Source organism: Arvicanthis niloticus, chromosome 24 (assembly GCF_011762505.2).
Source record: "Arvicanthis niloticus isolate mArvNil1 chromosome 24, mArvNil1.pat.X, whole genome shotgun sequence".
In the NCBI taxonomy this organism is placed as follows: domain Eukaryota; kingdom Metazoa; phylum Chordata; class Mammalia; order Rodentia; family Muridae; genus Arvicanthis; species Arvicanthis niloticus.
The window spans coordinates 31,629,418-31,889,417 of NC_133432.1; the positions used below are offsets into that span (position 1 = coordinate 31,629,418).

The 260,000-nt window shown below is 47.4% G+C and overlaps 1 protein-coding gene across 2 annotated transcripts; it reads right to left on the reverse strand.

The window, feature by feature from the left end:
* Window positions 1–16,265: 16,265 nt before the first annotated feature.
* On the reverse strand, window positions 16,266–145,755 carry Card11 (caspase recruitment domain family member 11). 2 transcript variants are annotated; one of them, XM_076923542.1, is made up of 25 exons: window positions 145,493–145,755; window positions 71,550–71,686; window positions 57,663–57,875; window positions 52,201–52,338; window positions 50,456–50,781; window positions 46,908–47,087; window positions 45,218–45,370; window positions 44,062–44,187; window positions 42,474–42,671; window positions 40,131–40,307; window positions 38,558–38,609; window positions 36,438–36,520; window positions 35,414–35,514; window positions 34,554–34,606; window positions 32,504–32,636; window positions 31,250–31,451; window positions 30,914–31,040; window positions 28,953–29,193; window positions 27,862–27,958; window positions 27,412–27,507; window positions 25,675–25,813; window positions 22,983–23,162; window positions 21,540–21,664; window positions 17,629–17,744; window positions 16,266–16,803 (listed from the first exon to the last, which is right to left on the reverse strand). In XM_076923542.1, the coding sequence occupies exons 2-25, from the start codon at window positions 71,554–71,556 to the stop codon at window positions 16,599–16,601; spliced, it is 3,468 nt and encodes a 1,155-aa protein (XP_076779657.1). In that variant the 5' UTR covers window positions 71,557–71,686; window positions 145,493–145,755; the 3' UTR covers window positions 16,266–16,598. The 2 variants fall into 2 exon arrangements, with proteins under 2 accessions (XP_076779657.1, XP_076779658.1); XM_076923543.1 differs by lacking the exon at window positions 145,493–145,755 and adding an exon at window positions 92,146–92,256.
* Between the last annotated feature and the right edge of the window lie 114,245 nt (window positions 145,756–260,000).

Consider the following 260,000-nt stretch of genomic DNA (forward strand, 5'->3'; position numbering starts at 1 on the left):
GTTCCTGCTCTCCCTAAACATGCCCTTCTGTTCCCTTCCTCTTTTGCCTATCAAGCTTCTATTTACCCTTTGATACCCAGCCCAAGTGGCTCCTGTTCACCCTTTGATACTCAGCTCAAGTAGCTCCTGTTCACCCTTTGAAATTTAGGCCAAATGTCCCTTTCTTCCCATTTAAACTCACTGACTTCCTCATGCCATCTTCAAGTGTCTGGTACAAATACAAATGACCTTTGTTTTACAGCTGATTTTGTTTCTGAAAAGTTATGTAAGTTCACCTGTCCTTTTACCTGTGGGTAGTGAATAGGACTCAGAGTCTCTCTTTGAAAGACAGTGTAACTGACAACACAAAAGGTTATAGCTACTAGCAGTTGAGGACTTAACTTGTTAGTATTTGTCCCAGGAGGGGCTTTGATCCCTCCCACTGTGGTGTGGTGCTGTACTGGAGTCATCTTAGATTAGCTGGCAAGATCTTTGTATGGTGACTCTTCCCAGTTTTGAATTTAATGGCATCATGTTGTTGGTCAAAAATTTGCTATAGTGGGACTATTTACACCAGAGAGAAATTGGTGAATGTTATCAATTAGGTTTTTTGATCCCCTTGTGAGTATGTGCGAGTTTTCTGGCACTCACAAAATACCTGAGCCAATCAATCTAAAAAGGGAGAAAAGGTTTGGATCTCATATGCTTTGTGTTATGATCACTGAGGTTCTGTTATGATGGGTCTGTAATTGTATAGCACATTGTGGTAGAATAAGTTACTTACCTAGTATTCCCCCCCCCCCCCCATCATTTATCATCTCTAAAGGCTCCAACTTTCCTTGGTACCTGAGCTGCCTGGTGGATGGGTAAATGTGCTCCCAGCCATCAGACAATCCCCAGAAACACGTGATGATTACCTGCACATGAGTTTGGCTGAAGGGTACGGGCAGAATATCCACTACTCAGGGCCCAGGAGGTAGACATTTTCAAATCCCAGTTTCCCTGTTGACTAAATGGCTAGGATCTGTCCAAGGCTTGCCTGCATGAGTGAGCCACTGATGTTGGCTCAGCAAATAGAGTCCCAAGGCTGCTGACAGGTGTGGCCAAAGGTCGGAGGGTATTGTGATAAAGGAGAGCTTGCATGATTTACAGCCACAGCCTGGACAGCAGAGCTGTGGATAGCAGGAAGATGGAGGAGCACCAGCAAGACAATCATGGGTGAGGGATCTGCGTTTCATTGAGATGGTGTTGGAGTCCACACAGTGGAGATTAAATAGCCCGTTGCCTGAATGCAAAGAGGCTGAAATAAATCAGCCTTTACTGCAAGCAGGGTGGCAGGGAGTTAATTAGGAAAAGGAAAAAAAATACATCTCAACTTACAAAGAGGCTGGGTGAGCATGCAGAGGATGGATGGGGTCCCTTACTCTTCCCATCAGAAGGCATGCGTGGCCTGGAAGGACGACCCTCAGGCATGCACTGGCTGGAGAGGCAGAGGCTGCCAGCTTGCTGCCCTCAGAGCTGAGTCAGGTCTTGCTTGTGTCCCGCCAGTATGAATTTGCAGGCTGGGAACCTGGTGTCTGAGATTATCATGGCTCAGGGAAGGGACTGTGGGTCATGCTCAGTTATGGCTCTGTATTGCACCAAGGAGGGGATTGTTTTGAGTCTCCCAGGTTTTTCTCTTTCTAATTCCCAACCAGGCAGGGCTTTCTGCTGGCTCCTTGTCCTTCACCTCAGGGTCCTCTCTATCTCAGTGTTGTTGTTTACAGGAGGATCTGCCCTGAGCTGCATCTTCACTTCCCCCTCTTAGCCGACCTCTCTAACATTCTTACAAACCTAGCTTGGTTTTCAGCTTCCAGTCAATAATGTTAATTGAGCATGGTGGCACAGGTATGCCATCTCAGCTACTTTAAGGCTGAGGCAGGAGGATAGTCGTTCAGAGACAGCACAGACAACTTAGAGAATAGAAGTTTCCAAATAGAAGTTAAAAAGACAGTGGGGGATGCGGGGGGTGGGGGTGGGGGGGTTGGGGATAGAGGGAAGGGTAGGGGGTGGGGACTGACTTGATGGCTTAGTGAACAGGTAAAGAAGATACTTGTTGCCAAGCCTGATGATCCCAGAACTCACATGGTGGTGACCTCTACGATATGTCACCCACGCGCACGTGCACGCACAGGCACACTGATCTTCTTGTTACAGGGAAGTTAGCAGACTCCTCACAGACAAGAGACCTTTGCTGTGGCCCAGGGGAAGTGACAGTGGCCTGGACTGGAGAATAACTGCTATGATGAAGAGGTGACAGACTCTGTTGGACAGCAGCCCAGGTTGGCTCGTCTCACTTTGCTATGCTTGCATCTCTGTTGCTGAAATTCCTTTCCCAGGAGAGGCATAGACATCACTTCTTTTTCCTAAGGTCCCAGCTACACACCAAGGTACAATAGCCCCAAAGTTTACCCTGGAGTCAGTTAGACTTACAGAGCAGTATTGAGGAATCATGGCCAAGAACAGGGGTCACCTCAAAGCAGCCACATTGGTAATTAGGGCAGAATTGCATACAGCTGCTTGGGAAAGGTGGCTGGATACTTAGCGGAGGGTCCTATGACCCCCTCCCCCCTCTACAGTGAGGGAACATCAACATCCAACAAGCCCAGCTATGACAGCCGTACTTCTAAAGAACAGTCTCTATGACACTGCTTTCTTATTGAGCCTTAGGCCTCCCTGGGAGGCAGGGATGCCTTCGGAGCTGCAAGTAACTCTCAGGATCACAAATGAGGTGTAACTGCACAGTTTCCCCAAGGAGAATCCTGCAGAGTGATAAGGAAGCTGTCTTTCCAGGGTCCCAGCATAGGTGGGGGTGGGGGCAGATCCTCTGCTGGGATCCAAGGAACTCTCTCATGATGGCACATACTCTTGCTTCATGGATGCTATGGACTGATCTGGGGGTCCATACCAGACAGCCAGGCCTGAAACTGACTCAGGTGGCCCCTTCTGATCCTCCGCAAACCTCTGTAAGAGGCTTGGGATGGTGGTGGTGGCATGATGCTACCCGATGCCTGGCTTTACAACAGCCTTTCCATTTCTTATGTCTAGTTGCTATGTGCTGCTGATCCCCGAGGCCAGCCAAAGAGGTTTGAGGTCAAGGAGTCTGGCTGAGGGCCCAGTTCTAATGAAAGGCGCTCAGGGTCCCTGCAGGTCGTCCTCTGTAGAACCTGCAGGATCGCAGATCACCTGTTCTTTGGAACAGTAATCAACCTCTGATCCTCCTAGTGGGGAGGGAGAAACTTTTAGATGTAGCCAGATGCCCTTCAGGGAGAACATTGCATCTTAATTCGATTCTTTGGGCTAATGGTAAAATGTGGGGGTGTGGCTTAATGGTAGAGCCCCTGCCCAGAATCCCCCAGTGAGGGGCTGGGGTGTGACTCAGTGGTAGAGCCCCTGCCCAGAATCCCCCAGTGAGGTGCTGGGGTGTGACTCAGTGGTAGAGCCCCTGCTCAGAATCCCCCAGTGAGGGGCTTGGGTGTGGCTCAGTGGTAGAGCCCCTGCCTAGAATCCCCCAGTGAGGGGCTGGGGTGTGGCTCAGTGGTAGAGCCCCTGCCTAGAATCCCCCAGTGAGGGTCTGGGGTGTGGCTCAGTGGTAGAGCCCCTGCCTAGAATCCCCCAGTGAGGGTCTGGGGTGTGTCTCAGTGGTAGAGCCCCTGCCTAGAATCCCCCAGTGAGGGGCTGGGGTGTGGCTCAGTGGTAGAGCCCCTGCCTAGAATCCCCCAGTGAGGGGCTGGGGTGTGACTCAGTGGTAGAGCCCCTGCCCAGAATCCCCCAGTGAGGTGCTGGGGTGTGACTCAGTGGTAGAGCCCCTGCCCAGAATCCCCCAGTGAGGGGCTGGGGTGTGGCTCAGTGGTAGAGCCTTGCCTAGAATCTCCCAGTGAGGGGCTGGGGGTGTGGCTCAGTGGTAGAGCCCCTGCCTAGAATCCCCCAGTGAGGGTCTGGGGTGTGTCTCAGTGGTAGAGCCCCTGCCTAGAATCCCCCAGTGAGGGTCTGGGGTGTGTCTCAGTGGTAGAGCCCCTGCCTAGAATCCCCCAGTGAGGGGCTGGGGGTGTGTCTCAGTGGTAGAGCATTTTCTTAGCATGTGTGAGGCCTTGGGTTCAATCAGGATCTTTGCCATAAAAAATAATAAGGGGCTGGAGAGACGGCTCAGTAGTTAAGAGCACTGGCTGCTCTTCAGAGGACCAGTGTTCAGTTCTTAGCACCCACATGGTAGCTCACAACTCTCTATAACTCTAGCTCCAGGGGACCCTGCAGGCAAAACACCAGTGTATATAAAAATAAGTAAACGAATAAACAAAGTTAGAAAATAAATAGAAAAGCAAGCTTTTCTGGCTGCGATGGCTCCCCTCTATAACCTCAGCATTTGTAGGCCCGAGGAAGTCAGGGTCATAGGAATTCTAGGCTACTTTGAGCTACAGAGTGACTCTTTCTCAAGGGAATAAAGGCAGAGTGTGACCAGGCAATAGACCAATGTTTTCCTTTAGCTTGTATGTGCATCTGTGTACACATATGTGCATATAGCATACACACGTGCATGCGCACACGTACACACACACACACACACACACGCACACGCACACGCACACGCACACGCACACGCACATGCACACGCACACGCACACTCACACACAGAGGTGCCAGAAGACCAGAAATGCCTGTATTCCCTCGATCTGTGATGTATGGTTAGTTGTTTTGATTTTGGCTCTTGTTGGCAGTACTGTGATGGAATCCAAGGGCATGGTGGGTGAATTCTTGGTAAGTATTTCTGTGATGCCCAGGCTCAGCGTCCACTTGCTGGACCTTCAAGTGACCTCTCCATGCCTCAGTTTATGGCTCTGTGACATGGGATTCTATCCCTCTTCCCCCTTTCAGCACTCAATGTGGCCAACAGTGCTAGGCAGATGTTAGCACAGATATGGGCTGAGCTCTGGGATCGCAGCAGTCCTGTGTGAATGTGTATGGCATGGGGCCCAGGCACGGGACCTCTCAGCCTCCACCTGAGCCAGGCTGGCCAGAGGACAATGCTTAGCTTGGGACAACACCAGGCCTTTCCCTGGCTGTCAGGAGGAAGGATTAGATGCAGAATAATGCAGTCCCCGATCAAACCTGCAGCTGTAACTCAGGCCCCAGACGCTGCCAGGACCATAAATTTGGTTGGAAAGTGCAGCTCCAGCAGTTTGGGAACAAGAGCGGGGGAGGCCGAGTGAATTACAGCTTCGGAAGGCGGCGAGGCCCCCTGCCCCGCATTGTTAGCCTGGCCAGGGATTGATTGCTTACTGGCTCTAATGAAATTGAATTTTAATTTATATCCTAGCCCACAGTGGGGGGCCAGGGCCGGCCCTAGGAAAGGTGGGCTTCCTCCCTGGAGGGTTGCTCTTCTGACAAGAGAGCTTGTAGTCAAGTCCTAAAGGAGAGAGAAGTGGCCATCCTGGGGGTACCAGCATCCTAAAATTTCTTTGTGTTTATGTGCTGTATGTGTTTGCGTGTTCACGCATATGCACATGTATGTGGAAACCAGAGGTCAATGTTGCATGTCTTCCTTAATTGATCTTTATCTGATGGTTTTTAAATTTCTCTCTCTGTGTATGTATATATGTGTATATTGTGTGCGTGTGTGTGTGTTCATGTGTCCGTGTGCGTGTGTGTCTGTGTTTGTGTGTTATGCATATACCAAAGTGAGTGTATAGAGGTCAGGGGACATCCTGGAGTGTTGGTCCTTGCCTTCTTGAGAAGGGTCTTGCTACTGTGTATGCCAAGCTAGCTGGCCCCTAAGCTTCTGGGGATTCTTCTGTTTCACTTCCGGTCTCGTCACAGAAGCCCTGGGATTATAGATGGCTGCTATTAATGTGCACAGTTTTTATCTGAGTTCTTGGGATTCGAACTCAGGTTCTTATGCTTGTGTGGCAAGCACTTTATTCACCAAGCCATTTCTTCAGGCCATTTCCACATTATTTGTTTTGAACAGTCTGTCACTAGGGGCTCAGTTTTGGCTAGGTTGGCTGAGCATGGAGATCCCAGGGATCTCTGCCTTCTCATCCCCAGGACAACAGACATGTGCTGCCACACCCAGCTTCCCACGTAGCTGATGGGGATCCAAACTCAGGTTCGTTCTCATGCTTTTATTACAAGTATTCAACCAGCCGAGCCAACTCCCAATTGGTAGCTGAGCCAATTTAGTAGGTTTGAGATGGTCTAAGTACGTAGCCTTGGATGGTCTAGCATTTGCTATGTAGCACAGGCTGACCTCAACTTTGCAATTCTTATGCCCCAGCTGCCTAATGCTGGCATGGCAGGTGTACACTACCATGCCCAGCATCATCCCCAAATTTCAAGGTCCCAGCAGCCAAGGTCTCTGGGCAGGTGCATCTGTCATCAGCTCATTCCTGTCTCCCTCAGCCAGAGAACTCTACAAGTTCGGCTGAAGGGTCCCCATCCTTCTCTTTGTGGAAACTGTTTTCCAGGAGCAGGTGCAATAAGGAAATAGAATGGTTCTTGGGGCTCACTGGGGTCCCCTGACTCCTTCACCTCTTCCATGTGTCTCCAAAGATGGCACATCAAAGCCCCTATGCAGCCAGGTGTAGTAGCATACATCTGAAATCCCAGCACTCACTTGAGACAAGAGTTTCAGTTGGTTCAAGACTAGCCTGGGCTACATAGCCAGTTTTAGGCTAGCCTGGGGTATATAGTGGGACATGTTATAACCAAACCCGACCACATCACAGCACACCAAACCCTTGCTGAACCCTGGGCTACTTAGCATAGACTTTCCCAGGGCATGCTATGTGTTGGGCACCATTACCCGTGGGCGTCTGCGCAGTTCCACCTCCTCTTGGCAGGGGCTGTGGCATCCATGTGGTGTCATCCTCCCTGGGTCCCAGTGATTCATTCAGTTCTAAAGCCCAGCTGCAGTTTTTGGCTGGGGGAGTCACATGTGATCTCTTGGCCTCAGCTTCCTCTCTGACTTGTTAGAGAAGATGTATGCACATCTTAGGTCTTCTTAAGGACTGAATGGTCAAGTGGGTTTCTAAGCCCTGATTCCAAGGAGGCAAAACCAACAGAGCCCAGTTCTTTGTGGAGGCTTTCTGCTCCATGTAGGCCTCACTATGCGGTGTCCACAGAGCCCATTCCACTGGACATAGGACTTCTTTTCTTTTCTTCTGTTGGACAGGGTTTCATTATGTAGCCCCTGGTTGGCCTAGAATTCACTCTGTAGACCAGGCTGGCCTTAAACTCAGAGATATACCCTGTTCTACCTCCCTACCCCACAGGCATCATGAGAGCAGGGGTCCTGGTTGGGGGATGGAACAGGAAAAGGTCTGGCCTTCCCAGAGGGAGAGGCAGGGAGGAGAGTAAAAGATTCTAGTTCTACCCTGACCTGAATGGGGGCCGTGACTAGGACTTGTGTTTTGCTGTCCCTTGCTGGTGTCCCCTGCTCATCTAGTGCTCTACTTTCCACAAGCGGCTTCAACCTCTAAGAGAAAAGCTAGTCTTTGGTTTGAAGCCTGGGGCCTGAGTCCCTTCCCATGACCACCTGCTTCCTGTGGCATGAGCTAGCTCTAAGGACAGCTATGGCTCTGGGGCATCTGGGCTCATTCTACCCAGAGTGCTGTGTGTGGGCAGCACCTGCCTTCACCTGTCAGCGGATCTAACTAGGCCAGTGGTTCTCAAACTGTGGGCCGCAACTCCTTTGGGGGAGCCTTCCACAGGGGTGGCCTTAGACCATTGGAAAACACATATGTTTACATTATGATTCATAACAGTAGCGACATTACAGTTATGAAGTAGCAACAGAAATAATTTTATGATTGGGGGACACCACGGCATGAGGAACTGGATTAATGGGTCACAGCATTAGGAAGGCTGAGAACCACTGGGCTAGGCCATGGCTGACAAACAAGGAATAAATCCATAGGTTCCAGGTGGGGGCTGGTGATATCTGCTGTTGGGAATCTGTCCGATGTAACCATGGATTAGACATAGGACCTGCTCGTGGAGGAGAAAACTAGACAAACTGTCACAAACTGTGCTGAAAACATCTTCAGGAAATACTAGAATCCTGAGAGATTCTAGGCAGATGCTCTACCACTGAGCCACACCTCAGCCCTCACTGGGGGATTCTAGGCAGGGGCTCTACCACTGAGCCACACCCCAGCCCCTCACTGGGGGATTCTAGGCAGGGGCTCTACCACTGAGCCACACCCCAGCCCCTCACTGGGGGATTCTAGGCAGATGCTCTACCACTGAGCCACACCTCAGCCCTCACTGGGGGATTCTAGGCAGGGGCTCTACCACTGAGCCACACCCCAGCCCCTCACTGGGGGATTCTAGGCAGGGGCTCTACCACTGAGCCACACCCCAGCCCCTCACTGGGGGATTCTAGGCAGGGGCTCTACCACTGAGACACACCCCAGCCCCTCACTGGGGGATTCTAGGCAGATGCTCTACCACTGAGCCACACCTCAGCCCTCACTGGGGGATTCTAGGCAGGGGCTCTACCACTGAGCCACACCCCAGCCCCTCACTGGGGGATTCTGGAGGTCCTGCTATCCATCTCTCCCTATCTCCTAGTTCCATCTGCATGATATTTAGTGTACCTCTGGTCCCTTGGTGTATAGGAAAAAAAAAATTCCATGTTGCAGATGGCCCAGTTAGTACTGGAGTGTGTCTCAGGGGCAGCACGTGTATGTGTCAGGGTTAGACACCTGACTGGGGAAAACAGCTTCCTTCAGCACTGTATGCCATCCTCTATCACAACTCGTTTTTAAGTATAATCACTGTTTTTGGTAGGTAGCATGCGTGTACTTCTACAAGTTTGTGCGTATGTGTTTGTGGAGACCAGACCTCAGCTTTTAGTACTATTCCTCAAGAGCTGTTGTGTATGTGTGTATATGTCTTTAGATTTATTCATTTTGTGTGAGCCTGTACATGTATGTGCACATATGGCACAGCATGCATAAGGAGCTTGGAGGAGAACTTTGGGAAATCAGTTCACTCCATTCTCCTTTACATGGGATCTGGGGCTTGAACTCAGATTCCCCCAAGACTTGTGTGGCAAGTGCACCGTTATCTGCTGAGCCGTCTTCTCCCAAAAGATTTACTTGTTTTTATTTTTTATATGTAGTGATGTTTTGCCTGCAGCAATGTCTGGGTACAACTTGTGTGCAGTGCTCACAGACCCCCAGAAGAGGGCGTCAGAGCCTCCGGCATTGGAGTTACAGATGGCTGTGAGCCACTTCCTTGACTTTTTTCCATGGACTGTGGGGAGCTCAGGTCCGTGTTCGAGCATCAAGTACTTATGGAGGGAACTATCTGCCCATTGTCGGCTCACTTCATCGTTAATTCCGGTATTGGATCATGAGATGAAACATTGTAAGTCAATTGTGGTGGCTCACATCCGAATTCCTGGCACTCAGGAGGTGGAAGCAGCAAGATCCAGGATGCCTGGATCACATACAGAGAACCTGTTTTTTCAAAGAGAAAGGGGGCGGGGGATGGGGGAGAGAGAAGGGCATGCATCACCATAATTTATGAACTTATGGGAAACCTGCATTGCTTGCCAATGATAGATGATAACAGAAAATCAAGATCATCAATATATTTCACAGCCTCATCGTATATATCACGCACGTGTCATCTATAGGATATATACTGCCTTATCTCCTAATCTACCCCACACATTGTGTATTGGGAGCTCCCTGGACTCTGCCTGCGATGGCATTGAGGTTGCAGGCTGTGCTTACATCTCTGGTCTGAGCAGAGCCCCTCGAGTGAGTTAACCACTAAATATTGGGAAGGGGCAGAGGGTCCCTAGAGCTTGATGGAGATGGTGGGTCAGGATGGACAGGGCTGTCTCAGAGCAGGTGCAGGGACAGAAGAAATGAGCGTCCAACATCCACTGTCCTGGAAGCCTTGAAGGAGTCTGCGTCTCCTGTAGGTTATTGTCACATCTATCTGTCTGTCTGTCTATCTATCTATCTATCTATCTATCTATCTATCTATTTATCTATCTATCTATCATCTCTCTGTATGTATGTATCATCTATATATCTATTTATATAACTATCTCTATCTATCTATCATCTATCTATCTATCTATCTATCTATCTATCTATCTATCTATCTGTATGTATGTATCTATGTATCCATTTATCTATTATATCTGTGCCTGTCTGTCTGTATCTGTGTATCTATCTCTATAATCTATCTACCTATATATCTCATCTCTCTCTATCATCTATCAATCAATAATCTAACTATCATCTCTCTGTATGTATGTATCTATGTATCCATTCATCTATGTCTATCTATCTATCTATCTATCTATCTATCTATCTATCACATACCTATAAATTATCTATCATATATCTATAAATTATCTATCTATCTATCTATCTATCTATCTATCTATCTATCTATCTATTGTTTTAAAGCATGGTCTTGCCATATAAGCCCAGGAACACCTGGTTCTCTTGCCTCACCCACAAAGTTCTTGGATAATAGGTGTGCACCACCCTACTTGACTGTACTGTCTCTGCACGAATCAGTTCAAACACATGGGAACCTGCAGAGGTGTAGAATGAACCTGCGCTGTTTCTGGCTTCCAGCTCGACAGAATTCTAATCCTTTCTACGCAGGGTCTTCTTTGGTATGTATCTGCACATATATGAATGGTAAATATGTATGTGTTTGTAGTGTGTGTGTGTTTGCATGTGTGTGTACACAGGGACATATGTGTGTGCACGTAGAGGCCTAAGTTTGACACTGAGAGCATCTCTGTGACCACCCTTCAATTATTTATGGAGGCAGGGACTCTCAATCAAACCCAGAGCTTGCTGATTGAATAGCTGCTAGCTATCTTGCTCGGATGCTTTTCCTGTCTCCACCTCCCAAAAGCTGGGATTATATCATGCCTGCCCAGCTTTCATGTAGGTTCTGGGGATCAAGACTCTGGTCCTCATGCTTGTGTGGCAAGTGCCTTATCTATAGGGCCAGATCCCCAGCTCTTTCCCTTGAGTCTTGTAAAGAAATAGATTGTGACAAATGTTATGGGAGTGTACCTCCCCATGTGTCACACATCTGTGCTTTCCCCTTCCTTGCTGACTGAGAGAGTCACATTTGATTGGCTAATTTTTCATTTAATGAAGATACACACATGCTCTAATGTGTATACTACAGTAACCTGCGCGTGCTGTGATCCAGTTTCATAATGTTGAGCCCATTTTACAGCTGGGAACTCAGAGGCCCACTGGAACTATGTACATGGTGTAATCAGTCAGGAGCAGCCAGGGACTCTAGAATCCATCTTGTGAGACCACTTAGGACCTATCAGAAGTCTCCCTCCATACAGACCACCCTGAGTGGGAGTTGAGGATGGTAGTAGGTGTCTTACTTAGGGTTTCTATTGGTGTGAGGAGACACCGTGACCACAGCAATTCTTCTAAAAGAAAACATTTATTTGGGGCTGGCTAGTCCATTATTGTCGTGGCAGGAAGCACAGCAGCATGCAGGCAGACATGGTGCTGGAGAAGAGTCCGCTAGTTCCACATCTGAACCCAGAGGCCGCAGGAAGACAGAGACACACTGGGCTTGGCTTGAGCTTCTGAAGCCCCAAGGCCCTTCCCCAGTGACACACTTCCTCCAACAAAGTCACACACCCTAATCCTTTCAAATAATGTCACTGCCTATGAGCCTACGGGGGCCATTTCCATCCAAACCGCCATGGTAGGATTTTGAGGAATGGCTTTTGTGGTAGGGTGGGGTGGGGAGGGGTCAGGAGAGGGGCTGGCCTTCTGTTTATGTTGTTTGCTCTGTCCAAGCAAGCTATGGGGTGACCAGGTGACGTCATGTGTCTGTGGATTAGGGCATCTAGGATTGTAGAACTCTGGGTAAGGAAATCAAGGTCCCCTCGTGTCCCCATTTCCTGACTTCCACCTCTCTGGCTGAAATGGGTCTGAGGGGGACAGTGATTGGAAATTGGGTTCACTTAATTCAGGGGACAGCTGGCTACCACAGCATGGAGGTGTTGAGGTCTCTGGAGGATAGTTAGGACATCCAGGCATTCATGGTGGGACTGTGCTCACGTGTGTTCCCCCACCTGACCCCCAGCACTTTACATGAATGGAACATGGGTGTCCACAGCCACATACACACTAGAACATGCATATGCACGCACGCATGCACGCACGCACGCACGCACACACACACAAAACATGTCCATATGCTCAAATGTATGTGCTAGAACATGCATGTAAACACCTGCACCTTAACAACCTCACATTCACAGATACCTAAATAAGGATCATGTGTATACACACACAGTGATGCCATTCTAACCACTAGAGGGCGCTAGAAGCCTTCCTAGCTTGATCACTTGCTCTCTCTCTCTCTCTCTCTCTCTCTCTCTCTCTCTCTCTCTCTCCTCTCTCTGTATCAAAAAGAAAGCAAAAGAAAAGAGAGAACTTGAAAAATGCCACACAAATGGTAATTTCCGTCAAATATGAAGGACTGAGGCCAGATTGACAGACACAGGAACCAGGAACTGAGTGTTTCCTAGATCAGTCACCTGAGGGTTTTCCCAACACCTGGCCCCTGACTCAGCTCCCATCTCTAGGTCTGTGGGCACTGGGTATGCCTCCTCCCTACTTTAGGGTTCTGCTTCCTGCCTGCACCAGCAGGAGTTGCCCAGGGCGGATTTTACAAGCCACCTCCTTTGAGCGACGTAGCTCATTAACCACGGCTCCAAATGCAGCAGAAGGAAGCTATGAAAACTTCAGTGTTGGGAAGGCAAAGTGGCTCCAGTACCTTTCTCTCTTGGGCTGGGTACACTGTACGGACTGACTTTGGCCTCAGAAGAGCTGGTGTTCCCTTTGTGTGTCCTCCTCAATCTAGAGAGGGACAGCTGCAGCCAAGGGATCTGGCATCAGAGAACCAGGCCCAGGCCCTGCTGTCCGTACCGCGGTGTCCTTCATCTCCATCCATGGAAAATTCATGGCCTGTGCATTTGCTGGGGCCAGGTATCCGAGGTTCCAGGTGTGTGTGTGTCTGTGTGTGTGTCTGTGTGTGTCTGTGTGTGTCTGTGTGTCTGTGTGTGTCAGTGTCTGTGTGTGTTTGTGTGTTTGTGTGTGTCAGTGTATGTCTGTGTGTCAGTGTGTGTCTGTGTGTCTGTGTGTGTCTGTGTGTGTGTCTGTGTGTATATCTGTGTGTGTGTGTCAGTGTGTGTGTCTGTGTGTGTGTCTGTGTGTCTATGTGTGTGTCTGTGTGTGTGTATCTGTGTGTGTCTGTGCGTGTGTCTGTGCGTGTGTCTGTGTGGTGCTGGAGATCAGACTCAGGGGCTCATGTATGTAAAGGAAGCACTGTCTCCACTGAGCCACACCCCCAGTTCTTCAAGATCCATTTATAATTTTTACTTAACTTACTTACTAGATAGAGTTTCATAGAGCCCAGGATGTGCCCTTAAACACCTGATCATGCTCCATCCCCAAGCGCTGGGATTTCCTGCGAGCAACTCCACCAGCTGAGCCACATCGCCCGCTCCCTGGGCTCTGGCTTTGGTTGTCGGATCTGTAGTACTATTTAGGTTGCTAAACATGCCCATGTCCAGGGCCACTTTTGTAAGATAGCAGGAACGATCCTGGGCCCTGGACTCTTTAGCTTTTGCCAGCATCAAATCCGCAGGTTGCCAGCAACAGGTTCTAGAACGTTGCTTGGAATGTTCGAAAGCACCAGACTTTGGCCTTCTTCTCTGAGTGGGGGAGGCATGTCGGTCTGATCTTGTGTACACCCTGACCCTGGCCTTGTAGACTATGGCCACTTGACATTTCTTCCGACATGCTCTGGGCTCTGCTGTGTTTGCAGGAAGGAAGGATGGAGGAGAAGGGGTCTCCCCTGGAGTGCGGACAGTGGGGCCATCCTGATGGAGTGGACAAGCCATAGGCAGGGTCAGCAGTGATGCCCTGAGGATTAACTCTCAGTGAGATGGTCCAGGAGGCAAAGTCACTGGTTATCAAGCCTGGCGACATGAGTTTGGTCCCTGAGAACCACATGGTGGAAAGAGAGAAGAGAGACTTTTTGCAATCTGTCCTCTGGTCTCCAAATGTTCTCTCTCTCTCTCAGTTAAAATAAATACATACATTTTTTAAGGCGACATTTTGACAGGCTTTCATGGCTCCAATTCCCAGAGGCTCATTACAACAAGGTGAGGTGGCTCACTTGGTAAAGTACTTGCATGACAAGCCTGGGGACCTGAGTTCAATCCCCAGAAGCCACAAAAACAAACCAGAGATGGTAGCATGGGCTCACCATCCCAGGGATCCTTGGGGCTCACTGGCCAGCAAGTATTCTGCCACTCCATTTTGTCAGTTCTCCTTTCTCTTATCTTTCTTCCTCCCTCCCTCCTCTTTCAGATATAAACCTATTTGTGAGTGCAGTTTTTCCAGCCTGGTCCCCTACCTCCTCTTCCCATCACAGACCCCATCAGACAGGCAGGGGAGAAGCTCAGAATGGAACCTGAACTTGACACAGCGTTAGAAAAACTAATTCCCACATGGGGGGAGGGTAACTTCCAGCCACCCAGGCAGCGTGGAAACTTTCAGTATGATTTTGAACTAGGCACCCGGTGGCTTCAAAGCAGCCCTGGGGGTGGGGAGGGGCACCTGCACCTCCATCCTCACTAGTAACTTTCCTGTCCAAACAACACAATAAACACCTTTCTTCTCCCGCCTCCTCACACACCCTTTCCTGTGCAGCTTCGGGTTCTGCCCACATGTAAGTGTGCCTTCCAGAGAGGCCCTGGGTAACCTGTGGGAGCCCTGTGTCGGGGAGGGTTGACAAGCCTGTGGTGGCCCTGTGTGAAGAAAGATGAGGCCCAGGAGCCTGGGGACTTGAGGCTGTGTTGACTTGAGGTCAATGTAGAGAGGGTTGGGTGTTAGAGGGACCCTCCTTCTATCCCTCCGAGCTGTCCACCTTGTCGATCTGGGCCTGCCTCTCAATCTTGCAGGCTGGAGCTTGGCCATCCCCGGAGGCAGCATCTAGACACACGTTCCTTCCTTCCCAGATCTTCACTCTGCACCCCTCCCCACAAACTCTATACAAGTGCATTAGGTTTTTCAGGCCAGCCAGCCAGCCAGCCCGAGGCTTCGGAACTTAAATAAACAAATGGAAATAAAGCAGTAGATTTTTTTATCCGAGGTTCCTTTCCAGTCACGTCTGTCCCCACTGTGAGACTTCTAAGTGGAAGTGAGCCGGCCTCTGCTTGAAGGAAATTTACCATCACTTCAGGCTTTATGGAAGTGGGAGTGTCGGCCCTGCAGCCCCTCGGTGCCTCACCAGGCACTTTATCGAGACTTAAATGGCTGCAGCTGGACCTTGGCAGACCCAGAGCAGTTACCTGGTTTCTATGGGTTGTTCTGGAAAAAGAAGGTTCCGTGCTTGTTGGCTCTGCCAGGAGTGTTGATTTGAAAGGTGCCTGGTTCCTTGGCTGGCCAGGGATGGGTCATGAGGCAGAAAGGAGAGAAGCAGTGGTCTCCTGGTTCCCCAGCTATCCATTCCCAGCTTCCTATGTTGCACTTACGGTATTTTTTAAAAATGGCGGAAACTGCTATAGGCTGCACTGGTTTTTTGTTTTGTTTTGTTTTGTTTTTTTAAATGAGAACAAAGATGGGACAATTGGTGTCTTGATAATGTGACAGAGTCACGAAGACTCGTCCTGCAATATTTACTTACCATAACATACCCACAGAAGCGTGATGCTTTCAATCCCGGTCGGAGAGGCTCCCGAGAGCCTCGGGGCAGGGCTTACTGCAGAGGCTGGTAACTGGTCAGAATGCTCAGGATAAGTGGCTGAAAGGGTTCAGCTGTACAAGGAACATCTGTCCCAACCCTCCCACCCCAAGAGTGTGTGCAGACACATGGCAAAAGTCTGAGGGTAGTGGCGAGAGCCGTGAAGTGCTGTCCTCGGGCCCACAGCAGCTGTGGTTTTCTGTACAGGATCAAACCGGTAAACAAGCAGGGCTTGCAGAAGTAGGCGTTCCTCTCTCCCCCCCCCACCCCCCCCCCCCCCCCCCCCCCCCCCCCAGCCAAGAAACTATGCAGTTAGCATCTGGTCAGGGTAGAAAGGGTCTCATTTCACCTCTCTTCAGAACATATGTTCACGTGGGAAGCCTCAGCCCATTCCCACCTTGACTGAGTTGCTTGAAGGAACCCCAGCTAGTGAGACTGTGGGATAAGAATCTGCAAAGGACTAGATCAGCCACGGAGAACCGGATAACTTTTAATGCAAGGAAAAGAACGGCATAGAAGGAGTCCTGTCTCCCTAGACCCAGCCTGCCTGGGACGCATGCGTCGTGCTTCCTCTAGGGCTGACAGCCACTCTGGCTGCTGGAAGCCTGCAGGTAGTTAGTTACCTGTCCCATGCGTTTACATTCAACTGCTGCTCTGGCCTCGAAGAGGCTGCTGGCTTTGGGCCCTTGGCTCTGTTCACACCAGCAGAGCCTGACCTTCCACCAGGTGACTTCTGGTGACTTTGTTGCCGGGGGCTCGGGATCCCCGTGTGTTTGTGTCTCGCCGGTCAGGCTCAGAAATGCTCACAGCTGGTCCTCGTCCACCCAGATGGTCTTGCGCTGTTCCTCTACGATCTTGTCTTTGAGGACACGCAGCAGCTCCTCCACGCTGCTCCACATCTCGGCTTCCACGGTGGCGTAGAGGCAGGGCAGTGCCTCCAGCTCCTTCTCTTTGAGCCTGCACACTCGAAGGAACTCTTCTTCCGTCTCTGGCCGTGGCAGCAGCTTCCTGGGGATGGTGGGGTGGGCAGGGAGAGACATGAGGAGGCTGCAGGACTCGCTGCTCACACCGTGAGCTAAAAGCCTGGGTTGCACAGTTGCCTGTGGGGGTCAAGGACCACACGTGTCGGGGACCTGCTGCCTCCACCTCCTTAGTGCCGGGATTATAGCAGTGAGTGTATTTAATACTACTTAGAGTTTGATACCAGCTTGGGCTAATGTGTGAATTCAAGGCTAGCCTGGGCTACATGGTGAGAACCTTTCATTTCAGAATTAGGTCATTGTCCCAAATGGAAACTCTGTCCCCACTAAACACAAACTCTGCTCCCACCCCTTTTTAGCTTGCCCCCCCCCACCTTCCTGCTTCCTGTCTTTATCAGCCTGATACTTTAGGGATTTCCTGTAAGTGGAACCATATGGTGTCTGTCCTCCTGGATGATATCACAGCATCCTATCCTCGAGAGTCACCCATATTGTGGCAGGTGTTAGAATACTCTCCTTTTTCAAGGTTGAATACTATTCTACCAGTCTAACCTCAAACTGCGGTCACCCTGAGTGGCAGGGATATAGGCCTGTGCCACCACATCTGGCCACTTCCCTCTTTAAATTTGTTTTTCTTACATACTTGGGCTCGACCCAAGTATCTCAGCGACAGGAAGTTGATAGACCCTTTCCCAACCACCACATTCACCCTGCGTGTCTTACATATGTGTACCAGCATCTGCCCCGCTGCACTCACGGTCAGTGTCACAGGTGCCAGCATCCAGGAGTTTTTGGAAGGGCTGAGTAAGGGTGGTGTGTGTGGCAGCTGTGGGGACTGGGTGTCCGACATTACCTGAACCGTTTGATATTCTTCTCGCTCACTCGGATGAGCAGCACTATGGGGTACACCTTGCACTTGATCAGGTCGCGCACACAGCCGATCCCAGCCTCCAGCAGGCAGTGTTTATTCTGCAAGTATAGCAGCCAGCATCAACAGTGGTACCCATGTTACCCACCCTTGTGGGTGCCAGGCTGTTCGAGGGAACTTCAAAAGTTGGCCTCGGTGAGGTTGCAGCCCCACGTGAGTACTGCTCGATCGACCCTGCTGAGCACAGTGACACCGGCTATCTAGGTCGAGGCCAAGAGGGGCTTGCAGTGGACATTCACCACCCCCTCCAGCCTTCCAGGGTATTCCTGGTAATGGGCGAGAGAACAGAAAATGCCAGGAAGGGAGGCTGGCTGGGGCATCCTCGGGGATACTGGCTTAACCAGGAGCTTGTTAGTTGTGGAAAACGATATTCCCACTTGGCTGAAGGCATCACTTAAAAAAAAAAACCACATCAGATTTTACATTAAACAGAAAAGATGCACAATTGCCATCCCAGCCTTAGGGAGGCTGAGGCTGGAGGCTTGAGAATTTTGGGTCAGCCTAGGCTACATGGTGAGACCCTGTCTAAATGACCAAGCCAAACTAAACAAGAAAAAGAACATAGAAATCTGAGTGTGGGGGTGTGTGCCTGTAATTCCAGCACCTGGGAAGCGGAGGCAGGAGCATCATGAGTTTCAGGTCAGCCTGGGCTACCTAGTAATAGTCAAAAATTAAAAAGAAAGAAACAAAGAACCAAAGAAAGAAAAGAAAACAGTATGAAAAAGACAGGTGTGTGGTGTGCACCTGTGATTCTAGCACCTGGGAGACAGAGACAGGAAGATAGCAATTGGAGGGCAGCCTGGGCCACATACCCAGTTCCAAGCTAGCCTGGGCCACATAGCAAAGGCTGGAGAGATTGCTCAGTAGTTAAGGACACTTGCTGCTCTTGCTCAGATCCCAGCACCCATGTGGCAGCCACTTGAAACTCTCTAGCTCCAGGAGATGTGATGCCCTCTTCTGACCTCCGTGAGCATTACACACACACACACACACACACACACACACATACACACACACACACACAGAGAGACACACACACAAATCAAACAAAAATATCTTTAAAAAACAGCCAAACAAAAAACAGATGTGTGTGTATGTTCAAATACATGTGTATGTGTATATATGTATGTATACATATATGTGTATGCATATTCAAGTGTGGCAGCACATGACTGTAATTTTGTCACCTAAGAGGTGGGAGGTAGGAGACTGTAGTTAGTTTTCAAGCCAGTCTGATCTACACATGAGACTTTTTCAAAAAACTAGGGAAGGAGGAGGAGAGAGAGGAGGATGGAGAAGAGGAGGAGGGAGAGGAGGATGGGGAAGGGAGGGAAGGAGGAGGAAGGGGCAGAGAAGAATCGGGGGGGGGGGGTAAGAGAATATAGTATTACCACCACTCTATGAACTTTTCCTTTGCACACACTGTGGACCTGGCACCCAGGCCTCGTGGAGTCACAGCTTGGAAACCCCACCCCTCTGGACTTTCTCTTTCCCCACCTGTTTGCTCTCTGCCTCCCCTTAACCCTAGCTGGTGGGGCTCCACCTTTCCAGTGCAATTCATCTTCTCTGTGGCCCACTCACTTTCTCTTCTATGTGATCAGACCTCCCTCATAGGATCTGGCTTTCTTTTTTGAAATAGGATTGCAGGTAGCACAGGATGGCCTCCAATTTCCTGTGTATATGGCTCAGATGTGTGTGTGTGTGTGTGTGTGTGTGTGTGTGTGTGTGTGTGTGTGTGTGTGTGAATGTGGATGCTAGGCAAGAAAAGTCGACCATAGCGTCAATCACAGGGGCGGGTTTCTTTGTTTCTTTGGAGACAGGACCTGTTTCTTGGCCAGGGCCTCACTGATTTGTTTCAGCTGGTTGGTGTTGGTCAGCCTCAGGACCTTCCTGTTTTAGTCTGGGTTACTATTGCTTTGATGAAACATGACCAAAGCCACTCGGGGAGGGAGGGGTTTATTTGGCTTATTCGTCCACATCACTGTTCATCATCAAAGGAAGTCAGGACAGGAACTCAGCAGGGCAGGGACTTGATGCAGAGACCATGGAGGGGTGCTTCTTACTTGCTTGTTCCTCCTGGCTTGCTCAGCCTGCTTTCCTGTAGAACCCGGGACCATCAGCCCAGGGACAGTTAGCACCACCCACCATGGACTGAGCCCTCATGCTCTATCAACCACTAATACAGAAAGTGCCCTACAGTTCAATCTTATGGAAGCATTTTCTCAACTGAGGTCCCCTCCTCTCAGATAACTTTAGCTTGTATAAAGTTGACATAAAATTAGCTGACATATCTCCTCTCTCTCCTTCCCAGTGCTGGGATACAGTATTTGCCACCATGCTTGGATCTTCATGTGGGTTCTGAGGATTAAATCCAGCTCCTCACTCTTGCATGGTTGTAATCAGCCAACTCAGCCATCACCTCAGCGGCTGGGGGATGACACCCAAGGCTGTCCTCTGATCTCAGCACACACATGTACATATGTACATATGCACTTTCTTACACATAAATGCACGCACGCGCACGCACACACACACACACACACACTGGCTTCTGACTCAGACTTGAAAAGAAACAACTCAACAAATTTGTTCAGACTAGCCAAAAAGACTTACTGCCTTCATCTCTCTGTCTGTCTCTCTGTCTGTCTCTCTCTGTCTCTGTCTCTGTCTCTGTCTCTCTCTCTCTCTCTGTATGTGTGTGACACATGGGGATGGTGTATCTGTGACCACCCAGCTGTTTGGCAAGCCAGGTTACTGGCTCCTGCTACCTCCAAGGGTGCTGTCTCCCTCCTTGCTAAAGCTCTCAAGACTCAGAGCAAGGAAGAGCTCCCTGCTTTGCAGCTGGTCAGCATCACCTTGTCCCATTAGGGTCATTCAAGGTCACCTTGTCTAGCTCCAGCAGAATGTGACTTGCACACTGTGACATGCTTGGGTGGCTTCCTGGGACTCCATCTACTGTTTCCCTTTCCCGTGGTTGAGTGGATGTGTCACCTGACACCCATCCTGTGCTGTTTACGTCTTTACTTTTTGTCAACTTTACATGTTCTAACCTGGTAAGAGGGAGCCTGAGTTGAGGAATTGTCTTCATCATATTGCCTGCAGGCAGATCTATGAGCATTTTCTTGATCAGTGATTGGTGTGGAAGAGCCAGACCCACTGTGGGCGGTGGCACCCCCTAGGCTGGTGGTCCTGGGTTGTATAAGAAAGCAGGCTGAGCAAGCAAGAAGGTGTAAGCTGGTAAGCAGTATCCTTCCACGAATTTTGCTTCATTTCCTGCCTCTAGGTTCTTGCCTGGAGTTTCTGCCCCAATTCCCTCAGTGATGGACTGTGACCTTGAGAGCTGTAAGGTGAAATAAACCCCTTCCTCTCCAAGGTGCACTTCTTTCGTGGTCTTTATTTTCCAACAGAATACAAACCAGAATGATGTGCTCCCATCTAACCCTGGTTCGTTCTCTCTCTCTCTCTCTCTCTCTCTCTCTCTCTCTCTCTCTCTGTCTCTTTCTTCTTTCCTCCCTCTCTCTTACACACACACACACACACACACACACACACACACAGAGAGAGAGAGAGAGAGAGAGAGAGAGAGAGAGAGAGAGAGAGAGAAGAGAGAGACCCTTAGCTGACATGAACCAACATCAGTACAGTGGCAGAAACAAAAAACAGAAATATAAGCTCACATCAAAGATTTGAGGATAGAGTAGAGGCAGAGAGTGATCTAGGCCTGAGAAGAGAGAAAGGAGGGACATAGCTGTGGCCACCCACCCTTGTCATGACCCAGTGCCTCACAGAGATGGTTGGGTAGGGTCTTAGTCTGGTCAGTACTCAGTGTCCCTCACCTTGGCTGCCACAGCCTCAATGTTGGCAGGGACGATGCATTCAAAGGTGTTGGGGTTCTTTTCCCGGGAGTAGATGATGGTCTCTGTCTTCTGCTTCCGGAGGAACTCGTCTCTTGTGACAATATCTGCATAGAGGGTAGTTAATGCCCAGGGTGGCAAGTGCTATTTGTGTTGGGTTGTCTCTTCCAGGCCCTACCTGTCCCCTCCTGGGTGCCACATAATTTGATATTCATCTGGTCTTTTCCCACAATAAGTTAAATGGAACTTTATCTTCTCTACTAGATAGGGAAGATACCCGGGGGTGGGGTCAAGCTTATGGTTCATGATCATTATGCCAGACTATGCAGCAGGGGCTTAGAGGACACTCATGCTCTGGCTTTTCAGCTGTGAGTATCATTGAACAAAGTAGCTCAGTCATTGTGGGGCAATACTATGCATGATTCAATAATGAAACTCACACATGGAGCCAACCCTACATACCTATCCATGCATTTGTCTGTCCATCCATCCATCCATCCATCCATCCATCCATCCATCCATCCATCCATCTGTTTGTCTGTCCATCCATCTATCTATCCATCTGTCCATCCATCCATCCATCCATCCATCCATCCATCCATCCATCCTTCTACCCACCCATCTGTCCATTTATCCATCTATCCGTCTATTTATCAACACATCTACAATCTTTCCAACAACCCACCCATCCATTATCCAACTATTCACCACCCATTCATCTACTTACTCATCCAACCATTCATCATAACTTGTCCATTCATTCACTCATTCACCCATCTCCCAAGTGTCTACCATTCATCTACCTACTACCCATCCCTAGCTACTCATCAATCCACCATCCATCTACCTTTCCATCATCTACCACCCACCCATTTACCCATCTACCCATTTCCATCCATCCATCTGTCCATTCATCCATCTGTCCATCTATCCATTTATCCATTCGTCCATCTATCCATCCATCATCCATCTATCCATCTGTCTGTCTATCCATCTGTCCGTCCATCTGTCCATCCATCCATCCATCCATCCATCCATCTATCCATCCATCTATCTGTATCTGTGTACCTACCCACTCACTCACCTATCCATCTACCCACCCATTCATCTACATACCACCCACAGGATCTTACTTATGGTCAAGCATTAGGATTAAAAACAATTGCTGTACCCAAGGAGCCATGATCTATCTGAAGATGATGTAGGTCACAGATCATTACCAAGTAGCTGAGTGGGTAGAGTGAAGAGTGCCTTTTGTGAGAACACTGAGGAGGAGTGGGGGGGGGGAGGCTTCCTGACACAGATGGAGGAAGAAGAGGAGGAGCAATGGAAGAAAGAGGAGGGGAGAAGGCAGGGAGGCTGAGTCACTCTTGTGATGGGCTCCAGAAGCCTGTGTCTCTCTGTCTGTCATCTGGCCATGCTCACCTGACTTGCAGATGGTGAACTCCATGGCACCCCCTGAGTTGAGCAACTTCTGTACCAGCGTCTTGGCCAGCATGGTGGGCGTGAAGAGCACGGGCCTGCGCCGCTCGCAGTGGAAGGCCCGCACCAGGCTGTAGGGGATCAGGGTGAGGTTCCGGCTGAGCTCATTCTCAGGGTCCAGTTCTAATGGAGAACAGAAACAGCGGGCTGTCAGATCCTGCCCTGCCCCAGGGCACACTCAGGTCATGGAGGCCTTGGCCACCCTTGTGGCCGCATGAAGCCTGGAGGCCTCTGGTGGTAGGGAAAGGGACATGTGTGTCTTGGAGCCACTCTGGGCACCCAGAGGCATTGCCTCTGAGGGTGCTGTAAGGGACATACAGAGGAGCTTGATGGGTCCTGAAGTCTGGGCCACCTCAGTAGACCAAGGACAGCTTCTTAGAATAGGGATATGGTCTGAGGAGTACAGCCAGGTATGCAGTGATGTCCTTTTTGATTGAGATGTTCCCTCCTGGTGGGGGTCACAGCACTCAATAGAAACTAATGACTAAGGGAATTCAGAAACCTGCTGAACTGAGGGGGTGGGGCTGGCTCAGTGGGCGCAGTACTTGCTGAGAAAGTGTATGAAGACCCACACTAGTCTCCAGAACCCATGTAAACATCCTGCATGTTTTGTGCACTTACAATCCCAGTGCTGGCAGGCAGAGACAGGTGGACCGGATCCCTGAGGACGTGTTGGTCAGTCAGTCTAGCCTCACCAGGGTGGCGAGGCCAATGAGAGAGCCTCAGAAACAGGATGAGGGCTGAGGAGATGGTTGGCTCAGCAGTTAAGAGCACTTGCTGCTCTTGCAGAGGAGCAGAGTGAGTCAAAGCTACCTATAACTCCAGCTCCTGAGGGTTCATCGCCCTCTTCCGGTCTCTGGTCTCTGAGGGAACTGCACTCATGTGGCGAGAGAGTGTACACACATAAATGAAAAGTAAAACAAAGCAAAGCAAAGCAAAGCAAAACAAAACAAAACAAAACAAAATCTTAGCCAAAACTACAACAATAACAACAGCAAAACCATTAGGTAGATGGTGATCGAAGAATGAGACCGCTGACCTCTCTGACCTCATATGGCCACACAAGTGCATTGAAAGCCCATGAGGTTACAGGGGCAGTAAACCATTGTTAGGGATGAGACTCTTCAAGTTGTGCGGGGAGCTCCAGGGGCATCGCTTTTCTGAGTCATCGTCTGCCCTGTGGTGGGACCTTCCTGAAGATGCCATAGCCTAAGGTGTGCCCGCTCCTGACGCCAGCCCCAGAGAACTCTCTGGTTCTCTATGGTAAATTTGGCTGGACTTGTTCCTTTACTCGGTGTTACCCTCTCTGTCAGGTGTGAAGAGATAGGGACTCCCCCAGGAAAATCGTGCAGTGTGACGGTTTAGGCTGATGGATGGGCGAGTACAAGAGAGTGAAGGGCAGTGGAGAGGACCAGGCGGCAAGATGGCAAAGCTTTGTGGTCTGTCATGGAAGTCAGACTCCTCCATTCTCCTGAGTCCCATGGGTAGGGGTATCTAGAGATCCATTTCCCAAGATCAGGGGCCTATCCCTTTCCTTTGCTCCTGGCCTGCCCGGCCTGGGAGCAAAGAGAACTTCCCAACTACCCATACTCAAGGTCGGCCTCTCTGTTCCCGAGAAAGCCCAGCCTGGATGGGGGAAGCAGGGAGGGTTCACCATCATTGGGGGACAGGGTGTGGGGTGACTTTTAACCAGCCAGGTAAACAGTAAAAGGTACTCAGTGGGGAGATAAGTCAATAAATACATAAGTCTTGGCACATGGCTTCAGTCAATGTTGGTGTCTGGGCTTAAAGGGATGATGATAGCTGTCTCCCAGGCCAGAGCTGGGTGAGGATATCACCCTGGGGAGATGACAAGATTACAGGGTGGCAGGGCTGGTCTGGTCTTCTTATCCATCCTTTTGTTTTTTTCTTTTATTTATTTTGTTTGAGATAGGGTCTCAGTGTGTAGCCCAAACTGGCCTTCCACTCTTGGCAATTCTCGTACTTCAGCTGACTAAATCCTGGAATTGTAGATGTGTGTTACTGTGTCTGCCTTTCCCCCTCCAACTGTGTGTGTGCGTGTGTGTATGTGTGTGTGTGCATGCATGTCTCTGTGTGTGGGCATGTGTACACGAGCGTGTCCATCTGTGTCTGTGTGAGTGTATATGCATGTGTGAGTGTGTGTATGTGCATGTATGTTTGTGTGTGCACATGTGAGTGTGTGTGTGTGTGAGCATGCATGTGTGTGTACGTGGGTGTGCATGTGTGTGTCTGAGTGTGAGTGCACACACTAGCGCACACAAGCCAGAGGGCAGATATTGGGTGTCTCACTGGGTGTCTTTCTCAATCACTCTACACCTTATTTTTTCAGACAGGGCTTCTCATCGCAATCAAAAGCTTAACAATTGTCAGAATGGCTGAACAGCGAACTCCAGGCATCCTCCTGCCTCTGCCTCCCCTACCTGGGGAGTAAGTTCAAACTAGCACGATGCTGGGTTAACACATTACTGACCATCTCTTTAGCCCCTCCCTTGTCTGGTCATCCTGCTAAGCCTGTCCCGGGGACAGAGACAGACATAGCTCCTTGGGAGGGTGGGGTGTGTACCAGACAGGCCCCTGCTGGGCTGTGGAGAGGGGCCAGGAGGTCCTCACACACCTTCATGCTTCTCTGTTGTCAGGAGTTTGGTGGCATCCAGCGAGGACCTGGAGAGGCTCCCCAGGGGACTCCCAGAGATGATTCTCACCCGCTCATTGCTGTTCATTCTTTTGTACTTGTTTTCTGACCGGCTGACAAACTGTGGAGAGGAGGAGGGTGTGGTAGGAGGGCGGGACAGAGGGTGGGGAAAGAGGGCGGGAGGTGGGCGTGGCGGTGGGCGTGGCACAATCTCTTGGTTTGTGCCAAGACTGACCTGCACCAGGCAGATAAAATCTTTGTTTAAACCTTGACTCTACGCTGTGGGGTGCCCAGGGCAGACTGCCTCTGCTGTAAAGAGCCAGCCTCTGCAATGAGACTCTGGAACACTCTAGCTACCGGCCTATGAAGACACCATGTGCAGCTATTGTTCTAGTTGGTGAGGATCCAGGCTGGCATCCCCTGGAGTCGATACAGACTGGAAACCTCCAACTCCTTCACATTGTTCCCATGATCCTCTGGGTTCTGGGATCATGGCTTCCTACACAGTTCATAGATGCTGCGCTGGTCCAGCTTCTCACAGAGCTCTCTAGGCACCTGTGAGTCTCTCTCTGCTTCAGAAGAGCCTGCCCAGTCCTAGTGTGTGGCAGCCTCATGTTTTTATTCTTATATATTTTTAAGACAGGGTCTCATGTAGCCCAGGCTAGCCACAACCTCACTATGTAGCCCAGGAGGACCTTGAACTTTGCATCCCCCTGTCTTTACTTCCTGAGAGCTGGAATTACAAGCCTGCCCTACTGTGCCAGGTTTATGCGGTGCTGGGGAAGGTAAGGCAAACATTTAAACCACTGAGCCATGCCTCTCACTTTGCCTTGAGTCTTTGGCTGAAATCCTGATGGCTGAAGCTTGACACTTGGGCCTAACAGTGTCCTGATCGATGGATGGCCCTGCCTTCCGGATGCCTCATGTTCTGAGGTCTTCTCCCACCCGGCTGTCTCTATCACAGAATTGTATCTGTCTGGGATTCGGGGTCAAGGCATTAGTTATTTCTTGTTGCGTTGGGGTGTGATTAATGCAGCACCCATGCAGGAAATGTGCATTTGGTCTTACATTCTTTGCTTCTCTCAACTATCAATACAAGAAATGTCTGTAATCACTGTGTCTGTACCTATATGAAATCACACAACAAACTTGTCAATGGTCCTTGGATTATCCACCCCCCCAAAATAATTGCTTTTGCTTTAGAAGTCAAATAAAAGGAGAAAAAAAACTATTTCTTTCCAGTTCTGAAGAGCTGAGCTGTTTCCACAGACAGGTAAGAGCCAAGGAACCTGCTGGGCTTCCCTTATCTCCTTGTCTGCTGGGATCCTTGGGTAACTTTAATGCTCCCCCAGAGAGAAGAAACTGGCTTACATATCTGGAGGGTTTTTTTTTTTTTTTTTTTCTTCCCAACACAACACATCTGGTTTTTTAAAATCATATTTTAGCAGCAGAGCTGTTGAAGCTCTTTTGGCCTAAAGTTTCTTCAAATCTTTTACGAACGTGAGACTGGCTTCCAGCAGGCACGAAGTCTGTCGACAGACCTGTCACTGCGAGGATAAAATGGGACCGGAGAAGCCAGGCGCTGTGAGAAGTCACAAGGGGCGCCCTAAATACAATGCCCTGTTATGTCTTCCTGGCATCTCTTTCTTGGTAGGCAGAGGGAGGAGCCCCAGCAAACTGTGCTAGAAAAGTCAGCGGGCATCCGATCGCCAACCTTACCTGCAGGAGCTGGCCAAAGAAGAAACTTGCTCTGGAGAGGCGGGGGCTGACCCGGGGGTCGCTGGTCGAAAGAGTCTCTTCGGGCTGCAGGGTGTTCTGGAATGAGTTTGTCAATCAGCTCAGGCTGAGCAAAAGGCTCCTGAGTGTGAGACTGCGGTAGAGATGTGCACCCGGCCCCCAGTCCCCTCTGGCCCGAATGTCAGGGGCAACATCAAAGGCCTGCAGCCAGGCAGCAGCAGAGGCTGGGAGAGAGTAGGAAGGGCCGAGGTGGGGTTGTGAGTCTCCTAAGTCACAGCTGAGGAGGGCTCACAGGAGCTTGCCCTTCACAAGGACCAAGTTCCCTGCAATGCTTCTTCCCAATGAGATGGTGACAAGGCTTCTTATGTGTAGGGAAGGATAGATGTGTGTGTGTGTGTGTGTGTGTGCGCGCGCGCGCAAGTGTGTACCTACCCGGAGGCTACGCAGGGTGTGGTGAGCGCTGTCGGCTTCTTCCCGGTTGCCTCTGTGAACCAGTCGCTGGAGCTTCACGAGAAGAAGCTGTTGTGCCCTGTAGAGGGGATATGGAAGCAACCTCAGGGCTGTGACTAGGCAAGGTTTGTATGGCCTGCAAACTGGAGAACCCGGGCCTGAGGTTTCCCCGAGAAAAACAGGGCTCCCCCATTGGGGTTGGCATCCGGACTCTTGCAGACCAGCTGCAGGGTCATGCCCTTGCATCTGGGTTTCTTCACTGACCATCTGACTGGCTGAGACCCACTGCCTGTGACTGTCTAAGCAGCAGCAAGGACTCAGAAGAGCAGGTGTCACTGTGTGGAAGAACAGACACCCAATAGCCCTGACACCTGCTGGGTTCAGCCTAGCCTGATTAAAGAGAAATCACTAAAGGACTGGGGCATGGCTCAGAGACAGAGCATTTGTCCAATACGCCCCAGGGTTCTGGAGTCCATCCCCTCTCACCTCAACCCTGAACCTCAGATAAAAAGAAAAGAGATGAGGCCAGACCATCATCCCAGCTGCCTTGGGAGGAGAAAGGCTGAGGGCAGGACTGTAAGTTCAATTTCAGGCTGGGTAATTCTGTCAAACTCTATTGCAAATTAAAAAAAAAAGTAAAACAGGTTGGGGGTGTGGCTCAGTAGTAGAACCCCTGCCTAGATTGCCTCAGTGAGGGGCTGGGGTGTGGCTCAGAGGTAGAACCCCTGTGTAGGGTCCCCCAGTGAGGGGGTGCGGTGTGGCTCAGTGGTAGAACCCCTGTGTAGGGTCCCCCAGTGAGGGGCTGGGGTGTGGCTCAGTGGTAGAGACCCTGTGTAGAGTCCCACAGTGAGGGGTTGGATGTGGCTCAGTAATAGAGCCCCTGTATAGAGTCCCACAGTGACTTGGTGGTCATTGGATGGAATGAGGATGGTAGGACGCTTTGTGAGAACATTGTACTGTTCTTACAAGAGCAAGGGACCCTCTCAGAGAAGGAGATGCCCGTATCTTCCAGTTCCTCAGGCTGAGGGAGCTGCTGGCCCAGAGTGTGGTCTGGCAGCCTATCCCCTGCTCACCGGCTGTAGCTGGGGATGGTGCCCGTGTCCAGGTCTTGGTCAGTGAAGGGGTCGACTCGTGCACACAGCCATTCGTGCCTGTCCTGGTACATGGTGTCTAGGACATGCACCACATCGTCACACTTCAGGGACATGGAGCAGGCATCCAGCTGGCTGGAGATGTTCAGGTTCAGACGGATATAGAACGAGTCCCCTGATGTGATCAGACCATCCTCCATCTCCTTCAGCAGCTTCCGGTATCCTGAGGAGTACGTAATCCAAAAATGTCAGCACCCTGGAGATACCTCGTCTGAGTGCCCGTCTTCCTCCTCGTGAGTGGGCAGCCATGCCAGTGAGGGGTTTCCTCTTTCCCTTCAGCTTCCAGGAAAGCCTGGAGCTAAAATCTGTGCTGAGTCACAATGGCTAACTAGCATCTGTATTCTGGTCTCCATGTCTTTTCTGCATTTACTTAACTGTGGTACTTAACATGCAGTAGGCTATATGCATCCTTCAACTCAATGAAATTCTGCAAATGCATATATGCAGATAGCTCCTACTGGAAACCGGTAGGCTCTCTCAGGCTAACCTTATCCCGACTGCTGCAGTCCTAGCTCATGTTGCAAAAGTGGAAACAAGTATCATGAACTCCTTTGCTTCTGGCTGATACTGCTCAACGTTATAAGACACAATACTGTGACACACATCCCTTTTCATTGCTGTATAGTACTCCACACTGGTGTGCAATACTCAGATACGTTATTATTGGTGGACAGATGTGTTCGTTTCTCTTGGAAACAGATACAGAAGCCGAGTCACCAGGTCATTGTGAATCTGTGTAGAAGCTTTAGCAGTTACTGCCAAATGCTGCATGTGTTATTACGGCCAAATGTTGCTGGTCTTTTGAGTAAAAATTTGCAAGTAACTTTGGGAGCATTCAGGGCTTATAGTGTGAATCTAATAAATGCTGCAAGTTGTCAGTGAACATCTACGGTATACACCCATAATTTATATCCCCAAATAGCCCCAATGACAGAGGGTTGTTGGTCAAAGGGGGAGTTGTAACTGGCAGGGTGCTAGTAGGTCATTCATAGCCAAAGGGCATTCTGGGCAGCTGAGTTGGTATGAAGAAACAGAGATTCCATATGGGGTCCTTCAGGGGTGTCCTAGCTTTGTCCATCCCTGAATCAGACTCTCTAGTACCACCCAACATCCCTGAATCTGGGCTCTACTTTGGGGCTGGGGGCCTTTCCCACAAATTCAGTCTGGAGGGCTATGCTACCATTCACCTGTAGGGGGCGCAACTCACTTTGCAGCCCTGTAGCCCAAGGGTCAAGATGTTCCCCTAGAGATTTATTTATTTTGGTGCAGGCTGGAAAGCCCAGCCTAAGGAGTTGATAGGAGCAAATTCCATGAGTGGGGGGTGACTGGGCTCCATAGTGCCAGCCTTTGCACCAGGGTGCTGCTGGGAAGGGGCAGGAAAGCGGCTGGAGAAGCTGGCTGGCTATTTATGCTCTGCTCAAATATTCATGATTACTGTGGTTAAAAATAAGAACCAGCTGCAGAGGCAATCACGCAGGAAAACCCAGAGGTGAGAATGAGAATCCGAGTCATCACCCAGGCAGCAAGCAGTGCTGCTGGGGGGCTGGGCCAGGCGGGGCAGCAGGGCTGCCTGCCTATCAGCGGGTCCGGATGTGCTTGGCCCAGAGTCTCTGCCTGTAGAGGGCTGGGAAGCATGACGGAGGAGACAGATGTCACCCGTGCAGGGAGAGGAGCGAGCCAGGCTGCTGGAGCCATATCCTCTGTTTCCCTAGGAGGTCTGTGGATTTGGTTCCGCGTGACACAGAGCGTCTTCAACCCCACCTGTTATCCTCTTGGGTTGAGGTTCAGCTCAATTCTCATGGGGCAGAGATGGAGCAAGGGGGAGGCTGAGTATGCGTCCTGTACTCTACCCTTGAATGGACCAGGTCCGGCTCAGGCCTTACCTTCATGGTTGACCTTGTAGTGCAGGGTGACGGGGCCACTGCACCTCTGGATGGTCCAACGGGCCTCTTCCTTTGTGCACGCATCCAGTGGGACGCTCTGCCTTTCGCCTCGGATGCAGCCTTCCAACTATAGGGCAAGAACAAGCAGTTCATTTTCTTTGGCTCTGCCGATGGGCGGGGCTAAGGCTACTTCCCATCGGAGCATCCTTCTTCAGACACAAGGGCATCTTGTGCCACGGGGCTGCATGTGTCTCTAGGCGCACACAGTGTGCGCATGCGTCTGCATAGAAGAGAAAGGCCTGGGGACATCCCACAGCTTCTCCCTCTTTGTCTCACCAGCAGGAGTTGGTGGCCCTCACGTAGTCCGGCCCTCTCAGCCAGTGAGCCTGGCTTGACAGAGTGAATGAAGCTCCCGCGTGCATTGCCGCCCAGCAGGGTGAGCTGGGTGATGAGCCCATCGCCATTCAGAGTTGTGTGCTGGACCAAGGGGCCGGTGCCCCGTACGTGACCCCCAGATGTGACCGATGGCCGGAAGGGCCTGAGTTGGGACATAAAATAGGCAGTTGGACTCACACAGAAGAGCTGACCATGCTAGCAGGCTGGGGAAGAATGCTGGTGGCATGTCAGTGTATGTCCTTGAGGCTTGGGGGCCTCTGGGTTCTAAGGGACTCACAACTGCAGGAGGTCGGCAGGAAGTAGAAATAACTACCTGCCCCTTCTCTTCCTCCGTGTGTCTAGGTGTCCTTCCCTTTCTTCTCTCCCCCCTCTTATTTATTTATTTATTTATTTATTTATTTATTTATTTATTTAAAGACAGGGTTTCTCTGTGTAGCCTTGGCTATCTTGGAACTCACTTTGTAGACCAGGCTGGCCTCGAACTCAGAGATGTGCCTGCCTCTGCCTCCTGAGTACTAGGTTTAAAGGTGTGTTTCACCACTACCCAACAATGTCAAGTTTTTTTTTCTTTGCCCCACTTTTAGATAGGTCTCATGTAGCACAGGCTAGCTTCCAACTCTCTAGGTAGCCGAGCAAAACCTTGACCTTCTGATCCTCTTGCCTCTGCTTTCTGAATTCTGGGATTCCATTGCCTGCCCCATGTGGTGCTGGGGTGGAACCCAGGGATTCATGCATGCTGGTGAGCTCCCTCCCAACTGAGCCACATTCCTAGTCTGAAGAACTGATTTGTGACTGAGTCCCTGGGCTTAGTCTTAAGGCACATAGATGATCCCCTGTCTTAAGGAAGTGAGAAGATGAGGGTCTTGGGTCTTGGGTCCCATTCTTAAGCCCTCATTTGACCACTCCTATCCCTGGTACCTCTGTCCTATCCCTGGGCCCTTCCATCAAGTCCCCCGACCCGACCCCTGTTCTCTCTATCTCGGTGCCTGTGGAGGTCAGAGGTCAAGCTCAGGTGTTGTTCCGCCATCCCCATTATTTTCTGGTCGCCTCTCTGGATCTGGGGCTTGCTGATTTCCAGTGCATGCCACCACACTCAGATTTTTGTGTGGGCTCTGGGGATTTGAACTCAGGTCTTCATGCTCATGTGGCAAGTACTACATCCACAGATCCATCTCCCCAGCCCTGTCTCCATACCTTTCTAAAGAAAACTTCCGGAACATGAGGTTGACTTGCTCCAGGTCGTAGGCATCCAGTCCCTCTGACTGGTGTGAGGAGGAGGAGGAGTGGATGGAGGGGGGTCCGAAGGAGTAACGTTCGTGATTTTCATCTGCAGAGGAGTGAGGGTCTGTCAGGACCTGGGAGCACCAGGCAGAGCACCTAGGACCACCTTCCTCCCCCAGCACGGAGCTTAATAACAGCATAGCCCTGTAGACTGGAATTTGGGAAGAGTCTCCAAAGGCATAGCGCAGGGTTGCATCATGTAGCTCAGGCTGTCCTCAATCTTGCCATTCTCCTGCCTCCATCTGGGGTCAGAACCCTGCAGCTCTTACTACACTCTGCCTATCTCCTGCCATCAGGGCAGGTAAAGTTCAAACTAGACACCCCCCTGCTTCTCCTCTTAGGGAGCCTCACTAGATGTCTGTGTGTAGGGAGTTAGGAGCTACCAGAAGAGGGCATCTGGTATTTCTATCACTTCCTGTCTACCCCTTTGCAGCAGGGTCTCTCCCCAAACCTAGGGCTCATGCCTTCTCAGAGAGGCTGGAGGCTAGCCAGGCCCAGCAGCCATGTCTCTATGCCCCTCAGAATAGGGTGAGAGATGTTTGCAGGGACACCCAGCTTTCTGTGAGGATGCTGGGATCTGAGCTCCTGTCCTCAGGATTGTGGAGCAAGAACTCAGCAGTTGAGCTGTCTCTCAGCTCTCAACTCTGTCTTGGGAGTGGACTCCAGGGTTCTCACTTTAGCACCCCCACCTCCCAGTGGTCTCCCCGCCCTCCTCCACTGACTTTCTGGGTCTGAGAGCCCTGGGGTCTTTATCCTCTTCTCCCACCTTAACTGGACTGTAAGTTCCTGGGGGAGATAGATTGTCACTGGAATAGAGCCACCAGGGTGAGGGACAGACTGGTCCTGCTTGGGGCTGATAACAAAGGCCAATTCTGCCAGGAATTTTCCCTGACACTCGCAACATACTTTGGATACCTGCCCAGGATTCGCTTCCCAGTTTCTCCGTTCTAAAACTCTTGGTCCCTTTCATTACCCAGCCTCCATTAGGTGCTAACCTCTCTTTAACACTCGATAACTTGTGACGGTCCCCAATTATGGAGGAACGCTAATCTTTCCATTTTATCTGCTGGTGGCCTCTGCTAGTCAGGGGCACAGATGGGGCTGGGGAGGACTGGAATGTGTATGTGTGTGCTGGTAGGGTGCGTCTGAAGGGTGCTGAGCCTAGCCTTCCAGCAGGGGTCTGGCGACACCTGGGGCACGGGCCCATCTCTAAGCTCTCCTCCCTCTCGGTGATCCAGCTAGGCATATGCCTTGGGTTCGTGGCACTAACACCATGGTCTCTGTCAGCAGGGATGTTGGGACAGGGACTGAGTAGGGATCCCTGGCTGGAAGGGGCAGGTCATTGGGATCATACATATACTCTGTATCTCTGAAGTCCAGGCCCTCATTTCTGCTTTTCATATAGCCTGAGTATGACTGAGTCTCAGTGTCCCCAACATGAGGACTATGTCCTAAAATTCACTCCTGGCCTCTACCTCCAACTTCATGTAGCCCAAGCTGGCCTCCAATTCTCTAAGTAGTGGAGGATGATCCTGAACTTCACATACTCCTGCCCCCACCCCCCCAACCCACAAGTGCTAGGATCACAGGAGTGTGCCATCAAGCCCAGGTTATGTGGTGCTGGGGTGGAAGCCAGGGCTTCATGCATGCTAGGCAAACTCTAGACCAAGTAAGGCATGCCTCTAGCTCCTTGCTGGGGAATTCAGGCAGGAGCTCTGCCACTGAGCCACGCCCCAGTCCCTCACTGGGGGATTCTAGGCAGGAGCTCTACCACTGAGCCACACCCCAGCCCCTCACTGGGGGATTCTAGGCAGGGGCTCTACCACTGAGCCATACCCCAGCCCCTCACTGGGGGATTCTAGGCAGGGGCTCTACCACTGAGCCATACCCCAGCCCCTCACTGGGGGACTCTAGGCAGGGGCTCTACCACTGAGCCACACCCCAGCCCCTGACAGATACGTACCATCAAGGTCTAAGGCATCAAACCCGCAGCTATCGTTGTCTTCTTCCACCGTGCTGTAAGAAACAATCCGGGGCTGAGACGACACTGGTGTTCAGGTGAACCAGGTGGGGGAAACATCTAGAATGTTTTGGCTTTCCGTCGGGCCTTGGTTCTAAGAGGCCAGCATGGAAGGGGATGGGGGGCGAGTAGGGTGGGATGAAGCGGGATAGGCGAGGAAGAGGGGCTACACCGGCAGGAAGGCAGCCCTAGTGGTCTACAGAAACCGCTCTCAATAGCACAGGATGCAAAAAGAGCAGGGCAGTGTGTATGTGTGTGTGTGTGTGTGTGTGTGTGTGTGTGTGTGTGTGTGTCACGGGTGGAGCTAGACATGGTGGTGCTGGCCGGTCGCAGTACTCAGGAGGCAGAAGCAGGGAGATTGCCCGTGAGAGGCCAGCCTTGGGTACAAATTTCCCAAAGGGCCAAGTGGACTGTGCTATTCACACCACACATTTGCCCCCTACGCATGCTCAGATGGCTCCGAGGCATCAAAGCGCCCTCTAGGCAGGAGTAGGTGGGATGAACCCTTGGCTAGCCACTGTGGTGTGGGTGGGTCTGTGAGACTTCGGTAACGTCCCTGAACACAGCTGTTCAGAAGGGTGCGCCCTTTGGGGGACCGAGCAGGTATTCTCACAGGTCAGTGTGGACCACGCTTATGAAGAGGGTGGTTCCCCATCTCCTAGCCTCAACTATCCCATGTGGACAGTGGGTCCCTCTCGCCTTTGCTTCTAACGTTGTTGTTGAGAGGCTTAAGGAGTTCATACCAATATGGGGACCTGGAGACAGGGTCAGCCAGGTAGCCAAGGCCTCCACCTGCCACTCACCTCCGGTGTGGTGCATCTTCCTTGCAGCGTCTGACTATGGAGTCATTTCCCGGGGGCTCTGCGGTGATTGACATGATACTGCTGCGGCTCCGATGGGGTTGCTGTGAACGCGGCACAGCTGTGTTACGGGATATTTATCTGCGATGCCTCGGCGGGCATAAATATTATATACACGGGAACTAAATTTAACTTGGGATGTTCCCACCCCTACTCGGGAAGCTTGGGCTGTACAAGCTGGTCGCTGGTATGACCTTGGCTGGAGGAGGCTGGGCTCAGCCCTGGGGCAGTCAGCAGAGCTCGGAGCACAGCTGCTTCCACAGCTGCTCGCGGGGAGAAGCAGACGGGAACCGCTGAGCTGGGGAGGCAGAGCCGAGGCCTCATGACCCTGCACAGACTGGGTTCTGTACTCCCCAGCTGCGGGCTCTGCTTTGGATAGGGTGGGTGTGAAGAAGGGTGCTTTGAGGAGGGGGGGGGAAGGAAGGTGTGGGACGGTGGATGGGACAAGGACTTTGGATTTTGGCACGGGAGCTGATACCAGACCGTTATTGTACATTCATTACCAAATTTCTACCTCCCTCAGGGTCTGATTTGAGAAGCTGAGCTGACATTTTTCCCAGGGCACCCCTCAGGCTTAGAATATCTAATCTTGTGCCTTCTGCGGGTTACAAATAGATAGCTGGATGTAACGGAATGCCGGGACTCTGCCCAGCTCTGTACAGGAGTGGGGGTGTACCCTCTCCTGCTGCTCCAGCAGCCCCTACCCTGCCCAAAGCCTCCCAGAACAGTGGCCCGGGGTTGCATGAGGCTGTCAAGCTGCCGAATTGGTGCTGTTTGCCACCGCCCCTTAGGAGGCCCAACGCCTCCTCCCACCAGGTGTTAAATCGGGAATCTAGGTAGTAGGAAGGTGTGAATACATTGCTGGGCTGGGGAAAGGGAAACTTCTTTAAATAAACATCAGTGGGGCCTCAGGCTCAGCCCGGGGATTCTGAGGTGTGTAAGTGGAGTGGGAATTATGGCAGCTCACCATCTTGGAGAAAGAGCTGGTGACAGGCAGCGAGCGGGAGGAACTGGGGCTGCCGTCTGTGAAATCCTCTTCGTGCCCCTTGACTGTCCTCATCAGAGCCCCGGGTGAGAGGGAGAAGCAGGCCCAGAAAACAGAGGGGAGAGAAAAGGGCAGGGAAGCGGAGTTAAAGCCTCTGCCTGGGATTCTCCTGACATGGGTGGGCAGGAGACTGAGCAAATCAGAAGCTCGTCTGTCCCCTGTGGAGACCCAGGAAGCAACATCAGTAAAACCTCCGCTTCTCATTCTCTTGCAGGTGGCGCTATTTTTTCTTTTCTTCAGGATAGCACATCCTGCCCCAAGTCAGGCTGGCCAAGGTTGGCTCCAGTCAAGACTAAACCATGTCACCTGTCTTTGAGGACTCACAGAGGGGTCCCCCTGACATTCCTACCTCTACCCAATGCTTCCTCACATCCATGTTCCCATCACCAAACCTTTCCCTGCTCAACAAGGTGAGCTGATGGCAGAGCATAGCAAAAAAAAAGTGACAAGCTTGTCACTTCCTTAGCAAAGCCCTCCATGCTGTCTTTTGCTCTTCAGGGGCTCCTTGGTGTTTGTATGACCATCTTTCTCAACTTTTGTGTGACTGAACTGCCACCTACAAGGCATCTGTATCCCAAGGTGCCTAGACCTGTACGTGTGTGCACCGCCATGTGGGTGCCCGTTATGTATGCACTTGTATGCACTGTGAGAGAAGCCTTGCATTAAAGTTTCATGTGCTCCTAGATCCTCACAGTGGGCTGCCTACCAGGCTTGGTTAATAGTGATGAAAATCACAGACTCTGGTCCTTTCATTTCCTTTTGGGAGCTGTTTTGTCTGTGTGCCACAGGTCCCAGGACCTTTGCACATCACATTTGGATCAAGAATGTCACTGAGACACCTGATGTAGCTAAGCTTCAAGGGAGCTCAACCAGATGTCAGAGTTTAGGTCTGTACTATTCTTTTCTACCATCCCTAAAGTCACTACAGTAGAACAGAGCTAAGGCCGTCAGGATGGACCTCTGGGTTTTATGGCTGCTGTCTGTCTGGGGTCTCACTCTTAACACTCTTTTTTTGTACCCCCAAACGCCCCAGGTCTTCCTTGCTCTTTCTGCCCCTCTTTGCACAGACTATATCTGTGGACTTAAATTCTTCCATTTTCAGAGTCAATTTAAATGAATGTTCCAATTTTCTTTCAACTGCTTCCTGGGGGTGGCCCTGGGCACTTTCCATCTTCTTCCTGTGACCATGATCTGAGTTTACGGACTGTGGGGGCACATTCTGGAACCTTCCAGCACCTGCCATATAGCAGGAGCTTCGTTTGTCTTGCAAATCTTCCCTAGACAGCTACTCCTAGAGTTGAGGTGAGAAGAACCTTGAAGACAGCATGCTTCAGAGAGCCAGGAATTTGTGACTCAACTTGTAGCCTTACACATCTGGGCACTGCCAGCCAAAATCCTGGATGAGGAAGTTCAAAAGTCCCTTTGCTGATGAGCTCAGTCCAGGAGTTTGGGAGATGGCCTAGTAGGTAGAGTAGCTAATACTTGTTGTATAAGTGTGAGGACCTGAGTTTGGATCCCCAGCATCTATGTAAATACTTGGGAGGCATGGCTTGTAATTCTGGTATTCAGAAAGTGGAGACAACTTGGAGCAACCCAGCTAGCTATACTTAGCTATCTTATTTAAAAGCTCTGGTTCAACTGAGAGACCCAAACTCAGTGAATAAAGTTGAGGAACAATTGAGGAAGATTCCCCAGGCAGCCTGGGGTCTCTGTACAGACAAGCCATGCACACACACACACACACACACACACACACACACACACCCCACACACAAATGCTCATGTAAAAATAAATACTAAGATGCTTCATTTGGTCAGGAGAGCCACAGAGGTGATGCTCTGGTGGACGGAGTCCCGCATGCTGAGTGATGGTGAGCAGCACTTACTCACTGGCTGAAACGCTGCACCCTGATACCCTGGAGGCCTCACCCAGGATGAACTCGTGGGGTCGGTCATGTCATTGCGGCAGGAGGAACAGATGGAATGAGAGGGGGAGGGTGACAGATGAGCAAGGGCAAAAAGGATCTGGACAGCCTACTAACCTTGAAACTCAGATGCTTGCTTCATGCTGATGGGGGATTTGGCTCTCTGCAGCTGAAAGAGAGGGGAGGGGAAGATGCAAGACAGACGACACAAATCAAACAGGGCCCCAGACACATGTCACTGCAGCTAAGAGGAAAATAAAACAAACCGCCTGATCTGTGGCTGCCTGGCTTGGGCCATACATTTGATGCCAGGCTCCTGCAGTTGGGACGAGATGTGGCCTCTCTTCCCCCAGGCCTGGATCAGACAAATGCTACCCCAGATGAGCCCCCCTCCAAGGGAGGCCCTGAACAGGGCTCTAAAATCCTGAAGCACAGAAGCCAAGCTGACTTGTGTGCAAGGACCTCCATGAGAGGCTGGGCTTCAGAGAAGCTGACTGTCACCTTTGATCCATGTGTTACCCTCTCCCATTAGCACAGAGAGGGAGCAGTAACTAGACTCTGATGAGGTGTTCTATCCATGTAACTATCCATCTACCCATTCATCTACTCTACACTCACCTATCAATGAGTCATCCATCCATGCATGGACATACGCACTCATCGACATATCTATTCATTAAACATCCATCCATCCATCCATCCATCCATCCATCCATCCACTTATCATCCAACCATTAATCAATTAATCTGTTTCAAATCATGTAACCATTCATTCATTCATTCATTCATGTAGCCACTTATCATCCATCCCTTTATCCATTAATCTATCTAGTTACCCATCAGTCTATCATCTATTCACCCATCATCCTTCCACACATCCATTTCCATCCATCCATCCATTCATCCATCCATCCATCCATCCATTGCCCATTCATGTAATTATCCATCCATTCATGCATCCATAATTATCTATCCATTCATGCATCCATCCATTATCCACTCAACAGTCCATCCACCTGACCACAAATCTACCATTGTTCTGTGTAACTATCCAACCAACCACCATCTTCCCATCTATCCATACAGCCACCATCCCATGTCTCATGTAATAATTCATTTCTTAACCCATCAATCCATTCACTCACTCATCCATCAACCATTCATTCTTGTAACCATCCATCCATCTACCCAGTCTTCCATCATCCACCATCCCATCCAGGCATTATTAATCCATTCATTCATCAATCCATCTTTCCATCCATCAATCAATCCATCCATGTAACTAGCCATTCATCCATCATCCACTCATCTTCCCAAACATCCATCCTTTCATCTTCCTACTTACCCAAACTTTCACGCATGCATGCATTTACCCATTGGTGTAACCACCCATCCATCCTCCCATTTACCCAACCATTGGCTCATGAACTCCCTCAGAGCCAGCCACATGTCCTGGATCTCCCTGGGTATCAACCAAAGTGACAGTGCTGTGCTGTGAGCTCCCAACATAGGGCCTGGGAAGGGAATCTGAAGACAATTCTCTTATGCATGGTCTTGCTTTCTAAACAAATGAACACCTGCAAGCAAACATGACTTCTGTCCAGGACTGTAACAGGTCAAGTCACACCCAAGCAGAGCCTGTATGGGGTGCCCATGCCATCATCTGCTTCCCACCCATGCCCCTGGGTACCTGGATGCCCTTTAGGTTCATCCGGCGCCGGGGCGGGTGGTAAGGCAGAAAGTACTTGCTGTCTTCGGGAGACTCTTCTGAGGTTGAAGAATCATCAGCTTCTTGGCCATTGGTCCTGGGGCTGGTGTCTCCAAGGTTCTGTGAGATGATGGTGGCTGGAAGGTGTCTAGGCAGACTCTAGACAAGAGGGATGAACATGAGGGAAGGTTGGTACTGCGCACAAGGCAAACTGACTGATGGTACAGTTCTCCACCCCCCCCCCCCCCCGGACCCAAGTGTGACACTCAGCCTGGGCCGTTCTTTTCTGACTCCCTGAATATTCACCTGAATGTCATGGCTCATCAGCACATCTTGACATGGGTCTGTTCCTTCTTCCTATCTCTCATGCTTTCCAGTCCAACAGATATTTGAGACCATCACTTGCTGGCCACCTGCTGGCCGCGTCTGCCTCCTGGTCTTGGCTCATGCCATCTCCAGGGTTAGGCTACCATCTGTGCTGCTCCTGGCCCAATATGGGTGAGGAGACTCTAGCTTCATGAAGACATCTAGAGGTTACTCACGGAGGAGCTTTGTGTCTGGTGCTGGGCTTACTGTAGAGGGGCCTGTGTGAGGCTCGCACAAATTATAGCTGTCACATTCTGAGGATGAAATCATAGCCCCGGAACTCCTGAGTTCCTCTACAGGGGTCAGGGAAGGTCTTCCTGAGAAAGAGGCACATTGGCAAGACTGGAAGCTGAGTGGTCTATGTGGCCAGGAGAAGTCTGACTAGGGGCCTTCCAGGTGGGGCCCATGGCCTCCAGAACTCTTCAAGCAATGAGTCTTTCTGGAACCCCAAAGAGAAGGCTTCCTTCATGGGTTCATGATGCCCTTGAACTTGAAATATACAACACAGTTCAGATACCACAGCGTTGCCTGTGCCCAACTCCCAATTCTATATTCTCTTTCTTTGAAAATTTAATTGCATGGCATTTTCCATCATGGTTGTTCTATTCTCTCTCTCTCTCTCTCTCTCTCTCTCTCTCTCTCTCTCTCTCTCTCTCTCTCTCCTGTCTCTATCCTTCTTATCAAACCTGGAACTCACCCAATAGTACAGACTGGCTGAGCAGCGAGCCCCAGGGAATCTGTATGTCTCCGCCTCCCCAGTGCTGAGACTACAAGCACCCACCACCATGCTTGCCCCTCCCCAACTTTTAAACTCATCTTCTGGGGATTGAACTCAGTTCCTCAGGACTGCCTGGTAAACACTTGACCCATCTTAGGCTGTTGTATTCTTATTCAGTCTCTGCTCAGGACAGAGTCTGGGAGACCCTCAGCTATAGCAATCACGTGTCACCTGTAGAGATGGCAGTAGTGTTCCTTTATGTCTAGGTGTCAAGGGGGCTCCTGGGAGATGTTAGTCTTACTTGCCTCTCTGTCTACTAATGAGTGTTCACCCATGGGCACCAGTGACTTTAACAAGCACCGGGTATCTTAATCCTGGTGACCTTCCACATTGCCAGAGAGTGCCAAGGGAAGGCTTGCTGCTGGCTGTGATCCACTGAGAGGCACAGAAAGTTAGAAAAGTGATCTGAGTTACTCAGCCAGGCGGCGGCCAGCCTGGAATGTCACTGAAACTCCTAACTTGGAGTCCTTCTTGGGATTGTGTGTGTCCCAGGAGTGGAACTGAGGTCATCAGGCTTGGGGGCAAGCACCTTTATCCACCCAGCCATCTCAGAGGCCTGGGCACACACACACACACACACACACACACACACACACACACAGAGACACAGACACACACATATAGACACACACACTCAGAGAGACACACACACAGACACACACACAGACACACACATACAGACAGAGAGACACACACAGACACACAGTGATACACACAGACACACACACAGAGACATGCACACAGACAGGCACACAGACACACACACATACACAGCCAGACACACAGAGGCACAGAGAGAGACACACACACACACAGAGACACACATAGAGACACACACAGAGACTTGCACACAGACAGACACACAGACACAGAAACACACACAAACATACACACACAGACACCCACCGACACACAGACAGACACACACACAGAAAGACACACACAGACACATACACAAACATATACACACAGACACACATGCAGACAGACACACACACACAAACACAAACAGACATACTCACAGACATACATACACAGACACACAGACACAGACAGATACACACATGTTAGTGGGGGCAGGGGACACAATGATGATAGTGTGAGCTAGGATTCCCTGGGATTCAGCAGGGATTGGGAGGACACCTGGCTGTGGGTATGGGGACATGGCCAGCTGGGCCTACCTGGTCGAGGCTGCCGCTGTCCTTGGACAAGCGCCGGAGCTTGCTCTCCAGGTTGACAATGCAGGCCTCTCTCCGCACCATCTCAATACGCATTTCATCGTTCTTCTCCTCCAGCTCACGGATCTGCTTCCGGTACTTGTCCTTCTCGATTAAGCACTGTGAGTACTGTGTCTGCGCCTCATCTCGGGAGTGGAAGGCCTGCCAGGGAAGAGCTATGTGTTCACTCAAAGCAAACTAAAGCAGAGAAAAGCATCACCTCTGGAACAGGCATCAGCCAAGAGACCCACTGTACATTTCTCTTCCTTCCCCCGAGAAGTTGTAGATCGAACCCAGGGCCTTGTGAATACTAGATGTGTGCTCTGCCACTGAGCCACACCCCAGCCCCTCACTGGGGGATTCTAGGCAGGGGCTCTACCACTGAGCCACACCCTCAGCCCCTCACTGGGGGATTCTAGGCAGGGGCTCTACCACTGAGCCACACCCCAGCCCCTCACTGGGGGATTCTAGGCAGGGGCTCTACCACTGAGCCACACCCTCAGCCCCTCACTGGGGGATTCTAGGCAGGGGCTCTACCACTGAGCCACACCCCAGCTCCTCACTGGGGGATTCTAGGCAGGGCTTCTGCCACAGAGCCACACCCCAGCCCCTCACTGGGGGATTCTAGGCAGGGGCTCTACCACTGAGCCACACCCCAGCCCCTCACTGGGGGATTCTAGACAGGGGCTCTACCACTGAGCCACATCCCAGCCCCTCACTGGGGGATTCTAGGCAGGGGCTCTACCACTGAGCCACACCCCAGCCCCTCACTGGGGGATTCTAGGCAGATGCTCTACCACTGAGCCACACCCCAGCTCCTCACTGGGGGATTCTAGGCAGGGGCTCTACCACTAAGCCACACCCCATCCACATTCCACTGTTAAAGCCCCATCCCCAGCTATCTTCTTGCTTTTTATTTGGAGACAGGGTCTCCCTAAGTTGCCCAACTGACGCTAAACTCACTGTTGTAGCCTCAGCAGGCCTTGAACTTATGACCCTCCTGTTTCTGTCTCCTAAATGCTGAGGTGGGAAGCCTTCACTAGCACACCCTGCTTCTCCCTGAAGTTTGGGGCATCCCAATCTCTAACTTCTGCATCCTCTAACCCTAACCTGTTCTTGCCATGTGTCAGGGACATTGTGAAGGACTGTGTAACCTCCCTCCCTCAGGGTCTATACCATGCTAGTGTAGAAACAAGACCCATTGTACATATGAGAACGCTGAGCCTTCCTGGGGATACCTTGCTTTGAGCTGCAAGATTGGATTTCAACTTTCTCATTTTACTATGAGACCAGCTAAGCACCATGCTTTGTTATGGGAGCCACTGGAGTGCAGCTCAGGCGTCCCCGATCCCTTACGGTCCGTGCATTCTGACCCACTTATCCCGATCTGGAATTTGTCTTTGAGCTGGGGACAGAGACGATGGGTTCATTAGGAAGCTCTGTACGGTCAGGGAGATCGACCACATGACATAGACCACAAGCAAATAGACTTCGTGTGCCACAGCACTGCGGGGCAGCCTCACCATCTGCCACGTGCAGGGTGGCGCCGTACCTGGTCACGCTCCCGTTCCACCTCCTCCAGCTGCAGCATGACTGTGTTCATGCGGTGCTTGTACATTTCACAGTCCTTCCCCAGGGTTGAGCACTTGAGTTCCAGGTCTTCCTTCTCCTCCAGGTACTGCGAGCAACGTGAGAGAGCAATGCAATCCTGGTTCTTTAAGAGGTTAGGGATAGTGGCTGTGTGTGTGCGCGTGTGTGAGTGTGTGTGTGTGTATGTGGCTATGTGTGTGTCTGTGTGTGTAGTATATGTGGCTACACATATGTGGTGTACATGTGTGTGTATGTGGCTCTGCGTGTGTGCGCGAGTGTGTGTGTGTGGTATGCATATATATGTGGCTATATGTGTGTGGTGTGTGGCTACATGTATGTGGTGTGCATGTGTGTGTATGTGGCTGTGTGTGTAGTGTGTGTATGTAGCTATGTGTGTGTGGTATATAGCTACTTGTGTGCATGTGTGTGGCTATGTGTGTGTGTGTGGTGTGCATCTGTGTGTCTGTGGCTATGTGTGTGTGGTGTGTGTATGTGATGTGTACACATATGCAAATGAGAATGCATGTGGCCAGAGGTCAGCATCACATATCTTTATCACTCTCCTTATTTTTCTTGAGACAGGGTCTCTCATTGATCACTCACTGACTGGCTGGTCAGGCAGCCCCAGGCATCCTCTAGTCCCTGCCTCCCAAGTACTAAGATAAGGTTTGTGTGTCACCATGCCTGGCTTTTAAAATGGTTCATAGAAATCTAAATCTTTATGCTTGCACTTTACAGTCTGAGCCTAGTCCAATGGCTGTTTGCTTAGTGGCTACAGTTAGCTTATCCCCTCTCAAATTTGGTGTGTTAATTTGGTTTTGTTTGCCAGTTATCTGATCAAAAGGGACTATGGGAGGAGGCTGGCCAATCACCAGTGGATTGTTGAGGGATGGATTGTGGAGACACATCCTTGGTGGCTTGGACCAGTAAGGGGATGGCAGGGACAGCACTAACCCCCCACATTTACAAACCACAATGGCGCTGGATGCTGGGACTTGCAGTACAGGCAGTTCAGACTAGGGTATGACATCAGAAATTCCTGTTAGCATGCATCTGTGCGTTCTGCTGAGAAAGGCACTGGCTGGCTGTTGATCCCCTGACTCCCGTAGTACTCCCACCTTGTCCCGCAGCTCCTCCGCCTGGCGGACTTCCTCTTGTAGGTTGTAAATTTTGTTGACCAGTTCCTGCCGGTCCTCTAGCGCCTCCTTCCGGTCATGTTCCAGGATGTCCAAGATGGCCTTGTCTGAGTCAGGGAGGCTGCGCTTGCCAGCCTGGGTGGGGTTGGGGACAGAGAGATAAGTACACAAGGAAGAAGTACTACAAGGAAGAAGTACTACAAGAAAGAAGAAGTACACAAGGAAGAGCTACCTCCGGGCAGCCCCAAGATGGCGGAAGATTTTGTGGCATAACAGCGGATGCACGAGGGGCTTTGTCTTGGGTCTTTCAGTGATTTATTATCATTTGAGATTATTACCTGTAAAGGAGCCGGAAACCCAGAGCCCACCGCTCTGTCCCAGCTCTTACTGGAGCCCAGAGAAGCATCTGTGACTTGTCAAGACACTTCAGAGGGGACAAGAAGGGAAACACCTCTGCATTTCACTTATCCCTCTGAAATGCCTAGATTAGCAGATCTCGCTAATCTAGGACTATTCTCTGCTTCAATGGCACTAAGCCCCAGGGCAGCCGTGGGGGTCATTCTATAAGGACGAGATGTGTTTTCGTCCCTTGTAGATGTATTTTGGAACATTAGCCCTCAGTGAGCATTAAATTTCTTTCTGTAGCCACACATTTCTGCGGTGACAAATATGGGAGGCACTTGAGTTTGGCGCATATGGAATAGCATTCAGTGTAATGTCTGGGGATCTTTACGTTTTCCTGAGTATTCTCTTCCCTCAGAGCTAGGGCATTGGCTTCCATGTGGATAGTGACTCTCATTTGCATTTTTCCTTTATAAGTATTCTCATATATAATAAGTGCTCAAGGCACTGCCATCAGATTGAATCCAGGGCATCACACATATAAGTCAGGTGCTCTACCACTGAGCCACACCCCAGCCTCTCACTTGGGGATTCTAGGAAGGGGCTCTACCACTGAGCCACACCCCAGCCCTTCACTGGGGGATTCTAGGCAGGGGCTCTACCACTGAGCCACACCCCAGCCTCTCACTTGGGGATTCTAGGCAGGGGCTCTACCACTGAGCCACACCCAGCCCCTCACTGGGGGATTCTAGGCAGGGGCTCTACCACTGAGCCACACCCCAGCCCCTCACTGGGGGATTCTAGGCAGGGGCTTTACCACTGAGCCACACCCCAGCCCCTCACTGGGGGATTCTAGGCAGGGGCTCTACCACTGAGCCACACCCCAGCCCCTCACTGGGGGATTCTAGGCAGGGGCTCTACCACTGATCTTCAAACTTACAAAATTTTAGACACTCTCTCACCAAGTTGTCCTGGTTGCTCCTGAACACATTTTGCTATCCTAGGGAGCCCTGAATCTTGCAATCATCTAACCTCAGCCTCTCAAGCAGCTAGGATGACAGACCTGAACCACTAGGTCTGGCAAAAAATCAATCAAACAACAACACAACAACAACAACAAACCCAAAACATGTCATATAATGTCAACCTCTGCCAACAGCATGGTTTGTAGTCACTCTTACTTTATGTTGGGAGGAGGTCTGGTGCTAAGGCTGATGTACACTGTCTGTGACCCTGTAGCTAGTAAGCTGGGACTTGGTATTTGTCCTCCAGCAGGTACACCCAGCTTGCCCCACCTAGCCCTCACCTACATAAAGATGATGTGTCTCACCTGGATGATGGACTGCAGCTCCTGGATTTTGGTCTTCAGCATCTCATTTTCCCGCTCTAGCTCCAGAACCTGCTCCTTCTTGGGCCGGTTCTCTATGTCATTCTTGAGCTTGAGGGACTGATTCCTCTCCAGCTTGCATTCCTCCTCCATCTTGTTCAGTCGGTGTTTGAGTTGGTCGATCTGAAAATACGCGCATTAGCAGAGGGGTGAGGATGGCTGTCAGGGAATGCTGGGAAGACAGCTGAGGAGATAGATGGCTCGGTTGGCAAAGTGCTTACCCTCTGAGCATCAGGACCTCAGTTTGGATCCCCAGTGACCACATCAAAAACTAAGCACGGTGGTGTGTGCCTATAACCCAAGTGCTGGGAAGGCTCACTGGTCAGCCAGTCCATCTTACTATGTTAGTTGAAGGCCAGTGAGAGCCTGGTCTGAAAATTCAAGGTGAGTGGTGCCTGAGAGATGTATGGCAGAAGTTTCCTCTGAGTTTTATACTCAGACATACACTTGCATATACATTTTGTGACACAGGCAATGCTCCTAATCTCTCTCTCTCTCTCTCTCTCTCTCTCTCTCTCTCCATCCATCTATCTATTGGAACATAATTCAGAATAAAGTTCTAAGAAGGAAACTTCTAAGTGTCTGCAACAGGCTGGTGCTTCTGACTCCTAAGTAAGCACCCAGAGGCTTCTTCTCTTTGATCACTGTAAAGCAACTGCTGTTTAACATCTTTGATGTTCAGCCCAAGAATGTGGTCTCAGGTTGTGTCCAGACTTCCAGTCCCACACATGTGTGAAACTTACTCTGCTAAAGATTTATGGTGTTTTCTCTGCAGTCCTAGGACATAGATACCATTTGCCTTATCTCTTGCACAAGTGAGAAAAAAAAAAACAATCAACAAACCAACAAATCAAGGAACAACACATGAACCCCAAGGCCCTAGCCAATAAGGTCATAAAGTTGGAAGTGAAAATCTGAACTCTGAAAGAACCTCCTTCTCAAATAAAAGATTTATTTATTTTATGGATATGAGTGTTTTGTCTGCATGTGTGTCTGCACCACATATGTGCCTGGTGAAGGCCAGAAGAGGGTGTGAGATATTCTGGAACTGCTGCTAGAGACAGTGTGAGCTGCCGTGTGGGTGCTGGGAACTGAACCTGGGCCCTCTGAAAGAGCATCAAGTGCTCTTGACCACTGAGCCCTCGCTCCAGCCCTCCCGTAATTTCTGAGGCAAGGCCCCGTTGTGTCACCCAGGCTGGCCTTAGACTTGTTACATAGCCAGTGCTGGCCTTGAACTTGTGATCCTCCCACCTCATTCTCCCTCATGTTGGGAGAATGCACCCTCCATGCCCGGCTTCGTGCTGATGAAGACTCAGTCCCCTGAATTCACACAGCCTGTTTACTGACCAGTCCACTTCATTAAATTGGACGTGACCGGAGCAGAGCTCAGGTTATTTATCCCCGTGTCCCCCTGCAGTGCTTAGCATAGTGTCTTACTCATGGCAGGTTCTTAATAAATATCCTGAAAGTCTGCTTTCCACCCTGCAGCCAGAGCAAGCCTTCTGAGAGATAAATCAGCTGTCATTCCCCAGTTTGCAATCCGTCAGTGGCTTCCCATCACTGGGAAAATAAATCCCAGAGTCCTCACTGTGCCGGTGATCTGGACCTGCACCATCTCTCCCTCCTTCTTTTGCACCATTTATTTATTTAGTTCCAGGCTCACTGTTTCTCCAACCATTTAAAAAGATGGAGGGAGCCAAGAGGTCCCTGACTGGTTTGTGTGTGTGTGTGTGTGTGTGTGTGTTGTTGTTGTTGTTTTACATGTCTGCCCCTGACTTGCTTCCTCAGTCTATTTTATTTATTATTAAACAATATTATTATATTAAATTATATTAAGATAATAAAATTTTATTTATTATTAAGATATTGACTAGCATGTAATAATTATACGTAATGGGTTTCATCATGACATTTTTACCCATGCACACCTTTTATTAATTTTTAAAGTCATATTCACCCTATTAAACTCTCTTGTCCCCTCCTACTCTGCTGATCTCCTTTCTCTTCCCAACTAGTTTTCCCCCTTTTGGGGAACCCAGAGAGTTTCATTAGGGTTGCTTTATAGGGGCAAAGATGAAGCTTTACTGACAGGAATACGACACTTTACCAATGGCTACATCACTGAAGAAGAAGTCTCTCCTTCCTTCAGGAACCACGAGCTGTTTGTAGATCCTTAGGGAGGGCTGGGGACTTCCCCCTTCCATGGCAAGACGTCAGTGAGCCCAGCCTTGTGTGTCTAATCATAGCTCCTGGGAGCTCAGGAGTGCAATGACCCAGTCTGGAAGACAGCACTCCAGTACCTGCCACCCCTTCCTCTGCTCTCCCTCCTTTCTGTCCCATTTCCCATGGCGTTTCCTGTGCCTTTGGGGGAGCCATAAACAGCACCCCTTACTCTCTCCTCATTCCTTATCCTCCTTCTTACTGTCAGACAGAGTCTTGCTCTCCTGTTAGGTAGCATGAGCTGACCTGGCATGGAGACTTGTGATCCTCCTGCCTCAGCTTCCTGAGCTCTAGGGTACAGGTGTCAACAGTCATCTGTGGCACTATCTTCTATTCTTAATATACTACATCGCAAACAATCGGGTGGATTATCCCAGAGTTCCATGGGGCACCTTAGGGATAAGGCTTGTACACCTGGAACAGAGCTAGGAATATGGCGGTCCTCAATAAACCAAAGGAAAGATGAGAGCACAGTGATACAGGCCCATAATCCCAGAATTTATGAGTCTGAGCCATGAGGGCTGTAGGTTCAAGGCCAGCCTGGGCTACATAGTGAAACCCTGACTCAGAAGAATAAAAACAAACAGATAAACAAAAAATCAAAATGGAGTGAACCTTCCACTTTTCTACTTAGGAGTTATTCATTTAATATGACAATCATTTGGCTGGTGGCTGCTTTCTGCTAAACATAATTGATTGTCTTGTGTGCCAGCAACCATGCTGAGCTCTGCAAATACAGGCTCTTGGGAATTGACACCTACCCAACACGTGCTGCCCATTTTTCCACTAAGTTTCGTGAGCATCATAATATGGGGCCGTGGGTCTCCCACGTCTCTTCACACACCTTTAGCCCTAAATCTCCAATGTCTTCTCTCCTCTTTCCTGGAACAGAGTGTCTGTGTGCCTGAGTCTGTACGTATGCAGAGTGGATCTAGGGTCCCTAACTTCCCATGAGCCTTTAGTGCGCGAGCCTGCACATGCGCAGGGCGGATCTAGGCTATCACCCTCTGACCACCATACATGTGTCTACACAAGTGCAGAGTGGGTCTAGGTGGATGAATCCAGCTGCTTGAGACACTCTGGTGCCTGGTGGCTCTAGCACCCTCTGCAGAGGCTGTATCCTCCACCCTCTGTCTTTCACTTGTCTGGGGCACAAAGCTGGGGGGTGGAGGGATGTGTGGCGTATCTGCATGTGCCCTTCTAGGGGCTGTGAGTCCCCAGGATGTTTCTTTTCCCTTCCCTCAGTTTAGCCAGAGCCCAGGCATTCCCACCTCGAGTTGGAGGTCGCGGCTCCGCATCACCGCCATGTTTTTCTCCTCGCTGAGCTGTGCGTAGCGCATGGCTAGGTTGTAGTTGTCGTCCTTGACCTTGACCAGCTCGTCGTTGTAGCTGTCCCGCTCCTCCTTCATCTTGTAGTACCGCTCCTGAAAGGTCAGCAGCTCCACTCGTATCAGGCTCAGCTGTTTCTTCTCATCTTCCAGTTGCCGGGACTTGGCCAGCAGCTCACAACGCTGAAGGTCCTTGGCTTTCACCTGCTGCTGAAGTTTGATGACCTCGTTCATCAGGAAGTGCGTGAGGCCCTCATGGCCTTCCTCCACTGTGGAGAGGGGTACCCAGTGAGACCTGAGGTGCAGGGCAGTGGCGGTGGCATCTACTCACTCAAACACTCACTGAGATGCTCTATATTGTCAGGATCTAGGATTGCCCAGGAGGCAAACCTCTGGGCATGCTTGCAAGGAATTATCAGATGAGGGTAACTAACACACTCTAGCTGCACCATTCCAAGGTTCAGGGTCCTGGGCTGAATAAAAAGAACGTGAGTTGAGCCCCAGCATCCATCTTTCTCTGCTTCCTGACTGTGGATGCATGTGATTGGCTGCCTCACGCTCTTGCGGCCAGGCCCTCCCCACCATGATGGACTTGTACCCTCCTAAAACCCTCTTCCTTCCTTAAACTGCTTTTGTATTTTGTCACAGGAACAAGAGCATCAGCAAATACACCCACCAACTTTTTCTTTGTTTATTTATTGCAATGCTGTGGTTTGAGATATACCCCTTAGCTGTAACTCCAGTGTTCTGTGACACTTTGGAGAGAAAGTCTCACTGAGTTGTCCAGGATGTTCTTTCCCTTGAATTTGCCTACTCAGCCTCCCAAGTATCTGGGATTATAAGCATGTGCTACCAGGCTGGGGGAGCAGCATTTACCAGGCTCTTAGCTCCCACTTGGCACTGGAATTTTAGGGTGAGCCAAACAGGCCCTCATTGCGTTGGATCTTACTGTGTGGCAAGATAAACAGATATTTATAAAAATCAAATAATAATAGCAATATAACTAGACTGTGACAATTCCACACAGTCTAGGCATGGGGTCATGAGCATGTGTCACTGGGTCAGGGCAGAGGCTGAGGTTTGGAGGGACAGGGGGACAATATTGGAAGGAGAGGGAGGGAAGGAATGAGGAAGGAGAAAAGGAGGGCCAGAGAGGAACTGGAACATGTTGTATGTAGTGACCTTGTGGTCAAGTTGAGGACTTGTGTCTTGGTTCTAAACTGGCAAGGCGACTCCTGGAGAACCGAGAGGCCACCACAGCAGGTCTTGATTGGATAAAGGGATCCTGGGGTCTGGGCATGGGGTAGAGAATCCAGGAAGGAGGATTCTGAAGATAGAATAAACTTTTGCCCTGGTTCCAGCCCTGTTTTGAGGGGTGATTAATGACCACCAGTGCTCTCAGTCTGTGCTTCAATTTGTCCCCATCAGTTATAGTAAGTGTACAGCATGTCACTATCCCACAGAGGTATGCACACGTACACACACACACATGCACACACATTCACATGTACGCACACTCACATGTGCATAACACATTTGCATGACACACCTGCGCACACGTGCACACGAATGCACACACACATTCACACATGGGTATGCATGCACAACACACACACACACACACACACACACACACACACACACCCTCCTACTAGATTTTCCTTGCCCCTGGTAGCAGAGCCACTTACCCACAATGGTGGAGAATCTCCGGGTGGGCTCCTTTCCAGTCACCAGCTTGTAAAGTTCTGGGTAGTAAAACTCCAGGCTCTCCAGGAAGACCACATAGCCCCTTTGTCCCTTGGTGTGAAGAATGTCCAACAATCGGCCTGGGGAGAAGTTTAATCCAAGAGAATGTGTCAGACTGGAAGACAGTCTCTGGGTCCTCCTAAACCTATAACCCGTAACAGCTCCAAGAAGATATAAAGATATAGCCTTACCATATTTCTCTCTCTCTCTCTCTCTCTCTCTCTCTCTCTCTCTCTCTCTCTCTCTCTCTTCATCTGGGAACTTATGTGTCATGGTGTATGTGTGTAGGTCAGAAGAGAACCTCAATAATTAGTCCCTGACTTTCCCCTTACTTGAGACAGATGCTCTTGTTTGCTGGCCTGTTAGCTTCCAGGGATTAACCTGTATCCATCTCCCAACTCCTTGAAGAAAACTGACCCCCCATCCCCAGAAAATACCAACTGCCAGTAGCCAGCTAGGGGGGAGATTTCACGAGGAATTCTTGAGACCCTCTCTTACCCAGGCTGCATTTGGCTGGCTTTTGCTTGAGCAGGTCTTGTGCATGCCAAGTGTGAATTCTTGTGTGCAATAGCCCGGTCATGTCTGACAAATATGTCTGTCTTTCCTAGACACCCACTACCCTGACTCTTACCTTCTTTCTGCTCTTTCTTTATGATCCCTGAACCTTGTGTGTGTGAAATGCATGCATATGGGTGTGTGTGTGTGTTATAAATGTCTCATTTGGAGGAGTTTAAATGGTGTTGCCCTGTAATGGGGACAATGACTCTCTCAGACACCTTCTTCTTTGATTCAGGGCCTTTTGCTAATGTACACTGTGGCCAGTGAACCTTAGCCAATCTCTCCCCAGCACTAGGATTAAAGTGTGAGCCACCACACCCAGAGTCTCACCCTATTCTCATTCCTGAGTTATAGCATGGAGTCTGGACAATGTGGATAAGAGAGCCAGGTCCTTGTCAGAGTCTCATGAGTGTTTAATGTGTTAATAAATGGATAAAGCCTGGATAGATGGCATTATTGCCAGAGGCAGCCATAAACCAGCACTTTCAAAGATTTTCCTAATCTACCAGTGCTAAAACAAACCATGAGGGGGCAACTGAGGGATTTTGCCTTGCATGTGCAAGGTCCTGGGTTTGACTCCCAAGTAACACAAAAAGACAAAAACCAAACCCCATGAAGCCAGAAAACAACAATACAACAACAACAACAACAACAACCACCACCACCACCAAAACTGACCACAAAGGCACCAGCTCTTCTGTGTTAGAGAAGAGTGGGAGTCTATGCTATGGGATAATAACCGCCTAGCTCTCTGGGATTCAGTCTAGGAAGACACATATTTGCATGCTATTTGAATGTGAAATGCCTTCCAAAGGCTCGCAGGTTTGAATACTCAGCTGGTGGCACTGTTTGGGAAGGTTGTGTAGCCTTCAGGAGGTGGAATCCGCTGGAGGGAGTCTGTCACCCGAGGAAGGCCTTGAGGTTTCATAGCCCAGCCCCATTTCCTGCTTATGTTTAGCTTCCTGTGTGTACGTACAATATGACGAGCCACGATGGATTGAGTCACCACAGACTGGGAGTCAAAACAAACCTTTCCCTCCCTTAAGTTGCCTCTTGCTGGGCATTTTGTCATATCAAAAAGAAAGGTAAGTAAGACATGTGGAAAGCTGGGGGAGTCATAGGGAAGGGGCACAGATGTATGCTCTGGGAGTCTTACACATCCTGAAAACGTAGAATTCTTCCTGAAGTTTTGAAGGAGTCAGCTCAGGAACAGAGAGGCTAATTAACATTCCTGGTCAGCTCAGGAAAGGCCCGGTAAGAGAGACACTAATCAACATTCCTCAGACAACTGGGGAGAAGACTGACCTGTGGGTGGGGGAGGCCCAGAGCACACGACACATCCCACAGGACAGACCGCTGGCCACCTGCAGACAAAGGAAGTCCCTGCCACCTCATTCCCTAAAGACCAATCAGTTTAAAAGTCACACTGTTCTGCCAAACATATTGTACCTAGCTGCTGTTTCTCTGTGCTACCCCTGGAGACTGTATAAATGTCCACTGAACGAACTGTGAGGGGTCGCCTCTCCTTTTGTATGCAGGATGACCCCAGCATGCTGCAACAATAAAAATTCCTCTTGCTTTTGCAATGATCCCGGCTCTAAATTGTTCACTCAGGGCGTCCCTGGTAAACTAAGGCTTGTCAGAATCTTACAGTTTTAGCATCTATCCTCCTTTCTGTAGTTTGATTTCTTTTTTGTCCTCCTAAAGGTTTGTGTGTTGGGAGCTTGGTCCTTAATTCTAGAGAATATACTTGGCGGTGGGGCTTTAAAGGGATGGGGACCAGTGGAGGATCCTAGATTCATTCAGGATCCAGGCTTTGCTCCTGAAAAGTTTCTCTGATGTCCTGGTGATGTCATCATTTCCTCACCCAATGTCCCATCTATCACATGACACAAATAAGAAGTCTTTCACCAGAGCTGAGTCTAATCTAAGTTAAACACATTTTTTTCTTCTTTATAAACTGTCCTGCCTCAGGTCTTTGTTATATCAACAAATACAAGGGCTAAGACACTACTGATTTCTCCTACTGTTTATACTTCATGATCTTTCTTTAAATATTTTCAGATATCATTTCCCCTGAGGTTCCTAACACTCCACTGTTTCCCTAGGACAGAAAGGGTCCATTTCATCGTGTGTCAGTCTTGGCTGTTTCGTTTAAGCTGCCTGGAGCACTACATTGAAAAGGATTCCAAAGCGGCATCCAAGCTCAGTGGGAAAGCATGCTGCGATTAATTAAGGCTGGCCTCCATGGATGCAGGAGACAATGGAAGCTTGCCGACTGCTTGTCATCTGTGCTGTGGGGTGGGGATTTTCAAACCCTTCCAACTGTGATCCGCAGAAAGGAAAACACTGTGCAGTGTGACCCAGTGGCCTACACAGAGATGAGCACACAAACATGGGTGCATCAGAGAGCACAGGAAAGTGGAGCATGTCCTGTGAACCATTAGAAGCCTGTGGATTTCTTCTTAGAACAGTATAGTAAATGGAGTATTGTGGTGATGGGGATGGAAACCAGGGACTTGTGCATACTAGGCAAACACTCTACACTAAGCCACACCCCCAGCCCCTCACTGGGGGATTCTAGGCAGGGCTCTACCACTGAGCCACACCCCAGCCCCTCACTGGGGGATTCTAGGCAAACACTCTACACTAAGCCACACCCCCAGCCCCTCACTGGGGGATTCTAGGCAGGGCTCTACCACTGAGTCACACCCCCAGCCCCTCACTGGGGGATTCTAGGCAGGGGCTCTACCACTGAACCACACCCCAGCCCCTCACTGGGGGATTCTAGGCAGGGGCTCTACCACTGAGCCACACCCCCAGCCCCTCACTGGGGGATTCTAGGCAGGGGCTCTACCACTGAGCCACACCCCCAGCCCCTCACTGGGGGATTCTAGGCAGGGGCTCTACGACTGAGTCACACCCCCAGCCCCTCACTGGGGGATTCTAGGCAGGGGCTCTACCACTGAACCACACCCCAGCCCCTCACTGGGGGATTCTAGGCAGGGGCTCTACCACTGAGCCACACCCCCAGCCCCTCACTGGGGGATTCTAGGCAGGGGCTCTACCACTGAGCCACACCCCCAGCCCCTCACTGGGGGATTCTAGGCAGGGGCTCTACGACTGAGTCACACCCCCAGCCCCTCACTGGGGGATTCTAGGCAGGGGCTCTACCACTGAACCACATCCCAGCCCCTCACTGGGGGATTCTAGGCAGGGGCTCTACCACTGAGCCACACCCCCAGCCCCTCACTGGGGGATTCTAGGCAGGGGCTCTACCACTGAGCCACACCCCCAGCCCCTCACTGGGGGATTCTAGGCAGGGGCTCTACCACTGAGCCACACCCCAGCCCCTCACTGGGGGATTCTAGGCAGGTGATCTACCACTGAGCCATACCCCCAGCCCCTCACAGGGGGATTCTGGGCAGGGGCTCTACCACTGAGCCACACCCCCAGCCCCTCACTGGGGGATTCTAGGCAGGGGCTCTACCACTGAGCCACACCCCAGCCCCTCACTGGGGGATTCTAGGCAGGTGATCTACCACTGAGCCACACCCCCAGCCCCTCACAGGGGGATTCTGGGCAGGGGCTCTACCACTGAGCCACATCCCCAGCCCCTCACTGGGGGATTCTAGGCAGGGGCTCTACCACTGAGCTACACCCCAGTCCATTGGGGGATTCTAGGCAGGGGCTCTACCACTGAGTCACACCCCCAGCCCCTCACTGGGGGATTCTAGGCAGGGGCTCTACCACTGAGCCACACCCCAGACCCTTACTGGAGGATTCTTGCAGGTGCTCTATGACATAGGTACATCTCCCAGCAAAATAGTATTTTAAAATATTATATACATCAGACCAAGATTGAAGACTTACATACTTATATATCTATATCTATAGATATCTATGTATCTACATATCTATCTATCTATCTATCTATCTATCTATCTATCTGCCTATCTATCTATCTATCTATCTATCTATCTATCTATCTATCTATCTCTGCAGCACTGAGATGTGATACAGATCTCGCTGTTGTTTTTACTGTGTACAAGGTCAGAGGTGTCACTAATTAGTACTGTGATCTGCCGCCTGCTGACATTCGATACCATGAGGTGAAGCTAAACGTCATTGTAGGTTTGCAAACGCAGAACATGAACCCTCCCCTTCAAGTTCAATGGTTCTGAGTTCTGCACACACAAAGCTTAGACAAGGCAGGGAGTGGCCTACTGTGATGTCCTTTCCTCCCGGTACCGTAACGTTTCAACCCAGATATGAAAGGATCAGAGATGCTCAGATGAAGACATGCCAAGGCTTGGGCATCATGAAGCTCAGGAGGTTCACAAGGCCCCACCCAGAGGTTTCAGAGGCAGTGACAACTGCTGCGGAGAGGACGCTTCAGTGTAGCTGCCTGCAAGTGAGGGACCCATTACCCAGGCTCCTGCAAGGAGACCTTCACACACACTGTGCGGACCCCTTTACCCACAAACGCAACCTCTCTCCCACACTCGTGGGAGGGAGTTCCCCACGCAGGCTCCTTTAAGGAACTCTTCAACTCCGTTCCCGTAAGTAACACCATACGTTCTTATGTAACTCCTCATCCACCCTGATAAGTTGCTCATTGGTTCCTTGGGATAGACTTGGGTGGAGCTGTGTCCTTGGTCTGGCATTGGTGCCTAGCGCTGGGGTTGGGGGTGGTGAGTAGATGTTCGTCCAAGCCTCATTTGCGAAAGGCAAGCAACATATCTCCGAACCCCAGAATTCAAAGCCCTCTTAGGAGATCCAGCTAATCGAAGGCATGCCCTTGACTGGGCATGCGTGGTTCACACATTTCCCTTCCCTCCGTTACCTGCACGGTTGATCTTCGACGGCAGCATGGGTGCATTGAGCACCTCGTCTTCATCTTGCTCGTCGATGACCTTGCACTGGCGCAGGTAGGGGGTGAGCTTGGCGGGGTTGATGTAGCGGCTTAGCATGTGCCGGTTGCATTCCACGTTATCCCACAGGGCTTCCTCTTCGTCCTTCAGCGTCTCCATGTAGTCATCCATAGCTGGCCCTCCTCCTGTGAGGCATAAACCCCAACAAGGTTAATAAAAAAGCCTCTATGAAACAATGCTATAAAACGCTCAGGAGTGACGGCTGGCAAATATCGCTAAAAATAAATGTATAGCAGAGAAAAGTGCATAGGACAGATTGCCTCTTATCCGAGGGAGAAGGGGATGGAAACATAAATACAAGTGTAAATTTTCTTACACACTAAACACAAAACACTAGAAAGATGAGCAGTAACATTTTTAAAGGACAGTTTATGGGGAGAGATGGAAAGTCCTGTCACAGGAGTGTACGCTCTTTCCATGGAGGTGTTATTCTACTAAGAATATAGCTTCCTCCAAATAATATTTATATAACACCATTTGTTTCCAGATTCCACACAAATGATCCTATACTGTGTGTATCCCCTTTGATATTGTCCTTTTCCCCTCTGCATTTTTTTGAGGTTTATTTAGGTGGGTGCATATAGACCTCATTTTTTTTTAAATGTAGTTTTATTACGATACAACTCAAACACTATAAACTTGTTCATTTTAATTCAATGACTTAAAGAATTATTTACTATTTATGAGGGTCTGCACGCATGCGTTTATGCGCACCTCATGTGCTCATGAAAGCCAGAAGAGGGTGTCAGATCTCCGGGCACTGTAATTACTTGTGGTTGTGAGCTGCCGATTTTGGTGCTCAGACTGAACCTGGGTCCTCTGCAAGAGCTGAGCTGCTGAGCCGCGTCTCCAGCATAAACAATACTATGTTGTTCATTTATCAGTATTAGTTATAGTGGCCCAATATTTTAAGGTACTTCTGTCTTTCCTAAAAGAAACCTCATACTCTCATACTTATTAGTGGTTACTCTTTTGAAGAACGTATTTGGTCGGCTGGTTATTCAGTTCTCTCTCTCTCTCTCTCTCTCTCTCTCTCTCTCTCTCTCTCTCTCTGTGTGTGTGTGTGTGTGAGCACATGCAGGTATATGAGCATGTACACCTGTGTGCACAAACAGAAGGCAGAGAGCATCAGGCACTCTGATCATCTGTTTTACTCCTTCTAGACAGCATCTCTCATTGAACCTGGAATTAGATGGACAACCATCATCAAACCTAGGGATCCTCTTGTCTCCGCCCCTCTGCACTGGGGTTATAGGTGTAATCATAGTGCCTGGCTGTTTACATGAGAGGTAGAATTCGAGCTCAGGTTCTTACGCTGTACAGCAAGTGCTCTCCACTGAGCTGTCTCCTCTGCCCCATTAGCGGTCACTCGATCTCCAGTGTCCCATCTGCACCCACACATCTGCTTTCTGTCCGTGGTTCTCCCTATGCACAGATTCAAAACATGTAACCTTTTGTGGACAGCTTTTTCTCCATACCCTTCTCAAAGCTTGATCATTCTGAAACGAGTATCAATCTGCCTTCCCTCCCTCTCTTTCTTTCTCCCTGGCTTTCCACCACCCTGCCCCTTCCTCATCCCTTCCTTTCAAAACAGTTTTCTTTATTGGGCTAGAATTCATGTGCCATATGATTCATCTTTTTAATGTGTACAGTTCAATGGTTCACAAACTGTGTGACTGTCACCACAATCAATTGAAAACGTGTTCGTTATTACAAAAAGAAACCCAGCCATCTATTTCCTCCAACACCTACGGGCTCCTGGCAACAACTCATGTACTTCCTGTTTCCCTGGCCCCCCCACTTTTGTTTCTGCGGCTGTGATAAAATGCCCGACAGGACAGCAGCTTAAGGGATAAAGGGTTTATGCTAACTCACGATTCCAGCTCACTGTCAATCATGGCAGGGAAGACAAAGCAGGGTGTTGGAAGCAGCCGATCATTTCACACCCACAGTCGACTGAGGGGAGAAATGCAGGCTTGCCTTAGAGAGTTCAGCTCACTTTTTCTACCCTAAGGCAGATCAAAGCCAAAGTGCAGGGAATGGCTCTTTCTGAAACAGTACCTGAAACACCTTGTCTTTAGACATGCCCACAGGTCAAGCTGAGCTAGACAATCTTCAGCAAGACTCTTCCCATGTCATTCTACACTGTGTTCAGTGATGATCCAAACCATTATCACACACAAACTTGCCTTTTCTGTACAACAGGATCACAACTTCCTGCCTTCTGTGGCATGGTTATTCCACATGCTTACACTTCCTCCAAAAACTTGTCCATCAAGACTGGCCAGTCAAGGAGGCTTTGAGTTCGACCTTCAGAACCCACATAAAAACCTGAAAGTGTGAACAGTGGTTCACACTTGCAATCCCAGCTCTTAGGAGGCAAAGACAGTGGATGCCTGAGGCTCACTGGACAGCCAGCCTTGACTACTTGGTGTGTTTCAGACCAGTAAGATACCTTGTCTCAAAAGACCCAAGGTGGGCAGTATATGAAAAAATGACAGCAGTTTTGCCCTATACAAACAGGTACACCCACACAGGTGGACACACTCAGACTTGTCCTATACACACAGGTGCACCTCCACACAGGTGGACACACACCCAGACTTGTCCTGTACACACAGGTGCACCTCCACACAGGTGGTCACATGCTCAGACTTGTCCTATACACACAGGTGCACCTCCACACAGGTGGTCACACACTCAGACTTGTACTGTACACACAGGTGCATCCCCACACAGGTGAACAGATGTTCAGACTTGTCCTGTACACACAGGTGCACGCTCACACAGGTGGACACACATTGTCAAACGATTGCCTCTTGTGTTGGTTTCACTGTCTGGCTCTTCATGCACTGATGGATGGCTGGGCTCATTCTGCCTCCTTGAATCATTTGACGGACAGTGCTGCTCAGGACACGCATGACTGGGACTTTGTGGGGACATGTGTGCTTTTTAATCCCTTGAATACAGAGAACTGGAAACTCTAAGCTGGATGGAAATTCCGTGTTTAAAAAAATTCTGTGTGTGTGCGTGTATGACGTATGTGTGCATGTTTGTGAGACATACCCATGCACATGTGTGGAGCCCAGAGGAGGATGTTGGGGTCCCATTCTATCACTCCTTCCTCTGTTGCTTTGGAACAGGTCTCTTACTGACCCTGGACATAGGCTGGTGATTAGCCAGCCCCAGTGACCTTGTTGTCCCTTACTCCACGGCACAGCCATACTTGGCTTTCTATATGCATGGCCTGCTGAAAATGTGAACTCGGGAATGTGAAAACGTATGTTCTCAGAGCAAGTGCTCTTACCCACTGAGACATCTCCTCAGACCCAGGAGTGTGTAAGCTACATTTTGAGGACTTCCCACAGTATATTGCAAAGCAAGGGGCACCATTTCCCATGGTGCAAGTGATGCTGGAGGACCCTGACCCCTCCATGACTCCTCCCTGACCCCTCCCTGACCCCTCCCTGACCCCTCCCTGATCCCTCCCTGGCCCCTCCCTGGCCCCTCCCTGACTCCTCCCTGACCCCTCCCTGACCCCTCCCTGACTACTCCCTAACCCCTCCCTGGCCCCTCCCTAACTCCTCCCTGACCCCTCCCTGGCCCCTCCCTGACCCCCCGACCCCTCCCTGGCCCCTCCCTGGCCCCTCCCTGACCCCTCCCTGACCCCTCCCTGGCTCCTTCCTGACCCCTCCATGACCCCTTCCTGGCCCCTCCCTGACTCCTTCCTGACCCCTCCATGTCCCCTTCCTGGCCCCTCTCTGACCCCTCCATGACCCCTTCCTGGCCCCTCTCTGACCCCTCCCTGACCCCTCCCTGACCCCTGCACATTCTCTGGCCAATGCCAGCTCTCTTCCATCTCCTGTGATAGCTGATCCACTGCTTGTGAAATAGCATCTCATTGTGGTTTTGATTTGCATTTTCCTAATGACTAATGGTGCAGAGTGCCTGTTCATGTGCACATTGGCCACTTGTGTAGAGGAATATCTGTTCAGAGCCTTCACGCATGTGCACGCTTCCTCCTGAATCCTGTATGCAAGGCTGTCATCAGACTTGCAACTGTCTATAAGACAAGGTTTGTCGCTCACACTTTCTTTTGTAAAGTTCCATTTGTGTGCATATGTGCATGTGTGTATGTGTGTGTGCATATGTGCACCTGTGTATGTGTGTGCATATGTGCACCTGTGTATGTGTGTGCATATGTGCACCTGTGTATGTGTATGCATATGTGCGTGTGCATACATGTGTGTGCATATGTGTATATGTGCGCATATGTGCATGTGCGTATGTGTGTGCACATATGTGCACATGTATACATGTGAGTACATATGTGCACGTGCATACATGTATGTGGATATGTGCACCTGTGTATGTGTGTGCATATGTGCACGTGCGTATGTGTGTGTATGCATATGTGCATGTGTGTACATGGATGAGCGTGTGCCAGAGCACACATGTGGATGTTAGAGGGCAACTTGGGAGAGCTGGTTCTCTTTCCACCATGTGGGTTCCTGAGATTCAATTCAGGTTGACATTATGGTGGCACCTGCCTTTACCTGCAGAGCCATCTCTCTGGCCTGTAACTTTTAAATTCAGATGTCGTCTAGTTTGTTGACTGTTTTTCACCTCAGCATTCATAAAACACTCATTGTCTAACACAGTGGGCCTCACCCTTCCTAACGCTGTGACCTTCTAATACAGTTCCTCACGTTGTGGTGACCCTAACCATAAAATTATTTCATTGTTACTCTGTAAGTGTAATTTTGCTACTTTTATGGATTATGATGTAAATTCCCGACATGCAGGATGTCTGATATGTGACCTTAACCCCACAGGGGTCATGGCCCACAGGTTGAGAAACACTGGTCTAATAGTAAAACAATGACCATTTGTAAAGAAATACATTTTTTTTTTTGTTACAGTTTTATGTGTAAGCTTTTAAATCAAGGCTTATGATTCATTTCATTAAATCGTGTTTGTGGTGTGACGTAGGCATCTGATTCCACTGCCATGTTAAAATATCTGGACAAAAGCAACTTCAGGGAGATGGGCTCACAGTTGGAGGGGATCATTGCCTCATGGTCGAGAAGCCATGGTGGCAGGAACGGGGACCAGCTGATCACATCCCATCCACAGTCAGGAAGCAAAGAATGAACAGGAAGTGAGGCCAGACTATAAAGCCTCAAAATCCAACTCCAGTTACCCACCTCTTCCGTCAAGGCTGCACTTCCTAAATGTTCTATAGCCCCTTCCCAAAGGGCACCACCAATTGCACCCAAGGGTTTAAACCCATGAGCCAATGGGGACATGGGACATGTCATAGTCAAGCCACATAAAGGTCCAAGTCTTTCTTTCTTTCTTTCTTTCTTTCTTTCTTTCTTTCTTTCTTTCTTTCTTGTTCTTGATTATGTTTTCTTCTTCTTCTTCTTCTTCTTCTTCTTCTTCTTCTTCTTCTTCTTCTTCTTCTTCTTCTTCTTCTTCTTCTTCTTCTTTCTTCTCCTCCTCCTCCTCTTCCTCCTCTACCTCCTTTTCCCTCCTCCTCTACCTCCTTCTCCTCTTCTTCCTCCTCCTCCTTTTCCCTCCTCCTTATCCTCCACAACACCTCTTCCTCCTCCCCTTCTCCTCTTCCTCTGCTCCCAGTCCTTCATCTTCAATTGAAAACTCTAATATTGCCTGTGTGTGTGACTGTGTGTGAGTTTGCACATGAGTGCAGGTGCCCATGGAGGTCAGAAGAACTAGAGTTTCCTGGAACTAGAGTTATAAGTGATTGTGAGCCAATGGGAATCAAACCTGGGTCCTCTGCAAGAGAAGTGAGCTCCTTAACTGCATTTAAAAATGTGTAGATATCTAGTTGTTCAAGTATGATTTGGTGAAAAAAAATTAATCTTCCCCAACTGGATGATCTTGGTGCTCTGCACATCAGCTGGTTAATGCTAGTGTTTGCTCCTCAGCTCTCAATACTATCGCATTGATCTATATTTTTCATGCCAGAACTTCACTGTCCAGGCTCATATGTAGGTTTTGACATTGAGAAATAGGAGTTCTCCAACCTATTTATTTATTTATTTATTTTTGATAGTAGCTTTGGCATCTAATGAGATACCCCCTTACAATTTTAGGATTCATTACTTAGTTTCATTGGATGTGTATGTTGTGTGCATGCATATATATACATATAGATATATATATAGCCAAAAGCTGATGTTTGGTGTCTTTCTCTCCACTGTTTTTTTTTTTTTTTTAGTAGAGTCGCTCAGTGAACCAAGAGCTCATCAATTTGGCTAGACTGTTTGGCCTGTGAGTTCCAGGGATCCTCCTCCTGCCTCTGCCTCCCAAGTGCTGTTGTTATGAATGTACACTGCTGTGCGCCTGGCTTTTTACTTGTGTGATAGGAACTGACATCTCTCCAGACCCTCTCCTGCCATTTCTGCAGAGAAAAAACCAGCTGGTATTCTGACAGTCAACCCACTCAAAGTGAAGAGCGACTTGTGAATGGTGGTTATCCGGCAAGATGGGGGTCTCCCGATCTCCAAGCGTGGATGTCTTTTTTTGTATCTACATTTTTTAAAAATTCTTTCAGCAATGGTTTATAGCTGATAGTGTGTGCCACAGGTTAAGTATCAAATGTCACCCAAAGGTCTGTCACTAGGGACATAGGATATAAAGGGAATATGAAAAATCTCTCTCTCCTTCCCTGCCTTCTCCTCTTCCCCTTTCTCTCTCTGTTTTTCCTGTCTTGACATTCTCTGTCACCATGATGTGCTGTTCTCACCAGAGGCCAAAACCCGAGTGTCACCTGATCTTGGACTCTAGAGAGTGTGACCTGTTTTTAACCTCCTAAGCATCATGTATCAGAGAATTTCATTACAACGTCAGAAAGCTCACTAATACAAAAAAGGAAATCTTGCATTTCTTTTGATAAATTTATTCCTACATGGTTTTTATTATTTCAATGATTATAAATGGGCTTCACTTCTTTAAATTCATTTGAGGAATGTTCATTGATGGTGTATGAATACACTATTGATTTTCATGTGTTGATATTAAATCTTTAATTTTATTCAGTAATGTTTCACAGTTTGCAGGGAATGTTCCAGCGTGGGTGTTGACTGCCACTCAAAAGTCTGTGTGTGAAGACATGGTCCTTAGGGGGTACATCAGGGTGGGAGGCTCTGGCCTTTGGGAAGCCTGTGTCATATGAAATTATTTACTAGTTTCAATAGTTCCTTAGTAGGGGGTCTTATGACTATCTATGTGTAAGATTATGTCATATCAGAGACTTTTAATTCTTCTGTCTTTTCAATCTGGATACAATTGTGTGTGTGTGTGTGTGTGTGTGTGTGTGTGTGCATGCACACTAATGGATATGATTTTATGCTGCTAATAGAACCCAGGACTTTGAGCTTTCTATGTAAGCACTCTACCACTGAACTACGCCCCAGCCCCTCACTGGGGGATTCTAGGCAGGGGCTCTACCACTGAGCCACACCCCAGCCCCTCACTGGGGGAGTCTAGGCAGGGGCTCTACCACTGAGCCACACCCCAGCCCCTCACTGGGGGATTCTAGGCAGGGGCTCTACCACTGAGCCACACCCCAGCCCCTCACTGGGGGAGTCTAGGCAGGGGCTCTACCACTGAGCCACACCCCAGCCCCTCACTGAGGGATTCTAGGCAGGTGCTCTACCACTGAGCCACACCCCAGCCCCTCATTGGGGGATTCTAGGCAGGGGCTCTACCACTGAGTCACACCCCAGCCCCTCACTGGGGGATTCTAGGCAGGGGCTCTACCACTGAGCCACACCCCAGCCCCTCACTGGGGGATTCTAGGCAGGGGCTCTACCACTGAGCCACACCCCAGCCCCTCACTGAGGGATTCTAGGCAGGTGCTCTACCACTGAGCCACACCCCAGCCCCTCATTGGGGGATTCTAGGCAGGGGCTCTACTACTGAGCCACACCCCAGCCCCTCACTTGGGGGATTCTAGGCAGGGGCTCTACCACTGAGCCACACCCCAGCCCCTCACTGGGGGATTCTAGGCAGGTGCTCTACCACTGAGCCACACCCCAGCCCCTCACTGAGGGATTCTAGGCAGGTGCTCTACCACTGAGCCACACCCCAGCCCCTCACTGAGGGATTCTAGGCAGGTGCTCTACTGTTGAGCTACACCCCAGCCTCTCATTGAGGGAGTTTTAGCCAGATTCTTAGCTGCTGTGGAGTCCAAATCCATACTGGGAGGTTCTAGACCAGCCCTCTACCCTTGGGCTTCCCCCCACCAGCTCTTTTGTCTTCTCTTTCTCCTTTATACCTAATTGCTCTGCATAGCACCTCAGTACACAGAAAATAGAGAGTGTGAACACTCTTTTTTTTTTTTTATTCCTGGATCTTAGGGTATAAACCCCCAGTCTTTACCACTGAACATGATATTCTCTCTCTCTCTCTCTCTCTCTCTCTCTCTCTCTCTCTCTCTCTCTCTCTCTCTCTGTTACTCTGTCTCTATACTCTATATCATTCCCTCTCCCTCTCCCTCTCCCTCTAATAGGTGTCACTTATTAGACTCAGGAAGTTCACTCACATTTCTGGCTTGTTGACCATTGCTATCATGAATGGCTCATCAATTCTGATTTTGTTAAATCAGACTTTCCTGCATCTATTGAGACGATTGTGTGGCTTTTAAGATTCTATCAACGTGGTGTGTTCCATAAACTGATTTTTAGATGCCAATTAAACCTTCCACCCCAAGGATAAATCCAATTTACACACACACACACACACACACACACACACACACACACACACACCTTGACTCAGTTTTCTAGGTGTAAGATAAAAAGTATTTTGCATTGGTATTCATAAGAATTATCCATCTGTGGTTTTCTTTAATTGTAATGTCTGGTTCTGAGTTCAGGTTCATTTCAGAATGACCTGGGAAATAATCTTTCCCATTCAACATTTTGGAAGAGGTTTTGGAGAGTTAATGTTAAAATCTCTCTTGCTTAGTCAAGCTTACAACTAGAGGCATTTGAACCTATGGTTTTCTCTGAGTGTTGAGGTCGTATGTGTGTGTTTGTGCATGTGTGTTTGTGTATGTAGAAGCCATAGGTCAGCCTTAGGTGTTGTTCCTCAGGTATCATCCACCTTATTTTGAGACGGGGTCTCTCACTGGCCCAGAACCTTCTGATTGAGCTAAGATGGCTGGTTAGCAAGCACCAGAAGCCACCCTGTCTACTTCCCAGTTCTGTGGTTACAGGAGTATGTCACTGCATCAGGTTTTTAAAAAACATGGCTTCTGGATATGAAACTCTATCCTCCTCATACAAGTATGGCAAGCATTTTGCAGACAGAGTCATCTCCCCAGACCCATTGGTGTTTGATGAGATCACTGTTTTTACATTCTCTTTCTTTCTTTCTTTCTTTCTTTCTTTCTTTCTTTCTGTATTTATTATACATAATATGCCATACACTATATATTATGTATTATATAATATACAATATAGTAATTACATATATAATACATAATATATCACATATCATATTACACATGTTATATACTATATATATTCATATTCTGAACCCAAAGCTTGCCCAGCTTGCTCCTGGGATTCCTTGTCTCTGTTTTCTAAGTGCTGGGATTACAAATGGGCCACCATAGCCATCTAACATTTATATTCAGGTCGTCATGGTTATGCACAAAGTGCTTTAGCTGCGGAGACATCTCCCAAGACACTCTTTTGACCTCCGGAGGCTCACAGAACAGTTCTCTACAGTCATTCAACTGTGCGGTCGAACACTGGAACATTTTGCTTCCATCTAACAGAAACCTGGTACCAATGGCCAACTACTCTACCCTTCCCTGCTCTTGGTTTTTCAGTTTTAGCTGTCAATACAACTTTAGAGTCACCTGGGAAGAGAGTATTTGTTCAAAAAACTTTCTAAAATTATATATTTATTTTATTTATGTGACTACACTGTAGCTGTCTTCAGACACACCAGAAGAGGGCATCGGACCCCATTTTAGATAGTTGTAAACCACCATGTGGCTGCTGGGAATTGCACTCAGGTCCTCTGGGATAGCAATCAGTGCTCTTAACCACTGAGCCATCTCTCCAGCCCAGGAAAAGAGTCTTAAGGAAAGATTGTCTAGGTCAGGTTGGCCTGTAAACACACCATGAGGGAACGTTTTCTTGACTGGAATGATTTAAGTGGACGGCCTGGGCAGCTGTGGGCTGTACCATTCCCTTGGACTGTCCATGAATAGAGAGAAATGAACTGAACAGTCAGCATACAGCATTCACTGTTCTGTGTCTTGACTGTAGATGTGATGTAATTAGCTACCTCACGTTCCTGCCCTGACTTCCCCACAATGGTAGACTGAAACTAGCTACAACAACCCTTTTTCTACTGTAGGTTGCTTTTTGTCAGGGTACTTAACTACAAAAAACCGAGGAAACCAGGACACTCACTTCATTTCCTTGAAGTTGTATCCCCTCCCCCACTCCGCTCAGGGCCCATTTATCTATAAGATGGTGGGTTTCTTGTTGTCCTGAGTCTTTGTGATGTATATCACAAATCCCTGAACTGCAAATGTGTGACTCTGTGCAAAGACCCTCTCAGCAAAGAGCAGCAAACCAGGGGTTGAGAGCGTGCATCTTGGGGGCTGAGTAGATAAGAGTCTAGGACGCATGGCTTCCTGCCCTTCAGGGACACAGCATGGGGAGCTTAGTGCCGTAGAGATGTGTCCCGTGTGTGTGCATGGCGGGTAGTAAGCAACGCTAGAAATGACTGTGGTAAAACCTTCGTCCTTAAGTGGACATGATGGGGACCTACCTCCAGCCTCAGAGACAAGTTGTCACAGACCTGTGGAGTCATAGGAACTGAAGCATCATGAGCAACCTATGTAACATGATCCAGTGGATCCAGTGCATTCTGTGGCTCCTCCCACTGGAGGGACTCAGAGTTCCACAGTGAGAGTCAGTTGCTGACACAAGAAGCCACAGGACCATGTCACAGCAGTATAGTGAGGCCCACAGGAGAGGAATCACAAAACCTACGGAAGCGGCTCAGTATGGCAGGCATCATGTCTGAACTTTCATAGAAATCACTTCATTTAAACTGAGCCTGGAGTTTCATGTCTGAGATCCCAGATATTCAGAAATCTGGGGCAGAAAAATCACAGGTTAAAGGGCTGCCTGGGCATGAGTTCATGAGTTCAGTGTGAGCCTAGATAACTTAAAGAAATCATGCCTCAAAATAAAAAGTTTAAAAGGGCTTGAGAGTGTGGCTCAGTGGTAGAGCCCCTGCCTAGAATTCCCCAGTGAGGGGCTGGGGTGTGGCTCAGTGGTAGAGCATCTGCCTAGAATCCCCCAGTGAGGAGCTGGGGGTGTGGCTCAGTGGTAGAGCCCCTGCCTAGAATCCCCCAGTGAGGAGCTGGGGGTGTGGCTCAGTGGTAGAGCCCCTGCCTAGAATCCCCCAGTGAGGGGCTGGGATGTGGCTCAGTGGTAGAGCACCTGCCTAGAATCCCCCAGTGAGAGGCTGAGGTGTGGCTCAGTGGTGGAGCACCTACAGTACTGTAACATGTGTGAGATCATGTGTTCCATCTTCAATACCCACCTTCTTCCAAATAGAAAAAAAAAATCAGAACGTTGGCTCCTCCTGAGAAGGAGAGGAGCCAGACATATGTGAGCCTGGAAGAGTATCCAGGAGCCATCACTCACTGATGCAGCTCCAGATCACAGTTGGTGACACAAAAAAGTGTGTAATTGCTTTTTTGTCAACTATGCACATAATGTGCACAAAATAGTTCCCAGACAAGGGCTATGGGTACCATAGTCAGTCCTAAAGAACCAAACATCACAGACTCAGTTTCATGCTTAGTTTCCTTTCTAAGCACTGCAACTTAGCCTGACCCATCCTCTTTACTTGGGACCACCCGGTGGTGTATGTCAAGTTTCTCTGAAAACAACCTGCCTTTATATCTCTCTGTTACACACAGAGACTCTTGATTTTCACAGCCTATGGGGATGGAGGGCTTGTGTCTAACCTGTCTGAGTTTTGGCTCCACAGTGCTCTCTATGTAAAGAGACAGAAGCAAGGTTCAAGCCTCCCCACTGAGCCTCCATGGGATGAATACTGCTTAACTTTTACCAAGGAGGTAAATCCTAGGAAGAGTATTACCCTCACAGAAACCTCATCACAGATGCCAGCTCCCACCAGACTGACTCTCTCTCTCTCTCTCTCTCTCTCTCTCTCTCTCTCTCTCTCTCTCTCTCTCTCTCTCTCTGAGACAGGGTTTCTCTGTGTAGTCCTGGATGTCCTGGAATTCACTCTGTAGACCAGGCTGGCCTTGAACTCAGAGGTCTGCCTACTTCTGCCTCCTGAGTGCTCGATTAAAGGTGTGTGTCACCATTGCCTGTCACCAGCTTCTTACGTTCACATGGAACACATTATGTAACAGAAGGACACACTATCATGTCAGCTTTCTCACTGGTATAATAAACATCCAAGTACTGATCTTAGCCAGGCCTGGTGGCACTCGTGTTATCTTAGCACTTGGGAGGCTGAGACTGAAGAATCAAAAGTATGAGGCTAGCCTGGGCTATGCAGCATACCATGCAATCCTGGAGGCAGGAGGCAGGAGGCAGGAGGCAGGAGGCAGGAGGCAGGAGGCAGGAGGCAGGAGGCAGGAGGCAGGAGGCAGGAGGCAGGAGGCAGGAGGCAGGAGGCAGGAGGCAGGAGGCAGGAGGCAGGAGGCAGGAGGCAGGAGGCAGGAGGCAGGAGGCAGGAGGCAGGAGGCAGGAGGCAGGAGGCAGGAGGCAGGAGGCAGGAGGCAGGAGGCAGGAGGCAGGAGGCAGAGGCAGAGGCAGAGGCAGGAGGATGGATCCCTGCAAGCTTAAGCCTAACCTAAGAGGGGAAGTTCCAGGCCACTGAGAATGGCAGTGAGAAGAAGAGGGAAGTGACCGAGGGCCAATCTGGGAGGTTGTCCTCTGACCTTTACATGCATGTGTACACATGGACACACACACACACACACACACACACACACATCCCCATATCAAAACATGCATATAGCCAGGCAATGGTGGTATACTCCTTTAATTCCAGCATTGGGGAAACAGAGGCAGATGGATCTCCGAGTTTGAGGCCAGCCTTATCTACAGAGTGAGTTCCAGGATAGCCAGGGATACATAGATAAACCCTATCTCAAAAAACCAAACCAAATCAAGCCAAACAACAGCAACAATGAACAGTAACCAAAAACACATATAAGTACATACAGGCATAAATTAAAAAAAAAATCCTTGATTTTTGACCTGTAAAGGCTTCCGTAGATCAGTTCCTGTCAGCCCCACAGTCAGGTCACAACCTTATGCCAGGCAAGCTGCATGTATCTTTAATTGTCCCCACACTCCAGCTTCCATTCTCTCCTATAGGACGTCTTAGAACACCTCCCTGGGGCGGTTAATGGTGACTGTCAATTTGACAAAATCTAGAATCACCCAGGAGACACACCTCTGGGAAAACCCGTGAGAGGTTCTCTAGATGGGCCTCATTAAGGAGGGAAGACTCACCCTAACTGTGGGTGTTACCCTGGGCTGAAGGAAAGGACAGGAAACTGATCTGAGGACCAGCCAGCATTCATCTCTTCTTCCTGACTGAAGCTGTGATGGACTATGCTCTCCAACCATGAGCCAAAATAAGCCCTCCATTCCTCAAAATGACTTCACCAGGTATTTTATCTCAGCAACAGGAAAGTGACTAATTACCCCACATCTTAGCTTTTCGGTATAGAGATAGAACAGTACCTGGCATACGGTCAGTGCTCTATAAACAACAGCCTTGGAACTGTTATCCGGATGTGACAGTCACACTTTCTGGCTGCCCGCTGCTGTCCTCCTTTGGGCCAGTCTGATGTTGGATCTGGAGTGGATCTGGGCAGAATCTGAAAACGGAAAGATTTGTCACGTTGGAGCAAAGGGTAGAGACAGGAGGGAAAGGGAAACATTCAAAGAATCAAAAATGTTCTTCACTGGGAAATGAACCACGAGGTGTATCTCTCCCGGGGACTGTTCGGTGCAGCACACTGTGAATGGTAGGATGTTAGCTTTAGGAAGCCATTGACCATACAAACTGAGACCTGTGGGGAGGGAGAGATGGGCAGATGGTAGGCCTGGCATCCCTTGCGGCCTGTGTGGTAGATATTCAAGCACCCTTCAGAATGGAGAAGTTATACTCAGCTACCAACTCGTCAGGTCCTGAGCAGTGAGCCCCCTGACCCAAAAGACTTCCTATCACTATGAATTACGTCTTTGGCCTCCAGCCGACTGAGGGCTTGGTAAGGAACCTGCCACGCTACACACACTCTTTAATTTCCCAAGGGTGGTGTTCCTCATGGTGACTGACATGGGCATTGCTAACCCCGGACTCGGTCATGGTGAGAGCCCAATGGTGGCTGTGGGGTTTTGGGGTTGGGTGCAAGCTCAGCTTTCCTTCTGGGAAAACAGATCCAGGAGAGGGAAGGGCAGGACTCAAAGTCAGTGAAGGTAGAGATGGATGAACCTGCTCTGATAGGTTCCTAGAACCCCTGGGGCCTTGGGCCACTGCCCTATGTCCTTTCTTCTTTCAAATGACAAGGACCATGGGGCATTTTGGTGTAATCAGGAACTTGCTTAGTTTGAGCCTTGAGCATTAATGACTGGTGACATTGGTTCCTCCTGACTGTCTCAAGCTGTTCCTGCCAGTGTCTGGCAGCTTGGGATGAGCTGTCATTGGCTTTGGGATGTGGCAGGGTCATGAGTCTCTTGACAATATCTTCTTAGTCCCTCTGTGGTCTCCCTGCTGTGTAACCAGGACAGGAACAGATACGTGGCTGCCCTGGGCTGTGGCGAGGGAGGAGGGAGGAGGTGACCTGGGGTCAGATCATGTCTCCTGGGAGATGAGGAAGGCACAGGCCAGTGAGCAAAGGAATTGGCACTCTTCCACACATATTTTTGTTTGTATGCGTACATTCGTGTGTGCTTGCATGTATGTACGTGTCTGCATGTGTAGAGGCAGAGGTCGCTCTTAAGTACTGCTTCTTACGAACTGTCTGTCTTATTGTTTGAGACAGAGGATCTCAGTGGCCTGGCTCTCACTGTTTAGGCAAGGTTGCCTTGTGAAATTCCAGGGACTGAAGTACGCACCACGGCACATAGCTGCTTGCATGGATGCCGGTGCTCAAACACAGACCCCCATTCTCAGATCTTACACACACCTGTTCTTTAGAGAACACGTATTTCTTTTAGGATCAGGAGAAAAAGTTTTTAAATGATTTATTGTTAGTTGTAAAAAAAAAAAAAAAAAGAAAAGAAAACAGGTTTGTGGGTTTGTCCGAGTGCCCTTCCTTGCTTTTCTACCTCTCTACCATATCAATGTCAATTGGGTAAACTGAGGCACAGGGGCTGCCAAAAGAGAGGCTGGGATTTTTGGTTTTGTTCTTAGAAGTTTGAGCACAGCTCTTGAGAGTCTGGTCCCAAGGCAGGGGAAATTTGAAGACTTTGTTTTGATAAATTGATTTCTTGATTGCTTTTGCTAGTGCCGTCTAGGCATTCTCAGTGATGGAAATTTCCATCCCTGATACTGATAGACTGTTCTTTACATGTCGGTTTCTGAAATGGGTAATTTCAACTGACAACGGACTGGGTTGGGAAAGACACAGAGCCTTAGTGAGGTACATCTCTGGGCATGTGAGTGAGGGCAGTCTAGGGACGATTAGCTGAGGGGAAGACACTGTCTCATGGTCTGGGCTCATGGGCTAAACAAAGGGAGGAATAGGAGAACTCTTTGTGCATTCTTCTCTCCCTTGTCCTGAGCTGCAGAGATTTGAGCAAGCAGCCTCCTGTCATTGTGTTCAAGAACTTTCCACTGTCATGGCTCCCTCGCTGTGATGGACTGTGTCACCCGAACTGTGAGCCAAAGGAAACCATTCCTTCCTTGAGTCACCTCTGGTCAGGGGTTTGGTCTACAGCAATGAGAAAAGCAACTGGACTACTTGAAGAGTGGTGGTACACTGTCACCTTGACCATCTTAGGGACACGAAAATAAAAGCTTGTCACATCCATATGAGGAAAGAGTGTGGATCCGGACCTCTTTGATTTCACTCAGCTAATATATGGTCTCTGGAACTGGTTGCAAAGGGTTAACTTTTTAAGAGGGTTAGGACTAGGAAGTATGTGCACACAATTCCTTGCAAAGAGCATGTTCTTATATACGCTCAGGGCAGACTTAAATCAAGCTTCCAGATAGTCAGTTTGGGTTGGTCCACAGGGAAGACCATAGACCATGGGCCAAATTGAGATACATTGTATTTTGTTGTCCCCCACTTAAGCATAAGTAGAGAGAACGCCAGGATGGTTTGCATAAAAATCTCTACATTAGACAGAGCCCAAGAGGCAAACTGGTAAAAGACACCTGTAAAAATGGAACAACGGTAAGAGAAAAACTTAAGAACAAACAAACAAACAAACAAATAAACAAACAAATGGCTATTCAACCAGGTAGTTAAATAGCCTTAGTGCAGGTTTGTAAGCCCAGACCCAGACAGGCTGAGACAGGAGGACTATGAATTTAGGAGGACTAAAGACCAGCCTGGTCTACCTAGTGAGGCTCTGTTTCAGAAAACTGAAACTTCCTGTTGAAGCAGGAAGACAAGAAAAACAAAGTCAGGGCTGGAGAGACGGCTCAGTGATTAAGAGCACTGACTGTTCTTCCAGAGGTCCTGAGTTCAGTTCCCAGCAACCACATGGTGGCTCACAGCCATCTGTAGTGGGATCTGGTGCCCTCGTCTGGCATGCAGGCGTACATGCAGACAGAGCACTCATACATAAAATACATAAATAAATAAAACTTAAAAACAAAAGAAAAGCGAGGCCAGTGCCAGAGGTCTACTGATGCCCATAAATCCCAGAGAGAGAACAGAGATGGCTCTCCATTTTAGTATGGAAATTTTCATCCTCTCTTTGAGGAAGGAAAAGGAATGAAGGGATGAGTTTACCAAGGGATAATGCTAGGGATTTCTCAGAATTTCAGAGCTTCAACCTCCAGAATTAAAGGGCTCCTAGAGTGCTCAGTGCATCAACCAGTGGGGCCATACTGCCATTTTGAAATTCCACATCACCAACAATTAAGTGAAGAACCTCGAATCTCCCAGAAGTAAAAGTTCAGGGTGCATGCTGAGGGGAATAAAGTGTGGTGTCAGACCTCTGGACATTAGTTCTGGAAGCTGAGACATGGTGTGGCAAGGGCTTCACCATTTGTTAGAGAAATTATCTTTAAATTTTGAGCTCTATATGTCCCCAAACTATTTGTCGCATATGAAAACAAGATGGATGTTCTGCTTTCCTGTTTGTTGCAGAGACGAACAACCATGACCAAGCAAAGCAACTTGGGAAGGAAAGGGTTTATTTGGCTTCTTCTTCCAGATCACAGCCCATCCCTGAGAGGAGTCAGGGCAGGAACTTGAAGCAGAAAGCATGGAGGAATGTTGCTTGCTGGCTTGCTCCTGACTACATTTCTTGTACAGCTCAGGATTACCAGGGAATGGTGCCGCCCACTGTGGGCAGCATCCTCCTGCCATCCATTAAGGCATCAAGACAATCCTCTCAGACAGGCCCACAAAGAAACCTGGTAGAGACAATTACTCAGTTGGTTCCCCCCTCTCTTTCTCCCTCTTTCTCTGTCTCTCTTCTCCATTCCTTCCCCTTTCCCTCCCTCCTTTTCTCTCTGTTTTTTTGAGACAGGGTTTCTCTGTGTATCCTGACTGTTCTGGAACTCACTCTGTATACCAGGCTGGCCTTGAACTCATAAAGATCCCTTTGCCTCTGGCTCCCAAGTGCTAGGATTAATGGCATGTGCCACCACTACCTTGCTGTTACTCTCTTTTAAAAGGCCATTTTAGGTTGGATGAAGTTGATAGTTAATGCTAACTAGGACAAACTGACATATTTTCATAAAGTTAAAACTCTATTTTCTATGTGCCTTTTTTCAGGCAGCGCCTAGAGGACCTGCTCCAGCAAAACAAACAAATAAAGCAACAAGGAGAATATGGGGGCTCGGGAGGCAAGGGGTCTCCCTGGGAAAGCAGCATCAGGAGTGCTGCGCAGATGTAAGCTGCCATGGGGAACATACGGAACAGTTATTTGATTTATTTCATACCTGTGAAGTGAAACTATCAGGCAATTGGCAAACCCAAGAGACAAACAAAGTCCAGACAATCACAGCACACAACTTGGCTTACGAGGGACAGTGTGTACCCAATCACCACAGACGTTCTAACACTAACATGCATGACACAATAAGACGGCGGAGGGAAGGCTGAGTGTCGGGGGTGGCGTGTTTGTGAATGAAGCTGAGTGTAGGGGTGAACTGTTTGTGAATGGAGCTTATTGGTGCATTCATGTTAAGGCATTATTAATCCTTGTAGTTAGACAACAAGGGCTTAGCTCACAGAGGCACACTGATGGTAGTTTTGGCCAGCTGCTCCTGGCTGCCTTGCTTTTTTTGGATTGGGACTTTCTCAGATGCTTTCTCCAGTCATACATACCACTTGCCTCTTGAGAGTCCATCTCCTCTTATTGCTCTATTCATTTGTAATTCTAGAGCATATTGTATAGGAGAGGCCTGTATTCCTGGTAGAACGTAGCACAGGGCTCTCCTCCTAATACTTCATTAATATATAGTTGAAAGCCGAGTAACTTTAAAGAAATATCTCTTCTTGAATAAAATAAAACAGTAAGATTGTTATTACCTCAAGTCTAGAATACTCCAGGCCTTTCAGAAACAGGTTGGGCTTTTTTTTTTTTTAGATTTATTTTTGTTAATCAATCAATCAATCAATCAATCACTCATCATCTGTGTGTGTGCACATGTGTGCATGTGTGCATGCATGTGTGTGTGTGTGTGTGTGTGTGTGTGTGTATGCACAGGTGCTGTGGTGGTCAGAAGAGGGCCGTTTAGCTCTCAGAGATGGAATTACATGTAGTTGTGAGCTGATGTGGGTGGTGGGAACTGAACCAGGGTCCTCTGTGAGACGAAGCAGCACACGCTCTGAATGGCTAAAGCTATCTCGAGGAGCTGTTTTTGGTGTGGACAAAACCCACTATTTCTTCTTTCCAAGAGCCACCCCAGCACAAAAACACAGGAATCAGATGCGGGTCAGCAGTCAGTGAGATAAATGCATCTCTCTTAATCGATTTTTGTGGGTGACTGGAGTAAGAAGCTTGATACACAGGGTTTAATTATTCCAGTGAAACCCTTCAGTTAATTGAAAGGGCTTCTGGCAAAAAAAAAATGAATTTTAAAAGGATGGTCCATTGCTGAAGAAAAGGACCAAAGAGACACTGGTCTGCACCAGGTTCCCAGTGCACACAGCACTAAAACCCCAAGGTGGAAGCATATGCAAGTGGTTCAGAGCCACCCTTCATGGTCCCTTCTGTTCCAAGTAATCTCCCTTCTTGAAAACGGCACTCACAGAGGCAGCTGGAAATCTCCCCCTTGCTTCCCAGTTAACTCGTTAACTTCTGTCTCTCTTATCTAAGTTCACTCAACCGAAATATCGACGGGATAATGTTTCCCGTCAATTAACATGTGCGAAGCACAGCACAGCACAGCACCGCGGATACATATTTTGAAGGCAGCAATTACCATTTTAAATTCACAGTGGAGTGGCAGGCGCCGCCAGCTGCCAAACATAGCCATTCTCTCTCTTACTTGTTAACGGGTCTTGAAGTCCGTCGGTGGCATTAACGGAACTTATCTTGAAAACTGCGTTCCCAGCTTCCCTTGCAGCTAGCTGTGGCTGTGACACAGTTACGGTGGAGAGGAACTTTCTGTGCTCTGTGTGTAGAATCTGCGACTGCTATTATTTTCTCGTCACTTCCTTATTTTCTTCCCTCCTCCTTTCCCATCCCTCCCACCTATTTATTTATTTATTTATTTATTGGGATGGGGTCTGCTAAGTAGCCTAGGCTATCATCAGATTGAGCTTCTAAAATGTTGGTTTTTACAGATATGTGCCAACACGCCCAGCTAGGAAAACTCCGTAAAAGGGTAGAAACAGATGGGAAGAGACTTTAACTTGTCTTGCTATCTGGAATGAGGATGTGATGTTTGGAAACCAGAAGCCACTTTGTGATTGAAAACCAGGTCACACTCTAAGGAAACGAATAAGAGCCTTGAGACACTGATGGCATCCTGAACTGCTTACCTTTGTGTTTTTTACTTATGACCAAAACAAAGACCTTGGAAGATATAAAATTAGATAATACTTCCCTTACTTGCACGTAAATAAATCCTTAACAGGTATACATGATTAGTAAGAGCCACGCCTTTTGCCTGCATTCCTTCTCCCCACACACTCCCGGTCCCTAAGACCAAGCAACTGCCCACTTGTGTTTATCGATGACAGCCGAGCAGGCATTGCCGAGACCAGATACCTAATAAAACACAACTTAAAAGAGGAAAGGTTGACCGTGGCTCATGCTTTGAGGGTACAGTCCGTCATGGTGGCGAAGGCATGGCAGTAGGAGCGTGAGGCTGCTCACTTATCTCACCATGGACTAGAAAGTGGAAAGAAGGCGGAAGTGGGTTGGGACTAAAAGACCTTAAAGCCTGTAGCCACCCGCTGAGATCCGGTTCTCCAGTAAGACCTGCCCCACAACTCCTCAAACAGCGCCATCTGCTGGGAACCAAGTGTTCTGACACGCGCGGGACAAAGGGAGTCATTTCACCACCAAGGTACTACAGCATCTATCTAGCCATTAGGAAAGACAAAATGCTACCCATATTTAAAGTGCTGTAGGGAAGAAATTAAAGAGGTAATTCTGAGAGGTTAGCAGGAACAGACGTAAGTGTCACCTAGGAAACGGGAATTGACAGCCTCCACCACCGTCAAGTGCTTGGCCATCTGCGGCTCAGGTCTTGGATCTCCAGCTATGGGCATCGGCCCAACCATTCATCACACCCACCTGCTCGGGTCCTGTCCCAGGTCCTCTACATGTCCTTGACTGCCCAGAAACAAAAAATACAGCCCCCTCTCTATCCCCCATCAGACCTGCTGGACTCTATCCCTTCCCTTGTCAGCTTTTTTAAAGTTATCGGGTACCCATCACCTCATCTGCATCACAGTCTGAGGTTTTAACATTATCCAGCCAAGAGCAGCCCACCAGCTCAGGCAGCTCCCTGAACATCAGCATCCACAATCCTTAGGGAACTATACCTGTCTGCTGTTTGGGGTACATTGGCAGAGGATCAAGGCTGTGTGGATTAAATCTCTACTTGGTATCACCTAAGATGGAAGAGCATACGTCCATAGGAAGCCCGGGAAGGTGTGCTAGCCATTCGGCTTGTTGTTGTGATCAAACACTGGATAAACACCTACAGGGAGGAAGGGCTTGTTTTGGTTCATGGTCAGAGGTACCACTGCTCATCAGAGCAGCATGTGTGTGAGACAGTTGGTCACATGACATCCTCAGTCAGGACACAGAAAGCAACAAATGATAGCGCTCAGTTCACTTTCTCCCTTCTTATTCAGCCCCAGATCCCAGCTAAGGCACGATGTCACCCACACTTAGAGCAGGACTTCCTTCCTTCCTTAATCTAGGAAGTCCCTCACAGATACACCCCCTGAGGTTTGTGTCCATGGTGACTGTACATCTAGTCAAACAGGGCTGAAAAATAGCTTGAAGATAAAGGCACTTTTTGTCACCAAACTTGAAGGCTTGAATCTGATCCCTGGTACCTACACGATTGAAGGATAGAGCTGGCTCCCAAAAGTTGTTTCTCTGAGTTCCACATGTGTCCATGCCTTGCATGCCCACCATATGTGTGTGCATGTGTACACCTGCATGCACACCTGCATACATGTGCCGGTGCATGTATGCGCGCGCGCGCGCGCACACACACACACACACACACACACACACACACACACACACAGAGAGAAATAACTCTAGTTAAGGTGATGATACAGATGAACAATCACAGTGGTATGTTATCAAGCTCAGAGCCCAAGGGCGATACCCAAATGTCGTCTCTTCCCAAACCCCATCTCGCAGACATTTTTTCTAATGGTTTCAGACTTGTACCATGACAATGAACCTTGGAAGGGCACACACTTCTCATCTTTCCAAGGATAGTGCTCCCCCATGCCCCACCACACTCATTTTTCTAGTAGTTCTGCCGAAAAGCTTTTGAAGGAAAGCCGGATTAGGACTGACAGATTTAAAAGGTTCTGGAGCACACACCACTTCTTCATGCTGGCTCCTTATGGATGTTTGTCCTGTACTGATCTCAGGGCTGTGTGCACAGCACAGCATGGAGGGCCACCAGACGCAGGGCTGGACAAATCCCAGAGTGAGGTCACCTATTTTAGAGCTCCCAGGAAACCCAGGCTTGTAGGAGTGGCTGGCAGGGGAAGGGGAGACTTGGCTTTGATGGTAATGAAATACTGTCTCCTCCTGCTGTGGCCTGTGGGGACAGAAGACACATGCTGATTCCAATCACAGCCCCCCTCTAACCCCCCCCGAGTGCTTTACCAGGTGGACTCCTTGCACCAGCTGCAGGCATAATGAAATTTGTTCCTCCGGTGTACACAGAGACATCTTGCCTGTCATTTTACGGTTAGGGTTGAGAGGAAGCTGGGAACCCACTGTCTCTGTGTTGATGTCTGGTAATGTTATGGGGCTTCAGTACATGTCTGTAGAGGGCTGGGGGTATATTTCAGTTAGGAGAGTGCTTGATGCTTCAAGCGTGCATGAAGCCCTGGGTCCCATCCTTAGCACTGCATAAACTGGGCATGCCTGTAATTCTAGCATGCAGGAAATGGAGGCAGGGAGATCAGGAGTTTAAGGTCATCTTTGACCACATAGAGAGTGTGAGGCCAGCCTGGTATACATGAGACCTAGTTTCAAATAAAAAAATTAAAACATAGTTGTGGAATCAAATGCTGTAATGACAGGAGACTTGATGATGTACCAATGTCACAGAGCTACGCTCAACATCTGCCAACACACAAAACAAAACAAAAATAAAAAACAAATGTGATGATGGCAAATGCTATGACCCCACAGGGTAGGCAGTTATCTTTTGATCTGGAGAGTTTGGGGAACATAGAGCAGACATGGGGAAGTCTGCGCCTCCTGCTAGCATTGACCAGGAGAATCCTGCTCTAGGGAGACAGGCTACCACATAAATGGTTGGGACGGGCCAGTAACCTGCTAAGAGAAAGGTTGGATGGTCTCTAATTGCATAGAAAAGTCACCAGGATCATCAAATAGGAGACTCAGCCCAGACACCATCCAAGGAGGGCAGCAGAATTCTTAAATTTTCTCTTCTATCTTCTCTCATACCTCATGCCTCAGGCAGGTATGACCAGGTCAGGATGGAAGACGAGGCCAGGCCTCTGGACATCATCCAGGGAGTCTGGTGAAGAGCACATTCCAGAGTGACCGGGCTGTGCTCACTCACTCACTCACCCCAGCACTCATTCATTCACCCATTAATTCTCTCATTCGCCCACTCACCCATCCAACCATCGTTCACACATTCACTCATTCACTCATTGTAATCATTTATCATTCAGTCAAGGCCATTCATCATTAATTCATTTAGTTACTCATTCAGCCACTTTTCTAGTCATTTGTTCACTCATTCACTCATACCCACTCATTCACTTTTCCCTTGACTCATTCACTCATTCACTTATTCACTTATTCATCTGTCATTCACTTACTCATTCATCCACTCATTCATCCACTCATTCATCCACTCATTCACTCATTCATCCACTCATTCATTCATTCACCCATTCACTCATTCATCCACTCATTCATTCACCCATTCACTCATTCATCCACTCATTCATTCACCCACTCATTTATTCACCCACTCACTCATTCATTCACTCATTCATTCACCCACTCACTCATTCATTCATTAACTGACTCATTCACTTATTTACTCAAATGACTTAAAATAATACTACAAAGGCAAGGGGGAAATTTGACTCTAGTGAGGTTCAGCCACTGTACAAGAAGAAGACATAGCTGAGCAACACAGACGTCTAGAGCTGAGGAAGGAGACAGGAAAGAGCCACACGGGAAGGACAGAATCATGCAGAAGCTCAAAGATCCACTTGGGAAGAAGCTTCTGGAAAGGCTGGGTGCCAAGGAGGGGAAAGAGAGAAGTGGAGGCCCAGGCAGCTTGGATTGTAGTCTTGGCTACCAGTACGTGAAGGATGAATATGAATCTCAGCAGATCACAGGGACACTGCCTGCAGTGACAGTGACATTATCTCCCAGGCCAGAGCTGGCTCTGTAGTTTTGCGGGGGGTGGGGGGGTTGCCCCTGAGGCCCTTTGGGCTGCAGCTCAAAGACTGAGCTGGACTTGCTTTTGCATTTATAAGATGCACTGAACTTCTGCGGAGAATCGACGTGGCGATTGATTTTCCATGCATTTCCGGCCGCCGGGCCACATGTGTTATGAAGTGTCATAGGGGCAGGTGACTACAGCTTGCTCTTCCAAACCCATTTTTATGTATTTGAAGAGAACTCAACCAACTTTTCCCAACAAATGGGTTGATAACAAAAAGTGTAGGCCTCAACTTCTTTATAATAGCACGTAGTGCTGGATTGGGGCTCTCTCTCTCTCTCTCTCTCTCTCTCTCTCTCTCTCTCTGTATTTTTATTTTGAGACAAAGTCTTGCTGTACAGCTTAATATTTATGACCTGTGTAGCTAGCATGCTCTCAGACCCAACAACAGTCTTCCTGCCTCAGCCTTTCCAGTGCCTGGATTACTGGTATGTTTTTATGTTCTGCCAAACTTGATTTAGGTGTCCAGTTTTCTAATTCTCCTGTTATGCCAGGATCCTCCTAAATCAGAGACCCCAGCTCCCCCACACGCCCAGCCACAACAGGAGAGTGTCTAAGAAGGACTCAGGAGGAGCTTCTGCTATTATTGCCTGGGACTTCAAGGTTGGTCTGTCTGTCTTTTCTTCTCTCTGTCTGTCTCTTTTTGTCTCTCATCATCTCTGTCTGTCTGTCTGTCTGTCTGTCTGTCTGTCTGTCTGTCTCCCTCTCATTATATACCTAAGGATGAGCTTGGTTCTCCTGCCTCTACCTCCACAGGGCAGGGATAACAGGAGTGTAGCCCCATACCTATTTTATGCAGCCCAGGGGTGGAAGACAGGACTTCATGCATGCCAGGTGAGCACTGAACCTCACCCGCAGTTCTAGGCTCCAAGGCCTTTCTCAAGAGGTCTTTAGGTCTTGCTAACCCTGGGTTTGGCTAACACTGGGTGCAGGGAACAGAGGTCTTGGGCTTTGCTTAGTACTCAGTCTTCCTAATTTTCCTGGGAGTATTTCAGAGAGGTCAAAGCTGCAGCGCCTCAGCTGTGGGTTCAGCAGATCCCACATGCAGCAGAACAAGCAGGAGGTGGGTTTGTCCTATGGACTGTTGTGGCTGCTGGTTCTTTCTGTTGTTGAGTTAGTTGGGTGTCTGGGTCTCATGGGGAGAGCAGCCACAAAGAAGGGAGAGAGACCTTCTATCTTGTGAGAGCTTCAGGCCAATTTAGTTTGTTGGTTACAGATGAGATCTGAAGAGGGGTGGAGTGTTGGGGAAAGAGCATACAATCTTACCTTAAGCAAACAGAAAGGGGTCAAACACAAAGAACTGGATGTCTTCCCTTCCTCCCCTACATTTCCCCTCGTCCTTGGTAGAATTCAGGAGGAAATCTGGGGCACCCTTGTGGTCATTCCGTGAGGGTCTTTGACTTGAAATCCCCTCCCTTGGGGACGTCCTTATTGTTTTATATCTACTGCGGAGTTGTCTCCAGGTGAGGACCCCTCTCATCTTTCCTGTACACCTTATATACACCTTAGCAAGCAACTTACATAAGTGGACATTTAATATTTATGAGTTGATTGATTCCCATTGGATAAGTGCTCCCTCTTGTTCACTTGTCAGAGCAGCTTCCTTTCAGCTGATAAGACCTTCTTCCCCAAGCCTCATGTGTGGGGAGGGTTGCCGCCTCTGCCACCTCCCGCCGCAGCAGCCTGCCTGTGGGCTTGCTGCCCTTCGTTTGTCACCCCCCATCCCGTGTTTTGCTGTGCTTGCAGTTGCTGCTAAGTGCCAATCCATCTCTCCCTCTCCATCAGTCATGAGCTTGAAGTCTACAAGAGGCGTCCCTTCAGTGCTGACCTGTGAGGACACAGCCTTCTTGTCACAAACCATCCATACTAGGAGAGTAGTGAGGAGGCAGCAACTGTCCCACAGGCTGAACACTGTATGGGTTCCTTCCTGCAACACTGTGCTTTACCACATTCCCAGGAAGGAATGGGTGTCTGCAGGGTGCTCCTGGCCTGGGGTGGCATCAGAATGGAGGAGCGCTTTCTACAGCCCTGCAAAATGGGCCATGCTCAATGGAGGATTATGGAGTTTGGTTCTGTTCGTGTGCTTCTAGTAATTTACCCTTTTTTCCTAACGTCCTTTCTTCCTCTTCTTTCTCTTTCTTTCTTTCTTTCTTTCTTTCTTTCTTTCTTTCTTTCTTTCTTTACTTCCTTCTTCTCATTCTCCCTCTCACCTTCTCTTCCTCCATCCCTCTCTCCCTTTTTCCTTTCCTCCTTCTGTTCCTTCTTCCCTCCCTGCCTCCCTTCTGCCCTCCCTCCCTCCCTCCCTCCCTCCTTCCCTTCCTTCCTCCCATGCTGGGATAGCATCTAAAGCAACCTTGCACTTCTAGCAGCACTGTACCCCTGAGTCACACCTCCAGTCCCTCACTGGGGGACTCTACTCAGACATCTACTGCTGTGATATATCCCAAGCCTGGTGTAGGATTCTAGTTCTTAGAGAACTGACAACCAGACACCAGCCAGCATTTACCAGATTACAAGGAACTGGCTACTGCCTAACACTGTGGTATTGTTACTGGGTGAGTTTCAGGAAAGATATTCCTGGAGACCTGGGTGGAGATGCCTTTGAGCTGTGCCATCTGAGCACAGCTGGCCCTCAGTTCATTTCAGAGATGGAGAATAGAATGAGTCACTAATAAACCAGCAACAGACATGAGGGAGGAGCAGACTGCAGCTAGGAGAGGGTATGGCCGTGGTATCCTGGGTAGTGCCAGGAGCTGAAAAGGCAGCAGGCTGCCTTTCTGCTCGTTCATGCTTGAGTGTCTGTGATCTGCTCTGGGATGAGGTTAGACTTGGCTGGACTTCCTGGAAAATGGACAAGTAGAATGCCCATGTTGGGGGCAGCAGAACATGGTAGAAGGTCTTAGCTTTTCATTTGTCAGGAGCAGGAAGAGAAGAGTAACAAAGTGTGACATGCTTGCAGGGAGACAGATCTGCTCTGAGCAACAGCCACCAGCCCTTTTTCAATGTCTGGACTGATGGCCCATGTGAGAAGGATTCAGATCACCCTTCTGCCCCTTTTTCCTTCTCCTGTATGCCTGGAAGCAGCTTTTGTAGAACAATCCAGCTCAGCTCCTTCATGTGGATCTATTGATCCCACCATGATCATAACAAGGAGTGTTTCCATGGAGGAGTGGGTAGCTCCAGAAACTGGCCCACTCTTCCATCCCCCAAAGCTCTGCCAAGGCTCCACCAGGGGAACCTGCTAGTTAAATACATTAATTGAGCAGCCACTATGTTGAGAACAAAAATAGGCTTTCGAATCCAATTAAACGTTAGGCTTCAGCATGGGAGAGAGAGATGGTGTGTGTGAGTGTGTGTGGGGGACCAGAAAGGGTTTCTTTACCAGTAATTAACCACAAAGTAAATAGCTCTCCTATGGAATAGGCCCCTCCATCCCCACACCCCCGATCTTCAATTAGCTCTGTTATTCTGTCCCCTATTACTTGAGATAATCAAGGGTTGGATGTAATTAATTGCTGTAATGTGTTCCGGAGCGGAGCCAAATGGCAGCTCGGGAAGGCTGGCAGTAGCTGCCGGCTTCACTAACTGGCTTCCTGGAAGGGCCAGCTTGGGTTCAGCCTGCATAAAGTAGACAACGGGGTGAATGGGGAACACAGGCAGGGGTATCAACACTCCTCTGGTTCTTCCAATGCATCTGGCACTGGGCATTGCCCTCCCCTCCCACCCCCACCCCCTGTCATCCATCTCTGTGTGGTCCCCTAAACCCTGGATCTACAAAGCCACTCACATCCGAAGCACAGAGCGCTGTGCCTGGGTAAAATACTACTCAGCTGTAAAAAGGAATGCTGTTTGACACATGCTGCCAGATGAATGAGCTTTGGGGGCTTTATGAAGAGAGACATAATCTACCGACAAACAGTGGGCAAACCTAGAGAGGCAGGAAGCAGGTTAGTGGGATCTGCTCTTGACAGCTAAGAGTTACCCAAAGTCAGGACTGGCAACATTCAATACAGATATAACTTTTCCCCAGACCCTAGAGCCAAAAGCATCTGAAATGCAATACCCAAGGTTTATATAGACATATGTGTGTGTGTGTGTGTGTGTGTGCCCTCACTTGTACATGTGGAGGCCACACTTTGAAGGTGGGTGTCTTCCTCTATTGATCTTTCTTTCTTTCTTTCTTTCTTTCTTTCTTTCTTTCTTTCTTTCTTTCTAGATAAGCCCTCTCACTATACATGGACCTCAGCAATTCTCTAGGCTCAATGACCAGTGAGCCCCTGGACCTCCCTGCCTCTGCCCATCGTGAGCTGGAGTTGCAGGCACACACCACTTATAACCTGGCTTTTTAGGTGAGATCCCGGGACTGAACTCAGACACTCATGTCTTCACAGTAAGCACTTTACCCACTGTGCTGATGGGTTCCATCTGTCAACACCACAATCTAGAATCACCTAAGAAGGGAGTCTCAATGAGGGATTGTTTAGACCAGGCTGGTCTGGAGCATGTCTCCCCTAGACCCACATGGTGGGGCAGACTCCAGGAAGTTGTCCTTTGACCTCCATATTATACATTGTAACCCCTCACCCCAAATTTCAAATACATAAATAAATATGAAAAACATAGGGAACAATTGAAGAAGACTCCTGAAGTGAACTTTTGACTTCTACATGTGTGCACATGTGCACACACACATGCACATACACATGTATTTACACACATCCCAACACACTCAAGAAGATATTTTCTATCTAGGTAGAGTGATGGTTGCTCAAGAGATTGCCTTGACTATGTTAATTGGGCTAGGAAGACCTGCCCACTGTAGGTGGCACCATTCCCTAGGCAGGGAATCCAGATGGTACCAGAGTGGAGAAAAAGAACTGAGCTCAAGCAAATGAGTATGCATTCACTTCTCTCTGCTGTTGGCTGTGGACGTGACAAGCTATTTCAAGTTCCTGCTGCCTTGGCTTCCCCACAGGGATGGACTGTAATCTGTAACTGTGAGCCAAATAAACTCTTTGTCTTCCAACTTGCTTTTGTCAGAGTATTTTATTGTGATCACAGGAAATAAAACTAAGGCATTCCGCTGAGCTGTCTCCCCAGGCTCAGACTCTTCTCCTTACCTGCATCCCCTAAACAATACAGCGGAGCAACTATTTACACTGCCGAGGCATTGTATTGATGATGATAGGTGTCCTAGGGATGTATAAAGTACATAGGGGATATGCAGAGGTTTTCTGCAAATACTGTGCCACTTTACAACAGGGTCATGAACATGCGTAAACTGTGGTACCCAACGTTGCCCTCAAATACTGGGGATGATTACAGTTGTTAGGGGTTGAGAAGAGGCATAGAAGAGGGTGACTGCTAGTGGGTACCAGGCTTCCTTTTGTAGAATAAAAATATTTTGGAACTTGTTCTGGGGCAACAACTCCATGGGGGAAGTACTTGTATTGCAAGTGTGAGGATCTGAGTTCAGAACCCATGTAAAAAGCCAGGACCAGCAGTGAGATCCTGTAATCGCAGCCCTAGGAAGGTGGAGACAAGGCTTGGTGGCCAGCCAGTCTGGTTGAATCAGTGAGCTTCAGGTGTAGTGAGAGACCCTGTCTCAGAAAATAAGGTAAGGGCTGGTGAGATGCTGTAGAGGGCAAAAGCATCTACCTTCAAGTCTGACAACTTGAACTTGATCCTAGATCCACAAAGCAGCAGGAGCAAGCAGACTCCAGCAAGTTGTCCTATGATTTCCATATATACAGTGTATCTATACAGTGTATCATATTCTCTCTCCCTCTCTCCAAAATCAATGAATGAATAAATCAACAATACGGTACAGAGCATTTGAGGAAGAACTTATGACCTCCACATGTATGCACACCCACACACACATATACACATGTATTCACAAACATACAAGCACACCCACCTCCAACACACTCAGGATATTTTGTAACTAGGTAGAAATGATGACTGCAACATTTTCTCAATGTATGAAATGCTACAAAAATGTTCAAGTTTAACAACAATGGTGAATATTGGGTTGGGGAGATGGCTCAGTTAGTAAAGCCCAGGGCTGTGTTTGTGTATGTGTTTAGTCTAGCCTGATTCAGGACACTGGAAGGTTCTCATAAACACACACACACACACACACACACACACACACACACACACACACACACACAAAGATAAAAAATGGAAAAAAGAGATGGTGGGTTTTAGGCTCTATAAATGTCACCTCTGTAAATGAAAAGAAAAGCAGCTACTATTTTCGGAACTTGTGGGAGCAGGGACCAGGTGCAAATTCAAGTGGACTTCATCCCCAAGACAACCTGGCCATGAGTATCAGGTTTTTTTTGGTTCAAGACAGAGAATGAGAGAGGTTGTTATGGGTAAGGGAATTGAATGCTGGGGTTTGTGCCTGGGAGAAGGCTCCATAGCTTGTCAATGGAGAATTGTCTACAGCTTTTCAAACCTGAGGGTCCTTGGAGGAAGCAGTGCTGGAGAACCTGGAATTGTGGGAGGGACTTTTGTGGAATGCTGGGGGCAGAAATAAAATTAAATCAGATTCGAGAAAAAAAAAAAAACATGGCCTGTGTGTGTGGTGTGCATGCGTGTGCATATGTGTACATGTATGTGTGGTGTGTGCACACACATCTGTGTGTCTGTGTGTGTGTCTGTGTGTGGTGTGTATGCATGTGTGTACATGTGTGGTGTGTGCACACACATCTGTGTGTCTGTGTGTGTGGTGTGTATGCATGTGTGTACATCTATGTGTGGTATGTGCACACACATCTGTGTGTCTGTGTGTGCATGTGTAGAGGGGGATGTTACATTGGGGTCAGACAGCAACTAGGGCTTTTGAGAGAAAGGGGAACAAGAACTCAGTTTTATTTAGCACAGACAGGTGCAGGGGTGGGAAAGGGAAAGAGAAATGAAGAAAGGAAACACAGAGAAGGGAGCTGGTGGGTGGCGGGGGTGGGGTGGGGTGGGTGACAGGGCTAGCAAGCCAAGGAAAGCCATAGCTAATTCAGATTACATACATCCCTCCTGCAGAGAGCTGTGGAGAGCTCCCGAGACCACAAGACACTAAAACAGAATTTGAGTAATTTCCCGGAGACTTGCTCACCTGCTTTGAAGCCACTGGTGATCTTGAGACTTCAAAACAAAACAAAACAATACTTTGATTCACACTTTCCATCCGTCCGATTACAGTGAGAGGGGTCGGGAGTGAGCATCTTACTGATACTCCCATTTTCTTTCTCAGGGCAGAGACACCCTCTTCTTCCCTTTAATGACCTATGTATAGTGTAAAAGTGTCTTTAAATGACATTGTTGGCAAAACTTTTAGGTCTTCTTTTATTTTCTTTATCGAAATATTAGATCACCGGGCATGGTGTCCCACGCCTTTCTAGGCCAACCAGAACTACATATCGACGAGAGAGAGAGAGAGAGAGAGAGAGAGAGAGAGAGAGAGAGAGAGAGAGAGAATGAATATCAGTAAATAGAAGACCATATCTTTTTGATGTTCAGTGTTCCCTACACTTTACTAAAAACACAGTACACAGACTCTGAATGCAGGTGGTGACTTTGGGAGTCCATGCCTAGGGACCACTTCTGACATCTTGACATGCCGTTGGATGACAGGAAGTCAGATGCCAGTGAGTAGCCTTTTACGTGTGTGCCAATGATACGACCCCAAGTAATGAAACAAGAAGTCTGTCAGAAGCTTGACTGGGCTCAGGGCTGTGGGAAGTGCTCTTCCTGTCTCTAAGTCTTTTTGCCTCTGTCTGGAGTATCAGTGTGTCTTCCCAGTGAGCCAGACTTGATGGTTCCCAGTGAGCTTCAGGATGGGGTCTACCTGGAGATGTGACAACTGAGGTGGCCCTGAATCCTCTGCGCCACAGTGTGACTGTATGGCACAGATGTACTGTATGCTTATTTTAAAGGTACCTCTAAGACCTGTTGTCTCTTCTGTCTGTCTGTCTGTCTGTCTGTCTGTCTGTCTGTGTCTGTCTGTCCTGCTCTCACTCTCTTCCTTATTTCATGTGCACATGTGTATGGAGGTCTGAGGTTGAAGCTGGGGGATCACTTTCAATTCCTCTTTCACCTTATTCCTTGAGGCAGGGTCTCTCAATCAAACCCAGAGTTCATCCACAAGGCTAGTCTCAATAGTCAGCTTGCTCCAAGGATTCCCTGTGTCTACCTTTTTGAAGCTGGAATTATAAGCAGGTTGACATACCCACTAGCCTTTACATGGGTTCTAGATCTGAACTCTGACCCCCTTGCTTTACTTTAACTGCCTGAGCCACTTCCCAGCCTCCCACTTTTTCCTGTTCTTTTTGAAAGAGGGTCTTCCTCTCTATCCAGGCTGGGCGGGAGTTCACGAGTCACTGAGACTGGTCTCTAACTCATGATCTTCAGGTTTCAGCCTCCCAAGTTCTGGGACTACACTTAAGGTGTGGTCCATCACTGCAGCTCTGATTAACTTTCAACCTACTGAAGTTAATTTAATCCCATAAAACTGTCTCTTGTCTCTGATGAACAAAGAGATCTTGGGGCTTTTAAAGTCTCTCTCACTCTTTTACGCATAAGCGTGGCATGAGCATGTGTGGGTGCACCTGTGTGAATGTACACAGGTTGTGTGTGTTATGTGTGTATATGTGTGTTTGAGTGTATATATGTGTGTATTTGTGTGTGTATATGTGTTTTGCGTGTATGTGTGTATGTATTTGTGTGTTTGTATGTGTGTGTGTTTGTGTGTGTGTGAAAGTTGAAGGACACCCTCAGGTGTTATTGTCATACCTCAGATGTCTTCCTTTGAGACAGGGTATCTTACTAGCCTGGACTTCACCAAGGAAACATGCTAGCTGGACAGGAAATCCCAGGGATCCTCCTGCCTTAGTTTCTCATTTTTTCTGACTTTTTAAAGTGTGTCTTGGGATTGAGCGTGGGTCCTCATCCTTAACGGATAAATGCTTTACCTTCTCAGTCACCTCTGCTCCTTCCAAAGTCTTTTCGAGTATGTTTCCCAAGACTTCCCACAAACCTCTCGCCTGGAATCAAACATTCTGATGGGCTTCAGTGGCTCCTAAGGGGAGACCATCTTTGAGGTCTCCAGCCTTGCTCAGGGCTTCTAGCGGGGAGTGGCTCAGCCTGCACATGTCTGATATGGCTCTCAGGTCCCAGGGTAGCCTTGGGCATTTTGCTAGGCAGCACCCCACTCCTCTCCTCTCCTCACATGCATGAGATAAGCAACCCCACAGGAATCAGCTGACAGCACTGGGGGTGGCTGGAAGGAATCCTTCCTCAGCAGAGAGGATTGCCTAGCGGGGGCACATTTCTGAGCTATGTTTCTGGAAGCAGACATGACATATTTCATCTGCCCATCCCTAGAGAGCAAACATCTCCAGCTTTCCAGAAAACACACTTTGGACACCAACCCCGCTCCTCAACTGTGACAGTGTGCTCAGTTAGAAGAAACAAGGCACCCACCTGTGACAGCAGGAGAAACAGGAACATATCGTTCCCACGGAACACTGGGTTTGTGGAGAGCCTTCCACAGGCCAGTTCTGGGCTCTGCACAAGCACAGCCCATTGTAATGTAGGGTCCCTTGAAGTTGGGACTACACATCTAATTTAGGAGGTGACAAAGTAAGGGGTCACACATGGTGGTACATGCCTGTCTCTCAATACTGGGGCAGGAGGAACTCTGGTCATCTTGGGTCACACAGAGAGTCCCAATCACGAAAACCTCGGGGCTGGGAGATGTGTGTAGCTCAATGGTAGAGCACTTTCCTAGCATGTACAAGGCCCTAGGCTTCATCCCAAGCACTGAGGGTAAAAACTGTGAAGAGACATGTTTGAAGGACCCAAGTACACCCACACAGACAAGAGCAAAAGGACCAGGTATGGATATTATTAACACTAGTAGACCCGGGACACAGACAGCTTCAGGGGCTCTGCTTCTGTGGGCCACAGAGGCATTGTGGGGGATATACTCACAGGTTTGTGTACCAGCTGTATCCTGGGCCTGGAAGGGCATCTATCCATGAGTCTCTCAAATTCCCTGCTCTCTGCTGCGAAGAGCAAGGCACCCGGAAAGTGCTGACACTGGCAGGCTGCCACAGCCTCCCCGGAAGCCCACACGGGTGCTGCACTCTGAGGAGGCTACAACTATTTTTAGCAGGTGCAGAGGGAGGCTGTGGTGGGCTGCACACTTCTCTTTTTGTTTTATTCTGAGCAGGACCTGAAGACGGATGTGGTGGTACACACCGTCACCCTAGCCGCTAAGAATCTAAGGCAAGGATGGCAAGCTTGAGGCTAGCCTGGGCTATAGTATGAGACTATGGCTCCACAACAGAAAAAGCAAAAACTAAGCTAGGCTTTGGCAGGTGTGTATAATCCTAGCGCTGTGGCTGGGGGCGGGGCAATTCTCCATATTTCACTGGCTAAACAGCCCATCACATTCAGCAGAGGGCTGGAGACATGGCTCAGCAAGGAAAGATGCTGGGCACACAAGCCCGAGGACCTGAGTTTGATCACCCACCAACATAAAGATGGAGGGAGAGAACACCAAGTGGTCCTTTGACCTCCACAGGAGGACTGTGGCACACATGACAACAATACATTATTCAATAGGTACACACAGACTACACATCATACCCACACATCATACACACACATAGACAGATACACCAGACATATACAATCACAGACACACACATCACAGACATACAGACACATCACAGACATACAGACATACACGTCACAGACACACAGACACACACATCACAGACATACAGACATACACATACCACAGACAGATACACCATACACATACAATCACAGACACACAGACATACAGACACATCACAGACACACAGACATACAGACACACAGATATACACGTCACAGACACACAGACACATACATCACAGACACACACACATCATACACACACATCACAGACGCACATGTCACAGACACACAGACGCACATGTCACAGACATACAGACATACACATCATACACACACATCACAGACACACAGACATACACATCATACACACACATCACAGATGCACACATCATACACACACATCACAGACACACAGACACATACATCACAGACACACACACATCATACACACACATCACAGACGCACATGTCACAGACACACAGACACACACATCATACACACACATCACAGATGCACACATCATACACACACATCACAGACACACAGACATACACATCATACACACACATCACGGATACATCAAACACATACAATCATAGTCACAGGGACACATATATCATACACCCATATCACAGACACATAGACACACACATACATTGCATTGCGTATCACACACACAGACATACATCATACACACACATCGCAGACACACATCACACACACAGGAAAAGAACACACAATAGAAGTGATCTGGGGAGACATGACATTAACCTCGGCTCTCTACATCCATATGCACACATTCACTTACACACCAGTGTGCATGTGTAAACAAACATGCACACATATATACACTACATAACACATGGTAAAGAAATAATATAAAAAGGGAGAAAAACACAGTAAAAAACCTCTAAACACCAGCTGCTTAAACGATTGCCTAAGTGGAGTCTGTGCATGATTTGAGTTCCTGGGTAAGGAAGAAGCTGCAGGACCAGAGCACAGAGGCCTGGGGTGCAGGAGCCATGGGTGGCAGAAGGGGTGTAAGAAGCAGGACAGGAGCCTCTCTTCCTCAGCATCCTTGATGGCACTACCCTGTGCACTGGCTCCTGCTGCCATGCCAGATCCTTACCCAGGACCAAGAATTCCACCCAGGAGGGAATGGAGGCTTGGAACATTCCAGGAAAAAGGCATCTATCTATTGGTACACATAGTACTCTGTTCTCTTCTCCTGACTTTGCTTGTTAGTGAACACAGCCCAAAGCACCTTATACCCACCAATATGATCCCCGCCATGTCCTGGCACTCACTGGGTCTAGTATGCACCAGTAAGCTGTGATGCGGGCACTGCAATTATTCATTGGTTCACCTGTCAGTGGACATTTGGTGTTACTGTTTGACTGGAAAACTCTTAGATGAGTCTTCAAGTGAACCGGTATTGTCATTTCTTGTGGAGACATACAGTGTAATGGGCATGTCAATCACAGGGTGGATGTTGGCTAGCCTCAGAGATCCTTGTTACTTGGAGTGTCAGGCTCTGGAAACTTAGGCCTTCCCTGAATGGGTGGTAACACTGGGTTCTTGATCCTGTAGGGCCTCACTGTAGCAGGATACTTACTCTGCTACATTGTATTCGCAGTGGAGCTTGATGATTAGGCAGTAGAAGAGGAGGTGGAGCTGGGAGAGAAAGAAAGGAAGGGGAGGGGAGAAAATGAGGAAGGGGAGGAGAGAAGGAGGCTATGGACCATGGAGAACCACGGATGGGGATAAAGCTGTCCTGGGTAGCAACTTCTATCAAAAGGTTAGATATTGGGTAACAATTCTAGTTGTGTGGGCATCTTGTTAACTGAACATTTCTAAATATATAAATCCTTTAGATAATCATTAAGCTTTAAGAGTCTCATTTCTACCGGGTACTTCGAGGATGGCAGATACTGTCTGGGGTTCAGCAGAGCTTTGTGGATGCAAGGTGGTGAACTGGCAGAGCCATCCCCCACTCTGGCATATCGTGGGTGCCAGGGCCTACACATCTAGCTAGCCGGAGCCCCGGTCAGAGCCGAGGAGCAGCAGGAACATGGTGGTTGCCCGGAAACAAGCTGGACTGGGACCCCTACACCTCACTTCCTGCTTGCTCTCAACCTGTCTCACCACACGGACCTCTCATTTGGGGGCTGTGAATTGACTGTGAAATGTCCCCCATAGGCTTGAATGTTTTTGCACTTTATCCCCAGGTGGTGGTGCTGTTGTGGAGCCTTTAGGAAGTAGAGCTTTGCTGGAGAAAGTGAGCCACTAAGGATGGGCTTTGAGGTTTTAAAGCCTCACCCCCTTTCCTGTTCACTAATGACTGTCTGCAAAGATCAGCCTCTTCATCCCTGTTACTGGGTCTTCTTCATCCTGTCTTCCTCAACCCGATGCACTGAATCCCGTCAAACTGTAAGCCTAAATAAATTGTCCCTACTAGGTTTCTTCTTTTCAAGAATTTTGGTGATAGTGAAAAGTAACAAATACAGACACTGAATGATGTTCCTTCCTAAATTCATGTCTATGTAGAATATAACCTTATTTGGCAATGGGTGCTTTGCAGCCATTATTATGATGAGAAGGACACCTGGCATCCCCTGGCTTCTGTACACACATGCATGCATACATACATGCATACATACATAACATACATACATGCATACATACATGCATGCATGAATGCATACATACATACATACATACATACACGTACATACTCTACAAAATATACACATAAGTGCACATACATCACACACATACACCAAAAAAAAAAAAAAAAAAAAAAACCAAGCTAGAAGGGGAACCAGCCACATAGCCAGCACTTGGGAGGCTAAGGCAGGGGAATCATGACTTTGTGACCAGCCTGAAATATATAGGGAGACCCCATAACAAAGAACCAGCAGAGCTAGAAGAGGCAGCAGGGTTTATCCCCCAGGGCCACCGAAACCTTGATTTTGGACCTCTAATTCCACGCTGTGAGAGAATCAACCCCTGTCATTTTAACCCCTCTCATTGGCAGCAGCAGAGTAGAAAACCTCTGTGAGACCACAGGGGAAGGATACACGGAAAACCTCTCAAGGAAGATGGCAGCCACTGGGTCCCACACAAAAAGAGCTGGTGTTGGAGCGTGACTGACTGCATGCTCATACCACAGGTACGAGTCTGTGCTTGACAGCAAGGATGCTTCCATACAGCAGGAAAGAGCCAGCTGCATAGAGCAGCACTCCCAAAGAAGCTTGGGGGACCCAGAAACACAACCCCTTATTTCAATTAGCGATTGAGGGTTCAAATCTCAAGCCCCAAGCATCACAAGACTTAAGGCTTCAGACACAAGCGCCATTGTCAGAGTGGGTGGGGGTCTCTCTTGTTTAAGCCCATCATAAACTTATTCAAGGGACTCAGATACACTCTGGCCTGGTTTACGTTATTTATTTTCGCTTTGAAACTGTGAGTCTAAACAGCGGCAGGCCCTCCCCTGCTGACTCAGCTGCCTGAGCCTAAACTCATAAAATCCTATTTCAGAAAGGCCCAATGATTTTATTTTCTGATCATAAATATGAAATTTAATTAGCAGCTCGCTGCTAATGAAGTCGCCATGGAAGCTGGAGTGGAGACACAGAGAGTCACATAAAGCTGGGCCCAACGTCCGGTTAACCCTTTCCCTCCTCTGTCCACCTGTCCCTGGCTGGGTCTTTCCCATGGCCTCATGCTGCAGTCAGCTGTGGATAGAAGAGGGGGAGTTTGTGGCCAGGATGAGGAATGACCCTCACTGTGCCTCCACCTTGAATCTCTGGGTGTTTCTACACACAGTAGCCATATAGTCAATATGGTGGTTGATTTTATGTGTCAGTTTGTTTGACCGGAGGGCTGTCCAGACAGCTGGGGTAGGGCTATCTGGGTATGTCTTAAAAGGTATAGCATTTGATATGAACTGAGTGAAGAAAGCCCGCTGTCATCAGCATTGGTGGGCACCGTGGATCTACTCAGGGTAAGGTAAAAGCAGGCCAGACATGATACTTAAACTTGGTAGTCAGTCTCCTGGCATTTAGAACACAAATTAGATAAACTGAGGAAGGGGACCCACCCTGGATATTTGTAGCACCATCCCAAGGACTGAGGTCCTGAGGCGGAGCTTAACGCCAGCAGTTGCAGAGGGATGTGCTGCTTCACGCTCTGCTGTCCTGCCTTGCCCTGCCTTCCCTGTTGTGATGGACTGTATCCTTGAAGTGTGAGCCACAATAAGCCCTTCCTCCCTTAAGTTGCCTTTACCAGGTATATTGTCCCTGCAAGGACACGAGTAACTCATTCAGGAGGGCTCTCTCTCTCTCTTGTGCTGTGCCTTCCTCTTCTCCTGCAGTCTTCTCCTCAGACTGCAGAGCCTTTGGACTTCAGGGCTCCATTGGTCCCCCTTGCTCTCAGGCCTTTGGATTTGAAGTGGGTCAGCCGCTGGCTTTTCAGGTTCTGCAGCATGCTGGCTGTGTGCTGTGGGACTCGTAGTGCAAAGCAGTTCCTTAGTGAGTTGGCATTTCCCCATCTCTGTAAGTCCTGTTAGTTCCGTGTTCCTGGCTGGCAGGCCCCGTCTACCCGTAGGCATAGCCTGGCTTGCATCTTCTCTTCACAACCCTTCTAAAGAAGTACTGTCCGAGGGCATTAGGGAGACCGGGCACAATGTGGTGTGGCTGCCAAGAAGCTTAAAATACCCCCAGTGGATCTCAGAAATCTTGGCTCCATCGTGAGATACGAGATGGGAGCCAAGGAGCAAACGGCTGGGTCCATTATGCCCCGGCTGGGTCCGTTATGCCCCGCCATTGATGAGGATATGAGGCTGTGTGTGTGTGTGTGTCGAGGGGGGGGGGGTTCACCTTATCTTTCTTGTGAGAATCTTTTAGTTTCTTCTGTCCATGGCCCGAAAGGTCAGCAGGACTCTGCAGGCTGTCCTCTGTACCTCAAAGCTTACCTTGTTCCTCCAGCTATGTCTACTTCTGGCCTTCCCACAAAACAAGGACCATGACATCCACAGCAAACAGGATTTAAATGCATCTCCAAAGTCCAAGTCTGGAATTTCACTATCATCATCCTTCTGTGTGAGTTCTTTCTTAAATCCAAAGTGCAGGGGTGTGGGGGTGTGGCTTAGCAGCAGAGCTTCTGCCTAGAACCCTATGAGGGGCTGGGGTCATGGATGAGTGGTAGAACACTTGCTTAGAATCTCCCAGTGAGGGGCTGGGGTGTGGCTCAGTGGTAGAGCCCCTGCCTAGAATCCCCCTGTGAGGGGCTGGGGTGTGGCTCAGTGGTAGAGCCCCTGCCTAGAATCCCCCAGGGAGGGGCTGGGGTGTGGCTCAGTGGTAGAGCCCCTGCCTAGAATCCCCCAGTGAGGGGCTGAGGTATAGCTCAGTGGTAGAGCCCCTGCCTAGAATCCCCCAGTGAGGGGCTGGGGGCGTGACTCAGTGGTAGAGCCCCTGCCTAGAATCCCCCAGTGAGGGGCTGGGGTGTGGCTCAGTGGTAGAGCCCCTGCCTAGAATCCCTCAGTGAGGGGCTGAGGTATAGCTCAGTGGTAGAGCCCCTGCCTAGAATCCCCCAGTGAGGAGCTGGGGTGTGGCTCAGTGGTAGAGCCCCTGCCTAGAATCCCCCAGTGAGGGGCTGGGGTGTGGCTCAGTGGTAGAGCACTGCCTAGAATCCCCCTGTGAGGGGCTGGGGTGTGGCTCAGTGGTAGAGCCCCTGCCTAGAATCCCCCAGTGAGGGGCTGGGGTGTGGCTCAGTGGTAGAGCCCCTGCCTAGAATCCCCCAGTGAGGGGCTGAGGTATAGCTCAGTGGTAGAGCCCCTGCCTAGAATCCCCCAGTGAGGGGCTGGGGTGTGGCTCAGTGGTAGAGCCCCTGCCTAGAATCCCCCAGTGAGGGGCTGAGGTATAGCTCAGTGGTAGAGCACTGCCTAGAATCCCCCAGTGAGGGGCTGGGGTGTGACTCAGTGGTAGAGCACTGCCTAGAATGTGTAAGGCAGTGAGTTTTGTTCTTGGCACCTAAAACCAACCAACCAAAAATACATAAATAAAAAAATTTCCAAAATGAAGAATTTTCTAACTTCTCAACAAATGAAGAGTACATGGGCTAGCTATGGCAGTACGTTCCTGCAATCCCAGTGCTTGAGAGACAGAAACAGAAAGATTATGAGTACCAGGCTAGCCTGGGCTATGCAACAAGACCTTGCTTGAAGAAGAAACACCCAACGAACTAACCCGATTATTGCACACATTATCTAAGAAGCTGAAATAAGCACTCAAGTGTGGATTTCTCAAATATGCTGGGAAGTTTACAAGGTCAGCGCTGATGTAACCCTAGTCTCCAGGAGTGTGTTCATCTGCAGGGGCTTTTGCATGACCGTGTTTGAAATCCCTGCCTTCTGAGATGGCATGAAGCTGTTTTTTAACCTATGCAGAGGTTCTGTCTGGACACTCGGTCCTGTGTGCTATGTACACAGGGTAAGGCACACAGACCTACCCGCTGTGAATAATGGACACTGGTCCCATGGGTGGATAAGAGAGACCACAGCACAACACTGTTGAGATTGTCTGCAGTCAAAGCACATATTACATTCTAGAAAAAAGTTTAAGTAGCAGGAAGCAACAGAATTTTTTGAGGGATTTAACACACACACACACACACACACACACACACACACGCACACACACACACACGCTTCCTGCATTTGGATTTTGGCTCCTGAACAAGAAAGAACCCATGTTGTGACTTCTCGAGGCTCTGTAGGAATTTTCCTGGGTAAGTATTGACATGTCTAGGGAACTGTTGCCTGAATAAGTGTTCTAAGCAACCATCCCTCAGGCATGGTTGTTCATCAGGTGCAAATGGCTGAAAACAACACATGTTTGGAAGAAAAATGCTTTTGAAAACCATTCCTGTTTATCTTCACTTTCTGGGCTCAATGTCTTATGCAAACCCCATCTCGCAGACTCAAGTACCTTGTGAAACCAAGTGGGCTGCAGCCTCAGCACCAGCCTCAGCTTCAGCATCAGTGTCATCTTCAGCATCAGCACCAACCTCTCCATCAGCATCAGTACCATCATCAGCATCAGCACCAACCTCTCCATCAGACTTAGCACCAGCATCATCATCATCATCATCATCTCTCAGATCTCCTATAACCTTAACTTTCAGTACCATCATCAGCACCACTATTAGCAATATCATTGACATCATCACCACCAGTTCCAGCGTCAGCATCAATATCGACATCAGTATCAACTTCAGCACCACCCAAAACTTGTTAGGCTTAAGACATCTCAAGCTTGCCTGGATACTCTGAATCCAATTGTAATAACAGTGTCAGACTCTAGCCTCTGGGGCCTGAGAAGTGGCTCTGTGGTTAAATGGACGGACTGCTCTTCTAGAAGATTTGATTCTCAGCACCCATGTGGTGGCTCACAACCATCTGTAACTCTAATTCTAGGGGACGCTTCTGGGCTCCATTGGCACTAGGCATGCATGTGGTACACAGTATGTGGGGTATAGGAAAGACATCAATATACGTTAAACGGTAAATCTTAAAAAAAAGAATTTTAACTTCTGCCCAAGCCACAGTGTGGCAGCAGCCCCTCTCTCAAGTCCCTTTACACAGACACTCCATGGAGGCGCTTTCTGTGACCCCCCTAGTTAGCAGACAGTCCTGGGGAAGGGGTCTTTCACTTGAGAAGTAAATTAGACAAAACGCACTCTGATTTTTAGCTTACTTTTGACAAAATACTTAAAGGAACTTTGGGAAGGAAGCATTTGTTTTGCTCACACAGTTTAATGCCATCTTCTCCTTTTTATTCAGTCTGAGATGCCAGCCCAAGGAACAGCGCAGCTCACTTCATGGTGGGTCTTCCTACCTCAGTGAGCCCAGTGATGCCATTCCTCACACGTACGTGCAAAACTTTGTCTCCAAGGTGATTCTAGATTTGTCAAGTTGACAATAAAAACTATCACGGTAACACATGGAGGCCTCCAGCTTTCTGTCCTCCTGCCTCAGCTTCTCAAGTGTCGGGGTAATAGGCATGTGCCACCACACGTGCTGAGGGATATTTCTCAGGATACGGGATGAAACTTTGATGTGCATGAAGGACTGAAGAGTCTTTGATATGGAAGGTATAGAGTTAATGAAATATTCTAAAGTCATTCTTAATTTCCTTTTAATGTGACTACCTAAAGCCCAAATGAGAATGTTCTGTGCAGTGTATAATAGAGGTAGAAGTCAGGCAGGAGACAATAGCACAAAGGACAACAGAGGGTTAATGTTATGGATGTGGTTGTAAAATTCTACGGTGTATGTGAAGTCATATAACATTATTGCAAAATAGTCTAGGGTGACTTAAAGACCCACTTTAAACACCCACGAAAGAGCAGTGAACACAAGGAGATAAAACACAGAGCCAGGGTAACAAGTCAGTGGAGAGAAGCAGACGGAGCATCAGAACAGGCCTGGTACATCCACAGAAAGCAAGAGAGGTCCAAGGAAGTGGTCTAGTAAAAATGTTTGTTTCTCAAGCATGAGGGCCTGAGTTCAGAGCTTTAGAACCCATGTTTATATAAACCAGGTGCATCTGTACCTGTACCTGTAATCCCAGTGCCTGGGGTTGTGGCAGGGGTGGGGGTGGGGCACAGGATCCCTGGGGTTCACTGGCCAGCCAGTCCAGCTGACTATCTGAGCTTTGGGTTCAGTGAGTGACTCTGTCTCCAAAAATAAGGCAGAGAATGATAGAAGAAGACACCTGATGTTAACCTCTGGCCTCAACACACGTGTACCTGCATGTGTGCACACACGTGAGCGCACACACAGACACACACAGATACACACACACACACACACACACACACACACACATGCATGCGTGTGCAAAGAAAGTAGGAAAAATGGAACAAGGAGGAAATGTGTCAGAAGGAAAACACACATAGATGACAAGAGTGGATGAAGAGGATTGTAGTGGCTGCTGATTGCCCCACTCCCCTCACACACACTCAGTATAAAGACCCAGAGAAAGTGGCTGGAGACATGGCTCAGTTAAGAGCATTGGTTGCTCCTGCCCAGGACCTGAGTTCTGTTCCCAGAACCCATATGGTGACTTACAACTACAGTTCCAGGGGATCCAGTGCCCTCTTCTGGCCTCCACAGGTACTGCATGGATATGGTGCACAGACAAACATGCAGGCAAAATGCCCGTACATGTACTACCCCCGCCTTTAAATTACCCAGGACCCAGAAAAGAGAAAATAAACAGAGGGAAACACTGTGCACACACAAAAGTGGCCATATTAAAAACAGACAAGGAGATGTTGCCATCTGTAAGAAGGGTGCTTCACAGATACACAATTTACAAGAAGGGAAAAGACTAAAATATGTGTTCCAGCCAGAGATACAGAACTCAGGCAGCATGAAAGCTGAAAGAGATGAGTTTGCCTACTTCCTACTGCCTGTCTGCCTGTCTGCCTGTCTGCCTGTCTGCCTGTCTGCCTGTCTGCCTGTCTGCCTGTCTGCCTGTCTGCCTGTCTGCCTGTCTGCCTGTCTGCCTGTCTGCCTGTCGTTTGCCTGTCTGCCTGTCTGCCTGTCTGCCTGTCTACCTGTCTGCCTGTCTGCCTGTCTGCCTGTCTGCCTGTCTCCTGTCTGCCTCTTTCTTTAACCCCCATCTCTCCCTTCTTTCCTTATTCTCATCTACATAATTGGTAGAGTGGTGTGTGTGTGTGTGTGTGTGTGTGCATACTCATATACGTGGAGGTCAGAGGTCAATCTTGGGTGCTGTTCTTATCTTCGTCTCCTAAAGGAGAACATCATACTCATGTTTTCTTTTCATACGGGCACTGAGGATTGAACTTGAGTCCTTGTGCTTGTAAAACAAATACCTGAATGACTGCATTATTTTCCTAGTAGTCTGATGAACTGTCTACACAAAGTTTTGTGGAGTTTTGGTTCAGTATTTATCTAGTTCAATAGTCCTCTTTTGCTAAATGTTGGGACTGGAAGATAAAAAGCAAGATCATGAAAGATTAGAATAATATTATGGATCACCTAGACCTAACTGACTGTTGCAATCAGGACTGTAGGGTCCCTGAAGAATGTATCTTCTTTATTTTTCAGTCTTCAACACCTCTAACGTGTGTGTGTTTTGGTGTGATGTGTGTGTATGCATGTATGTATGTGTGTATGTATGCATGTATGCAAGTGTGATGTCTGGAAAGTAGAAGACAACCTCTGGTTACAACAGTCTCTGGCTATAGGGGTACGTATGCTAATTAGCTGGCACAAGTCTCTTGTTGTTGCTTGACTACCTGGATAGCTGCCCCTTGGGCTTTCTGGGATTTTCCTGTTTCTGCCTCCCATTTGCCTTAGGAGCACTGAGATTATAGATGTGCACACTACTGAAAACAACTTCATGTAGGTTCTGGGGTTTTATGCTTGCCATAGATAGATGGAAAAGAAAAAAATCATTCAGTAAAATTCAGTGTCCATTTGTTTTGTAGATATTTACTTTAAATTAAAATGTACTCTCATGAAGGGAGGGGAGAGTATCATGAGACTCAGGAAGTAAACACACAAGTTTCAAGAAGTTCCTGAAACTTACAGGACTCACAAGTTATATTATATATAACATCCCATGGTTATATTAACAGTAACAGTTGATGGTGGACAGGACATTCTCCAAAGGAGTTATCTGTAGGGCATGCAGGGAGCTCCAGGGATGCAGCTTTCCTGAGTTTTCAGCTGTGCTGGGGTATTTTTTTGAAGCTGCCTTTGAGTTAACCATGTTCTGTAAGTAACCTCTTATTCATACTCCTGAAAATAATCCCAATAAACTTTAGACCTAAAAGGGATAACTTTTTTGGTCTGTAATTGGTGCCCTATGGGGTGAATAGACATTTGTTCATGTGTCCCCAGGTAAAGCCACATGGTATCACTCATATTAAAAACTCTTGATAACTCAGTGTTGCTAGGGTTGCCCTTTAACCAATAGCAGCTACTACCATATTTTGAGATGAAAAAACTAACCACTTCTCTATGCTGAGCAAGTTGGTGCATCCATAAACCACAGAATTTGTGTGGCTGAAGCAGGAGGATTGTGAGTTTGAGTCCAGGCTGGGATACATAGTGAACCCAAGCCCATCCTGGGAGGAAAGCCAGGATGTACACATTAAGTCCATTTCATTCAAAATACTAGAGTTCCCAGCCAATCTAAAAAGGCAAGAAAGAGAAATAAGAGGGTGGAATTTGGAAAGAAATATAGTTGCTATGTTTTGCAGACAACACAATTTCCTTAAACATCTAAAAGGAGCTACAGAAAAATCTCCTAGAATCAATGAGAATTAATAACAATCAGTAACAAATATTCACCAAGTTAGCAAGGTTATAGGACAGAAGATCAATATATAAAACTTAGCAAAACCTGACATATAAAACCATAAAATGCTTAGAATTTAAATGTATAAAAATGTCCACATTGAAAATGCAAGGAAATTTGAAATTGAAAATGCTAAGAAAAGTTGAAGAGCCTTGAATCAAATGGAAGGCTATACCATGTCCATCGACCATATGATTGTTCAACTTGTTAAGATAACATGTTTCCAGGATCTGGAGTCACAGAAAATTCTAGTCAAATCTTGACTGGAGTTTTTGGTTGAGTGTTAGCAAAAGAATTATTAAACGCAGATTGAGAAGCTAGAGGGCTGGGGAGATGTCTCAGCAATGAATAGTGCTTACTCAGCATGCATGAGGACTGGCGTGGAATCTGCAGGACCCATGTGAAAAGCCGGAATGGCTGCACTGGGCTGTAAGCCCAGCAGTGTGGGTGAGTGGAGGCAGGTGTCTGGAGCCTGCCCACCAGCAGGTGAAGCTGTCCCGGTTTCTAGCTCAGTGAGAACGTGCCTCAAGCCAGTAAGGCAGAGGACGATAGAGAAAGGTACTTGACGTCCTACTCTGGACTCTGCTTGCCTGCATATTGGTGTGAACCTGTGCACTCACATTCATGTGCCATATACACCACACAAAAGAAGGAACAAAAGCAAGACTCTGAACAGCCAGAGGTACTTCTATGACCAGGTTTCAGGGGCACAAATCAAGACATAATGAGTGGGGTTTGGAGGGTCAAGCTAAATAGTAAGTGGGTAAAGCAGATGGAGAAGCCATCGCCAGAGTCTGAAACTAGATAGACATTCATAGAGTCGATTAATTTTTGACAAGGGCACCAAGGTAATTTGGTGGTGAGAGAGGTCCTTTAGACCTGAAGTGCAGCAGGCAGATATCTTCAGGGGAAAGCAAACCTCGGTTCCTACCTCTTAGTGGCTACAATGCAGCAAAAGACAGATGGAAGGCTTTTGGTGCAGAAGTATATAGTTTATGCATATGTGCATGTGTGTGTGTGCGTGTGCACGTGTGTGTGTGTGCGTGTGCATATGTGCACATGTGCACGTGTGTGTGTGTGTGTGCACGTGTGTGTGTGTGTATGTAGGCTGATTTCAACATTTGGGTGTCTTCATCAATCTTTTACTACTTTTTGTATTAACTTTTAAGGTTTATTTTATTTTACTATATTTTTATTTTATGTGTATGAATGTTGTGCCTGCAGGAATGTATGTGGACCATGTGCATATCTGCTTTCCACTCAGGCCAGAGGAAGGGTGTTGGAGCCGCTGGAACTGGACCTATGGATGGCTGTGAACCACAGGTAGACTCTGGAAACTGAATCCTTGCAAGAGCAAGGAGAGCTCGTAACCACACTGCTCAGCAGTCTCTCCATCCTCTGTTCTGAATTTTTAAAAGAATTTTAGTTTTTTAAATTATATGTGTCTATGTGTGGGTTGGCGCACATGAGAGCCGTGGTTAGAAAACAGTGTTGGAGTCCCTGTGAGCTGCCCATGTGTGGGCACTGGGCATTGAACTTGGGTCTTCTGCTAGAGCAGTATTCGTGTTTAATCTCCAAACTACTTCCCTACCTGAATTGCTTTATTTTTTTAAATTAATTACTTAATTTATTCATTTTAGCATCTGGATTGGGTCCCCCATTCCTCCTCTTCTCCCAGTTACACTCTTACAAATTCCTTCTCCCATTAACCCTCCTCCTTCTCCTCAGAGAACAGGAAGCCCCCCTTGGGGCATCAATTCACCCTGGGACATCCAGTCTCCATAGGCCTGAGTGTATTCTCTCCCACTGAGGCCCAGCTAGGTAGTCCAGTTAGGGGAAAGGGATCCAATAGCAGGCAATGGAGTCAGGGTCTGGCACTGAACCCGGAGCTTGCTGATTGGCTAGGCTAGTTAGCCAATGAGGAGCTGCCTGCCTCTGTTTTTACAGGGCTGAGGTTACAGACACAGGCCAGGCTTAGCTTTACATGGATGCTAACTTGTGAGGATCCCCAAGTGCCTGGTTGACAGAGACGTCACCTCAGCAGCCCCAGACTGCAGACTTGGAAGTCAAACTCAAAGCTACAAATTTCCAGGAAGAAAATGCAAGACTTTAATTATGTTTTGAGATGAGGCCTCACTGTGTGGCTCAGGCAGGTTTCCATCTCTCTGTCCTCCTGCCTAGCATCCTGAATGCTGGAATTACAGTGTGTATGCCATCACACCTGGCATAAAACAACCTCTATAATCACAGGGTTGGCAAAGATTATCTCAGAACCTTCCAGAAAGCACTGAGCCACAAGTCGGGGAAGAAATTCATCAAAATAAGCAATTGTATACCAGAAATGTTACTAATAATAAGAACAGTTAAGCCATATGCTTGGAGAAAATAGTTTCAAGACATATAGCTGACAAAATATTGTTTGCTTAAGAGCATTAAGAACAAATAACCCAATAACAAGTGTGCAAAGGTTTAAACAGGCATTTGAGAAAAGAAGAGACACAAACGGTCCATAAATTCGGAAGAAAATGCTCTGTGCCATTTGTCATTAGGTTATGCAAATTAAAATTCCAGAGAAAGGGGGTATGGTGAGATAGCTCAGTGGGAAAAATGCTTGCTGTGCAAGAATGAAGACCTGGGTTCAAATCCAGAGCCAAAGATAGCACAGATCTGTAAGCACAGCGCTCCTCCAGCGAGATGGAAGATGGAGACAAGTGAATCTCTGGAAGCTCTCAGGCCAGAACACTGCCGTATGCAACAGTAAACAAGAGACCCCACCTCAGACAAGGTGGAAAACAAGGACCAAGGTTGTCTTCTGACCTCCATTGCACGCTCTGTAATACATGCGCCTGTAGTCCCATATGCATGCGCACACACGCATACAAGCGCGCGCGCACACACACACACACAAACGCACATGGAAGCACGCGCACACACGCGCAAACATGCACACAACCCTGATAGCATGGTGAAAGTTTAAGACTCCAGGGTGTCAGCTGTGTGGCAACTGAAACAGTCAACACAAACCAAGGTGAGGCAGACACGACTCTTTGTGTATTTGAACAGCTCTATCCCTGGGACTCAGCAGATTGCTGGATATCTAAGACTCAGGAGCCTGTGAATTAAATAAATGCATTTCTTAGAATTGAATTTATGTGTTTGTGGGTGCATGCTCATGATATGTGTGTGGAGGTCAGAGGAGAACTTTGTAGAGTCGCTTCTCTCCGTCCACCCTTCTAGAGATTGAACACGGGTCATCAGACTTGTGCAGCGAGCACCGTTACCTGCTCCATCCTTTTAGGTCCCCATTTAAAAATTTTGGGGGCAGGAGCTCAGGTAGTTAAGTTCAGCTTTGAATTTGCTATGTAGTTTAGGGTGACTTCGCCCCCCCTGCCTCCACCTCCTCAGTGCTGGGATAACAGGTGTGCAGAGCCATACCGTGCTCATGAAGTTTTGCTGACGGAACCCAGGGCTTCCTGCGTGCTAAACAGCCCTGTACCAACTGACTTCAAGCCCAGAGCAACTCTATGGATTTACTTGGGAGGAATGAAGACACGCCCATGGGCGGGATTTGTGGATGAATGCCTGAATGGCTCCACCTATAACATCTACCTGTAGGAGGGCAGATGAGCAAACCACAGCAACAAAATACTAATAAACGAGAGAACTAAGGGTCACGCACAATAGCATGGAAGATTCTCAAAACTGGGCTGAAAGGAACTAGGGACCAGCCTGTGTGCTCTCAGGAGCCTGAGGCACGGGGATGGAGAGTTTGAGGCCCGCTGGGGTATGTGGCAAGACCTAGTCTCAAAAAACAAAAACAAAACCCCAAACAAACAAAAACAAAAAAACCCCAAACCAATCAACCAAACAAACACAAAAACAGACAGGAGGAGGGGGCTGGGGAGAAAAATGAAGAAACAGAAAACAGAGAGGGAAGTAGGGGCAGGGAGAGGCATGGCTGGAGGAAGGAGAGATAACCCTGTGCCTCTTCACCTCCTCTCCTTCCTCCTCCTCCTCCTTTCCTTTCTGACTGTGTGGTCCTGCCTGTCTCCGGAAAACTCACTCAAAAACTCAGGCACAAGTTAGAACACCCACCTGAGGAAAAGCCCTGGTAGGAGGAATCAAGGTTCTCAGCCCCGACACACGCTGCGCCCCCTACTGGCAACCAAAGCTATTGCCAGCTATTGGCAGCCGCTGGGAAACTGGAGCTCATGGGAGCTGCTCTCCCTGGCATGGGTGTTGGCTCCATCCAAACTGCAGATCCGTGAGCTAAGTTAATGACATTGCTGCTTTGTGGTGAATGGCTCTTATAGACCTTGCTGTTCCTTAGAAAACAGCCCCCCACTCCCGGCCCTTTTCCTTCTCTGAAAAGAGTCAGATCCAAACACCCCAGAGCACATTTGCACTCCATCTGTGAAATCCTTCAGTCACATCAGTCATTTTCTTGACTTTATGGCATAGCACAATGCAGATTTGTTTGTTCAACTCACGGAAATTACCTAAAGATTCAAGGAGGTTCTTGATCACTGGGGTAGATCCACCCCAGACTGGGGACCTGCATTTCAAATCTCATCCTGGTTGGTTGATAGCATTTGGAATAACATGTCCTCTTGTCTGTCACCCACGGCTGCCATTATTACCCTTGGGATTAAACATGTAAAGGAACTATATAATTTACTACCTTTCTTTGTGATTCTGTGGGTGGAATTGTCATGTGTTCTACTACTGGGTCATAGTCCAGCCCCTCACTGGGGGATTCTAGGCAGGTGTTCTACCACTGAGCCACACCCCAGCTCCTCACTGGAGGATTCTAGGCAGGGGCTCTACCACTGAGCCACACCCCAGCCCCTCACTGGGGGATTCTAGGCAGGTGCTCTACCATTGAGCCACACCCCAACCCCTCACTGGGGGATTCTAGGCAGGGGCTCTACCACTGAGCCACACCCCAGCCCCTCATGGGGGGGATTCTAGGCAGGGGCTCTACCACTGAGCCACACCCCAGCCCCTCACTGGGGGATTCTAGGCAGGGGCTGTACCACTGAGCCACACCCCAACCCCTCACTGGGGGATTCTAGGCAGGGCCTCTACCACTGAGCCACGCCCCAGCCCCTCACTGGGGGATTCTAGGCAGGGGCTCTAACCACTGAGCCACACCCCAGCCCCTCACTGGGGGATTCTAGGCAGGGGCTCTACCACTGAGTCACACCCCAGCCCCTCACTGGGGGATTCTAGGCAGGGGCTCTACCACTGAGCCACACCCCAGCCCCTCACTGGGGGATTCTAGGCAGGGGCTCTACCACTGAGCCACACCCCAGCCCCTCACTGGGGGGTTCTAGGCAGGGGCTCTACCACTGAGCCACACCTTAGCCCCTCACTGGGGGATTCTAGGCAGGGGCTCTACCACTGAGCCACACCCCAGCCCCTCACTGGGGGATTCTAGGCAGATGTTCTACCACTGAGCCACACCCCAGACCCTCTTTGGGGGATTCTAGGCAGGGGCTCTACCACTGAGCCACACCCCAGCCCCTCACTGGGGGATTCTAGGCAGATGTTCTACCACTGAGCCACACCCCAGCCCCTCTTTGGGGGATTCTAGGCAGGGGCTCTACCACTGAGCCACACCCCAGCCCCTCACTGGGGGATTCTATTTAAGTACATTATCTGCTGCCTATCTATAGGCCCTTTTACTGGTGGGTTCTAAGTAAGTGCTCTACCACTGAGCTATATTCCTATTCAGTGTGTGTGTGTGTGTGTGTGTGTGTGTGTGTGTGTGTACATCAGACCTAAAACTAGGTATGCAGAATAGGCTGACTTTGAACTTGTAATCCTTCCACCTCAGCCTCCAGAGGAGCTGCAATGCAGGTGTGTGCCACCACACTCAGTTTTATTTGTAAGGAAGGTTCTAGAATATTTGGCACTTTGTGGATTGGAGAGCTACCATCTGGCATGGTTGGGCAACCTATCTCAGGTTCAATGAGTACTGAGTAGCCAGAATTATCAAAGCCAGTTAATAGCCATTCATAAGTGAGGGCCGAGTGATTTGAGATTAACCATATATTGAAATATTTTGCTTTATTTTGTGTGTATGGAATGTGGTGTATATGTGTCTGTGTGTGCATGGTGTGTGTGTAGGTATGTGTATGGTTTGTATGTATTGTGTGTGTGTCTATATGTTATGCTTGCAGTGTATGCATATGTGTGTGCCTGTGTAGTGTTGTAGTGTTGTGCGCAGGCATGCACATGCCACCGTATGAATATGGCACTCAGAGCAACCTTGGGTGTTGGTCCTCAACTCTTCCTTGTTGAAGATAGCATCTCTTTATAGTCCACTGCAGTGCATGATGGGCCAACCAGCCCACAAGCTTTCAGGAGTTGCCACCTCGCCACAGGAGCACTGTGATCAGATGCATGCTACCACATCCAGCTTGCTGTGGGTCTAAGGGATCCGAACTCAGGTCTTCACACTTCCACCCACACTGCTTCCACCAAACCATTTCTCCAGCCTCTCCTGCTTCTCCAAAAAACCTCTAACCTGTCGTGACCGCAGTTAGGCAGCTGAGATAGAAATTCATCAGAAACAACGGGAAACTCAGCCACATGGCACAGACAGCAGAATTCCCAGAGACTTGGGTGATGATTTCTGGTTTCCCCACAGTCGATCCATCAATAGCATCCTACATGCTAATACTCTCTGCCTTTGCCTGGAATATCGAGCATGCCCTGATACCTAGCTACTGCGGCTCCTTTCCGATGTCTGGATTGCCTTTCTGCTCCGCAGTTCAGTCTCACTCAGTTTATTTAACCAGGACAACTCCATTTGGCAACCACTGCAAGGACATCAGACAGAGCTGACAGGATGACAGTAATGGACGGTGGCTGACGAGAGACAGAGAGTGTGGCACGAAATATGGGCAGCCGTGGGGAAAGATGGGGAAAGGGCGATAAAAAACACAGCAGCTCCACTTAAGTAATGCTGAGGTCACAGCGCGGGGCAATAAACGAGGTCACACACAGTCGGGGCTCATGCGCCATCCTTAACACACTTGTTTCTGCAGTCAGCACAGGGATCCATTTAATCACAGCTCCAATACCGAACACTGCTTTTTTCCAGAGAATAGTCAAGCATGGCTTGCCAACCCCAAGGGTGTATTTCAGAAGTTACAAGGAATTTTTTCTACCTTATTTTCTCCAGTGCTTTTATTCATTTGCAGTACTTGGGACAGAATTCAGGAATCGATCATCGAGTCAAGCTCTCAGTCACAGATTCTAGGCAGGGGCACTGAGGCACACCCCAGCCCTTCACTGGGGGATTCTAGGCAGGGGCTCTACCACTGAGCCACACCCCAGCCCTTCACTGGGGGATTCTAGGCAGGGGCTCTACCACTGAGCCACACCCCAACCCCTCACTGGGGGATTCTAGGCAGGGGCTCTACCACTGAGCCACACCCCAGCCCCTCACTAGGGGATTCTAGGCAGGGGCTCTACCACTGAGCCACACCCCAGCTCCTTACTGGGGGATTCTAGGCAGGGGCTCTACCACTGAACCACACCCCAGCCCCTCACTGGGGGATTCTAGGCAGGGGCTCTACCACTGAGCTACACCCCAGCCCCTCACTGGGGGATTCTAGGCAGGGGCTCTACCACTGAGCCACACCCCAGCTCCTTACTGGGGGATTCTAGGCAGGGGCTCTACCACTGAGCTACACCCTAGCCCCTCCCTGGGGGATTCTAGGCAGGGGCTCTACCACTGAGCCACGACCCAGCCCCTCACTGGGGGATTCTAGGCAGGGGCTCTACCACTGAGCTACACCCTAGCCCCTCCCTGGGGGATTCTAGGCAGGAGCTCTACCACTGAGCCACACCCCAGCCCCTCCCTGGGGGATTCTAGGCAGAGGCTCTACCACTGAGCCACACCCCAGCCCCTCCCTGGGGGATTCTAGGCAGAGGCTCTCCGACTGAGCCACACCCCAGGTGCTGCACTGCTGAGCTGCAACTTTGGTTTTTACTTTGAGCCTGCATCTTCCTGGCTCTCCATTCTAGCCTGGATCTCATCATCCCCCTGCTTCAGCATCTTGAGTTCTAGATCACAAGTGTGCACTACTCTGCCTGGCTGTGACTGCTACTGTTTTCCAGCCAGTGAGTTCAACAACACCAGTGTGTGAAGCAGGACCATGCTTTTCTAAATAAGTCGTCCTTCCCTCTATGACAGCACATGTTCCTCTAGGCTGCTTGAGGACAGTCTGGGACACTTTGCATTCTTCCTCGGGTTATCACTCTCATGGCCTCTGGTTACTCACCTTCCTTGGTGGCTAGTCACACGAGTGCTCACATGTCAGTCCCTTGCCTCTCAGGAGCTGCTCTTCCCTTTGTTCTAGGAATACTGGGAGGTCCCACGCCACAAGTGGTACTGAGATAAATTCAGGGAGATCTGGAGTTTCAGACCAGCTTGAGCTACATAGTGAGTTCAAACCCAGCCTAGACTAGAAGGGGGCCTCTCTCATCACCAAGATAGCAAGGTCCTTCCTACTAGGCAGCAATATCTGAGTCCACTTACTCTTAGGGATTACATTTAGACTTATGTTTTAATTTGGGAATCAAACTCGGGACCTTTGGAAGAGCAGTCAGTGCTCTTAACCTCTGAGCCATCTCTCTAGCATGATGTTTTTAATTTGGAAGATTTTTATGTGTGTACCCATGTTGGCATGTGTGTAGGTGCATGCCTGCGTACAGGTGTACATATGTGGAGGCCAGAGACTTACTTTGGTAGTCTCCCTTGATCACTCTTTACCTTAGAGGCAGGGTCACGCTATCAAACCCTGGCATTTGTGTGTGTGTTCTGGGGATCGAAACACTGGTTCTCATGATTATATGGCAGGCGATTTCACCCGCTGAGCTATCTCCCCAGGTCCAGTGTGAGTGCAAGCATGCACGTGGTGTGTAAGTGTGACCTTAGGTATGAGTGTGAGCATGCATGTAGAGGTCAAAGGACGACCTCAGGCGTGGATCCTTGCTGTTTACCGTGTTCAAGACAGTGTCTCCTGTCGGCTGCTGGGTGTACTAGGCTGGCTGCTCCATGAGTCAGTGTTTTATGCTTTTTACATATGTGATATTGTAAGGCCCCCAAGAAGGGAGGACCTCACCCAAGCCTCAGGAATTTGCGGCCACCCATTAACTCACAAGACACCGAGCCTGATGCAATCAGCAAGAGGTATATTTCGATCAACATGTTGAGGTCAAGACCTATAGCCCATGTAGGGGCAATAGGGTCTGACCCCAGGGCTTTGGAGACAGAGAGAATTTAAAGTCAAAAACCACAACTCAGGGGGGAAACCACAACCCAAGGGGGAGTAAAGGAGGGTTATTGGAGAGCACCTGTGGAAAGTCCCAGCCCATTATTCAGTTTGTGACAGGGTCCAGGGAACAGTCATGGGGAACATTTTATATAGGCTATTCTCTAAGACCCTGTACGTAATCAGCCATCTATCTTGTGGTCAGCCAAGTTCCTGAAACACAGAGCTCATGACCAAGCTGACCTGCACTCTTGGTTCTGCCCAGACTGCTAGGAGATTTTGAAAAATTTTAACCCTTTCAATATGAAGGGACAACCCCACAAGGATATTCAGGGTTTCAAAAAGTTGCCTGGTATCAGCTCAGTGGTTGGAGATGTCAGTGGGTGTTGCTGAGCACGGGTCTGGGAGGGGCCTCTGAGGTTATATATGTGCCGAAAGATGAGGTAGGAGTTGATGTGTTGTAAAGATGGTTCCAGAAGGAGTGAGAGGGAGATGAGAGAGAAGCAGGTTACATACAATCAAAATAGTATGAACATATATGAAAGGCTCAACAAGTACATAATTCATAAATACTTAAACTAATTTTTATTTATGTGTACCTGTGTGTGCTTATTGATATGAAGACTGTATGTATGTAGTTCTGTCAGAGGCCAGAAGAAGGTGTTGGATGAGCTGCCTGCTGGGAGTACTTGGAACTGACCCTGGGACCTCTGCAGGAGCAACCAGTGCTCTTAACCATTGAGCCATCTCTTCAGCCTCCCTCAAAATTTATCACCACCACCACCACCACCACCACCACCACCACCACCACCACCACCATCATCGCCATCATCACCATCACCATCACCATCACCATCATCACCATCATCACCATCATCACCACCACCATCACCACCATCACCACCATCACCATCATCACCACCATCACCATCACCATCACCATCACCATCACCATCACCATCACCATCACCATCACCATCACCATCACCATCACCATCACCATCATCTTACAACAAAAAGCAACATTGCTAGGCCTGGTTGTATAAACCTGTCATTCTTGTTTCTCAGAAGGCTGAGGGAGGGAGGTTGAACGAGCAGAGCCAGCCTGCCAACCAATAGCATCAGACCCTTTCTCAAGCACATAGAAACCAAATAAACAGACAGAACAGGGAAGAACACTAGGTTTTGCTGGCCTGGCACTCTCTATGTAGACCAGGTTAGCTCCAAAAGTCAAAGTTATCCTTCTGCCTTTACCCGCTGAGAGATGGGATTCCAGACATGTGCCACCACACCCAGCAAGACCTGAAGCTTTTTTAGCAGGCACATGAAAGTTATAAAAAACGGGGAAATGATCAGTACTGTATTTTGTCGAGTAAATCCAAATTTTGATCAGTTTGACATATGATCATTATAGAAATCATTGTACATTTTTTCACTCCCTCATCTAAGAATTTGAAACCTTTACTGTTCTTTACATTTACCATCTAATTCCTGCCTTGCTTTTCCCTCTTCCATTTCCTCCACCTCCTTTGCTTTTATTTCCTTCTTTTAAGTTGCACTAAACTGTCCAGGCTGATCTTGAACCCGCGATCCTCTTGCCTTTGTCTCCAAGTGTTGGGATTACAGGTGTGTGCCACCATGCCCAGCCTGGCCACTCTTCTAGGATGCTGAGACTAAATAAAACAGGAGAAGTTAGATGAACCATCCCTTCTTCCCTCTCTCTTCCTCTCCCTCCTCCTCTTCCTTCTTACGAATGTGTGGGATCCTGAGCTCATGGCCAGAGGACCACTCTGTGGAATGGGTTCTCTCCTTCTACCACATGGCTTCCACACATTTAACTGAGGTTGTCAGTCTTGCATGGCAAATGCTGTTACATTGAGAACCATCTTGGCAGCTTAGACAGGCTTTCTTGAAGGCTAACTCACGGGAACACTATTGCCTAAGTAGGGTACTGGGAGGGACATATATTTATGTGTGTTGAGTAAAATATTTTGGGGCAGGATCTTGTTATGTAGCCCAGGCTAGCCTCAAACTTGATATGTAGCAGAGGCTGACCTTGAACTCTTGACCCTCCTGCTTCCACCTCCCAAGCAATTGGTTTATAAATATGCACCACCAGGCCCAGCTTGTGTTGCATAACATTTTAAAACTCTGGAGAAGGTATCAAGTGGCGGGGACAAAAATCCCACACTGGGCCCTGCTTTTTTGAACACCTTCAGTTGGTGTGTAAGTGAAGACACAGGGGACAGACTGAAAGCCACAGGAAGTTGGGAAGGGAGATAATTAATATGATAAATAAACTCATTAATATGCAAGACAACAAGATAGGCAAGAACAGAGGCCCCCGGGGCTGGTGCGATATAAATAAAGTAAAGAAGGCTGCTGCCCAAGCCTAGGGCCCGTGTAGATTCCGCTGACTTCTGCATGCATGTGGCATCACATGCTTCCTCCAACACAATTAAAGTCACATGGGCCCCAAAACACAGTGTGGAACTCAATAGATACACGCAGAAGATGCTGCGTTGTGCCTTAGACAAGAGCAGGGGGAGGAACTGACACAGCAAAAAAGGATTCTTCTATGTTTATTTCTATTCTAGAGAACCGGGATTGAAGCTTAGGGCTGTGTACATGCTGGGCAAGCTCTCTATCCTGGACCTATATCCTAGCTCTTTCTTTTTTTCTTTCTTTCTTTCTTTCTTTCTTTCTTTCTTTCTTTCTTTCTTTCTTTCCTTCTTTCTTTCTTTTTGTGATACAGAGTCTTGCTTTATAATCCAGGCTGGCCTTTGAGTCACTAATGTAGCCCAGGCTGCCTCTTGAACTCATAACATCTTCCTGCCTCCCCCCACTGAATGCTGGGATTACAGGCAAGCACCAACTAGACCAAGTTTGTAATAAAAGTAATTTCAAGGAGAAAAGAGGGAAGAAAGAGAAAATGTGGAGGCTTCTGATTCACTAACAGGGCAAAGTTAGCTGAGGATAAGATACACACATGCTAAACACAGGTTCCCCTCTCTCCCACTCCTAACGGACAAGAAATCTTTCAGTAGCTACTATAAAGCATAGGCTGAAATACATAAACCAGCACAAGTGGCTGAAGGAGAGGCTGTCACCAAGACATGAGTAGCCATGCACCAGGGAAGGCTCCAAGGGGACAATTTAGGACCTGCCTGAAATCAGACAGATAACTGTCAACCCTTCTGCAAATTCTCTTCATCCACCCTGTGGATAGGCAGAAGCACGTGGGGGTGACTTGCTACATGGACATGGGGTTTAGAGGTCAGAGGCAGAGGGGGCAGGGAGAACCCATGGGAATAGGATGTGTTGGATCCAACATCTTCCGCATATTGCAGCTGGTGCCATACATACATAAAAGGCTGTAGTGAGCACATGCAGCCATGGTAGACAGGCCAGGGAGAATGTCCCTTGGAGGATGGTCCTCTCACTAGGAATACTGGACATCAGAGAAAGACAGAGCTAGGTTAATGGATACTCCATTAGGAATGGAACAAAGTCATCCAAACAAAACATAAATTAAAACTAGATACAGTCAGGCATGGTGACACATGCCTTTAATACCAGTACTCTGGAGGCAGAGGCAGGTAGATCTCTGTGAGTTCCAGGCCAGCCTGGTCTACAGAGTGAGTTCAGGATACTTAGGGCTACATAGAGAAACCCTGTCTTGAACAACTAAAACCAAAACCCAAACTCAAACCAAAACCAAAACCAAAACCAAAACCAAAACCAAAACCCAAAAACTAATCAACCAAACAAAAAACCTGGGTGTAATGGTGCATGCCCTGTAAACCAGCACTGTAGAAGCAGAGGCTGGAGGATTAGAAGTTCAAGGTCATCCTCAATTACATAGAGAATTCAAGGCTAGCCTTGGCTACATGAGATGCTGTCGAAACATTCATCTACCCACCCACCCAATCAACCTACTAACCAACAAACCTACCAACCAAGCAATATACCTACCTACCAACCAACCAAACTACCTACCTACCAACCAACCAACCAACCAACCAACCAACCAACCTACTTACCAACCTACCAACCAAACAACCAAATAACCAAACAACGTACCTACCAACTGACTAATAAACCAACCTACCAACCAGCCAACCTCATGGTTAGACATAGCCTATGACCAAGTTACTAAGCTAAAAGACTAGATGGTTCAGTGGGAAGAACTAGGGAATGTCCCCAGAGCTTGCAGGGGCATGCTACCTGCATAGTAGCATGAGGCTAGGGATTTGTGCCTGAGTGGGTAGAGCACTCACCTGGCATACAGGAAGCTCTGGGTTCCATTCCTAACACTACATAAACCAGTTGTAATCCCATCACAGGGAAGGTGGAGGCAGGAGGATGAAGAGTTCAAGGTCATTTGGGGTTATAGTGAGTTGGAGGCCAGCCTGGGCTACATGAGATCCTGTCTCAAACAAACAAATAACACCTCCTACCCCCAAAAAACAAATAAAAAGAATGAGAGGCAGCATCTAACAGTCTCAGCTGCAAGAAGACAATGGGTGATAGGACTTAAAGTTCTAAGAAAAAATAACTTTGTAATTAGGATTCTATGTTTAGCCAAACAATGACACAAGTGTTAGAAAAATGGGGAGAAGTTTTCACCACACATTTAAAGACTCAAAAAGTTTCCAGGCCCCACAGTCTCTTAATGAATAACCAGTATACACTGGCCAAGAGAGAGGAGCCTCAGCAGGAAGAATAGGAAAGGACAGGAAGGCCTGTGTGACAGGCTGGATGCTTGTTCCTCATGTTGACATACTAAGGCCCCAGGACCTCAGACTTTCCCTGTGCTCCAAGACAGATAAGTGAAGAAATAAACAAGTCTGGGGCTGCTGGCACATGCCTCAGAAGAGGAGGGATGAGGGCCAGTCACCCTCAGCTACACAGTGAGTTCAAGGCCAGTCTGGACCACACTGTCTCAAAGAAACCCATTTGGATTTGGTTGATAAATCAAATCAAAAGATAGAGGATTTAAGAATGACACCAGACTGAGTCTGTCACAGTGGGGCACACATAAGTAAATAAGTAAATAAATATACATAAATAAATGTAATAAAGAAGTGGTATAGTTTTATAGGAGAATAGACTTTGAGGATTGCAGCTTTGAAGGGGACAAAGAGTTGTGAGGACTGGGAAGCTGGCTTGGTTGTCCAGGCGCTCTCCACACAAGCACAGGGACCTGAGATCAGAGCCTCAGCACCCATGTAAAAATCTGGCATGGTGGTATGTGCACACACATCTAACCAAACCTGCACCAGCACACGAGCACACAGGACAGAAAGACAGATACACACACACACACACACACACACACACACACACACACACGCGCGCGCGCGCGCGCGCGCGCGCGCGCGTGCGCACATGCTCACGCGTGTGTGTGTGTGTGCTTCCTTTAAACTTTTCATGCCTCAAATCAGCTTTGACGTGTACAGAACAAAATCTAGAGAAACGTAAGTAAACCAGTAAAGACGTCATCACAGTCACACGGTTCTCAGAAAGTGGACGGAAGAGCATGTTACAACTGACAAAATAAAGAATTTGCTCTCAGAGAGACCCAGAGCCCAGAACCCGGAGTCTGGGACCTAACAAAGCACAGATGCAAACTTTTAAAAGATTTTATGAAATTTCACCAGATTAAACACCAAAGAAAGTTCCAACAATTGAAAAAAAAAGCAGAACAATAAATGGCTTACTTGTAGGCAAAACAATATAATGTTTATTTTATTATTTAAAATGTATTTATTCATTTGTTATTTATTTAGTTGTGCATGTGAGATTGTATGTGAGTGTTGGTGCTACAGCACACATGTGTAGTTATCCAAGGACACCTTTTGGGAGCCTGTTCTTTCCTTTCACTGTGTGGGTTTGGGGATTGAATTCAGGTCATCGTTATGCTTGGCAGCAAGCACCTTTATCCAGTAAGCCATTTTGTCAGCCCCAATGGTAAAAAATTTAAAGAACACAAATGCAATTATCTCTAAGGTATATACTAGAAATTTAAAAATGTGAAATAAAGGTCTTTACAGATGAGCAATAATAAGAGTATGAGATATCTGCACGGATGAGAAATCAGCTAGGTGGCAAAATACAGTAGAAACCGACAGGGTTTGTGGTGTGAAGCAGATCTTTAGAACAAAGAGCAAAAGACAGTCAACATCCCACAGCCAAGAAACCCTCTAGTGCATGGGGAGAGTTCGGTGAATAAAGTGCTTGCTGTCCAAGTGTGAGGACCTGAGTTCAGATCTCAAGAACCCAGGGAAAGCCAGGAACTGTAATGCAAGTCTGCAGACCAGTGCTTCTGTGAGGAGATGGGTCAGGTTTGGAGGTGAGGGAGGAAGGTGGGAGGGGTAAAGGAATGGGGAGGGGTTGGGGGAGAGGCAGGGGTATCACAGCAGGAAGGTGACAGGGGCTTAAGCCAGCTAGTCACACCATATCCACAATATCTTCAGAAATGAAGCTTGTTTTGGCTCAGCTTGATGTCTCCACTCTTACACAGGTCAGGACATCCTGCCTAGGGAATGGTACTGCCCACACTGGGCAGGGCTTTCCTGTATCAGTTCATTTAATTAAAGCAGTCTCCCACAGACACGCATACAGTCTAACTTGATATAGATAATCCCTTAGTGAGACTCCTTTCCCAGGTGACTCCAGGTTTAGTCAATTAAAGCATTGCAGCCCAGAAGCTCATACAGGTTACTGCCCTCGTTTTACAAAGCAGTAAGCAACAGTGGACCTGCCTTGAACACAGTTGTCCTCGGATCTTCACGTGTGTGTTAAGGCACGTACACCCTCCCATACAGGTTAAATATTAGTGCATAACTAGGGCCATATCACAAAACAATGTAGAGAATAAAATAAATATTCAATAAGCATTTGATCATATGCTAGCAGAGTTGCAAAAAAAAATTTACATTTTTCCCTGCCCCTTTGCCAACATAATCTGCAGATAGATGAATGACTTAGAAATTAAATAATAAATTCCAGATGTATTAGAGGGAAAAAAATTAAAATATGTTTATAACCTTGGGATAGGAAAGGCCTTCTTAAACAAGGCGTAATATGCTAATGTCATTTGGGGGAAGATTGATGCTTCAAACTACATCATAATTTAAAGCTCCAGCCTGGTGAAAAACAGCATGACAAAGTTAAAATATAAGTTATGGTCCAGGGAAACATCTGTAATATACGAAACGGCAATGAACACGTACATCATCAATAAGAGAAAGACACTGTAGAGCAGAGCTGGAAATCCAGGCAGCAAGTCACCGAAGCTTATGTGGCCAAAGAACGAGGTGACTGGGAGGGTTGCTAACGGGACTAGAGATGTGTGGGATTCGCCATGATCTGTAAAAACGGGCAGTGGGGGCTGGGGAGATGGCTCAGTGGGCAAGAGGCTTGCTGTCTAGGTGTGAAGACCTGAGTTTGGATGCTCAGGTACACAGACAACAGGATGTGGTCGTGAACACTCATAACCCCGGTGCTGGGGATGGAGACAGGAGGATCCTGGGGGCTCTCTGGCTAGCCAGTCTAGGCAAACCAGTGAGCTCCAGGTTCAGGGAGAGACTCTAACTTGAAAACAGGGTAGAGGAGCCAGAGGGATGGCTCCGCAGTTAAGAGTATGCATTGTTGGATGAGAGTTCCTTCCACAGTACCTGTGTTTGCTGGTGGCTCACAGTTGCCTGTAACTGTAGGCACCCACATTCATGTGAACACGCTCATGTGATACACATGCATACAAATAATTAACAAATGTTTATAACAAAGCATGGGAGTGGGGCTGGAGAGATAGCTCAGTGGTTAAGAGCACTGGTTTTTCTTGCAGAGAACCTGAGTTCAGTTCCCAGCAAACCACATGGTAGCTCAGGACACCTTTAACTCCAGTTCCAGAGGATCAATTGCCCTTTTCTGATCTCCATGGACTGCATCCATGTCACACACACACACACACACACGTGAGCGAGAGCTCATACACACCTGGTACTATAGTCAGAATAACTGTTTACTCTCCAGAAACCATGCACTGAGATCCCGATCTCTACACAGTCAGTCAGGAAGGGAGGTAGAACACCCTGCTTTTGGAAGAGATTCTGGCTTAAGGATAGAGCCCTAACAAGAGTGGGGTCCTGTTTCTGTTGCTGTGATAAAACACTCAGCGGCAACTGTGAGGGACAAAGGGTGTTGATGACCTACACTTTCAAGTCACAGTGCATCACTCAGGGAAGTCAAGGTGGGAACTTGAAGGCTACATTGCTTGCTATTCCACATAGTGTTATCTGGCCAAAGAACTCACTTCACAGCCAGAGAGGAGTGAGTCAAGAACCACCATAAAGGGTATTTCTTGTTGCCCCAGTAGATAGACCTATGCCCAGCTAGCTTTCTTACACAGTCTAGAACCACCTGCCTAGGGAGTGTTGCCACCCACAGTGGGTTGGCCCCTCGTACATCAGTTAACAATCAAGACAATCCCTCATAGATATTCCCACAGGCTGATGTGATGCAGATAATTCCTCAATTGTAAGTCTCTTCCCAGATAACTGTGCCTAGTCAACAGTTAAATCTAACTAGACAAGTGGGAATATCTTCATAAAATAGGCCTACAGGCATGTCTGGTCTCCTCTCCCAACGTGGAGGCACCATCTAAGACGAACTGAGCTGCCAGCAACTTGGTCTTATACTTCTTATGCTTCAGAACGGTGAGAAATAAATGCTGTTTACAAACCACACAATTTCCAGTATTTTTTTTTTAGAGTAGCCAAGGTGGGTTAAGCCACTTGACAGTTTCATGTTGACCTCTGACCTAGGGAAGTGGCCACCCCTCGACAGTGGGAGGTGGGTATTAACGGCAACTCACACAAGACTGGAGTCACTTAGTGATGGATAATTGTGATCATGGCTATTGACTTGACTAGACTGAGCTAGATCATAGCACTCAGACCTAATTAATGGCTTTGTTCATTGATTGAATATGCAGCTGGGCCATTGTGGGATGATGGGAGTGTGGGAGGTTGGTACATATGGTTGAAGGAAGTGAGTCATTGGGCATGCCTGTGGAGGGTGTACCTCATTCCTGCCCCCTTCCTATTACTCTCTTTGCTTCCTGGCCACCATGAGGTGAGCAACCCTGCCACACACTCCTGCTGTGGAAGCAACAGATCCAGCCGATCTGGGCTTGATCCTGGATCTTACACCAGGAACCCAACGAAACCATTTCTCTTTAGGAACAAAACTATTTCTCTAAGGTACTTGTCACAGAACAAGCCTTACCCCCTCCCAACCCCCTTAAAATGCTTGATGTGATTTAAAGACGATCCCTACAACCCACAAAACAAATTAAGTAAATATCTCACAAAATGGGTACAATGTCGGTTTATAGAAAACCATAAAACACGGATGAAGGAACTCAGAGAAGACTTAAATACACTCTTGACGAGCTGATGGGCTGATTCAACTCAAGGACAATAAAAGCCCCAGCCATACTTTTGTAGACACAGGCCAGCTGAGCCTCACATTCACAGGGAAAGACAAAGAAACTAAAATAGTCACGGCGGTTTTGAAATCAGATTGTTTTTCAGACCTGTAAAACTCCCATAGTGACCAGACTCTGGAGTGTCATACCAGTGAAAGGACAGACACACAGGTCAGGGGACAGCACCATGCACAGAAATATCCCCAGAAACACTTGTGGCTAATGGGGTTTTGACAAAGGCTCAAAGGCAATCCAGCAGAGGAAGGACAGGTTTTCAGTAAATGGTCCTTGAAGATCTGGCCATCGTTCTCCAAAAGACAAACCTTAAATACACCTCAGATCTTACCCAGAAATGAATTCACAAGGGATCATATGCTTAAACAAGAAGCAAGACTGTGGCCAACATGGGGGCACATAACTGGGCAAAGTGCTGTGAATAAGAGGTTGCTGAGTGTTTGGCCCCAAATAAGACTTCTGTGACACCCGTCTCAGGGTCAGGGAAGGTCACAGATGAGGGTTCAAAGGAGGGTGAGGGATGAGGGTGAGCATGTGATGGGCTCTGCCTTCTCGATGCAATTTGACCATCACACACATGACTGTGACTACCTGCATGGGCCCAGAGAAAAAAATACAGACAGGAGGGAGGGAGGGAGGGAGGGAAGAAGGAGAGAGAGAGGGAGGAGTGTGGGAGAGTAGTTGGCATGAATAACATCACAATGCATCATATACATATATGATGTCACAATTAAAATGAATATATATGTGTATATATGTATGTATGTATAAATACACACACACATTAAAGCTGGGCAGGGGCTGGACAAATGGCCCAGTGGTTAAGAGCACTGGGTACTCTTTCTGAAGACCTGGGTTTTGTTGCTAGTACCCACAATAATGGCTCACAGTCATCTGTAACTGCAGGTCCCCGGTGTCTAATCCCCTCTTCCTGCCTTCATGACCATTGCATGCACATGTTACACAGACAAACATGCAGGTCCAAAGCCCATAAACACACTTTGGGAAACAGCTTAGCTGTTTCTAATAAAACTAAGAAATCCTATTCATATGTATTTACCATAGAAAAATGTAAACCGAAGTCACATGGAACCCTGCAAACTAGAGTTTATCCACATCTATGAACCAACTGTTCCAAACGGAATCACCAACTGGTGAATTAACAAATATGGTACATCCATACAATGGAATATTACTCAACAACCAAAAAAAGAAAAAGTGTTTGTATGTATAATGACATCGACTTATGATAACTCAGTGATCTTCAAGGCAGTAAGTGATTCAGTGAATGAGACTGGTATGGAATGCTTGTGTATTATAGAATACCACTGATCGAATATTCTTTTTTTTTTTTTTTTTTTTTTTTTTTCGAGACAGGGTTTCTCTGTGTAGCCCTGGCTGTCCTGGAACTCACTCTGTAGACCAGGCTGGCCTTGAACTCAGAAATCCGCCTGCCTCTGCCTCCCAAGTGCTGGGATTAAAGGCGTGCGCCACCACTGCCCGGCAATAGAATAGTCTTACAAAGAGAAAACCACACTGTCCCCAGCACAGCATCAACACCAGGGTTGGGATGAGCTGCAGGCGTATTAGAGAGAAACACTCCCAGAGAGCTATTTGAGAAGGATGGAGCGGTTCTGAATCCAGATTGCCGTAGTGGTTACATGAACCCCACACAGGCATTAAAATTCATAGCGCTACATGCCAAAGGGAGTCAATTTTCTGGCTGCTAATTAAAACAAAAGCACCCGGGTTTGGATAATAAATTAGAAGGTCACCCTAACTAACCAGGGAGAGGGGGCTGTTTGGTGATTAATATGAAAATCCAAACAAGGACAGGGGAGGAAATTGGGATCATAAATACCTATAACGATTGCCCCTGTTGGCTGACTTGGCCACGTGTGGCTGTAAGCATCTTGCAGCGGATACCCTGCTTGCCCGTGCCTGTGATACACAAACATTACACGTGATTAGGAACGATCCCATACAGGTTCGTGTGTTCAAGTCTTGAGTACAAGATGGTGGTGTTTTTCTGGCAGTTGGAGGTCTCACTGGAGGGGGTGGTCACTGAGGGCGCTGTCTCACCCTGGCCAGTTGCTGTCTCTGTTTTCTGTCCGCCATGAGTAAGCAGCTCTGCTTCACCACACCGATGTTCTTCCCCCAGGGAGTGGGGTCAAGGGTCCTTGGAGGAAACCCTCTGAAACTGTGAGCCAAATGGAAGCTTTCCTTCTTTTAAGTTGTGTCAGGTATTTAGTTACAGAAATGAAAATGTGGCTAACACAGCACTCAACTCACAGGTAAGGAACTAGAGCTCAGGGAGACGGAATTATCCAGTACCAGAGCGGGGAGTCTAGGCAGGGGCTCTACCACTGGGCCACACCCCAGCCCCTCACTGGGGGATTCTAGGCAGGGGCTCTACCACTGAGCCATACCACCAGCCCCTCACTGGGGGATTCTAGGCAGATGCTCTATTGCTGGGTTATGCCCCTAACATCTCTGGATAGTTCTCATAGATATGCCCTGAGTTGTGTCTCCTAGGTGATTCTAAGTTTAGTCAAACTGATGAACAAGATTGATCACCATTGGCTAACTCTGTAGTTAGGGTGCTGGGACCCTAACTCAGGATATTGTGTGTATACAGCAAATGCTCTGACACATTCAGCTATTTCTTTAGCCCCACCCCCAATTCTTTTTTTTTTTGAAGCCCAGAGCTGACCACAGCTTAGCTAGCTGAAGATGGCCTTAAACTTCTGATCGTCCTACCTCCTCATCCCAAGTGCTAAGTATGTATCACCATACCCAGTGAGTGCAGGATTGAACCCGGGGCTTCCTGGATGCTAAGCAAGCTCTCTACCCACTGAGCCACAGCCAGGGCTGTAGGGAGAATCTCTTAAGAGCATCACCTGTTAATAAAAAAGCCGGTGGCCAATGAGCTGAGGCAGGAAATAGGAGGTGGGACACTATCGGGAAAAGAGAGGGTTCTGGGAAATAGCAAGAGTATAAAAGAGAGGTGTGGGGAGAGAACTGGGAGATGGGTGGAGGAGCCGTGAACCAGCAGGAAGCTGAACTCAGGATAGAAGAAAAGAGGAGACTCACACAAGATGCTGAGGAGACTCAAAGGGAGAGGTGGGCCAGGACTGAAGGAGAGGCAACCAACCAAATGGTATACAAGAACAGTTTAAACGGTTAAATAAGTTAAGAGAAAGTCAGGGAATGGACCAAAGTTTATAGCCAAGGTGTTTATTAATGAATAATTGGTCTCAGAGTTGTTGCTGTTGGTAAGTAAGTGACCAGAAAGAAAAAAATGGATTTGTTTTTAAACATGGGGAGCGATTTCCTTTCCCCACAGTGCTCAATGAGGCAGCTGTGCAGGAGAGAACAGCCAGGAAACAGGCAGGTCAGTAGTCCAGGGAGGGAGAGCATTGGGTTAGAGGTCAGAGGTCAGGGGTCAGAGGTCAGAGGTCAGAGGTCAGGGGATGAGGACAGGCTGCTGGATTCGGGCAAGAGCTGAGCCTGAAGCAGGCATTAAGTGCAGTAGATATTAATTTTAAAGTGTGCGTGTTTTACAAGTGTGCAGTGTGTGTGTGTGTGTAGATGCTCATTTATGTGTCACTGCCTTCATGTGGAGATCAGCATACAGCCTCAGCTGTTGAACTTTTCCTTCCCTTCGTATGAGGCAGACTGTCTTGCTCTTCATACCTGCATGCACCAGGCTAGCTGGCCTTGAGCCTTTTGTGGGGGGTTCCTGTCTCTGTCTCCTTTCTTATTGCAGAGACACTGAGACTGAAGGCAAATCTGGCAGTATGTGGGAGCTGGGGAACTGAGCTCAGGTGTTTATGTCTGCAGGGCAAGCACTTTAACCACTGAGCCACTGCCTCAGCCTCTTGAAGGAGTGATCTGAAGTTCTTTATATAGAGACTGGTCCCAGGATGGGATGGGGCCAATCCCCAATCCTCTCACTTGACAGGAGGCTGCTTGCTCCTTTGACTCCAGGATACTTCTAAGCAGGAGACAGAGGGCATGGGTAGGAAGTGAAGCTGCGGCTTCCGGACTCTCCAGTGTAGAATCAGGGCACTGAAGCTGTCATCCTACAGCTCTAAGGGGTCACAAAAGAGCTGTACCAAGTGGGGAAGATAGCAAGCCACACTGAACAAGCAGGTGGGCTAGCCTCATCTCTCAGGCTTTACATTGAGCTCCTCAAGGCTCTTACTGTGAGTCGAGCAGAGTCAATTACAAGAAAGAATAATTTAGTAATGGCCCCACTGTGGGCCCCCAGTAACAAGCCGGAGTGAGAATGGTGACCATGAGGGCAGAGCACATCACACCCCTCCAGGGTTTCTCCAGGAAACCTGAGGGCAGGCTTCCATCAGCATATACTCTGTGAACCACAGAAGGCCATGTGGCTGCATAGTGACTGTTGTATCTTAGCTTTTCGTGGTCAGAGGAGGGGCTGAATCTGGCCCTGTGGACTCACCTACATGTGACCTCAGAGGTAGGTGGTAAATTATGTCCTTGGAGAGTCCCTTATGAATGTTCTCATTAAATACTTACACTAATGGCAGTTTATAACCTTCCCTACCCCCATTTCCAGAATGCTCGAACAGAGCCTTGGTTGCTGGCCTAACAATCTCCTCGCTGCCCCTTCTGGCTCTAACTTTGCCTTAGCTTCCCCTCTTGAGTCACTGGGGATTCCGTGAGCATCTTCGTTGTGAGGAGCCTAACCCAACTTCAAAGCAACAGGACCCTGTAAACAGATTCTGTCCAGATGGGGTGAGGCAGGGCAGTCAGCCAGTATGGTGACGGCTCACACTGGAGCAGAAGTATCTGTCTCAGAGAGACCCAGCTGGCTCCACAAAGCCATAGCAACAACCAGGACTTCTTCAGAACACTCTTCAGAGAGAACTGAGGTGACAGCCAACCAGACCCTACCTCACGTTCGTTTCCGAAGGTGGGTCTGTTTTCACGGAGAGTACGCTGGTTAAGTCCCCCCTCTCTGATGGTCAGCACATGTCTTTTTCAGCAGTGCAGGGATGGGTGACTGGACCTAGACTGTCAAGGCTGCTGCAGCTTCACCTTTACCCCCTGAAACTCCAGCTACACCTGCATGGGTCCTAAGTAAGAGTGGGTTATAGCTGAGAGGGATGCAGAACTCAGCCTAGCTCTGAGGAGGAGCACACAGACAGAGATGCCACGTGCAGGTGAGTAAGTTCTAGCCAGTTCTAGCAGAATTACACAAGGATGGTCTGGAAATCTTCCCATGAAGCTTCCAGTAAGAAGAAAGCTGATCATGTCGGTGTTACAGTTGATTGCCAGTCTCTTAAAGCATCTATAAGGACCTGCTGACAACCAAGTTATTATCTTTATTAGGAAGAATTAAAAAAAAAAAACACCTCTTCTTACTCAACACAGCATATATGGCCATCATTAAGGGATGTCACGAAGCAAGGACAAACAACCAAACACTCTGAAGATAAAGTAGTAGTGGGTCTAGATCACCAGTCAGGGATTAAAATAATTATCACGGGTGGGGACAGCAAGGTGTGGAAGATAACGAAGCAGGGACAGTGGGTAAGGTTAACAGAAAATGGAAATGCAGAGAGGTTTGCAGCTGGTCCTTGATACTTTATGAATTCTTCTTTTTCCCACCCTTTATCCCCCTCCCCAATTCCCACCCCCATCACTACATAAGAGAGAAAGGATAGAGGGAGGGGAGAGAAATTGAGATCCCTGAATCTAATTTCTTTCTTCCTGTTTAATCTTTGAGCATGACTATTAACAAGTCACAACCAACCCTGCCGAATGATCAACAACCACCAACTCTACCTCTTGGGGCCCTAGCATTTATAGACCCCGCTAAAATGTTCTCAGAATTCCAAACACCACACCATCACAGAAACTATCTGCAGCTGGCAAAATCATGCCTCTGCTAGAGCACGAGGCAAATCACAGTTGCTGGGAAGCAGCCCCACATCCCCACACCCAGGATTAAAAGGAGAACACATTTTTATATTTCTGCATTTTTTTTTAAAAGAAACTAAAACTCCAGAATTCTCAAAACTTGTCACTATAGAGGTTGTACGAGAAACTAGAAACAAGAGAACTACAGGGCCATGAGTTTGAAGTTAACCTTGGCTACATAGTGAGTTCAAGCCAACTTGGGCTAAAAGACTTGAGATTCTGCTTTATAATAAACAAACAAGACCACAGAAACCTCGGATAAGCTTTTGTGCCTTTGGAAGTGGGGTGGAAACTATTTCCACCGCCGGCCTGTTGCTAAAGGAAGCTCATCCCTCTCCTGTCTTGGTCCTTACTGAGTCACTGGCTTCATTTGCTGGCACCAGAATGGGTTCTTCTTGGTTAGAAAAGGAGTCACATACACACAGGTAAATAAATAAATCAATAAATGCTAAAATATAATTCACACTTAAAACAGCAGGAATGGGTGTGATGATTCATGCCTATAATCTCAAGATTTGGAAAGGTGAGGCAGGAGATTTCAAGGCATTACTGATCTACTTAGGGGACCTTCCCTCAAAAGGACTCAATATAGGCTAATAGTGAGGAACTGGGGTGTGGTTCAGTGGTAGAGCCCCTGCCTAGAATCCCCCAGTGAGGGGCTGGGGGCGTGACTCAGTGGTGGAGCCCCTGCCTAGAATCCCCCAGTGAGGGGCTGGGGTGTGGCTCAGTGGTAGAGCCCCTGCCTAGAATCCCCAGTGAGGGGCTGGGATGTGGCTCAGTGGTAGAGCCCCTGCCCAGAATCCCCCAGTGAGGGGCTGGGGTGTGGCTCAGTGGTAGAGCCCCTGCCCAGAATCCCCCAGTGAGGGGCTGGGGTGTGGCTCAGTGGTAGAGCCCCTGCCTAGAATCCCCCAGTGAGGGGCTGGGGTGTGGCTCAGTGGTAGAACCCCTGCCTAGAATCCCCCAGTGAGGGGCTGGGGTGTAACTCAGTGGTAAAGCACCTCTCATGTGCAAGGTACTGGATTCAATGCCCAATACTACAAACAAAACTTTAAAAAAAATTATAGACAGACTTCCAAATTAAGCAAGAAGTTTCCCATAAGCCACAGTGTCCCCCAATCTTGCCCTCAGTGCTCTCCTTGAACTCTCAGGTCATTAGGTTAAGGCCAATGACGAGTAAGTATGTGGTCCAGGAATCAGAGGAGCTCCTAGTTTTCACCCAGCTTATCCCTTTCCTTATTTCTGTGTTTTCTCCTCAGACTCGACCAGACATCATTTTGTCTCAACCTGCTTCAGGCTATGCTATTTATATTGCAGGGAACAGCACTTTTGGCTTGTCAACTCTCTCTGTGGGAACTATATGTGCACACAGAGCACCTCACAAACTTATCAAAATGAAAATCTGAATCCAACAGGCTCAGGGTGGGGCCTGAGAGTACCTTCCTGACAGCCCAGGTACAGGTAGAAGCTACTATCCCAGTGATAGTGTTGAATAGTCAAATGTGAGGCAGCTTTTGGTCCTGATGCAAGCATTTTCCATCTTGATTGAGATTGTGGCTACATAGCTAAAGACGTTTATTAAAACCCACTGGGTGTGTGCTTAAATGAGTGTGCTTTATAGTCTGTAACTTATACCGTATATTAGTTCCTTTTGTCATTGATGTAGTAAAACATCCGACAGAAGCAGTGTATGCAAGGCAGGGTGTGATGGTGTTTACAGTCACCTTGACACAGTATATGTTCACCTGAGAAGAGTCTCAATGAATTACAGTCACCTTGACACAAAGTATGTTCACCTGAGAAGAGTCTCACTGAGGGACTTACACCATGTGTGTGGGGGATCGTCTTGATTGTTAGTTGATGTGGGGACACCCAGCCCACCATGGGTGGCACCATTCCCTAGGCAGGAGATCTTGACCTATCCAAGTGTAGAGATGGAGCTGAGAAGTGAACACGAGTGCATTTATTCTTTGATCTTGACTATGGACGTGACGTGACCAGCTGCCTCAAGTTCCTGCCTTGACTTCCCTGTAACTGCAAACAATAACCTGGAACTAGGAGCTAAAATAAACCCCTTTCCCCTTAGGCTGTTGTTTTGTCAGGGAGGTTTTTTTTTTTTTTTTTTTTTTTTTTATCACAGTAACAGAAATGAATCTAAAATAGAGGATTTTAGATTCCAGTTTGAGGGTGTAGTCCACTATGGCGGGGAAATCAGGGTGGCGGGAGTGTGAAGTGGCTGGTTACATTGCACACATATTCAGGAAGCAGCTGAATGTGGGGGCTGGGCTTTTTAATACTTGGGGCATACATAACTAAAATTTCCTACTGTGTTAGGAACCATCCTTCTGTAATGTTATTTTTCAGCTTACTGTGTTTGGTTCTTACTTCAGTGTACCTCAGGAGCATGTGCACCATCTATGGCAATCACAGAACCCCATACTCAGGAGTTGTGTGACTCTCCTCTGTCTCTGTGTGTGTGTTACACTTCCATGTAAAGTTTCTTGGAGAAACAATAAAACTTTGCCTGGCCTGTGTCCAAATAAATGAGGGCTTGCTTCTTGCCTTGAGGGTCCCATCTGTTCTCCTCGCTGCTGTCCATGATCTCTGTAACCTGTCCATCCATCCTGGCTTGCAGCCCTCATTCTAATGCCCCGGTGGCTTGGCTTTGCCTGTAGGACGGCATCTGCCCTCCTTGGCACAGCATCCCAAGCTCGTGGTGTTCGCCTATGCTGCCCCATGTCCTCACATCTTTGCATTAAAAAAAAAACACTCAACTCTCTCACTCTGTCTCTGTCTCTGTCTCTGTCTGTCTCTCTCTCTCTCTCTCTCTCTCTCTCTCTCTCTCTCTCTCTCTCTCTCTCTGTGTGTGTGTGTGTGTGTGTGTGTGTATTCGTGTGTTCAGTTGTTCATGCATGCAGAGGCTGAAGAAGTACAAGTGCCCTGTTCTATCACTCCTCCCATCTTATTCCTTTGAGACAGGGTCTCTCTCTGAGCCTGCAGCCATGCTAGCAGCCTGCAAGACACAGAAATCCTCCTGTCTCCACTCTCCACAGTGCTAGGTTACAGAGATGCACAGCCATACCCAACTTTTTGCATAGATGCTAGACTTTCGAACTCAGGTTCTCATACTTATACAGCAATCCCTCTTACTCACCGAGCCATCTCCCCACATCCACTTTGACTTTAACAGAACTGGAGCTAATGCATTAGGTTGGGCTGCCTGACCAGTGAACCTTAGGGATGCACTTGTCTCCAACTCTCTGGCACTGAGATTGCAAACGTGCTGAGGTTGCAAAGTGCACTGCCTTGCTTTTTTTTTTTTTTTTTTTTTTTTCATGAGTTGTGGGGCTGAAGCTCAGGGATTCATGCTGAGCCACCCTTGGCCCTGTCATAGCCTTGGCTAGGCCAGTCTCCTGACTCATCTGCCACACAAGACTCCTCTCCTGTTCCCATTATCATGTCAGCTTCTCTCAGCTGCAGGGTCTTTTAGGACCTTCTGGCCAACCTTCTTCCTAGCTCATTCTTCAGAGCAACTGCATTATCATGCATCTGACTGTTACACATCTGTCCTTTCTGCTGCTGTGGTGAGACACTTGACCAAGGGCAGCTTAAGGGAGGAGAGAGCTTAGTTGGCTTATACTTCCTGATCACGGTCCATCACCGAGGGAATTGAAGAAGGAGGTTTGAGGCAGAAACTAGGGATGAATGGTACTTGCTGGCTTGTCCACTCATTACCTTACTTAGCTGAGGACCAGCTGCCCCGGCAACAGTGGGTGAGAGCCTCCTACATTAATTAGTAACCAGAGAAAACCCTTACAGACATGTCCACAGACCAGCCTGATAAGATAATAATTGAAACCTTTTCTAGATGATTCTAAGCTGTGTTAAGTGCTAACTATGACACCAGATGACACTCAGTGGGGTGGTGACCCATCTTTTCCTCATTGACTTCTTAGAGACAGGGTTTCATGAAGCCCAACTTGGCCTCCAACTCACCATGTAGCCAGTGATGATCTATTTCCCTGATGCCATGACTGCAGGTATGTGACACCATACCTGATTTATTCAATGTTGGGGCTGGAACCCAAGACTTTGTGCATGCTAAGCAAGTGCTCCACACACCGAGACACATTTCTACCTGTCCCTGTCTGACTTCTTAGTACATCTTAGAGTGTCTGTACATGGTAGTCCATAGTCGTGTGTGTTAAATTCATGTGTTAAATGTGTATGTGTGTATGTATGTCACATGCATTGTTATGTATATGTGTATTGTGTGTATGCATGTATGTATGTGTGTGTTCTGTGTGTGTATGTATATTGTCTGTATATGTTGTATGTGTGTTGTGTGAGTGTGTGCATGCACATGTATGTCTTAGTTCACCGTGCTGCTGCTGAAACAAAAAACCATGGACTGGGTCATGTACAATGAACAAGATGGCTTGCAGTTCCAGAGGCTGGGTAGTCTAAGGTCAAGGAGCCACATTTGGTGAGGGTCTGTTTACTGCTTGGTGCATGTGTGAAAGTCAGAGGACAACTCTCAGGAGTCTACTCATTCCTTTTACCATGTGAGACCCAGGGATAAGCATCCTTATTTGTCCAGCCATCTCATTGGATCATTGTGTGTGTGTGTGTTTGCGTGCGCATGTGTGTGTGAGGGGCATGTATGTACTATGGGTATACATGTATGTGCGTGTGTGTGGAAGCCAGAGAACAACCTGAGTCTTACTGGCTTGGGCTCCCTGCTTTGGCTAGGGATCTGTCTGTTTCCATGTCCCCGGTGTTATATTAAAAGTGAATGTTACTATACTCAGCTTTCTCCTCCTGCTCCGCCTGCTTTTCCTGTTCCTCCTCCTGTTCCTCCTCCTCCTCTTCTTCAAATGTTGATTCTGTGACTACAGCTCAGGGCTTAACTGATGAAGTCATCTTTCCAACACCCTCCCAGAAGGAGCTTTGAGTTAGGCCATGTCACTGTCTGTGTATGTGACCACACCCCCTCCACCAGAACAGTCCCCTGGGAAGGGGCTGTGCCTCAGGCCTCTTAGAAACCACTTTCAACAGCCTCTAGACTCTTGACTACAACTGAGATTTTTCAGATTTTAAAGAAAACAAAAGTCTAATTCAGTGTTTCCAGCAGAAGCTCAAGGCCTCATTTATCTCCTGTGAAAGAAAGAGAAAAAAAGAAAATCAAACCGCAAAAACCAAGGTCCACACTTTTGTGTCTTGGAAAATTCTTAATGTATATCATTTCCCATCACAGCAAGCACTGTTCGCCACAGAGGCTGCCCAAAATAAAAGGCAAAAGAAGAGATGATTACCATAAAATCCACATGCTAATAAATAGCCTGTACAACTGCCAGGGAATCCGACTCAGTATACAGCACAGGCAAGAAGAAACACCCCAAGGCTTTGCTTAAACCAAATAATGGATGAGCAGACGGTTCTCTGGACTTTCTGGGAGACACTAATACATACAGGATCCAGCAATCCACAGGCTTTCTACGGAATGGTGGAAGATAGCATAAGATGATACCAGCATTCAAAGTGAAGCAAAGGGGGCTTGTGGATTTAGGAACAGGGATATGTTTGTCAGATGACAAAGATAGATGTGTCTGGATATTTGTACTGGGTTCCCCAGAGTGCTGGGTGTGAGCCCACTGATTCACCGGCGCTTCCTGACACAGCTGCCATAGAGACAGAATGTTCCTAACTACCCAACCAGAGAACCCAATTCACTTCAGAATTGTGTAGGAAGGAGGGAGCCATAAGGGAAATTGAGATGGATTTGGGGAGAATGCTCTCCCCACCTGCTGGGGCAGCAGCATTAGTGGCAAGGGCAGTTGTAGGGACCAGGAGCTCTGAGGGTTCCATTATGCAAGAAGGAACTCTGGACTTGCACTTGGCCAGGTTGTTAAAGAAGCTGAGCTGTGAGCCAGGAGATGACTCAGTTGGTAAAGGCTTCACTGCACAAGCACAAGGACATGAGCTCAATCCCCAGGACCCATGAGGAAAGGCTTGGTGTGTGGTTCAGTTGTGCAATCCCAGTACTGGAGAGTTGAATATGGGCAGCTTCTTGGAGCTTGGTGGCCAGCCAGCCTTGCCACATTGGTTAACTCCAGGTCCCAGTGAGAGTCTGTGTCTCAAGAAAACAACGCGAGGGCCAGTGAGATGGCTCTGAGAATAGAGAGGCTTGCTGCCAAGCCCGATGTCCTGAGTTTGTCTCCTGAAACCTATGTGGTAGAAAGAGAGAACCAACTCTTTGCAAATTATCCTCTGACCTCCATACACATCTGTGACATGTGTGCCCCACAATAACTGCCAAAAAAAGAAAAAGAAAAAAGAAAAGAAAAATCCAAGAGTAATGACTTCTGAGAATAATATTCAAGGTTAACCTCTGGCTGCCACATGCATGTGCACACATATGTATACCTACACACATATAAACACACACACTATTAAAGATAGATGAACCACAGCCTGTATCCAACATCTGTATTTACTCCATTTCTCACTGGCTTCAGGGAAGTCAAATGGTCCTATCTTCCAGAGGAAGATGCCCAAGGTCAGAGCAAGAGACTGATGACAGGATATGTGCCCAGAGAGGTCAATTAATAAAAATCAAACTTCACTTTACAGAAGGCTCCGTTGCTCTCATCCCATCCTTCACCCACTTAGCTTGTAAGCGCCTCTGGGCAATTCTGTGGAGCAGGAAGCCAAAGATTATTCATCTTCATCATGTTTCATGAAGAAACAAAACTTTAGGGGCAGCGAAGTGTTTTATTCAAAGTCGCAAGGTCACCATGGAGTTTTATAGAAGGTAGAGAAGAAGAAAGAAGACGGTCCAGGCTGCCTTTTGCAGCTTCCTGCCCACAGCAGACATTAGCAATCGATCCCAGAACTCTCTACCACCGAGTTGGGATTCTCTGTGAAGTGCTCCTGGAAGTCATTACCAGTTGACTGGAATTGGCCACTAAAACAGAATCCCTTGAACTTCTAATCCCATCTGCTCTTCTCTGACTAATGGAAAAACGGGGAGTCACTGTGGAATGAAGGGACTTGCCCAAGATCGCCCTGTGGCTCAGTGATACAAAACCTAAGTCAAAGCATCTCCCTTCTAAATGAGTTTCTTATACTGTTTATTTAAGATGGAGTTTTAAAAAGTTTCAGTGTGTGTGTGTGTGTGTGTGTGTGTGTGTGTGTGTGTGTGTGTTGGCCAGCGTTGTCTTCCATTACTATATGCCTTCATGTCTTGAGAGAGTCTCTCACTGAACTCGAAGCTCACTGTTTTTAGCTAGGCTGGTCAATCAAACTTTTCCCTAGAACCAACTGCCCAACTACATACAAATACCTAAAAACAAAACAAAACAAAACAAAACAAGAACCAAAACCAAAGCTGCTGCTTCTTCCAAGGCTTTAGTGAGCCACAAGACTCTTTTTGGAGGCAACATGTGAATTATCAATGTCAATAAAATGCAGTTTTACTTCAAACTAGTAATAATTCCCTAAGTCTCAAGGGCTACTGGCTCCGGGCTTCTGTTCTCATTTGACAAAAGCTAAATGCTGCTGGTGTGATGGTTCACCAGGTCAAGGCACTTACAGCCAAGCCCGACCACCCAGATCTCATCTCTGGGGTCCACACAGTGGAAAAGAAAGCTGACTCTCACAAGCTGTCTTCTGACTATCTCACCTTACCTGTGTCACGTGTGTCTCCCCAAAAACAGAGAAAAGAGAGACATGCTGGGCAGTCTCCTGTGTGAAGACACACACCTTTAATCTTAGCACTTGGGAGGCAGAGACAGGCAGATCTCTGTAAGTTCCAGGACAGCCTGGTCTAGTGATTGAGTTCTAGACAGCCAGGGCTACACAGAGGAAAAAAAAAAACAGAAAGAAAGAAAGAGAAAAGAAAAGAGAAGAAAAGAAAGAAAAGAGAAGAAAAGAAAGAAAAGAGAGAGAGACCTTAAGATCTTGTGGCTGTGAAGCCAGCCACCAGGACAAACACCCTGAGCACAGGTGGCCATCCCATCCCCACCCATGGGCTCCACTATGAGAAAGACAGAAGACACCACATCTGTAGTCACTAGATGGTGACCAGCAAGCGTCAGACCAACCAGGCCATGTAGACACTCTGTGACAATGACACTGTCAAAGTCAGTGCCTTGGCTATGAATGCTGGGAAGGTGTCTTAGTTTCTATAGCTGTGAGAAGCCATCATGATCAAGACAACTTATAAAATGAAGCATTTAATTGGGGGCCTGCTTACAGTGCCAGAGGGTGTGTCCATGATCACCATCGTAGGAGGCATAATGGAGGGGGGGAAGGCATAGCACTGGAGCAGTGGCTAAGAGCTCATATTCCGATTCAAAAGATGGAGGCGGAGAGACAGTCTGGGCCTAGTGTGGACTTTTGAAATCTCAAAGCCTACCCCTAGTGACACACTTTCTCTAACAAGGCCACACTTCCTAATCCTTCCCAAACAGCTCAACAACTGGGGACTAAGCATGGCAATATATGAGCCTACCGGAACCATGTTCATTCAAACAGCCACCGGAGGAGAAGGTACCTACTGATTCAGAGTCAGATGGCCCGGACATTGCCAGCAAAATTGGACTGAACCTGGCTGAGTCCAGTTGTGTGACCTAAGTACATTTTTTTTTCTTGTTGTCAGTGCTGAGAATTAAGCCTAGAGGCTCAGGCAGACTAGGCAAAGACTACCATGGAGCTGTGTTCCCAGCCCAGTGTACAGCTTTCACCGAAGCTTACCGATGGTAGAACGGGGGAAAAACTACAGTATGCTATGAAACCTCAGCCAAACGCACGGAGGAGTTTCCCAGACCTGCCTGAGTAAGGGAGGCAGGAGACGGAGAGGATCCTGTATGGCTGCATTTGTGAGAAGGTCTGGGCAGGCTAGCCAAGGCTTAGGGAACTTAGGGGAGAGTTTACCTTGGGGCCAGCTATTGGGAGGGTTTGCGAGAGACACCCTGGAGGTCTATGAATGACCCATGTCTAGATCTGATTGGCTTTACATGTATACAGGAAATCTCTCTCGTCCTAGATTCTCTTTTAGCTGCACGAAAATCACTGTGTGGAAATGACACGAAAATAGAAGTGAAACTCTACCTAGGGGAACAAGGTGGGGGGAGGGGAGAGGCGGGGAATGGGGTGGGGAGGGGAGAGGCTGGGGAGGGTGTGGGGGAATGGCCCCATACAGCCCCGTCCAAGAGAACCACGCTAACACATCAAGCTGTACGGGTAAGACTGAAGCAAACAGTGTATGTTCTATCTTAATGAGATCGAATCCTGATCCAGGGAGATGAGTGAGTAAGAATGTTTGCTGGGTGATGATGAGGACCTGAGTTCAAATCCACAGTGCCCACATAATAGCGGAGTGTGGTCACATGCTTGTCTGGAGACAGTTGGCTTGCTGGGGCTTGCAACCTCCTGGCCTGGCTGCAGGTTTAGTTCTTTCACGAGAAGAAGGTGCACGGTGATGGAGCAGAACATTTGACATCCTCTTCCGGCATCACACGTATGTTCACACTTGCACATACATGTGCACATACACTCACACATATACCACAATGATATAGGAGAAGAAATGGTGCCAGGTGTGGCATGGTGGCACATGCCTTCAGTCCCACCAAGAGGCAGATGCAGAAGTTTGAGACCAGCCTAGACTACAAAGCAAGTTCTAGGCTAGCCAGGGCTATATAGTGAGACTCTCTGTCTCAAAATAGACAAATAGGTGGGGGTTAGCAAGATGGCTCAGTGGTTAAAAGCTCTGGCCGAGGGTTCAATTCCCTGCACCTATGTGGCTGCTCACAGCCATCTGTAATTCTAGTCCCAGGGGATCCGATGTCCTCTGTGGGTCATGATTAGGCTTCACAAAGCCCTCTCCTCTCCTCTCCTCCACTCCTCTCTCCTCCCCCCATCCCCTTTCTCTTTCTTCCCAAATTTGTGTGTGCACACATGGGTGTGTATGTATGTTTACCCACATGCATGCATGTGGAGGTTGGACATTGACTTTGCAGATTTTACTCAGTTGTTTTGAGACAGGGTCTCTCTCTGAATCTGGAGCTCACTGGTAGTCTAGACTGGTTGAGTCCTCCTGTCTCAATGCCCCCTACCCAGTGCTTGTTGGACTCTGCTAACTAAGGTCGAAGTCTAACATTACAAGAAAGCCCTAAATTCAGTGCAAAATGATGGACTTCCTTTACCAGCACGGCTTCCCCGTTCTCTGACCTTGTCTGAGGAGCTCAAAACCCCCATACCTTCTACCTGTAAATGTCGTGTAGCCTTGGTGAGATTACCCATCCAGCAAGCATCTGAGATTTCTGGAATGCCTCCACATGCTGATGAGGCATCCCAGTGCCTTAGCCCTCAGCCAATGAACTTGCCATCCCTGGATATTCCTACCCCCTCTCCCCAAACTATATAACTCTTGATTCACCCCTAATGGAGTAGATTTGTCTCCCCGAAGCTGATCCTGGAGTGCCGTCATCTCTGTTGTACTCATGGGCCTTCCAAAACCCTGTTTGTTGACTCTGCTTCCTTTGTCCTCGTGGGCTGGTGACCAGTGACCCCAGGGAGAAGGGAGACCACAAGTGCTGGCCGGTTAAGAAAGCCCAGCACTCAGCTTTCAAGTGAGCGCTGGGGTTCATGACCTAGGTCCTCCTGTCTGGGCAGCTTCACCCACGGAGCCAGCCCTCTCCTCAACCCTCTTACCCAGTTTTTGAGGCAAGGTGTTGCTATGCAGCCCAGGCTAGCCTTGAACTTCTTTCTATCAGTTCCCCAACGTTATGGCTGGGAACCTTCTCTTCATCTCTTTTTTTTTTCATCAGACTGGTTTGAATGTTTTTAGTTCAGCAGTTCAAACTGGTATCTCCTTCAGTGTTTACTGCACACCCGTGAGTGTGTGTCTGAGTGTGTCTGTGTGTGGATTGCTTGTGACCAAGTCTCCATGGCTCTGCTCATTTTCTGTTTGTTCATGTCTGTTAGCGCTTTCCACATGACCTCTCTTACTCTGGGGTAGGTGGGGTTCCTCCCAGGTCTATCCTGTGTCACCCACACACCCATTCTGTCTGTGGCCTAGAGTTGAGTCACTTTGAAAGGGACTGTCTAGCTCTCACAGCCTAAAATATTTTTTGTTTGGATCGTTCAGGATAAAGTTAGCAGATTCCAGTGGCTAACTGACTTATGAAGGAAAGGACTGTTTGTCTATCTACTGTTTTACACTTCGGCTTTACTCTGCCTCCTATCCTAATAATAATCAAAACAAAAGGAAACATTCAAAGCAGATGCCGGGGAGTATTTGCTTTACATGAAAGTACTGTGTTAATTTTAGGATGATACCTTTACTTTTTTTTTTTTTTTTTTTTTTTTTTTTTCTTTCTGATGTTTAATTTTAGGGGGAAAAAAAAAAAAAAAAACCAGACAGGCTCTCACTAAACTGCCCAGATTGGTTGAGCACACTCTGTAGCTCTGGTTGGATTTGAACTTGCCATTCCCCATTTCTACCACTTTCTACCTCAGCCTTCTAAGTAGTTAGGACGATAGGCCTGCATTACCATGTCCATTTAGGGAGCAGTGTGTGTGTGTGTGTGTGTGTGTGTGTGTGTGTGTGTGTATGTGTATGTGTTGATTTGTTTTGTTTTTTAAGTTCACATAGAAGGCAGACAACAATCCTGAGTATTATTGGGAATAGTGCTGTTTCCCTGGATAGGGCCTCTCAGTATCCTATAGCTCCTCAATTAAACTAGACAGAATAGCCCACAAACCCAGGCATCCTCCCGTCTCCAAATCCCCAGTTCTGAGATTAGAGCTGCATGCCAACCTGCCCAATTGTCACATAAACACTAGGGATTGAGTTCCAATCCTCACGCTGGCAATGCAAATGCTTTGTCGAGCCACCTCCCCAGGTTGGGAGGGCAATTTTTGTTTTAAGATTTGTGTGTTTGTTTTTTTTTTTTTTTTCTTTTGTTCTGACAGGGCCCTGGCTGTCTTGGAGCTAGCTCTAGGCTGGCCTCAAACTCAGAGATCTGCCTGCCTCTGCTGCCCAAGTGCTGGGACTAAACACACACTTTATACTTTATGAATGCTTCACTTTTGTGTATGTGTATGTACCATGTGTGCACTCAGTGCCCCCAGAGGCCAGAGAACATGTCAGGTACCTTGGAACTGGAGTTACAGACAGTTGGGAGCCACCTGTCTCAACATGTGGGTGTTGAGAATTGAGTCTTTACAAGAGCAAGGAGCCTTCAGCATCTGGGATGGTATTGTTTTATACGTGCACTTTGTTGAAGTCCCACAAGTCATAGGGAGCCACGCTGGGACAGTAGCCTTTTCATCTGACCCTGAGTCTGTAGTTTTTCTCATAAAGCATCCTTCTTCCTAGAGATGAGGTCAATACTAGGGGTGGCAGTGCCCAGAGAAAGCCAGAGTTCCGGCCGGTGTTGGCTTCATTCCCTCTAGGTGTGAGTGGGATGCAGAGCAGAGCCTGAGGGTGGGGTTGACCCTTACTCCAATGTCTGTGTATTCCTTAGTAAGACAGGGGCAGGAGGGAGGTAGGTATTCTAACACATGATGCATATGGGAGAGGGGTTGAAATGAAGCTTGCATGCCCTTCTCTTGCTCGACCTGACAGGAGCATCATCGAGTTAGGAATGGATGCCTGGGCCACAGTGTTGCAGTAGAGCAGATGTACTGGTGATAGGACAAGGATGCAAAGGCGGAAGGGGGGAGCAATTGTCAGGCAGCAGGACCTGGTGGTGAGCTTTTATTACTCCTGGCGTTGGGCCACGGCCACCCATTACACAAATCTGAGAGTGACCATTATAATCTCTGAGCCCTTGAGCAAATCGCCACTGCCTGAAAGGTTACCTTTCTGAAAACAGCCACCCCATTAAAACCACTGGAACAGACAGCAGGGTCCTTAGAGGAGGGGGTGGGGATGTGTGTTCATTATAGGAGGTTTGTGAGAACTATGCTCTTCCCACATGGTCTGGCTGGATAAAGAGGATGAAACCTGAGGATCTGTTCCTTGTAATTTTTCTTTGGGGCCAGGGGTGTGCTCTCTATAGTAGTACAACTGCCTAGAATCCCCCAGTGAGGGGCTGGGGTGTGGCTCAGTGGTAGAGCCCCTGCCTAGAATTCCCAAAGGAGGGGCTGGGGGTGTGGTTTAGTGATAGAGCCACTGTCTAACTTGAATGCGTCTCTGGCTTCAATCTCTAGCATTGCAAGGAAATCCCAACAAAATCCTGTCAATTTTCTTCAACAGAAAGCATTTTTTGTGGGGCTTCTTTGTAAGCTGGCTTTTCTTTTCTTTTTGTCCCCAGATTTCAACAACCCGAGTATTTTGCAGCACGCTTGAGCCAGGCAGCTGCACAAGTGAGACCAGTTATCTGAGCAACACTCTGATGTCTTTCAGTCCTCACAATCATTCTGTAAGACTGGGATTGTAAATAGGGAAACTGAGGCAGCCAGGGCAAAGAAGTCTACTCAGCTGTGCTACAGTGGGAGGGGGCAGTTAGTGATGCTGAGCCTCCAAGTCTGACCTCAAATTTTAACCTTAAATTTGTGCCTGAGGCTTGGATGTTAACAGAGAAGGTAGTGAGTGACAGATCCATTTATCCTTAAAATTCCTGTTTGTTTGGTTTTTTTGTTGTTGTTGTCTTTCTTTCTTTCTTTCTTTCTTTCTTTCTTTCTTTCTTTCTTTTTTTCTTTTTTTTTTTTTGAGACAGGGTTTCTCTCTGTAGCCCTGGCTGTCCTGGAACTCACTCTGTAGACCAGGCTGGCCTCGAACTCAGAAATCCACCTGCCTCTGCCTCCCAAGTGCTGAGATTAAAGGCGTGCGCCACCACTGCCCGACTCCTGTTTGTTTTTAAAAGTAGTGTTCCTATGTGGAGCCCTGGCTGTCCTGGAACTCACCCTATAGACCATGTTGGCCTCAAACGCAGAGATCCACCTGCCTCTGCCTCCTGAGTGCTGCCACTAAAAGCATGTACCACCACTGCCTGGCTTCCTTTAAATATATTTTAAAGGATTTATTTTAAATAACATATGAATGTATATGTCAGTGTGTAGGTATGCACATGTAAGTGCAGTGCCCATGGAGGCCAGAAGGGGGCACCATATCTCCTGAAGCTGGGCTTACAGGTTGTGAGTTGCTGACAAGAGTTCTAGGAACCAGCTTGTCTGCAAGAACAATACTTGCTCTTAACCACTGAGACATGTCTTCAGCCCCAGGACATCTTTTATAACTGCCCCAAGTACCATAAAGTACTGGTTCTCAGCCTTCCTAATGCTGCCACCCTTTAATACAGTTCCTCATGTTGTGGTGACTCCCAACCATAAAATTATTTTTGTTGCTACTTCATAACTGTAATCTTGCTACTGTTGCGAATCGTAATGTAAATATCTGTTTTCTGAAGGTCTTAGGTGACTCCTGTGAAAGAGTTGTTCAACTCCCAAAGGAGTCCGGATCCACAGACTGAGAACTGCCGCCATAGAGGATGCTGTAAACATCTCTCTGACTCTACAGATGATGACTTCACAGAGCTCAGCAGGCAGCATACAGACCTAAGACCCTGTAGATGGAACACGCACACGCACACGCAGAGAGAGACAGAAAGAGAGACAGAGACAGAGACAGACAGAGACTTTGAGCTGGGGATAAAGCAGGTCAGTGGTAGAGCCCCTGCCTAGAATCCCCCGGTGAGGGGCTGGGGTATGGCTCAGGGATGGAGCCCCTGCCTAGAATCCCCCAGTGAGGGGCTGGGCTGTGGCTCAGTGGTGGAGCCCCTGCCTAGAATCCCCCAGTGAGGGGCTGGGGGCGTGGCTCGGTGGTAGAGCCCCTGCCTAGAATCCCCCAGTGAGGGGCTGGGGCGTGGCTCAGTGGTGGAGCCCCTGCCTAGAATCCCCCAGTGAGGGGCTGGGGCCGTGGCTTAGTGGTGGAGCATTACTCTAAACACAGATCCACAGTCCCGTGGGGGGAAATCTCTTGTAGGGAAGGTGCAGGAAAGCTGCACCAGAAAGTGGAGAAAGAAGCCCAAGCATCAGCCTTCCACCTCACCTCAGCCTGGGATCCTTGCTGAGCCCCGGAGCCCAGCCGTCTCCCACACGCTTCCCCTGAGTTCTGTCATCGGAGCATACTACCTTCAAGATAGGCATCTCAGGGCAAGCAGCGTCATGGTTCACGTTCTTTCTGTGGCTCCCAAGTGTCAAGTGCTGAACAGCCCAGGAAATACTAATTGATTGACTCAAAATCAAATTGTCATCCTCCCGAGAGTTTTGTCTGTCTAGGCTTCCTCTGTATAGCCCAGGCTAGCCTAGAATTCCCAGCCCTCCAACCTCAGCTTTCAGAGTGCCTGGCAACCTTATAAGTTTTACCTACAGGTATTTGCTATAGTGAGTTTTCCTTTTAGCAGCAGGTAGGATCATTCTTGTGCAGGCTCCGAGGCTGGTCGTGGGCGTGTGTGTGTGTGTGTGTGGGGGGTGACATCTCCATGTGTGACATCATCAGCCTGCTTTGCTGATACGCTCCTGATAGAATCTGCACAGGTGCAGACCACTTCTCTGTGATGCCCACGAGCTGAAGTTCCCTGGCTTTACCGTAGAAGCACACATCACAGACAGAGGGATCTATTTCCTCTTTACAGACATCTGGGGGATGGAGATGACTGGGATTCAGGGAAGGCACGAGGGTGAAGAACTGCAGTTAAATTCCTGTCTGTACACTAATTCACATGCACTGATTTCCAGGACACATTATGCATACATAGTTACTAAATAAATGTTGGGTGAGGGATCCCCTCCCCCACTTCCTAGTAGGTCATACCTTCCAGAAAAGTCACAAGATTCATAAATGTCACAAGAAAAAAAAATTTTTTTTTTAAACTACAAATTAAACTGGCTGTCTAGAGATCAAGGCTAAGCTTTTGGCCTCTGGCTAAGACGGTGAGAGGAAGCCCAGGCTTAGGCAGTGGTCCTGAGCAGTCTGCTCCCCACAGCGTAAATATATCCCGGATGATATATCACTCTCTCCTGTATTCAGTACCCCTAAGGAACAGAAGATAAGTCAACCTCCTTATCAGGTTTGGGGAGGGGACTCTACGCAGCAGGCCATTGGTACCCCAGTAGACATGTCACAGGAGGCATGTACCTCTCTTTGGAAAGCAAGGAAGGCCACTTTCTCAAGACCCTTTGAGTTACGCTGGGCTGTGCCCTGGAAACTTCCTGCCATTTAGGGGTCCAGGAGCCCCATTTGTTACCTTTCTCTCTGGCAAGAGCTAGGGAAGGAGCGGATGTTTGCAATTAGAGACCCAAGAGTTACAAAGTGAAGTCCAAAACCTTTAGGGAGGGTTGGGAAGGGGAGAGAGAGGCAGGGGAGGGGAGTACAGTGTGAATCCTTACCACCTCTCCGCACCACCTGACCTGCTGCCTCAGACTGTGCCTGGTGTCCCCACACCCCTTCACATCCCCCTCTCATCCCCAGCCCGGCCGCACCTACCTGGGGTGCTCATGCTCCGCCGGCTCCGGGTGCTTCCTCCACGCTGGTCTCCAACTTCCTCCAGCAGTGGGCTCTGCTCTCTAGCGCGCACCTGCTGAGGCTGCCACCCTTCCTGGGCCTTGGAGACCCGTAGTGGTGCCAGGCACCAGGAATCCAGAGATCAGAGAACTCAAAAGAGAGGAGAGAGAACTGGGAGAGAGAGAGACAGAGAGAGGAAAGAGAGAGAAGAGACAGAGAGAAAGTGTGTCATAGGCTGGTAGGGGCGGGGGAGAAAAATGCAAAACCATACAGGAAATGAGGCTTGAAAAAAATTGCAAAAGGTTAGAAAAAGAGATAAGGAGGGGGAGGGGCTGAGCCTGAGCCTAAGGCTTTGGGGGCCTGGCTGTAATGAGGTAAGGGGTGTGGCAGGGTGGGGACATTGCTGGGCCTGGGTCAGGGGACTGGGTGCCGAGTCCAAGGTGGCCAGGCCACTTGCTTTAAATGGGGTGAAACTGGTTCTACCTGGGCTGTCAACCAACGAGATCCCAGTGTGTGCTTAGGAGTGGTACCCCCATTTTTAGTTATTTTTAGGGTCGTTTGGAATGAGGAGTCTTGGATTTCTTCTTTGGGAGGGGTGATGTGGAAGAGGGCAGCTACTCCTACCGTGAGAGATTGAAGTTTGCTCAGAAGTGCAACCAGGAACCAGAAAGAATATGTCTCTAAAATAAGTAGCCAGCACATGGCCCCTAACACTAAGCTCAGAGACATAAGCTCGACTTAGGAGAAAACTTTTTGGAAAATTAATTAAGATTGCTTTTTAAAGTGTGTGTGTGTGTGTGGGGGGGGTGTATGTACACTAGTTTCTGAAAGATGCTGTCTGTGTCTGGCTTTACAGATTGCTCTGTAAAGGGCCTTCTGCCCTTGAGTCTCTTGCTAGACCTGGAGCTACGTTGGTGGATGGCAAGCTCAGTGACCCTCCTGTTTCCACCTTGTTTCGCTTTTTGTGGAAGTGCTTGGGATTTGAACTCAGGTCCTCCTGCTTGTACATTAAGAGCTCTTATGTGCTAAACCATCTAGAAACGGTTCAGTCTGTAAAGAAGAGCATTTCCACCACCCCATGCAAGCTGAGAAAGGAATCCACACGCTGTAACACAAACTCAAGCGCACAACGATATACAAGGGCACATACACCAGGGTGACGACTTCTCACCAACAGAATGAAAGCGTGTAGTTCACACCCACACCATGTTCCATCCAAACATGAGACTTCTGTGTGTTCTTCAGCACCCTAGTCCTCTTCCAGTCATGGTTGGTCCCACCTGGTAGCAGCACACTGAGCTCCAGCTGAGACTGGTTTTGTCCATTCAGGAGCATTGTGTTTTTACATTGATGGAGATTGGATCAGGGGTTTTCTACACAGTAGACAGGCATTCTGCTGCTAAGCCATGTCCCAGTCCCTCACAGGGTGGGGTGGGGGGGGGTGAATTATAGGCAGGGCCTCTACCACTGAGCCACACCTCAGCCCCTCACTGGGGGATTCTAGGCAGGGGCTCTACCACTGAGCCACACCCCCAGCCCCTCACTGGGGGATTCTAGGCAGGGGCTCTACCACTGAGCCACAACTCAGCCCCTCACTGGGGGATTCTAGGTAGGGGCTCTACCACTGAGCCACACCCCAGCCCCTCACTGGAGGATTCTAGGCAGGGGCTCTACCACTGAGCCACACCCCAGCCCCTCACTGGGGGATTCTAGGCAGGGCCTCTACCACTGAGCCACACCCCAGCCCCTCACTGGGGGATTCTAGGCAGGGGCTCTACCTCTGAGCCACGCCCCCAGTCCCTCACTGGGGGATTCTAGGCAGGGGCTCTACCACTGAGCCATACCCCAGCCCCTCACTGGTGGATTCTAGGCAGGTGTGCTCCTGCTGAATCTCATCCCCAGTCCCTGGTCATGACTTCCCATAACTGGAAGCAAGCACAGGCTGGCTCCCTTTTCTTTGCTCCTCTCTCTTGGTCTTCAGTTGTTGACATTTATGGATGGGATTGAATGCAGGTGTAGTCCATTAAGACTTGGCTTCCCCACTCAAATCTTTAAAAATGTTAAACTTTCAGAAAGTTTGGAAGAACAGTGTAGTGATGTCCATCTACTACCCACTACCCGATCAGTAGACATTTTGGTGCATCATAATTTCTCCACCAATCGGTCTTCCTTTCAGATGCACCTGAGGCAGGTAGCAGACACTGGCCAGGTCCTGTCTACAGAGTCCATCCTGTATGTTACTGGTGGGAGAACTGGGCTTGCCCACATATTGGGGGTTAGACCCAAGCATCAATACATCAAACAAGCTATATACTTATGTCTCTTTTTACTTTTTAAAAATTAAATAAAAATATTATGTGTGCGTTTGTTTTCTTGTGTGTATAGTTGTGTGCAAGTGTGTGTGTGTGCATGTATGGAGCGTGTGTGTGTGTGAGTGTGTGTAGGTCAGAGGTCAACCTTGGGTACTGATTACTAGGTGTTGTGCACTTTTTTTTTTGAGACAGTGTCTGTTGTTAACTTGGAATTTGTCTGGGCTGGCTGGTCAGTGAGTCAGGGACCCACCTGTCTCTGCCTCTGCAGCGCTGGGGTTGCAAGCACATGCTGCCTCGTGCAACTATTTTAAAAACATGGGTTCAGGGACTAGAGCTCAAATCTTCATGCTTGTAAGGCAACCAGTCTACCTACTGAGGTGTCATACAGTCCTTCTCAGAGAATCCTTAAACGTAAAAAATTACATGTGGCTCTTAATTTATATATTATATACCATACATCACATATCACATACCATATACCATGTATCTTATGTATTCACATATAAATTGTTATATATAATTACATATTATTTAAAAACATTATTTAAAATATACATTATTTATGTATACCATATTATACTAAATACATATTAATTTAATAATAAATAGTTAATAATAATTATTTAATAATAAATAACATATACTTAATGTATGTATCTCGCTCTCTGTATGTATAAATATACATTATTTATATGTACTAATATTATATGTACTATATATACACTATAATATATAAGTACCATATACACTATATTATATATTATATTTAAATATATATTATTTTAAAACTATGTGTATGTGTTTCATGGTTTCTCTGTAAGTGTGTGTGTTGTGTGTTGTGTGTGTGTGTGTGTGCACATGAGTGCAGGTGCCTGCAGAAGACAGGGGAGGATTTTTGAACCCCTGGGACTGGAGTCTCAGGAGGTTGACAGTCATCCAGTGTGGGTGCTGGAACAGAACTTGGGTCTTTTGCAACAATAGCAATTGCCCTTAACCAGTGAGCCATTTCTCCATCCACTAAAGCTTACAGGAAGGTCTTGGCTATGTGATGAAGTGAGTTTTGGTAAGTGTACCATGTGATGCAGACGCTCCTGAAGACACAGGGCTCTGCAGTGTAATATGGCTGTGTCTAGGTACTACTGAGTAGCTGCATGGGGGACTCCTATGAATAGGCCCTAAATTTTAAATTCTGTTTCATTTTAGTTGATCCTAATCTAAATCTAGGAACCATTATTCAATTCTGTCACCGCAAAGCTTTCAAGTATACTGAAGCAGTTTAAATTCCAACCTACTTAGAAATCTCACGGAACTTAGGAGAGACCAAGTATTTCTGAGGAAAACAATGTTAGTTGATGGGCTGCAAGGTTTGAAGACACTAGAGTTGGATAACTCATATACACCAGGTGAGCCATAGGGTGGAGCAATGGCTCAGTAGATGAGGGGCTTGCAGTGCCAGTATGAGAACTAGCATTCATATCCCCAGTACCCGTGTACATTGTGGGCAGGCATGGAGGGCCTTGAGTGTAATCTCAGCTTGTGGGAAGCAGAGATGGGGGGTTTCCAAAGCCAGCTGGCTAGCCAGACTAGACCAGTCTGTAAGTTCTGGGTTGAGCAAGAAGCCTCAGTAAAGAAGTGGGGTGTGATTGAAGAAGTCGTTTGGTGTCGACCTCTGGCTTCTACTTGCACAGGCACACATGTATATGATGCCATGCACACACAGGAGCCCATGCACAATAAAGGACAGAGGATTGGGGCTTTTCTGGGGATTGAATTTAGGACCTCACTTGTAGAGGAGCAAATACAGGGCTGAAGAAGCTGTTAACTGCTATGTGTCCTCAGCGAGAGGCAGGATGCCATGAGATGCAGAGCTTCCAGGAGAGGATGCTGTGGGCTCCGTCTTGTGACAATCTCACGTCAGTCACCACAGATGCTCTGATTTCAACATTGCAACTGCTACCTTAGTCCCAAGTGACAGAATCTCATAACAGCAATACTTCCAGAACTTTCCGAAGTATAAGACATCCTCCCCCCATTTAAAATAAATGTCTAAGACAACTGTAGTGATGTATAACTATAATTTGTGCACTCAAGAGCCTGAGGCAGAATTGCCAGTTTGAGGCTAGCCTGGGCTATAATCGCAAGACTCTCAAGAAAAAAAAAAGTAAAACCAAATTTAAAAAAAATGTCTAATCTGTTATGGATTGAATGTTTTGTAAAATATAATAAAAATTAATTACTAGAAAATGGAATTTTTAAAAAGACACACAAGATACAAGCTGACCAGTCATGCTTGGCTACCATGACAATGTCAAATGTGCCATAAGTTCTCAAAATGCTGAGACTCTATTTCTGTTATATGGTTTGGACTGGTCTACACAAGGACAGAGGCCCCCACACATGCTAGATTGTGGATTGCTCCCTTGTAGGGAAGACAGCTTGCTGATGCCCATGTCTGCCCCCAAGACGCCCCAGCCACCCTTACTGCCTGAAGACACTGGAAGAGGCAAGATAAAATCCCGCTGGTCACTTGGATGTTCACAATCGGGGACTGAAGTCAGCAGCTCGAATGATCCAGGTGTGGGCGAGACTGTAGCTAGTTGGTAGCTGTGTGTGCAATTGCTGGGGGGAAATGAACACGTGACTATTCACCCTGACAGGGCATCCACAACAGATCAAAGGAATGACTCCACTGGAATTCAGCTCTGGGAACCAATGAGCTCCATTGTGGTTTCTTACAGGGGTGTATGTGAGGGGTTAGTGACAGAGGCATGGACCACTCAGAGGCCTCTGCATCAGACAAAGCTGGCCCCAGCCAGAGTGACAGCTCAGGGAAGCTGCATCCCTGCAGCCTCCTGCAGCACTTGCATGCAGCTCTGCAGGTTGGAGTTCCCTCTCCCTAGCACCTGCTGCTGCTTCTCTGACTTGGCAAGGGGCCTGATGAATCTTGCAAGTTCCCTCTTTTCTGGGACTTGTGACATGTTCTCACTTCCTAAGGCTCATGAGCCTCCTTCCTCCCTCCAGATGGGACTGTTTCAATTCAGAGTAAATCTTGGCCCAATAGCAGAGCATGCAGCTAACGTGCACAGAGCTCTGAGCTCCCGCCCCAGCACTGCATAAACAAGGCATGCACTGGGGAGGTGGAGGTGGGAGAATCGGGGTCAAGACCGTTCTTGACTATTGTCTCAGCCACTGTTCTACTGCTGTGAAGAGACACCATGACCAAGGCAACTCTTATCAAAGAAAGCCTTTAACTGGGACTGGCTTACAGTTCCAGAGGTTTAGTCTGTTATCATCATGATGGGAAACATGGTGACACACAAGTAGACATGTGTTGGAGAAGTAGCTGAGAGTCCTACATCCTGATGCTAAGACAGAGAGAGAGAGAGAGAGAGAGAGAGAGAGAGAGAGAGAGAGAGACTGGGCTTGGAATAGGCTTTTAAAACCTTTAAGCCCACCCCCAGTGACATACTTTCTCTAACAAGGTCACACCTCTTAATCCTTCTAATCCTTCTCAAGTACTGCCACTCTCTGATGATTAAGCATTCAAATATATGAACTTATGGAGACCATTCTCACTCACACTACCACAAATATGTTCTGAGCTAAAGGCTAGCATGGGCTATGTAAGTCCCTGTCTCAAAGAATAAGGAGGAGGAGGGAAGGAAGAAAGGAAGGAAGGGAGGAAGGAAAGAACGAAAGAGCAAAGCTCACAAGATCAGCTGGGACAAGCATCCCTCAGTGGCGGAAAGGAGCAAGGGATGCTGGGAGGGTAACTGATCTCAAACCTTCTCAACTGAACTCCACGCACACCCACCGAAGCCACACTCACAAAATAAGAATGATTGCAGTGGATAGCCTGGCTATTCCTGGATTCAAAAAGTGCAATTGGAAAATTAATAAGATCAATATAAACATCCGATAATTGGTTTGGAAAATGCTGGTCAATCTGTTATGGATTGAATGTTTTGTAAAATATAATAAAAATTTATTTATATATTATATATATCAAGTCTGTCCTCCCAGGGCTAGAAAGCCAAAACAACATAAACCTCAAGGAAAAGGAAACCTTAGAGTGAAAAATTGAGATGGCAGTGATCAATTCTGACAGCCCAGGCCTGTTGAGATTTCCAACAGCGAGGGAGGAAATGGGGCTGGGGGATTGACCAGGAAATGAGAGTATTTCTTGGAGCTCATTCAATAAGAACCATGGGAAATTGAATGCATACACCTGTGTCCCAGCTACATCACAGGCTGAAGCAGGGCGATTGCTTGAACCCAGGAGTTCAAGGACAGCAGGGATATCTTCATGAGATCTTGTCTAAAACAAAAACGGACACAGCATGAGTTTAAAAAGATCTTTGGGGCTGAGGAACTGGCTCAGTTTGCAGAGTTCTTGCTGCACAACCTTGAGTACCTGGGTTTTTGTGTCCACATAAAAAGCTGAGTGTGACAGCATGGACCTGTAATCTCTGCACTGGGAGGTGGAGTTCCTCACTGCCCAGACGGGGCTAATCAGTGAGCTCCAGGTCCAGGGAGAGAGCCTGTCTCAAATAGTAAGACGGAGGACGGGTGAAATGGCTGAGAGGGTGCAGGCACCCATTCTCACAAAAGACAACTGAGTCTCATCTCTGGAACCCAGATAGTGGAAGGACAGAAATGACTCTAGAAAATTGTCCTCTGACTTCATACTCACATGGTGACAGGTGTATGCACACACACACACACACACACACACACACACACACGCACGCACACACACACACACACCACGCACAACATACACACACACCACATACACACACCACACATACACACCACACCAGACACATACACACACACACCACACAACATACACACACACCACACATACAACATACACACACACACCACACACACACATACACACGAGAGAGAGAGGGGGGGGGGAGAGGGAGGAAGGGAGGGAGAGAGAGAGAGAGAGAGAGAGAGAGAGAGAGAGAGAGAGAGAGAGAGAGAAAAAAGTGAATGAGTAAGAAATAACTCCATGGTTGTCCTCTGGCCTCCACAGTCAACCACACATGTCCATGTGCACAAGCACCTGCACACACACATGCACACAGACATAAGAAAATCCTCACATAAGACATAAGAAATGTCCAGATATAACCCCAGGACATTTTGGGTAGGAGTGGGCATTGAGGGGACAGTTTAGAAGATTCTGAAATCTTATAGAAAGAGCACATGCCATGGTGCATCAAATAGATTTCTGAGTTTTTAGAGATTCGTCAACCAGGCAGACAGTGAAGTGAGGCCTCTGCCTTGTCAGGGAAATTGACTTCAAACTTGGAGTTCTGCATTCAGCGGAATAATCAATCAAGACCGAGAGCAAAACAAACGCATTCTTAGATATGCAGGAGTGTTAGCCACTCACTTACCACAGTCCTCGGGAAGCAAGTTTCCAGAGAGTGAACTGGCATATAATGAAAAAGAAATGTGGCAAGAGAAGACACGAGAGCCAAGGAAGGCTGAGAGACACCCAGGAGGATAATAAACAGGATGAAACAGGGACTAAGGAGATGGCTCAGTGAGCAAAGTGCCTGTTGCCCAAGCATGAGGACCTGAGTTTGAGCCCCCAGTGCCTGTGTAAGAGCCAAGCGTGGCAGTGAATGTCTTCAGCCCCAGTGATGGGGAGATGGAGAAGGGAGGGTCCCTGGGGTTTGATGGACAGCCAAGTCGAGCCAACCAATGAGCTACAGATTCACCCACCGAGAAAGTCTTTCTCAGAAAAGAAGGAGGAGGAGAAGGAGGAGGAGAAGGAGGAGGAGAAGGAGGAAGAGGAGAAGGAGGTGGAGGAGGAGGAGGAGGAGGAGGAGAAGGAGGAAGTGCTCAGTGATGGCAGACCACTGATGTTGACTTCTGGCCTCCACACACATGTGTACACATATGCACGTGTACACAAGTACACACATATGAAAATATAAAATAAAAGGACAAATCAACCAAGAAATAGAACTTGTCTCAGCTACTTGATGGTTAAATGGTCATTGTCAACTTGAGATTCAGAACCTCTATGGATACAAATCTTAGGACATGTCTGAGAGGAATTTTTTAGATTAGATTAATTAACATGGGAAGAGACAGCCTGAAAGTAGCCTAAAGTCCTTGGCTTAGTCAAAGAGAGCAGTGGGTTAAGCACAATATTTAGTTCTCTCTGCTTCCTGACCACAGATGTGATGTGACAAGTCTCCCCACATTCAGACTGAACCCCTTCAAACTGTGAGCCAGCATAACTCCTCTCTGTAAAGTTGTTTTTGTCAGGTACTTTGTCACAGCAAGGAAAAAAAATTAATGATCTAGGGGACCTAGGGAAGAAGAATCAGTATGCCACCGATTTCAGTAAAAACAAAATAAAACAAGACAAGACAAGACAAAGCAAGCAAATGAACAAACAAACAAAGAAAAAACCACCAACAAACCCTCAGTGGCTAACAGAAAGATCCAACCCACCAAAAAGAATTGAAAAGAAATGTAAGGTAGCATGTTGGACTGAGTTTTAGGCCAGATCTTCCAAGATTTGGTAAAATGGTAACTCTTAAGGAGTTTAATAAGAAAAGGAATAATCAAGACTGTGGAAGTATTTTCTACTTGCCCTATGTGCTGTATCAGCCAGCTTTTCAGTACTGTAACAAAATACCAGAGGCAGGCTATATTATAGAGTTATAAAGAGCTCTGTTTAGATAATGGTTAGGTTGACCAGAAGTCCAAGCACAGGCTCTGTCAAGAGCTGTGGCTGGCCTGTCACATTTTGGGTGAAGTATGTGTATCTCTTGGTGTGGGTGTGGTTGTTTCTCTCTTCCTAGAAAGCCAGAAAGATGTAATTTTGGAGCCTTTTTCTCAATGAGCTCACCTAATCTAATCACCTCTCAAAGGACACACTTGTATGTGCCACTGTTGGATTAAGTTTCTGCCCGCTTAACCATTAGCATAAAACCTGATGGCTTGAACTACCATGTGAATTCTAGAAGACAAATTATCTTCCAAACATTGCACTTTCTACCCTGGCAAACAGTTGTTTCTATATCTTCCAGAAGGCAAAAATAAATGACTGTGCATGTGTGTATGCACATGTCTGTTCATGTATGTAAATGCATGTATGATCGTGTGTGTGCATGTGTTTTGTGAGGGTTTGTGCATGTGTATGCATACACTGCATGCATGAATGAATGTGTGCATGCATAATTGTGTATGCATGTCTGTGTGCATGCATTTGTTGTGTGACTATGTGCATGCACATGCATGCTTGGTTGTATCGTGTGTGTCTGTATGACATGCATGTGTGTGCATGCATGTATTTTGTGTGTATATGCACATGCATACATGATTATGTATGCAAGTATGTATGTGCTTTCATGTGTTTCATGACTGTATGATTGTGTCATGTGTGTACATGTGTGTAAGCGAGACCCAATAATCTGCCTGTTTCTGTGCTGAGATCACAAACATGCCCCACTATGGTTTTGGTGTTTTTTTTTTTTTTTTTTTTGTTGTTGTTGTTTTTTATGTTCTGGAAATGGAACTCAGGTCATTGTGTTTGCATTTCAGACATGTTAGTGAATGACCCATCTCTTCAGGTTCAGAAAGTTAAAAACAAATCATCAGTGTGTGTGTGTGTGTGTGTGCACATGTGGTTAGTTTTTTTTTTTTTTTTTTTTTTTTTTTTTTGTTACTTTGACACAAATTCAAGTCATATAGAAAGAAGAAGCCTTATTTGAGAAGTGTCTCCATCATACTGTTGGCTAGTCTTGGAGGCATTTTTGTGATCCAGGGTTAACATGGGAATACCCAGCCATTGTTGGCAGTACCGCTTCTGGGCAGATGGTCCTGGGAACAGCAAGAAAAGCAGATTGAAGAGAGGTGAGCACAAGCCAGTAAGCAGCGCTTCTCATGGCTTCCGCTTTGGTCTCTGCCTCCAGGCTTTTGCCTTGAGTTCCTGCCCTGCCTTCTCTTCAGGATGGACTGAGATCTGCAAGATGAAATTAACCCTTTACTCCTCAAGTTGCCTTTGATCAGTGTTTTATCAAAGCAACAGAAACCAAACTAGGACAGTGTCCCAATGAGCAAGAGAAGCCAGAGAAGGGGTGCTCAGGTTAGTTCCTGGTCTTGCCTTACATCTGCACATTATCACAGTGGGGTAGCTGGTGTGGGGCTCCCCATACTCCCTAAAGTGCTCAGAGAAACATCTCTGTTTTATTCAATGTCTTTCTTCTGGGCATCTTGTGTGTGTTAGGAGGAGAAAGAAAACTTTTACTTCTGTATGACTAAAATCTAGCTCAGTCCAGGCCACTCTCAATGTATTTGAGTTGGCAAGATTCAGGTTCAGTGAGGAAGACACTCAGTTTTGACCTCTGGCCTTCACATGTACCTGTGTATATGTGCACACACATAAACACACAACACACATCACACACACACACACACACACACACACACATGCACCAAAGGAAGAAGGGAGGAAAGATTGAGAGGGAGGACAGAGAAAGAGAGAGAGGGAGAGGGAGAGGGAGACGGAGAGGGAGAGGGAGAGGGAGAGGGAGAGGGAGAGGGAGAGGGAGAGGGAGAGGGAGAGGGAGAGGGAGAGGGAGAGGGAGAGGGAGAGGGAGAGGGAGAGGGAGAGGGAGAGGGAGAGGGAGAGGGAGAGGGAAGTTTGCCTAAGCACGCATCAGCCCTGGGATCCATGTCCCAGCTACAGAATTTGATTCTGATTCTTAGGTGAGCCCCAGTGCCCAGATCCTCAGCTTGCTTTCTGCATCCCCTTTTCCCCTATTGTCTCCCAAATCTTCTCCACATGTCTGCAGACATCTGCCATCTTCCATTCCCTTCTGGTGACAAACGTTAGCTCTCCATACTAACTTAGGGATCCCAAAGCCCCCTAAAGTGATCAGAGAAAGGGGAAAAATGAGAGGCTGAGATTTTCCCGGAGAGACTCAACCTCCATCCCAATACCCTTTCCAGACATTTCCGTACAGTGCCGAAAACCAAATGGAATGAGATTAGGTGCCCAGGGGAGTGTGTGCCTGTCTTCTCAATGACCCCTTCTTCACTCTGCCCCCTTCCTGTCTTCCCCTCTAGAGAGCCATCCCCTGCAGCCGCTGGTGCTTCTGACTCTAAGAAAATCATTCCTTTTCAGAGCAGCAGTGACACGCTTGGGACAGCAAAGAAGCATTTCGCAAACTATTGATCTGAGAATTAATAACGCCGCTCTTCTCCCGGATGCTGCACCTCACTGCCATCATGCCTGTGAACACCCCTTTAAAACAGATACACCAACCAAACAGAACCTTTCAGCCTTAATTATGTTTAACGTACTTTGGGACTTTTCTGATGCTATTGCTCTCTCTTGCCCCTGCAAGCTCGTGTCTCCTAATTTCACATTGTTTCCCTATGCAGAGAAAATTCTAGAAAGGCATCCATGTGTCTGTGTTTACAGTCTCTCTCCACCAGTAAAAAAATAACCTGCTAAAAGGCCCATTGGCTTTCCGTTATGCTGAGCTTAAATGGGCCTTGGCTTCTTTCAGATTTTTTTCCTTCCTTCCTTTCTTTTGTTAATGCAATGATGTTGCTTAATTCTTCCAGAAAGCATGGCTTCCATCCAAGATGGAAGCTTTCCCTTTCGTAGGCTGGCAATAGACTTAATAACTCTCCGTCGTTTGAGTTATGAGACACTATATAGACAGCTGTATGTTTCACTGGGGAGCAAAGATACCTTGAAATTAACCCACGACAGTTCCAGCGTGGGAGCGTTTTGGTATAACAGGGTATGTCAAGACAGGGGCACTGAGCTGTGGAGGTGACTCAAAATTTCTCTCTAAGCATGAGGACATGAGTTTGGGTCCCCAGAACCCACGGAAAGCTGGATGAAGTGGCACACGTCTGTAACCTCAGCTCTTTTGTGGGGAGATGGGAGGCAGAGACAGGGGACCCAAAAGTTTCCGACCTTGCTAGTTTTGTGTGTGCATCTGTGGACAAGAGACTGTTTCAAACAAGGAGGAAGGTGAGGACCAACCCTTAAGATTGTTTTTTGGCCTCCACACATACATCATGGCTTACATGTGCCTGTGTTTACACACAGGAATATGTACACACACACATGCATGCAATACACGTACTTGCATACATACATACATACATACACACACACACACACACACACACACAAACATACACAATTTTTAAAAAAAGACTACTATTTTGGGGGGGGGCACTGAAGGATTTGGTCCAAGCCTCACTGGCTCTTTCTCCCCGACAGAGGCGCCATCTTTTGCACTGGTCAGAGAATATTGGGTACAGCAAAAATCATCCCACTTCCTGCTTTACTTTTCCTTACCAGAGCGATGGGGAGAAGACAGTTGCTGAACCTGACCACTGTTTTCCCTAGCAGTTAATCAGCATTAGGGTAATTGGCACATTACATCCATTTTGGTGTGACCGATACACTCGCAGCTCCGCATCAATAATGAATAATCACGTAATGACCAGCGGTGTGTGCGAGCGATCAGGGCCGGAGCATAATGGATGCTTTGTTGTCTTTGGGGGACTGTATTACCAGCGTGTAACTGATTCGGCCTTTAAAAGGCTCTGGGTTACCTGAGGCCTGAAAGGTGCTCCATCAAGCCGATCCGTTCCCCTCCGCACGGAACTTCAGGGTGGCCCGATCTCCGCTTCTGGTTCCCAGGTTTTAAAAATGGAAGCTACGTAACCCTGTGCATCCATCACTGTGTCCGCTTACTGCTTTTTCTCCTGTTTCCTTCCCCTTCCCCCAACTTTGCTTTTAGAGACGGCATCTGGCAACACCCGGCAACGGCCCTGAGTTATGTCTGTTTTTAGCAGAGTGCTTGAGTGGGGAAGTCAGGCCTCATTAAAAATACGAATGTTGCGGCTTATGGAATGGGCCACTTTAAACACAGGCATCGACACGCCAGTGGTTCTCAAACTGGTTTATAGTAGTCTGAGTTTTTATGAGGCCTCTCTCCGCATGTGTGCGCACAGGCCTGTGTACTTCCCTAAGGCTCAGCCAGGCACTGAGTTTTACAACATCAGGCTAGCCAACCAACAATTGAGGAGTCCAAGGGTCACGTGATACCCACCTGTCAACTTATCACTACAGATGCTGAGGTGTGACAGTGACTGTTACATAAAACACTGGATGGCTCTCTGAGCCTAAACATACTTAGACTTCTCTAGTTTAAGCCTTAGACTATTTCACATTGTGTAAAATTAAATGTTTTTGTGTACTATGTGTGTATGTGTGTATGCGTTTGTGTGTTTGTGCAGAAGCATGGAACGCCCTCCTTCATCTTTGTCTCTACCTTTGAGGCAGGGTCTCTCAGATCTTACGTCTACAACTGGGCTGGCAGCCAGTGAGTCACGGTGATCCTCCTGTCTCTGCTTCTTACTTTTGGTGCTGGGATATAGGCATATGTGGGACCATGCCCAGCTTGTGATGTGTGGGTCTGGGATCTGAACTCACATCTTCATGCTGTGCACCAAGCACTCTTAACCACCGAGCCATCTCTCCAGCTGAAGAGTATTGTTGTATTCTTTATTTTTACTGTGTTTGGTACTTGAGGCCATTTTCATGTAAGCATGTTTTCACGAAATATACTTTGTGCTTGTTCCCCACATTCTCAGTGTCCTCCCCTCCCCCCCACCCCCACCAGTTCGCTTTGACCCCTAACTGGTTTCACTTCTGCTTTTGCATCATCTGTCCATATGTGAATTTATGCGTCTATGTGAAATCTGGAACCCACAACTGGAAGAGAAATGTGTCGTTTGTGTTTCCGAGATGGACTTACTCTGCTCAGTGTGGCATCTGTTTCCCTGCAAATCACAGCTGGAATGGTCCCATTGTGCATGCAATTTACAAATACTTTATTTATTCTTTATTGATGGACCCCTAGGTCAGTTTCAGTGTGGCCGGGAAGGCACTGCAAGAAACAACCATGTGCAAGCGTCTTTGCGATGTGTTGCCTCGGTGACCTCAGGCTCACAGTGGCATGGCTGGCCCCTGTGGTAGCTCTATTTCCGGGTATTTGAGGAACCTCCATACTGATTTGCATACTGGCCACAACGGTGTATCCTCCCACGAGTGGTGTACAAGGATTTGCTATGGTCCCCATCTTCGCCAGCATGGTTGTCATTTGCTTTCTTGATGTCTGGTTACCACTCTGACTGGGGTGAGATGAAATCTCAGTATAGTTTTAATCTGCATCTCTGATGGCAGGCTTTTGTTTTTCCTGTTTATTGGCCGTTTGTATTTTGTCTTTGAAAAACGCTCTGCAGTTACACAGTGCATTTATTGACAGGGAATTTGATGGCTTGTTGTTAGGTCTTTACAATTTGTTGACTATTCCAGATGTGAGTCCTCCGTCCAAAGATGCTTTACTCCATCTGTAGGTTGGATGTTCACACAACAGTTTACACTGTGCAAGTTTTTAATGCCGTGAAATTATTGGTCTGTTTTTGGCACCATTTCCCAAGGTGCGGAGAGTCCTCACCTATACTAATATCTTGAAATGTTTTCCCCCTGGAAGTTTCAGAATTCTAGATCTTACATTAAGCTCTTTGATACACTTGGAGTTGATTTTATACAGGGTGAGAGATAAGGGTCTAGTTTTATTCTTTGACCTACAGCTATCCAGTGCTTGTGTCTACATGCAGCTATCCAGTGCTTGTGTCTACATGAAGCTATCCAGTGCTTGTGTCTACATGCAGCTATCCAGTGCTTGTGTCTACATGCAGCTACCTAGTGCTTGTGTTTACATGCAACTATCCAGTGCTTGTGTCTACATGCAGCTATCCAGTGCTTGTGTCTACATGCAGCTACACAGTGCTTGTGTCTACATGCAGCTATCCAGTGCTTGTGTTTACATGCAGCTATCCAGTGCTTGTGTCTTCATGCAGCTATCCAGTGCTTGTATCCCCAGTATTTTCCATTTAAGGTACTATCTAAGGGGAAAAATGCATGTTTGGGGCATCTTTATGAAAAATCAGGTGTCTGTAGCCATGTAGGTTTGCACTTGAATCTGTCCTATTTTATTAGTGTGTGTGTGTATGTGTGTGTGTGTGTGTGTGTGTGTGTGTGTGTGTCTGTCTGTCTGTCTGTCTGTCTGTCTGTCTGTCTTTCTGTCTGGGGGCTGGTACCATGCTGTTTTTGTTATCATGGTGTCTTTCTTTTATTTCTGTTTCTGTGACAAAACACTCAGCCCCCAAAATAACATAGGTTTATTTATTAATAGTTTATTTCTACTTACACTTGTATATCACTGAGGAATCTCAAGACAGGAACTTGCAGGCAGGCCTACTTTCTATTCCACAAAATACTATCTCTGACCAGGGAACTCACTCACAGAGAAGTATAGCAGGGACTGTGGGGGATGCTGTTTGCTGGTTCCTTTCTCACAGCTCAGGACCACCTGCCTAGGGATGGTGCCACCCACAGTGGGCTGGGTCTTCTCACACCAATTAACAATTAAAACAATTCCAATTCCCCACAGACATGCCCACAGGCCAATCTGATCTAAGCTACTCTTCAGTGGAGGCTTTCTTCTCAGTGGATTCAAGGCTGTTGTATCAGCTTGGCAGTTAAAAAGCTAATCAGGACATACGGCTGTGTAGTGTGACTTATGAAATCACATTAACATATGTGTTTACACAGAACACTCACACATTCAAACGCTTTCACACATCTATTCTCTTCCCACAGGACTCACACACTCATGCAAGGCATACCTTCACACAAACACACTCACACATATTCAAACGTGTACACATCCTTAAACTCATGCATTTAAACCCACATATTCAAACTCAAGCACACATTCAAATTCAAACACACATGCACACACAGCTCTCAAACATCTCTCTCTCTCTCTCTCTCTCTCTCTCTCTCTCTCTCTCTCACACACACACACACACACACAAACATTGAAACTTCTACCACATTCCCACATTCATACATTTGAACTCCCACACACTCACACACTTTCTTGTGCACTTTGTTTGTATCAGGAAATGCTCAACATAACTGACAGAATAGGAATGGCCTGTATAATTTCAAAGTACCTGACTAGAGAAATTAAATATATCAATATTTTATTAATAACTCTTCAGATGCTCTGGGTCTGCCAGTATTCTCTGGGCACAGCAATTTTCATTAAAGTGTGGCGTCCCAACCCTCCACAGTGTGGCCCACCCCAATTGATTCTTATCTATTGATCTTGTATTTTTCAAGCTTGCAGAACTCATTTAGTACTCGTTATAGGTTTTAGTGGATTCCTTGGGTTTTCTACAAAACCTTGCCATCGGAGAATAGGAACAATTGGATTTCTTTTCCTATCTGGATACTGTTCATTTCTTTTTCTTGCTTAATAGCCTGGGCTAGGACCACTAGAAGTAGCCAGAGTGGGTGGCCCTGGTTTGTTGCCATGGTAACTCATTCTTGAAACAAGGCATGTGTCTGGGAAGGTGTGCTCTGGGGGCGGATCCTACAGCAGAGTTCTCTGAGTGAGTTCCTGCCTTCAAGTTATAAACAATGTAGCAATATGAGGCTCACATACATAGTATTAAAATCCAAAGGTAACCCCATCAGTTGTTTAGAGCTTACACTCACCGAAGATTACCTTCCAGGGAGAAGATGACTGAATGCTGTTATTATGTAGAATTGCTGTTAGATTTTTTTTTCTTTTTTTCTTTGTGTGTGTGTGTGTGTGTGTGTGTGTTTGTAGCTAATCACAGTTAGTTTTATGGTTACAATGTACCATGTTTTTTGCCTGCGTCTGGCATAAAGATGCCTCTCATTACCCTACCCTTAATGTTCCAAGGCTCACCTTACTTTTCCTGAGTCTTTTGTGTCCTTTCTTAGACATTATCTTCTCTGATGCACAAACAGGTTCTCCTGTGGGCAGGAATGGTGTGCTCCCTCTTTCTACTTCTCTCACAGAAGTCCAAGGTCACACGCAGCCAGAGCTGAACTGCAGTGCTCTGGGGACTGTGTTCAGAAACACAGGACATGGGGCTGTAGGATGTGTGGTCCCAGACCCCTGCACACCCAAGCAGCTGTGCTGTGGACTCTGCCTTGGACTCACTGTGTAATCCTGGGTCCTTAGGATTTCTTTCAGTTTCTTTTTTTGTATGAGATAGCACCTCTACCTGCCGCCACCAGCCCAGTCCCCTCCCTTTCCTCTTTCACTCAACACACACACACACACACACACACACACACACACACACACACACACACAGAGAGAGAGAGAGAGAGAGAGAGAGAGAGAGAGAGAGAGAGAGAGAGAGAGCTGCTTCAGAGTGGAAAGTTTTGTAAGCATTGTTTTGCTACTGAGCCCAGGAAGGAGCTAAGTGTCTTGAATAAAAGGGTATGCCACCTGCAAGCATCATAGCAATCAATATTCAAGGTCTTGAGCTGGCCAGACACATTTTAGGATGCTCTGTAGTCTATGTGGAGTGAGGAAAATGGAGAGAGGTGGTTTTCTTATATACAACTGAGAGAGAGAGAGAGAGAGAGAGAGAGAGAGAGAGAGAGAGAGAGAGAGAGAGACTGTTTCTAAAGGAGAAGCAAGCCATGGCAGGAAAGAGGAAGTGTTTCTTCTGGCTGCTGATGCAGCTGTCAAGGGGAGGGAGGGAGCTGTAAGGCCCTCACCCCTGCCCCTGTGCTCTCTACTGGGGACAGAGTCCCACCTTCCCAAGAGACACCACCTGGACTCTATCCCTGGGCTTTCTCTGCTGTAGCCGAGCCATGTAGAATGGTTCTAAATGGATGGCCAGAAGGAAGACGACAACCTGGCTCTCTACGGGACTGGACCAATATACCTTTCACTCTTCCCATCTGGTCTCACAAAGGTCCTGTCAGGACCATTCTACAAATGGTCACCATGGTTACTCTGATGGCTAATTTGTGTGTGCATGTGTTCATGTGTGCTATGGAGAGGTCTTCCTCACTCTTTCCCTTCTTCCTTCCTGATTTCCTTTTCTCTTTCCTTATTTTAAAAATTGAGACCTGTGCTTTAAAATATTTTCTTTTTAAAATGACATATATATGTATACATACATGTGTGTCTCTCTCTCTGTGTGTGTGCCTATTTGTGGGGGATAAAAGTGGTACATGCATGCAACTGTGTGTAAGTGGAGGTCAGAGAATAACTTTGGGGAGTTGTTTCTTGTCATGGTGTTGAAAACTAGGAGCTAACACTGAGATGTTGCAAGGCAGAAATTTTACTTTTCTGGCCAGGCCAGACTTACACTCTCCTCAGGAGTAGGAGAATGAAAACAGCCCAGACCAGAAGTAGAAGGACCCTTGTATAAAAAGCAGGCAAGTGATTACAAAAGAGGAATTTTGTAGCTATTTTATAATCATAGGAAAGGTGCATATTACAGGTGTATGGACAGACAGTTGAGATACATGAAACGTTTTCTGGTTAGTCAATTCCTGTAACAATGGAAACAACTTATAATGTTTAATTCACAAGATTATCAAGAAAAGACAAATCAAAAAAACAAACCAAACCAAACCAAAACTGAAGAACCAAGTTGACCTCTAGCTAAGAACATGATCAAAGTCTAATTAAAAAGGAAAATGGAGTCAGTTGTCCCTTAACATTTCTCTCTTGGACCTTCCTAGGGTTCAAACGTGGGTCCTTAGGCTTGTTGGCAGCTGCCCTTAGCTGTGGAGACATCTCACTGGCTCTTAAATATTTTCTGGCAGAAGAGACTGAGTTTGGGGCCCACCCCTCTGCAACCACCGCTGATCAGTTAACAAGGGAGCTGGAGTATTTGTGTACCATCTTTTTTGGTCAATGTTGCTTGGATGGTGTTGTTTTGAAACAGGGTCTCTCTGTGTAGTCCTGGTTGTCCTGGAACTCACAATGTAGATCAGGCTAGCCTTGAACTCACAGAGACCCTCCTGCCTCTACCTCCTAAGTGCTGGGATTAAAGGCGTGTACAACAAACCCTGGCTTCATATACCATCTCTTTCTTGACATGTCCTTAGGCACAGAAATGCAGATCCTTGTCAGGGAAGCCTTGAGGAAATTGATGATGGGTAATTATGGCTGTGTCTGCCACATTCCCTAATTCGACAGGAAACTCAGGCTCAAAACCCTGGCTGGCTGTTTTAAGTCCTGTTAAAGTTTGGTTCTGATACGTTCCTTATAGGGCCATGTTTTGAAGGGTTGTTCCCATGGTTATGTAGTCTGTGGACCCTTTAAGAGGTGGGGTCTGGCTGGCAGAGATTGAGATGGGCCTTTGAAGGTTGTATCCTCTCTGAGTTTTCATCTAGGGCTTTGCCCTGTTAGCCTTGGCAACCAGAGCAGTAAATACCAATAATAGCCAAGTCTGTGGTAATGGTAATAGAGCCATGGGCATTCCCTATGGGGTCAGTACATCATCCTGAGAGTCCCTCCTTCTGCTGCAAGGCATTGTGGGAGTTGCTAGCTAGTGTTTACAGGGCGTGTAAGCTTGACTGAAAGGGGGTTTCTATGATGGAGCTACCATTCAGCATGCATGATGAGGTGGGACTTTTCAGTGATGCTTTGGGGTCACTCATACTTCTTGTAAGGAACCCCTCATTTTATTAATGCTTGGTAAGCAAGTCTAATAAGCTCATCAATCCCCCAAGCTGGACTGGGATGGAATAGTATTTTGGCCTGTCCTTGACAACCAAATGGGGTGACTAGATGTCTCCCAGGAAAAGTGAACACGACCCAGGCTGTCAATGTAAGCAGCCAGTGCTATGTGCGCCCACCATTGTGAACTGAGCCACTCTGCCATTTCCACCCCATTGTGTTAGACTGAAGTGCTGAAGCAGTGAGCCCAAGAGAAGCCCTTTTCTTCAAGTTGTTTTGGTCCAAAGACGACATAAGATCTGTCTGTCACCTTCCTCGGAAATTCTTGTTGGTTTTCTTCCTGCTCCATTTCCCAAGTTCCAAGAGGAGTCAAGTTCTACAGGACAAAGCACGGATGCTATCCACAACCAAATCCCCAGCCCTTGTTTCCTCAGGCCTTTGCTCTCCTACTCTGTGCCCACGTCACCTGTGTCTGCAGGGTGAGGTTGCAGAGGGTATTGAATATGAATGGCTTCCCGCTTGTCATGTGAGCATGGTGTGGAGCAAAAGGCAAGTCTCCAGAAAATGGTCCCTATGTACGCAATAACTATTCATCTCAGGATAGCTGCAAGTCCCAAGAAGACTGTCCCTATCTACACAATAACTATTCATCTCAGGATAGCTGCAAGTCCCCAGAAGACAGTCCCTATGTACACAATAACTATACATCTCAGGATAGCTGCATTTCCTGTTCTAGGATTCAGATGTCCTCTGCGCATACTGTTTAGAGCTCTCTTACATCTTATCTTCTGCTTGGCACACACATGTGTGTGTTTTCACATTCATATGTGGATGAACATGTACAGATGTTTATGGAAATCAGAAGATAACCAGATGCCCATTCTTTGATGCTGTGATGGTTGAGTCTGTCAATTCAGCATGCAGGAGAATCACCTGGGAAGAAAGTCTCAATGAGGGACTGTCTACATTAGGTTGGATTGTGGAGGTGTCTGCTGGGGATTATCTTCATTAAGTTAATTGATGTGAAAAGACCCAGCCCACTCTGGGTAACACTCTGGGTAACAGGGGATTCTGAAATGTATGAGTAGAGAAATTTAGCTGAGCGCAAGCAAGCAAGCAAGCAAGCAAGCAAGCAAGCAAGCAAATAAGCAATCAAGCAAGTGAGCGAGCAAGCAAGCAATCAAGGGGGAGAGCATGTTTACATTCACTTCTATTGTAGAGTGAAAAATTATAAAGACCATTTTATGAAATATATACAGGCTTTTTCTTTACCCTAGACCTGAGCAAAAGAATGCAAGTTCCAGAAAGCAGAACTGGATGTAAGATTTCAGGCCTTCACTGCTCCGGGACACATTCCGGGTAGAGGACATTATCCCTGAATCAGAGGACACTTGCTGGATTAACATTCCTAAATCCTCAAGGGAGAAAACCCACCTGTGGGTGAGGAAGGCCCAAAGCAGAAAGACACATTCCTGACCACAAAAAAAGATGCAAGTCATCTAGGTGGGGCTGTGGCCAGAGCAAGTGAGAAATAGTTAATCTGAAATAGTTGGTAAATGACAGGGTAGGGCACAGTGACATGGTAAAACTACATTCTTGAGAAGAATGAGTGTGCAGAGTGATTTTCACATGACTCTAAATCATTTAGGGTGGGTTCCTCTGAAATGTTCCACTATTTTTATGTTATGTATCCTTGACAACCCCTCACCCCACTCCCACTCTCCTGGTTTGTGGTTTCCCCTTTAAAAACCCTCTTCAGACTGACTGGCTTTGTCAATTCAACTCCTGAAAGAGTGAACCGAATTGACCTTGGCTAGCCAACTCTCTCCCTAATAAACCTCTGCTGATTGCATCCAGGTACGGTGTCTTGCGAGTTTGTGGGTGGCTGTGACTTCCCGAGACTTGAGTAAGGGTGTCCCGAGTTTGGGGGTCTTCACTATCTACTCTACTCTTGACTACGGATATGATATGAACAGCTGCTTGAACACATACACCCATAATGATGCACTCACCCTGGAGCTGTGAGCTAAAATAAACCCTTTCTCTCCTAAGTTTTTAATACGATTATTTAGTTACATTAACAAAAATGAAAGTAAAACAAGTAACTGCCAACTTTTGTTTGAGACACAGTTTTTCAGTGCTCTGAAACTTCAAGTAGGCAAGGCCAACTGGCCCATAGACTTCTAGGGAGCGACCTGTCTTCACCTTCTGCCACGGACCAGCCTCAGCTTGTAGAGGGGCTACTTAGAGAAGGGGTGTTTGAGAGTGTTGAAGAGAAGACTGGAAGTCAAATCGTGGGGTACAAGCTGACAAGTTCTGTTCAGACAGCTTTTTACTGTGATTCTAAAGACTATGGATAGCTCATCTCTTGCAGATCAAAAGCCCAAACTTGTATTTACATCTTGATTCAGTCATTACCCCAGGTTCCCTTTTAATTATTCCATGAATCAGCATCCCTTAACCCCAGCCTCTTGATTCTTAGAAAGAGACAGCAAGCACATTACAAAAGAATTCGGAGACTTGCCTGCCTTTGTTAAACACGGACAACAAACTAGCTGGGTGGGACCTCACCGTGAAATTTCCATTCCTACCATTCCTGGGCCTGGACCTAAATTCCTCTGTCCCAGGCTGACCTTGAACTCAGAATACTTAGCTGGGTGGGATCTTGCCCTGTGATCATCACTCCTTAAATCTCTTAATCTCCTCTCTTAATATGTTTCTGAGAAGCTGGCTCATAGTGGAGCTGCCTCTGTTCCTTTAGATCGGTTAAGCCCCTCATATAATTCATATTGCATCCTTACTTATGGCATAGTTGAGAAATTATATATTTTTGAACTCATGTTTTCAAAGTTATTCCCCACAGCTTTAAGAGTTGTCCTGAAGGTCTCAGCATTCTTGCTAAGGACATAGACACACCCTCAACTCTTGGATTCATGCTCTTTCTAATTATCATGGAGTCATTATCCATGTCAGGGAGAACATTCCCCAATAACCTTGGCAGAGAGAATATTTTCTGAAGTAGGAAAATGAAGTAATACACACACATACACACACACACACACACACACACGACACACACGCAACACACACACACACACACACACACACACACACGACACACACACAGAGACACCCACAGCAATCTTCAACACTCCTGGAGGCCTATGTCTTCCTGGAAGCCCTGCTGACTCTGTCCCAGGAGTGGGAACCATGTCACACCTCCCCTGCAGAGTTCAGCATCCTCCCATCTCTCCTCAGTACCAGTGTTATAAGTGTACTACTTGGCTTTTTATGTGGATTCTTGGGATCCAAGCTCACACTTGCAGGGCAAGCATTTTACTTAGCTCCCATTTTCCAAGATGAGAAGTTATGATGTGGACATTGCAAGCAAGACCACCCTGACGTAGGAGTCCAAACCCTACAGTGATGCCTATGGTCCCTCCAGCCCAGAGAGCTTTAACTGTCAACTTGCCACAGCCTAGAGACACCTGAGATGTGAGTCAGAATGGAGGAATTGCCCAGATCAGATTAATCTGTGGGAGTGGCTGTGGGGGATTGTCTTGGTTACAAATTGATGTGGGGAGGCCCAACCCACTATGGGAAGTGCCATTCCCTGGGCAAGCAGTCCTGGGCTGTATATGGAAGAATGAGACTGTGAACCAGCCAGTAAGCAGCAGTAACCTGTAGCTGAAATAAACCCTTTCTTCCTCCAAATTGCTTTCGGTGGTGGTTTTTGTCACAGCAAGAGAAAGAAACCAGAATACCTTCTTAACGGGAGATGGGCCTTCAAGATCAGAGGTCACAGTCATGAAGCATCCTATCATCGCTCCACTTTAACAGGGCACAATATTGCATAACTCTGCATAAATACTTTCCCCAAAGCCAACAGATTAACGACACACAAGGGCCCATGGAAGCCTGTAGACAGCAAAGAAACTGAATTGAATAAAAAAGACCTGGTTTATTTGGCTGAGATTTATTGGGATCAAGTTGAATTCTGTTTCTTCTTCTTTTTTTAAAAAAAATTTATTTTGTTTCTAAAAATAATCTTTAGAAAACAGACCACAAAGGCTGAAAGGTGCTGGAGGGTACCTGAAACAGAGGAAGAGGTGAGAGGGAGAGAAGGTGAGAGACTGGGGCCTCTGCTGTCACCAGTGCCAAAGACAACAGCAGAAGACAGAAGGGCAAGCAGCAGACACTTCACTCTGGATGTGTTGCAGATTTCTCTCAAATTTCTAGGGCATGAGGTCTTGGAGAGAGAGGAGAGAGGGAAGAAGGAGGAGGGGAAAGAAGGAGGGGGGGAAGGAGGAAGAGAAAGAAGGAGGGGGAGAAGGAGGAAGAGAAAGGAATAGGGAGGGAAGGAGAGAGAGAAAAGAAGGAGGGAGTGAAAGAGAGTAGGGTGGAGGGAGAGAAGGAGAAAGGAAGAGAGAGGGAGGGAGGGAGAGAGAGAGGAAGTGGTGGTGGTGGTGGTTTATGTCTGCGGCCTCTGGAAACATGCATTTCAGGTAAGCAAAGAGTATTCATAGACTCTAGTATATATCTGGCCAGCCCTGACTGAGCCCTTTCAAATCTCTGTAACACGCAGTAGGGTAGGGGGAGGCTGGAAGCATCCCTCTTCAGCTCCCAGCTATGTGGCCTTGGGCATTAAAACATGAGGAGACCTGGGACTGGGAAAACGGCTTGGTTGGTAGAGAGCTTGTTGTACAAACAAGAGGGCTGGGTCAGATCTCTAGTACCCATTTGGAAAGGTGAGGAGTGGAGATAAGCCTGTAACCCCACTGTTGGGGAAGTGGAGACAGAGGGTCCCTGGAGCTCACTGCTCTGTCAGTCTAGCTGCATCAGTGAACTCCAGGTTCAGTGAGGGAACTCTCTCAAGAAACCAAGGTGGGTGATGATTGAGGAAGACATGCACCTTTGACGTCTGACTCCCATCCATATGACGATATACATGCACGTGCAATGACCCCAGATATGCATACGCACACATATGCTCATATGACAAAAAGGAAGTAAAATCTGCAGACATCCAAATAGAGTCCTTCCCCAAGTTCATACTTACTGGAATTTCAGAAAAGGACCATTAGGGTTGGAATCTGACTTGCTGTTCAGCTGCTCTCATGCTGGGCCTGTGGTTCCCAGCAGGTGGCGCTGTTCGGAAAGCTTGTAACTTCTTTAGAAGGTGACGCCTGAGTGGCAGACACAGTTTGTTAGGAGCGGGCCTTTGAAAGTTACACCCACCCTTCATTCTGGAGAGTTCTCTGTCTTTCCTGGTCCACTGTGATATGAACAGCAGCTCCATCTCACACACGGCCGCCATGCCTGCCTGCCTGATGAGCTGAAATCCCTCTGAAGCCCTGAGCTAAAATAAACGCCCCCTTTAAGTTGTTTCCAGCAGGAGTTTTGTCACAGTGGTGCAAAAGCAACTACAACAGTAAACTTACCAGGAAATAGGGTTTTTGTAGCTGCTACTAGGGAGAAGGTCTTGAGATAACATCATCTTAGATTTAGGGTAGGACCCATCATGTTGCAGGATATTTGATCACACGATGAAAAACAAGATTGTATTAAGTTACTAAAAAAAAAAAAATCTCGTTGTGGTGCTACCTAGAGCACATCTTTTAGTCAAATACTTTCTGCTCACCAAGCTGACAGGGAGTGAACACAAGTGAACAGAAAGGAAGGTCTTTGAATGGAAAGGTATTTAAGGCAGTGTGCAGAAGAAGAGGGAGCCTTTTCCTTCCAGGATGTCAGGTGCTTTCTTTGCCTTTCTGGGCTAGCGGGCATTCACCACAGTGAATAAAGTCTCAGCTCCTGTGTCTCCATTGGTAAAATCGAATGACTGGGATTTTTGTTTATAAAACAACACCACCATAAATCCAATGATAAGGATGATGGTTAATTGCTGTTTTGAATCAGGGTCTTACTATCTGTCTAGACCAGGCTTGTCCTGAATGCACAGATCTGTTTACCACTGTCTCCTGAGTGCTGGGATTAAAGGTGTGCACCACCCTGCCCAGTGATGGTAAGCACTAATCAATCAGCAGTGTGACAGGAACTAGAATCACCTAGGAGACATGAGCCTGACCTCTGGGGAGGTCACTTAGGGAATTTTAGTCTGAGAAAACTGTGGAAGGACGACACACCCTCACCGTGAGTAGCTTCACATCATGGGCTCCCATCACAGACTGAGTGAAGGAGAAAGCCTGCTGTTCTTTGTTTTCCAATTGTGGTTGCGATGTGACCAGCACCTTCATGCATTTGCAGCCAAGAGGAACCACAAGCTGAGACAGACCCTGCAGTCCTCCTTGTCAGGTGTCCTGTCACAGCTAAAAGGAGAGAAACTGATGGGTTTTCTTAAAAGAGCCCAACACAGAGACACACAGGTGAGAGGCAGAAGCCAGAGACACATTTGCACATCACAGGACCAGTCCCAAGCATTTTCTGGAACAGCTAGAAGCTCACAGAGTGTCATAAAGCCGACTGCCCCATGAAACCAGGGAATTCACCCTGCCAATATTTTTAGCTCATGTTTCTGGCCCTCAGAACAGTGAGAGACTTTGCTTCACTTTGTGGCAATGTGTGACAGTCCAGTAACAGAATCCTCTGCTCCAGAGAGAGTTACACCATAGTCATCGAAGGATAGATGCCAGCATTGACTGACGCAGGTGCCTAGCAAAACACTGCCTTTTCGTCTATACTAGATGGTTCACTAGGTTCCATACAGTATGTGGTGGTTGGTTTCAATTGTCAACTTAACACAACTTAGAGTCAACTGGAGAAGGAGCCTCAATGAAATGTTTTCTAGGTTAGGTTGGCCTCTGAGTATGTCTGTGGGAGATTGTCTTGATTATGTTAATTCATATGGAAAGACCCAGACCACTTCACAGTGGTCTGGCGCCATCCCCTGGTTCTGGGCCCTAAACTGCGTAAGAGTAGAGAACTCTAGCTTAGTCTCCACTGATGGATTTCTCAGATCAGATTTGACCTGAGGACTTATCTGTGGGGAATTGTCTTGATTGTCAGTGAATGTAGCAGGGCCCAACCCACCCTAAGAGGCACCATTCTTAAGTATGTGGTTTTGGGGTATATAAGAAAGCTAAACATGAGCCTGACCGAGCTGGCAGTGTTCTCCATGATTTGCTAGAGTTCCTGCCCTTCTTTCAGGGATGGACCATGACCTAGAAGAATAAGACAAATAAACCCTTGCTGCCCACTGTTGGTTTGCTAGGAGTATTTTATCACCACAGCAGAACAGGGATTGAAAGCTATTCCTTGCCTTCTCTAGTTTCAGGGAGCTTCCAGAATCTTCACTGTTCTGTGACATGTGGTTAATGTCTTTATTTTCTACTTTTGTCTCTGAACTCACTTGTTGTCTAGCTGGTTCATGCTGTCTCATCTTTGGTGTCTCCACTACAATGCCATTTCCTCAGGGAAGTCTCAGAACCATCCTTTGCCTGCTGTACTGGAGATGCTTACACAGAACATCTCTCAAAATGACAGGGTTCAGATGAATGGGTGGACAAATTGACTTGAAGAAGGGTGGCCCCTGGCTCCCTGTTTCTGTAGTCTCAGACCATTGCCTGCATTGCTCCTGGGTCCATGGTGAGGCAGAGCATCATGGCTGGGAGCATGAGCTGCTCACCTCAAGGTGACTAGAACCCCACAGAAGCCACTGGGAGCTTGGAGAGAGTCTCTGATAGAGGCTTTAAGTACATGCCACAGGCCTGTGACCTTAGTTACTCAGAAGGTTCAGAGAGAAGGAATGCAAGGCTAGCCAGGGCTACAGATTGAATTCAAGTCCAGTTTTGGAAAATTAATAAGGTTCTAACTCAAAATAAAATGTGAACTATGGGTTGGGGTATGGTTCAGCAGTATCCATTTACTCAGGGTCTTCCAGTGAGGGGCTGGGGTGTGGCTCAGTGGTAAAGCCCCTGCCTAGAATCCCCCAGTGAGGGGCTGGGGTGTGGCTCAGTGGTAGAGCCCCTGCCTAGACTCCCCCAGTGAGGGGCTGGGGTGTGGCTCAGTGGTAGAGTCCCCTGCCTAGAATCCCCCAGTGAGGGGCTGGGGTGTGGCTCAGTGGTAGAGCCCCTGCCTAGAATCCCCCAGTGAGGGGCTGGGGTGTGGCTCAGTGGTAGAGCCCCTGCCTAGAATCCCCCAGTGAGGGGCTGGGGTGTGGCTCAGTGGTAGAGTCCCCTGCCTAGAATCCCCCAGTGAGGGGCTGTGATGTGGCTCAGTGGTAGAATGCTTGCTTGGTATGTTAGAAATACTGGTTTCCATCTCCAACGTTGAAGACAGACAGACAGACAGGAGGAAGGAAGGGGATGAGGGAAGGAGAAAACAAGGAAAAAGGAAGAAAGTGAAGGAAGGAGGAAAGGACAGCTGTTATTCTGGCTACTATGTATAGAATGTTCTAGAAAAATGAGGGAGGGCACAGGGAGACCAGATAAGGATGTTGGCGTCTCAGTTTGACATGATGGGCCTAAGCTGATGCACTTGGCTCCACAGTGGGAAAAGGGAGAAGTGTGTTGTCCCAAATCCATATACTGAAACCCTGCCTTCCACTGCCTCGCCATGCAGCCATATTTGGAAAGAGAACCTTAGAAGATGTAGTTAAGGTAAAAAGAAGTTATTGAAGTGGGCCTGCATCCTATCTGAATGCATGCAACTTTACAGAGATGGTGAAGTAGAGACGAGACGAGAACACAGACACGAAAGAGACAACCACATGGGGATGGTGTGGGAAGACTGCATCTGTGAGGCCGCAGGAGCTGCCAGCATGCTCCAACCTCACGCTTTCAGCTACTCAAATTGTGAGAAAACAGGTTTGCAATATTAAATCACCCCGATGGTGCATTTTGTTCAGCAGCTGAGCTGACTAATACGCATACATTTGTTACAAGAGCTGAGCTAACACATACTGTTTTGTTACAACACCCAGCTGACCAATGCACACCTTCTTGCTACAGCAGCTAACCTAGCTAATATACACACTCCTTTATAGGTAGCAACTGAGCTACTATGTATCCTTCTGTTACAGCAGCTGACTAATACATACTCTTTGTTACAGCAGCTGAGCTGATTTACTTAAACTGTTCAAGCTGTCCAGTTGGCTGTTTTCTCTCTGAGTGTTCCTCCCGGTGTCTCCTCTATGGGATCCTCATTGTCTGGGGTTCTAAGGGCTGCATTTCCCATGGACCACCCACAGACACATTCTGTTTTATAGAATCCCATTGGAATTGTGTCCTTTGCTGCTGCATCTCAGAATTTCTTTTCTTCTCCAAGACAGCTAGAGAACTTACTCAGACATTTCAAACCGAGCCTTCACTGCCCCCATGCTTCCAGCAATTCCCAAGCAAATGAAAGTCACTTTTACATTATGGAGTTGGACCAAATTAGCATTTAGCAAAGAAAGGGCTTTCTTCCTTTTTTTCCCTCTCTCTCTCTTCAAATCATACAACTCTAAATTACCTTCAATTTCCTAAATGGAATTTGGCTCGTGATTCACTCTGGTATGGAGTAGTCTGTAATGAGATTATATTATGTTTGGGGGAAAACATTCAAATGACCAAGATAATTAATTTTGCATAACAGCCAACATCTATTGAGATCCTGAGTTGTAACTCCAACCCCGGACCTCTGGAGCCCCTGGGGGTGACGATGTTTCTTTCAATATATAGTAACAGTGACAGTTCTGAAAACCAAAGGTGTGAGGCTGGGGATGTTGGGGTCTTTTTTGTTCTGAACATCTTCATGTTTTCTCAGATCCTCATTTCTGGGAGGAGCTCTTCTGGGATTGGAAAGATAAAACAGACGGCTCAGTGGGTGAATCATTTGTTGCTTAATTGCAGAGACCTGAGTTCGAATCCTCCAGAAGCCATGTAAAGCCTGACGGGGGAATTATCTATCTATCTATCTATCTATCTATCTATCTATCTATCTATCTATCTATTCCCAGTGTTTCTGTGGTGAGGTGGGAGGCAGAGGAAGGAGGACCCTCAGAAGCCCCTGGGTTAGCTCGCCTAGCAGACACAGCAGTGAAGAACAAAGGAAGGATCCTGTTTCAGACAAGGTGGAAGGCAAGGGTTAACACAGAGGGTTGTCCTTCAATCTCCATACATGTGCTGTGTGTGGTATGTATGCTCCTGCAGGCATACATGCAAAACAAACAAACAAACAAACAAACAGAAAAAGCATCATCCCGAGAGGGCTTGGGAATCCTTTGGGAATCCTTATTATTGAAAATGATGGGGCTGTCTTTGGGTTCAGCAGTGTGTGTGTGTGTGTGTGTGTGTGTGTGTGTGTGTGTGTACATGACTGTGTGCATATGAATGTATATGTGCTCATGAGTATGTGTGTAGGCATGAGGAGTGTGTGCACAGGAATTAGTGTGTGTGCACATGAGTTCGTGTGTGTGCTCAGGAGTGTGTGCATACATGTGAGTGTGTTTGCACATGGGCGAATGTATATGCATCTACTTTTAAAAGCAAAAACTGAGATCAAACTCGTCTCTACCCCTAGAATCGGCCCCACCAGGAGGCTTTATCTGTGTTCTTTGAACATCTGGGAAGGATTTGACCAGAGCAATTTTCTGGTTCTGATTCCTTGTTAAAATCAGAACCAGCCCAGAAAAAGCTCAAAAAAAAGCGGGGGGGCAGGAGGACCTGGCAGACTGCCCATACTCTCACACATCTCTTGGCTCTATCTACGTCTAATATGATCCAGGAATATGTGTTAGCTTGAGAACCAAAGATCCTACATTTTCATGTACGGTCTGCTTCTGAGAGTACGGCTGTTTTTTAAATCCCTGTATTCAACCTGATTGTACCTGGATATCTATATCAGTGCTATTCACAATGTTCAAAACAACCAGCATGCCCACCAAATGGAAGTGCGGGTGGGTACAATCTAGTACTAGTAATATTTAGTAATATTATTGCACACAGTGGAAATATTACCAAGCCATGAAAAAGAAAGACAGCTCTGAGACACACTGAAAGGAGGATGGGCTAGCTTTGGAAACAGTCAGTAAAGGAAGATCGATGGCCCTGGAGGTTCCACGTGGACACTCCCACTCCAAAGTTTTGGTTTGTAAGCAGGAGTCACTACTGGGAGTGGGGTCTTAACAGTGTCTTTAAGCATAAACTTTCTTCTGTGCTGGACAGAGTCTAGCAGAGTGCCACCCATCCTGTGAGCCATGACGCCTGATAATTCTAATCTTGGTCACTTTCCCACTGTGAGTCCTGATGCGCCTGAGCTTGGTTTTGACCAGCAAAAGTAATTCTGTGTAACTCCCCAAAGGGGAATCCAGATGCCATATGGATAAGACCCAAGCCACAAGAGGAGCAGCCTGGGACATGCCAACCCAGGGGAACTTCCAAATAATACTTTCTTCACTGGTACATGTGTTGTAGAGACCCAGCTGGCATCTCACAGACCCCTGAACTATCTCTGAAGAGATGATCACTGTTCTTGGTTGTGCATTGCATAGCTGTGGCTGCTGAAGATAGCTCTGACTGCACCCTTGGCTTGCAGCCACCCTCCTCCATCTGACACAGCTGTGCTACATGCATGCCTTGGCCCTGTTGGCACCCAGATCTGCAGCCTGGCATGTAGGGAGGATTTCTGTGATGGTTTGAATTGACTGTCAATTTGAGAGGACCTAGAATCACCTAGAAGCACACCTCTGGACATCTCTGTGAGGATCTAGAATCACTCAGGAGACTCACCTCTCTGGGCATCTCTGTGAGGGAGATTCTAGATTGACTTATTTGGAAATGTGGGGAGCAGCATTCCGTGGGCTGCGGTCCTGGCTGAATGAGGAGAAAGTGAGCTGAGCACCAGTGTTCGTCTCTCTCTGCTTCCTGTGTGCAGATGCAATGTGACCAACCACCTCATGCTTCCTGCCGCCAAGGCTTACCTGCCACGATGGGCTGTACCCTTAAATCATGAAATAAAGCAAAGCCATTCTTCAGTAAGTTACTTTTGTTGGGTCCTTTTTGTCACAGCAGTGAAAACTAACTGATACTGTGTCCAAATTCTCCTCCGTATCTGGGACGTTTGGAATCTTCACTGCCCAAGCTGAGTCTACTGGGGGGTTCGTGGCCAGGAAATTTGAGATGCCTGTCTGCATTCTCCACAGACACAGAATCAACAAGATGAATGTATGTGTGGGCATGTACACATATGTGTGTAGATACATGCATGTGTGCATATAGATGTGTGTGTATGGGCCACACACACACACGGGTGTATATTAAGGAATTGAGGCTGGCATACCTCTGACCTGCAGGCCAGATGAGTGCACTGGGAGTGCTGGGGAGATAGATGTTTTGATCACTAAGAGCATCTTTGGCAGAGGCTGATGCTTTTTTCCTAAAAGACCTAAAGCACATGAGGGAGGGGTGGCAGTGGAGGGCACAGTATGGAACTGGGATGGAGGTATGCTTTCCATAAAGTCTGGTGATTTATGGAACCTGAAAGATTGAAGTGCTTGCTGCACAAGCATGAGGACCTGAGTTCAATACCTAAGAATCCACAAAAGAACCAGACACACCTGTAAGCCTAGAGCCGGGGAGGCAAGGTCAGGAGGAGCCCTGGCTAGTCAATCTAGAACAATTGGCAAGCTCTAGGTTCAATGCGAGTCCCTTCATCAAAAACATAAGCTGAAGGACCTAAGAGATGGCTCAATGAGTGAAAGGACCTGTGAATCCCCTAGTGAGGGGCTGGGGCGTGGCTCAGTGGTAGAGACCCTGCCTAGAATCCCCTAGTGAGGGGCTGGGGTATGTCTCAGTGGTAGAATCCCTGCCTAGAATCCCCCAGTGAGGGGCTGGGGTGTGGCTCAGTGGTAGAGCATCTGCCTAGAAGCCCCCAGTGAGGGGCTAGGGTGTGTCTCAGTGGTAGAGCCCCTGCCTAGAATCCCCCAGTGAGGGGCTGGGGGCGTGGCTCAGTGGTAGAGCCCCTGCCTAGAAGCCCCCAGTGAGGGCATAGGGGTGTGCACACCTTAGCATGCATAAGATCATTTGTTTAATGCCCAATCCTTGAAAACAGAAAGAAGCACATATATCAATTCCCCATGGAGACATTCTGAGCCTCCCCACACTGTAAAGGCATACACAACAGGGAGCACCATATGTGGCTTGGAGTACCAGGTGTGGCCCAGAACACTGTGCCAGGTAAGTGCTGACTTCACAGACACACATGAAGGCGCATTGGTGTTTGCTGATGAATGTGTAAAATCAATAAAGGCAAGTTAATTAAAAAGGAACAAGTTGTTGCCTGGGGCCGTGAAACTCAAATGTTTATGTGGCTGAGAGTGAAGGTGCAAAGCGAATACTGTGCTGTTCGCTGTGCTTCTTCTGGGCTGTTGTACCAAGACAGATAAAGAGCATGAGGTTCTCATCCTGTGGGTCATGACCGCCACAGGGGTCACATATCAGAAATCCTGCATATCAGATATTTACACTGTGATTCATAACAGTAGGAAAATTACAGTTATGAAGCAGCAACAAAATAATTTTATGGTTTGTGGGTCACCACAATATAAGGAGCTATATTAAAGGGTTGCAGCATTAGGAATGTTGAGAATGCTCTCTCCGGATCCCTGTGGCTGGAGCAGACACCCAGCCGGTCTGCTCCCTTGTGGAAACCATATTCTGAGACATCCTAGAGAGGCCACAGACCTCAGAGCAGGGGACACCATACCCCGAGACATCCTAAAGGAGCCACTGCACTCAGAGCAGCGAACACTTAGCTGGTCTGCTCGCATGAAGACACCTTATCCTGAGACATCCTAGAGGAGACACTGCACCCAGAGCAGCTGGAGCTCAGGATCACAGGATCACAGGATCACAGAGACATCTGGACCCTGAGGAGTTCTGACACAAGCAAGATAACTGGAAAGACAGTCTCTAGTCAGAACCAGTGAGTGCAGGTAGCACTAGAGTTAACCAAATGGTGAAAGGCAGGCGCAAGAACGTAAACAACAGAAACCAGAGTTACTTGGCATCACCAGAACCAAGTTCTCCCACCATAGCAAGCACTGAACACCATATCACACCGGAAAAGCAGGATACAGAATTAAAATCACTTCTCATGATGATGTTGGAGGACTTTAAGAAGGTCATAAATAACACTCTCAAAGAATTTGAGGAGAACACAGGTAAACAGGTAGAAACCCTTAAAGAGGAAACACAAAAATCCCTTAAAGAATTGCAAGAAAACACAAACAAACAGGTGAAGGAATTAAACAAAACAGTCCAGGATCTAAAAATGGAAGTAGAAACAATAAAGAAATCTCAAAGGGAGACTACCCTGGAGATAGAAAACCTAGGAAAGAGATCAGGAGTCATAGACACAAGCATCACCAACAGAATACAAGAGATAGAAGAGACAAAGACAGACACTACCTCAGAGTAAAAGGATGGAAAACAATCTTCCAAGCAAACGGTCCCAAGAAACAAGCTGGAGTAGCAATTCTAATATCAAATAAAATTGATTTTCAACCAAAGGTAATCAAAAAAGATAAGGAAGGACACTTTATACTCATCAAAGGAAAAATGGACCAAGATGAACTCTCAATTCTGAACATCTGTGCCCCAAATTCGAGGGCACCCACATACATAAAAGAAACTTTACTAAAGCTCAAAGCATACATTACACCTCACACAATAATAATGGGGGATTTCAACACCCCACTCTCAGCAATGGATAAATCATGGAAACAGAAACCAAACAGAGACACAATGAAACTAACAGAAGTTATGAACCAAATGGATTTAACTGATATCTATAGAACATTTCACCCTAAAACAAAAGAATATACCTTTTTCTCAGCACTTCATGGTACCTTCTACAAAATAGACCATGTAATTGGTCACAAAACAGGCCTCAACAGATACAAAAAGATTGAAATAATCCCTTGCACGCTATCAGACCACCATGGACTAAGGCTGGTTTTTAATAATGACAAAAACAATGGAAAGCCCACATACAGGTAGAAACTGAACAACGCTCTACTCAAGGACGACTTGGTCAAGGAAGAAATAAAGAAAGAAATTAAAGACCTTTTAGAATTTAATGAAAAGGAGGACACATCATACCAAAACTTGTGGGACTCCATGAAAGCAGTACTAAGAGGAAAACTCATAGCTCTAAGTACCTACAAAAAGAAACTGGAGAGAGCATACACTAACAACTTGACAGGACACCTGAAAGCATTAGAACAAAAGGAAGCAAATATTCCCAAGAGGAGTAGACGGCAGGAAATAATCAAACTCAGGGCTGAAATCAACCAAGTAGAAACAGAAAGAAAGAACTATACAAAATATCAACAAAACTAGGAGCTGGTTCTTTGAGAAAATCAACAAGATAGATAAACATTTAGCCAGACTAAACAAAGGGCACAGAGACAGTATCCAAATTAATAAAATCAGAACTGAAAAGGGAGACATAACAACAGAAATTGAGGAAATTAAAAAAATCATCAGATCCTACTACAAAGGCCTATACTCAACAAAATTGGAAAATCTGGGTGGCATGGACAATTTTCTAGACTGATACCAGATACCAAAATTAAATCAGGAGCAGATAAACAATCTAAGCAGTCCTATAAACCCTAAAGAAATAGAAGCAGTTATTAAAAGTCTCCCCACCAAAAACAGTCCGGAACCAGATGGTTTTAGTGCAGAATTCTATCAGACCTTCAAGGAAGACCTAATACCAATTCCCTTCAAACTATTCCATTGAATAGAAACAGAAGGAACACTACCCAATTCGTTCTATGAAGCTACAATTACGCTCATACCTAAACTGCAGAAAGACCCAACAAAGAAAGAGAACTACAGACCAATCTCTCTTATGAATATTGATGCAAAAATACTCAATAAAATTCTCACAAACCAAATCCAAAAACACATTAAAACAATTATCCATCATGATCAAGTAGGCTTTATCCCAGGAATGCAGGGATGGTTCAATATTCGGAAATCCATCAATGTAATCCACTACATAAATAAACTCAAAGAAAAAAAAAACACATGGTCATCTCACTAGATGCTAAGAAAGCATTTGACAAAACTCAACATCCCTTCATGTTAAAAGTCTTGGAAAGATCAGGAATTCAAGGCCCATACCTAAACATAGTAAAAGCAATATACAGCAAGCCAGTAGCCAACATCAAACTAAATGGAGAGAAACTTGAAGCAATCCCACTAAGATCATGGACTAAACAAGGCTGCCCACTCTCACCCTACCTATTCAATATAGTACTGGAAGTCCTAGTTAGAGCAATTAGACAACAAAAGGAAGTCAAAGGGATACAAATAGGAAAAGAAGTCAAAATTTCACTGTTTGCAGATGATATGATAGTATACTTAAGTGACCCTAAAACTTCCACCAGAGAACTCTTAAACCTGATAAACAACTTCAGCAAAGTGGATGGATATAAAATCAACTCAAACAAATCAGTAGCCTTTCTCTACTCAAAGATAAACAGGCTGAGAAAGAAATTAGGAAAATGACACCCTTCACAATAGCCACAAATAATATAAAATATCTTGGAGTGAATCTAACCAAGCAAGTGAAAGATCTGTATGACAAGAACTTCAAGTCTCTGAAGAAAGAAATCAAAGATCTCAGAAGATGGAAAGATCTCCCATGCTCCTGGATTGGCAGGATTAACTTAGTAAAAATGGCCATCTTGCCAAAAGCAATCTACAGATTCAAAGCAATCCCCATCAAAATTCCAAATCAATTCTTCATAGAGATAGCAAGAGCAATTTGCAAATTCATTTGGAATAATAAAAAAACACCCAGGATAGTGAGAACTATTCTCAACAATAAAAGAACTTCTGGGGGACTCACCATCTCTCACCTCAAACTGTACTACAGAGCAGTAGTGATAAAAACTGCATGGTATTTGTACAAAGACAGGCAGGAAGATCAGTGGAATAGAATTGAAGACCCAGAAATGAACCCACACTCCTATGGTCACTTGATCTTTGACAAAGGAGCTAAAACCATCCAGTGGAAAAAGGTCAGCATTTTCAACAAATTGTGCTGGCTCAACTGGAGGTCAGCATGTAGAAGAATGCAAATTAATCCATTCTTATCCCCTTGTACAAAGCTCAAGTCCAAGTGGATAAAGGACCTTCACATAAAACCAGATACATTGAAACCAATAGAAGAGAAGGTGGGGAAGACCCTCGAATACCTAGGCACAGGGGAAAAGTTCCTGAACAGAACACCAATGGCTTATGCTCTAAGATCAAGAATTGACAAATGGGACCTCATCAAATTGCAAAGCTTCTGTAAGGCAAAGGACACTGTCAACAAGACAAAATGGCAACCAACAGATTGGGAAAAGATCATTACCAATCCTACATCTGATAGAGGGCTAATATCCAATATATACAAAGAACTCAAGAAATTAAAGTCCAGACAACCAAATAACCCCATTAAAATGGGGTACAGAGCTAAACAGAGAATTCTCAACTGAGGAAACTCGAATGGCTGAGAAGCACCTTAAGAAATGCTCAACATCCTTAGTCATCAGGGAAATGCAAATCAAAATAACCCTGAGATACCACCTCACACCAGTCAGAATGGCTAAGATCAAAAACTCAAGTGATAGTAGATGCTGGCAAGGATGTGGAGAAAGAGGAACACTCCTCCATTGTTGGTGGGGTTGCAAACTGGTACAACCACTCTGGAAATCAGTCTGGTGGTTCCCCCGAAAATTGGACATAGCACTACCTGAGGACCCAGCTATACCACTTCTGGACATATACCCAGAAGATGCTTCAAGATATAACAAGGATATATGCTCCACTATGTTCATAACAGCCTTATTTATAATAGCCAGAAGCTGAAAAGAACCCAGATGTCCTTCAACAGAGGAATGGATAAAAAAAATGTGTTACATTTACACAATGGAATATTAATCAGCTATTAAAAATAATGAATTCAAGAAATTTTTAAGTAAATGGATGGAACTAGAAAATATCATCCTGAGTGAGTTAACCCAAACACAAAAGAACTCACATGGTATCTACTCACTGATATGCGGATATTAGCCCAAAAGCTTGAAACAGCCAATATTCAACAGACCACATGAAGCTCATGAAGAAGGAAGAACAAGTGTGGATGCCTAGGTCTTACTTAGAAGGAGTAACAAAATACCCAGGGGAGCAAATATGGAGACAAAGTGTGGGACAGAAACTGAAGGAGGGGCCGTCTGGAGACCATTCCACCTGGGTATCCATCCCATGTGCAGTCACCAAAGGTAGACGCTGAAAGGGATGTCAGGAAGTGCATGCTGACAGGAGCCTGATATGGCTGTCTCCTTAGAGGTCTGCCAGAGTCTGACATACCCAGAGGCAGATGCTCACAGCTAACCATTGAACTGATCAAGGGTTCCCAATGGAGAAGTTAGAGAGGAGACTGAAGGAGCTGAAAGGGTTTGTGGCCCCATGAGGAGAGCAACAATACCAACCAACCAGAGCTCCCCAGGGTCTAAACCACCAGCCTAGGAGCACATAGGGAGGGACCCATGACTCCAGCTGTATATGTAGTTGAGGATGGCCTTGTTGGGAATAGGTGGGAGAGGAGATCTTTGATCCCATGAAGACTGGACACTGATGGGGGGGGATTTGAGGGTGGAGAGGTGGGAGTTGGGGGTAGGTGGGGGCACACCCTCATAGAAGCAGGAGGAGGAGGATGGGATAAGGTGTTCCTGGGTGGTGGGGGCAATGGGGTAAGGGGATAAAATTTGAAATTTAAATATAATATTCAATAAAAAAAAGGGAAAAAAGAGAAAAGAGAGAAAATAAGTAAAAAAAAAAATGTTGAGAACCACTGTTCTAGACAGTAATGTGTGTGTTAGGCACACATGTGTAGCTGGCCCCAAATTTGGGGCTGGTTACAGTTTAAACGTGAAATGTTTCTCTGTCTTAGTTAGGGTTTTACTGCTGTGAACAGACACCATGAGTTACACAACTCTTATAAGGACAACATTTAATTGGGGCTGATTTATAGGTTCAGAGGTTCAGCCCATTATCATCGAAGTGGGAATATGGCAGCATCCAGGCTGGAGGAGCTAAGAATTCTACTTCTTCATGTAAAGGCCTCTGGGAGAAGACTGGCTTCTAGGCAGGATGAGGGTTTTAAAGCCCATGTCCACAGTGATGCACCTATTCCAACAGGGCCACACCTACTCCAGCAAGGCCACACCCACTCCAACAAGGCCACACCTCCAAATAGTGCCGTTCCTTGGGCTAGGCATATTTAAACCACCACAGTCTCTATATTAGTTACTGCTGTTGCTATTGTGACTAAATGCCTGAGAGAAGCAATTTAAGGAGGGAAAGGTTTATTTTAGCTCACAGTTCCAGGGCACAGCCTTTCCTATTTGCAAAGTCATAGAAGCAAGAATCTGAGGCTACTGGTCACATGGATCCACAGTCGGGAAGCAGAGAGAGATAAATGCTGGGCCTCAGCTCCCATGCCCCCTTAGCACCACAGTCCATAGAATGGCGCCTTCCACAGGTAGACTCTGACTTTCTACCTCACTTAATGTCATCTAGATGCTCCTTCATGGGCATCTCAGAGATTGTTTCCAAGGAGATCCCAAGTCTTATCAAGTTGACCAGATTACCCATCACAGTTCCCAACAAGCTCAAGTGTTTGAACACCGAGTCCCCCCTTGGGTGGCTGTCCGGGGGATTGCAGAATCTTGTGGCTATTAGTTCTAGCCGGTGGATTTAGTACAGTAGGGATGAGTCTTTGTAGCTGTGCTGGCTAGTCTTATGTCAACTTGACACAAGCTAGAGTTATCTGAAAGGAGGGAACCTCACTGGAGAAAATGCCTCCATAAGATCCAGCTGTAAGGAGATTTTTAAATTAATGATTGATGGGGGGAGGGTGCAGTCCACTGTGGGTAGTGCTATCCTGGGCTGGTGGTCTGGGTTCTGTAAGAAAACAGTCTGAGCAAGCCATGATGAGCAAGGCAGCAAGCAGCACCCTCCATGATCTCTGCATCAGCTCCCACCTCCAGGGTCCTGCCCTGTCCTGTTTGAGTTCCTATCCTAATTTTCCTCAGTGATGAACAGGGAATGTTCAGTGATAAACATGGATGTGTTTGCCGAAGAAACCCTCTCCTCCCCAATTTGGTTTTTGTCATGGTACTTCATCACAGCAATAGAAACCCTAACTAAGCCAGTAGCTTATGCCAACCTCTGGTTTCAGTCTAACTTCCTATCTTACAGGATGTGAGGAGTCCCAGACTCTCCTTCCCACTGCCTCACCTTCTCTGCAAGGACAGAGCCAAACTCCTCTGAAACCATGAGCCCAAACTAACCTTTCCTCTCTTTGTTTTCATCAGGTATTTGGTTGCTGGTTTGGAAAACCTCACAGACTCTACACTTCTGGACAAGCCAGGAATCATGTTTAGATCTTGCTCATCAGACCAGAGCAAGCACAAAGCCTGGAATTTACCAAAAGTGTCTATTATCGTATATAATGCCAGGAAACAAAATACTGTTTGGATTGAAAGCTGTCCCCCTATTTATGTGTTTGTGTACCTCCAGATCTTAGAACCTTAGCATCTTGGTTGAGTTCACCTCTGTTGTGGGTAAGCTGCTGGTGGCTACACTCCCCAGGGTGTTAACATGCTCCAGCAACAGTTAGGCTTGTTGCCATAGAGACAGCAACATTTGAAGACAGACAACACCTGTGCACACACTCTTGAAGCCTAGCCTCCTGACTGGCTTGCATTCATTTTTGCTGCATCTTATTGGCCACTGTAATTCATACGGTCAGACTGGACTCAATGCGTACAAACTGTTTGCACCTGCTGGTAGACTGCTGCAGGGTCCCAAGGCAAAGGGAGTGGATTCTAGGGGGATGGAGAAATGGGAACATTTGCTAACAATCCAGAAGATGGTTAAAATTTTCATTTTGAATACAAAGTTTGACCTTAAAAATTAAGTCATTTGGGCTGGGTGGTAGTGGCACACACCTGTACTATAGAGTCAGTTTCAGAACAGCCAAGGTTACAAAGAGAAACACTACCTCAAAAAAAAAAAAAAAAGCAATAAAAAGTTATTTAGAATTTAGTTCTCCATCAATGGCCTTTGAGGGCTTGAGAAATGCCTCATGGGTAAAGTGCTTACCGCACAAACATGAAGATCTGAGTTTGAGCCCCAAAATCCACACAAAAAAGCCAGGCATGGTGGTATATGCTTGTAATCTCAACCCTGGAGAGCGGAGACAGGAGGATCCCTGGAGTTCTCTGGCCAGCCTAGCCTCACTGGGGTTATTCCAGGACAGTGAGAAACCCTGGCTCAAAAGATTGATGATGCCCGAGGGATGAGAGCCAATATTATCCTCTGGCCTCCAAATGTGCATGTGCATGCGTGCATTGGTGTGTGCGCGCACGCGCATTTCTGACATGGTCAAGGGATCTGACATATAGCCACTCCTCGCTGGGAAAGAGGAGTTTGGGGGTGGCGAGCAGAAATGCTGGGTCAGTGAGGAGTCCCTGCTGCACAGTCACTAGTGGGAGACTAAGGTAAATTTCCCTGAAATTAAGCACGAAGGAACAGACAGCTACAATTTTTTTGTTTGCTTGCTTGTTTTCTAGACAGGGTTTTTCTGTGTAGCCCTGGCTGTCCTGGAACTCACTCTGTAGACCAGGCTGGCCTTGAACTCAGAAATCCACCTGCCTCTGCCTCCCAAGTGCTGGGATTAAAGGCTTGTGCCACCACTGCCCGGCTGAGCTACAAAATTTTTAATGACTTCTTTTAAGGCTTTCAGGTATTCCAGAAACTCTCTATGTGTTAAGTAAGAAAATGGACATTAACCCCTAGATGAGGCCCAAGAGAAAGTATTAGCCAACTGCTTGAGTTGATTTCCTATGGGTGTAGACTCCCCACTTGCTAAACAGCCCAGCAGAAACGCAGGTATTCTAAAGAGACACTTGTCTGTCAGACTACTGGACAATAGGGCCTGGGAGAATGGAAATTTCCCTAGAAATCTCCTGCTGTGAGAAGGAAAAGTCCCCACTGGATGGGGAACTAGTTTCCAGGGAGGTTTTACACAGTTCCAACACCTTGTCAGACTTCCTTCAACTGTGAGGCTGAAGCCCAGACAAAGACAGATCAATGGTGGGTGGGACCACACGGTGACTGACTAGGACTACTTAAATATGCATCACCTTGGCCTCTATTTAAACTTTGATCTTATTTTAGGGCCCTAAAGACAGACTGAGAGGTTCTGCCAAATCTCTTTGACCCTCTTCTCATTGTGCCACCATTGACTACATCAGTCCATCTCTTAGTTCTGCTTCTCAATATTGATTTGGCTCTTTTATTGACTTATTGAGAATAGGTGGCCAGGTCTGACTTGGGCACAAGTTCTTACACCCCAAATGTAATAATTTCTTAGAAGTTATTACCCCTCAAGCCTGGCATGGGGTCATGCTTTAGTGGTAGAGCCCCTGCCTAGAATCCCCCAGTGAGGGGCTGGGGTGTGGCTCAGTGGTAGAGCCCCTGCCTAGAATCCCCCAGTGAGGGGCTGGGCTGTGGCTCAGTGGTAGAGCCCCTGCCTAGAATCCCCCAGTGAGGGGCTGGGGTGTGGCTCAGTGGTAGAGCACCTGCCTAGACTCCCCCAGTGAGGGGCTGGGGTGTGGCTCAGTGGTAGAGCCCCTGCCTAGGATCCCCCAGTGAGGGCCTGGGGTGTGGCTCAGTGGTAGAACCCCTGCCTAGAAGCCCCCAGTGAGGGCCTGGGGTGTGGCTCCGTGGTAGAGCCCCTGCCTAGAAGGCCCCAGTGAGGGCCTGGGGTGTGGCTCAGTGGTAGAGCCCCTGCCTAGAATCCCCCAGTGAGGGCCTGGGGTGTAGCTTAGCAGCAGAGCACTTGCTTAGCATGTACAGGGTACCAAGTAACAGCCCCAGCACCAGGAAGAGAAACAGAATAAGACAGGAAATGAGTCCTTGACAGACCTCCATCCTAAAGGGGAGGTCCCAGCTCTTGCTTTTGATTGACTCCTGTGCCTGTTCTCCAGGCAGCCCCTCTCCCTGTGAGTTCTGTAGGCTCTGTTGTCTGTTGGACTAGAAGCTTCCAGAAAGCAGGGATCTTGCAAAGGCTATCTTCCCAGCACTGATGAGACCCCCAGAAGTTTCTGTAGATTCACTCCCCTGCTCCTCTCCCCAGGGTGCAGAGCCTGATTGCTTTCAGGGAAATAAATGGAGAGCCAAGTACAGAGTTCTTCCGTGACAGCTCTGTTCCTTTTGGACAGCCTTGAAAAGAGCCAGAGATTTCTTTACAAGGAAATAAAAAGGTTCGCATTTCTAATGGGCACAGGACCATCCTGTGAACCCAGCCTTCGCTCGCCTGCCAGGGAGTTAGCGAGACAGATGGCAGAACTATGATGGTCTTTGGAGACTGAAACACATACTACTTCTAAGGTCCTAGATCCAAGGGACTCTCCTACTTGGGGGGGGGGGGGGGGGGCTAGGCTAACAATGCTTTGTCACAGAGCTTTCATTGAGCCCAGTTTCATCTTGCCTGATGTCTCTCAACGGCTCCGAAACACATGAGCAAAGTTTCTTGGACAATGGTAATTCAGTTGTGATTGCCACTCACTGGTAGAACACGGCAAACACGATTCATACTTATTCTCAAGAATGCTGCTGCAATATGAGCAAAATTAACTTTGGTAAGTAAGACCCTCCTGACAAAGATGGGGATGTTGGAAACTGCTCTGGATCCTGAAAATGAATTCAGAGGTTAAAAAGAACCAGCTGGCAGTAAGAAAGTGGAAATTCGGTTGACGGTGGTGCAGTCAGTGGGCGCGATGTGGAGGCGGGGAGCCGAGCCATCTCCCAGGACTACAATACAATACGAGAATTTATTCTTTTTTTTCTCCAGCATCTTTCAGAGAAGTTTAACAAAATGCCCCACGGCTAATTACAGACTTCCTATGCAAATACAAGCAGAAGTCTGTAATTTATTAAATGGTTGAAGTTGGAAGACTCAGAAGGATCACTGCAGAGATGGATTGCTGGATCAGCCAGGGGAGCATTGGGGGGCACCGTGAAGGAGGAACAGAGTGGTCTCCTGCAGAGAGATTGTGCCAGAGTGGCCTGAGTATTAACAGGAAGCTAAAGAGACACACTCAGAAGCCTTAGAACCAGGAATGGACATACCCCGCCAGAGGGAACTGCTTCAAGTTGGGGAGGCTCAGGACAGTTCTGTGTGGGGACATGTGACAGGTTGGGAAGTTACCTGAAGGACTTGTGATTTGAAGGGCAATGTGGACAAGAAGCCAAGAAAGTCTTTTGTGACAGTTGGCAGAGGCCACCAAAACAGGTGTCTCAGAATGAGGGACATTGCTGGGGTCGTGACCAAGTCTAGTGCCAAATCAATTGATCCTATGGAGGTTTGCTGGCAGGCGTACGTCAGTTAGAGGCAGGAGGACCAGTCAACCAGTCAACTGCTGAGCCCACTCAGCAGAGGGCATTGAATTGATCATCCATCCCACACTTCATTCATTTGAGCGAGCTAAGGTCCTATATAGCCCAGGGTGGTCTCAGACTCCTTATGTAGCCAAGGATGACCTTAAACTTCTGATCCTCCTGCCTTGTCATTCTAAGTGCTGAGATTATAGGCCTGCAGGATTGTTCTGGTTAATATTGGTGCTGGGTATCAAACCCAGGGCTTCCCTCCCTCCCTTCTTTTACTTTTCTCCCCTCCCTCCCTGTTCTTTTTCTTCCTTTCTCAGCTACAAGTCAGCTAAGAGGAACACTGATGGCCACTTTAACACCTTCTAACTCTTGGCAGCCTGTTTCTTTCGAAACAGCTGAAGACCAAGCAGAAAGCACTGAGCATCAAGGTCAGGCTGGGATAATAGCCGCAAGGTGACTGTTCACTTTGGCAAAGAGAATTACGACCTCCTTTTCCATCCGTCCTCCCCCGATGGCCAGAGAAGATGGAGATAATATTTACTATTTTGTCCTCACACACACCACCGCAGAGGCAGCAACCATATATTTGAAAAGCAGAGATCTACTATCTTGAGATGGAGAGCTGGGCCAGAATACACGTGGATTTTGGTATTACTAATTCATTAAGCATGACACTCAGCAGGACTTTCTCCTAAGGAAGTCAATGTCACACCTGGTACACGTCCTGGGCAAGAAACAATGTCACTGTGAATGAGAGTAAGCCTTAGTTATGGCGTGTGTGTGTGAATGTATGTGTGTGTGAGTATGTGTGTGTGAGAATGTGTGTGAGTGCATGTGAGCGTGTGTAAATATGTGTATGAGTGTGTGTGTGGTTGTGTGTATATATGTGTGAGTGTGTGAGAGAATATGTGTGTGTGTGTGTGATTCTTTGGCAGCCATATACCATGGTAGGTTTTTAAAGGTTTTATTTATTTACATATGTGTTTGTGTGTATGTGGAGACTAGAGGTCATTGCTGGGTGTCTCTCTCGATTGTCTCCATTTTACTTTTTGAGACAAGGTATTTTGCTAAAACCTGGAATTTGGCTGGAGATGAGATGTCTCTACATCTTCTGCTGTCTCTGCCGTCATGGGCCATCTTGCCTGCTGTTCACATGGGTCCTGAGACTCCAGATTCTGCTCTTCATGCATGTGTGGCAAATCCTTCACCAACTGATCCACCTCTGGTTTCTACCTCGTTTATTTGAAATGGGGTCTCTCACTGGATGTGGAATTCACTGAGCAGGCTAAGATGGGTAGTTAGGCTGGGGGGGTGTGTTTCTTGTGCCTCTGCCTTCCCAGCTCTGGGATTACAAGCATGGACCAGCATGCTCACTTGTTTTTATTCTCATAGGTGCTGGAGGTAGAGCTCAGGTCCTTCTGCTTGGGCAGCAAGGACTTTGTTGACTGAGCCATCTTCCCCAGCCCAGTTATGATGCTTTTGCAAGCAGAAGCAGAAGTGGCAAATGTTCTAAGGGCCTGGGTTCCTCTTTGGTCAAATGCAGTCCTCAGTGACAGCGCTGTCCCCAGGCTGCAGAGCCAGGAGGACCCCAGGGTGGGCTTTCTTTTCCATTCAGCAGACTTAGAGACTGTCATTTTGCATTTTTTTGTGACTCAGAAGCTTCCTCTACTCCTTCTCCGTAGCTTGTGCTATTTCCTGAGAAAAGTCCTGCCAATGGCTGGGTGAATTCTTCCTACCTGGGCTGCACCTCCGGCACCGGGGTGATACCTCCTGGACTGTCCACTGTATAGAACGCTATTCCCACTCACCTTGAAGAAGGGCAGCTCACACCCAGCTCCTCATCCCCGAATCCTCCCAGCCAATGCAAGGCATCCTCCCACCCTGGCAGTGTGTCCTGGAACAGGTGCAGGATTTGAGTAACTGCATTTTGCCAAGAACTCTGAAAACCTGTATCCCACTTACTGGCAGTGATGGATGAGCCTCTGTGCCGGGGATGAAGCCCTGGTCACGGACCACTGATGTGTTAGGAGAGAATTCACAGTGTAACATTTACTTTCCAGCAACAGGGCCAGGAACAGAAGGCCACAGGAGCAGAGGGAGGACCACCTCCCCAGCAGGCGGCTTTTGGCTCGGTCTGCTATTTAGTTCTTGGATACAGTGAAAATACTGAAGGTCTCTGGATGCCCGGATGCTCGTCTCATGACCCAAGTCATGTCCAGGGTCAGGACCAAGAGTGGAATTTTCAGTTGGTGCAGTTGGCCTTGCAGACACTGGCAGAGATGCCTTTTCCTCCTGTGGCCGAGGAAGTCTTTGTTGTGGGACAGCAACTAATGGCACTGACAGATGCAAGCCTGGAAATTGTCGAGGGTGGATTGGAAATATCCACCTGCGAGAGACTCCCTCCCTGGGTCCTCTCATTCCCATCTGAGAGCCCACTGTGGGGACTTGTGGCAGAAGGGGTGGGAAGGGAGCTGATGTAAGTTCTTAGCCTCAGCTTCCCCATCTGTGAGATGGGGTGGCCAAACTCCTACCTGAGTTGTGGGCGTGTCCAACATGCAGACGTTATGAAACGACATTACTCGTTGTGATGTTCATGTTGAATACGTTCGTGGGTGTGTTAAAGAGGAGGGTGGGGTGGGAGAAGATTCCGTGGGAAAACTCTGCCCACATAAATATAAGGACCTGAGATCAGAACCCATACAGAGCCAAACATGTCTGTGATGAGATGGGAGGCGGAGACAGGAGGATTCCTGGCTTAGCACACATAGCCTCAAACCAGAGACTCTGCCTCAAATGAGGTGGGAGGCACAGGGAGGTTTCCACAGGGGTCACTCAGTTCAGCTTGCCAGCTTCTAATTGGAACACATGGTGCCAAGACGAGAGCGCTGTTTGGGAGATGCTGGAAACTTTAAGAGGCGTGGGGTGTGGCCAGGGGAGGTAGCGTAGAAAGATGGGCCATTGAAGGTCACCCAGTCCCTGTTTCCTGTCTGTCTCTGGGCTTCCTGTTCTCCATGAAGAAGTTCCTCTGTCACAAACTTCCACCACCATCTTGTTCTGCCCACATGCATGGGGAAGGAGAGGCGGGGTGAGGACTGGGGGGAGGGGGCGGTAAGCAACTGTGAACTGAAAGCAGAAAAATTGTCGTCTGAAAGGAACAATTCCTCTCTGGAAGCTGTTCCTACTTCCTCAGGTCTTTGTCATGGCGGTGGTCCAAGTCACTAATCCAGGAGATGGGGAGATGTCTTAGGGGCTAAAGTGCTTGCCTCCCAAGTATGAGGACCTGAGCTTGAACCCTTGGAAACTCAACTAAAGCCGGGCCAGGGAGTGCATGTCTGTTTATCTATTGCAGGAAAAGCCTCAGAATCGGACAAGCCAGCTAGCCTGGTGTGCACAGCGGCAGATGGGGGAGGGACTCACATGCCCAGCCATAGCAGGCATGCACCTGTGTGCACACACATGTGCACAGGAACAGGCAGCATACACACACACACACACACACACACACACACGCACACACACACATGCACACACACATGCACACACACAGTAATAGAGGAGGAACATTTAAGGGCCAGCTTGTCTCCCCAACTCCTGCCCTTCCCCCACACTGGCTCAGGACACATGTCAGGATGCATCCCCAGCAGACAGTACCAACATGCCACCTGTATGAGGAGATATCATTTCTCCCTCGGCAGAGGTGGCAGGGTCAGGCCCAGCGTGGGAAAGCACATTTGTTCTCATTCCACCCGGGGCTCATTTACTAAATCCTCCCAACCCGTGAGTTGTGGCCTCACCGGGAAAAATGGCTTCCTGGTGTCTCTCAGGACACTCAGCAGCTTTACAGCAGGGCAGTCAATCTCTCAGAGCCTTCGAAGGACAGAAACACATGGTGTTCCTTCTCTCCTTTTGCGTTTATGTTTTAACAGCTGATGTGAGTGTGCCACAGATTTCCCGTGAAGTCCTCCGTTGTGGGCCTTTGCTAACCGATGAGTGTGCTAATTAATTAACCTGATAAATATTTATACATGGCATTATTCCTTTCACAGTGCTGTGGCTGTGGTGCCTGGCAGAAACAACTTAATGGAAGAAAGCTTGATTTATAAGTGTAATTTTGTTGGTGTGTTGAAAGAGAAAGAGAGAGAGAAGGAGAAAGAGAGAGAGACAGACAGACAGACAGACAGACAGACAAAGAGAGCACATGTGGAGAAGCCAGAGGTTGATGTCAGGTGTCTTTTTGTTTTTCCAACACAGGGTTTCTCTATGTAGCCTTGGCTGTCCTGAACTCACTTTGTAGTCCAGGCTAGCCTTGACCTCACAGAGATCTGCCTGCCACTGTCTCCCAGTGCTGGGATTAAAGGCGTGTACCACTGCAGTCCAGCATCAGGTGACTTTCTTAATCAGTCTCTGTCTTATTTTCTGAGACAAGGCTCCTCAGAGGCCCTGGAGCTTGTTGGTTCAGCTAGACTTGCTGCCTGGGGAGCCCTAGGCATTCTCCTGGTTTTGCCTCCACAGCAAGCTCTGCATGCCACCACACGAAGCTTTATATGGGTACAGGGGATTGGAACTCAGGTCTCAATGTTTGTAAAGCAGGAAAGGTTTAATTTGGCTTACAGAGGGCTTTGAGTCCACTATGCCAGGGAAGGCTTGGTAAGAGCAGCTTAGCCTGTGGTGGTGCGGGCATGTGGTGGAGACTCCTTAGTCTGAGTGGACCAGGAAGTAGAGAGTGGGTGAGAAGCCCTGTGCTGGAGAGGGTGCTGGTCTGAGTCACATCTACCCTCAGTGGCATCTGTCTAAACAGGGCACAAGGGCATACATACTGTCTCCAGCCTGAAGGCAGCCCTAGGTGCCCCTTATTTTCAGAGTCCCCTCTGGGTTGCCCGGGGGCTTTCTCTGGAGAAAGAGAAGCTCAATAACCTATTTATAATCCTGTCACCCCTCTCCTTTCCATAGGAAGAGAGAGAGGAGAGGCCTGTTTTAGATGTAATCATGTGCCCAATAATGATGAAATTCTAACCCCCAGGGCCTGGAATGCAGCCTTATTGGGAAATAGGTTCTTTGCATATAACCAAATTAAGACAAGGTCCATAGGCAGGCCCTGTGGTGGTTCATTTTAATTGTCAATTTATGGGATTTAGAATCACGAGGTGGGGGGGGGTGGAGTTGCAAGGGTGGAGGTAAGTAGGGAGGTTTGGGTGTGGGGGGATGGGGTAGTGGGAAGCTCTGGGCATGTCTATGAGGGAGTCTCTAGATTGGGTGAACTGAGGTGGGAAGACCCATGCTCACAATGAGCAGGACCGCCCTACGGAGTGGGGTTCTGGACTGAGGCAAAAGGACCGAGGGCCAGCCGAGTACCAGCGTTCACGTCTCCCTATGTAATGCCAGCTGTTAATCGTCCAGCTGAGGCAATCTCGAATTCCCCTGGGAAAAGAGGGTTGCTGAGGGATGATTATTCAGATCCGCTCAGCCTGTGCTCGTGTTGGTGGGAGCTGGGCGGCGGTTGGGTTGGAGTTTGTCCTGATTGCCTTCATTCATGTACAAAGCCCCAATCTGAAAGTGGCCAGCAACAGCCCTTGGCTTCGGAGCCTGTACGTGTAAGGGTAGAGAGAGCCAGCTGACTGCTAAGCACACCTTCACGTCTCTCTAGCCTCCTGACTGTGGGTGGGGTGTGGCTAGCTGCTTTAAATACTTGCATTGCCTTCCCAGCTGTGATGCATAGTAACCTGGAATTGTGAGCTAAAACATAGCCTGCCTCCCCTAAGTTGCCCAAGTCAAAGGTCATCAAAGATTGGAGGCGAGTGCGAGTGCCCCGGGGATGGGAAGACACACCTCTCCCTTTCCAGTCCTCAGTAGGAACCAAGCTGAGACCCCTTGACCTTGAACTTCAGACCCCCCAACAGCATGACATGTTACTATTGAGCTGCCTGGCTGGTGATACTGTCTTACAGCAGGGCCTGGCTAACTCAGGATTCAGCGCATGGCTGGTGAGAGATGGCAGATGAGTCACGTGATCTTTCCTCCACTTATGTGTGTGCTGATGTGTGTGCAAGTGTGCACGCATGTGTGTGCACGTACGTCTGTGGAGGTTGATGGTTAAACGCCTTCCTCCATTGACGGTTCTCCACCTTAGTTCTTAAAGGCAGCGTCTTTCACTGAGCCTGGAGCTCATAGACTCAACTAAGTGGCTGTCCAGTGAGCACCAGGAATCCACCCGTATCCCTCAGTGCTGGGGTTACAGACGAGTGCTTGGCGCCTGGCTTTAAGTATGTCTGGTATTACTTATTCTTTGGGAATTTCATACATGCATACAATACATTTTGATCCTATCCACCCCCCCATTCCCTTTTTCAAGACCCTCTATCATGACCCCCTCCCAACTTAAAATAATAATATGTCTTATTATTTTGTCATAACAGGCTGAATCCAGTTATGGCTGCTCATATCCATGTATGTAGGGCAGGAGCAGTTAGTTGCTAAGTCTTTGAAGAAAACTGACTCCCTCCCCTTGCAGCCATCAGGTGTCAATCATGGATGAGGGTGGAGCCTGTGAGCTCCTCCCAATCTATGCTGGAATTAAGTCTGGCTTGACTGTGTACAGGTAACCACAGCGGCTGTGGGTTCACGGGTGCCATGGTGATGTCCAGAAGCCAGTGTTTCAGTTTTCTTCTCCGTCTTCTGCCTGGCTTCCATGATGTCCCTGAGCCATGCAGGAGGGTTTGATACAGATGTCCCATTTAGGGCTGAGCACACAGCAGCCAGGTTTCTTCTGAGCACTTCGAGGTGCACTGTGGGAACTGAGGATCCAAGCTCAGATCCTTGTGCTTACACAGGAACTGAGCCATCTCTTCAGTCCTTAAAAGGACGAAGACAAATCTGTTGCTGGGAAAGGAAGAGCGGTGAGGTTTGCCCACCGCCAGCCCACAGACTTGATGCAGCTTCGGGCTCCACTTCCTGTGCTGAGGGGTGGAGTGTGCAGCTTCTGTGAACGAAGCTGGAGGGTCGATGGAGCCCATAGCTGAGCAGCAGGGGAGAGCAGACAGGCAGTGTGCAGGATGCAGCTCTGCCTGCACTAGCCTGCTGGGCACCCTGGTCTCTCATGCTTGCTAAAGACCCATATCCCAGGAGGCAGCGGTCCTGCCTCCTGGGATATGGGTTCAGGAGGTTCAGGACAGACATTCAGGAGGCCGTGGGAGCCGAGTGGCTGTATCTCCCATTTCAATCATGTTTACTGTGTGCAAAAGAGGGAAACTTCTTTTTATGAAGGAATCATAAAAAACCTGAAAGCCTTTTGAATCAGGTGTCTAAGAAGGCTTTAGTTTCAGGGGCAGGTGCCTATGTGAATGTGTGTCACCATTATTTAAAGTCACAATGGCTCTTTTGGAAGAATTTGGAATGTCACTAGAACATTCTAAAGACAAAAGCCAACAAAAGAAAAAGCCAGGCACAATGGCATGTGCCTGTAATCCCTGCACGCTGGGGGCGGAGGCAAAAGGACTGAGAGTTTGAGGCTAGCCTGGGCTATGTAGGAAGACTGTCTCAAAAAGAAAAGGAAACAAAACAAAGCAGAAAGCGCAGCCCGCCGTTATCGTTGGCCCTGAATAAAAATGACGATTAACATAATCACAAAGTATGATTTAATCCGTGCAAGGTTATAAATATTAATGGGAACATTATTATCACTATCATGTTAATTTTATGAAAATCGGTCCGTGCAGCATGCATACTTTTCTTCTTTACTTTTCTCCTCAGCTTTTGCTGGCACTCTCGGTCTTACTGTGTGGATAAACACTTCCTGTTTCAGCAGCTACCTCTGCCTGGGGTCGGGGGTGGGATCCTGACACCACAGGGCCTTGTGATTTCCCACAGATAAGAATCGAACGCTGCAGAAGCAGGATAAGAGGTTGAGCCTGTAAGCTGGGTGCTTACAATCATAACTGTGATTATGTGTGGATGAGTGTGTGTGTGTGCGCACGTGTGTGCATGGGTGCATGTGTGTGTGAGTATGTGTGTGTGGAGGGCAGAGGACAACCTTAGGTGGCCGTCCTTAGATCCTGTCCACCTTAATTATTAAGACAAAGTCTCTCACGCCCTAGAACTGCCTGTGTAGGCTAGACCAACAGCCAGCAAGCCCGGGGGCATCCACCAACCATCTCCACCCAGCCCAGCACTGAGATACATGCCGGTGACACCAGGCCATGCCTTTTCTATATGGGTGCTGAGTGTCTGAACTCAGGTACTAATGTAATTAGTTGGCCTGTGCTGGCTAATTTGGGGCCCCTAAGACTGGTACTGAGAGAGATCACAAGTAAGATACCGAGTGACCCTGCCCCAAGTTAATTCTGATTGGTGAATAAAGATGCCAATAGTTGGGCAGAAGAGGCATAGGTGGGGTTATTTAAGGTCTGGTAGGCTTGGGAGAAGCCACCTTGAGATAGAATAAGACAATGCAGGAGAGGAAAAAGAGCTGCCATGGGTTAGCTGAGCCATAAAAACCGTGGCCATGTGGGCTGGCCAATAGGAGCTAAGAGCAGCCCAGGCGAGACATAGTAAGTAATACATTGGGTTATGGATAGGGAAGTAGATTCTAACAACATGGAGGGCGGGCAGCTGCCCAGTTATTGTGCTGCCTGAGGCATATTTAAAAATATAAGGCTGTGTGTCTTTCATCCGGGAACATAAATGGTCTAAGGTGGGGAAAAAAACACCATGCCAGGATTTTTTTTTAAAATATTTTTTACTACGTACTCACATTTGCACACCATGCCCTTTGCTGACTGAGCGAGCCATCTCCCCGGCACTTAAAGCAGGGATTGCTTTACATGTGTACCTTTAGAACTGTGTTAGACTCCACTGCATGGAAGAGCCACTCGAGTCCAAAAGGTCAGAAACAGGCCGGTCTCAAACTTGCAACCCTCTTACCTTTGTCTCCTTAGTACCAGGTCATCGCTGTGTTCTGTATCACCCTTAACCCCCCAGGCCCACTGGATAGTGGGCTGTGACCATCATATTTTACAGGTGAGGAGAGTTGGGGGTCTAAGACAGAAAATAACATACCTGTAGGCATGCCAGAAGGAAGTAGCTGGCAGGAGATGAAACCCAAGTGTGCTGAGCAGTGTGTCAAAATGTCAGTTCCTGAACTGGGCCTGTGGCTCAGTGGGTAGAGAGCTTGCTTAGCATGCACAAAGCCCTGGGTTCCATCCCTGCTGGTGCTTGCCTGTAAGCACTGGAGAAGTGGAGACAGGGAGATCAGAAATTCTAGACCATCCTTGGCTACATAGCAAGTTCAAGTCCAGCCTGGGCTACATAAGACCAACCCTGAATGAATGAATGAATGAATGAATACATAAATAAAAGGTCAGTTGGAAATGAATCTGGAATGGAAGCTTCAGTAGCAGAATGATATGTGGGATTCACTGAAATGTCCTCATCCTTCTAGAACTATCCATGCCCTATCTGCTTTTCCCCAGAAACCCAGTTCTCACTAACGGCAAACACAGCCATGCTTTCAGCAGCCAGAGGGATACGTTCTGAAGGCATCTACACTTCTTTCTTACCGCTTCATTAACTGTACCAGTCAACACTCTGTTCTAGTTCCCACAAGACAGGTAACTAGGTGAAGGCCTTTAGAATTAATTATTTTATTTATTAATTAATTAAATGTAGCATAATGACAGTGTCACATGAGGAGGTCATGGTCCAGGGATCTAACAGGAAGTTACCTTTGGAACCCAATTCAGCTTGCATAGAAAGATCTGGAAGCCTGGAGACAAGCCCATCACTGTAATCCAGGGAGAGAGCTGCAGGATTGTTGCCCGGTTTTTTAATGTGTGAGCTTTGAGCTGAGCACACAGCCTTGTTAGGGAAGTAATATGGGATGAAACGGGACATGGCGGTGTCAGGGAGAACATGCCGTTCCTTAGTGAAGGTCTGAAGAGCGATCAAGCTGAATTAATTTCTAAGTGACCCCATGACAGATTCTTGATTATGATCCTCAATTAGGGAAAGCTTGGTTTCGTTTTTGTTTAATGTCAGGGAGTTTGGAAGCTGTGGGGCAGATGGCTGCTGAGAGTGCAGGGCAAGCAGGAAGGGAGAGCCTCGTGTGAGGCTGCTGGGCAGTGGGGCCTTTCTCAGGGCTCCATAGAGCAAGAGCAAGTGTGGCTGGGGATGGAGCTCAGTAGACACAGCAGTTTCCCGTCAAGTGTCAGGGTCTCAGTTCCAGACCCTGGGACACAGGTAAAGATTGGGTTGTACACATCTGTATTCCCAACTCTCCTAGGGTAAGATGGGTAAGAGAGAAGAGAATCCCCAAAAGACCAGGGGCCAGCTACCCTGGTGCAGCTCTGACCTCTACATGCATGACTATATTCATATACACAAATGTATACACACACACACACACCGTATACAAAGTTACTCATGTCTGTCAAGGCTCAAAGGAGAAAGCACAGGCTCAGAATAGGCAATGGACCTACTCTGTGAAAATGGAAAAAAAAAAAAAACAAAGCCAGATTTGGTGGTACAGGGCTGCAACCCCAGCAACTTGAGGATCTTGAGTTCAAGGTCATCTCAGACTATGTAGTGAAACCCTGTCTCAAAAAATCCAAAGCTAGGCGTGCCTATAATTCCAGCACTTGAGAGGATGCAGCAGGAGGATTGTTCTGAGACTGAGGTCAGTTTGGGTTGCATAATACGACTCTGTCTTTAAAAACAAAATAATTGGAAAGTCAGAGACTGGAGGCCCTTAGTGCTTGCTAACCAGGCAACCCTGGTTAGTGAACTTGGTGAGTCCCAGGGTCACTGAAAGACTCTGACTAAAAATACAATAACCATAGGGTGGACCAGTGTCTGAGGAGCAGCAGCTGAAGTTGATTTCTGGGTGACTTCTTCAATATATATGTACATATAAACACACATACAAACAGAAATGCATTTGCATATACATGTGCATGTAACATACACCAACAAAGTACATTTGTATACACATAAGCATGCATGTGTACACACACACACACACACACACACACACACACACACACACACCCCAAACATGGGAAAGAAGAGATTTAGTGTTTAGTGTTTGGGTAGATAAATTTGCCCTTGTGGATGGGACAGCAAGATCAGAAATCCAGATCTTATAGGGTTTTCTCTGGATCACATGAGAAGTCACTTCTGCCCAGCTGAAAACACCCCAGGTTCCGGAGTGGTTACAAGATCAGAAAGACTTCTGAGTTTACCATAGCTTTCAGTTACTGACCTTAACCTGGCTAGTGACTTACCTTTCAGTTAGTGACCAGCCTGGGTCCCTTCTCAACTCCTGAAGTTTTCTTCCTTCAAATCCAGGAATGAGTCAAGTGTGATGGCACAGAACTGTCATTTCTTCAGACACACAGGAGGCTGAGGCAGGAAGATGGAATGTTTCAAGTCTTAAAATGAGTCCAAGACCAACCTGAGTAATGTAGAGTAAGACTCTGTTTCAAAATAAAAAGCAACATGAGGCCTGAGTGCACGGCTCAGGGTAGAGCCCCTGCCTAGAATCCCCCAGTGAGGGGCTGGGGTGTGGCTCAGGGTAGAGCCCCTGCCTAGAATCCCCCAGTGGGGGGCTGGGGTGTGGCTCAGTGGTAGAGCCCCTGCCTAGAATCCCCCAGTGAGGGGCTGGGGTATGGCTCAGTGGTAGAGCCCCTGCCTAGAATCCCTCAGTGAGGGGCTGGGGTGTGGCTCAGTGGTAGAGCACCTGCCTAGAATCCTATATTGAGGTGCTGGGGGCGTGGCTCAATGGCAGGGTTTCTGCCTAGCATATAGGAGGCTTTGAATCCAATTAGTGGAGGGCTGAAGGGCATGGAGGAACAGCAAAAACCATAACAGCTCTCAGCTTTATCATCGGTGGAGATCAACAGAATGTACTATAGAAGACATGTTTAATCACTTTCTGTCTCTTGGGGGCTTGCTGCAATTACATAATCAAAGTGCAGCCTTGACTAGACCTCAATTTGGGACAGCTTGCACATAATTCCCTAAATATGTCACTGTGAAAACCTCATTAGAAAAGCAGATTGCCCTGTGAGAGTACAGTGTCCAGGTTCTGAAGTGTCACTCAAGTTCCAACATGGAAGAAAATCCGGTTGTCTTCAGAGACCTCTTTTCTCTGCCTGCCATGAAAGAGGCTGCCTTTGCTTGTGTACTGTGAAGAAGGGGGGAGGGGTGCGTCTCTAGCCAAGGTGTTAAAAGTTTTACAGAACAGCAAATTACTGTGGGCCTTACCTGTGAAGAGTTGTGGAGCCAGTGTCTCCAGCTTTAATTACACAGCGGCAAAATGTGACAAGATCGATCTCTCGGTCTCTGAGCCAAAGACCATCTCCTCAGCTGCAGGTTTTGCTGGGTAATTTTAGGATTTTGGAACCTACTCCATGCCCTGGATTTAATGTGGATTTCTAGTGTGGGATTTCAGAAGAGCTGGAAACCACACTTCTCCCAAAGAGTGGAGGAACTGTTTAGTGAGCATACCTGTGTCTCAGCACATGACAGCCGAGGCAGGAGGGTTGTGTGTTTGAGGTCATCCTGGGCTACATAGCAAGATTCTGTCTCAAACAAAATAAGTGGAAAAGCTCAGGGTAATGACGAGTCTTGGTTGCTGGTGATCCTTTTTTTTTTTTTTTTTTTTAAAGACATCTAGTGTGTGTGTGTGTGTGTGTGTGTGTGTGTGTGTGTGTGTGTGATGTGCTCACCTATGCATGTGTGTGTGGAAAACAGATGTGGACATCAGGTATCTCCCTCAATCACTGGACACTTCACCTTTTGAGACTGTGTTTCACACTAGATATGGAGCCCACTGGCCAGTGAGCTTCGAGGATCCCAGTGTCTCTCTGCCCTTCCTGTCAGCACTGGGGTTAGAGGCAGATGCCACCATGCTGCCTTGTACAGTGTACTGAGAACAGGAATTCAAAACTCTGTGCTTGTGTAAGCATTTTACCCACTGAACCATTGCCGCAGCCCGTGCTCTTGCCCATTGTCTCAGAACACCTCAATAAGGATACACTAGTCTTATTGTTCCCATAGGCAGATTCTACATAAAGTCCACTGGAACCTTGATTTTGAACTCAGAGCTCTCCAGTCAGTCCTCCAGAGAAAAGGATCATCAGAGCTGTAACCCAACGACACCTTCCAGTGGGCTTCTCTGATTGCATCGGTCTGAAAATGCTGTTGGCGTTCCCAGTGTGAAGTGGTTTGCTTTGACAGTGAACACAGGTTGGAACGTGGTGTGAATCAAAGTTCCTGGTAAGATTCACACCTTCCCCTGAGCCTTCAGCAAGGCTGATGAATTGGTTAGGACGTCTGTGATCCTAGGAGGTTGGGATGATGCAGGCCCACAGCTTAATTATGTTCGCCTCATAATGTCTTAGCCCCTTTAATAGCCATCCCTTGACTTCCTGTGTCCGAGGTGACATCCTTGTGGCTGATAAATAACAGACCCTTGCTTCCACCAATCAAAAGCCAGACTCCTCGCTTCCACCAATCAAAAGCCAGACCCCTCGCTTCCACCAATCAAAAGCCAGACCCCTCGCTTCCACCAATCAAAAGCCAGACCCCTCGCTTCCACCAATCAAAAGCCAGACTCCTCGCTTCCACCAATCAAAAGCCAGACCCCTCGCTTCCACCAATCAAAAGCCAGATCCCTTGCTTCCACCAATCAAAAGCCAGACCCCTCGCTTCCACCAATCAAAAGCCAGACCCTTCGCTTTCACCAATCAAAGGCTAAGGAGTATCCTCAGATAGCGTCCATGGCCTAGAACAGAGATCTCTCTGCTTTGCCTTAACTTAAAAAAAAACCTCCCCGCTGTTTCCACCAATGTATGTAAAAAGTGCCTTGATTTACAACTTCTTATTTTCCATTACTATAAAACCTCATCACACTGTTCCATACTGTAACACACACTTGGTGCTAGGCTAATATATACTTCCTGGCCCTTGTCACTCGTATTGGCTCCAGAATAAACTATCTCTTATCACCTTTGAGGTGAGAGCTGTGTTTCTGTAACTGCAGTGACCTTCTTGGGGTTCCCTTAAGCAGCTGTAGTCATTCATTCATTCATTCATTCATTCATTCATTCGTTCATTTTAACTTTAATCGCAGCACCCTCCCTTCTCTCCCCGCCCTCCCTGCACCAGTGGTCTTATTCAGGAGCTTGGGAGTGGCAGAGGATGACGGGCTTATTTTTTTTAATTCCATGTGTATAAGTATTCTGCCTACATGGATGGGTAACTGTGCCACATGCATGTCTGGAGTCTGCAAAGGTCAGAAGAGACATCAGATTTCTTGGCTGCAAGCTGCAATGTGGGTGCTGGGAACTGAACCCTGGTCCCCAGCAAGAACAAGGGCTTTTAACCACTGCACCATTTCTCCAGCCCTGAGGATGAACTTGGAGTCCTTTGCTCTAGAAAGTTTTCCCGGATTGTTCTGCACAAATGGACAGCAAGGCCCCGTTGCTGAAGACAGCACCTACACAACTCATTGAACATGGAAAAGTTGAATAGGTGCCTACACAGAGCCTTGCCCCTACATTCTGGCATTTTTAGTATTCTCCGTGCTCTCAAAAGAGAAATATAAACACCAAGCCAGCCACACGCCCTTTATCTACGATGGTGTCCTGCCTGCACGATACACTAGGGTAACGGTGGCAAAAAGGTTATGGAAGCAACCAACCAATAGCTGATTTGACTCAAGCTTGCTCCGTGATATGGACCCCCAAATGACTCCGTGATATGGACCCCAAATGACACCGTGTGAGTAATGAGGAACCTGAGATAAGATAGCCCAGGGACCAAACAATACTGCTCTAATAAAAGGAAAGATACAGTGATCAAATGACCCCTAATGACCTAATGACATTCTGCTAGACTCATAGGTCAGAGCTTTGCTCAGCCATCATCAGAGAAGCTTCCTCCTGCAGCAGATGGGAACAAACACAGAGACCACAGCCAGACATTATGCAGAAAGTGAGAGACCTGGGAACACTCAGCCCTAACTGGGATGTCTCTGTCCCTCACTCAGGGCTCAGAGAACCCACAGAAGAGGAGGCAGGAATCGTGTAAGAGCCAGAGGGGTGGAAGACACCAAGGAAACAAGCCCTCTAAGTCACCATGCTCAATGCTCATATGCGCTACAGAGACCGAGGCAGCAAGCCCAGGGCCTGCGTGTGTGTGCACCAGGCCCTCTGTGGATAAACGCTTTATGGCTTTAGTGTTATAGAATCCCCAAGTGGGTCTCTGTTTCTTGTGTTTTTTCTTGGATACTTTTCCTTTTGTTGGCTTGTCTCCCTCCCCCCCCCATGGATGAATGAATGAATGAATGAATGAATGAAAACCTAGCCACTAGGGTAAAGGTTAACAACTGAACTGTCATTTAGACGTGCTGGGAAGAGGGACAATCAGTTTTCTTCAGTAGAGTGACCCTGGGTACATCACCCACTCCAGGGCAGGCCTCATGTTCAGGAGCAGTTGACCAACAGACAACCAGCTCCGCAGTTTTGTTTTCTTTCTTTTTTTTTTTTTTTTCTTTTTTATTCTTTTATTTGGTTATAGTTTGGTGTAGTTTTTAAAAAGTATATTTTTGGATATGATTTTATTTTGGTTTTGTTATTGTCTTGGGTTTTTGTTTCTCTTTTTGAGGAAGAACCGAAAGTTTGGTGAATAGGGAGGGGAAGAGGATCTGGAGAGACTTGGGGGGAGGGAAGAATATGATCAAGATATATTTGAATTTGAAAATTGTTTTAAATAATGAAATAGAATGATGATGATGATGGTGATGGTGGTGATGATGATGATGGTGATGATGGTGATGACAATGGTGATGATGATGATGGTGATGATGGTGATGACAATGGTGATGATGATGATGGTGATGATGGTGATGATGGTGGTGATGACGATGGTGGTGATGGTGATGATGGTGATGACAATGGTGATGATGATGGTGATGGTGGTGATGGTGGTGATGATGATGGTGATGATGGTGATGATGGTTATGGTGATGACGATGGTGATGGTGATGATGGTGGTGATGGTGATGATGGTTATGGTGATGATGATGGTGATGGTGATGATGGTGGTGATGATAATGATGATGATGGTGGTGGTGATGATGGTGATGATGATATTAAGGAAACTGGTAAGAAAGAAAAGGAAGAACAGTTTTCTTGAAAAAAAAAAAAGAGTGAAAGGCTGGATGTGCTAGTGTGTACCTTTAATCCCAGCACTGAGGAGACATCTCCATGAGTTCCATGTCATTCTAGTCTATATGGAGTATTCCAGGCCAGCCATGGCTACATAGTGAGACCATGTCTATGAATGAATGAATGAATGAACAAATGAATCAATAACTCAATCAACCAATAAGTAAATATTTGAGAACCAAGTGGAGATATATATATCTATATATATCTCTATCTATCTATATATATATCTCACAGGAAGATTGCTATGAGTTTGAGGTCAGTCTTGAATACAGAGTGAGTTCAAGGCCTGGCTGGGTTACCAAATAACCCCCATCGTTATTAACAAATAAACTTTAACCATGGCTATAGGCTACTGTTTCCCAAGGCAGACAAGCTTCTAGAATTTTCCATCATCACCCGCCTCACACCATACCTGAATTCATGTTCTAGTAAGGGTGAGAGACACGTCCATTTCATTCACCGTCACAACCCTAGCATCCACCACGGGACCTGACACAAGGTAGGCAAAAGAAAACATGAGTTTGAACGAAGGGATGCAGTTCCCGTGAGGCGGAAGAGTCTCCCTTCCAGTAAGCTTGATAGCTTTCCTTATCAAGAGTCACAGCCCTGGGTAGGACGCAGCTAAGGACGCTTTCATCTCTTTGCTGTTATTTCATCGAGGGACTTCTCAGGACCTTTGTGCGATCTTCATTCCTGAAAGGGCAGGGACAGAGGCATTCTCTCTAGGATGCTCATGCAAGTTCCAGTGATCTGCTGGCGGAAACGAGCCGGAGTGGGGAGGGGCAGTGCCTGGAGGGATGTGCCGACCCCGGGAAGGCATTCCTTCCTTCCACTGAACCCACAGACTCCACTGCTCTTCAAACTCCAGCACTTTGTGTGTATATGGAAGCGAAGCCTTGCATCCTTAGTTCAACAAATATTTGCTCTCTGAATAAGTATAACAGGCTGGTTTGGTAAAAAGCCGGATCCTTTCTCAGGCCCACAAGCTGAGTACCAGAAGTAAGGTCCTCACCACCACCCTGGCTCTCTGTCTCCTTCCTTCGGACCAGCCATGTGCTGACCTCTGCGCACAACCACATTGATCACTCCAACAGTGCCTGGTAACCAGCCTGTCTGCTCTCCACTCAAGGCAGAACGCACCGAGATAAGAGTAACCAACCGGTTGAGGGATGGATGCGTTAGTAACACGTTGGCCATATAAACACGAGGAGCTGAGTGTAGATCTCCAGCGCCTAGTTAAAGCCAGGTGCGGTGGCACATGTCGGTCACGCCAGCACAGGATGCAGAGGCACCGGAGGTGGCTCACTGGAGTCTGCTAGCTAGCAGATCTATCCAAATCAGTGGACTCCCAGGTCCCTTGAGATAGCCTGGGTCAAAACATAAGGCAAATGAGGCTGGAGGAAAGGTGCTTGCCGTCAACCCTGAAAACCTATGTTTAATCCTTGGAACTCACATGGTAGAAGGAAAAAAACTGACTCTTGCAAATTATCTTGGGACCTCCACATGGGGGTTATGGTACACTTCAAACCCATGCTCTTTCCCCAATAGATAAATAAATAAATAAATAAATAAATAAAGTCAGACAATTTTTTTTCTTACCTTTGTGTGTCTATGGCAATAGAAACGGGTTCTTTTTCTTAACAACAACAACAACAAGAAAAAGTTCATGGATGAACTGACTTAGAACCCCTTAGGCATATACATAGGTGTGGCATAGCCGGGTCGTACGCTACTTCTTTTTTATTTTTCTTGAATCTCCATATTGATTTCCATTGGGAATACACAGACTGACTTTCCCACCAGTGGGAAATAAGAGGCCCCTGGCCCCACATTCTTGCCAGTATTTGTTTTCTCGATGACAGACATTCCAACTGCTTTAATTTGCATTTTCTAATGGCCAAGGAGGTTGAATGTCTTTTCAAGTAGGTATTGGCCATTTGTATTTCTTATTTCAAGTCTGGTTCGTTAGCCTGTTTGTGGATCGGATAGTTTGGATTTCAGTGTTTAAGGTTTTTTTTTTTTTTTTGGTCCTTTATGTATTTAGATCTCCGTTGTGTAGTTGGTAGAGATTTTTTTTCCACACTCTCTGGGTTCCTTCACCCTCTTATCTGTTCCTTTTTCATGTAACATCATCTATCTGTCCTTGGGATTATTTCATAAGCTGTTGGAATTTTTTTCAAGACCCCCTTTGCTCATGGGACTTGAGGTGTTTTATCTGTTTTCCTCCAGCAATTTTAAAATTTCAGGCCCACATTAAGGTCTCATTTCATTCTCCACATAAGAATTTAGTTTTCCTAGAACATTTGCTAGAACTTAGGCTGCCTTTCTGCAATGTTTGGTTTTGATAGACACTATCATTACTACTTAGTTGTCTGTAGCTGTGTGTTTTATTTCTGGGTTATTTGTTCTGCTCCCGGATCTAAGATCCGCTCGGCGATTCCTGATATGACGGCCGTGGGATGCGATTCGATTAGGTGTGGTTGTGCCTGAGGCTTTGCTCATCCTGCTAAGGGTCACTTTGACTATTTGAGTCTATATCAGTGTTAGAGTTGGTTTTTTCCAGTTTTGTGAAGGATGCCATTGAGGTTTGAGTTAGGATTGTGTTGAATGTGTGTTTGGTAATATAGCCACTTTCACAACACTAATTGTTGTGAAATAATTGTGAATAATAGATTGCTTAATCCTTGATGGCCAGCCTATTGCCAGTGTTATACTAAATAGGGGGAAATTGGAATTCCGGCAAAATCTAGAGCAAGACAAGGGTGCTGTCTTTCTCTTCCTTTATTCAAAATATAGTATTTGAAGTCATAGAGAGAACAGTAAGAGAAGAGAGAGAAAGAAAAGTGAAAAGACAGTGCAGATTAGAACGGAAGAAGTCAATTTTCTTCCCCTCTCATCCCCTACACACACACACACTGTGGGCTGGTGCCTCTAGGGACATCATTCCCATTTGCAGACAACGTGGTCCTCTCAAAGAATCCGCAGAAACCTTTCAGAACCTATATATACTCTCAGCAAAGTAACGGAATAGAAAGTTGAAAAAAAAAAGTGGGTTTTCTATACAACCATAGCAGTTTTGCCAAGGAGGGAATCAGAAGGAAGAGTACCACCCACGATAGCCTCTAAACACCAAAACATGTAGGCATTCTCATAAAAATGGGTAGACCTGGAAAATACTACATTAAGTGAGGTAGCCCAGGTTTGGAGAAACAAATACTGCACATTTGCTCTCATACGTAGAATCTCACTTCTAAATATCTTAGTATCTAATTATGTGTGTGTGTTCATGCTGGAGTGACTGGGTAGCTGTCAGGAAACAGGTTTTTTGGGTTTTGTTGGTGGTGGTGGTGGTTTTTTTTTTTTTTTTTGTTTGTTTTGTTTTATGGTCTTTTTTTCTCTTTTTATTTATTTTATTTTTCTTTTCTTTTTTTAACTCAAAACACTTTATTTATCAGTATTTGTATATACATATATACTTATATATGTATACATATATACATACATATATGAACAATAATTAAATAATAAGATGTATTTGAAAAGTATGGGGGATTGGGAAGAGTGGGAGGAAGAAGAGAAAGAGAAAAATTATGTAAATACAGTGCTCATATATGAAATTCTCAAAAAGGAATCCAGTTTTTTTAAGATGTTCAACAGATTAACTAGCATTTTACAATATGAAAATAAATATGACCTATAATTATGTTGAAGGACATTTTAACTCACTACAAACTTTGAAGTTTAAAATGAAATCAATAAAAATTATTTTACCCAGCATACTAACAAAAACCACAATAATGTTTTATAATTCAAAGTATTTCTGAGAACAAGAAAATGGATTGTCAGGAGCTAAGTCAGCAGAGCCAGGGGGACACTGTGTGTTATTTTTTTTCTTTTTTTTTATTATTATCAAATCATAATTTTTACTTTTTAACACAGCTGTTATAAACATGAAAATGCAGAATGTGGGGAAGGGGAAAACACAGGAGCATAGGTGTTCAGGGGGAGTACAGATATCTTTCAGAACAGGGTATCAGCTGGGTGAAGGTTCAGGGGTCAGGTCACTATGACTCTGCCTATGATTCACTTGTCCTTATCTAAGTTGGTACTATCCGCCAAGGCTGCCTATTTACAAGGTCTATGACTACTCAGGCTGGTAGATTTCCACAAAAGCTGCCTGTTTACAATAGTTTATAGACATCTGTTACAGTGTTTTTCCATAGAGACCCAAGACTTTGTGTTAGCAGGCATGTATGTCAGGCCTATTGCTGATTTTAGGCGTATGGCTGATTTCAGGCCTTCAGTGTATAAGCAGGGCTGTCCCTGACATCTCCTCCCCTCTCCAAGTATAGAAGGGCTGTGGCAATTCTAATCTTGCCAAGGCAGGGATAGAGGCCTGACCTCCAGTAATTAAAGGGGATCTTGTAATGGGCTCCAGTCCTCCTGTCGTCAGACAATGTTTTTAAAGGAATGAGGTGATGTGTGACAGAGGAAACACACAAACACATGTCCACACACATGCACTCACACTCAGCTTGCATGCATGCACACACACACACACACACACACACACACACACACACACACACCTGCTAACATAGGCATGCTCACACAGGCATGCTCTCACACACACATGCACAGGCACACACACATGTGCACATGCATGTACACACATGCTTACACATACACACTCATATGCATGCACATGCACACACACACACGATAGTGGAACCCATTGTTAGCTTTCAGGGAAGGACCAAAGATCAGTTTGGGAAGAAACCAGGAGAGATAACAGGAAGGTTTCAGGAGAAGCACAAAAGAGAATTTGGCCGTGTACTTTGGGAGCTTGAAATGGACCCAGGAACACTTAGGAACAGACCCAGGATCTAAGGTCTACCAGCTTTAGAACTGGGGCAGTAGGCATCTCAGACACGCCCTTGTCGTCCCAAGAACAATTTCTGAGACAGAAGGGAGAATTTGTCCTTAGACTTTCTCATGCTGGGTGGAAATCCATCTTCCATTTTGGTAGTATTATAGATCTGTTGAACTGACACTCAGGGATGACAAAATCAAACAGGTCCCACTGTCCTGGGTACTACACACCTTCCTGGATGTCTTTGGTTCTCCAGAATAGACTATGTAGGAACCACTGGGATGACTCAGTGGATGAGTGCTGCAGCCACCAAGCCTGATGGTTGGAATTTAATTTTGAGGCCGACATGGTGGAAATGTAGGACTGACTCGTGTCCTCTAACTTCTATACGTGGACCGTGGTACATGGACACACAAACACACTCGAAAAGTGAATAAACATAAGATGATGTCAGTCTAAGCGTTGGCGATTTCTGTCATTTTAAGTAAGACCTTTAATAGGCCTTGAATACATTCTTGTGTAGGCAATAGAACCATGGCAGAGGAATGAAGCCATCTGTCACATGCGTGCCAGCCACGGAAGAAGCAAGCTTGATGTAATACGGATGCCAGGCTGCCAAGATACCTGTGCAAATGAAAATTGATTTTCTTGAGAATTCTTCACGTGAAGAAATAAATTAAATCTGCGTTTACTTCTATTTGTTTAAAAACCACTTTGTTAAAATAAGTACAACACTATGCTGACAAAATCTAATAAATTAGAGAATACCAAATCACAGCTAACCATGTTCCATACAGACAGCATTTGCCCAGAAGACGCTATGGAGTCACACCGTGAAGCCACTTAAAGGTGTGGATTAATTCTATTTATACCAGTGAGACTGATGGACAGATGTGTCTGGGCCTCTTTAAATCAGTTTTCTTTTATTCTTTTCCAAAGTAGTTTTATTATCATCTTAATTTGGAAAAGAAAAACCACTGAGTTTCCACTTTGCCTCAAGACAGACACTTTTAACTGGCTATTAAAGTTAATGCTGCTCAAATGGTGCACGAGACAAGTAGGAACAGAAGTTTTCTGGTTTTCTTTTCTTTCTTTCTTTTTTTTAAATACAAGTGATTGAACCCAGAACTTTGCATCTGGGACAAATGCTCTACCACTGAGCCACACCCCAGTCCCTCACTGGGGGATTCTAGGCAGGGGCTCTACCACTGAGCCACACCCCAGTCCCTCACTGGGGGATTCTAGGCAGGGGCTCTACCACTGAGCCACACCCCAGCCCCTCACTGGGGGATTCTAGGCAGGGGCTCTACCACTGAGACACAGCCCAGCCCCTCACTGGGGGATTCTAGGCAGGGGCTCTACCACTGAGCCACACCCCAGCCCCTCACTGGGGGATTCTAGGCAGGGGCTCTACCACTGAGCCACACCCCAGCCCCTCACTGGGGGATTCTAGGCAGGGGCTCTACCACTGAGCCACACCCCAGCCCCTCACTGGGGGATTCTAGGCAGGGGCTCTACCACTGAGCCACACTCTAGCTCCTCACTAGGCATGACTGAGCTACACTGTCAGGATATTTTTTTCTTTTGATTTTGATTTTGAGTCAAAGTCTCATTGAGTTGCCTAGGTTGGACTTAAACTTGCAATTCTCTAGTCTCAGCCTCAACATAACTGGTCTTACAGGTCTGTGCTGCGGTACGTGGCTTTCTGTTGTTTCTGTTTCAGTCGAGGTCTCCTTACTAATGCTCAGACTGATTTGGAACCCAAACCCTGCCTTCATCTCCTTAGTGCTGCTAATTGCTCTGGAGAGACCATGAAACCACAGAGCTCAAATTCTGTTTCTACTGACTGGGTGCTCACTTCCCTTTCCCTTCTGTGACTTCTGTCTTTCCAAATTCAGTCTGAGCTGTTCTTAGAAAGGGGAAGTTCATGCTCTCTTGACCTCCAGGCAAACTTAGGCCAGGGTTGGATTTTTTTTTTTTTTTTTTTTTTGAAGAACTAGAGACCCTTGACTTTTGGACTGAAAACCTATTAAGTAAAGGCAAAAGAAGAATCAGAGAAGAATCAGAGTATAGACACATGATACACCTCCATCTCCTGAGTATAGACACATGATGTACCTCCATCTCCTGAGTATAGACACATGATGTACCTCCATCTCCTGAGTATAGACACATGATAAACCTTCATCTCCTGAGTATAGACACATGATACGCCTCCATCTCCTGAGTATAGACACATGATGTACCTCCGTCTCCTGAGTATAGATACATGATACACCTCCATCTCCTGAGTATAGACACATGATGTACCTCCATCTCCTGAGTATAGACACATGATAAACCTTCATCTCCTGAGTATAGACACATGATACACTTCCATCTCCTGAGTATAGACACATGATACACCTCCATCTCCTGAGTATAGACACATGATGTACCTCCATCTCCTGAGTATAGACACATGATACGCCTCCATCTCCTGAGTATAGACACACGATACACCTTCATCTCCTGAGTATAGACACATGATACACCTCCATCTTTTGAGTATAGACACATGATACACTTCTATCTCCTGAGTATAGACACATGATAAACCTCCATCTCCTGAGTATAGACACATGATACACCTCCATCTCCTGAGTATAGACACATGATGTACCTCCATCTCCTGAGTATAGATACATGATACACCTCCATCTCCTGAGTATAGACACATGATAAACCTTCATCTCCTGAGTATAGACACATGATGTACCTCCATCTCCTGAGTATAGACACATGATACACCTCCATCTCCTGAGTATAGACACATGATACACCTCCATCTCCTGAGTATAGACACATGATGTACCTCCATCTCCTGAGTATAGACACATGATACGCCTCCATCTCCTGAGTATAGACACATGATACACTTTCATCTCCTGAGTATAGACACATGATACACCTTCATCTCCTGAGTATAGACACATGATACACTTCTATCTCCTGAGTATAGACACATGATACACCTCCATCTCCTGAGTATAGACACATGATACACCTTCATCTCCTGAGTATAGACACATGATGTACCTCCATCTTTTGAGTATAGACACATGATACACTTCTATCTCTTGAGTATAGACACATGATACACCTTCATCTCCTGAGTACAGACACATGATACACCTCCATCTCCTGAGTATAGACATATGATACACCTCCATCTTTTGAGTATAGACACATGATACACTTCTATCTCCTGAGTATAGACACATGATACACCTCCATCTCCTGAGTATAGACATATGATGCACCTTCATCTCCTGAGTATAGACACATGATACACTTCCATCTCCTGAGTATAGACATATGATACACCTTCATCTCCTGAGTATAGACACATGATGTACCTCCATCTCCTGAGCACAGACATATGATGCACCTTCATCTCCTGACCCTAATTTCTCTTTTGCTAACTCTTATCTCTGTGTCTTCTGTATCCCTAGTGGGATCTGTGTTAGTGTCACCCAGCAGTGAGCAGGGGCAAGTGACATGCTGGCAGAAGCTCATCGTGCATGGCAGCTGATGCTTGAGTGCCAGTCAGTGTGGTGAGATACTCTTGAAACCCTGGAGAGTCCTGAACATGAGTGAGGTGGATTGGCATGCAGAAGCCAGACCATGGTGAATCCTTGCTGTGGCAGGGGCTTTAGCTTTGTCTGTCTTCAGAACATCAGGTGACCCGGAGCAAAAGACATATTCTACCATTAGGGACCGTCTTACTCATTCTTCTGTTGCTGTGAAGAGACACCATGGTCAAGGCAACTCTTAGCAAAGAAAGAATTTAGTTGGTAGCTTGCTTATAGTTTCAGAGGCTTAGTGCATTATTATCATGGCTCAGAGGAGGGTGGCACACAGGCAGACATGGTGCTGAAGGAATAGTTGAGAATTCTACTCACGTTATCCTGATCTTTAGGAGGAGAGAGTACTGGGCCCAGCATGGGCTTTTGAAACCTCAAAGCCCACCCCTAGTGACACACCTCCTTCAACAAGGCCACACCCCCTATTCCTTCCCAAACGGTTCCACTAACTAGAAATCAAGCCTTCAAACATCTGAGCCTAGGAAGACGACTCTTACTCACATAAGCACAGGAGTGGGAGGTAACATGGTCATCTGAAGCCTATGGCTATACCCCAGACCTTCTTTTGGATACGATAGGCAAGTCTGCTGAGCCAAGCCTATGGTGTTCACTGGGAAATTCTAGGCATACACTCTATCATTAAGTCCTGTCCCAGCTCTCTTATTGTCAGATCCCGGGCAGGAGCTTTACTGCTGGGCCCCTGCCCTTGTTCCATCCCTGACAGGTTGCACACAGGCACTGTTGCTGGTGGTAAGGGAGACATAGGTGGTTTGGACCCCAGCAGATGCAGAGGGTGGATGGAGAGAAGGCATAGTTCGGAATGTGTTTGAGTATACCCTGACACCTGCCATCTCCACTCAATATTCTTTCTGTGCTTCATCACTGAGACCTTATTGTACCTCCCCACCCCCCCGTGAGCTAGAAAGTCTGGTAGTTTTTCATTTGGATTCAGACTGAAAAATTCAATATGACGGTTAGAACCAAAAGAATGTGGCAGTCTGGGATGCTGAACAACCCGACAGCCAGGTTAGCTAAGGCCATGCACCTTACCTGGCTCCTTGTGGATGACCGCTCTGTAGATACCTTCTGAGCCTCCCTACAGGAAACTTACTTCTGTGATGAAGAAACCCAAGTTGCATAGGGAAGCTGATCTTTAAGACCAGCCAGAGGTCAGACATGATGAGTTAGGTCTCTGAATGATCCTGGTCCTCAATGCTAATGGCACCTCCCCATATGTGGTGGTTTAAATGTGAAATGTCCCCAATAGGTTTATGTGTTTGGACGTTTGGTCCCCAGCTGGTGATAGTGTTTGAAAAGAGGTGGAACTCTGGGGATGGGATATAGAGTCTTGCTGAAGGAAGTATGTTACTGGGAACAGGCTTTGAGATTTTTATATCCTGGACCCATTTCCAGTTCTCTCTCTGCTTTGAGACTGCCAGTGCGATGTGACTGGCTAGCCTCATTTCCCACCATCATGCCTTCCCCATAGTGACAGAGTCCGAGGCAAAATAAAGGCTTCCTGAATTTTATCCTATGGAATTCTTTGGTCACAGCAACAGAAATGTAACTAATTCAGTAACAAAGTATATGCTGAGTGATACTGAAGAAATAAAGGAAACTGGAGGTTACAGAAAGGTAAGGAGGCTCAGTCTGGTCCCTCTCTCCTCTCCCCAGAGCCTGCCCTGGAAGCTTCCTCCCGGCTCTCATCCTGCTCTGAAGCAACGATGATTGAAGGCCAGTGATCGTTGGCCTTTCTCAAGCTGCTCTACTTCTGTGATTTTGTGACTTCCGTGCAAAAGGCTAACCTTGTATTTTCCTTGGCTCTGTAGGAAACGCCTCCCAGGATGTCTTCCAAGACTGGAAGAGCTCCAGGGTTTTTGTTTGTTTGTTTGTTTGTTTGGATTTTGGCTCATGGGTTTTATTCTGCAGCACGCACAGTCAGCTTGCATGTGTGAGTGTGCACACATTCTGAGGTGGAAACCACGTGCAGCCACTCTTCTCAGTCGTCTTCCTCCACTGCTTGTGTCTTTGGTTTTTGGAGACATGGGTTTGGCACTGTAGCCCAGGATATCCTGGAACTTGTGGAGACCCTCTTACCTCAGCTTCCTGACTGCTGGGATTACAAATATGTGTCACTATGCATTTCTTTCTGATGTTCTTGGTCTCAGAAATTGGTTACACAGATGGCTACACAGTTGCCTTTAGGTTAAAGTCTCTCTGTCTCTCTGTGTCTCTCTCTCTCTCTCTCTCTCTCTCTCTCTCTCTGTCTCTGGTGTGTGAACATGTATATGTGTTCCCTTGCATATATGTAGGTCAAAGATTACCACTGGGTATCTTCCTAGACCACTCTCCATCTTTAAGAAATATTTATTTTATTTTTATGTGCATGTCTTTGGGTGTGCCTGAGTATGTATCTGTGTATCACTTACATGTAGCAATCTACAGAGGTTAGAAGAGACGATGAACTTCTTAGAACTGGCGTCACAGATGGTTGTGAACAGCTGTGTGGGTGCTGGGAACTAAACCTGGGTCCTCTGTGGGAACAGCCAGTGCTCTTGACCACTGAGTCATCTCTCCAGTTCCCCCAATTCTTTATTTTTTTTTTTAAGACAGAGTCTCTCACTTAACCTAGAATTCACTGATTAAACTAAATTGGTAGTCCAGTAGGCTCTGGGGATCCTCCTGTCTGCATCCTCAGTGCTGGGATTATAGGTATGCATAGCCACGCCTGGCTTTTTACATAGTGGGTGCTGGAGTTCAAACTCAGGCCCTCAAGTTCACATAGCAAGCATTTTTTTCCTCCCAAAAGATCTATTTGTATTAGTTTTTAATGTGCAAACATATGCATGCATGTGTATGTATGCACGTGTGTGTGTGTGTGTGTGTGTGTGTGTGTATGCTCATGGAGTCCAGAAGAGGATATTGGGTTTCCTGAGCTGGAGTCACAGGTTTTGAGTCACCCCATGTGGGTGCTGGGAACTGACCACAGGTCCTCTGCAAGATCAGCAGGCTCAGGTAGCCAGGTGACCAGCTTGTTTCTAGTGTAGTCAATTGTTGTTCAGTGTCATCATCTGCAACACGAGACATAGAAGCTCCTAGATCCTTTCCTTCCTGAAATTGGATCCTAGTTTTGTCTTTACAAGCCTTGTGACCTGAGACTATTTTCTTAGCCTTTCTCTCCCTTATTTTATGCATCTGGTAGAACAAATCCTGACACAGTCAGGAGAGCACAGCCAGTGATAGATAAAGAGTATCATTTTCCGTGAGGTCCGGGCTGTAGCTCGGGAGCGTGGCTCAAGGCTCTGGGTTCAATCCTCAGTACTTCCAGGAAAGTAAGACAACACTGAATTTTTAATGTATCTGAATAGCAGGCTGTTTTGGAGAAGTCTGTGAAGATGGGGGGTGTTAGGTGATATGAAATGTCATCAGAAGTTTAAAAAAAGTGTGTGTGTGTCTGTGGTGTGTCTGTGTCTGTCTGTGGTGTGTGTACACGAGGGCATATGTGTGTTGAGGCCAGAGGACAACCTCAGGATTGCAGTTCACCTCTTTTAAGATGTGTATCTCTCAACTGACCTGGAGTTTACCGATCAAGCTAGATTGTGTGGCCAGTGAGACTCTTGTCTCCAACTCCCAAGCATGGGGCTTATGTGGTCACACCCCCCACACCTGGTGTTTTTATACTGAAGCTTGGGGAATTGAATTCAGATCCTTATGCTTCTAAGGCAAACATTTTTACCAATTGAGCCATCTTTTCTTTTTTTTTTTTAACATATTTTTAAAAAAGCTGCTGCTGACATCCTTTGAACAGTACTTTCATAGCCTGACGGCTCTGCCCAGCCTATAAACAGATGGGTGTGAATTATCTGCATCTGTAGGACCCACATCCTATTTCCCTGTGGTTAGAGAGCAGTAGGATGTCTTTGACATTGAGAGCTAAAATGTAGACGGCAACGGGAAGCTCTGATGGATGGTCGCTCCCTGCGCATGAGTTAGCTGGACTGTTCTGAATGGGGAGAGACCCCTGGGTTCAGCGAGGTCTCTGTCAGGGAGGAGTGTTCACACAGAGAATACATAGAGATAGAAGGATAGCAACTGTGTGTGCGTGTGGGTGCGTGTGTATGTGTGCATGCGTGTGTACATGCTCAGTTGTGTGTTGGTGTGAGTGTCTGTGAGTGAGGGTGTGCTTGGAGGCCAGAGGTCAATCTTGGCTGTCATATGTCAGGATGCTGGCTGCTTTGATGTTTTGAGGTAGGGTCTCTTCACTGGCTAGGAGTTTGCTGACTCAGCAGGGCTAGTTGACCACTAGGCTCCAGAGATCGATCTATCTCTGCCTGTTAAGCAATCCTACTTCAAGCATGAACTAGCACACCTGGTTGTCTTTTGGTGTGGGTCCTGGGGATCAAATTTATGTCCTCATGCTTGCTCAGTAAGCACTTTGCCACTGAGCCTTCTCCTAAGCTTCAAACCAATGCCATTTTCTTCTTCTAAAATTATGTTATTTATTTTTTTTGTTAGTGTGCACATGCCATGATATACTTGTGGAGGTATGTTGCTAAAATTCCTTCTTGAGGATGTCCTCCACTATGTCCTCCAATGGTCCTAAGGACAAACCAAGGTGCTGTCTTGGTGTTTTCTCAGAAAACTGGGAATGGTTCTACCTCAAGACCCAGCTAAATCACTTCTGGACACAGAGCCAAAAGATGCTCCACCACATCACAAGGGGAAATTTTTAAGATGTAGGAGAGAGAGAGAGAGAGAGAGAGAGAGAGAGAGAGAGAGAGAGAGAGAGAGAGAGCAAAAGAGCAGCCTGAGGCATCTGGAAGAGTCCAAAGCAGAGCAAATCGTAGACTAGACACAGCCATGAAAGAATCAGGAGCAGAGAGATGAGTGGGGGGCAGGAGGGAGGCAGAGAGAAGAAGACAAAGAGAGTGCAGACAAAAGAGAATATAGCCCCAAATAGATAATAAGGAGAATGTGTAGCTGGGGGGAGGGGGGGAGGGTGGAGAGGGGCGGGGGAGAAAGCCCTTGAGCTGGAGAAGTCTGAGGTGGGAATGAGGTGTGAAGGTGAGGACTGTTTGGAGCTGGCATGGAGTGGCAATGTGCAACAGGTACTGGTGATACTGAGGGAGCCTGGAGGCCAGCGTGCACTCTGGTGTGTTAACAAACATCACAGATAGCCGTTTGTGCCTTTTGCCAGTGATAAAGGAAATGACTCCTTTGGTAGAGGGGAACCAGCTCCACAAATCCCTGAGGAATCTGGCTTTTCCCTCTAATGGCCATAATTTGGGGGGAAATGGAGTGTGCTCTATAGTTTTATGTCAACTTGACACAAGGTAAAGTCATCTGAGGGGAGGGACCCTCAATTAAGAAAATGCCTTCCTAAGATCAGGCTGCAGGCAGGCCTTTAGGCATTTTCTATATTAATGATGATTGGGAGAGGGCCTGGACCATTGTGAAGGTTCCATCCTTGAACTAGTGGTCCTGGGCTTTGTAAGAAATCAGGCTGAGTAATCCACGAGGAGCAAGCCAGCAAGCAGCACCTTCCTTGGCCTCTGCATCTGCTCCTGCCTCCAGGTTCCTGCCCAGTTCTAGTTCCTGTCCTGACTTCCTTTGATGATGAACAGTGATGTGGAAGTCTAAGGCAAATAACCCTTTCCTCTCCAAGTTGCCTTGGTCAAGGTGTTTCATCACGATAGAAATCCTGGTGAAGATACTGTTTCCTTTGGACCTGACACCCATGGCTGTGTAGATGGAGCCTCCCTCTTTATCCTGATCTATCTCCTCTAGCTCTTCTCAGAGACCCCAAAGCCATGTGAAATTAGGGTAAAATTATATATATATATATATAGTTGGGAGAGGTATCTGGATACTCAGGTGAGGGTCCCACGACCCCACCCTCTCTTTCCTTCCAAAAGGGAAGGACAACAAGCCCAGCTGTCACAATCTTTGTAGAGAAGGCACACAGTCAAACTCCTCAAGATGGCAGTTTGGCTCCTTGTTCAGCAAGGCTAGAGGAAAGCTTTCAGGAGCTGGTTTTACTTTTCCATTGAAGACTGAACTCAGGCTCCCAGGCTTGTTCAGCAAGAGATTTACCCACTGAATCATTTCTAAAGCGGGTCAGACCTTATCCTTACTATGAACTCCACCAGCCTATGTGCCCAGGCTCAACCCAAGTGTCAGGAAAGAAGAATACCATTTCTGAAGAGAGGCTCTTCCACCTGCTGTAGCCAGACAGGATGCCTGGGGCTCAGAGGATGTTGAGTGTCTGAATCATGGGTGCTGAGGCTGACAGTATAACACGGCAGATGTCCACATGTCCTCACCAGAGTGACCACAATCTGAGGCTGGTCAAAGCATGAAAAGCAGATGCATTCTGGGTTTTCCCAGTGTGGGTACTGAAGGACAGGAAGTCACCAGGGTGCCAGTAAAAGGAGAGGTGGACCACAGGATGAGGTGACTGACAGCTGTGAATGTTATCTCTGTCCCCATCTGTGGCTTTCTGTAGGAGGGTTGGACCATAGCAGCAGCTGGAGAGAATGACCAGGAACAGATGTAATCAAGCTCTGAACATTCCAGATGTGGGTCTTAGTGGCAGCTCTGATGTTAGCTATGTAAATACGAACATTTGGCTTATGTTCTTAAAGCAGAGATCTCTCCTATGGGCCTGGAGAGAAGGCTTGGATGGTAAAGTGCTTGCTTTGAAAGCATGAGGACCTGAGCCACATAAAGTTGAGTATGGTGATGTGTGCTTGTAATACCAGACCTAGGGAGGCAGACACAGGTGGATGCCTGGGGCTGTGGTTATTTGCCAGATATCTTAGCCTGCGAGCTATGCTCTGGGATAGTGAGAGATGCAGTCTCAAGGGAAAGGGTGGAAGCATCCAATGAATCGTACCTAGGTTTGTTCCGACTTCTACATGCATGCACACATGTACACACATACAGAAGCACACAAAGAAATTGCTCCAATGAAAGGGAGACAGTAATAGCTGATTTGGAGAGCCATCTGGGAGTTAGCAAAAGGTATTGATGGGGACTGGGCAGTGTGGCTCAGGGGTAGAGCTCTTCACCAGCAGTCACTAGGCTCTGGGTCCAGTCCTCAGGACCACCTTAAAAGGTATCATTGGTGATGGGACCTCAGCTAGTGGCTGTAGAGACATATGAGAGACTGGGTATTCCTGTGAGTCAGTCAGGGCCGTAGCAAAGGAGGGGAAGCTCCAAGTGGCACTCTGATGGTGTGAGAACCTGGAGACGATCAGAAAGGGGCCATGGAGGTTGTATGTCACACACTGAGATCTTTGCTGCAAATCTTTGTGGGAGTGTCCATGAGAAAACAAAAATCCTCTGGGGGAAAATGTTTGGTTGAGTGTGCAGCCTGTGACCCTGGCTACTTAGGAGGCTGAGGCAGGAGGATTGAAAAGCCTCCCTGGGATCAAGCTTAGATTGAACAACTTAGTGTGAGACTCGACCCTAAAATAAAATGGAGTTGGTTTGTTTGTTTAAAGGGCTACCATTATAATTTAGTGGTCAACAGTAGGACACTAACTTGCCTAGAATCCCCCAGTGAGGGGCTGGGGTGTGGCTCAGTGGTAGAGCCCCTGCCTAGAATCCCCCAGTGAGGGGCTGGGGTGTGATCCTTAGTAATAAAGTAAGCTAAGCTAACTAAAATGAAATAAAGAAAAAAATAAAAACAGAAAATAGACCCAAGAAAAGTGGATCAAAGAGGAGGGGATTATGGCTGTAAACAGAAAGAAATCCTGGAGGACATGGTGTCATGCAAAGTCCCACAGAGCTTCTACACTGTGATCTACAGCCTAGCACAGCTCCTCCTTCCTCGAAACAGGATGGGCCTGTGAAATGTGACACTGTGGGGAAGATTACGTGTGGTTCAAAGGCTAGAGGCTAAGATGCCTCCTTGCAGGATCTCCCTTCTCTTGAATCACTCAATCTAAAAGCATCTGGTTACTGAGTTGTGAGGACATTTAATGGAGAGTCCCAAACAGCAGTGAGGAGCTGGGGTCTCCTGCCCAAAGCCACCTAATAGGCTGGCCTTGGTATGACAACACCACAATGGTGGATAGCCTCACTGTAGATGGGCCTTCAGATACAGCACCCTGCTGACATCTCCACTGTAGTTTTATGTGAGACTCTGAACCAGAGCCACCTAATAGGGACACCTATGTCCTGGTTAGCTTTAACTACCAACTTGATACAACTAGAATTACTTCAGAAAGGCATCTTAGTTGTGGAATTTTTCAAGATCAAAATTGGCCTGTGGGCATGTCTGTGGGGATTGTTAACTGAGGTAAGACATCCCAGCCCACTGTGGGCAGTGCCATTCCCTAGGTAGATTGCCTTGGTTGTATATGAGAGCTACTTGAGCAGCAGGCAGCGTCTTCCCATAGTCCTGCATTAGTTCTTTGGCTACAAAGAGGGTTCCTTGGTTGAAGACAATGCTGTATAAAATGGCAAGCAGTCCAACCTTCAAGTTTCCACCTTGACTTCCCTCAGTGATACAGTGTGACCTGGAAGGGTAAACCAGATGGAACCTTTCCTCCCCAAGATGCTTTCAGTTAGAGTTCAGCAACAGAAAGAATATTAGGGTGCCCACAAACTTCCAACCCACAGAGACTGTGAGACAAGTGTTTTGTTACATTTAAATGCTTGAGCAGGGGAGATGGCTCCAGGGGTAAAGTTCAGATCCTCAATAACCACAACGAAGTCCAGCATGGTGGTGAAGGATTCATAATTCCAGTCCTGAGGAGGTGGAGACAAGTGGACCATGGAGTCTCATCTATGGTGAAGAGCCAGCCTAGCATAACTGGTGAGCACCAGATTCACAGAAAGACCTGGTTTGACAATGACTGGGTGGGGACTGGTGGAGGAAGTGATGTTCCGGTAAAGACTCTTACTGTGTTCAATGCCTGTCCCGAGAAACAGGCAAGGCTGACCTCGGAGGTGACGGAGGTGACAGAGGTGACGGGCCTCTGTTTGGTGGAGGAGATTCTGACATAGGAGAACATTCATACTGAGGCAAAGCTGCTGCTCAAGTCTTCAGTAAGAGAAAGGTGAAGAAATGGAGCAGAAAGAGAACTTTTTTTCCCCTTCTGGCATGGAGTTTCCCCAAGTGATTTTAAAGTTTAATATACTGTGCTAATTACTCTTCTAATGTCTGCAATGAAAGAGCTGTTGGAAACAGCCTTAGTTTTCTGTCTGATGGCTTCAGGGAACATAGTTCACCACGATAGGTAGGGTGTAGTTCTGGGACGTGGCAGTGGAAGCTACTGGTACAATTTGTTTACATAATAATGGGCCATGAGCCCAAAGCAGGGATGTGAGGCAGGTACTAATTTAAGGTGCATCCTCAAAGCCCCACTTCTCCCAACTAGGTCATATCTGAAAGGTTTCAGCTAGCCTCCCAGAACAGCGCCGCCATCTGGAGACCAAGTGTTCAAGCATATGAGCCTGTGGGGGACACTTCACATCCAAATCACAATCCTGACATTGTGTCTGACCCTATACACATCTTAAACACATCACTTTCCAGGCCGCTTGATTAAAAAGGTGATGGCCTTGCAACTGTAAGAATCAAAGATCTGTTCCCAGCATCAGCGTATTCTAGTTTCCTTTTTGTTGTGGAAAAGCACTCTGACAAACAAAGAGTGTTGGGGAAGAAAGGCTTCTGGGCACAGTCCATTACAGAGGGAAGCCAAGACAGGAGCTCACACAAGAACTTGAGGCAAAGATTCTGTGGATAAAGGTTCACTCACAGCCCAGGGCTCACCTGCCCAGGGAATGGGTGCCACCCACAGTGGGTTGTGTCCTCCTGTATCAAGCAACTGTTAAGACAAATCCCCACAGATGGGGTCTCCAGCCATTCTGATCTAAACAATCTTTCAAATGAGACTCCTTTCTCAAATGTCCCTGGTCTACGTCAAGTTGACAAAGCTAATTAGAATATCTGCAAAAGATATTGGGCATGGTGGTACAACCTGGTATTCCCAGTACTGAAGAGGCAAAGACAGATCCAGAGTGCTTGATGGTTGGCCACCATAGCCTAGCAAGACAGCCCTATCTCAAAAATTAAGGTGGATAGTGACTAAGGAATAATATCTGAGGCTTATAAGTGACCTCCACATACATGTACAAACATATGTACTTGTACCCAAACACATGCATGTACCCATATGAACACACACACAGAGAGAGCACTAATTTCCAAGGCTGATGCATGTGTTTTCAAGGCTTGGTCCCAACAGGGCTTCCCCAAATTCTGGAGCTGGGGATCAGGAATGGACTTGAAGCCTGTTACAGACCCGAGGCTTCCTCCACAGACCCGTGCTCTATTGATTTCTGTTTTATAATGACAGATGCAGCTCGCAAGCTCTTCCTCTGATGGATCCAAGCTGTCAGTCAGTTGGAGAGCAAGGGCAAGAGGGAAGCATTTCTGTTGCACTGCTGTTCATTGGATGGAAGGGAGACTGCAGCATCCACACAGGGTACCAACACAGCGATGCCACAGAGCCTCCAGGTAAGAGGGTAGCTTCCAAGGCTTGAGTCCTGTTTGTCGATCTCACCTGTCCACCCCACCCCTGTGTCTTCCTTCTCTTGAGCCCACACCCTGACCTGGAGTGAGGCAGTTGCCAGCTTTAAGTCTGATGTCCCCAGCATCTTCTGCAAACACCATCATCCCTTCTGCTCCTTCTTCTTCCACTTACTCCCACCCCAGAAATGACAGCAAGCTCTCTGCCACTTTGTGTGCATGACTAGTGACTGTGCTAAAAGAAATGTGTATGTATGTAATGTATGTACATGTGTTTGCATATGTGCACATGTGTGTTTGTGTATGTGTGTATGTGTGTATATATCTGTATTGTGTGTTTGTGTATGTGTGCATGTATATATGTGTTCATGTGTGTATGTGTGCATGTATGTATATGTGAATGAGTGTGTGTGTGTATGTGTGAGTATATATAGACATATATATGTGTGTGTGTGTGTTCTCACACATGTGGAAGCTAGATGTGTTTCAGGTGTTTCTTAGGAGAGATCTACATTGTGTTTAAAGATAGACTCTCTCATTGACGTGGAACTTGCCAAGTAGAATAGGTTGGTCATCCAGCGAACCCCAGGGATTCTTCTCCTATGTCCACTTCCCACCACCGTGATTACAAGTGTGTGCCACCATGTTTGGGGTTTCAATAACTGTTTGTTAATAGTGTGTATGTGTGGGCACATGGAGGTGAGGGGTTAGTTCTCTTTCTGCCTGTGGGTTCCAGGCACCAAACTCAGGTTGCCAGGTCTTGTCATAGCACCTTTACCTCTCATTGGCCTGTGCTTGACTTTGTAAAAAAACAAAAACAAAAACAAAAACAAAAACAAAAGCAAAACCCCAACTTGTCTTTTATGTATATATGTGTTTTGGCTGCATGTCTAGGCACAGAATGCATGCAGTTTCTATGGAGGCCAGCAGAGGGCATCAGATCCCCTGGAACTAGAGTTATGGGATGTTGCAACCACTGAGTGGGTGTTTCGAACCAAATCAGGATCCCCCGAAAGAGCAGCAAATGATGATGACCACTGAGCCATCTCTCTAGGCCCCTACACATGTGGGTTCTGGGGGTTGAACTCGGGTTCTTGTTTGTGTGGTTAGCTCTTTACTGACTAGGCTATATTTTCAGCCACATACCTGCCCACCCCTGTTTTGAGACAGGATGACTTCACGTTGTAGACCAGGTTGACTTGGAACTCACTAAGTAGCCCAGGTTGAAGTCACAGTAATGCTCCTGCCTCAGCCTCTAAAGTGCTTTGACTGTACGAGTGTGCTAGCAAGCACGACAAAAGGATGCATTTCTTGTCCTTCATATGTACTGCCGTTGGGACAGTGGCTATCACCCACAGAGAGAACCCAGTAAACCTTCCTCACATAGAATTAGAGAGTTCCAGAGTGCACAAATTAACACTTAAGTGTCCCTGAACTATTCAAACTGTCACCAAGGTCCAGATAGGGGGCAGTGTCCCTTTCCCTAGGTGAGAGACAATTTAAATGTCACTGTGTGGCTTCCCGGTGGCCATGCACAGCTTCCATCTCTCCCACCCCAGCATCACTGCACGCCAGAATCATGGGGGAGGCTGGTGCATCACCACAGGACATCACCACAGAAGGCCTTCAAGCTTGAGGTCTCTGTCTGAGAGTTGCTCATTTCCCTGAGAGTTGGAGGGACACTTAGAGAAGAGGAACACAGGCGGTTTCCCTACCTGGTGTGTGGGTCATTTCTCTCTGGCACAAGGACACGTGGGCCAAAGGGACAATTGGCAGCTTCTGGGGACAAAACTCAGGTATCAGTAGGTGTGTACACATGCATGCTTGTAGGTGTGTATGCATGTATGCATGCGTGTGTTTACCTATATGCATAGATTAGCAAGCACATATGTGTGCACATGTATGTGGAGGTCAGAGGTTGAAGTTGGGTATCTTCCTCAGTCGCTCCCCTCTTTATTTTTGAGACAAAGTTTCTCACTGAACCTAAGTTCACCATTGCCTAGGCTGCCTAGAAGCTTGACCTCAGCCCCCAGGCCCTGCACCACAGTAAATAGCTTAAGTGTAAAGCCGTTGTTTATTGGACGGAAATATTGAAGCCATTGAAAATAGAAAAAAAAAAAAAAAAGACATTGCTGCTTTTCTCCAGATTTTTAAAGCTGAGTGTGTGTGTGTGTGTGTGTGTGTGTGTGTGTGTGTGTGTGTGTGTGTGTGCGTGCACATACATGGCAGGGTGGTAGATCCTAAGGGCTTGCTAGTTAGCAAGATTGATCAAGATAGCAAGCTTCCAGTTCAGTAGGAAACCTTGTCTCCAAGCAATTAGGGAGAAAGCAATGCATTATTCTGGCCTCCACATGCATGCGTGGAGACAGGAGGGTCCCTGCAGCTTACTAGCTAGCCAGTCTAGTCAAATCTGAGTTTGAGTTTCAATGGATGACTGTTTCTCAAAAATATAAGGTGAATAATGATCAGGGGAGACAGCTGACACTGACCCCTGGCCTCCTCACAGACACATCACACATGCAACTGACTCACACATGCGTACACACACACACACACACACACACACACACACCAAACACAGAAGAAAATACAAGTGTTTGCTGCTTCCTCTCAGACTTCCTGCCAGACTCAAAGAGAAAAAACCCCCACAGATTTGAAGGAAGAAATACTTCTAGATTATGGCTCTTTAGAAGTTAGGCTCAGTGTCACTAGGAGAACCATTGTGATGGTCAGGCTCACACCTGTGTTCACCACCACTGAGAGCATCACTGCGGTACCCAGGCTCACACCTGTGCTCACCACCACTGAGAGCATCACTGTGGTACCCAGGCCCACACCTGTGTTCACCACAACTGAGAGCATCACTGTGGTACCCAGGCTCACATCTGTGTTCACCATCACTGAGAGCATCACTGTGGTACCCAGGCCCACACCTGTGCTCACCATCACTGAGAGCATCACTGTGGTACCCAGGCCCACACCTGTGCTCACCACCACTGAGAGCATCACTGTGGTACCCAGGATCACACCTGTGCTCACCATCACTGAGAGCATCACTGCGGTACCCAGGCTCACACCTGTGCTCACCACCACTGAGAGCATCACTGCGGTAGCCAGGCTCACACCTGTGTTCACCACCACTGAGAGCATCACTGTGGTACCCAGGCTCACACCTGTGCTCACCATCACTGAGAGCATCACTGTGGTACCCAGGCTCACACCTGTGCTCACCATCACTGAGAGCATCACTGTGGTACCCAGGCTCACACCTGTGACTCGATGGCTTCTCAATGGTATCCTTTCTATTCCATCTTGTCAGGACCTTCACAATCTGTGTTCTTCTGTGACAAAAATCTAGGATCATTCTCTCTCAGTACTGACCTACTGACCAAGACCTGGCATGGACACACAGATTCATCTCCCCTCACTTGCTCTTTCTAGAATCCCAGACTGCAGAGACAGACACACTCTGCATTTTGATCAAGTGGGTTGTGGGTGATTTGCTTTCGGATGAATGCTCCTGGCCCAGCCCTTTCTACCTAAAGTTTCACCCAGGAGGAAAGTTCTGAAGCAACTGTATCAAAGGTTACAAAAGCCTTTACACAGCAATCAAGGTCCTGTTTAGCAATTGGAGGAAGAAAGAGAGAGAGAGAGAGAGAGAGAGAGAGAGAGAGAGAGAGAGAGAGAGAGAGAGAGAGAGTTGCTTCAGGCTGAAGCCCTGTATTGCATCATTTGTACAAAGTGGAATGTATGTTTCTATTTTGTAAAAAGAAAGCAAGTCCAGCTGATAAGGGAATGGCCACTGTCTCATTTGCATGCAAATTAACTGGCACTTCATCTTCAGAGGAAGGGAGAGTGAGTGTCTTGTTCTAGGGAGCAGCAAGTCTTGTCAAGGGACTTTACATATTTGCCAGAACTTTCTGGATGCAAGTGACAGAGACCTAACACAACCCTGTGTTAATTAAGCAAAGACTTTCTTATCTGCAGAATTAAACCATCAGAGTGGACAAGAACTGAGCTAAGGAAGGGGATGAGAGGTCCACTAGGGTCTTGGGGTATGGATTAGCAGGGAAAGTACCTGGTGTGTAAGAAGAAGGACCTGGGTTTAGATACCCAGCACATATGTAAAAGGTTATGCAAGGTGCTGTCTGTAGCTGTAGTGTTGGGTAAGGATGGGGAGACATGGGGTGTCTCTGGAACCAATCGGCTAGTCAGACTGGCAGAATCAATGAGCCCCAAGTTCAGTGAGAGACCTTGTCTTAGAAAATAAAGTGATAGTGCAGTGGTCAAAGGGCTTGACCCACAAGCATGAGCCCCAGAGTTCAGATCCCTAGAACGCATGTAAATCCTGGGTAGGTATGGTGGCTCACCTGTAATTCCAGGGACTGAAGGAGAGAGCATGGAGGGGTGGTACTCACTATCTTGTTTCCCCTGACTTACTCAGCTTGCTTTTTTATACCACCAATGGCCACCTGCCCAGGCCTGGCACTGCCTCCTGTGAACTAATCCCTCCCATATCAGTCAAGAAAATGCCCTCCATATTTGCCTATAGGTCACACACTTCTGGAGACATTGTCTCAGTCAAGATTCTCTCTTCTCAGACATGTCTGGGTTTGTGTCAAATTGACAAGAGCCAATCAGCACAATTGACTCCTTGTCAGATCGACACAGAAACACATCATTATTAAACCGTAGCCCAATAGACAATCAATACAACGATGTCCTACATGATTCTCTCTCATGGAGGCTATAACATGCAATTACATAGTTTATTCTGAGATTCACTCTAAAGAGAGGTATATGCAGGCTTAAGAACCTGTCCCGGGCAGAAACATACAGACTTAAACCTGAGACCACAAGTACCAGATAGCGTAGAAAGGTGTTGATGTGGCAGACAGTCATTAGCTAAGCACACAGACACCTGTGGTCTGTTATTATTTTTAATCTACTTCTGTAAGACAAAACTATTTTCTACATGTAATACATATTATTTGGATTCAATTAGGTATCAATTGTGCTCCACCACTGAAATTGGTACATATCATACAAAAGTATGAACCTTCTCAGTTTTCTTCTTTTAAAAATACTTTTGCTGTGGGATATGTGTGTATGCGATGTCTGTGTGTGTAAGTGGTGTATGTGTGCATGTGGTATATGCATATATGTGGTGTGTGTTTGTACATGTGCATATGCATGTGTGTGTGGTATGTGCATGTGCGTAGGCATGTGTGCGTATGTGGTGTAGTGTGTGTGTGTGTGGTATGTGTGCCCACGTGTGTATGTGAGTGTGTGTGGTGTCTCTGTGTGTGTAGGTGGTATATACATGTGTGTCTCTGTGCATGTGTATGTGTGGGGTGTTTGTATGTGTGTGTGTATGTGTGGTATATGTATGTGTGGTGTATATATGTGTGTCTCTCTGTGTGTGTATGTGTGGGGTTAGAATTAGGTTAGGGGTTAGGGGTTAGGGATTAGGGTTAGGGTATGTGTGTGTATGTGTGTGTGGTGTGTTCATGTGTATCTGTGTGTGTATGGGATGTGTGTGCGTGCGCGTGTGCTCACGTATAAGAGATCAGAGGACAACCTGTGGGAGTTGGTTTGCTCCACTACGTGAGTCCCAGGGATCTAGCTCAGGTCATCAGGCTTGGTAGAGCTTGTCTTTACCACCTGAGTCTTTTCTCTGATGTTTTACGTGTTAAACAAACAGAAACTCTGATTGGTGACAAAGGAAGGCAGAGTTAAAGCCATTCAAATTCCTCCCTTTTCTGTCTTTGCAGTAATTGTGTGAGTGCTTATGTTGAATCTACTGTTTAAGCTCTGAAATGCATTATGCGTGACATGTTGAAGACCTGAGTCATATACAGAAGAGAGCCCAACAGCACAGAATCTTGGCAAATGTCTGCTTCACAGGAACAGCTCACAGCTGAGCCTCTGTGTATGGAGCTCCGGCAGTGTACCTGGGACTTCTCCAAATTACCCTCCACAACCAACACATTGTTTGTTGAGAGGTTAGATCACACAATGTGCTACTTGGAAGCTGTACCATTAAACTCAACTGTAAGTGCTTCACTGGGTAGAACTCAGAACAACGAAAAGGTTCGGGAGAGAGACAGCATTGTTGGCATCGGGAAGATTAGCTGGCACGTAGTAATAATAAAAAAAGCAAATTGACTGTTACTGGGTTTTATTTCTGTTTCAATATTCTCTACTAGTGGCTAGGGATATGCCTAAGTTGGTAGCGCACCTGCCTAGAATTCCCCAGTGAGGAGCTGGGGTGTGGCTCAGTGGTAGAGCCCCTGCCTAGAATCCCCCAGTGAGGAGCTGGGGTGTGGCTCAGTGGTAGAACCCCTGCCTAGAATCCCCCAGTGAGGGGCTGGGGTGTGGCTCAGTGGTAGAACCCCTGCCTAGAATCCCCCAGTGAGGGGCTGGGGTGTGGCTCAGTGGTAGAGCATCTGCCTAGAATCCCCCAGTGAGGGGCTGGGGTGTGGCTCAGTGGCAGAGCCCCTGCCTAGAATCCCCCAGTGAGGGGCTGGGGTGTGGCTCAGTGGCAGAGCCCCTGCCTAGAATCCCCCAGTATAGGACTCGATGTTAAGGCCCTGAATATAATGTTTATAATATCAATACTATGGGGTCAGAGGTAGAAGGATCGGCGATTCCAGGTTAGCTAGTACTACATAGTTAGATCCTGTCTCAAACAAAACTAACCACAATTCAAGCCTCCCTTTCTTCCAGTCCCCTGCCCTGCTGGGTGGCACTCCATGCTTGAATTGCTGTGCACTGGCACTCACCCACAGCCCTGCATCACAACGATGTAGCTCTGGCCAGGATAGGCCAAGGCCTCCCAGAGCTGACCTCCAGATTGTGAAAACCACTTTGGATGCTCTGGGGTTACAGCACCATTGTCTATGCAGAGTCTTTAAAATGCATTTAAATATTTCACGGAGTCTCTAAATTTTTTAGGATTCATAAATTTGCAATGGTAACAAGATCATAAAAGGAAAATCATGCTCCCAGCCAACCAGGACACAGAACCCTCTTATCTATATGTTGATCACTTATTTCTATTTTTTTTCTCCACCTGGATTCTCTCCAGAGATTTTATTTCTCATTTCTCAGAGAATCTAAAGACAGATAGCAGAACTCAGTGTTAAATAATCTTCATTCTACACCTGTTCAAATGACCAGCAAGACACTAGTCATTCGTCCTTACACACAAACGTCAACCCAGGGGACATGAGAAAATAAATAACCTAATATCCATGGTGCCTCTCACTCCTGCATCAGAAGGCAGATAGCATGGATAGGTATTTGAATTTTCCAGGAAGGGAAACTCTCCGAAGTCCCCCTCCATTAAAAGCCTTGTGGGCTGGGTGCAAAATATTTGAGATGGCGCCTGCTTCCCCTCTGCCTGTTTCTATCCAGCTGATCCTGAAAACCTTGTTTAATTAATAATAAACATAGCGGGATTAGTTTTTCTTTTCTATTTGAACTATGTTTGAAATGAGATGGCTGGATGCTTCTTATAGAAACACTTTGAAAACGAGACCATGTCAGAAATGAGTGATTTCTTATCATTCGGGATGCTGGCAGGGGAAGTTTCAGATGAGCAGAGAACTGATGTCGCCTCCTGCTGCTGTCTCTACCACAGAGGCAGTCCGATCTGCTTTCTTCCTGGACCCATGCTTGGGGGCAGCTTCTGCAGGCGGTACTCCTCTCTGCTGTCAGAAGCTTCTTTCTTCTTTCTGCCCAAAGTTTGCAGAAGCCCTGGGAGGCCAGATGTTGCTTCGGTGCAGCAGAGCCAGGCAGGGCTGGATGGAGCTGAGTCCTTGGGGACACATGCCACCCAGCACGGCTCTGCTCTCACCACACTGCTAAAGTCTACATTCAGGAGAAGGAAGCTCTCAGAGGCTGGAAGACCTCAGACATGACTGCATTACGCTGGGAACTATGTGTCATTGGTGAGCGCTTGGTCAAGTTCCCTGAGCAAATTTTGCCTGAACCATAGGGAGGCTCTATTTGCAAGAATGTTTCTGTTAGGAATATTTATTGAACCATTACCACCACATACCTGAATGCTCCTGGGCCTTGTACAGGAAGTCACACCCCCTCTTGTTCTTGCCTTTTTCCTTTAGGATTTCGGATTGAATCCAGGGCATCAACCACAGTAGGCAAGTGTCCTTTCTCTGAGCCATACGCTGGGGGATTCTAGGCAGGGGCTCTACCACTGAGCCACACCCCAGCCCCTCACTGGGGGATTCTAGGCAGGGGCTCTACCACTGAGCCACGCCCCCAGCCCCTCACTGGGGGATTCTAGGCAGGGGCTCTACCACTGAGCCACGCCCCCAGCCCCTCACTGGGGGATTCTAGGCAGGGGCTCTACCACTGAGCCATACCCCAGCCCCTCACTGGGGGATTCTAGGCAGGGGCTCTACCACTGAGCCACGCCCCCAGCCCCTCACTGGGGGATTCTAGGCAGGGGCTCTACCACTGAGCTACACTCCAGCCCCTCACTGGGGGATTCTAGGCAGGGGCTCTACCACTGAGCCACACCCCAGCCCCTCACTGGGGGATTCTAGGCAGGGGCTCTACCACTGAGCCACGCCCCCAGCCCCTCACTGGGGGATTCTAGGCAGGGGCTCTACCACTGAGCCACGCCCCCAGCCCCTCACTGGGGGATTCTAGGCAGGGGCTCTACCACTGAGCCATACCCCAGCCCCTCACTGGGGGATTCTAGGCAGGGGCTCTACCACTGAGCCACGCCCCCAGCCCCTCACTGGGGGATTCTAGGCAGGGGCTCTACCACTGAGCTACACTCCAGCCCCTCACTGGGGGATTCTAGGCAGGGGCTCTATCACTGAGCCACGCCCCAGCCCCTCACTGGGGGATTCTAGGCAGGTGCTCTACCACTGAGCCACACCCAGCCCCTCACTGGGGGATTCTAGGCAGGGGCTCTACCACTGAGCCATACCCCAGCCCCTCACTGGGGGATTCTAGGCAGGGGCTCTACCACTGAGCCACGCCCCCAGCCCCTCACTGGGGGATTCTAGGCAGGGGTTCTACCACTGAGCCACACCCCAGCTCCTCCCTGGGGGATTCTAGGCAGGGGCTCTACCACTGAGCCATACCCCCAGCCCCTCACTGGGGGATTCTAGGCAGGTGCTCTACCACTGAGCCACACCCCAGCCCCTCACTGGGGGATTCTAGGCAGGGGCTCTACCACTGAGCCATACCCCCAGCCCCTCACTGGGGGATTCTAGGCAGGTGCTCTACCACTGAGCCACACCCCAGACCCTCACTGGGGGATTCTAGGCAGGGGCTTTACCACTGAGCTATATCCATATCCTCAGCGATTTTTTTTTTTAAACTTTTTATCTTGAGATGAAGTGTCAGTGACTTGCTCAGGCTGTCCTTTAGCTCCCTCTGTAGTCCAGGGTTTCTGGAATTTAACACAGTCCTGCTTTAGCCTCCAGAATAGCTAGGACAACAGACCATAATAGGAGGCTGGTTTATTTTATTATTCGCAGGTGTACGGGTACTTAGTACACCCTGCAGTACATTCTCTTGCCTCTCCTTCTCCCCCTCCGATGCTTCCCTTTCGTCTTCCATGTTGGTCTCATTCTCTTTCCATATATACTTGTTCACATGAAGACAAGCTATTGATCTTTCAGAGCTTGACGTATCATTTAACAATGATCTACAGTTCTATCAATTCTCCCACAAAGGGCATAATTTCGTTTTCTTTTGTATCTGAATAAACTTCCATGGTGCATAAATGCCACCTTCTATTTTCTTGTGCATCTGTTAACCATCGTTCAGCTGATCCTAAATCTCAGTATTGTGAACAGTGTGGTAGTGGACATGACTGTTAGCCACAGAGGCTCATGCCCATCGTCCCAGCACTTGGGAAGTGGAGGCAGGATCATTGTTGTGAGTTTAGGGCAGCCTGGGCTACATGGTCAGTTCCGGGATGGTCTGGGCTAAGAGTGAAATTGTGTATGAAAAACCAGAAAACAGATCGTGGAACTGAGACATGGCTGTGGCGTGCCAACTTCAGTAAGTTGGACTTCGGCTGTTCTAGTTTTTTGGTTGTGTGTGTGTGTGTGTGTGTGTGTGTGTGTGTGTGTGTGAAGAACCCCCCATACAAATTTCACACTGGCCACTCCAGCTCATTCTCCCAAATCCAGTCTGTCTTTCTTTTCCTTCCCCTCTCTCTCTTTTTCTTTCTTCTTTCTCTGCATACATCCTTCAACCCCACCCCATCTTTCTCTTCTTTTTCTTGAGACAGAGCCCAGGTTGGCCTCAAACTTACTCTGTGGATAAGAATGACTTTGAGAACAGATATCCTAAATGTCCATTGCCAAAGGAAAGAGGGACACAGACAGAGAAATTTAAACACCTGGCTCATCTAAACAAGACCAGCACATAGCAATGTGGTTAATCCCGAAATAAAATGTCAGGAGGTGAGGAAGGTATGGGGCAAATTCGAGGAATGTAATCAGTCCATCAATAATATTCTAGATTGTTCGTGGCTGGACTGGCTATTGGCTTCCATAAGCTGGCTTATGGAAGGCAGTCTAAGGACACATTCCCCAGCTTAAGAGAGGGAACTGGGAGAATGACCCTGCAGACGGGGCTCATCTCGAAGGTTTAGTTTGGGGGGGGTCAGGGGGCTTGAGACAGGGTCTTGCTCTGTAGCGCAAGCTGACTTAGAAGTCACTAATTAGCCGAGACTACCATTTGACTCACTGTAGCCCAGGCTGGAACTCACTTGGTAGCCCGAGCTTTCTTTCTTTGCCTGGCCTGGTCTTTCCTTTGCTTTTTCTTGCTAGGAATCCAGCCGGCAGCCTCATACATACAATATTAGCAGTGGACCAACTGAGCTACATGCCCAACCCCCAGCCTTGCGTTTCCAATCCCCATGCCTCGGCCTCTTACGTGGTGGGATTATAGGCCTGTACCGTCATGCCAACCATATATAATTTACATTTAAAAAAAAAAAAACCCTCAAAGTGAAAAATCTGGCTTTTGTCCATTTTGTGTGTCTGGAACTTGTACTATTAATCTCTGTACTTTTGTGTGTTTTTAAATATTCCTGATACATAAAAACCAATGAGAAACCGCACCCTGGATCCACGTGGTCCTCTTCTTTAAAGGGCAGCATACTGCCTCGAGGCAGGGCTGATGTCAAAAGGAGACAAATTCGTTGTCCTTAGACAAGAGGCTTTCTAGCCAACATGCCTCCTCTCCCACCCCCCCCCCCCCCCCCCCCCCCCCCCGCCTCTGCAGGGCAGCCCATGCACGGGGCAAGAGTGGACCAGCTTAAGAGCCGCACACCAGAGACCTTAAAAATATCTGGACACCGTGGCCCTTATCGATCACCGTAGCCACAGAGGCGAGTGAATGGGGGCGAGGGGTAAAATGCAATCCAATCAATACATGCCTTTCTTCTGTTCCTGACCTCAAATAATGTATGTGCTGATTAAGGAGCCTGTCACTTAGTTTTAAAAGCAGTGTTAAATATTAATTACGAGTCGTATGGCTCGACCCTGGGACGGGTCACCATCTCCTTCCTTCTGGGGTTCTCCTGGGACACTGAAGGAAACCCCACCTCCACTCCACCGCTGGGAAATGGAGCGGATTTCGATTAGAAATCACCACCACTCTCTGTTCCCTCTCCCAGCATTAACTGTGGACAGGACAATTACGGAAACAGAATTCATTGTTCGAACAAGCTGAACTCATAAGTGTGGATTTAAAAATTTTTTTTTTCTTGGCCAGGAATTAAAAATAGCTCCTTCTCTCCGTCCCTGCCTCCCATCCCCCTATTCCCTCGTTGCCAGATTTAGAAACTGGGGAACCTTCATAGGTTCCATCCTAGTTAGTATTCGCAAGGCAGCATGGCTCAGAATCATTTTATTTTAAAAACCAAGCCTTCACTGGATTCCTACGAGGGAGTCCCAGAGCACGGGCTTTGTGTTGGGTGAACGAAGATGGACTCAGAGGTGGAGCATCTGTCTGGGGAGGCTGGGAGCTGACTCTGTGATACCCGTCCTAGTCAGGGTTATCATTGTTGTGATGACACACCATAACCAAAGCACCTTAGGGAGTTGCTCTGTTAGTAACGCGCTTTCTGTACAAGCATGGAGACCTGAGTTCACACATCCCCACAAACTGGTAAAACCAGCTGTGGCAGCATACACCTTTAGCCTAACACTAGACAGATAGAGACAGGAGGCCCAGGCCAGTGAAAGGCCCTGCCTCAAAAAAAGAACATGGGAAATCATCTGAGGAAGATGCCCAAAGCTGAACTCTGCTCTCACGTGTGTGTGTGTGTGTGTGTGTGTGTGTGTGTGTGTGTGTGTGTAAATACACATGTGTCCCTGCTTACATCACTGCATAGGTCAGGTTAGCTGGCCATCCAGTTTCTAGAGATGTCCCTGTCTGTGTCCTATCTTGCAGCTCTGGGATTATAAGTGATACTGTGCCTGCCTCCTGTCCTGCCTGCCTGCCTGCCTCCCCCTCCTTCTCTCCATCCCTCTATCCCAACCTTGCCCCTGCCTCCCTCCCTTCCTGCCTGCCTTCTTCCCTCCTCCTGTTTCTCTCCCTATGTCTCTGTTTCTCTGTCTCTGTCTCTCTGTCTCTGTCCGTCTTTCTTTCTCTTTCAAACTCATATTCTCACTCATTTTATATGCAAACTCATTTCATTTGCATAGAAAACATTTGATAGCTGAGCCATCTCCCCAGCTCAGAAACGATGTTTCAGCAAAGACTTTTAGGAACTGGAGAGATGGCTCTGTAATTAAGAGAATACACCACTCTTGCAGGACCTATGTTCAGTTCCCAGCACCCACAGGGTGGCTCACAGCAGCCTCTAACTTCAGCTCTAGAGAATCCAACACCCTTTTTTTTTGTCATCTGTGGACAACTGTACTCACATGTACACATCACACTCCATACACATAATTTAAAAATAAAAGTAAATCTTAAAAAATATTTATACACATTCAGACAGACTCAAGCAAGAGCCAGAGTGCAAAGAGGCTTTGACTGGGGTTCCTGGTACCTCATCCCTTCCAGGTTGGGTTGGAACACACTCCTCACAGTAACATTCATCCTTAGGGTGTGACTTTATTTGGAACTAGGATCTTACAGATGTAATTTGCCAAGGTTAGGCCACTGCCTAATGATCACCTGTGATCACTGCCTGACATTCCAGCCGTCTGGACTATATCTTTCAGAGGCTGTCTTTCAGAAGCAGGCTTCTCAAGATTCAGTCTATGGTTGCTGGGTCATCTTAACCTCTGCGGGTTCTGATGCTGCAGGTTTGGGGTAGATTAAGTACACACGCCTTCAAAACAAACCAGGTGACATCCAGGTGGTCGCTGTGTGAACCACACTGAGTAGCTCCCACTTCACTGTCCCTTGTCAACTTTGTCATTTGTCAGTAACTTCCTGGTTCATTCTACAAAATAGGAAGTTTATGAGCAGTCTGCTGCCACCAGAGCTAAGTGTGCGTTTGGTAGTTCTCAGTGAAAGAAACCAAAGTTTTAGGACAAGGTGTGTGTGTGTGTGTGTGTGTGTGTGTGTGTGTGTGTGTGTGTGTGTGTGTGTGTGTGTATGTGTATGTGTGTGAATGTGTGTATGTGTGTATATGTGTATGTATATGTGTGTATGTGTGTGTATGTGTGTGTATGTGTATGTATATGTGTGTATGTGTGTTTGTGTGTGTATGTGTGTATATGTGTGTGTATGTGTGTATATGTGTGTGTATGTGTGTGTCTGTGTGTCTGTGTGTCTGTGTGTGTTTGTGTATGTGTGTGTCTGTGTGTCTGTGTGTGTTTGTGTGTGTGTTTGTGTGTGTCTGTGTGTCTGTGTGTGTTTGTGTATGTGTGTGTCTGTGTGTCTGTGTGTGTGTGTTTGTGTGTGTCTGTGTGTGTTTGTGTATGTGTGTGTCTGTGTGTCTGTGTGTGTTTGTGTGTGTGTTTGTGTGTGTCTGTGTGTCTGTGTGTGTTTGTGTGTGTGTGTTTGTGTGTGTCTGTGTGTATGTGAGTGTGTGTGTGTATGTGTGTGTGTCTGTGTGTATGTGTGTGTCTGTATGTGTGTGAGTGTGTGTCTGTGAGTATGTGTGTGTATGTGTGTGTGTCTGTGTGTGTCTGTGTGTATATGTGTGTTTGTGTGTGTATGTGTGTGTGTATGTGTGTGTATGTGTGTCCATGTGTGTATGTGTGTGTATGTGTGTCCATGTGTGTGTGTATGTGTGTGTGTATGTGTGTGTGTTTGTTTGCATATATGTAGAGACCACCAGGTGTTTTTCTCAATTGCTCTCTGCCCAGCCACTTGCCATCTTAATTTAAAGACTAATTTTATAGATTTATTTTATTTTAAAATTATATGTGTGCATGCATGCCTGTGTAGTAGGGATATAGGTATGCTAGTGCAGGTACTCACAGAAGCCTGAGGGGGCATTAGATCCCCTAGAGCTGGAATTATAGACAGTTCTGAGTCACCTGATACAGGTGCTGGGAACTAAACTTGTGTCCTATGCAAGAGCAGTGTGCTTAATGCACATAGTCATCTCTTCCACCGTTCTTAGGACTTGAAACAAGGTGAACTCCCTTAAACCTGGAGTTCACTATTTCCATTATTGGCCATTTCACATTCATATCTGGCTAATGAGCTCCAGGGCATCCTCCTGTCTCCACCTCCCCAATGCTGGAATAACAGGCATGCGCTGCCACATTCAGTATTTAACATGGGTTCTGGGTCTCGAACTCCGATCCTTGTGCTTGTGCGGCAGGCACTTTACCCAATGCTTCTATGTGGCTCCATCTCCTCTCTACACTGGGAGCTATGAGACATCGATGGTGATGCCAAGCTGTGCCCAGAGACCTTCTACATAGGCCTCTCAGATTCTTTGATGAACAAACATTTGAGATTCCTAATTGGGCTACTACCGCAGAGAATTATTTTATTATTAGAGATGAGAAGAGCTGCCCCAGACCTTGATCATTGTGCTCCCTTTGTTGGGAGCTTCTGGTAACTGAATACGCCAGTGTTTCTCTTACACATCTCATTTTTCCTCCCTGCATAGCTAATCAGTACTCTCTGCTTTATTCTTACAATTTCGCTGATGTCTTTCTTTTTTGTGCATTTGACACACTATTGGAGGACTGTAGAAATCTTTATGTTCAAGGGCTAGGGGAACAACACTCAAACTCGGATACAACTCAGAAATTATAAGAGGAAATAATTATTACAATAGAGAAGAAATATCACTCCGCTCTACGCTAATGCACTTAACTGTCAAACAAAGAGATCCTTAAGATGATGAAGCATGCACTGCGGGGTAGGAAAATTGAGAGGGGAAAAATATGGCAGCAATTTATTCCCAGGGTAACTGGAATGGGAAGGATCCCACTCTGCACTGTAACTGCTTACGGAGGAAATCTGCGTGACCTGGGGAAGAAGAATGGGGTTAGGAAAGTCGGCTTGAGCACTGGTGCCAGGGAGTGACGCTTCTTACCCACCAGGAGAGAACAGAGATGTGCAGCACAGCTGGGAAGGAGGATGAGAGATGACCCCCCCATTTCAGGAGGTTGGGATGTTTAACATGTCCAAGGTCAAGGGCATGATTACCTCTAAGCATCAGAATAAGTCAGAGCTGGGGGATGGGACAATGATAAAGTATTTGCTGAGCAAGCATGAGGACCTGAGTTCGAGCCCCACCATCCACATAGAAAGAGCATATGGTAGTGTTCATCTGTTAGCCTTTGGTTGGAGATGCAGAGATGGGTGGATCCTGGGGCTCACTGTCTGGCCAGACTAGCCAATAGACAAACTCCAGTGAGAAGTTGTACCTTAAGGAACACTGTGGGGCTGGAGAGATGGTCCATCAGTTAAGAGTGTATACTGCTCTTGCAGAGGACTGGAGTTTGATTTCTGGTCTCCACACTGGGCAGCTCACAGCCACCTGTAACTCCAGCTCCAGGGCATCTGGTGACTTCTTCTGCCTCCAAAAACACCCTCCTGCATATGCATATTCTTCCACAATACACATATGAGTACCGTTTTAAAATACAATAGAAGCTTTAAAAAGAGGTGGACAGAAATTGGGAAAAACAAGTTCTGGCCTCCCAGATATTTCCACTGTCCAACCTCATCTGGAGTAAATGAATTCTTCATTCATTCTAAGTATGAAAGAGTGAAAAATGGGGACCAGGCATGGCGGTGCACATACGTGATCTCAGCACTTGGGAGACTGAGAGGAGGATGACCCTGTCTCACAATTTTAAGGGGTGATCATGTCGCTCAGTTGGTAGAGTGTTTGCCTGGTAAGCACAAAACCCGAGTGTCGTGTAAGACTGAGCGTGGTGTCATACATCTGTAATGCCAGGACTTGGGAAGTGGAGGCAGAAGGTCATAGGGGCATCTTCAGCTACGTTGAGAGGTCAAGGCCAGCCTGGGCTGCATGACATCATGCCTTTAAAAGAAAAAAAATGAGGCAAAACTGGGTGGGTTTTTTTTTTTTTATCCCGAAAATTTAGCATCAGGGTTTTCTTAACGCCTGTATAGGATCATGCTCAAAACACACTTTAGAGAGAGGATGGAAGGGAGAAAGGAAAGGAGGGAAATGTTGGGGAGAGAAATAAGATGCAGATGAGTTCGGTGTGATGGAGATGGTGTGACCCGGTCCCCATAGGCTCACATGTTGGAATACTGGGTCCACAGGCGGCAGCGTAGTTTTGTGAATCTCTAGAAAGCGGAACTTTTGGAGCAAGTGGGTCCCTGGAGGATGGGAGTTACGGTGTACAGCTCCTGCTGACAAGAGCACGTGACTTCTAAACCCCGCCCCAGTCTGTGTTCAAGGAGCACTTCGCTCCCACATAGGATCTACTCCCAAGTTCAAAGTTGACCTTACCCTTGCTCCAGCTATGTAACTCCTCCTCCACCCATCGCGTTTTTAGATTAGAGTCAAGGGACTCTGCGGCTGGCCTCGTTCTGCCACTGCTAGCCAAAGCACACATATTTCAGTCACCAACCTGGTGCCGTGTCCTTAATGACTCCAGACTGTGTCCGCTCTGCTATCTCCGCCTGCAACAGCTGTTCCCTCCGTCTGCTCATGGAGCCAACGCAAACTAGGTTAACATTAGTTACTTTTCTCCTCGCTAGGACAAAACACTTGGCAGGAACGGCTTCTGAGATGAAGAGTTTATTTGGGCAAACAGATAAAGGGGTTGTAGTCCATCATGGCAGAGAAAGTAGCAGCTGGGACTGGCTCTGTAGGAACCACAGAAACCTGCTTCCTCACATCTCTTTGGACCAGGAAGCAAAGAATTTGGGCAGAAAGCAGACCCAAAGTTTTAACCTCAATCAAAACCGTGCAGTGAGCTACTACTTCCAGCTAGGACCCGCTTCCTGTTTGCTAAATTCCCTATATAGCGCCATCAGCTGGGGACCAAGTGTTCAACCACATGAACCGATGGGGGGCAGCTCACAGTGGCATCATAACACTGAGCAGTTCAGACTCCTCACACTCATTAGCAACCATCTGAGCCAGCACTGTCTCGGCTTCGCCCTCGTTAGGGACCGTCTTTGTCTAACAAAGTCCAAAGTGCCCAGCAGCTTTTAACTAGTGTTAACAGTGGTCCGTCTAGACAGGGGTTTCTAGGAACTTGGCTTCTCCTTCAAAGAATTGAAGAAGTGTGTGCTCAAAGAGAGGGGCAGCGAGGATATTATTCAGAATCAAAGCGAAGATATAGGATAGATAACGCTGTAAGGGAACATAGAGCTCTGAGCAAGCATGCCGCTCAACTGCCCCTGGTGACTTCCCGGAACTTCCTTTTATGGGTTCTTGAGGGATTGGTTGCTATGGGTGGAGTGAGGGTGGTTTTCTGCTTTGATTGACAGACTTGGGTTATGTAGGCCTTTGTTCAGTGTACATACCTTTTCTCACAATGCATGTGATTTTAATCATAGGTATATCCAATCGTGAATAAGATGGCAAATTAGGGAGTTTTTCCTAAAAGTTCACCTACAGGATAGTTTTGTCTTACTGTACATGCACTTGAAACCAGCCCAGAAGGTATTGGCCCACTGCTCCCAGTTCCAAAACACACTTCAGGATGTGTTTAGCAACAAAAGAGGAATTTCTAGGGAGCTTTAGTTTGGAGAATAAACTCCTGGGTAGAGAGGGGTGCGTAAGGTTTGGTGAAGGTGGGGTTTCCAAAAGGTTGTTTATTTAATTGAAGCTGTAGAGTGAAAAATTATAAAGACCATTTTATGAAATATATACAGGCTTTTTCTTTACCCTAGACCTGAGCAAAAGAATGCAGGTTCCAGAAAGCGGAACTGAATGTAAGATTTCAGGTCTTCACTGCCCCAGGACTCATTCTGGGTGGAGGACATTATCCCTGAATCAGAGGACACTTGCTGGATTAACATTCCTCAAGCCTCAGGGTGGGGAAAGCCCAAAGCAAGAAGACACATTCCTGTCCACAGAAAAAGATACAGGTCATCTAGGTGGGGCTATGGCCAGTGAGAAATAGTTAACCTGAAATAGTTGGCAATGACAGGGTAGGGCACAGTGACATGGTAAAACTACATTCTTGAGAAGAATGAGTGTGCAGAATGATTTTCACATGGTTCTAAATCATTTGGGGTGGGTTCCTCTGAAATGTTCCACTATTTTTATGTTATGTATCCTTGACAATCCCTCACCCCCCTTCCCACTCCCTGGTTTGTGGTTTACCCCTTTAAAAACCCTCCTCAGACTGACTGGCTTTGTCAAACTCTACTCCTGCGAGAGTGTGCAGTTTGACCGATGGCTGCCAGCTCTCTTCCCTAATAAATCTCTGCTGATTGCATCCAGGTATGGTGCCTTGGAGTTTGTGGGTGGTTGTGACTTCCTGAGACTTGAGTAAGGGTCTCCCGAGTTTGGAGGTCTTCAGAAGCCAAGTGAGTTCCAGGTCGCTACGTTGTCCCCATGCTTGTCCACCTCCATAGGATCTCCATCACCATCGAAGCCTTACTTCCTACCAGTCCTTTTAAGGCTAATATCTTCTATTCTCAGCACTCCCTGTACCTGTCTTCTCTTGTGCGAGCACCCAGAAGCAAGCTTGTCATGCCCCGCTCTCCCGGCCTGCCCCCAGGCTGCCCTTGAACCTCTCCCTTCCAATGATCTCTTCCAGCACACTCTGTCCCGTGCAGCCCATCGACTGAGCACCTCCGGGTCTGTCTCCTTGGTGAAGCCCACAGCCACACCTCACTGTCCTGTACGTCTTCTTTCTGGCTACCACAGCATGGACCCCAGAGGGGACGCCACAAATCGCCTGTGCCCCTGAGCCAGCACTCCACCTGGCAGGCAAGCCTGTGTTTCCATCGCACTTAAGCAGATTGTGAGACACGCTTTCAGATATGATTGCCCCAGAGGAAGATTATGCTCACAAATCCCCCAGGATGGGGAGGCGGAAAAGATCGCAGGGCATGGGACTGGCCCTGATGTAACTAGGAGTTGTTTAACTTCTTTTGGGAGACATGAACAAATGTCTATTCACCTCAGATAGGGTGATGACTTTACTGTTCATCCAGTTTCTGAACTATGTTCATAGCTGCCTTGTTTATAATAGCCAGAAGCTAGAAAGAACCCAGATGTCCTTCAACAGAGGAATAGATACAGAAAATGTGGTACATTTACACAATGGAGTATTACTCAGCTATTAAAAACAATGAATTCGAGAAATTCTTAGGTAAATGGATGGAACTAGAAAATATCATCCTGAGTGGGGTAACTCAATCACAAAAGATCACACATGGTATTCACTTACTGATAATTGGATATTAGCTCAGAAGCTGGCAATACCCAAGATTCAACTCACAGACCACATGAAGCTCATGAAGAAGGAAGACCAAGTGGGAATGCTTCGGTCCTTCTTAGAAGGAGTAACAAAATACTCAAGGGAGCAAATATGGAGACAAAGCGTGGGACAAAAACTGAAGGAGGGGCCGTCTGGAGACTGTTCCACCTGAGTATCCATCCCATGTGCAGTCACCAAAGGTAGACACTTATATGGATGTCAGGAAGTGCAAGCTGACAGGAGCCTGAGATAGCTGTCTCTTTAGAGGTCTGCCAGAGTCTGACATATTCAGAGGCAGATGCTCACAGCTAATCATTGAACTGATCAAGGGGTTCCCAATGGAGGAGTTAGAGAGAAGACTGAAGGAGCTGAAAGGATTTGTGGCCCCATGAGGAGAGCAACAATACCAATCAACCAGAGTTCCCAGGGTCTAAACCATCAGCCTGGGAGCACATAGGGAAGGACACAGGGCTCCAGCTGTATATGTAGGACAGGAAACCCTTGTCAGGCATAGGCGGTAGAGGAGATCCTTGGTCCCATGAAGGTTGGAGGCCGAGTGTGGGGGAATCAGAGGGTGGGGAGGTGGGAGTGGATGAGTGGGTGGGGGCACATCCTCATGGAAGCAGGAGGAGGGGGATGGGATGAGGGTTCCTGGGCAGGGGGGAATGGGGTAAGGGGATAACATCTGAAATGTAAATAAAATGTCCCATTTTTTAAAAAAAGATTCACTTATTCATTTTAATGTATATGAGTACACTGTTGCTGTCTTTAGCCACACCAGAAGAGGGCATCAGATCCCATTACAGATGATTGTGAGCCACCATGTGGTTGCTGGGAATTGAACTCAGGACCTCTGGAAGAGCAGTCAGTGCTCTTAACCACTGAGCCATCTCTCCAGCCCCAGGTGAAGGTTTCTTACTCATTGTACCACCTCCACCTGGGGCAGCAAGGTTCTCACAGAGGGCCACTGGGGATGCCCACTGCCCACCATGGCCCACTTCCTCCCTTAATAAGAGGCAACTTCAACCCAGATTGTCATTATTGGAACGTCCCTTGTTTGCTTTTCCTTGCAACATCAGGTTTTTTTTTTTTTTTTTTTTTTTTTTTTTTTTTTTTTTTTTTTTTTTTTTGCATTCATTCTCCGTCTTTAGCATATCACTTTCCCATTTGCTTTTACTACAGGGTATGCTAATTGCTATAGAGGAGGAAGACATTACATGGAGTGTGTACACACACATCCTCTAGTGGGTTCATTAAGTGTTAAATAATTAGGTTATTGGTGTTTTAAATACTCTGTTATACAAAAAAGAAATACTTTGTGGGTTGTTAGACGGATGTTAGAGAGAGTTTTAGTGATTTTAGAAAATTGCTGGGAATTTTGATTGAACTGAGAACATAGTATGGGATCTTCCCGCTTAAAAGGTGCGATATAGATGCAGAGGCAGGAGGTTAATAATTTATAATAATAATGTCTAGACTAGCCTTGGCTTCAAAGGAAGATCCTGTCTTGAAAATTTGAGGACTGGAGATGTAGCTCAGTGGTAGAGCACCTGCCAAAAACTGTACAGCGAGGGGCTAGGGTGTGGCTCAATGGTAGAGCCCCTGCCTAGAATCCCCCAGTGAGGGGCTGGGGTGTGGCTCAGTGGTAGAGCCCCTGCCTAGAATCCCCCAGTGAGGGGCTGGGGTGTGGCTCAGTGGTAGAGCCCCTGCCTAGAATCCCCCAGTGAGGGGCTGGGGTGTGGTTCAGTGGTAGAGCCCCTGCTTAGAATCCCCCAGTGAGGGACTAGGGTGTGGCATGCACATGGCCTGAGGTTTAATCTCTAGGAGAACCTTACCGCCACAACCAAGATGGAAAATAGTTTCTCAGAATCTAAAATCTTGGTCTCTGTGATGTTTTAAGGGTACCTTCAGATTGGTTTATTTCTGAGCTGCAGAATTTCACTCTGTTCTTTTAAATGGCTACATAATATTTCATAGCATGGATGAATCAAAATGTCAATGATTGAGTCCAGAATGAATCCTGCCGCTTAGTCTCCTGAGGAAAGCTTGTTTTTTTTCTATCCTCCACCCCTACAATAAACAACCCTAAAACATCAGTGACGCCTTTCTCTGATTTCCAGTCAAGTTTCTGCTGAGCTTTAAGACCCCTTTCTCCTAGTCCCACAGACTGTAGCAATATATACAGTAAGCAGCCCCCATCTGGGCATGCTGTGTATCCTTGAATTTGTCCTAGTACAGGTAAGATTGTCTGTAGTGGGGTTGATTGTTCAAAGGATACACATTTAAAATTTCAGTAGATAGTTTAAAGGCTAATTTGGCTAAAGGTCACAACAACTCACACCCAAGAACCAGATGACTGAGAATCTGGCTTCCCACACCCAGGCAAGCACCAGAAGGTACTAGCACTTATAATCGTTTACTAATCTAATAATGATAGAGGGTAATCCCACGATCAATATCATTTCCACTTCCCAGTCTGCTCAGCACGGTTGAACCTCTCCCGGCCAAGCTTGCTACGCAATTTTTATGTTCTTCTGTGAACTGTCTGCTTATCTTTTGAGATGCTCTGACCCAGCATCTTTCCTTTCCCAGTCATGAAATGGGGGGACAATAGCAAGACTCATGAATATTTAATAACTCAACACATGTCAAAGAGCACTGCATCTAATACCAGTGGGTGCACTGTAATACTAGTACCTCATTGGTAGAGGCAGAAAGATCCTGAGTTTAAGGCCAGCCTTGGCTACATTGCAAGAATCTTTAGCAAAATAAGAAAAGTTCTGAAGCCATCACTTTCTGACATACTGCGTGCCAAATATGGGTTAAATGTGTTAATCACTTAAGTTCTCAACCCTCCTAATGCTGCGACCCTTAAATACAGTTCCTCATGTTGTGGTGACCCCCAGCCATAAGATTACGCTATTGCTACTTCATAATTGTCATTGTAATTCTTTTACTTTTTGAATCATAATGTAAACATCTGACATACAGAGTATCTGATATGTGACCCTGTGGGTCATGACCCACAGGTTGAAAACTGCTGACTTAGATTTTTTGTTTGTTTTTTTTTTTTTAAATATGTCTCCCATACAGTAACCTTGGGAAGAAAAGTTTCATATTAAGCTGAGAGAAAGATATTATGGGCTGGATGATGTCAGAAGCCAGCAGCAACTAGAATTAGAATAGGTAACAACAATCATCAAGAACTAAAATCAGGGGTGAGGGGTTGGCTCAGCACTCAAGGGAGAGCACTTGCTGCTCTTCCAGAGGACCAGAGCTCAATCCTAGAAGGCATGATAAAAGGCAAGCATGGTGGTTTGCACACTAAAACACCCAGCACTGGGGTGGAAGTGAAAGGGGGGGGGGGGGGTCTCTGGAGCTGGCTGGCCAGCAGGAGACTGCTTCAGAATACAAGTGGATGGTGTCATGAGGAATGGCATCTGAGGTTGACCTTTGGCCTCCAGAGAGAGCCACATGCATGTGCACATGGACACCTTCCAGCCACACACAAAAGAACTAAGGCTGGGGATGGAAATTCAGGTGATCGGTAGGGGCAGGTTTAGGGTCAGTAACAGCTAACGGTCTGAGGGGCCAGGAACTTGGAATTGCATGGACATTGCACAGGGATGGAGCATCTTGTGTGTTTCAGTGAAATGGTGTAGCATTATTTTTATATATAAATCCCAGCGGCGGGTTCCTCTTAGCTGTCCCAAGGTTTAGCATTCCTAAATGAAAGATACACACACACACAGTCTCTATATTTTGAAGTGTGTTAATCAGCTCGATGGCTGGGCTACTTCCTAACCTCCATGCAGTTAGTCCTCCTCCCGCTGATAATCCCGAGTTATTACTAAATCCTATATTCTACCTTGGCTGCTCTGGACCCAGTAGGGCAGTCCGCTTGGGCAGCCCCCCCTTGGCTCCTTCGTGTGGTTACCATTCCTCTCAGTCCTGCACTCTCCTCAGGCATGGCGGGTCTCTTCCTCCTCACTCTCCTGGCATGGCAGATCTCCTCCTTCCTTTCCTCTCTCCTTCCCAAGCCAGGAAAATTCTCAAGTCCCACTTCTGTCTGCCCTGCACAGCCATTGGCTACCGGCATCTTTATTTACCAATCAGAATCAACTAGGGGCAGAGTTCCTTAGTGTCTTATGTACAGACACTCCTGTGAGCAGTTTTGGGGAATGTAATTAGTATTCGTAATACAAACAGCTATGGAATGGGAGCCATTATTCATCTCCATTTTAATATCCAGAGAGTCTAACCAACCTGCCCATGGTCACACAGGACAAAAGCGGCAAGGTGTTGAATGTGACCCAAAAAGTATGACCTTAGTCCATGACGACTCCTTTCTCCCATGTCTCTTGGTGTGTGTGTGTGTGTGTGTGTGTGTGTGTCTGCGTGCATTCGTGCATGCATGCATGTGGAGATGTGGAAGCCAGGAATCAATGTCAGGCATCATTCCTCAGATACTGTTTACCTTGTTTTCTGAGACAGAGGCTCTCACTGCCTTAGAAGTTTAGTTCTCCAAGTACACTGGAGTAGCTAGGCAGGGAGCCCAGGCATTCCCCTGTCTCCACTTCCCTGGTACTGAGATTACACATACACACCACCACTTTGACGTGTTCTGGGGATCCCAACTCAGGTCCTCGTGTTTGTGTAGCAAGTACTTTACCTACTGAGCCTTCTGTCTCCACAGCCCCATGTCACCTCACTTTCTTTTGTTAGCTTGGCTGAGTTTTGAGACAAGTCTCAGGAAACCCATCCTGTCTTTGAACATACTCTGTAGCCAAGGCTGGACTTGAGTTCCTGATGTACCTGACTTCGCATTGCAAATGCAGGGGTGATGAGGAAGAATTTCTGATGCCCCAGTCTTTGTAAAAAATTGAACCAACTGCTTTCCAGGTGGGCTCTGCCCTTAGGTTGAGAAACCCACCACTCTGTCAGGTGTGAGGCCCAGCATTTGCCATCTCTAGATTTCTCTGCTGAGTTTCAGGAAGAAAATGGGAAGCTTACCAAAGCTATTGTGTGTGCTGCATTTCCCTCTGAAGCAGAGATGCATGCGTTACCATGCCAATTACGGCAGGAATGAACTGAAATGCCAACTTTCAGCAGAAAGCCCTTCATCTGCAGGTGCCTGTCATTAGGGGAGCTCAGGACGCTGGACGCTGGTGGGCGCAGCCGGCTCCAACTTTATGGTCAGAAACAAACTATGTGGGCTCCTCAGGTGCCGTCACTCATGCTAGCGCTAAAGCATGTGTGTCTGTCTCAATGCTGTAATCCGATATAACTATTTTAAATAAATCAGTAACACCTTCCCTCGGTGGCAGAACAGAAATGAACTTTTCCCTGTGAAAATAAAATAAGAACTTTATTTATTATTATTAATCTTTTATTGAGACTGGCAAAACCCCGAAAAACAGCCATAAAGGAGTGATTGGTTGCCCTTCTTCTCTCTTTCTCCCCCTTTTCTTCCTTTCTTTCTTTTTGGGTATAAACAATTCACCTCTCATATTCAGCCCTGAGCAGGAATTGAGCAAATAAACAAGATCTGGTAGGATTACGTAGCTCTGCCTTAGAAAGTCCTATCCATGGGGCTGGTGAGATGGCTGAGTGGGAAACTGCTTGGTACACTAGCACAAGGACCTGAATCTGGATCTCCAGCATCTGAATACAAAAGTCAGGTGTCGGGAGGGGGGGGCTAAAAGTCTAAAATCTCAGCTCTGGGGAGGTAGAGGCAGGGGGACTCCCTGGATGGCCAGCTTAGCTGATGTGGCAGAGAAGTGTCAGGGTCAGTGAGAGACTGTCTCAACCAACAATGTAGAAAGCGACAGAGACACAAGACATCAACCTGTGGCCTCTACTTTTGTATATATGGGCAAGAAATCCACATAGGCACGTGCACACATGTGTTCATAAACACACACCACACACAGATATACATGATTTAAAAGTTTTCAATTATAAGAAAGAATCTAGAATCTAGTCCATCGGGCTGGAGGACCTGGCCGATTATGAACAACACAGGAGAGGGGTCAGGTGCCTGGAAGCTATTTTTCCTTGTGGACAGTAGTTTATGCACACATGAATGTGTGAATGTGTGTGATGCGTGTGCATTGTAAGGTTTGGATGTAGCTTCTGCATCAGTCATCACCAAGTCAGGAATGTTTCCACTGTGGGAAATTGATGTCTCAGTGTTGAAATGGGGAGATCCCAATCTTTTTTTTCACCTGGCTGGGTTCTAGAGCCTTCCTGTGCCTTGCCCATGCATCACGCATGGATATCTGAACATATCTTGGGTGACTAGGCAGGATACTAGGAGAATCTGTCTTATAGTCTACAGTTTGATAAGCAGACCCTGCCAAAGCTAGTTATTCTAATGTTGGGGGAGTTGGTCCATGCAAAACAATTCAGCATCTTTAAAGACAGAGAAGGTTGGAGATGTATTTTACCTATAGAGCCCCTGTCTAGAATGCCCCAGTGAGGAACTCAGTACATAAAGGCCCTGGATTCTGTTCCTGGTGCTGCAGAACTGCATAGGAGGACTATCTTTGAAGATAGTCTGGAGCTGTGACTAATTTTAGCTTTAATGGTGGATTGTGCTTATTTGGAAAGATGGCTTTAGATCAAGTGATGGAATGCCAGGATGTGCTTTTAAAGGCTCCAGAGATGCCCTGGCGTGGGAATAGGAAACATAAATCTGAATCTTGGCTGTGTTTGGAAACTGTTAAAGCTAGATGCGAGCTCTGTGGGAGATCGGGACTCCTCTTTCCATCAATGGAGGGTCACCACTGCCACCCAGGGCTCCCCTAGGGGGCAGTATAGCACAGTGATTGAGATAGTGTGCAAGTTAAGACAGATGGGTGTGTATGGTTCTACAGGATGGGTTGATAAGAAAATTCTATGAGGTAATATTGACTTGGTGTCTCACCCAAGTTTACTTTGTTATCCCTGGATCCTTTCTTTGCAAGGGGATCTGGAAGTTGATCTATTAGAGATCATTAAAGGGTACCAGATCAGGGCAGAGGGGATGGTTCAGTTGGTAAATGCTCAGCTTGCAAGCTTGAGGACATGAGTTCAGATCCCAAGCATACGCATAAGAAGTCAGGCAGTGGTACACACTCTAACATGCACACAGGCACACAAATGATATCTGAAGGAGTGACTTTTGAGCTTAGTAGCAAATGCCTTTGCCTTCTGAGCCATCTTACCAGATCCTTGTTTTGCTCTCGCTTTGAGACAGGGACTCCTGTAAGTCAGGCTGGTCTCAAGCTCAATATATAGCCAGGGATAAGTCTTGAGTTTCTGATCCTTCTGCGTCCACCTCTGAAGTGCTGGGGTCACTTGAATACATCACCATGCATGGTTTATGTATTGATGGGGATGGAGCCTAGGGCTCCCCAGGCTAGGCAAGCACTCCACTAGCTGAGCTATGCCCCAGCTTTATGTATCTCATTTCAAACTGCCTCAACAAGAGGCAACCGAGGTCTCCCTGAGGTAACAGAACTCTTTCCTTTACTTGTAGGAGAGGACACAGGAGCCCCCTTCAAGGGTTCAGGAGTGTCGATGTGAGCGCTGAGGGTGGGCAAACCGCCCTCCTCTTAGTGATGCAAGTGAGCATTTCAGAGGGGACGGTCCACCTTGCTTGTCCTAGTACGAACTTTCTAGTTTTGGAGGGCTAATGATGGATTCTTGGTAAATGGAGAAGTTGGTTCTTTATGATAGCTATCTGGCCTTTAGGCTCAAATCTGAACCTGTTGCTTTGGGTTCAGCAGTAAATGAGGCTGTGACCAGTGAGCTGTGATGACTCTGCCAGGAGAGAAGCTTTGCTTAGAAACGCACCACGAGCAGACCTCCTGCAGCTGGGGTTGGACATGGCCACTGTGGAGGTTTTCAGGTCAGGCACCACCTGAAGTGGATCCACCTGCCCCCTGAAACTGTCTTTAAGCAATTGCAACACTGTTGCCATTTCTGTTAACAATTATTTATATATTATTATTTGTGGGAATTTGTGTATGTGTGTGTAGATATGTGAGTTTGTATGTCTGTATGATGTATGTGTCTATGTTTATGTGTGTATATATGTTTCTGTGTGTATGAGGTATGTATCTACATATGTCTCTGTGTGTATATATGTGGTATATGTGTGTATGTTTATGTGTGTATATATGTATACATATTTCTGGGTGTCTATGAGGTATATGTTTGTGTATGTGTGCCTGTATGTATAGGCGTTGATGTGTGTGTATGTGTGTATGTGTGTATGTGTTTATGTGTGTGTGTTCATGCATGTGTTGATATTTATGTGTGTATATATATGTGTGTGTGGTATATTTGTTACTCCTGAATGTGTGGAGGCCAGAGTTGGATACTGTGAGTCCTGCCCATCGCTCTTCATTGTATTCCCTTGAAACAATGCCTCTCACTGTACTAGGAGCTAGGGTGGCAGCCAGCAACCCCCAGCAATCCTCCTGTCCCACATTCCATCCTGCCAGAGTATTTATTTAGTGCAGGTGTTTATTTGGCCACACCCAACTTTTACACGGGTGCTGGAGATTTGAACACAGGCCCTCACGTTTATGCATCAAGAGCTCTAACCCAATGATCCACCTCCCTAGCTCCTTGTTTTGTTTCTGAAATAGAATCTTAAACTGTGTATTCTAATCTGGTCTTGAACTTGTGATCCTCCTGCCCCAGCCTTCTGAGTGCTGGAATTACAGGTGTGCACCATCACACAGGGTTAATTTTTATTATTTTAATGCCACATCTCACGAGGTAAACCATGATCATTTGACATGTGTTAATACACAGTGCTAGTGATCACGTCAGGAGCATTATCTCCTGAATGGCACATGAAAGGCCTGGTCACCTGTCAGGCACACAGGCTCCTATTTGGTGAACAGGGCAGGTTACTAAGGAGGAGATAGAAGACTGAGAAGGCAATCTGGAATAACTCACAACCACTTAGGAGCTCTCAGCAAATCCTGATCGCCTCTGATCCCGAAGGACACCAAAAAGCTCCAGATAGCAGTAAGGGACCATAGAGAATCCACACTTAACGAACACCTTTCTGCTTCTGCTTACAAGACTGTTTCATGCAAACAAGAAAATAAAAAAAGAACAGCTTGCCCTCCAGTTTTGTTTTCATTGCTGTGATAAAATATTTGGACAAAAAGAAACTTGAGGGAGAAAGGACTCATTTTAGCTCACAACTCTAGGTGATGGCCAATTCTTGTGAGGAAGTGAAGGCAGCAGGAACTGGAAGCAGTTGGTCCCCTCAGATCCCCAGCTAAGAACAGAGAGAAATGAAGGCATGCATGCCAAGAGCTCCGCTCACTTTCTCTACTCTCCTACAGTTCAGCTCTGAATTAGGGAATGGTGCCACCCACAGTGGGCTGGATTAACTAACAGCCATTGAGAGTCTCTTCCCAGGTGACTTTAGGTTGTCAAAATTGACAACTAAAACCAACCACCAGGGCCACCCAGCCACACTCAGTGTAGCATAAGAATGTAGCCAGGACAGTTAGGCACAGGCACCTCTTTTGCTCTTTGGAAAAGAGGCATAAGCTTTTCTTTACTCTGCATAGACGGAAGAGCCTTTCCCAGTGTCTCCCTCCACCTACTAGGACCAAATGGCAGACTTGTGGTAGCAATGGTAGGGTGGGGTTGCACCCCTGTTTTTTATAGCAGCCAGATACCTCCCTCCCCTTCCAGCTTGCTACTGGCTTCTCCCAGTTCTTTTGAAAATAGTAAAGTCACTCACTCAAACCCTATTAGATTTGAGTCTATTATTCTCAAAGCATCCAAAATCCTACTTGGCGTATACAGGGAAGCTTTCTGGGGTGTTTGCCATCAGAAGACACCTTCCAGCCTGCAGTGGTGGTTCTCAGTAAAGGGTTAAACTCCCAAAGCAGTTAGCAGAAATCAAAGACTTGCACACTCTTATTATCTCCTAACAAACAGATCAGGTTAATAGCTGTCACCATTGCTTTCCGTACAGCCTCCTATCATGGTGTTCTGTGAGTGCTGACATCCTCGTGTTTGCCACAACTTGACAGAATAATAGCGGTTCCCACCAGAAGTTCCCTTTAATGTTTTACATACTCTTTCCTGCAGGTTGCCTCAAAGGATTTGAATAATTACTGTGTTTAATGGGGGAGATCCTTCCCTTGTCTAATCTCCTCCTGCAGAAACATTGGTGAACGTTCCAGGGTGCCGAAGGGTGTCTGACTCTCCACACGTGCCCACAAATTCACTCACTCTTTAACTTTTTCAGTACTGACGGTGGAACCCAAGGGCCTTTTCAAATGGTGGGGGCACACCTGTCTACTGAGCCACACTTCAGCCCCTCACTGGGGGATTCTAGGCAGGGGCTCTAACACTGATTCTTGCCCTCAGTTTCTTTTTACATTAAAAAGATTAATTTTGTTTTCATGTATGTGTGTGTGTGTGTGTGTAGGTGTCTGCCACATGTGTGCAGATGCTTACTCATGAAGACCAGAAGGGAGTGTCATCAGGTCACCCTGGACTGCAGATACAGTTGGTTGTGAGCCACCTGATGTGGTAGCTGGAAACTAAACTTGGATCCTCTAAAAGACCTACAAGTGCCCTTCACTTGAGTCATCTGCCCAGCTTCTCCCTTTACATCTTGATAGGGTCTCACTGAATTGCCAGAGCTGGCCTTGTACTCTCTCTGTATGTGGCCTGTCTTAGCTCTGATCTTTCTGTTTCAGCATTCTCAGGCCTGTATCCCTGGGCCTGCCTGACTCCTGTACTTGGGTTTTTTTTGTTGGTTTTTTTTTTTTTTTTGGTTTTTCGAGACAGGGTTTCTCTGTATAGCCTTGGCTGGCCTGGAACTCACTCAGTAGACCAGGCTGGCCTCGAACTCAGAAATCCGCCTGCCTCTGCCTCCCAAGTGCTGGGATTAAAGGCGTGCGCCACCACCGCCCGTTGACTCCTGTACTTGTACCAAGCACACACACACACACACACACACACACCTTTAGAAGCCATTGTCTCTGGACCAAGGCTGCTAGATGCTTAGCCAGATGAAGAAGCAAGGCTGAGTGCCCAGCTGCCTGTGTCCTGTCCTAGCCTCTTCCCCTTTGGCTGGCCTCCTAGAACTCGGCCAGGAGTAAATGACTTATAAGCCAACTATGTGGCCTCAGACAACCTTCCAAATCCCCTAGGGGTATTGTTCTAGGTGTATGGTTGTCCCCTGAGGAGGTATATTGGAGAAAACTTCCAGCAGCTGGAGACTTAGCTGTATTGGAAGAAATGGGTCTTTGCTGAGGCAATTAAATTAAGGTGGAGTCCAGAGGACAGACAGCACTGATTTAACATGACTGTGTGTGTATGGTGGGATGGACCCAGAGACAAAAGCAGAGAAGACAACGTACGTGGATGCACACTGATTCAGACACAAACAAGGAAGCCAGAAGCTGTTGGGAACTGGAAGAAGCCTGGGTGGCCTGAGAGAGGATGGTGGTGGACCTCACTCCTAGCCTCTGGAACTTCAAGAAAACAAATGCCTGATGCCTCGTGTAACTGTAGCCCTGGAAGAGTAACAGTACCAAAGCCTGATCCTGGCTGGAGAGACTCTGGTGATAACTGTAAGGTTGTCGTGGGTTTGTGTGAGGTCATGGGAAATGTTTAGCGAGAGCTATGTGTGGTGGTTGATATCTGTAACCCTAGCACCCCGAGACTGAGTTAGAAGGGGTGTCAGTTTGAGGCTAGCCTATGCTACAGAAAGGCTGAGATAGAAAGACTGAGAGATCAAACTAGCTAAGTTTGTAAACTGTCTTGTAAAGAAGGAAGGAAGGAAGGAAGGAAGGAAGGAAGGAAGGAAGGAAGGAAGAAAGGGAGAAAGGGAGAAAGGGAGGGAGGGAGGGAGGGAGGGAGGGAAGGAAGGAGCAAGCAAGCTTAGAGAATTTTCAGACGTGGGGATAGGACAACAGGACTGAAGGGCTTTCCCCCTGACCTGTTGAATATTAGCCTGGCTTTGGCATTGAACTGCTTCACTTATATTCCACAACATTTTATTTTGCTGGTCAGGCATGGGAGACAGCCAGAGAATACAGAGAGGTGCATGCAAAGTTATGCAAAATTGGAAATGGTATTTAGAAGCTGAGCCCAAAGCACTGAAACTCCAATGCATTCTGTTCTGTCTGCTCTTAGGTCTTCGCTCTCCCTCCTTCCCTCTTCCTCTGTCTGTCTCGGTCTTTTTCTCTGTTTCTGTTTCTCTCTGTCTCTGTCCCTCTGTCTCTGTCTTTCTGTCTCTCTGTCTCTCTGTACACACACACACACACACACACACACACACACACACACCTTTGGATTTGATTTCCAGCTCTTATCAAAAGCAGAAAAGCAGTTAGAGATTCCTTTGTATCGAAACCATCCCACCGCCTTGCTCTCCCTTCTCCTGCACATCATCCACTTCCCTTCCCTAACAGGTCTAACTCGCAAGGATTCTATGTAGCTCTCTTGCAGCATACTAATTAAATGTTTCAAATGCTCTTTATCCATGGTTAAGTGAAGATAAAATTTTAATGATTTAATTAGCAAGCTCTAGGAAAAAAATCATAATGAAGAGAGGCATTTGCAACTGTCCTGGGCTTTATGCATTTCTGCGCAATGCTGTGCTGGAGGCAGGGGGAGGCTGAGCCAAAAGTGTCCTTTGCCAGGCTCTTTGGAAGCACAGAGACCTGCTGGTTCCTTGGGGATTGAGGTCTTGGGAACCCTGAGAAATCTTATTTCCAGAAGGGGTGGGAGAAGGATCCCAGAAAGGGATCCATAGATGAGAGAGTTGCTGACAGTTCTCTCAGAGATGCTCCCAAGGCCAGTGTGGAGTGTACAGCTATGATCCTGGCACTCAGGGGGCTGAGAAAGGAGGATTTGGAAATTCAGGCTAGCCTGGGCTATATAGCATTTTCAAGATCAGCCTGAATAAGGCTCTCTACAGTTCTCAGTATTGGAAAAAAAATAACAGAATCAAACCAACCAACCAACCAACCAACCAACCAACCAACCAATTGATCAATCAGGCTGAAGAGATGGCTCCGTGGAAAAAGAGCTTGCTCTGCAAGTGTTGGGGCTACAGTTCAGATCTCCAGCACCCCACATACAAGGGTTACAGTTCAGATCTTCAGCACCGGACATAAAAGCTGGCTGGTCACTATGACCTGCAATGCTAATACTTGAGGGATGGAGACAAGGATCCCTGGCAAGGTAGCTAACTCGAACAGCTGAATTAGCAAGCTCCTGGTTCAACGAGACTGCCTCAGTAAATAAATGTGGAGCGTTGGAGGAAGACACCTGACTTGGACAAATGGCCTCCCCATGTATACATGTATACACGTGTGCATGCATATACACGTGTGAACAATCATGCACGAGGCACACTACCACACACAGAGAAGACAATAAATAAATAAATAAATAAATAAATAATAAAGCCCTGCAGTATTCCACAGATGTTCTAGAAACAGACCCCCTTCCCACACTTCCCCTCTGCTGCTTCATGCCTTCCCTTCTGAGAGGTGCTGGCTTTCTCTCGTTCAGGGTGGCTGAGTACTTCCAGCTGCGGTCATGGTCTGAGGTTACCAAAGGAAAACCCATGGCTTTGGGAGGATGAAATTGGGATAGAAAAACTAATTGCCTTGTTAGTAGAATTTTGTCTTGGAAGCCTCTGTAGGAGCCCATTTTTCAGAGTGGTGTGTGTGTGTGTCTGTGTGTGTGTGTGTGTGTGTGTGTGTGTGTGTGTAAGCCAATAAGACAATCAGCTGAAGGTTTAGGTATACTTCTGTGGTATGTGCTTGCCTGGCATGTCCAAGGGTCTGGTTCCAACAGCAGCACCATAAATTATAAAAGATAAAGCAGATAGAGGAGGAGGGAGAGAAGAGACAGGGGAGGAGGGAGAAGAGAGGGAAGAAGGGTATAATACAGGAGGAGGGAGAAACAACAGAGAAGAGGATGAGAAAGAAAGAAGGGAGGAGGGGAGAAGGGGGATGAAGATGAAGGATGGTGAGGAGGAGAAGACAAAAGAAGATAAGGAGGATAGGAGGGGGAGGGGACGAGGAGGAAGCTGCTGTGGACATGAGGGTCTTCCCATCTGGATGGATCTGCCCACTTCCAGGCCCCTGTCCTACGCTACCCACCCGTTCCCCTCCATCAGGCCCTTTATTCACCCCTTTCTATTTATCCCTCGCCAGAGACCCACACATTTCCCAAATGGCCTTAGAGAAAGCAGAGCACATAGTGTTTGTTTGGCAGAAGAGAGCATGTCCTGAAAAGCCAGTGGGTAGTGTCTTCCAAGCCAGCCTGGCACTGGGAAGATGGTGTGTGCCCAGCTGTTCAGAGAATTGGCTAAAAAAGAGGAGGCTTTGGTGCCCACTCCTGGCAACAACGACACTCAGCCAGGAACACATTCTTCGTCGTTCTGGAATGCACACTGCCGCTTAATCAGGGATACCCACTGTACCTGCCTGAGCCAAAGTCTGACCATGTCCCACAGGTGAGCAGGATATGGACCCCAGTACACACTGTAATTCCCCTGCCTTTGCCCTGGGAAATACAGATTAGTGGTAGAGGACCTGTCTAGAATCCCCCAGTGAGGGGCTTGAGGTATGGTTCAATGGAGTGAACCATGCACTAGCCCCTCATAAGGGAATTCTAGGCAGGGGCTCTACCACTGAGCCACACCCCAGCCCCTCACTGGGGGATTCTAGGCAGGGGCTCTACCACTGAGCCACACCCCCAGCCCCTCACTGGGGGATTCTAGGCAGGGGCTCTACCACTGAGCCACGCCCCAGCCCCTCACTGGGGGATTCTAGGCAGGGGCTCTCCCACTGAGCCACACCCCAGCCCCTCACTGGGGGATTCTAGGCAGGGGCTCTACCACTGAGCCACACCCCAGCCCCTCACTGGGGGATTCTAGGCAGGGGCTCTACCACTGAGCCACGCCCCCAGCCCCTCACTGGGGGATTCTAGGC

What these genes read in the sequence shown, in the direction of transcription:
- Card11 (XM_076923542.1), bottom strand. An exon ending in GTCGAAGATCAACCGTGCAG is followed by an intron (nt 52,339 to 57,662) that starts GTAACGGAGGGA and finishes ACTTCTCCCCAG; the next exon opens with GCCGATTGTTGGACATTCTT. An exon ending in ACCATCCCCAGCTACAGCCG is followed by an intron (nt 27,959 to 28,952) that starts GTGAGCAGGGGA and finishes TCCCCTCTACAG; the next exon opens with GGCACAACAGCTTCTTCTCG.